Below are 288,358 nucleotides of genomic sequence, written 5' to 3'. Positions count from 1 at the left end.
AAGGTACTTGGTATGCTTTCTTTTATTGGTCAGAGTATTGAGTACAGGAGTTGGTAGGTCATGTTGCAGCTGTACAGGGCCTTGGTTAGGCAACGTTTGGAATATTGCATGCAATTCTGGTCTCTTTCTTATCGGAAGGATGTTGTTAAACTTGAAAGGGTTCAGAAAAGATTTACAAGGATGTTGCCAGGGTTGGAAGATTTGAGCTATGCGGAGAGGCTGAACTGGCTGGGGCTGTTTTCCCTGGAACGTCAGAGGCTGAGGGGTGACCTTACAGAGGTTTATAAAATTATGAGGGGCATGAATAGGATAAATAGACAATGTCTTTTCCCTGGGGTGGAGGAGTCCAGAACTAGGGGGCATAGGTTTAGGGTGAGAGGGGAAAGATATAAAAGAGACCTAAGGGGCAACTTTTTACGCAGAGGGTGGTATGGAATGAGCTGCCAGAGGAAGTGTTGGAGGCTGGTACAATTACAGCATTTAAAAGGCATCTGGATGGGTATGTGAATAGGGAGGGTTTGGAGGGATATTGGCCAAATGCTGGCAAATGGGACTAGATTGGGTTGGGATATCTGGGTGGCATGGACGAGTTGGACCGAAGGGTTCATTTCTGTGCTGAGCATCTCTATGATTCTATGACTCTATAACTCCTCAGTTCCTTTGGCTTCTCCATAACAAGAGGTGTCACTCCCACCTTGGATCCTGCTAAATCATTCCCAAGAATAAGCTGGAATTGACACTCTGACAATCACTCGCACTGTTACTTCCTCAGTTTTGATTTGGCTTTCTAACCTGACCTTACATCTATTCCACAAATTGCCACTCTCTCAGGTAAAATGTCAAATACATTCATCTCTTAGATTAGATCCCGTATCTCTCAAAATTATAATTTCTTTCCCTTTTCCTCCTCCCCATTCTTCCTAAGTAAACTTTACCCACAGAGGTGACGTGTTTTGTAGAGATCGGGTACTATTTCAATACCCAGCCCATGAATAGACTCTCTTGCAGCTCCTTGACTGTTCTTTTATTTTCCCTAATCCCATTGACTTCGCCTCTCTTATCACATCTTTTCCCATAGTGCCTTTTGTCAACGACCAGCACTGTGACTTTACATGCCCCACTTTACAACAGTGGAAAAACACCTGAGGCCTTTCACCTGCTTTTCACACTCTTAAACATCTTTTTTTTCACCTGTGATAAACTATTATCAGAGTGCTCTCTTCTTTATTTTGTAGTGAATGATCTCCTCTTTTCCCAATTTCTACCCCTCACAGGATGAAAATCCTGCCAGAAGCTAAATTTCACTGTACTCACCAACGCGTATTCATCTGCCATTTCTGTCACTTTTCTCACTTTTTGAACTTTCTGTTCATCCACCAGAATTTTTATCATCTCTGGAAGTGAGTTCTTTAAGCCAGTTGGTTCACTGCCCTCTCAAATGGGCCTAGTAAGCCACTCAAAGGCATTTGGAATGGGTGACAAGTGCTGACCTCAATAGCAACACCCACATCCTATGAAAGAATAAAAATTCTCATTAGTAATCATAGTTTATCTCAGCTACCTGTGCAGCTTTGCGTAACCGTGTCTCTGGCTCAGCCTGTGTCTGGCGCCCTGGAATAGGCCTCGGGTGAAACTATTAAGTTGGGGGAAGGCTAATGACCACCATGTTAGACAGCAGTAGCAGGGAATGTAGATTGGAGGCTGCTGTTCGAGGCTAAATCCACATTTGGCATGTGGGCATCTTGATGAGAGTTTAGGGCCAGTATGTTCCCCTAAAGTGAACGAAAAGGATGGCAAGATCCAGGAACGTTGGACGAGCTTAGTCAAAAAGATAAAGGAGGTGACATGAGACTGAAGATGCTGAAGACCGACAGACAGAGCCTTTGAAGGACATAAAGAAAGCATAAAAAACTCAAACAAGGAACTAGAAGAGCTCAAAGGGGCTGGGAAATAACTTCAACAAGATTAAAGAGGATGCCAAAGCTATCCTTAAATACATATATAAGAAACAAGAGGATAGCTAGGGGAAGGGTAGATCCACTCAGGGACAAAGGAAGTAATTTCTGCATGGAGCCAGAGGGTGTGGGTGAGGTCCTTAATCAATATTTTGCATTGGTATTCACATAGAAGTAGGACATGGTGGTTGGTGAGTTTTGGGAGACGTATATTGATATTCTAGGGCACACCAATATGAAAGAGGTGCTGTAGGTTCTGAAAAGCATTAAGGTAGGACCTGATGGGATCTGTCCCAGAATTCTGAGGGAGCGAGGTGAGGAAGTTTCTGAGGCCTTGTACGAAATCTTTGCATCCTCTTTAGTCACAGGACAGGTCCCAGAGGACTGGAGAATAGCCAACCTTTACAGTTTTATCTCAGCTACCTTCATGTAACTGTGTCTGGCTCTCTGGAGTAGTCATAGAGTTATAGAGATGTACAACACTCGCCCATGCTGACCAGAAATCCTAAATTAATATAGTCCCATTTTTAAGCACTTGGCCCATATCCCTCTAAACCCTTCCTATTCAGATACCTAAATGCCTTTTAAGTGCTGTAATTGTACCAGCATCCACCACTTCCTATGGTTTCTAATGAGCCCATACACATACTACCCTCTGCGTGAAAATGTTGCCTCTTAGGTCCCTTTTAAATCTTTCCCCTCTCACCCTAAACCTTGCGTGAAAGTACTAATTTGGGGAAGGCTAACTACCAGAATGTTAGGCAGCAGCGGGGAATATATATTGGGGGCCGCTGCTTGAGGGTAAATCCACATCTGTAATGTGGGAATCTTTTATAGGTCAATTGACTAGAGTTTAGGATCAGCGTGTTCTTTGAAAATAGAGGATAAGGATGGCAAGATTCAGGAACCTTGGATGAAAAGACAGCTTAATCAAAAACAAAATGAAGGCTACATAGGACTTCGGATGCTTAAGACAGACTGAGCCCTCAAAGAACAGAAAGAAATCAGGAAAATCTCAAACAAGGAATTGAAAGAGCTACTTGAGGATGGACAACGTTGTCCCTTTGTTTAAGAAAGGCACAGGGATAATCTGGAAAATTACAAGTCAGTGACCCTTATGTCAGTGGTAGTGAAATTATTGGTGAAGATTCTTTGGGTTTACTCACATTTGGACTTATTAGCGATAGGCAGCACAGCTTTATGCAAGGAAGGTCAGGTCTCACAAACATGATTGTATATTATTGAGGAATTTACAAAGATAAGGGCAATGTGGTGGATGTCATCTGTATGGATTTTATAAAGGCTTTTAACAAGGTCTTGATAAAGGCTTTATGCTCGAAATGTCGATTCTCCTCCTCCTCAGATGCTGCCTGACCTGCTGTCCTTTTCTGGCACCACATTCTCGACTCTGATCGCCAGCATCTGCAGTCATCATTTTCTCTTTTAACAAGGCCCTTTTTGGCAGGCTGATACAGAAGATAGGATGGTAGGATGGATGGAGCTTAGTCATGGCACAGAGGAGTGGTGTCGAAGAGTGTGGTACTGGAAACCACAGCTGATCAGGCAGCATCTGAAGAGCAGGAGAATCAATGTTTCGGGCATAAGCCCTTCATCAGGAATGAGGCCTATGGCCCAAGGGGGCTGAGAGATAAATGGGAGGGGGTTGGAATTGAGGGAAAGGTAGCTGGGAATGTGATAGGAAGATGAAAGTGGAGGGAAGAAGGTGATAGTCAGAGAGGAGAGTGGAGCAGAAACGTGGGAAGGAAGATAGACAGGTAAGACAGGTCAAGAGGGTGATGACAAGTTGGATGGTTGGATCTGGAATAAGGTGGTGGGAGGGGAAATGATGAAACTGGTGAAATCCACATTGATCCCTTGTTGTTGGAGAGTCCAAAGGCGGGAGATGAGGTGTTTTTCCTCCAAGCGTCGGGTGGTAAGGGTTTGGCGGTGGAGGAGACCCAGGACTTGCATGTCCTTGACGGAGTAGGAGGGGGAGTTAAAGTAAAAACAATGACTGCAGATGCTGAAAATCAAATACTGGATTAGTGGTGCTGGAAGAGCACAGCAGTTCAGGCAGCATCCAACGAGCAGCGAAATCAACGTTTCGGGCAACAGCCCTTCATCAGGAATAAAGGCAGTGAGCCTGCAGCATGGAGAGATAAGCTAGAGGAGGGTGGGGGTGGGGAGAGAGTAGCATAGAGTACAATGGGTGAGTGGGGGAGGAGATGAAGGTGATCGGTCAAAGAGAAGAGGGTGGAGTGGATAGGTGGAAAAGAAGATAGGCAGGTCGGACAAGTCAAGGAGACAGTAAGTGAGCTGGAAGTTTGAAACTAGGATGAGGTGGGGGAAGGGGAAATGAGGAAGCTGTTGAAGTCCACATTGATGCCATGGGGTTGAAGTGTTCCGAGGCGGAAGATGAGGCGTTCTTCCTCCAGGCGTCTGGTGGTGAGGGAGCGGCGGTGAAGGAGGCCCAGGACCTCCATGTCCTCGGCAGAGTGGGAGGGGGAGTTGAAATGTTGGGCCACGGGGCGGTTTGGTTGATTGGTGCGGGTGTCTCGGAGATGTTCCCTAAAGCGCTCTGCTAGGAGGCGCCCATCTCCCCAATGTAGAGGAGACCACATCGGGAGCAACGGATACAATAAATGATATTGGTGGATGTGCAGGTGAAACTTTGATGGATGTGGAAGGCTCCTTTAGGGCCTTGGATAGAGGTGAGGGAAGAGGTGTGGGTACAGGTTTTACAGTTCCTGCAGTGGCAGGGGAAAGTGCCAGAATGGGAGGGTGGGTCGTAGGGGGGTGTGGACCTGACCAGGTAGTCACGGAGGGAACGGTCTTTGCGGAAGGCGGAAAGGGGTGGGGAGGGAAATATATCCCTGGTGGTGAGGTCTTTTTGGAGGTGGCGGAAATGTCGGTGGATGATTTGGTTGATGCGAAGGTTTGTAGGGTGGAAGGTGAGCACCAGGGGCGTTCTGTCCTTGTTACGGTTGGAGGGGTGGGGTCTGAGGGCAGAGGTGCGGGATGTGGATGAGATGCGTTGGAGGGCATCTTTAACCACATGGGAAGGGAAATTGCGGTCTCTAAAGAAGGAGGCCATCTGGTGTGTCCTATGGTGGAACTGGTCCTCCTGGGAGCAGATACGGCGGAGGCGGAGAAATTGGGAATACGGGATGGCATTTTTGCAAGAGATAGGGTGGGAAGAGGTGTAATCCAGGTAGCTATGGGAGTCAGTGGGTTTGTAAAAAATGTCAGTGTCAAGTCGGTCGTCACTAATGGAGATGGAGAGGTCCAGGAAGGGGAGCGAGGTGTCAGAGAAAGTCCAGGTAAATTTAAGGTCAGGGTGGAATGTGTTGGTGAAGTTGATGAATTGCTTAACCTCCTCGCGGGAGCACGAGGTGGCGCCAATGCAGTCATCAATGTAGCGGAGTGGTGCCGGTGTAATTACGGAAGATCAACTGTTCTACATAGCCAACAAAGAGACAGGCATAGCTGGGGCCCATACGTGTGCCCATGGCTACGCCTTTGGTCTGGAGGAAGTGGGAGGATTCCCCCACCTCATCCTAGTTTCAAACTTCCAGCTCACTTACTGTCTCCTTGACTTGTCCGACCTGCCTATCTTCTTTTCCACCTATCCACTCCACCCTCTTCTCTTTGACCTATCACCTTCATCTCCTCCCCCACTCACCCATTGTACTCTATGCTACTCTCTCCCCACCCCCACCCTCCTCTAGCTTATCTCTCCAGGGGGAGTTAAAGTGTTTGGCCACGGGGCGGTGGGGTCGTTTGGTGTGTGTCCCAGAGATGTTGTCTGAAGCGTTCCACAAATTAGCATCCTGCCTCCCCAGTGTAGAAGAGACCATATCAAGAGCAACAGACACAGTAAATGACATGTGTGGAAGTGCAGGTAAACCTCTGATGGATGTGGAAGGATCCTTTGGGGCCTTGGAGGTGAGGGGGGAGGTGTGGGTGCAGGTTTTGCACTTCCTACGGTGGCAGGGTAAGGTACTAGGAGGAGATGGTAGGTTAGTGGGGGGGCCTTGGACCTAACAAGGGAATCATGGGGGGAATGGCCCTTATGGAATGCAGATAGAGGTGGAGAGGGAAATATATCCCCGGAGTTGGGGTCTGTTTATAGTGACGGAAATGGCGGAGGTGAATGCAATGTATGTATGAATGCGTTGTTGAGGTGGAAAATGAGACCGGGGGGGTTCTGTCCTTGTTGTGGTTGGAGGGGTGGGGTTCAAGAGCGGAGATGCGGGATGTGGAGGAGATGCACTGGAGGGCATTGTGCTCCACGTGGGAGTGGAAATTGCGGTCTTTGAAGAAGGAGGCCATCTGGGATGTTCTGTGGTGGAATTGGTCATCCTGGGAGCAGATGCGGTGAGGCGGAGGAATTGGGAACAAGGGATAGCACTTTTACAGGAGGCAAAGGTGGGAGGAAGTGTCGTCCAGGTAGCTGTGGGTCTCGTGTTTTTCTTGTAGAGTTGAGTCAGTCCCCGTAAATGGAGATGGAGAGGTCCTGGAAGGGGAGAGAAGTGTCCGAGATGGTCCAGGTGAACGTAAGGTTGGGGTGGAACATCTTAGTGAAGTTGATGAACTGATTCCTTCCAATTCACCTCTGTAAGGTGTTTTTCTGATCTGGAGATCTGCAAACCAGTGGTGTTCCACAAGGATCAGTTCATGACTCCTGTTATTTATACATTCATGGAACTGCAGATAGTGAGGAGGATTTGTGTGCGGCACGGTGACACAGTGGTTAGCACTGCTGCCTCACACCACCAGAGACCCAGGTTCAATTCCCGCCTCAGGCGACAGTGTGGAGTTTGCACATTCTCCCCGTGTCTGCGTGGGTTTCCTCCAGTTTCCTCCCACAGTCCAAAAATGTGCAGGTTAGGTGAACTGGCCATGCTTGCCCGTAGTGTTAGGTGTAGGGGAATGAGTCTGGGTGGGTTGTGCTTCGGTGGGTTGGTGTGGACTTGTTGGGCTGAAGGGCCTGTTTCCACACTGTAAGTAATCTAATCAGATTGACAGAGGATACAGCGGGATTAAGATATGTTCGAGAATTGAGTGAAGAAATGGGAGGTGGAATTTAGTCCAGACGACCATGAGGTGACGCATTTTGGAAATCTAATGCAGGAGAGAAGTTACAGTAAATGGCAGAATCTTTGGTAGCTTTAACATTTCGAGGGGTCTAGGCAGACAGATATACACCACCCTCAAAGTGGCAACAGTGGATAAACATTTGGCATGTTTGCCTTCATTAGCCAGGGCATAGAGTCTAAAAAATTGGCAAGTCAAGTTGCAGCATAAGTTTAAAACTTTAATGAGGTTACATTTAGAATATCATGTGTAGTTCTGGTCTCTACACAACCAGATGTGGAGATTTGGAGAGGGTATGTTTTACTAGAATATTGCTTGCTCTGGAGGCTGTTAGCTATAAGAAGGGATGAACAAACTTGACTTGTTTTCACTTGATTGTTGAGGGGTGACCCAATAGAAGGTTATAAAATTATGACAGAGATGGAAAGAGCGCATAAGTCATAGTTTTTTAACCCCTGGGGCACACATGCTAATTATTAAAGGACATAGGTTTAAGATAAAAAGGATATGTTTAATGGAGATATGAGCGGCACACAAAGGGTGGTAAATATTAACGGAGGTGGTGAAGGTGGATGCAATAGCAACCTTTAAGAAGGGGGAAGGAATAAATAGGGAAGGAATAGAGGGATACAAACCACATAGCGGCAAAAGGCTAATAGTTTAGAACGGCATTACGTACCAGTGCAGTCTCGGTGGGCTGAAGGGCCTGTTCCTGTGCTGAACTCTTTGTGATTTGTACTAATAGCTTTGGGTAACTGTATTTCTGACTCAGTCTGTAAGTTTGTATAACAGTGTCTCTGGCCCTGTCCATAGCTTTGTCTCACTGTATCTCTGGCCCTGTCTGTTGCATTGTGTAGCTGTATCTCTGACTCTGTCTCTATCCTTGTGTAACTGTGTCTCTGGCCCTGTCTATAACTTTGTGTAACTGAATTTCTGCTCAATCTGTAGCTTTGTGTAGCTGTATCTCTGACTCTGTCTGTAGCTTTGTGTAACTGTGTCTCTGGCTTTGTCTGCAGATTTGTGTACTTGTATCTCTGGCTCTGTCTGTAAATTTGTGTAACTGAATCTCTGACTTTGTCTGTGGGTTTGTATAACTGTATCTCTGGCCCTGTCTATAGCTTTGTGTAACAGCGTCTCTGGCTCAATCTGTAGCTTTGTGTAACAGTGTCTCTGGCCCTGTCTGTAGATTTGTGCAACTATCTCTGGCTCTGTCTATAGCTTTGTGGATAGATGTCTCTGGCTCTGTCTGTAGCTTTGTGTAGGTTTGTCTGTAGCTTTGGGGTGGTACAGTGGCTCAGTGATTAGCACTGCCACCTCACAGCACCAGTGTCCCAGGTTCAATTCCATCGACGGGCGACTGTCTGTGTGGAGTTTGCACATTCTCCTCATTGCTGCGTGGGTTTCCTCCGGGTGCTCCGGTTTCCTCCCACAGTCCAAAGATGTGCAGGTCAGGTAAATTGGCCATGCTAAATTGCCTGTAGTGTTCGGTGCATTTGTCAGAGGGTCTGTCTATTGCTTTGTGTAACAGTGTCTCTGGCTCAATCTGTAGCTTTGTGTAACTGTATCTCTGGCCCTGTCTGTAGCTTTGTATAACAGTGTTTCTGGCTCAATCTGTAGCTTTGTGTAACTGTGTCTCTGGCCCTGTCTGTAGCTTTGTGTAACGAGATCTCTGACCCTGTCTGTAGCTTTGTGTAACTGGATCTCTGGCTCTGTCTGTAACCTTGAATAACTGTATCTCTGGCTATGTCTGGATCTTTGTTTTAACGGTATCTCTGACTCTATCTGTAGCTTTGTGTAACTGTGTCTCGGGCCCTGTCTATAGCTTTGTGTAACTGTATCTCTGGCACTTTCTGTAGCTTTGTGTAGCTGTATCTCTGGCTCTGTCTATAGCTTTGTGTAACTGTGTCTCTGACCCTGTCTATAGCTTTGTGTAACTGAATCTCTGGCTCAATCTGTAGCTTTGTGTAACTGTATCTCTGGCACTTTCTGTAGCTTTGTGTAGCTGTATCTCTGGCTCTGTCTATAGCTTTGTGTAACTGTGTCTCTGACCCTGTCTATAGCTTTGTGTAACTGAATCTCTGGCTCAATCTGTAGCTTTGGGTAACTGGATGTCTGGCTCTGTCTGTAGATTTGTGTAACTGGATCTCTGGCTCTGTCTATACCTTTGTGTAAGAGTGTCTCTGGCCCTGTCTTTAGCTTTGTATAACAGTGTCTCTGGCTCCATCTGTAGTTTTGTGTAACTGAATCTCTGGCCCTATCTACAACTTTGTGTAACAGTGTCTCTGGCTCAATCTGTAGCTTTGTGTAACTGTACCCCTGGCCCAGACTATAGCTTTGTATAACAGTGTCTCTGGCTCAATCTGTAGCTTTGTGTAACTGTATCTCTGGCCCTGTCTGTAGCTTTGTGTCACTGTGTCTCTGACCCTGTCTATAGCTTTGTGTAACTGAATCTCTGGCTCTGTCTGGAACTTTGTGTAAGTCTTTCTCTGGCTCTGTCAGTATCTTTGTGTCACTGTATCTCTGACTCTGTCTGTAGCTTTGTGTAACTGTGTCTCTGACCCTGTCTGTAGCTTTGTGTAACTGAATCTCTGGCTCAATCTGTAGCTTTGTGTAACTGGATGTCTGGCTCTGTCTGTAACTTTGGGTAACTGTGTCTCTGGCTCTGTCTGTAACTTTGTGTAACTGTATCTATGGCTATGTCTATAGTTTTGTGTAACTGTATCTCTGGCCCTGTCTTTAGCTTTGTATAACAGTGTCTCTGGCTCCATCTGTAGTTTTGTGTAACTGAATCTCTGGCCCTATCTACAACTTTGTGTAACAGTGTCTCTGGCTCAATCTGTAGCTTTGTGTAACTCTACGTCTGGCCCGGACTATAGCTTTGTATAACAGTGTCTCTGGCTCAGTCTATAGCTTTGTGTAACTGTATCTCTGGCCCAGTCATTAGCTATTTGGAGCTGTGTCTCTGGCTCTGTCTGTATCTTTGTGTAACTGTATCTCTGACACTGTAGCATTGTGTAACTGTGCCTCTGGCTCTCTTCATATCTTTGTGTCACTGTGTCTCTGACCTTGTCAATAGCTTTGTGTAAGTGAATTTCTGGCTCAATTTGTAGCTTTGTGTAGCTGTATCTCTGACCCTGTCTGTAGCTTTGTGAAACTGGATCTCTGGCTCTGTCTGTAACCTTGAATAACTGTATTACTGCCTATGTCTGGATCTTTGTTTTAACGGTATCTCTGACTCTATCTGTAGCTTTGTGTAACTGTGTCTCGGGCCCTGTCTATAGCTTTGTGTAACTGTGTCTCTGACCCTGTCTATAGCTTTGTGTAACTGAATTTCTGGCTCAGTCTGTAGCTTTGTGTAACTGTGTCGCTGACTCTGTCTGTATCTTTGTGTAACAGGATCTCTGACCCTGTCTGTAGCTTTGTGTAACTGTGTCTCTGACTCTGTCTATAGCTTTGTGTAACTGTGTCTCTGGCCCTGTCTATAGCTTTGTGTAACTGTGTCTCTGGCCCTGTCTATAGCTTTCTGTAACTGTGTCTCTGGCCCTGTCTATAGCTTTGTGTAACTGAATGTCTGGCTCAATCTGTAGCTTTGTGTAACTGTGTGTCTGGCCTTGTCTGTAGATTTGTGTAACTGTGTCTGTGGCTCGGTCTGTAGCTTTGTGGATAGATGTCTCTGGCTCAGTCTGTAGCTTTGTGTAGGTTTGTCTGTAGCTTTAGGGCAGTACAGTGGCTCAGTGGTTAGCACTGCCGCCTCACAGCACCAGTGTCCCAGGTTCAATTCCATCCATGGGCGACTGTCTGTGTGGAGTTTGCACATTCTCCTCATGGCTGCGTGGGTTTTCTCCGGGTGCTCCGGTTTCCTCCCACAGTCCAAAGATGTGCAGGTCAAGTAAATTGGCCATGCTAAATTGCCTGTAGTGTTCGGTGCATTAGTCAGAGGGTCTGTCTATTGCTTTGTGTAACTATACCTCTGGTCCTGTCTGTAGCTTTGTGTAACTGGATGTCTGTCTCTGTCTGTAACTTTGTAACATTCTTCTATGTTCTATTATGGAGGATAGTGGGTTAGTGTAGGTTAGGTGGGCTTTGATCGGCGCAACATCGAGGGCCGAAGGGCCTGTACTGCGCTGTATTCTTCTATGTTCTATGTTCTATGTTCTATAACTGTATCTCTGGCTCTGTCTGGATCTTTGTTTTAAGGGTATCTCTGACTCTCTCTGTAGCTTTGTGTAACTTCATCTCTGGCCCTGTCTATACCTTTATGTAACTGAATCTCTGGCTCAATCTGTAGCTTTGTGTAACTGTGTCTCTGGCTCTGTCTGTGTCTTTGTGTCACCGTATCTCTGACTCTGTCTGTAGCTTTGTGTAACTGTTTCTCTGAACCTGTCTATAGCTTTGTGTAACTGTATCTCTAGCCCAGTCTGTAGCTTTGTGTAGCTGTATCTCTGGCTCTGTCTATAGCTTTGTGTAACTGTGTCTCTGACTTTGTCTGTATCTTTATGTAACTGAATTTCTGGCTCAATCTGTAGCTTTGTGTAACTGAATCTCTGGCTCCGTCTGTATCTTTGTGTGACAGTATCTCTGACTCTGTAGCTTTGTGTAACTGTGTCTCTGGCTCTGTCTGTAACATTGGGTAACAGTGTCTCTGGCCTTGTCTACAGCTTTGTGTAACTATATCAATGGCCCTGTCTGTAGATTTGTGGAACTGGATCTCTGTCTCTGTCTATAGCTTTGTGTAACAGTGTCTCTGGCTTTGTCTGCAGCTTAGTGTAACAGTGTCGCTTGCTCTGTGCATAGCTTTGTGGATAGGTGCCTCTAGCGCTGTCTGTAGCATTGTCTAACTGTATCTCCGGCTTTGTCTGTAGCTTTGTGTAACTGTGTCTCTGGCTCTGTATGTAGCATTGTGTATAGATGCCTCTGGCTCTGTCTATAACTCTGTGTAACAGTGGCTCTGGCTCTATCTATAGCTTTGTGTAACTGTCTCTCTGTCTCTGTCTCTAGCTTTGTATAACTGTATCTCTGGTTCTCTCTACAGCTTCACGTAACTGTATCTCTGGCTCTGTCTGTAGCTTTGTGTAACTGTGTCTCTGGCTCTGTCTATAAATTTGTGTAACTGAATCTCGACTTTGTCTGTAGCTTTGTGTAACTGTGTCTCTGGCCCTGTTTATAGCTTTGTGTAACAGTGTCTCTGGCTCTGAATGTAGCTTTGTGTAACTGTTTCTCTGGCCCTGTCTGTAGCTTTGTGTAACTGTATTTCTGGCCCTATCTATAGCTTTGTGTCACAGCGTCTCTGGCTCAATCTGTAGCTTTGTGTAACAGTGTCTCTGGCCCTGTCTGTAGATTTGTATAACTATCTCTGGCTCTGTCTGTAGCTTTGTGGATAGATGTCTCTGGCTCTGTCTGTAGCTTTGTGTCGGTTTATCTGTAGCTTTGGGGCGGTACAGTGGCTCAGTGTTTAGCACAGCTGCTTCACAGCACCAGTGTCCCAGGTTCAATTCCATCCATGGGCGACTGTCTGTGTGGAGTTTGCACATTCTCCTCATGGCTGAGTGGGTTTCCTCCGGGTGCTCCGGTTTCCTCCCACAGTCCAAAGATGTGCAGGTCAGGTAAATTGGCCATGCTAAATTGCCTGTAGTGTTCAGTGCATTAGTCAGAGGGTCTGTCTATAGCTTTGTGTAACAGTGTCTCTGGCCCTGTCTATAGCTTTGTGTAACTGTATCTCTGGCCCTGTCTGTAGCTTTGTATAACAGTGTCTTTGGCTCAATCTGTAGCTTTGTGAAGCTGTATCTCTGGCTCTGTCTATAGCTTTGTGTAACTGTGTCTCGGGCCCTGTCTATAGCTTTGTGTAACTGCATCTATGGCCCTGTCTGTAGATTTGTCCAACTGGATCTCTGGCTCTGTCTCGAACTTTGTTTAAGTCTGTCTCTGGCTCTGTCAGTATCTTTGCGTCACTGTATCTCTGACTCTCTCTGTAGCTTTGTGTAACTGTGTCTCTGACCCTGTCTATAGATTTGTGTAACTGAATCTCTGGCTCAATCTGTAGCTTTGTGTAACTGGATGTCTGGCTCTGTCTGTAACTTTGGGTAACTGTGTCTCTGGCTCTGTCTATAGCTTTGTGTAACTGTATCTATGGCTCTGTCTATAACTTTGTGTAACTGTATCTCTGGCCCTGTCTTTAGCTTTGTATAACAGTGTCTCTGGCTCAATCTGTAGCTTTGTGTAACTGTACCTCTGGCCCAGTCTTATAGCTATGTGTAACAGTGTCTCTGGCTCAATCTGTATCTTTGTGTAACAGTATCTCTGGCTCAATCTGTAGCTTTGTGTAGCTGTATCTCTGACCCTGTCTGTAGCTTTGTGTAACTGTGTCTCTGGCTTTCTCTGTAACATTGGGTAACAGTGTCTCTGGCCTTTTCTACAGCTTTGTGTAACTATATCAATGGCCCTGTCTGTAGATTTGTGTAACTGGATCTCTGGCCCTGTCTATAGCTTTGTGGATAGATGTCTCTGGCTCTGTCTGTAGCTTTGTGTAGGTTTGTCTGTAGCTTTGGGGTGGTACAATGGCTCAGTGGTTAGCACTGCTGCCTCACAACACCACTGTCCCAGGTTCAATTCCATCCATGGGCGACTGTCTGTGTGGGGTTTGCACATTCTCCTCATGGCTGAGTGGGTTTTCTCCGGGTGCTCCAGCTTCCTCCCACAGTCCAAAGATGTGCAGGTCAGCTAAATTGGCCTTGCTAAATTGCCTGTAGTGTTCAGTGCATTAGTCAGAGGGTCTGTCTATAGCTTTGTGTAACAGTGTCTCTGGCCCTGTCTATAGCTTTGTGTAACTGTATCTCTGGACCTGTCTGTAGCTTTGTGTAGCTGTACCTCTGGCTCTGTCTATAGCGTTGTGTAACTGTGTCTCTGACCCTCTCTATAGCTTTGTGTAACTGTGTCTCTGACTCTGTAGCTTTGTGTAACTGTGTCTTTGGCTCTGTCTGTAACTTTGGGTAACTGTGTCTCTGGCTCTGTCTATAGCTTTGTGTAACAGTATCTCTGGCCCAGTCATTAGCTATTTGGAGCTGTGTCTCTGGCTCTGTCTGTATCTTTGTGTAACTGTATCTCTGACACTGTAGCATTGTGTAACTGTGTCTCTGGCTCTCTTCATATCTTTGTGTCACTGTGTCTCTGACCTTGTCAATAGCTTTGTGTAAGTGAATTTCTGGCTCAATTTGTAGCTTTGTGTAGCTGTATCTCTGACCCTGTCTGTAGCTTTGTGAAACTGGATCTCTGGCTCTGTCTGTAACCTTGAATAACTGTATCACTGCCTATGTCTGGATCTTTGTTTTAACGGTATCTCTGACTCTATCTGTAGCTTTGTGTAACTGTGTCTCGGGCCCTGTCTATAGCTTTGTGTAACTGTGTCTCTGACCCTGTCTATAGCTTTGTGTAACTGAATTTCTGGCTCAGTCTGTAGCTTTGTGTAACTGTGTCGCTGACTCTGTCTGTATCTTTGTGTAACAGGATCTCTGACCCTGTCTGTAGCTTTGTGTAACTGTGTCTCTGACTCTGTCTATAGCTTTGTGTAACTGTGTCTCTGGCCCTGTCTATAGCTTTGTGTAACTGTGTCTCTGGCCCTGTCTATAGCTTTCTGTAACTGTGTCTCTGGCCCTGTCTATAGCTTTGTGTAACTGAATGTCTGGCTCAATCTGTAGCTTTGTGTAACTGTGTGTCTGGCCTTGTCTGTAGATTTGTGTAACTGTGTCTGTGGCTCGGTCTGTAGCTTTGTGGATAGATGTCTCTGGCTCAGTCTGTAGCTTTGTGTAGGTTTGTCTGTAGCTTTAGGGCAGTACAGTGGCTCAGTGGTTAGCACTGCCGCCTCACAGCACCAGTGTCCCAGGTTCAATTCCATCCATGGGCGACTGTCTGTGTGGAGTTTGCACATTCTCCTCATGGCTGCGTGGGTTTTCTCCGGGTGCTCCGGTTTCCTCCCACAGTCCAAAGATGTGCAGGTCAAGTAAATTGGCCATGCTAAATTGCCTGTAGTGTTCGGTGCATTAGTCAGAGGGTCTGTCTATTGCTTTGTGTAACTATACCTCTGGTCCTGTCTGTAGCTTTGTGTAACTGGATGTCTGTCTCTGTCTGTAACTTTGTAACATTCTTCTATGTTCTATTATGGAGGATAGTGGGTTAGTGTAGGTTAGGTGGGCTTTGATCGGCGCAACATCGAGGGCCGAAGGGCCTGTACTGCGCTGTATTCTTCTATGTTCTATGTTCTATGTTCTATAACTGTATCTCTGGCTCTGTCTGGATCTTTGTTTTAAGGGTATCTCTGACTCTCTCTGTAGCTTTGTGTAACTTCATCTCTGGCCCTGTCTATACCTTTATGTAACTGAATCTCTGGCTCAATCTGTAGCTTTGTGTAACTGTGTCTCTGGCTCTGTCTGTGTCTTTGTGTCACCGTATCTCTGACTCTGTCTGTAGCTTTGTGTAACTGTTTCTCTGAACCTGTCTATAGCTTTGTGTAACTGTATCTCTAGCCCAGTCTGTAGCTTTGTGTAGCTGTATCTCTGGCTCTGTCTATAGCTTTGTGTAACTGTGTCTCTGACTTTGTCTGTATCTTTATGTAACTGAATTTCTGGCTCAATCTGTAGCTTTGTGTAACTGAATCTCTGGCTCCGTCTGTATCTTTGTGTGACAGTATCTCTGACTCTGTAGCTTTGTGTAACTGTGTCTCTGGCTCTGTCTGTAACATTGGGTAACAGTGTCTCTGGCCTTGTCTACAGCTTTGTGTAACTATATCAATGGCCCTGTCTGTAGATTTGTGGAACTGGATCTCTGTCTCTGTCTATAGCTTTGTGTAACAGTGTCTCTGGCTTTGTCTGCAGCTTAGTGTAACAGTGTCGCTTGCTCTGTGCATAGCTTTGTGGATAGGTGCCTCTAGCGCTGTCTGTAGCATTGTCTAACTGTATCTCCGGCTTTGTCTGTAGCTTTGTGTAACTGTGTCTCTGGCTCTGTATGTAGCATTGTGTATAGATGCCTCTGGCTCTGTCTATAACTCTGTGTAACAGTGGCTCTGGCTCTATCTATAGCTTTGTGTAACTGTCTCTCTGTCTCTGTCTCTAGCTTTGTATAACTGTATCTCTGGTTCTCTCTACAGCTTCACGTAACTGTATCTCTGGCTCTGTCTGTAGCTTTGTGTAACTGTGTCTCTGGCTCTGTCTATAAATTTGTGTAACTGAATCTCGACTTTGTCTGTAGCTTTGTGTAACTGTGTCTCTGGCCCTGTTTATAGCTTTGTGTAACAGTGTCTCTGGCTCTGAATGTAGCTTTGTGTAACTGTTTCTCTGGCCCTGTCTGTAGCTTTGTGTAACTGTATTTCTGGCCCTATCTATAGCTTTGTGTCACAGCGTCTCTGGCTCAATCTGTAGCTTTGTGTAACAGTGTCTCTGGCCCTGTCTGTAGATTTGTATAACTATCTCTGGCTCTGTCTGTAGCTTTGTGGATAGATGTCTCTGGCTCTGTCTGTAGCTTTGTGTCGGTTTATCTGTAGCTTTGGGGCGGTACAGTGGCTCAGTGTTTAGCACAGCTGCTTCACAGCACCAGTGTCCCAGGTTCAATTCCATCCATGGGCGACTGTCTGTGTGGAGTTTGCACATTCTCCTCATGGCTGAGTGGGTTTCCTCCGGGTGCTCCGGTTTCCTCCCACAGTCCAAAGATGTGCAGGTCAGGTAAATTGGCCATGCTAAATTGCCTGTAGTGTTCAGTGCATTAGTCAGAGGGTCTGTCTATAGCTTTGTGTAACAGTGTCTCTGGCCCTGTCTATAGCTTTGTGTAACTGTATCTCTGGCCCTGTCTGTAGCTTTGTATAACAGTGTCTTTGGCTCAATCTGTAGCTTTGTGTAGCTGTATCTCTGGCTCTGTCTATAGCTTTGTGTAACTGTGTCTCGGGCCCTGTCTATAGCTTTGTGTAACTGCATCTATGGCCCTGTCTGTAGATTTGTCCAACTGGATCTCTGGCTCTGTCTCGAACTTTGTTTAAGTCTGTCTCTGGCTCTGTCAGTATCTTTGCGTCACTGTATCTCTGACTCTCTCTGTAGCTTTGTGTAACTGTGTCTCTGACCCTGTCTATAGATTTGTGTAACTGAATCTCTGGCTCAGTCTGTAGCTTTGTGTAACTGGATGTCTGGCTCTGTCTGTAACTTTGGGTAACTGTGTCTCTGGCTCTGTCTATAGCTTTGTGTAACTGTATCTATGGCTCTGTCTATAACTTTGTGTAACTGTATCTCTGGCCCTGTCTTTAGCTTTGTATAACAGTGTCTCTGGCTCAATCTGTAGCTTTGTGTAACTGTACCTCTGGCCCAGTCTTATAGCTATGTGTAACAGTGTCTCTGGCTCAATCTGTATCTTTGTGTAACAGTATCTCTGGCTCAATCTGTAGCTTTGTGTAGCTGTATCTCTGACCCTGTCTGTAGCTTTGTGTAACTGTGTCTCTGGCTTTCTCTGTAACATTGGGTAACAGTGTCTCTGGCCTTTTCTACAGCTTTGTGTAACTATATCAATGGCCCTGTCTGTAGATTTGTGTAACTGGATCTCTGGCCCTGTCTATAGCTTTGTGGATAGATGTCTCTGGCTCTGTCTGTAGCTTTGTGTAGGTTTGTCTGTAGCTTTGGGGTGGTACAATGGCTCAGTGGTTAGCACTGCTGCCTCACAACACCACTGTCCCAGGTTCAATTCCATCCATGGGCGACTGTCTGTGTGGGGTTTGCACATTCTCCTCATGGCTGAGTGGGTTTTCTCCGGGTGCTCCAGCTTCCTCCCACAGTCCAAAGATGTGCAGGTCAGCTAAATTGGCCTTGCTAAATTGCCTGTAGTGTTCAGTGCATTAGTCAGAGGGTCTGTCTATAGCTTTGTGTAACAGTGTCTCTGGCCCTGTCTATAGCTTTGTGTAACTGTATCTCTGGACCTGTCTGTAGCTTTGTGTAGCTGTACCTCTGGCTCTGTCTATAGCGTTGTGTAACTGTGTCTCTGACCCTCTCTATAGCTTTGTGTAACTGTGTCTCTGACTCTGTAGCTTTGTGTAACTGTGTCTTTGGCTCTGTCTGTAACTTTGGGTAACTGTGTCTCTGGCTCTGTCTATAGCTTTGTGTAACAGTATCTCTGGCCCAGTCATTAGCTATTTGGAGCTGTGTCTCTGGCTCTGTCTGTATCTTTGTGTAACTGTATCTCTGACACTGTAGCATTGTGTAACTGTGTCTCTGGCTCTCTTCATATCTTTGTGTCACTGTGTCTCTGACCTTGTCAATAGCTTTGTGTAAGTGAATTTCTGGCTCAATTTGTAGCTTTGTGTAGCTGTATCTCTGACCCTGTCTGTAGCTTTGTGAAACTGGATCTCTGGCTCTGTCTGTAACCTTGAATAACTGTATCACTGCCTATGTCTGGATCTTTGTTTTAACGGTATCTCTGACTCTATCTGTAGCTTTGTGTAACTGTGTCTCGGGCCCTGTCTATAGCTTTGTGTAACTGTGTCTCTGACCCTGTCTATAGCTTTGTGTAACTGAATTTCTGGCTCAGTCTGTAGCTTTGTGTAACTGTGTCGCTGACTCTGTCTGTATCTTTGTGTAACAGGATCTCTGACCCTGTCTGTAGCTTTGTGTAACTGTGTCTCTGACTCTGTCTATAGCTTTGTGTAACTGTGTCTCTGGCCCTGTCTATAGCTTTGTGTAACTGTGTCTCTGGCCCTGTCTATAGCTTTCTGTAACTGTGTCTCTGGCCCTGTCTATAGCTTTGTGTAACTGAATGTCTGGCTCAATCTGTAGCTTTGTGTAACTGTGTGTCTGGCCTTGTCTGTAGATTTGTGTAACTGTGTCTGTGGCTCGGTCTGTAGCTTTGTGGATAGATGTCTCTGGCTCAGTCTGTAGCTTTGTGTAGGTTTGTCTGTAGCTTTAGGGCAGTACAGTGGCTCAGTGGTTAGCACTGCCGCCTCACAGCACCAGTGTCCCAGGTTCAATTCCATCCATGGGCGACTGTCTGTGTGGAGTTTGCACATTCTCCTCATGGCTGCGTGGGTTTTCTCCGGGTGCTCCGGTTTCCTCCCACAGTCCAAAGATGTGCAGGTCAAGTAAATTGGCCATGCTAAATTGCCTGTAGTGTTCGGTGCATTAGTCAGAGGGTCTGTCTATTGCTTTGTGTAACTATACCTCTGGTCCTGTCTGTAGCTTTGTGTAACTGGATGTCTGTCTCTGTCTGTAACTTTGTAACATTCTTCTATGTTCTATTATGGAGGATAGTGGGTTAGTGTAGGTTAGGTGGGCTTTGATCGGCGCAACATCGAGGGCCGAAGGGCCTGTACTGCGCTGTATTCTTCTATGTTCTATGTTCTATGTTCTATAACTGTATCTCTGGCTCTGTCTGGATCTTTGTTTTAAGGGTATCTCTGACTCTCTCTGTAGCTTTGTGTAACTTCATCTCTGGCCCTGTCTATACCTTTATGTAACTGAATCTCTGGCTCAATCTGTAGCTTTGTGTAACTGTGTCTCTGGCTCTGTCTGTGTCTTTGTGTCACCGTATCTCTGACTCTGTCTGTAGCTTTGTGTAACTGTTTCTCTGAACCTGTCTATAGCTTTGTGTAACTGTATCTCTAGCCCAGTCTGTAGCTTTGTGTAGCTGTATCTCTGGCTCTGTCTATAGCTTTGTGTAACTGTGTCTCTGACTTTGTCTGTATCTTTATGTAACTGAATTTCTGGCTCAATCTGTAGCTTTGTGTAACTGAATCTCTGGCTCCGTCTGTATCTTTGTGTGACAGTATCTCTGACTCTGTAGCTTTGTGTAACTGTGTCTCTGGCTCTGTCTGTAACATTGGGTAACAGTGTCTCTGGCCTTGTCTACAGCTTTGTGTAACTATATCAATGGCCCTGTCTGTAGATTTGTGGAACTGGATCTCTGTCTCTGTCTATAGCTTTGTGTAACAGTGTCTCTGGCTTTGTCTGCAGCTTAGTGTAACAGTGTCGCTTGCTCTGTGCATAGCTTTGTGGATAGGTGCCTCTAGCGCTGTCTGTAGCATTGTCTAACTGTATCTCCGGCTTTGTCTGTAGCTTTGTGTAACTGTGTCTCTGGCTCTGTATGTAGCATTGTGTATAGATGCCTCTGGCTCTGTCTATAACTCTGTGTAACAGTGGCTCTGGCTCTATCTATAGCTTTGTGTAACTGTCTCTCTGTCTCTGTCTCTAGCTTTGTATAACTGTATCTCTGGTTCTCTCTACAGCTTCACGTAACTGTATCTCTGGCTCTGTCTGTAGCTTTGTGTAACTGTGTCTCTGGCTCTGTCTATAAATTTGTGTAACTGAATCTCGACTTTGTCTGTAGCTTTGTGTAACTGTGTCTCTGGCCCTGTTTATAGCTTTGTGTAACAGTGTCTCTGGCTCTGAATGTAGCTTTGTGTAACTGTTTCTCTGGCCCTGTCTGTAGCTTTGTGTAACTGTATTTCTGGCCCTATCTATAGCTTTGTGTCACAGCGTCTCTGGCTCAATCTGTAGCTTTGTGTAACAGTGTCTCTGGCCCTGTCTGTAGATTTGTATAACTATCTCTGGCTCTGTCTGTAGCTTTGTGGATAGATGTCTCTGGCTCTGTCTGTAGCTTTGTGTCGGTTTATCTGTAGCTTTGGGGCGGTACAGTGGCTCAGTGTTTAGCACAGCTGCTTCACAGCACCAGTGTCCCAGGTTCAATTCCATCCATGGGCGACTGTCTGTGTGGAGTTTGCACATTCTCCTCATGGCTGAGTGGGTTTCCTCCGGGTGCTCCGGTTTCCTCCCACAGTCCAAAGATGTGCAGGTCAGGTAAATTGGCCATGCTAAATTGCCTGTAGTGTTCAGTGCATTAGTCAGAGGGTCTGTCTATAGCTTTGTGTAACAGTGTCTCTGGCCCTGTCTATAGCTTTGTGTAACTGTATCTCTGGCCCTGTCTGTAGCTTTGTATAACAGTGTCTTTGGCTCAATCTGTAGCTTTGTGTAGCTGTATCTCTGGCTCTGTCTATAGCTTTGTGTAACTGTGTCTCGGGCCCTGTCTATAGCTTTGTGTAACTGCATCTATGGCCCTGTCTGTAGATTTGTCCAACTGGATCTCTGGCTCTGTCTCGAACTTTGTTTAAGTCTGTCTCTGGCTCTGTCAGTATCTTTGCGTCACTGTATCTCTGACTCTCTCTGTAGCTTTGTGTAACTGTGTCTCTGACCCTGTCTATAGATTTGTGTAACTGAATCTCTGGCTCAATCTGTAGCTTTGTGTAACTGGATGTCTGGCTCTGTCTGTAACTTTGGGTAACTGTGTCTCTGGCTCTGTCTATAGCTTTGTGTAACTGTATCTATGGCTCTGTCTATAACTTTGTGTAACTGTATCTCTGGCCCTGTCTTTAGCTTTGTATAACAGTGTCTCTGGCTCAATCTGTAGCTTTGTGTAACTGTACCTCTGGCCCAGTCTTATAGCTATGTGTAACAGTGTCTCTGGCTCAATCTGTATCTTTGTGTAACAGTATCTCTGGCTCAATCTGTAGCTTTGTGTAGCTGTATCTCTGACCCTGTCTGTAGCTTTGTGTAACTGTGTCTCTGGCTTTCTCTGTAACATTGGGTAACAGTGTCTCTGGCCTTTTCTACAGCTTTGTGTAACTATATCAATGGCCCTGTCTGTAGATTTGTGTAACTGGATCTCTGGCCCTGTCTATAGCTTTGTGGATAGATGTCTCTGGCTCTGTCTGTAGCTTTGTGTAGGTTTGTCTGTAGCTTTGGGGTGGTACAATGGCTCAGTGGTTAGCACTGCTGCCTCACAACACCACTGTCCCAGGTTCAATTCCATCCATGGGCGACTGTCTGTGTGGGGTTTGCACATTCTCCTCATGGCTGAGTGGGTTTTCTCCGGGTGCTCCAGCTTCCTCCCACAGTCCAAAGATGTGCAGGTCAGCTAAATTGGCCTTGCTAAATTGCCTGTAGTGTTCAGTGCATTAGTCAGAGGGTCTGTCTATAGCTTTGTGTAACAGTGTCTCTGGCCCTGTCTATAGCTTTGTGTAACTGTATCTCTGGACCTGTCTGTAGCTTTGTGTAGCTGTACCTCTGGCTCTGTCTATAGCGTTGTGTAACTGTGTCTCTGACCCTCTCTATAGCTTTGTGTAACTGTGTCTCTGACTCTGTAGCTTTGTGTAACTGTGTCTTTGGCTCTGTCTGTAACTTTGGGTAACTGTGTCTCTGGCTCTGTCTATAGCTTTGTGTAACAGTATCTCTGGCCCAGTCATTAGCTATTTGGAGCTGTGTCTCTGGCTCTGTCTGTATCTTTGTGTAACTGTATCTCTGACACTGTAGCATTGTGTAACTGTGTCTCTGGCTCTCTTCATATCTTTGTGTCACTGTGTCTCTGACCTTGTCAATAGCTTTGTGTAAGTGAATTTCTGGCTCAATTTGTAGCTTTGTGTAGCTGTATCTCTGACCCTGTCTGTAGCTTTGTGAAACTGGATCTCTGGCTCTGTCTGTAACCTTGAATAACTGTATCACTGCCTATGTCTGGATCTTTGTTTTAACGGTATCTCTGACTCTATCTGTAGCTTTGTGTAACTGTGTCTCGGGCCCTGTCTATAGCTTTGTGTAACTGTGTCTCTGACCCTGTCTATAGCTTTGTGTAACTGAATTTCTGGCTCAGTCTGTAGCTTTGTGTAACTGTGTCGCTGACTCTGTCTGTATCTTTGTGTAACAGGATCTCTGACCCTGTCTGTAGCTTTGTGTAACTGTGTCTCTGACTCTGTCTATAGCTTTGTGTAACTGTGTCTCTGGCCCTGTCTATAGCTTTGCGTAACTGTGTCTCTGGCCCTGTCTATAGCTTTCTGTAACTGTGTCTCTGGCCCTGTCTATAGCTTTGTGTAACTGAATGTCTGGCTCAATCTGTAGCTTTGTGTAACTGTGTGTCTGGCCTTGTCTGTAGATTTGTGTAACTGTGTCTGTGGCTCGGTCTGTAGCTTTGTGGATAGATGTCTCTGGCTCAGTCTGTAGCTTTGTGTAGGTTTGTCTGTAGCTTTAGGGCAGTACAGTGGCTCAGTGGTTAGCACTGCCGCCTCACAGCACCAGTGTCCCAGGTTCAATTCCATCCATGGGCGACTGTCTGTGTGGAGTTTGCACATTCTCCTCATGGCTGCGTGGGTTTTCTCCGGGTGCTCCGGTTTCCTCCCACAGTCCAAAGATGTGCAGGTCAAGTAAATTGGCCATGCTAAATTGCCTGTAGTGTTCGGTGCATTAGTCAGAGGGTCTGTCTATTGCTTTGTGTAACTATACCTCTGGTCCTGTCTGTAGCTTTGTGTAACTGGATGTCTGTCTCTGTCTGTAACTTTGTAACATTCTTCTATGTTCTATTATGGAGGATAGTGGGTTAGTGTAGGTTAGGTGGGCTTTGATCGGCGCAACATCGAGGGCCGAAGGGCCTGTACTGCGCTGTATTCTTCTATGTTCTATGTTCTATGTTCTATAACTGTATCTCTGGCTCTGTCTGGATCTTTGTTTTAAGGGTATCTCTGACTCTCTCTGTAGCTTTGTGTAACTTCATCTCTGGCCCTGTCTATACCTTTATGTAACTGAATCTCTGGCTCAATCTGTAGCTTTGTGTAACTGTGTCTCTGGCTCTGTCTGTGTCTTTGTGTCACCGTATCTCTGACTCTGTCTGTAGCTTTGTGTAACTGTTTCTCTGAACCTGTCTATAGCTTTGTGTAACTGTATCTCTAGCCCAGTCTGTAGCTTTGTGTAGCTGTATCTCTGGCTCTGTCTATAGCTTTGTGTAACTGTGTCTCTGACTTTGTCTGTATCTTTATGTAACTGAATTTCTGGCTCAATCTGTAGCTTTGTGTAACTGAATCTCTGGCTCCGTCTGTATCTTTGTGTGACAGTATCTCTGACTCTGTAGCTTTGTGTAACTGTGTCTCTGGCTCTGTCTGTAACATTGGGTAACAGTGTCTCTGGCCTTGTCTACAGCTTTGTGTAACTATATCAATGGCCCTGTCTGTAGATTTGTGGAACTGGATCTCTGTCTCTGTCTATAGCTTTGTGTAACAGTGTCTCTGGCTTTGTCTGCAGCTTAGTGTAACAGTGTCGCTTGCTCTGTGCATAGCTTTGTGGATAGGTGCCTCTAGCGCTGTCTGTAGCATTGTCTAACTGTATCTCCGGCTTTGTCTGTAGCTTTGTGTAACTGTGTCTCTGGCTCTGTATGTAGCATTGTGTATAGATGCCTCTGGCTCTGTCTATAACTCTGTGTAACAGTGGCTCTGGCTCTATCTATAGCTTTGTGTAACTGTCTCTCTGTCTCTGTCTCTAGCTTTGTATAACTGTATCTCTGGTTCTCTCTACAGCTTCACGTAACTGTATCTCTGGCTCTGTCTGTAGCTTTGTGAAACTGGATCTCTGGCTCTGTCTGTAACCTTGAATAACTGTATCACTGCCTATGTCTGGATCTTTGTTTTAACGGTATCTCTGACTCTATCTGTAGCTTTGTGTAACTGTGTCTCGGGCCCTGTCTATAGCTTTGTGTAACTGTGTCTCTGACCCTGTCTATAGCTTTGTGTAACTGAATTTCTGGCTCAGTCTGTAGCTTTGTGTAACTGTGTCGCTGACTCTGTCTGTATCTTTGTGTAACAGGATCTCTGACCCTGTCTGTAGCTTTGTGTAACTGTGTCTCTGACTCTGTCTATAGCTTTGTGTAACTGTGTCTCTGGCCCTGTCTATAGCTTTGTGTAACTGTGTCTCTGGCCCTGTCTATAGCTTTCTGTAACTGTGTCTCTGGCCCTGTCTATAGCTTTGTGTAACTGAATGTCTGGCTCAATCTGTAGCTTTGTGTAACTGTGTGTCTGGCCTTGTCTGTAGATTTGTGTAACTGTGTCTGTGGCTCGGTCTGTAGCTTTGTGGATAGATGTCTCTGGCTCAGTCTGTAGCTTTGTGTAGGTTTGTCTGTAGCTTTAGGGCAGTACAGTGGCTCAGTGGTTAGCACTGCCGCCTCACAGCACCAGTGTCCCAGGTTCAATTCCATCCATGGGCGACTGTCTGTGTGGAGTTTGCACATTCTCCTCATGGCTGCGTGGGTTTTCTCCGGGTGCTCCGGTTTCCTCCCACAGTCCAAAGATGTGCAGGTCAAGTAAATTGGCCATGCTAAATTGCCTGTAGTGTTCGGTGCATTAGTCAGAGGGTCTGTCTATTGCTTTGTGTAACTATACCTCTGGTCCTGTCTGTAGCTTTGTGTAACTGGATGTCTGTCTCTGTCTGTAACTTTGTAACATTCTTCTATGTTCTATTATGGAGGATAGTGGGTTAGTGTAGGTTAGGTGGGCTTTGATCGGCGCAACATCGAGGGCCGAAGGGCCTGTACTGCGCTGTATTCTTCTATGTTCTATGTTCTATGTTCTATAACTGTATCTCTGGCTCTGTCTGGATCTTTGTTTTAAGGGTATCTCTGACTCTCTCTGTAGCTTTGTGTAACTTCATCTCTGGCCCTGTCTATACCTTTATGTAACTGAATCTCTGGCTCAATCTGTAGCTTTGTGTAACTGTGTCTCTGGCTCTGTCTGTGTCTTTGTGTCACCGTATCTCTGACTCTGTCTGTAGCTTTGTGTAACTGTTTCTCTGAACCTGTCTATAGCTTTGTGTAACTGTATCTCTAGCCCAGTCTGTAGCTTTGTGTAGCTGTATCTCTGGCTCTGTCTATAGCTTTGTGTAAGTGTGTCTCTGACTTTGTCTGTATCTTTATGTAACTGAATTTCTGGCTCAATCTGTAGCTTTGTGTAACTGAATCTCTGGCTCCGTCTGTATCTTTGTGTGACAGTATCTCTGACTCTGTAGCTTTGTGTAACTGTGTCTCTGGCTCTGTCTGTAACATTGGGTAACAGTGTCTCTGGCCTTGTCTACAGCTTTGTGTAACTATATCAATGGCCCTGTCTGTAGATTTGTGGAACTGGATCTCTGTCTCTGTCTATAGCTTTGTGTAACAGTGTCTCTGGCTTTGTCTGCAGCTTAGTGTAACAGTGTCGCTTGCTCTGTGCATAGCTTTGTGGATAGGTGCCTCTAGCGCTGTCTGTAGCATTGTCTAACTGTATCTCCGGCTTTGTCTGTAGCTTTGTGTAACTGTGTCTCTGGCTCTGTATGTAGCATTGTGTATAGATGCCTCTGGCTCTGTCTATAACTCTGTGTAACAGTGGCTCTGGCTCTATCTATAGCTTTGTGTAACTGTCTCTCTGTCTCTGTCTCTAGCTTTGTATAACTGTATCTCTGGTTCTCTCTACAGCTTCACGTAACTGTATCTCTGGCTCTGTCTGTAGCTTTGTGTAACTGTGTCTCTGGCTCTGTCTATAAATTTGTGTAACTGAATCTCGACTTTGTCTGTAGCTTTGTGTAACTGTGTCTCTGGCCCTGTTTATAGCTTTGTGTAACAGTGTCTCTGGCTCTGAATGTAGCTTTGTGTAACTGTTTCTCTGGCCCTGTCTGTAGCTTTGTGTAACTGTATTTCTGGCCCTATCTATAGCTTTGTGTCACAGCGTCTCTGGCTCAATCTGTAGCTTTGTGTAACAGTGTCTCTGGCCCTGTCTGTAGATTTGTATAACTATCTCTGGCTCTGTCTGTAGCTTTGTGGATAGATGTCTCTGGCTCTGTCTGTAGCTTTGTGTCGGTTTATCTGTAGCTTTGGGGCGGTACAGTGGCTCAGTGTTTAGCACAGCTGCTTCACAGCACCAGTGTCCCAGGTTCAATTCCATCCATGGGCGACTGTCTGTGTGGAGTTTGCACATTCTCCTCATGGCTGAGTGGGTTTCCTCCGGGTGCTCCGGTTTCCTCCCACAGTCCAAAGATGTGCAGGTCAGGTAAATTGGCCATGCTAAATTGCCTGTAGTGTTCAGTGCATTAGTCAGAGGGTCTGTCTATAGCTTTGTGTAACAGTGTCTCTGGCCCTGTCTATAGCTTTGTGTAACTGTATCTCTGGCCCTGTCTGTAGCTTTGTATAACAGTGTCTTTGGCTCAATCTGTAGCTTTGTGAAGCTGTATCTCTGGCTCTGTCTATAGCTTTGTGTAACTGTGTCTCGGGCCCTGTCTATAGCTTTGTGTAACTGCATCTATGGCCCTGTCTGTAGATTTGTCCAACTGGATCTCTGGCTCTGTCTCGAACTTTGTTTAAGTCTGTCTCTGGCTCTGTCAGTATCTTTGCGTCACTGTATCTCTGACTCTCTCTGTAGCTTTGTGTAACTGTGTCTCTGACCCTGTCTATAGATTTGTGTAACTGAATCTCTGGCTCAATCTGTAGCTTTGTGTAACTGGATGTCTGGCTCTGTCTGTAACTTTGGGTAACTGTGTCTCTGGCTCTGTCTATAGCTTTGTGTAACTGAATCTCTGGCTCAGTCTGTAGCTTTGTGTAACTGGATGTCTGGCTCTGTCTGTAACTTTGGGTAACTGTGTCTCTGGCTCTGTCTATAGCTTTGTGTAACTGTATCTATGGCTCTGTCTATAACTTTGTGTAACTGTATCTCTGGCCCTGTCTTTAGCTTTGTATAACAGTGTCTCTGGCTCAATCTGTAGCTTTGTGTAACTGTACCTCTGGCCCAGTCTTATAGCTATGTGTAACAGTGTCTCTGGCTCAATCTGTATCTTTGTGTAACAGTATCTCTGGCTCAATCTGTAGCTTTGTGTAGCTGTATCTCTGACCCTGTCTGTAGCTTTGTGTAACTGTGTCTCTGGCTTTCTCTGTAACATTGGGTAACAGTGTCTCTGGCCTTTTCTACAGCTTTGTGTAACTATATCAATGGCCCTGTCTGTAGATTTGTGTAACTGGATCTCTGGCCCTGTCTATAGCTTTGTGGATAGATGTCTCTGGCTCTGTCTGTAGCTTTGTGTAGGTTTGTCTGTAGCTTTGGGGTGGTACAATGGCTCAGTGGTTAGCACTGCTGCCTCACAACACCACTGTCCCAGGTTCAATTCCATCCATGGGCGACTGTCTGTGTGGGGTTTGCACATTCTCCTCATGGCTGAGTGGGTTTTCTCCGGGTGCTCCAGCTTCCTCCCACAGTCCAAAGATGTGCAGGTCAGCTAAATTGGCCTTGCTAAATTGCCTGTAGTGTTCAGTGCATTAGTCAGAGGGTCTGTCTATAGCTTTGTGTAACAGTGTCTCTGGCCCTGTCTATAGCTTTGTGTAACTGTATCTCTGGACCTGTCTGTAGCTTTGTGTAGCTGTACCTCTGGCTCTGTCTATAGCGTTGTGTAACTGTGTCTCTGACCCTCTCTATAGCTTTGTGTAACTGTGTCTCTGACTCTGTAGCTTTGTGTAACTGTGTCTTTGGCTCTGTCTGTAACTTTGGGTAACTGTGTCTCTGGCTCTGTCAATAGCTTTGTGTAACTGTATCTATGGCCCTGTCTGTAGATTTGTGTAACTGGATCTCTGGCTCTGTCTGGAACTTTGTGTAATTCTGTCTCTGGCTCTGTCAGTATCTTTGTGTCACTGTATCTCTGACTCTGTCTGTAGCTTTGTGTAAGTGTGTCTCTGACCCTGTCTATAGATTTGTGTAGCTGAACCTCTGGCTCAATCTGTAGCTTTGTGTAACTGGATGTCTGGCTCTGTCTGTAACTTTGGGTAACTGTGTCTCTGGCTCTGTATATAGCTTTGTGTAACTGTATCTCTGGCCCTGTCCTTAGCTGTGTATAACAGTGTCTCTGGCTCAATCTGTAGCTTTGTGTAACTGTACCTCTGGCCCAGTCTTATAGCTATGTGTAACTGTGTCTCTATCTCTGTCTGTATCTTTGTGTAACAGTATCTCTGGCTCAATCTGTAGCTTTGTGTAGCTGTATCTCTGACCCTGTCTGTAGCTTTGTGTAACTGTGTCTCTGGCTCTGTCTGTAACATTGGGTAACAGTGTCTCTGGCCTTGTCTACAGCTTTGTGTAACTATATCAATGGCCCTGTCTGTAGATTTGTGTAACTGTATCTCTGGCCCTGTCTATAGCTTTGTGTAACAGCGTCTCTGGCTCAATCTATAGCTTTGTGTAACAGTGTCTCTGGCCCTGTCTGTAGATTTGTGTAACTATCTCTGGCTCTGTCTGTAGCTTTGTGGATAGATGTCTCTGGCTCTGTCTGTAGCTTTGTGTAGCTGTATCTCTGACTCTGTAGCATTGTGTAACTGTGTCTCTGGCTTTGTCTTTAGCTTTGTGTAGCTGTATCTCTGACTCTGTAGCATTGTGTAACTGTGTCTCTGGCTCTGTCTGTATCTTTGTGGAACTGAATCTCTGGCTCAATCTGTAGCTTTGTGTAGCTGTATCTCTGACCCTGTCTGTAGCTTTGTGTTACTGTGTCTCTGGCTCTGTCTGTAACATTGGGTAACAGTGTCTCTGGCCTTGTCTACAGCTTTGTGTAACTATATCAATGGCCCAGTCTGCAGATTTGTGTAACTGGATCTCTGTCTCTGTCTATAGCTTTGTGTAACAGTGTCTCTGGCTCTGTCTGTAACTTTGTGTAACAGTGTCGCTGGCTCTCTCTGTAGCTTTGTGTAACAGTGTCTCTGGACCTGTCTATAGCTTTCTGTAATTATGTCTCTGGCTTTGTCTGCAGCTTAGTGTAACAGTGTCGCTTGCTCTGTCCATAGTTTTGTGGATAGGTGCCTCTGGCGCTGACTGTCGCATTGTCTAACTGCATCTCTGGCTTTGTCTGTACCTTTGTGTAACTGTGTCTCTGGCTCTGTATGTAGCATTGTGTATAGATGCCTCTGGCTCTGTCTATAACTCTGTGTAACAGTGACTCTGGCTCTATCTGTAGCTTTGTGTAACTGTATCTCTGTCTCTGTCTCTAGCTTTGTATAACTGTATCTCTGGTTCTCTCTACAGCTTCACATAACTGTATATCTGGCTCTGTCTGTAGCTGTGTGTAACTGTGTCTCTGGCTTTGCCTGCAGCTTTGTGTACTTGTATGTCTGGCTCTGTCTGTAAATTTGTGTAACTGAATCTCTGACTTTGTCTGTGGGCTTGTATACCTGTATCTCTGGCCCTGTCTATAGCTTTGTGTAACAGCATCTCTGGCTCAATCTGTAGCTTTGTGTAACTGTATCTCTGGCCCTGTCTGTAGCTTTGTGTAACTGTATCTCTGGCCATGTCTATAGCTTTGTGTAACAGCGTCTCTGGCTCAATCTGTAGCATTTTGTAACAGTGTCTCTGGTCCTGTTTGTAGATTTGTGTAAGAAGCAGGCAGTGCAGGGTTCCCCTGTGGTCGTTCCCCTAAAAAATAAGTATACAGCTTTGGAAACTGTTGGGGGGGACAGCCTTGCAGGTGTAAGCTGCAGTGAAGGGGTCTGTGGCTCTGAGACTCAGAAGGGAAAGGGGGAGAGGAGGAGAGCGCTAGTCATAGGGGACTCTCTAGTTAGAGGGACGGACAGGCGGTTCTGTGGACATGGGTGAGACTCTCGGATGGTTTGTTGCCTCCCGGGTGCTAGGGTCCGAGACGTCTCAGACCGTGTCTTCAGAATCCTTAAGGGGAAGGGTGTGCAGCCAGAAGTCGTGGTACACATTGGCACCAACGACATAGGTAGGAAGAGGGGTGGGGAGGTCATTCAAGAGCTCAAGGAGTTAGGCTGGAAGCTAAAAGCTAGGACAGACAGAGTCGTCATCTCTGGGTTGTTGCCGGTGCCACGTGACAGTGAGGCAAAGAATAGGGAGAGAGTGCAGTTGAACACGTGGCTGCAAGGATGGTGTAGGAGGGAGGGCTTCAGATATTTGGACAATTGGACTGCATTCTGGGGAAGGTGGGACCTGTACAAACAGGACGGGTTGAACCTGAACCAGAAGGGCACCAATATCCTGGGGGTAGGTTTGCTAGCACTATTCGGGGGGGTTTAAACTAATTTGGCAGGGGGATGGGATCCGGACTTGTAGTCCAGCAAGTAAGCTAGCTGTGTGTCAGGATGCCCAAGACTGTAGGGAGGCTGTGGAGAAGGTCGCACTGACAGGGACTACTTGCGGACACAGAGATGGGCTCAAGTGCGTATACTTCAACGCAAGGAATATCAGAAATAAGGTGGGTGAACTTAAGGCGTGGATCGGTACCTGGGACTACGATGTTGTGGCCATCACGGAAACATGGATAGATGAGGGACAGGAATGGCTGTTGGAGGTTCCTGGTTACAGATGTTTCAGTAAGATTAGGGAGGGTGGTAAAAAGGAGGGGGGGTGGCATTGCTAATTAGAAATGGTATAACGGCTGCAGAAAGGAAGTTTGAGGGGGATCTGCCTTTGGAGGTAGTATGGGCTGAAGTCAGAAATAGGAAAGATGCAGTCACCTTGTTGGGTGTTTACTATAGGCCCCCCAATAGCAGCAGAGACGTGGAGAAACAGATTGGGAAACAGATTTTGGAAAGGTGCAGAAGCCACAGGGTCATAGTCATGGGCAACTTCAACTTCCCAAATATTGATTGGAAGCTCTTTAGATCAAGTAGATTGGATGGGGCGGTGTTTGTGCAGTGTGTCCAGGAAGTTTTTCAAACTCAGTATGTAGATTGTCCAACCAGAGGGGAGGCCATATTGGATTTGGTACTTGGTAACGAACCAGGACAAGTGATGGGCTTGTTAGTGGGTGACCATTTTGGTGATGGTGACCACAATTCTGTGACTTTCACCTTGGTTATGGAGAGAGATAGGTGCACACAACAAGGTAGATTTTATAATTGGGGGAAGGGAAATTACGATGCTGTAAGACAGGATTTGAGGAGCATACGTTGGGAGCATAGGCTGTCAGGGAAGGATGTGGTGGAAATGTGGAACTTTTTCAAAGAGCAGATACGACGTGTCCATGATATGTATGTACCTATCAGGCAGGAAAGAAATGGTCGTGTGAGGGAGCCTTGGTTGACGAGGGAGGTTGAATGTCTAGTAAAGAGGAAGAAGGAGGCTTACATAAGGTTGAGGAAACAGGGTTCAGACAGAGCAGTGGAGGGATACAGGATAGCCAGAAGGGACCTGAAGAAAGGGATTAGGAGAGCTAAGAGAGGGCATGAAAAATCCTTGGCAGATAGGATCAAGGATAACCCCAAGGCATTTTATGCGTATGTGAGAAACCTGAGAATGACGAGAACGAGGGTAGGTCCGATCAAGGACAGTAGTGGGAGACTGTGTATTGAGTCGGAAGAGATAGGAGAGGTCTTGAACAAGTACTTCTCTTCAGTATTTACGAACGAGAGGGACCGTATTGTTGAAGAGGAGAGTGTGAAACAGACTGTTAAGCTAGAAGAGATACCTGTTAGGAAGGAAGATGTGTTGGACATTTTGAAAAACTTGAGGATAGACAAGTCCCCCGGGCCTGACGGGATATATCCTAGGATTATGTGGGAAGCAAGAGAGGAAATTGCAGTACCGTTGGCAATGATCTTCTCGTCTTCACTGGCAACGGGGGTGGTACCAGGGGACTGGAGAGTAGCGAATGTTGTGCCCCTGTTCAAAAAAGGGAATAGGGATAACCCCGGGAATTACAGGCCAGTTAGTCTTACTTCTGTGGTAGGCAAAGTAATGGAAAAGGTACTGAGCGATAGGATTTACGAGTATCTGGAAAGACACTGCTTGATTAGTGACAGCCAGCACGGATTTGTGAAGGGTAGGTCTTGCCTTACAAGTCTTATTGAATTCTTCGAGGAGGTGACCAAGCATGTGGATGAGGGTAGAGCAGTGGATGTAGTGTACATGGATTTTAGTAAGGCATTTGATAAGGTTCCCCATGGTAGGCTTATGCGGAAAGTCAGGAGGCATGGAATAGAGGGAAATTTGGCCAATTGGATAGAAAACTGGCTAACCGGTCGAAGGCAGAGAGTGGTGGTAGATGGTAAATATTCAGCCTGGAGCCCAGTTACAAGTGGAGTTCCGCAGGGATCAGTTCTGGGTCCTCTGCTGTTTGTAATTTTTATTAATGACTTAGATGAGGGAGTCGAAGGGTGGGTCAGTAAATTTGCAGATGATACGAAGATAGGTGGAGTTGTGGACAGTGAGGAGGGCTGTTGTCGGCTGCAGAGGGACTTAGATATGATGCAGAGCTGGGCTGAGGAGTGGCAGATGGAGTTCAACCCTGCCAAGTGTGAGGTTGTCTATTTTGGAAGAACAAATAAGAATGCGGAATACAGGGTTAATGGTAGGGTTCTTAGTCAGGTGGAGGAACAGAGGGATCTTGGGGTCTATGTACATAGATCTTTGAAGGTTGCCACTCAGGTGGATAGAGTTTGTAAGAAGGCCTATGGAGTATTATTGTTCATTAGCAGAGGGATTGAATTCAAGAGTCGTGAAGTGATGTTGCAGCTGTACAGGACTTTGGTTAGGCCACAGTTGGAGTACTGTGTGCAGTTCTGGTCGCCTCACTTTAGGAAAGATGTGGAAGCATTGGAGAGGGTGCAGAGAAGATTTACCAGGATGTTGCCTGGAATGGAGAGTAGGTCGTACGAGGATAGGTTGAGAGTTCTCGGCCTTTTCTCGTTGGAACGGCGAAGGTTGAGGGGTGACTTGATAGAGGTTTATAAGATGATCAGAGGAATAGATAGAGTAGACAGTCAGAAAATTTTTCCCCGGGTACAACAGTGTTACAAGGGGACATAAATTTAAGGTGAAGGGTGGAAGGTATAGGGGAGATGTCAGGGGTGGGTTCTTTACCCAGAGAGTGGTGGGGGCATGGAATGCGCTGCCCGTGGGAGTGGTAGAGTCAGAATCATTGGCGACCTTTAAGCGGCATTTGGATAGGTACATGGATGGGTGCTTAATCTAGGTTAGAAGTTCGGCACAACATCGTGGGCCGAAGGGCCTGTTCTGTGCTGTATTGTTCTATGTTCTATGTTCTATGTTCTATGTTCTATGTTCTATCTCTGGCTCTGTCTGTAGCGTTGTGAATAGATATTTCTGGCTTTGTCTGTAGCTTTGTGTAGGTTTGTCTGTAGCTTTGGGGCAGTACAGTGGCTCAGTGGTTAGCACTGCCGCCTCACAACACCAGTGTCCCAGGTTCAATTCCATCCATGGGCGACTGTCTGTGTGGAGTTTGCACATTCTCCTCATGGCTGAGTGGGTTTCCTCCGGGTGCTCCGGTTTCCTCCCACAGTCCAAAGATGTGCAGGTCAGGTAAATTGGCCATGCTAAATTGCCTGTAGTGTTCAGTGCATTAGCCAGAGGGTCTGTCTATAGCTTTGTGTAACAGTGTCTCTGGACCTGTCTCTAGCTTTGTGTAACTGTATCTCTGGCCCTGTCTGTAGCTTTGTGTAGCTGTATCTCTGGCTCTGTCTATAGCTTTGTGTAACTGTGTCTCGGGCCCTGTCTATAGCTGTGTGTAACTGTATCTCTGGCCCTGTCTGTAGCTTTGTGTAGCTGTATCTCTGGCTCTGTCTTTAGTTTTGTGTAACTGTGTCTCTGACCCTCTCTATAGCTTTGTGTAACTGTGTCTCTGACTCTGTAGCTTTGTGTAACTGTGTCTTTGGCTCTGTCTGTAACTTTGGGTAACTGTGTCTCTGGCTCTGTCTATAGCTTTGTGTAACTGTATCTATGGCTCTGTCTATAACTTTGTATAACAGTGTCTCTGGCTCCATCTGTAGTTTTGTGTAACTGAATCTCTGGCCCTATCTACAACTTTGTGTAACAGTGTCTCTGGCTCAATCTGTAGCTTTGGGTAACTGAATCTCTGGCACTGTCTGGAACTTTGTGTAAGTGTGTCTCTGGCTGTGTCGGTATCTTTGTGTCACTGTGTCTCTGATTCAGTCTGTAGCTTTGTGTAACAGTGTCTCTGGCTCTGAATGTAGCTTTGTGTAACTGTATCTCTGGCCCTGTCTATAGCATTGTGTAACAGGTTCTCTGGCTCAATCTGTAGCTTTGTGTAACAGTGTCTCTGGCCCTGTCTGTATCTTTGTGTAACTGTGTCTCTGACTCTGTAGCTTTGTGTAACTGTGTCTCTGGCTCTGTCTGTAACATTGGGTAACAGTGTCTCTGGCCTTGTCTACAGCTTTGTGTAACTATATCAATGGCCCTGTCTGTAGATTTGTGTAACATTGTCTCTGGCTCGATCTGTAACTTTGTGTAACTGTGTCTCTTGCTCTGTCTATAGCTTTGAGTAACAGTGTCTCTGGACCTGTCTATAGCTTTCTGTAACTGTGTCTCTGGCTTTGTCTGCAGCTTAGTGTAACAGTGTCGCTTGCTCTGTCCATAGCTTTGTGGATAGGTACTTCTGGCATTGTCTAACTGTATCTCCGGCTCTGTCTATAGCTTTGTGTAGCTGTGTCTCTGGCTCTGTATGTAGCATTGTGTATAGATGCCTCTGGCTCTGTCTATAACTCTGTGTAACAGTGGCTCTGGTTCTATCTGTAGATTTGTGTAACTGTATCTCTGTCTCTGTCTCTAGCTTTGTATAACTGTATCGCTGGTTCTCTCTACAGCTTCATGTAACTGCATCTCTGGCTTTGTCTGCAGCTTTGTGTACCTGTATCTCTGGCTCTGTCTGTAAATTTTTGTAACTGAATCTCTGACTTTGTCTGTGGCTTTGTGTAACTGTATCTCTGGCCCTGTCTGTAGCTTTGTGTAACGGTGTCTCTGGCTCTGAATGTAGCTTTGTGTATCTGTGTCTCTGGCCCTGTCTATAGCTTTTTGTAACTGTGTCTCTGGCTTTGTCTGCAGCTTTGTGTACCTGTATCTCTGGCTCTGTCTGTAAATTTTTGTAACTGAATCTCTGACTTTGTCTGTGGCTTTGTGTAACTGTTTCTCTGGCCCTGTCTGTAGCTTTGTGTAACGGTGTCTCTGGCTCTGAATGTAGCTTTGTGTATCTGTGTCTCTGGCCCTGTCTATAGCTTTGTGTAACAGCATCTCTGGCTCAACCTGTAGCTTTGTGTAACAGTGTCTCTGGCCCTGTCTGTAGATTTGTGTAACTATCTCTGGCTCTGTCTGTAGCTTTGTGGATAGATGTCTCTGGCTCTGTCTGTAGCTTTGTGTCGGTTTGTCTGTAGCTTTGGGGTGGTACAATGGTTGAGTGGTTAGCACTGCTGCCTCACAGCACCCGTGTTCCAGGTTCAATTCCATCCATGGGCGACTGTCTGTGTGGAGTTTGCACATTCTCCTCATGGCTGCGTGGGTTTTTTTCCGGGTGCTCCGGTTTCCTCCCACAGTCCAAAGATGTGCCGGTCAAGTACATTGGCCATGCTAAATTGCCTGTAGTGTTCGGTGCATTAGTCAGAGGGTCTGTCTATAGCTTTGTGTAACTGTATCTCTGGCCCTGTCTGTAGCTTTGTATAACAATGTCTCTGGCTCAATCTGTAGCTTTGTGTAACTGTATCTCTGGCCCTGTCTATAGCTTTGTGCAGCTGTATCTCTGGCTCTGTCTATAGCTTTGTGTAACTGTGTCTCTGGCCCTGTCTATAGCTTTGTGTAACTGAATCTCTGGCCCTATCTGCAACTTTGTGTAACAGTGTGTCTGGCTCAATCTGTAGCTTTGTGTAACTATACCTCTGGCCCGGACTATAGCTTTGTATAACAGTGTCTCTGGCTCAATTTGTACTTTGTGTAACTGTATCTCTGGCCCTGTCTGTAGCTTTGTGTAGCTTTGTGTAGTTGTGTCTCTGACACTGTCCGTAGCTTTGTGTAACTAAATCTCTGGCTCTGTCTGGAACTTTGTGTAAGTGTGTCTCTGGCTGTGTCAGTATCTTTGTGTCACTGTGTCTCTGATTCAGTCTGTAGCTTTGTGTAACTGTGTCTCTACTCTGTCTATAGCTTTGTGTAACTTTGTCTCTGGCTCTGTCTGTATCTTTGTGTCACTGTATCTCTGACTCCGACTATTGCTTTGTGTAACTGAATCTCTGGCTCTGTCTGTATCTTTGTGTGACAGTATCTCTGACTCAGTCTGTAGCTTTGTGTAAAAGTATCTCTGACTCTGTCTGTAGTTTTATGTAATTTTGTCTCTGGCTCTGTCTGTATATTTGTGTCACTGTATCTCTGACTCTGACTATTGCTTTGTGTAACTGTGTCTCTGGCCCTGTCCGTAGCTTTGTGTAACGGTATCTCTGGCTCTGTCTGTAGCTTTGTGTAACAGTGTCTCTGGCTCTGAATGTAGCTTTGTGTAACTGTATCTCTGGCCCAGTCTATAGCATTGTGTAACAGGTTCTCTGACTCTGTCTGTAGCTTTGTGTAACTGAATCTCTGGCCCTGTCTGTAGCTCTGTGTAGTTGTATCTCTGACTCTGTCTGTAGCTTTGTGGATAGATGTCTCTGGCTCTGTCTGTAGCTTTGTGTAGGTTTGTCTGTAGCTTAGGGGCGGTACAGTGGCTCAGTGTTTAGCACTGCCGCCTCACAACACCAGTGTCCCAGGTTCAATTCCATCTATGGGCGACTGTCTGTGTGGAGTTTGCACATTCTCCTCATGGCTGCGTGGGTTTCCTCCGGTTGCTCCGGTTTCCTCCCACAGTCCAAAGATGTGCAGGTCAGGTGAATTGGCCATGCTAAATTGCCTGTAGTGTTCGGTGCATTAGTCAGAGGGTCTGACTATAGCTTTGTAGAACAGTGTCTCTGGCTCAATCTGTAGCTTTGTGTAACTGTATCTCTCGCCCTGTCTACAGCTTTCTGTAACTGTATCTCTGGCCCTGTCTATAGCTTTCTGTAACTGTATCTCTGGCCCTGTCTGTAGCTTTGTCTAACTAGATGTCTGTCTCTGTCTGTAACTTTGTATAACTGTATCTCTGACTCTGTCTGTAGCTTTGTGTAACTGCATCTCTGGCTCAATCTGTAGCTTTGTGTAACATTGCTTCTGACCCTGTCTGTATCTTTGTGTAACTGTGTCTCTGACTCTGTAGCTTTGTGTAACTGTGTCTCTGGCTCTGTCTGTAACATTGGGTAACAGTGTCTCTGGCCTTGTCTACAGCTTTGTGTAACTATATCAATGGCCCTGTCTGTAGATTTGTGTAACATTGTCTCTGGCTCGATCTGTAACTTTGTGTAACTGTGTCTCTGGCTCTGTCTATAGCTTTGAGTAACAGTGTCTCTGGACCTGTCTATAGCTTTCTGTAACTGTGTCTCTGGCTTTGTCTGCAGGTTAGTGTAACAGTGTCGCTTGCTCTGTCCATAGCTTTGTGGATAGGTGCTTCTGGCATTGTCTAACTGTATCTCCGGCTCTGTCTATAGCTTTGTGTAGCTGTGTCTCTGGCTCTGTATGTAGCATTGTGTATAGATGCCTCTGGATCTGTCTATAACTCTGTGTAACAGTGGCTCTGGCTCTATCTGTAGCTTTGTATAACTGTATCTCTGTCTGTCTCTAGCTTTGTATAACTGTATCGCTGGTTCTCTAGACAGCTTCGCATAACTGCCTCTCTGGCTCTGTCTGTAGCTTTGTGTAACTGTGTCTCTGGCTTTGTCTGCAGCTTTGTGTACTTGTATCTCTGGCTCTGTCTGTAAATTTGTGTAACTGTATCTCTGACTTTGTCTGTGGCTTTGTGTAACTGTATCTCTGGCCCTGTCTATAGCTTTGTGTAACAGCATCTCTGGCTCAACCTGTAGCTTTGTGTAACAGTGTCTCTGGCCCTGTCTGTAGATTTGTATAACTATCTCTGGCTCTGTCTGTAGCTTTGTGGATAGATGTCTCTGGCTCTGTCTGTAGCTTTGTGTCGGTTTGTCTGTAGCTTTGGGGCAGTACAGTGGCTCAGTGGTTAGCATTGCTGCCTCACAGCACCAGTGTCCCAGGTTCAATTCCATCCATGGGCGACTGTCTGTGTGGAGTTTGCACATTCTCCTCATGGCTGCGTGGGTTTTCTCCGGGTGCTCCGGTTTCCTCCCACAGTCCAAAGATGTGCAGGTCAAGTAAATTGGCCTTGCTAAATTGCCTGTAGTGTTCGGTGCATTAGTCAGAGGGTCTGTCTATAGCTTTGTGTAACTGTATCTCTGGCCCTGTCTGTAGCTTTGTGTAGCTGTATCTCGGGCTCTGTCTATAGCTTTGTGTAAGAGTGTCTCTGCTTCTGTCTATAGCTTTGTGTAACTGAATCTCTGGCCCTATCTACAACTTTGTGTAACAGTGTCTCTGGCTCAATCTGTAGCTTTGTGTAACTGAATTTCTGGCTCAATTTGTAGCTTTGTGTAACTGTATCTCTGGCCCTGTCTGTAGCTTTGTGTAGCTTTGTGTAGCTGTGTCTCTGACACTGTCTATAGCTTTGTGTAACTGAATCTCTGGCTCTGTCTGGAACTTTGTGTAAGTGTGTCTCTGGCTGTGTCAGTATCTTTGTGTCACTGTGTCTCTGATTCAGTCTGTAGCTTTGGGTAACTGTGTCTCTGACTATGTCTGTAGCTTTGTGTAACTTTGTCTCTGGCTCTGTCTGTATCTTTGTGTCACTGTATCTCTGACTCCGACTATTGCTTTGTGTAACTGTGTCTCTGGCCCTGTCTATAGCTTTGTGTAACTGAATGTCTGGCTCAATCTGTAACTTTGTGTTGCTGTATCTCTGACCCTATCTGTAGCTTTGTGTAACTGTGTCTCTGGCTCTGTCTGTATCATTATGTAACTGAATTTCTGGCTCAATCTGTAGCTTTGTGTAACTGAATCTCTGGCTCTGTCTGTATCTTTGTGTGACAGTGTCTCTGACTCAGTCTGTAGCTTTCTGTAACTGTGTCTCTGACTCTGTCTGTAGCTTTGTGTAACAGTATCTCGGACTCTGTCTGTAGCTTAGTGTAACTGTGTCTCTGACCTTGTCTGTAGCTTTGTGTAACTGAATTTCTGACTCAATCTGTAGCTTTGTGTAACTATGTCTCTGACTCTGTCTGTATCTTTGTGTACCAGTATCTCTGACTCTGTCTGTAGCTTAGTGTAACTGTGTCTCTGGCCTTGTCTGTAGCTCTGTGTAACTGGATGTCTGGCTTTGTCTGTAACTTTGTTTTAACGGTATCTCTGACTCTGTCTGTAGCTTTGTGAAACTGCATCTCTGACCCTGGTATAGCTTTGTGTAACTGTGTCTCTGGCTCAATCTGTAGCTTTGTGTAACTGAATCTCTGGCCCTGTCTGTAGCTTTGTGTAGCTGTATCTCTGACCCTGTCTGTAGCTTTGTGTAACTGTGTCTCTGGCTCTGTCTGTATCTTTGTGCCACTGTAACTCTGACTCTGACTAGTGCTTTGTGTAACTGTGTCTCTGACCCTGTCTATAGCCTTGTGTAACAGTATTTCTGACTCTGTCTGTAGCTTTGTGTAACTGTGTCTCAGGCCCTGTCTATAGCTTTGTGTAACTGTGTCTCTGGCCCTGTCTATACTTTCTGTAATTGAATCTCTGGCTCAATCTGTAGCTTTGTGTAACTGGATGTCTGGCTCTGTCTGTAACTTTTGGTAACTGTGTCTCTGGCTCTGTCTATAGCTTTGTGTAACTGTATCTATGGCTCTGTCTATAACATTGTGTAACTGTATCTCTGGCCCTGTCTTTAGCTTTGTATAACAGTGTCTTTGGCTCAATCTGTAGCTTTGTGTAACTGAATTTCTGGCTCAATCTGTAGCTTTGTGTAACTGAATTTCTGACTCAATCTGTAGCTTTGTGTAACTATGTCTCTGACTCTGTCTGTATCTTTGTGTCACTGTGTCTCTGACTCAGTCTGTAGCTTTGTGTAACTGTGTCTCTGACTCTGTCTGTAGCTTTGTGTAACTTTGTCTCTGGCTCTGTCTGTATCTTTGTGTCACTGTATCTCTGACTGCGACTATTGCTTTGTGTAACTGTGTCTCTGGCCCTGTCTTTAGCGTTGTATAACAGTGTCTCTGGCTCCATCTGTAGTTTTGTGTAACTGTACCTCTGGCCCGGACTATAGCTTTGTAGAACAGTGTCTCTGGCTCAATCTGTAGCTTTGTGTAACTGTATCTCTGGCCCTGTCTGTAGCTTTGTGTGGCTGTGTCTCTGGCTCTGTCTGTATCTTTGTATAACACTGTTTCTGGCTCAGTCTGTAGCTTTGTTTAACTGAATTTCTGGCTCAATCTGTAGCTTTGTGTAACTGTATCTCTGGCCCTGTCTGTAGCTTTGTGTGGCTGTGTCTCTGACCCTGTCTATAGCTTTGTGTAACTGAGTCTCTGGCTCTGTCTGGAACTTTGTGTAAGTGTGTCTCTGGCTCTGTCAGTATCTTTGTGTCACTGTATCTCTGATTCAGTCTGTAGCTTTGTGTAACTGTGTCTCTGACCCTGTGTCTAGCTTTGTGTAACATTACCTCTGGCCCAGTCTTATAGCTATGTGTAACTGTGTCTCTGGCTCTGTCTTTAGCTTTGTGTAGCTGTATCTCTGACTCTGTAGCATTGTGTAACTGTGTCTCTGGCTCTGTTTGTATCTTAGTGTAACAGTATCTCTGTCTCAGTCTGTAGCTTTGTGTAACTGTGTCTCTGACTCTGTCTGTAGCTTTGTGTAACTGTGTCTCTGGCCCTGTATATAGCTATGTGTAACTGAATTTCTGACTCAATCTGTAACTTTTTGTAACTGTGTCTCTGACACTATCTGTAGCTTTGTGTAACAGTGTCTCTGGCTCTGAATGTAGCTTTGTGTAACTGTATCTCTGGCTCTGTCTGTAACATTGGGTAACAGTGTCTCTGGCCTTGTCTACAGCTTTGTGTAACTATATCAATGGCCCTGTCTGTAGATTTGTGTAACATTGTCTCTGGCTCGATCTGTAACTTTGTGTAACTGTGTCTCTGGCTCTGTCTATAGCTTTGAGTGACAGTGTCTCTGGACCTGTCTATAGCTTTCTGTAACTGTGTCTCTGGCTTTGTCTGCAGCTTAGTGTAACAGTGTCGCTTGCTCTGTCCATAGCTTTGTGGATAGGTGCTTCTGGCATTGTCTAACTGTATCTCCGGCTCAGTCTATAGCTTTGTGTAGCTGTGTCTCTGGCTCTGTATGTAGCATTGTGTATAGATGCCTCTGGCTCTGTCTATAACTCTGTGTAACAATGGCTCTGGTTCTATCTGTAGCTTTGTGCAACTGTATCTCTGTCTCTGTCTCTAGCTTTGTATAACTGTATCACTGGTTCTCTCTACAGCTTCGCGTAACTGTATCTCTGGCTCTGTCTGTAGCTTTGTGTAACTGTGTCTCTTTGCTTTGTCTGCAGCTTTGTGTACTAGTATCTCTGGCTCTGTCTGTAAATTTGTGTAACTGAATCTCTGACTTTGTCTGTGCCTTTGTGTAACTGTATCTCTGGCCCTGTCTGTAGCTTTGTGTAACGGTGTCTCTGGCTCTGAATGTAGCTTTGTGTAACAGTGTCTCTGGCCCTGTCTGTAGATTTGTGTAACTATCTCTGGCTCTGTCTGTAGCTTTATGGATAGATGTCACTGGCTCTGTCTGTAGCTTTGTGTTGGTTTGTCTGTAGCTTTGGGGTGGTACAATGGCTCTGTGGTTAGCACTGCTGCCTCACAGCACCCGTGTCCCAGGTTCAATTCCATCCATGGGCGACTGTCTGTGTGGAGTTTGCACATTCTCCTCATGGCTGCGTGGGTTTTCTCCGGGTGCTCCGGTTTCCTCCCACAATCCAAAGATGTACAGGTCAAGTAAATTGGCCTTGCTAAATTGCCTGTAGTGTTCAGCGCATTAGTCAGAGGGTCTGTCTATAGCTTTGTGTAACTGTATCTCTGGCCCTGTCTGTAGCTTTGTATAACAGTGTCTCTGGCTCAATCTGTAGCTTTGTGTAACTGTATCTCTGGCCCTGTCTGTAGCTTTGTATAACAGTGTCTCTGGCTCAATCTGTCGCTTTGTGTAACTGTATCTCTGGCCCTGTCTATAGCTTTGTGTAGCTGTATCTCTGGCTCTGTCTATAGCTTTGTGTAACTGTGTCTCCGCCCCTGTCTATAGCTTTGTGTAACTGAATCTCTGGCCCTATCTACAACTTTGTGTAACTGTGTCTCTGGCTCAATCTGTAGCTTTGTGTAACTATACCTCTGGCCCGGACTATAGCTTTGTATAACAGTGTCTCTGGCTCAATTTGTAGCTTTGTGTAACTGTATCTCTGGCCCTGTCTGTAGCTTTGTGTAGCTTTGTGTAGCTGTGTCTCTGACACTGTCTATAGCTTTGTGTAACTAAATCTCTGGCTCTGTCTGGAACTTTGTGTAAGTGTGTCTCTGGCTGTGTCAGTATCTTTGTGTCACTGTGTCTCTGATTCAGTCTGTAGCTTTGTGTAACTGTGTCTCTGACTCTGTCTGTAGCTTTGTGTAACTTTGTCTCTGGCTCTGTCTGTATCTTTGTGCCACTGTATCTCTGACTCCGACTATTGCTTTGTGTAACTGAATCTCTGGCTCTGTCTGTATCTTTGTGTGACAGTATCTCTGACTCAGTCTGTAGCTTTGTGTAACTGAATCTCTGACTTTGTCTGTGGCTTTGTGTAACAGTATCTCTGACTCTGTCTGTAGCTTTGTGTAACTGTGTCTCTGGCCCTGTCTATAGCTTTGTGTAACTGAATTTATGACTCAATCTGTAGCTTTGTGTAACTTTGTCTCTGACTCTGTCTGTATCTTTGTGTGCCAGTATCTCTGACTCTGTCTGTAGCTTAGTGTAACTGTGTCTCTGGCCTTGTCTGTAGCTCTGTGTAACTGAATGTCTGGCTCTGTCTGTAACTTTGTTTTAACGGTATCTCTGACTCTGTCTGTAGCTTTGTGAAACTGCATCTCTGACCCTGGTATAGCTTTGTGTAACTGTGTCTCTGGCTCAATCTGTAGCTTTGTGTAACTGAATCTCTGGCCCTGTCTGTAGCTTTGTGTAGCTGTATCTCTGACCCTGTCTGTAGCTTTGTGTAACTGTGTCTCTGACACTGTCTATAGCTTTGTGTAACTGAATCTCTGGCTCTGTCTGTATCTTTGTGCCACTGTAACTCTGACTCTGACTAGTGCTTTGTGTAACTGTGTCTCTGGCCCTGTCTATAGCTTTGTGTAACTGTGTCTCTGGCTTTGTCTGCAGCTTTGTGTACTTTTATCTCTGGCTCTGTCTGTAAATTTGTGTAACTGAATCTCTGACTTTGTCTGTGGCTTTGTGTAACTGTATCTCTGGCCCTGTCTGTAGCTTTGTGTAACGGTGTCTCTGGCTCTGAATGTAGCTTTGTGTAACTGTGTCTCTGGCTCTGTCTGTAGCTTTGTGTAACGGTGTCTCTGGCTCTGAATGTAACTTTGTGAAACTGTGTCTCTGGCCCTGTCTATAGCTTTGTGTAACAGAGTCTCTGGCTCAACCTGTAGCTTTGTGTAATAGTGTCTCTGGCCCTGTCTGTAGATTTGTGTAACTATCTCTGGCTCTGTCTGTAGCTTTGTGGATAGATGTCTCCGGCTCTGTCTGTAGCTTTGTGTAGGTTTGTCTGTAGCTTTGGGGCGGTACAGTGGCTCCGTGTTTAGCACTGCCGCCTCACAAGACCAGTGTCCCAGGTTCAATTCATCTATGGGCGACTGTCTGTGGAGTTTGCACATTCTCCTCATGGCTGCGTGGGTTTTCTCGGGGTGCTCCAGTTTCCTCCTACAGTCCAAAGATGTGCAGGTCAGGTGAATTGGCCGTGCTAAATTGCCTGTAGTGTTCGGTGCATTAGTCAGAGGGTCTGACTATAGCTTTGTAGAACAGTGTCTCTGGCTCAATCTGTAGCTTTGTGTAACTGTATCTCTGGCCCTATCTATAGATTTCTGTAACTGTATCTCTGGCCCTGTCCATAGCTTTCTGTAACTATATCTCTGGCCCTGTCTGTAGCTTTGTCTAACTAGATGTCTGTCTCTGTCTGTAACTTTGTATAACTGTATCTCTGACACTGTCTATAGCTTTGTGTAACTGCATCTCTGGCTCAATCTGTAGCTTTGTGTAACATTGCCTCTGACCCTGTCTGTATCTTTGTGTTACTGTGTCTCTGATTCAGTCTGTAGCTTTGTGTAACTGTGTCTCTGACTTTGCCTGTAGCTTTGTGTAACTTTGTCTCTGGCTCTGTCTGTATCTTTGTGTCGCTGTATCTCTGACTCCGACTATTGCTTTGTGTAACTGAATCTCTGGCTCTGTCTGTATCTTTGTGTGACAGTATCTCTGACTCAGTCTGTAGCTTTGTGTAACTGAATCTCTGACTTTGTCTGTGGCTTTGTGTAACAGTATCTCTGACTCTGTCTGTAGCTTTATGTAACTGTGTCTCTGACTCTGTCTGTAGCTTAGTGTAACTGTGTCTCTGGCCTTGTCTGTAGCTCTGTGTAACTGGATGTCTGGCTCTGTCTGTAACTTTGTTTTAACGGTATCTCTGACTCTGTCTGTAGCTTTGTGAAACTGCATCTCTGACCCTGGTATAGCTTTGTGTAACTGTGTCTCTGGCTCAATCTGTAGCTTTGTGTAACTGAATCTCTGGCCCTGTCTGTAGCTTTGTGTAGCTGTATCTCTGACCCTGTCTGTAGCTTTGTGTAACTGTGTCTCTGGCCCTGTCTATAGCTTTGTGTAACTGTGTCTCTGGCCCTGTCTATAGCTTTCTGTAACTGAATCTCTGGCTCAATCTGTAGCTTTGTGTAACTGGATGTCTGGCTCTGTCTGTAACTTTGGGTAACTGTGTCTCTGGCTCTGTCTATAGCTTTGTGTAACTGTATCTATGGCTCTGTCTATAACTTTGTGCAACTGTATCTCTGGCCCTGTCTTTAGCTTTATATAACAGTGTCTCTGGCTCCAGCTGTAGTTTTGTGTAACTGAATCTCTGGCCCTATCTACAACTTTGTGTAACAGTGTCTCTGGCTCAATCTGTAGCTTTGTGTAATTGAATTTCTGGCCCTGTCTGTAGCTTTGTGTAACTGAATCTCTGGCACTGTCTGGAACTTTGTGTAAGTGTGTCTCTGGCTGTGTCAGTATCTTTGTGTCACTGTGTCTCTGATTCAGTCTGTAGCTTTGGGTAACTGTGTCTCTGACTCTGTCTGTAGCTTTGTGTAACTTTGTCTCTGGCTCTGTCTGTATCTTTGTGTCACTGTATCTCTGACTCCGACTATTGCTTTGTATATCTGAATCTCTGACTTTGTCTGTGGCTTTGTGTAACTGTATCTCTGGCCCTGTCTGTAGCTTTGTGTAACGGTGTCTCTGGCTCTGAATGTAGCTTTGTGTAACTGTGTCTCTGGCCCTGTCTATAGCTTTGTGTAACAGCGTCTCTGGCTCAACCTGTAGCTTTGTGTAACAGTGTCTCTGGCCCTGTCTGTAGATTTATATAACTATCTCTGGCTCTGTCTGTAGCTTTGTGTAGGTTTGTCTGTAGCTTTGGGGCAGTACAGTGGCTCAGTGGTTAGCACTGCTGCCTCACAACACAAGTGTCCCAGGTTCAATTCCATCCATGGGCGACTGTCTGTGTGGAGTTTGCAAATTCTCCTCATGGCTGCGTGGGTTTTCTCCGGGTGCTCCGGTTTCCTCCCACAGTCCAAAGATGTGCAGGTCAAGTAAATTGGCCTTGCTAAATTGCCTGTAGTGTTCAGCGCATTAGTCAGAGGGTCTGTCCATAGCTTTGTGTAACTGTATCTCTGGCCCTGTCTGTAGCTTTGTATGACAGTGTCTCTGGCTCAATCTGTAGCTTTGTGTAACTCTATCTCTGGCCCTGTCTGTAGCTTTGTATAACAGTGTCTCTGGCTCAATCTGTAGCTTTGTGTAACTGTGTCTCTGGCCCTGTCTATAGCTTTGTGTAGCTGTATCTCTGGCTCTGTCTATAGCTTTGTGTAACTGTGTCTCTGGCCCTATCTACAACTTTGTGTCACAGTGTCTCTGGCTCAATCTGTAGCTTTGTGTAACTGTGCCTCTGGCCCGGAGTATAGCTTTGTATAACAGTGTCTCTGGCTCAATTTGTAGCTTTGTGTAACTGTATCTCTGGCCCTGTCTGTAGCTTTGTGTCGCTTTGTGTAGCTGTGTCTCTGACACTGTCTATAGCTTTGTGTAACTGAATCTCTGGCTCTGTCTGGAACATTGTGTAAGTCTGTCTCTGGCTCTGTCAGTATCTTTGTGTCACTGTATCTCTGACTCTGTCTGTAACTTTGGGTAACTGTGTCTCTGGCTCTGTCTATAGCTTTGTGTAACTGTATCTATGGCTCTGTCTGTATCTTTGTGTCACTGTATCTCTGACTCCGACTATTGCTATGTGTAACTGTGTCTCTGGCCCTGTCTATAGCGTTGTGTAACTGAATTTCTGGCTCAATCTGTAGCTTTGTGTTGCTGTATCTCTGATTCAGTCTGTAGCTTTGTGTAACTGTGTCTCTGACTCTGTCTGTAGCTTTGTGTAACATTGTCTCTGGCTCTGTCTGTATCTTTGTGCCACTGTATCTCTGACTCCGACTATTGCTTTGTGTAACTGAATGTCTGGCTCTGTCTGTATCTTTGTGTGACAGTATCTCTGACTCAGTCTGTAGCTTTGTGTAACTGAATCTCTGACTTTGTCTGTGGCTTTGTGTAACAGTATCTCTGACTCTGTCTGTAGCTTTGTGTAACAGTGTCTCTGGCCCTGTCTATAGCTTTGTGTAACTGAATCTCTGGCTCTGTCTGTATCTTTGTGCCACTGTAACTCTGACTCTGACTAGTGCTTTGTGTAACTGTGTCTCTGGCCCTGTCTATAGCTTTGTGTAACTGTGTCTCTGGCCCTGTCTATAGCTTTGTGTAACTGTATCTATGGCTCTGTCTATAACTTTGTGCAACTGTATCTCTGGCCCTGTCTTTAGCTTTGTATAACAGTGTCTCTGGCTCCATCTGTTTGTAACTTTGTGTAACAGTGTCTCTAGCCCTGTCTGTAGCTTTGTGTAACTGTGTCTCTGGCTCTGTCTATAGCTTTGTGTAACAGTGTCTCTAGCCCTGTCTATAGCTTTCTGTAACTGTGTCTCTGGCTTTGTCTGCAGCTTAGTGTAACAGTGTCACTTGCTCCGTCCGTAGCTTTGTGGATAGATGCCTCTGGCGCTGTCCGTAGCATTGTCTAACTGTATCTCCGGCTTTGTCTGTAGCTTTGTGTAACTGTCTCTGGCTCTGTATGTAGCATTGTGTATAGATGCCTCTGGCTCTGTCTATAACTCTGTGTAGCAGTGGCTCTGGCTCAATCTGTAGCTTTGCATAACTGTACCTCTGGCCCGGACTACAACTTTGTATAACAGTGTCTCTGGCTGAATTTGTAGATTGTGTAACTGTATCTCTGGCCCTGTCTGTAGCTTTGTTTAACTGAATCTCTGGCTCTGTCTGGAACTTTGTGTAAATCTGTCTTGGCTCTGTCAGTATCTTTGATTAGATTAGATTAGATTAGATTACATTAAATTAGATTAGATGAGATTAGATTAGATTAGATTAGATTAGATAGATTAGGTTAGATTAGATTAGATTAGATTAGATTAGATCTTTGTGTCACTGTATCTTTGACTCTGTCTGTAGCTTTGTGTAACTGTGTTTCTGCCCTGTCTTTTGCGTTGTGTAACTGAATCTCTGGCTCAATCTGTAGCTTTGTGTAACTGGATGTCTGGCTCTGTCTGTAACTTTGTTAACTGTGTCTCTGGCTCTGTCTATAGCTTTGTGTAACTGTATCTATGGCTCTGTCTATAACTTTGTGTAACTATCTCTGGCCCTGTGTTTAGCTTTGTATAACAGTGTCTCTGTCTCCATCTGTAGTTTTGTGTAAATGAATCTCTAGCCCTATCTACAACTTTGTGTAACAGTGTCTCTGGCTCAATCTGTAGCCTTGTGTAACTGTACCTCTGGCCCGGACTATAGCTTTGTATAACAGTGTCTCTGGCTCAATCTGTAGCTTTGTGTAACTGAATTTGTGACTCAATCTGTAGCTTTGTGTAACTGTATCTCTGGCCCTGTCGGTAGCTTTGTGTAGCTGTGTCTCTGACCCTGTCTATAGCTTTGTGTAACTGAATCTCTGGCACTGTCTGGAACTTTGTGTAAGTGTGTCTCTGGCTCTGTCAGTATCTTTGTGTCTCTGTATCTCTGATTCAGTCTGTAGCTTTGTGTAACTGTGTCTCTGGCTCTGTCTGTATCTTTATGTAACTGAATTTCTGGCTCAATCTGTAGCTTTGTATAACTGAATGTCTGGCCCTGTCTATATCTTTGTGTAACAGTATCTCTGACTCAGTCTGTAGCTTTGTGTAACTGGGTCTCTGACTCAGTCTATAGCTTTGTGTAACTGAATCTCTGGCCCTGTCTGTAGCTTTGTGTAACTGTGTCTCTGGCTCTGTCTGTATCTTTATGTAACTTAAATTCTGGCTCAATCTGTAGCTTTGTGTAGCTGTATCTCTCACCCTGTCTGTAGCTTTGTGTAACTGTGTCTCTGACTCTGTCTGTATCTTTGTGTACCAGTATCTCTGACTCTGTTTGTAACTTTGTGTAAGCGTATCTCTGGCTCTGTCTGTATCTTTGTGTAACTGTAACTCTGACTCAGACTAGTGCTTTGAGTAACTGTGTCTCTGACCCTGTCTATAGCTTTGTGTAACAGTATCTCTGACTCTGTCTGTAGCTTTGTGTAACTGTGTCTCTGACTCTGTCTGTAGCTTTGTGTAACTGTGTCTCTGGCCCTGTCTATAGCTTTGTGTAACTGTGTCTCTGGCCCTGTCTATAGCTTTCTGTAACTGAATCTCTGGCTCAATCTGTAGCTTTGTGTAACTGGATGTCTGGCTCTGTCTGTAACTTTGTGTAACTGTGTCTCTGGCCCTGTCTATAGCTTTGTGTAGCTGTATCTCTGGCTCTGTCTATAGCTTTGTGTAACTGTGTCTCTGGCCCTATCTACAACTTTGTGTCACAGTGTCTCTGGCTCAATCTGTAGCTTTGTGTAACTGTGCCTCTGGCCCGGAGTATAGCTTTGTATAACAGTGTCTCTGGCTCAATTTGTAGCTTTGTGTAACTGTATCTCTGGCCCTGTCTGTAGCTTTGTGTCGCTTTGTGTAGCTGTGTCTCTGACACTGTCTATAGCTTTGTGTAACTGAATCTCTGGCTCTGTCTGGAACATTGTGTAAGTCTGTCTCTGGCTCTGTCAGTATCTTTGTGTCACTGTATCTCTGACTCTGTCTGTAACTTTGGGTAACTGTGTCTCTGGCTCTGTCTATAGCTTTGTGTAACTGTATCTATGGCTCTGTCTGTATCTTTGTGTCACTGTATCTCTGACTCCGACTATTGCTATGTGTAACTGTGTCTCTGGCCCTGTCTATAGCGTTGTGTAACTGAATTTCTGGCTCAATCTGTAGCTTTGTGTTGCTGTATCTCTGATTCAGTCTGTAGCTTTGTGTAACTGTGTCTCTGACTCTGTCTGTAGCTTTGTGTAACATTGTCTCTGGCTCTGTCTGTATCTTTGTGCCACTGTATCTCTGACTCCGACTATTGCTTTGTGTAACTGAATGTCTGGCTCTGTCTGTATCTTTGTGTGACAGTATCTCTGACTCAGTCTGTAGCTTTGTGTAACTGAATCTCTGACTTTGTCTGTGGCTTTGTGTAACAGTATCTCTGACTCTGTCTGTAGCTTTGTGTAACAGTGTCTCTGGCCCTGTCTATAGCTTTGTGTAACTGAATCTCTGGCTCTGTCTGTATCTTTGTGCCACTGTAACTCTGACTCTGACTAGTGCTTTGTGTAACTGTGTCTCTGGCCCTGTCTATAGCTTTGTGTAACTGTGTCTCTGGCCCTGTCTATAGCTTTGTGTAACTGTATCTATGGCTCTGTCTATAACTTTGTGCAACTGTATCTCTGGCCCTGTCTTTAGCTTTGTATAACAGTGTCTCTGGCTCCATCTGTTTGTAACTTTGTGTAACAGTGTCTCTAGCCCTGTCTGTAGCTTTGTGTAACTGTGTCTCTGGCTCTGTCTATAGCTTTGTGTAACAGTGTCTCTAGCCCTGTCTATAGCTTTCTGTAACTGTGTCTCTGGCTTTGTCTGCAGCTTAGTGTAACAGTGTCACTTGCTCCGTCCGTAGCTTTGTGGATAGATGCCTCTGGCGCTGTCCGTAGCATTGTCTAACTGTATCTCCGGCTTTGTCTGTAGCTTTGTGTAACTGTCTCTGGCTCTGTATGTAGCATTGTGTATAGATGCCTCTGGCTCTGTCTATAACTCTGTGTAGCAGTGGCTCTGGCTCAATCTGTAGCTTTGCATAACTGTACCTCTGGCCCGGACTACAACTTTGTATAACAGTGTCTCTGGCTGAATTTGTAGATTGTGTAACTGTATCTCTGGCCCTGTCTGTAGCTTTGTTTAACTGAATCTCTGGCTCTGTCTGGAACTTTGTGTAAATCTGTCTTGGCTCTGTCAGTATCTTTGATTAGATTAGATTAGATTAGATTACATTAAATTAGATTAGATGAGATTAGATTAGATTAGATTAGATTAGATAGATTAGGTTAGATTAGATTAGATTAGATTAGATTAGATCTTTGTGTCACTGTATCTTTGACTCTGTCTGTAGCTTTGTGTAACTGTGTTTCTGCCCTGTCTTTTGCGTTGTGTAACTGAATCTCTGGCTCAATCTGTAGCTTTGTGTAACTGGATGTCTGGCTCTGTCTGTAACTTTGTTAACTGTGTCTCTGGCTCTGTCTATAGCTTTGTGTAACTGTATCTATGGCTCTGTCTATAACTTTGTGTAACTATCTCTGGCCCTGTGTTTAGCTTTGTATAACAGTGTCTCTGTCTCCATCTGTAGTTTTGTGTAAATGAATCTCTAGCCCTATCTACAACTTTGTGTAACAGTGTCTCTGGCTCAATCTGTAGCCTTGTGTAACTGTACCTCTGGCCCGGACTATAGCTTTGTATAACAGTGTCTCTGGCTCAATCTGTAGCTTTGTGTAACTGAATTTGTGACTCAATCTGTAGCTTTGTGTAACTGTATCTCTGGCCCTGTCGGTAGCTTTGTGTAGCTGTGTCTCTGACCCTGTCTATAGCTTTGTGTAACTGAATCTCTGGCACTGTCTGGAACTTTGTGTAAGTGTGTCTCTGGCTCTGTCAGTATCTTTGTGTCTCTGTATCTCTGATTCAGTCTGTAGCTTTGTGTAACTGTGTCTCTGGCTCTGTCTGTATCTTTATGTAACTGAATTTCTGGCTCAATCTGTAGCTTTGTATAACTGAATGTCTGGCCCTGTCTATATCTTTGTGTAACAGTATCTCTGACTCAGTCTGTAGCTTTGTGTAACTGGGTCTCTGACTCAGTCTATAGCTTTGTGTAACTGAATCTCTGGCCCTGTCTGTAGCTTTGTGTAACTGTGTCTCTGGCTCTGTCTGTATCTTTATGTAACTTAAATTCTGGCTCAATCTGTAGCTTTGTGTAGCTGTATCTCTCACCCTGTCTGTAGCTTTGTGTAACTGTGTCTCTGACTCTGTCTATAGCGTTGTGTAACTGAATTTCTGGCTCAATCTGTAGCTTTGTGTTGCTGTATCTCTGATTCAGTCTGTAGCTTTGTGTAACTGTGTCTCTGACTCTGTCTGTAGCTTTGTGTAACATTGTCTCTGGCTCTGTCTGTATCTTTGTGCCACTGTATCTCTGACTCCGACTATTGCTTTGTGTAACTGAATGTCTGGCTCTGTCTGTATCTTTGTGTGACAGTATCTCTGACTCAGTCTGTAGCTTTGTGTAACTGAATCTCTGACTTTGTCTGTGGCTTTGTGTAACAGTATCTCTGACTCTGTCTGTAGCTTTGTGTAACTGTGTCTCTGGCCCTGTCTATAGCTTTGTGTAACTGTGTCTCTGGCCCTGTCTATAGCTTTGTGTAACTGTATCTATGGCTCTGTCTATAACTTTGTGCAACTGTATCTCTGGCCCTGTCTTTAGCTTTGTATAACAGTGTCTCTGGCTCCATCTGTTTGTAACTTTGTGTAACAGTGTCTCTAGCCCTGTCTGTAGCTTTGTGTAACTGTATCTCTGACTCTGTCTGTAACTTTGGGTAACTGTGTCTCTGGCTCTGTCTATAGCTTTGTGTAACTGTATCTATGGCTCTGTCTGTATCTTTGTGTCACTGTATCTCTGACTCCGACTATTGCTATGTGTAACTGTGTCTCTGGCCCTGTCTATAGCGTTGTGTAACTGAATTTCTGGCTCAATCTGTAGCTTTGTGTTGCTGTATCTCTGATTCAGTCTGTAGCTTTGTGTAACTGTGTCTCTGACTCTGTCTGTAGCTTTGTGTAACATTGTCTCTGGCTCTGTCTGTATCTTTGTGCCACTGTATCTCTGACTCCGACTATTGCTTTGTGTAACTGAATGTCTGGCTCTGTCTGTATCTTTGTGTGACAGTATCTCTGACTCAGTCTGTAGCTTTGTGTAACTGAATCTCTGACTTTGTCTGTGGCTTTGTGTAACAGTATCTCTGACTCTGTCTGTAGCTTTGTGTAACAGTGTCTCTGGCCCTGTCTATAGCTTTGTGTAACTGAATCTCTGGCTCTGTCTGTATCTTTGTGCCACTGTAACTCTGACTCTGACTAGTGCTTTGTGTAACTGTGTCTCTGGCCCTGTCTATAGCTTTGTGTAACTGTGTCTCTGGCCCTGTCTATAGCTTTGTGTAACTGTATCTATGGCTCTGTCTATAACTTTGTGCAACTGTATCTCTGGCCCTGTCTTTAGCTTTGTATAACAGTGTCTCTGGCTCCATCTGTTTGTAACTTTGTGTAACAGTGTCTCTAGCCCTGTCTGTAGCTTTGTGTAACTGTGTCTCTGGCTCTGTCTATAGCTTTGTGTAACAGTGTCTCTAGCCCTGTCTATAGCTTTCTGTAACTGTGTCTCTGGCTTTGTCTGCAGCTTAGTGTAACAGTGTCACTTGCTCCGTCCGTAGCTTTGTGGATAGATGCCTCTGGCGCTGTCCGTAGCATTGTCTAACTGTATCTCCGGCTTTGTCTGTAGCTTTGTGTAACTGTCTCTGGCTCTGTATGTAGCATTGTGTATAGATGCCTCTGGCTCTGTCTATAACTCTGTGTAGCAGTGGCTCTGGCTCAATCTGTAGCTTTGCATAACTGTACCTCTGGCCCGGACTACAACTTTGTATAACAGTGTCTCTGGCTGAATTTGTAGATTGTGTAACTGTATCTCTGGCCCTGTCTGTAGCTTTGTTTAACTGAATCTCTGGCTCTGTCTGGAACTTTGTGTAAATCTGTCTTGGCTCTGTCAGTATCTTTGATTAGATTAGATTAGATTAGATTACATTAAATTAGATTAGATGAGATTAGATTAGATTAGATTAGATTAGATAGATTAGGTTAGATTAGATTAGATTAGATTAGATTAGATCTTTGTGTCACTGTATCTTTGACTCTGTCTGTAGCTTTGTGTAACTGTGTTTCTGCCCTGTCTTTTGCGTTGTGTAACTGAATCTCTGGCTCAATCTGTAGCTTTGTGTAACTGGATGTCTGGCTCTGTCTGTAACTTTGTTAACTGTGTCTCTGGCTCTGTCTATAGCTTTGTGTAACTGTATCTATGGCTCTGTCTATAACTTTGTGTAACTATCTCTGGCCCTGTGTTTAGCTTTGTATAACAGTGTCTCTGTCTCCATCTGTAGTTTTGTGTAAATGAATCTCTAGCCCTATCTACAACTTTGTGTAACAGTGTCTCTGGCTCAATCTGTAGCCTTGTGTAACTGTACCTCTGGCCCGGACTATAGCTTTGTATAACAGTGTCTCTGGCTCAATCTGTAGCTTTGTGTAACTGAATTTGTGACTCAATCTGTAGCTTTGTGTAACTGTATCTCTGGCCCTGTCGGTAGCTTTGTGTAGCTGTGTCTCTGACCCTGTCTATAGCTTTGTGTAACTGAATCTCTGGCACTGTCTGGAACTTTGTGTAAGTGTGTCTCTGGCTCTGTCAGTATCTTTGTGTCTCTGTATCTCTGATTCAGTCTGTAGCTTTGTGTAACTGTGTCTCTGGCTCTGTCTGTATCTTTATGTAACTGAATTTCTGGCTCAATCTGTAGCTTTGTATAACTGAATGTCTGGCCCTGTCTATATCTTTGTGTAACAGTATCTCTGACTCAGTCTGTAGCTTTGTGTAACTGGGTCTCTGACTCAGTCTATAGCTTTGTGTAACTGAATCTCTGGCCCTGTCTGTAGCTTTGTGTAACTGTGTCTCTGGCTCTGTCTGTATCTTTATGTAACTTAAATTCTGGCTCAATCTGTAGCTTTGTGTAGCTGTATCTCTCACCCTGTCTGTAGCTTTGTGTAACTGTGTCTCTGACTCTGTCTATAGCGTTGTGTAACTGAATTTCTGGCTCAATCTGTAGCTTTGTGTTGCTGTATCTCTGATTCAGTCTGTAGCTTTGTGTAACTGTGTCTCTGACTCTGTCTGTAGCTTTGTGTAACATTGTCTCTGGCTCTGTCTGTATCTTTGTGCCACTGTATCTCTGACTCCGACTATTGCTTTGTGTAACTGAATGTCTGGCTCTGTCTGTATCTTTGTGTGACAGTATCTCTGACTCAGTCTGTAGCTTTGTGTAACTGAATCTCTGACTTTGTCTGTGGCTTTGTGTAACAGTATCTCTGACTCTGTCTGTAGCTTTGTGTAACTGTGTCTCTGGCCCTGTCTATAGCTTTGTATAACAGTGTCTCTGGCTCCATCTGTTTGTAACTTTGTGTAACAGTGTCTCTAGCCCTGTCTGTAGCTTTGTGTAACTGTATCTCTGACTCTGTCTGTAACTTTGGGTAACTGTGTCTCTGGCTCTGTCTATAGCTTTGTGTAACTGTATCTATGGCTCTGTCTGTATCTTTGTGTCACTGTATCTCTGACTCCGACTATTGCTATGTGTAACTGTGTCTCTGGCCCTGTCTATAGCGTTGTGTAACTGAATTTCTGGCTCAATCTGTAGCTTTGTGTTGCTGTATCTCTGATTCAGTCTGTAGCTTTGTGTAACTGTGTCTCTGACTCTGTCTGTAGCTTTGTGTAACATTGTCTCTGGCTCTGTCTGTATCTTTGTGCCACTGTATCTCTGACTCCGACTATTGCTTTGTGTAACTGAATGTCTGGCTCTGTCTGTATCTTTGTGTGACAGTATCTCTGACTCAGTCTGTAGCTTTGTGTAACTGAATCTCTGACTTTGTCTGTGGCTTTGTGTAACAGTATCTCTGACTCTGTCTGTAGCTTTGTGTAACAGTGTCTCTGGCCCTGTCTATAGCTTTGTGTAACTGAATCTCTGGCTCTGTCTGTATCTTTGTGCCACTGTAACTCTGACTCTGACTAGTGCTTTGTGTAACTGTGTCTCTGGCCCTGTCTATAGCTTTGTGTAACTGTGTCTCTGGCCCTGTCTATAGCTTTGTGTAACTGTATCTATGGCTCTGTCTATAACTTTGTGCAACTGTATCTCTGGCCCTGTCTTTAGCTTTGTATAACAGTGTCTCTGGCTCCATCTGTTTGTAACTTTGTGTAACAGTGTCTCTAGCCCTGTCTGTAGCTTTGTGTAACTGTGTCTCTGGCTCTGTCTATAGCTTTGTGTAACAGTGTCTCTAGCCCTGTCTATAGCTTTCTGTAACTGTGTCTCTGGCTTTGTCTGCAGCTTAGTGTAACAGTGTCACTTGCTCCGTCCGTAGCTTTGTGGATAGATGCCTCTGGCGCTGTCCGTAGCATTGTCTAACTGTATCTCCGGCTTTGTCTGTAGCTTTGTGTAACTGTCTCTGGCTCTGTATGTAGCATTGTGTATAGATGCCTCTGGCTCTGTCTATAACTCTGTGTAGCAGTGGCTCTGGCTCAATCTGTAGCTTTGCATAACTGTACCTCTGGCCCGGACTACAACTTTGTATAACAGTGTCTCTGGCTGAATTTGTAGATTGTGTAACTGTATCTCTGGCCCTGTCTGTAGCTTTGTTTAACTGAATCTCTGGCTCTGTCTGGAACTTTGTGTAAATCTGTCTTGGCTCTGTCAGTATCTTTGATTAGATTAGATTAGATTAGATTACATTAAATTAGATTAGATGAGATTAGATTAGATTAGATTAGATTAGATAGATTAGGTTAGATTAGATTAGATTAGATTAGATTAGATCTTTGTGTCACTGTATCTTTGACTCTGTCTGTAGCTTTGTGTAACTGTGTTTCTGCCCTGTCTTTTGCGTTGTGTAACTGAATCTCTGGCTCAATCTGTAGCTTTGTGTAACTGGATGTCTGGCTCTGTCTGTAACTTTGTTAACTGTGTCTCTGGCTCTGTCTATAGCTTTGTGTAACTGTATCTATGGCTCTGTCTATAACTTTGTGTAACTATCTCTGGCCCTGTGTTTAGCTTTGTATAACAGTGTCTCTGTCTCCATCTGTAGTTTTGTGTAAATGAATCTCTAGCCCTATCTACAACTTTGTGTAACAGTGTCTCTGGCTCAATCTGTAGCCTTGTGTAACTGTACCTCTGGCCCGGACTATAGCTTTGTATAACAGTGTCTCTGGCTCAATCTGTAGCTTTGTGTAACTGAATTTGTGACTCAATCTGTAGCTTTGTGTAACTGTATCTCTGGCCCTGTCGGTAGCTTTGTGTAGCTGTGTCTCTGACCCTGTCTATAGCTTTGTGTAACTGAATCTCTGGCACTGTCTGGAACTTTGTGTAAGTGTGTCTCTGGCTCTGTCAGTATCTTTGTGTCTCTGTATCTCTGATTCAGTCTGTAGCTTTGTGTAACTGTGTCTCTGGCTCTGTCTGTATCTTTATGTAACTGAATTTCTGGCTCAATCTGTAGCTTTGTATAACTGAATGTCTGGCCCTGTCTATATCTTTGTGTAACAGTATCTCTGACTCAGTCTGTAGCTTTGTGTAACTGGGTCTCTGACTCAGTCTATAGCTTTGTGTAACTGAATCTCTGGCCCTGTCTGTAGCTTTGTGTAACTGTGTCTCTGGCTCTGTCTGTATCTTTATGTAACTTAAATTCTGGCTCAATCTGTAGCTTTGTGTAGCTGTATCTCTCACCCTGTCTGTAGCTTTGTGTAACTGTGTCTCTGACTCTGTCTATAGCGTTGTGTAACTGAATTTCTGGCTCAATCTGTAGCTTTGTGTTGCTGTATCTCTGATTCAGTCTGTAGCTTTGTGTAACTGTGTCTCTGACTCTGTCTGTAGCTTTGTGTAACATTGTCTCTGGCTCTGTCTGTATCTTTGTGTACCAGTATCTCTGACTCTGTTTGTAACTTTGTGTAAGCGTATCTCTGGCTCTGTCTGTATCTTTGTGTAACTGTAACTCTGACTCAGACTAGTGCTTTGAGTAACTGTGTCTCTGACCCTGTCTATAGCTTTGTGTAACAGTATCTCTGACTCTGTCTGTAGCTTTGTGTAACTGTGTCTCTGACTCTGTCTGTAGCTTTGTGTAACTGTGTCTCTGGCCCTGTCTATAGCTTTGTGTAACTGTGTCTCTGGCCCTGTCTATAGCTTTCTGTAACTGAATCTCTGGCTCAATCTGTAGCTTTGTGTAACTGGATGTCTGGCTCTGTCTGTAACTTTGGGTAACTGTGTCTCTGGCTCTGTCTATAGCTTTGTGTAACTGTGTCTCTGGCCTTATCTGTAGCTTTGTGTAACTGGATGTCTGGCTCTGTCTGTAACTTTGTATAACTGGATCTTTGTTTTAACGGTATCTCTGACTCTGTCTGTAGCTTTGTGTAACTGCATCTCTGACTCTGTCTATAGCTTTGTGTAACTGAATCTCTGGGTCAATCTGTAGTTTTGTGTAACTGTATCTCTGGCCCTGTCTGTATCTTTGTGTAGCTGTATCTCTAGCTCTGTCTATAGCTTTGTGTAACTGTGTCTCTGGCTCTGTCTGTAACTTTGGCTAACTGTGTCTCTGGCTCTGAATGTAGCTTTGTGTAACTGTATCTATGGCCTTGTCTGTAGACTTGTTTAACTGGTTCTCTGGCTCTGTCTGGAACTTTGTGTAAATCTGTCTCTGGCTCTGTCAGTATCTTTGTGTCACTGTATCTCTGACTCTGTCTGTAGCTTTGTGTAACTGTGTCTCTGACCCTGTCTATAGCTTTGTGTAACTGAATCTCTGGCTCTGTCTGTTAGTTTGGGTAACTGTGTCTATGGCTCTGTCTATAACTTTTTGTAACTGTATCTCTGGCCCTGTCTTTAGCTTTGTATAACAGTGTCTCTGGCTCCATCTGTGGTTTTGTGTACCTGTACCTCTGGCCCGGACTATAGCTTTGTATAACAGTGTCTCTGACTCAATCTGTAGCTTTGTGTAACTGAATCTCTGGCCCTGTCTGTAGCTTTGTGTAGCTGTATCTCTGACCCTGTCTGTAACTTTGGGTAACTGTGTCTCTGGCCCTGTCTGTAGCTTTGTGTAACTGTATCTATGGCTCTGTCTGTAACTTTTTGTAACTGTATCTCTGGCCCTGTCTTTAGCTTTGTATAACAGTGTCTCTGGCTCCATCTGTGGTTTTGTGTACCTGTACCTCTGGCCCGGACTATAGCTTTGTATAACAGTGTCTCTGACTCAATCTGTAGCTTTGTGTAACTGTATCTCTGGCCCTGTCTGTAGCTTTGTGTAGCTGTATCTCTGACCCTGTCTGTAGCTTTGTGTAACTGTGTCTCTGGCTCTGTCTATTGCTTTGTGTAACAGTGTCTCTGGCCCTGTCTATAGTTTTGGGTAACTGTATCTCTGTCTCTGTAGCTTTTTTAACAGTGTCTCTGGCTCTGAATGTAGCTTTGTGTAACTGTCCCTCTGGTTCTGTCTATAGCTTGGTGTAACTGTATCTCTGGCCCTGTCTGTAGCTTTGTATAACAGCATCTCTGGCTCAATATGTAGCTTTGTGTAACAGTGTCTCTGGCCTTGTCTGTAGATTTGTGTAACATTGGCTATGGTTCTGTCTGTAGCTTTGTGGATAGATGTCTCTGGCTCTGTCTGTAGCTTTGTGTAGGTTTGTCTGTAGCTTTGGGGCGGTGCAGTGGCACAGTGGTTAGCTTTACCGCCTCACAGCACCAGTGTCCCAGGTTCAATTCCATCCATGGGCGACTGTCTGTGTGGAGTTTGCACATTCTCCTCATGGCTGCGTGGGTTTCCTCCGGGTGCTCCGTTTTCCTCCCACAGTCCAAAGATGTGCAGGTCAGGTAAATTGGCCATGCTAAATTGCCTGTAGTGTTCAGTGCATTAGTCAGAGGGAAATGGGTCTGGGTGGTTTACTCATCAGAAGGTCGGTGTTAACTTGTTAGGCTGAAGGGCCTGTTTCTACACTTTAAGGAATCTAATCTTATCTCTGGCTCTGTCTGCGGTTTGTGTAACTGTATCTCTGACCCTGACTATAGCTTTGTGTAACAGTGTCTCTGGCTCTTTCTGTAGCTTTGTGTAACTGTATCTCTTGCTCTGTCTGTAGCTTTACGTAATTGTATCTCTAGACCTGTCTATACCTTTATGTAACAGTGTCTCTGGCTCAATCTGGACCTTTGTATAACTGTATCTCTGGCTCTGTCGATAGCTTTGTGTAACAGTGTCTCTGACTCAATCTGTAGCTTTGTGTAACTGTATCTCTGGCCCTGTCTGTAGCTTTGTGTAGCTGTGTCTCTGACCCTGTCTATAGCTATGTGTAACTGAATTTCTGGCTCAATCTGTAGCTTTGTGTAACTGTATCTCTGGCCCTGTCTGTAGCTTTGTGTAGCTGTGTCTCTGACCCTGTCTATAGCTTTGTGTAACTGGATCTCTGGCTCTGTCTGTAACTTTGATTAACTGTATCTCTGGCCCTGTCTATAGCTTTGTGTAAAAGTGTCTCTGGCTCCATCTGTAGTTTTGTGTAACTGAATCTCTGGCCCTATCTACAGCTTTGTGTAACAGTGTCTCTGGCTCAATCTGTAGCTTTGGGTAACTGTGTCTCTGGCCTTGTCTACAGCTTTGTGTAACTGTATCTATGGCCCTGTCTGTAGATTTGTGTAACTGTGTCTCTAGCTTTATCTGCAGCTTTGTGTACTTGTATCTCTGGCTCTGTGTGTAGCTTTGTGGATAGATGTCTCTGGCTCTGTCTGTAGCTTTGTGTAGGTTTGTCTGTAACTTTGGGGCGGTACAATGGCTCAGTTATTAGCACTGCTGCCTCACAGCACCAGTGTCCCAGGTTCAATTCCATCCATGGGCGACTGTCTGTGTGGAGTTAGCACATTCTCCCAGTGTCTGCGTGGGTTTCCTCCGGGTGCTCCGGTTTCCTCCCACAGTCCAAAGATGTGCAGGTCAGGTAAATTGGCCATGCTAAATTGCCTATAGTGTTCAGTGCATTAGTCAGACGGAAATGGGTCTGGGTGGGTTACTCATCAGAGGGTCGGTGTGGACGTGTTGGGCCGAAGGGCCTGTTTCTGCACTGTAAGGAATCTAATCTAATCTCTGTATCTCTGGCTCTGTCTGCAGCTTTGTATAACTGTATCTCTGGCCCTGTCTATAGCTTTGTATAACAGTGTCTCTGGCTCAATCTGTAGCTTTGTGTAACTGTATCTCTGGCACTGTCTGTAGCTTTGGGTAACTGTATCTCTGGCTCAATCTGTAGCTTTGTGTAACTGTATCTCTGGCACTGTCTGTAGCTTTGGGTAACTGTATCTCTGGCTCTGTCTACAAACTTTAGATCTCTTACAGTGTGGAAACAGGCCCTTCAGCCCAACAAGTCCACACTAACCCGCAGAAGCACACCCACCCAGACCCATTCCCCTACATATACCCTTGCATCTAACCCTACGGGCAATTTAGCGTGGCCAATTCACCTAACCTGCACATCTTTGGACTGTGGGAAGAAACCAGAGCACCCGGAGGAAACCCACGCAGACACGGGGAGAATGTGTAAACTCCATACAGTTAGTCGTTTGAGGCGGGAATTGAACACAGGTCTCTGGCGCTGTGAGGCAGCAGTGCTAACCACTGTGCCACCGTGCCACTGTATCTCTGTAACTGTATCTCTGACTCAGTCTATAGCTTTGTGTAACTGTATCTCTGGATCTGTCTATTGCTTTGTGTAACTGTCTCTGGCTTTGTCTGTAGCTTTGTGTAACTGTGTCGCTGGCCCTGTCCATATTTTTTTGTAACTGCATCTCTGGCCCTGTCTGTAGCTTTGTGTAACTGTATCTCTGACACTGTTTGTAGCTTTGTGTAACAGTGTCACTGTCCCTGCCTGTAGCTTTGTGAAACTGTATCCCTGGCTCTGTCTGTAGTTTTGTGTAACTGTGTCTCTGGCCCTGCCTGTAGATTTGTGCAACTGTATCTCTGGCTCTGTCTATAGCTTTGTGTAACTGTGTCTCTGGCTCAATCTGTAGCTTTGTGTAACTGTATCTCTGGCTCTGTCTGTAGCTTTCGGTAACAATATCTCTGTCTCTGTCTACAGCTTTGTATAACAGTGTCCCTAGCTCAGTCTGTAGCTTTGTGTAACTGTGTCTCTGGCTCTGTCTGTATCTTTGTGCAACTGTATCTCTGACTCTGTCTATAGCTTTTTGTAACTGTGTCTCTGGCCCTGTCTATAACTTTGTGTAACTGTATCTCTGGCTCAATCTGCAGCTTTGCAGATAGTTGTCTCTGGCTCTGTCTGTAGCTTTGTGTAACTGTATCTCTGGCTCTGTCTATAGCTTCGTGTAACAGTGTCTCTGGCTCAATCTGTAGCTTTGTGTAACTGTATCTCTGGCACTGTCTGTAGCTTTGGGTAACTGTATTTCTGGCTCTGTCTACAACTTTAGGTCACTTACAGTGTGGAAACAGGCCCTTCAGCCCAACAAGTCCACACTAACCCACCGAAGCGCACCCACCCAGACCCATTCCCCTACATCTACCCCTTACCTAACACTATGGGCAATTTAGCGTGGCCAATTCACCTAACCTGCACATCTTTGGACTGTGGGAAGAAACCGGAGCACCCGGAGGAAACCCACGCAGACACGGGGAGAATGTGCAAACTCCACACAGTCAGTCGCTTGAGGCGGGAATTGAACACAGGTCTCTGGCGCTGTGAGGCAGCAGTGCTAACCACTGTGCCATCGTGCCACTGTATCTCTGTAACTGTATCTCTGGCTCTGTCTATAGCTTTGTATAACAGTGTCTGGCTTTGTCTGTAGCTTTGTGTAACTGTATCTCTGGATCTGTCTATTGCTTTGTGTAACTGTCTCTGGCTTTGTCTGTAGCTTTGTGTAACTGTATCTCTGACACTGTTTGTAGCTTTGTGTAACAGTGTCTCTGTCCCTGCCTGTAGCTTTGTGAAACTGTATCCCTGGCTCTGTCTGTAGCTTTGTGTAACTGTGTCTCTAGTTTTGTCTGTAGTTTTGTGTAACTGTGTCTCTGGCCCTGTCTGTAGCTTTGTGCAACTGTATCCCTGGCTCTCTCTGTAGCTTTGTGTAACTGTGTCTCTCGCTCAGTCTGTAGCTTTGTGTAACTGTATCTCTGGACATGTCTATAGCTTTGTGTAACTGTATCTCTGGCTCTGTCTGTAGCTTTGTGTAATTGTATCTCTGGCTCTGTCTGTAGCTTTGTGTTACTGTATCTCTGGACCTATCTGTAGCTTTGTGTAGCAGTGATTCTGACTCAATCTGTAGCTTTGTGTAACTGTACCTCTGGACCTGTCTATAGCTTTGTTTAACAGTGTCTCTGGCTCAATCTGTAGCTTTGTGTAACTGTATCTCAGGCTCTGTATGTAGCTTTGGGTAACTGTATCTCTGGCTCAGTCTGTTGCTTTGTGTAACTGTGTATGTATATTGCTGTTTCCCTACCTTTGTGTATGTATACACTTTTACTTCTAGCTGCAAATGAAGTAATGCATCTGGATGTTCATTTTTAATAATCTTTGTTGTGACACTTGGATAACGGAAGAATCATAAATTAAACAAATGGAAGAGAAGTGAGCAGATTTTGAATTAATTTTATTGTGCTGTGTGAGTGCATCTTCTCTATTTTTGGACACTCCAATCAAGCAGGAGATTAGATAAATTTCCGTTTCTTCAAAAGAAAAATACAAGTGGCAAGCAACAGGAGCCCGATGACTGCCAAAAGGGAGAACCACAATGGAGACACAGGCTCCTGAATCCTCACCACACGAAGATGTCCCGGGCCTTCTGACTCGAGTTTCACCACTGTTTCTTTGCGTCCAATCGATGACAGGACAATGTTAACACCTCGTACCCCAAAGTCATCTTCCCAATTGGTGACATTGGTCACATTAAACACCTCATACGGTGGAATGAGCACTTCCTCTTCCCTACGAAAGAAAGAGAAGTTTTGGATGGCAACACCCAGGGAAGTGGTGATGTTAAAGAGTGTGTTGCTGCTCGATTCCTTGTCTGTGAATGTTGAGACTGACTCAAGCATGCTCAGAGATGTTGAAGCGAATTGGCCAAAGCGGATATGCGCTCCTTTACTGACCAGAACCTCTCTATTTATTGTCCTGTAGACCTGTGTTCCTGGATCAGGACCCCAAGAACTGTTCTGTAACGTACTCAGAGCCACAGACAGAAGGTAGTGCAGACTTTTGTAGTGGAAACATTCAGAATACATTTTATCACTGGCGCCATAGTTTCGAAGAGCCCTGTTGAAATAGCTGTAGAGTGGCGGGCTGTCCAGGGTGTAGCACAGGATTGCGATGACATGCTCTTCCAGGAGGCCAGCAGGAACTTGGAGCTCCTTTTTTCTGAGCTGCCATTCATAATAGGCTGTATCCCAGGCCTCCCCGTATAACGTTGCATTGTTCTTATGTTCCACCTTAGCATAGTCTATTGCAATTTTATCCGATTCCAGGCTCTGTAAGAAGTAGTAATCGACGGAACGTAGTGCCATGTCCATTTTGATGTTGACTCCTTTTTCTGAAATTTGACACAGGGGCTCCGTTGAAGGATTGATAAAAGCATCAGTCCCTTCAAAAGAAAAAAGCAACAATTTAAGAATGAGATGCAAATAGATCGTACCACGTTCGAATTAATTTCAACACAAACGGCCTGGCCTATTGGACCTTATCTCCTGTAAACCTCAAAGCTACCCTTGCTCATGATAGCTGCTCTTTCTATAAGTTTGGTGACTCTCAGCAAACAGCCCAGTACTAAGAGACAGTGCTGGAGAAGTAATCTCACTGGGCTCCTAACTGCAAAAAGATAATGGTTAGTTACTGCAAAGGAGTAATCACACTTGGCTAATTACTGTAAAGGAGTAATATCACTTGGGTACTAACTGCAATGGGATAACATCACTGGGACTAGGAACTGCAAAGGAGTAATGTGACTAGGCTAATAAATGCAAAGGGGTATTGTCACTGGACTAGTAACTGCAAAGGGCAAATTTCACTGGGCTAATAATGCGAAGAGGTAATGTCACTGGACTGGTAATTGGAAATGGATAATAAATGTCATTGGGCTAGTAACTGGAAAGGGGTAATGAATGTCCCTGGGCTAGTAACTAGAAAGGGGTAATATTCCTGTGCCATGAGCTACAAAGGTGTAATGTCACTGTGCAGTAAGTGCAAAAGTGAAATGTCATTGGACTAGCAAATGCAAAGAGATAATGTCAGTTCACCAATAATTGCATATGGGTCTTGTCACTGGTCTCATAACTGCAAAGTGGTGCTATCACTAGACTAGTACGTGAGGTGAACTAGAAAGAGGTAATGTTAAATTGATAATAATTATACAGGAGTATAGCAAAGGACTAGTAACTGCAAAAGGGTAATGAATTGGTTATGCATTTCTAAGGGATAATATCAATGAACTACCAACTACAAAGGGGAAATTATACTGCTGTCATAACTGCAAGCACATAATGCCACTGGATTAGTAAATGCATAGAGTTAATGACAGTAATTAGAAAGAGTTATGGTCATTTGGCTAGTAACTGTACAACAGTAATGTCACTGTAAAGGCAAAGTGATAATTTGAGTAGTAATTGGAAAAGGGCCATGTCACTTTGCAAAGGAGTAATGTCACTGGGCTAGAAACTGCAAAGGAGTAATATGACGAGACTCGTTAATACAAAGGAGTAATGTCACTGGACTAATAACTGCAAGGAATTAAAGTAAGCTCATTCCCCTCCCCCCACCTTATCCCAGATCCAACCTTTCAACTCGGCACCGCCCTTTTGGACTGTCCTATCTGTCCATCTTCCTTCCCACCGATCTGCTCCACCCTCCACTCCGGCCTATCACCTTCACCCCCTACTTCATCTCCGGGCTATCTTCTCCCCAGCCCCAATCCCCTCCTATTTATCTCTCAGCCCCTTTGGGCCACAAGTCTCATTCCTGATTAAGAGTTTATGCTCAAAACGTCAATTCTCCTGCTCCTGGGAAGCTGCCTGACCAGCTGTGCTTTTCCAGCTCCACACTTTGATCTCCAGCATCTGCAGTTCTCACTCTCTTGCAGCTGTATAATACCCTTGTTAGGGAGCACTTGGAGTATCGTGTGCAGTTTTAGTCGCCACACTACAACTGGAAGACTTAGAGACAGTGCAGAGAAGGTTCACCACACATTGTCTGGTCTCGAGGGTATTGGCTATGAGGAAAGGTGAAGAAGACTAGGACTGTTTTCACTGGAAAAACAGCGACTGAGAGGAGACCTAAGAGAGGGCTACAAAATGATGAGAGGCATAGGTAAGGTGGAGAGTCAGAAGTTTTTCCCCAGGGTTGAAGTTTCAATTACAAGGAGGGCACATGTTCAAGGTGAGAAGGGGAAAATTTAAGGGAGGGAAGCCTTCCACACAGAAAGTGGTAGGAGCCTGAAACACATTACCAGAAGAGATGGTGAAAGCAGACACTGCTAATCATTACAGAGGGACCTGGATGGTTACATGAATAGGGAGGCAATAGAGGGATAGAGACTGAATAAGGACAGTAGGTTGGTTTTTTTTAGTTTAGGGGATGATGATCAGCACAGGTTTGGACGGCTGAAGGACCTGTTCCTGTGCTGGACTTAGCTTTGTTCTATGTTCTTGTTCTTTGACTGGAAACTGCAAAGGAGTAATGTCACTGGAGTAGTGAGTACAAAGGGGTAATGTCACTAAGCTTGTAATTACAAAGGAGTAATATCACTGGACTAGAATCTGCATAGCAGTACTGTGACTAGACTAGTGAATGCAAATGAGTCATATCACTATACTAATATCCGCAAAGGGTGAATATCACTTGGGCTGATAACCGCAAAGAGGTCATCCTATTGGGCTAGTGACTGCAAATGTCACTGAACTAGCAAATGCAAAGGTGTAATGTCACTGGGCTTGTAACTGCAAAGGTATATTGTCACTAGACTTGTAATTACAAAGGAGTAATATTATTGGACTGCAAGAAGTAATGTCTCTGAACTAGTGACAAGCGGTTAGGGGTAATACCACTAGGCTGGGCTCATAAAACAAACAAGAATGGGAGAGCACCAATATAAATTGATTTAGGGGTGGCACAGTGCCAGGGACCTGGGTTCTATCCCAGCTTTGGGTAATGATGTGGAGTTTGCACATTCTCCCCGTGTCTGCATGGGTTTCCAACGGGTGCTCCAGTTTCCTCTCACAGTCCGAGGATGTGCAGGTTAGATGGATTCACCAAGTTAAATTGCCCTTTCGTGTCCAGGGATGCGCACGCTCTATGGATGAGCCACGGTAACGGGGTGGTTACAGGGATTAAGTGGGATGCTCTTCGGAGGCTCGGTGTGTTACAATGAGCCACATGGCCTTTCTCTGCATTGTAGGGATTTTATGATTTGCATGATATATTGTATGCATTGCCTGCAAATGTGGTGGAGGCAGATTCAATTGAAGCCTTCAAGAGGAGATTGAATGGTTAATTGAAGAGAAACAACATGCAAAGGTTACAGGGAAAAAGGCGGAAGTATGATACTAAGTCATAATGCTTCTTTGCAGAGCCAGTTTAGGGCAGCTCAGTGGTTAGCACTGCTGCCTCACAACGCCAGGGACCTGGGTTTGATTCCATCTTCAAGCAACTGTCTGTGTGGATTTGCACACTCTCCCTGTGCCTGTGTGGGTTTCCTTTAGGTGCTCTGGTTTCCTCCCATAGTCCAAAGGTGTGCAGATTAGGTGAATTAGCCATGTTAAATTGCCCATGGTGTACAGGGATGTGTAGGTTAGGGTAAATATATTAGGTATATTTACCAATGGGTCTGGGTGGTTTACTCATCAGAAGATCGGTGTAGGCTTGTTGGGCCGAAAGGGCATGTTTCCACACTGACGGGATTCTAATTCTACAGACAGCGGCTGAATGGCCTCTTAGAGTGCTGCAACAAATCAAATAGAATACACCTTTACAGCCTGTGGAAGGATTGGTTAAAATTTAATCTTGATTCACTAAGTAGTGGAGAGCTCAGGTCTGTCCAAAATTCACTTTGATATGTTCGTGGTGGGGGGGACTATCCAATGTTAGCATGTTATCTTACTCCAGGTGTGTGTTGCAAAAGAGAAATACATCCCAAGGAATAAGGACATTCACAGCTGACAAGGGAAGTCAGAGAAGGCAGAAAAGCAAACGTAAAAGAAAAAGCGGTGAAGATTAGTGGGAAGCCTTTAACAATCAGCAGAGGATAACTAAAAAAGTAATAAGGATGGAGAAGATGAAATATGACAGTAAGCTAGCTAATAAAAATGACGTTTGTTTAGAGATGTAATAGGTAAGAGAGAGGCAAGAGTGAAAATTGAACTGCTGAAAAATGAGGCTGGAGAAGTAGTAATGCAGAGCAAATAAATGGCAGAGGAATTGAATGGGCACTTTGCATCAGTTTTCACAGTGGAAGACACCAACAGCCTACTAGAACTTCAAGAGAGTCAGGGAGCAGAGGGGAGTGTTGTGACCATCATTAAGGAGAAGATGCTGCAGAAGGTTCTGAAAATGGATAATTCACCCAAACCAGATGGTTGATTTGGAGATGTCAGTGTTGGACAAGGGTGTACAAAGTTAAAAATCACACAACACCAGGTTATAGTCCAACAGGTTTCATTGGAAGCACACTAGCTTTCGGAGTTCCTTCATCGAGGAGCGTTGCTCTGAAAGCTAGTGTGCTTCCAATTAAACCTGTTGGACTATAACCTGGTGTTGTGATTTTTAACTTTGTAAACCAGATAGACTACATCTTAGAATTACTACAATGAGGAAACAGGCCATTTGGCTCAACAAGTCCACACTAATCCACCAAAGAGCATCTCACCCAGTACCATTCCCTTACCCTATCCCTGTAAACCTACATTTCTCATGACTCATACACCTAACCAATACATTCCTGAACACTATGGATAATTTAGCATGGCAAATCGAGCTAAATTGCACGTCTTTGGACAGTGAGAGGAAACCAGAGCACCTGGCAGAAAGCCATGCAGACACGGGGAGAATGTGCAAACTCCACATAGTTGCTTGAGGGTGGAATCAAACCTGGGTGCCTGATGCTGTGAGGCAGTAGTGCTAACCACGGAGTCACCGTAATACCCTAAAGGAAATTGATTACTGAAATAAATCGCTGAGGAGATTGTGAAGGCATTGGTGGTGCTCATTCAGGAATCACTGGAATCAGGGATCCTCCCAGAGGACTGGAAGATGCCTAATTTAACACTCAGCTTTAGAAGGGAGGAAAGCAGAGGTTAGGAAACCATGGGACAGTTAGCCTGACCTTGGTCATTGGTCAGCTTTTAGACACCATTATTAAAGATGAGATTGCGGAGTACTTGGCAGTACATGGTAAACTAAGATGGAGTCAGCAAGGCTTTGTCAAGGAAAGGTTGTGCCTAAAAATTCTGTTAGAATCCTTTGAGGAAGTAACAGGCAAGTTAGACAAAAGACTGCTAATGAACATGATCGATTTGGATTTGCAGAAAACTTTCAATTTGGATTTCCATGAGCTTCCACACAGGAAGCTCATATATAAGAGTCCCTGGTGTTACACATACGTCAAAGGATTGGCTGACTGGCAAAAGGCAGAAAGTAGGGATAAAGGGATCTTTTTCAGAATGGCAGCTAGTAACGGGTGGAGTTCTGCAGGGTCTGTGTTGGGACCGCAACTTTACATGGTATACATAAATGATTCAGACCAAGGACCTGAAGGCATTGTCACTAAGTTTTCAGATGACACAAAGATAGGTGGAAGGACAGGGAGTGTTGAGGAAGTGGGGAGGCTGCAGAAGGGCTTACTCAGGCTCGGAGATTAGGGAAAAAATTGACAAATGGAATCCAGTGTGGGAAATTATAAAGTTAAGGTTATGCATTAAGAGTCATAGAGTCATCGAGATGTACAGCACGGAAACAGACCCTTCAGTCCAACTTGTCCATGCCGACCAGATATCCTAACCTAATCTAGTCCCATTTGCCAGCACTTGGCCCATATCCCTCTCAACCCTTCCTATTCATATGCCCTTTAAATGCTGTACTAGCCGCCATCCCATTCCATTCTTGTACCACCCTCTGCATGAAAAAGTTGCCCTTTAGGTCCCTTTTATATCTCTCCCCTCTCACCCTAAACCTATGGTCTCTCGTACTGGACTCCCCACCCCAGGTAAAATCATGCCCCTCATAATTTTGTAAACCTCTATAAGGTCACCCCTCAGCCTCCAAAACTCCAGGGAAAACAGCCCCAGCCTGTTCAGCCTCTCCCTATAACCCTTCCAACCCTGGCAACATCCTTCTAAATCTTTTTTGAACCCTTTCAAGTTTCACAACATCTTTCCAATAGGAAGGAGACCAGAATTGCACGCAATATTCCAAAAGGGTCCTGTACAGCTGCAACATGACCTTGTGACTCCTGAGGTGCTCTGGCCAAAAAAGGAAAGCATACCAAACGCCTTCTTCACTATCCTATCTACTCTACTTTCAAGGAGCTATGAACCTGCACTCCAAGGTCTCTTTGTTCAATAACGTTCCAGGACTTTACCATTAAGTGTGTAAGTCCTGCTAAGATTTGCGTATTCTCTTTCTGGAAGTGGGCATTTTCAAATGGAAATTGCCCCTTGACTCACCAAACCAGTAAATGTGGCATCAGTCTGTTAACTTCAAGGAGGGCAAAGTAACTGATCGTATCAGAACATTAACCAAGTCAGGAAGAGAAATTACAATTACTGAGGTGATCGAGCAGTTACCAGACAGGGAAAGCAGGGAAACCAATTATTTTCTGAAGTTGAATCTGGATAGTTTAATGAAATTGCTTTTTGTATACTTACTCAGGATAAAAATCAGAACAAAATCCAGAATCCTCATTGTCATTGATTCAATTATTTCATGAATTACATCAGCAGACGCATTCTGTGGATGTCTGTAATAGAATTAGGTGATTAACTGTGAGTATTAAACGTATTAAAAAACTAGGTTTTTCCTTAGATCCTGATCACATTCATCTGTGATGATTGGTGGGGTTCACCTATATCCCACTATTCCAAGGGCATGAGTGAAAGTAAGAAATCACCATTTTAGAGACTGCAACATCAACGTGAACATGGCCACCTCCTGCTGAGAAAGAAGAGGAGAATTTTCCCATTGCCTCTTACATTGTCAAAGAGACCAAAATCCTTCATCAGCTACCATTGAGTTAGTTGATTGAACCAGGAATGGGACTGGATCCTACAACTAACCCATGTTTGGTTTTCTAGTCCTAACTGCAGCTCATTGATGCCACTCTGTAACAGATCAATGAAAATGAAGACTGGTTTGCACTGCTGTAGCACACACACAACAAACAAGAGAAGGCACTCAACCTTTCTAGTGTGTTCTGCCTTTCAATAAGATCATAACGGAGCTGATTTTTAACCTCGGCTCCTCATTCCTGTATAATACCAATAGCCTTTCATCCCCTTGATTACCAAGAATCTAGCTATGTATACCTTAAAAATATTTATAGATCTGGCATCCAATGCCTGTTAAAAAAAGGACTTCCAAAGATACGTGATCTTTGAGAGAAAACATGTTTCCTCTTCTCTGTCTTAAAGGTGTGCCTTTAAGATTTTTAATTTTAAACTGTGACCCTTAGTTCTAGATTCTCCCATAAAAGGAAACATATAGAACATAGAACATAGAAAAATACAGCACAGTACAGGCCCTTTGGCCCTCGATGTTGCGCCGATCCAAGCCCACCTAACCTACACTAGCCCACTATCCTCCATATGCCTATCCAATGCCCATTTAAATGCCCATAAAGAGGGAGAGTCCACTGGCAGGGCATTCCATGAACTCACGACTCGCTGAGTAAAGAATCTACCCCTAACATCTGTCCTATACTTCCCACCCCTTAATTTAAAGCTATGTCCCCTCGTAAAAGCTGACTCCATACGTGGAAAAAGGTTCCCATGGTCAACCCTATCTAAACCCCTAATCATCTTGTACACCTCTATCAAGTCACCCCTAAACCTTCTTTTCTCCAATGAAAACAGCCCCAAGTGCCTCAGCCTTTCCTCATACGATCTTCCTACCATACCAAGCAACATCCTGGTAAATCTCCTCTGCACCCGTTCCAGTGCCTCCACATCCTTCCTATAGTATGGCGACCAAAACTACACACAATACTCCAGATGCGGCCGCACCAGAATCTTATACAACTGCAACATGACCTCAGAACTCCGGAACTCAATTCCTCTACCAATAAAAGTCAGTACGCCATATGCCTTCTTCACTGCACTATTTACCTGGGTGGCAACTTTCAGAGATCTGTGTATATGGACACCAAGATCCCTCTGCTCATCCACACTACCAAGTATTCGACCATTAGCCCAGTACCCCATCTTCTTGTTACTCATACCAAAGTGAATCACTTCACACTTACCTACATTGAACTCCATTTGCCACCTTTCTGCCCAGCTCTGCAGCTTATCTATATCCCACTATAACCTGCCACATCCTTCCTCACTGTCAACAACTCCACCGACTTTCGTATCATCCACAAACTTGCTCACCCAATCTTCTAGCCCCTCCTCTAGGTCATTTATAAAAATGACAAACAGCAATGGTCCCAAAACAGATCCTTGCGGAACACTGCTAGTAACTGCGCTCCAAGATGAACCTTTACCTTCAACTACTACCCTCTGCCTTCTTCCAGCCAGCCAATTCCTAATCCAAACCTCCAACTCACCCTCAATGCCATACCTCCGTATTTTTTGCAGTAGCCTACCATGGGGAACCTTATCAAATGCCTTACTAAAATCCATATACACCACATCTACCGCTTTACCCTCATCCACCTCCTTAGTCACTTTCTCAAAGAATTCAATAAGGTTTGTGAGGCACGATCTGCCCTTCACAAAACCATGCTGACTATCCTTGATCACATTATTCCTATCCAGATGTTCATAAATCCTATCCCTTACAAATCTCTCTAAGACTTTGCCCACAACAGAAGTGAGACTCACCGGCCTATAGTTACTAGGGTTATCCCTACTCCCCTTCTTGAACAAGGGAACCACATTTGCTATCCTCCAGTCTTCTGGCACTATTCCTGTAGACAACGAGGACATAAAAATCAAGACCAATGGCTCTGCAATCTCCTCCCTTGCTTCCCAGAGAATTCTAGGATAAATGCCATCAGGCCCATTTCACCCTTTCCAGAATTTCCAACACCTCTTCCCTACATACCTCAAAGCCGTCCATTCTAATTACTTGTGACTCAGTATTCACATCGGCAACAATGTCCTGTTCCTGAGTGAATACTGACGAAAAATATTCATTCAGTGTCTCCCCAATCTCTTCAGCCTCCACACGCAACTTCCCACTACTATCCTTGACTGGACCTATTCCTACCCTAGTCATTCTTTTATTCCTGACATACCTATAGAAAGCCTTTGGGTTTTCCCTAATCCTACCAACTAAGGACTTTTCATGTCCCCTCCTTGCTGCTCTTAGCTCTCTCTTCAGATCCTTCCTGGCTACCTTATAACTCTCAATCGCCCCAATTGAACCTTCACGCCTCATCTTTACATAGGCCGCCCTCTTCCCTTTAACAAGGGATTCCAATTCCTTATTAAACCACAGCTCCCTCACACGACCCTTTCCTCCCTGCCTGACAGGTACATACTTATCAAGGACACTCAATAGTTGCTCCTTGAACAAGCTCCACATATCAATTACGCCCTTGCCTTGAAGCCTACTTTTCCAAGCCACGCATCCTAAGTCGTGCCTCACCACATCATAATTTCCCTGCCCCCAGCTATAACTCTTGCCCTGCAATGCACACTTATCCCTCTCCATCACTAGAGTAAAAGTCACCGAATTGTGGTCACTGTCCCCGAAGTGCTCACCTACCTCCAATTCTAACACCTGGTCTGGTTCGTTACCCAGAACCAAATCCAGTATGGCCTCACCTCTTGTTGGCCTGTCTACATATTGTGTCAGGAAACCCTCCTGCACACATTGGACAAACACCGACCCATCTAACGAACTCGAGCTATAGCTTTCCCAGTCAATATCAGGAAAGTTAAAGTCCCCCATAACAACCACCCTATTACTTTCACTCTTCTCCTGAATCATCCTCGCAATCCTTTCTTCTCCGTCTCTCGGACTATTAGGAGGCCTGTAGAAAACTCCTAACAGGGTGATCTCACCTTTCCTATTCCTAACCTCAGCCCAAACTACCTCAGATGGCGAGTCTTCATCCATCGTCCTTTTCACATCCATTCGGTTAAGATCCCCCAGGATCTTTTACGTGTCATATAAGTCACCTCTGACACTTCTAAACTCCAGAGGATACAGCCCTGGCCTGTCTCGCCTTTCCTCATAATGCAATCCATTCCTTTCAGATATTAGTCTAGTAGATAATTGGGATGCCTTCTGGGGAAGGTGGGACCTGTTGCATCTGAACTGGAAGGGAACCAATGTCCTGGGTGGAAGGTTTGCTCGAGTAGTTCGAGAGAGTTTAAACTAGTATGGAAGGGGGGAGTGGGAACCTGAGCTGTATACCAGAGGTGAGAGTTGATGCAGATGAGGCAAAGCAAGAGGTAGACCAGCTAGTGGGAAGGATTTTCCTGGGAAGGAACCAAGGGATAAGTTAAAGTGTGTTTGCTTTAACGCAAGGAGTATCAGGAATTTAAGTGATGGATCAGTACCTGGTGCAATGATGTTGTGGCCATAACAGAGACATGGGTTTCTCAGGGGCAGGATTGGTTGCTGGATGTTCCAGGGTTAGAACATAGAACATAGCAAAATACAGCGCAGTACAGGCCCTTCGGCCCTCGATGTTGCGCCGACCGAAGCCTACCTAACCTACACTAGCCCAATAACCTCCATATGCTTGTCCAATGCCCGCTTAAATGACCATAAAGAGGGAGAGTCCACCACTGCTACTGGCAGGGCATTCCATGAACTCACAACCCGCTGAGTAAAAAATCTACCCCTAACATCTGTCCTATACCTGCCACCCCTTAATTTAAAGCTGTGTCCCCTAGTAACAGCTGACTTCATTAGCGGAAAAAGGTTCTCACTGTCAACCCTATCTAAACCCCTAATCATCTTGTACACCTCTATCAAATCTCCCCGAAACCTTCTTTTCTCCAATGAGAAAAGTCCCAAGTGCCTCAGCCTTTCCTCATACGATCTTCCTACCATACCAGGCAACATCCTGGTAAACCTCCTCTGCACTCGTTCCAATGCCTCCACATCCTTCCTATAGTATGGCGACCAAAACTGCACACAACACTCCAGATGAGGCCGCACCAGAGTCTTATACAACTGCAACATGACCTCAGGACTCCGGAACTCAATTCCTCTACCAATAAAGCCCAGTACACCATATGCCTTCTTCACAGAGCATTTAAAAAGAATGGGGGGGGGGGGGGGGAAAGAGGAGGGGATGTAGCACTACTAATCAGAGAGGGTTTCACAGCTACAGAAACTTCTATTGTCGAGGAAGGTCTGCCTACTGAGTCAGTATGGGTGGAAATTAGGAACAGCAAGGGAGCAGTCACCTCTTTAGGGGTTTACTACAGGCCCCCCAAAAGCAGCAGGGAGATGGAAGAAAGCATAGGTTGGCAGATTTTGGAAAATTGTGGACGTAGTAGGGTTGTTGTAATGGGTGACTTTAACTTTCCCAATATTGATTGGAACCTCCTTCGAGCAGAAGATTTGAATAGGAGCTGTTTTTGTAAGGTGTGTTCAGGAGGGTTTCCTAACTCAGTACATTGACAGGCCGACGAGGGGAGAGGCCATTCTAGACTTGGTGCTCGGAAACAAGCCAGCGCAGGTATCAGATCTTGTGGTGGGAGAGCATTTTGGTGATAGTGACCACAACTGCCTCACATTCTACATAACTATGGAGAAGGAGAGGATTAGGCAAAATGGGAGGATATTTAATTGGGGAAGAGGAAACTATGATGCAATTAGACATGAGTTAGGAAGCATGGATTGGGAGCAATTGTTCCATGGTAAAGGCACTATAGACATGTGGAGACTGTTTAAGGAACAGTTGTTGCAAGTGATGAATAAATATGTCCCTCTGAGACAGGCAAGAAGTGGTAAGATAAAGGAACCTTGGATGACGAGAGCGGTGGAGCTTCTTGTCAAAAGGAAGAAGGTAGCTTACATAAGGTTGAGAAAGCCAAGGTCAAGCTCAGCTTGATTACAGAGGATTACAGGCAGGTGAGGAAGGAGCTCAAAAATGGTCTGAGGAGAGCGAGGAGGGGGCACGAGAAAGGCTTGGCAGAATGGATTAGGGAGAACACAAAGGCATTTTACACTTATGTGAGGAATAAGAGAATGGTCAAAGAAAGAGTAGGGCCGATCAGGGATAGCATAGGGAATTTGTGTGTGGAGTCTGAGGAGGTAGGGGAAGCCCTAAATGAGTTTTTTGCTTCTGTCTTTACGAAAGAAATGAACTTTGTAGTGAATGAAACCTTTGAAGAGCAGGTGTGCATGCTGGAATGGATAGAGATAGAGGAAGCTGATGTGCTGAAAATTTTGTCAAACATTAAGATTGACAAGTTGCCAGGCCCAGGACCAGATTTGTCCTCGGCTGCTTTGGGAAACGAGAAATGCAATTGCTTCGCCACTTGCGAAGATCTTTTCATCCTCGCTCTCCACTGGAGTCATACCTGAGGACTGGAGAGAGGCAAATGTAATTGCTCTCTTCAAGAAAGGAAATAGGGAAATCCCCGGCAATTACGGACCTGTCCGTCTCACGTCTGTCGTCTGCAAGGTGTTAGAAAGGATTCTGAGGGATAGGATTTATGACCATCTGGAAGAGCATGGCTTGATTAAATGCAGTCAACACGGCTTTGTGAGGGGCAGGTCATGCCTCACAAACTTATCGAGTTCTTTGAGGATGTGACTAGAAAAGTTGATGAGGGTCGAGCTGTGGAAGTGGTGTATATGGACTTCAGCAAGGCATTTGATAAGGTTCCCCATGGTAGGCTTATTCAGAAAGTCAAGAGGAATGGGATTCAGGGGAACATAGCTGTCTGGATACAGAATTGGCTGGCCAACAGAAGACAGTGAGTGGTAGTAGAAGGAAACTATTCTGCCTGGAAGTCAGTGATGAGTGGTGTTCCACAGGGCTCTGTCCTTGGGCCTCTACTATTTGTAATTTTTATTAATGACTTGGATGAGGGGATTGAAGGATGGGTCAGCAAGTTTGCAGATGACACAAAGGTTGGAGGTGTCGTTGACAGTATAAAGGGCTGTTGCAGGCTGCAGCAGGACATTGACAGGATGCAGAGATGGGCTGAGAGGTAGCAGATGGAGTTCAACCTGGATAAATGCGGGGTGATGCATTTTGGAAGGTCGAATTTGAAAGCTGAGTACAGGATTAAGGATAGGATTCTTGGCAGTGTGGAGGAACAGAGGGATCTTGGTGTACAGGTACATAGATCCCTTAAAATTGCCACCCAAGTGGACAGGGTTGTTAAGAAAGCATATGGTGTTTTGGCTTTCACTAACAGGGGGATAGAGTTTAAGAGTCGTGAGATCTTGTTGCAGCTCTATAAAATTTTGGTAAGACCGCACTTGGAATATTGTATCCAGTTCTGGTCGCCCTATTATAGGAAAGATGTGGATGCTTTGGATGCTGCCTGGTCTGGAGGGCTTATCTTATGAAGCGAGGTTGACTGAGCTCGGACTTTTTTCATTGGAGAAAAGGAGGAGGAGAGGGGACCTAATTGAGGTATACAAGATAATGAGAGGCATTGATAGAGTCGATAGCCAGAGACTATTTCCCAGGGCAGAAATGGCTAACACAAGGGGTCATAGTTTTAAGCTGGCTGGAGGAAAGTATAGAGGGGATGTCAGAGGCGGGTTCTTTACACAGAGAGTAGTGAGAGCATGGAATGCGTTGCCAGCAGCAGTTGTGGAAGCAAGGTCATTGGGGACATTTAAGAGACTGCTGGACATGCACATGGTCACAGAAATTTGAGGGTGCATACATGAGGATCAGTGGTCGGCACAACATCGTGGGCTGAAGGGCCTGTTCTGTGCTGTACTATTCTATTTTCTAAACCTTCCCAGAACTGCTTCCAATGCATTAGCATCCTTCTGTAAATACAGAGACCAGCACAATACACTGTACTCCAGATGTGGGCTACCCATGCCCTGTAACCCAGCCCCCAACTGACACCATTCATGGTCAAATAGCTCATCTGCAAACTACGCCCAGTTTCATATTTCAACCAAGGCCGCCCAGGAAAACTCAGAGAGAGACAGAGAGAGAGTGAGAGAGAGAGAGAGTGAGAGAGAGAGAGAGAGAGAGAGAGACAGCACTGGCAACAACACTGACTCACAAAGGTGACATTGGAATGGAGTATTTTCAGTTATGTTATACACAGTGCAACATGAAGTAACTTCACTCTGTGAAATGTTCATATCAAAGGTACAACACCTTTCTTTTGCATTACAACAGCACCACCTGGGGCTGTAAACAATCTTAATATCTTGTTGTGGGGTATGACATCAAACAATAAAACAAACTCCTTTGTTTCCTGGACTTCAAATCCTTGGGCTGGATTTTATACTGTCCTCCATTCGTGGATTTGAGGATAGCGTGATGCACAATTTCCATGCCATGCATCAATGTCCAATCCATCCCCACCACCACGGCTCCTGGGATCTACACAGGATGAGTTGGCATTAAGTGATGACAGGGGAAGAATGGTGGGGGCGTGGGGCATAGCTTGGCGAGATTTGACAAAGGCACAGTGTGTGACTATGGGGATTAATGGAGCAAGTCATTGAGGATAAGTGGGTTGGTAGGATTGGCAAGGATAGGGCATGGAGAGTTGTGAGAGGAGTGAGTGCTGAGGTTAACAGGCCTGACAGTCAAAACCACAACTGGGATGAAAGGCTTCTTGACCAACCTACATGCGGCATCCCCTATTTGATCCACAATGGGCTTTCCTGCACTCCTTGTCCCACCAGTTCAAAAAGAGAATTACATGTTTGGGGCTCGAAGCACACCTAAGCTAGGAAATACCTCATCCCTAAGATGGAAATTGGGTATTTGGTGCTGGAATGAGCTGCAAATCCATATCGAAAGTGTTTAACCCTTGTTTTGTGCATGTTTAATATACAGGGTGGAACTTGGCCATCTCCTACTATCTGCTTCCAGCAAATAGTTGTGGAAAGAGAGTTGTGGAATAACAGTGCTTTTAGGAGCTGATGCAGAGAGTGTGCCAACTGCAACTATTAGCCATGCAGCTGAGAACAGGAGAAAAAGTACTGACAACGTTGATGAGCTGTAACAGCAGCCAATCTCCCAAAGTTAACTTGTGACGCTATTTGCCATGTGCTAAAACTTAAACACCCACTTGCTATTGTCAATCAGCTTTCTAAGTTTAGCTGACCTCTGTCAAGAGAGGACCCACTGCAGCTTACTTGACAGGCAGTGGTATTCCATTCCTTAGGCATTTGATTTTCTTACTGTTATTTAACTTAGGTTAATTTTGGCAAATTCCCTGATTTGGATTCATTCCCCCTTTCTTCCTCAAGCAATTGTCTCACACCCCCACAATTTCCTTATTTTCCAAGATAATATCCTATTATCAGTCTTTTGGGCATCACTGTAAACATTTGAGTGTTGGTTTTTCAAGTATCTGACACTTGCACTGTCAGAAGGTGGTCATGCCAAACAAATCTGGTAGAATGTTTTGAGGAGGTGGCCAAATATTTGGATGAGGGTAGTGCAGTTGATGTAGTTTATATGGATTTCAGCAAGGCTTTTTACAAGATCCCAAATGGGAGACTGATAAAGAAGATAAAAGCTCATAAGACCCAAGTAGCTTGACAACTTAGATCCAAAATTGGCCTGGTGGTAAGAGACAGAGAGTGGTGGTGAAGGCTGCTTATGTGACTGGAGGCCAGTGTGCAGTGGTGTCCACAGGGATAAGTTCTGGGTCTCTTACAGTTCATGATAGTCATAAATGATGTAGATGACATTGTGGGGCGGGGTCTGGGTGGATGCTAAGTTCACAGATGATACAAAGATTTGCCAGGTGTTTGACAGTGAAGAGAAGGTGTTACATTACAGGAGAATATTAATGGATTCCATCAGACAGGCAGATGGAATTTAGCCCTGATAAATGTGAGCTGATGTACTTTGGAAAAAGGGAGACAAGGGAGTACTCAATGAATGGCAGGACATCAGATAGCTCAGGGGACCAGAGATCTTGAGGTGCTGGTCCACAAATCCCTGAAGGTGGCAGAACAGGTAAATAGGGCAGAGGCAAAAGCTTTTTGGTTTAGAAAGCTCTTGTTATCTAAAGTTCCAAATCTTTCCATCCTTATCCTTCACTTTCACAAGAACATGCTGGTCCTGAACTCTAATCAACTGACCTTTAAAAGATTCCCACATGACAGAAGAGTATTTACCCCCAATCTGTAAGCCCCAGCCCCTACCTCAGATTGTCTTTGTTAGCTTTGCCCCAATATTGTACATTCACATGAGTACTCTTATTCTTATTCATAAGTATTACAACACTTTTTTTAATGTACAAGATTACATGTAGTAAACCGTACTGAACTTTTTTTTTGTCATCGGGTTTTTTTAAAAACGCTCTAAATATTTTCTTTAACCTCAGCATGTTTGCAGAGGGGTCTGTCCCTATTGGATACTGGGCCAGTTGACAGGGAGGAAGTAAGGACAAATGGTGTCCAGAGTGTGAAATGTCGAAGTAGGGAGCTTTAAAGGATGGAACATGGGTAGTGATGGGGTGTCTGGGGTGATTTTGTTTTCAATCTTTATTTTATGGCTTTGATGAATGCCTGAGCATCAATGTGAGCAATTCACCCAGCTGGCTTCCATGAGTGGCAAACACTACCAATGAGCTTCCACCACTGCAGCGAAAACTTAGGCTGAGCATTTGCTTCCAAAGTTTGGGTCATAGAGTCCTACAGCACAGAGAACTGGTCCATGGTGACCAAAATATCCATCCACGCTAATCCCATTTCCCTGCACTTAGGCCATATCCTTCTAATCCTTTCTTATCCATGTATCCAAATGTCTTTGAAATACTGTTAATGTACCTGCCTCAACCACTTCCACTGGCAGCTCATTCCATATGTGTACCACCCCCGTGTAAAAAAGCTGTCCATCAGGTTCCCTTTTATTCTTTCTCTTCTAACCTTAAACTGATGCCCTCTGATGCACAATTCCCCAACCCAGGTAAAAAGACTGAGTGCATTCACCTTATCCATGCCTCTCATGATCTCATAAAAACTCTATGACATCCCTCTTCAGTCTCCGTATGCTATAAGGAAAAAGTCCCAGCCTGTCAAACCTCTCCTTATTACTCAAACCACTGAGTCTTGACAACATCCTTGTAAATTTCTTCTGCACTCTTTCTAGTTTAATAACATCCTTCCTACAACAATGTGACCAAAATTGAACATAATACTTCAAGTGCAGTCTCATCAATGTCCTGTATAACTGCAACATAACTTCCCAACTCAATGCCCTGACTAATGAAGGCCAGTGTGCTAAAAGCCTTCTTCACTGTCCTGTCAGCCTGCGACTCCACTTTCAGAGAACTGTGAACCTGAACTCCAAGATCCCGATACTCCTTAAGGCCCTACCGTTCACCATGAAACTCCTACCTTGATTTGACTTTCAAAATGCAACACCTCACACTTTCATCTGTATTAAACTCCATTTGCCATTTCTTGGCCCACTTCCCCAGCTGATCAAGGTCCTGCTGCAATTTCTGATAACCTACCTCACTATCCATGATACCACCTATTTTAGTGTCATCAGCAAACTGACTAATCATGCCTTGTACGTTCTCATCCAAATCATTGATACAGATAACAAACAACAAGGGGCCCAGCACTTACCCATGAGGCAGTCCATTCATCCTAGGCCTCCAGTCCGACAAGCATCCTTCCACTATTACCCTCTGCTTCCTACCATCAAGCCAATTCTGTATCCAATTTGCCAGCTCCCCCTGGATTCCAAGCGATCTGAACTTCCAGAGCAGCCTACCATGTGGAACCTTGTTGCCTTTTCAACTGCTGTCATTTGATGAACATTATTATGTAAATGTTCATATGGTATGACTGCTTTGACTAACACTTGTTACAATATTTGATTCAGTCTGGTCCTTGTCACCGCTCCAATAAATAATCACAAACAGACTCAAATGCCCACTCCCAATCTGAGGTTTTAATCTCTCATTTACGTTATATGGAAGTAAAAATCAAATGGAAACCATTCTACCTTTGTTGGTTGACCTTTTGCATTAATAATCTGCCATCTCAAAAAATTCTTTGCTATTTCTTAATTCTACTAATATTTTTGAGGCTGTCTGCTCCCCTGTTTTTCTATTGAAGCAATTTCATTCTTAATTGCAAAAGGCTTGTCACCTCCCTGCTCCCATCATCCACACTCTCAGCCTATGTAAACATCATAATGTGAGATAGAGATCCCAGTCATAATCACCTTGCTGCCATGTCACACTCTCCAATTTGAATTTCCACCTGCAATCCATCCAATTTGTTTCTCGTTTCCCATGATGTTTATTAAAGAATGTTTGAGATTAGAGATTAGATTACTTACAGGCCCTTCGGCCCAACAAGTCCACACCGACCCGCCGAAGCGCAACCCACCCAGACCCATTCCCCTACATTTACCCCTTCACCTAACACTACGGGCAATTTAGCATGGCCAATGCATCTAACCTGCACATTGGACTGTGGGAGGAGTTGGAGCTACATACCCTAATCTGACCTTCATGCTTGAATGTTTCACTCGTACATTGTTTTCCTCTCTTTTTCCCAGTTTTATTACTTGACAAATGTCAGTGTGGCTTTACCTGCAGCAACTGAAGTGCGATTTCTGATTATTCTACATTTTCTTTTTGTTTACTTTCAATCCCTTATTTTCAAGCCCACCTCAGCCTCCACCTGGTTTCTAATTTAACATCCTTCATTTATCCTTTCCACAAAGACACATCTACGTACATCGCAATGTGGCAATCTTCAGAAGAAGGGTATACTGGTATCTTTGACTCTGCTTTGTCTCCGTAGAAGCTGCCAGACATGCTGAGTTTCTCCACCATTTTCTGTTTATGTTTCAGATGTCCAGCATCTACAGTTCTTTGTTTTATGTTAATGCTAATATCGGTGCTGGCATCCCCGGCGGATGCAGTCACACAAATATACACGTGCATAGACATACATATACACATACGCAATACAAACACACATGCAGAAATACAACACACACTCATAGACACAAATCATAAAATCCCTACAGTGTGAAAACAGGCCCTTCAGCCCAACAAGTCCACACTGACCCTCCAAAGAATAACCCACCCTGACCCATTCCCCTATATTTATCCCTGACTAATGCACCTAACTTACACAGCCCTGAACACTACGGGCAATTTAGCATGGCCAAATTAATTAACCTGCACATCTTTGGACTGTGGGAGGAAACTAGTGCACTGAGAGGACACCCACATATGCATGGGAAAAAGTGCAAACTTCACACAGACAGTCGCCTGAGGCTGGAATCAAACTCAGGTCCCTGGTGTTGTGAGGCAGCAGTGCTGACCACTGAGCCATGATGCCACCACACACAAGCATTAGCATACACAAATACACATAGACTCAGATAAAACTACACACGCATACATACAAAGACACACAGAAATTAACTCACATAAAAGAAAATCTCACACACAAACAGGAAAAATATAAATCTCACACAGAGACACAGGTCACAGTATAATTGAAACAGGGCTCACAAACCCACACAGGGATGAGCCATGAACCCTCGCACAGAAAAAAGGTATGGGCTCTAATACCTAGAGACATAGAGCACTGATGCACATGTGCACTCAATGGAGTACAAAGCGCACACCAATTGACAGCACAGAATATACACACACACATACAAACATAGCACAATGCATACAATATGTTTTAAAAACAGAAAGGTTTATGAGCCACACTGAGCGTTCATTTGTGGATGCATTTGTTAAACTTACTACTTCCTTTGCTCCTTAGAGAGCCACTGCTTGACCATCTTTTGTCTAATGCTTTCTTTGAATCCAGTAGCCTATCACTGGTTAAATTTCAATGCTTCTGTGGGTTCCCTTCAACAACAGCCCATCGTAACTTCAGTCCACTGAGATCAGATGTTGCAGCTTCGTTCTTTCTCCTGCTCTCAATTCGCTGGCCTCAGCTGTGGGATGCCAAAAGCTATGAGTAAAACATGTAAACAAATTTTACACCCATCTGCCGGGAGGAATCTGTCAGAGCTTACTAAGATCTGTCAAACTTAAATCAAGTTGAAGGGTAGGACAGATCAAGTGGGAGACACTGCTTGTGAGACAGAAACCTGGCTCCTGATTCAGGATTTTAGACTACATTACAGCCCTGACTATTTGTCACAAATATTTTCAAGTATTTAAGAACATCATGAGGTAATTAACTGAGGATAAATTTGATTTTTCTTTTTCTTTTGGTGTTGGAAAGGATTCCGAGTACCTATTGTGCAGACATTTATTTCCATTCTCCTCACATCACAACCTGTAAGGCCCCCTCCAAGTTACTGCACATCCTGACCTGAAAATATATTGCCATTCCTTCACTGTCACTGCATCAAAATCCTGGTATTCCCTCCCGAAGAGCCTTGTGGACTGCAACGGGTTCAGAAAGGCAGCTCACCACCATTTCATGGGCAACTAGGGACAGGCAATACAGTAATGCCCACGCCCCCTGAATGAAAAGGGGTTGTCTCAGTTTTGGTTACCTATGGATTAAATTTTCTCTCATTATGAAAGTAAATGAGGACCACAGATGCACAAAGGCAGGTTAAAAGTGAAGTTGTGACACAATGGTGGCAAACAAAGGAAAGTAGAGATAGTACTGAATTCAAGGAAGATATATATATATATATATATATAAGATATATATAAAATATATATATGGGACAACGGTTAGAGTCCATTATAAAATAACTAATGGAAGAGCTCTTAGAAAGAAGTGGTCAGATTGGACAGAATCAGCATGCATTTACAAAAGAGAAATCATGTTTGCCAAATCTACTGGAAATCTTTGAGAATGTAACTCACAGAGTTGATGGGGGAGTCAGTGGATATAGTTTATTTGAACTTTCAGAAGATTTTCAACAGAGTCCCACTTAAGAAATTAATGTGTAAAATTAAAGCATTGGGCGCGGTGTATTGAGACAGATAGAAAGTTGGTGCGCCGACAGAAAACAAAATGAAGGAACAAATGGGTCTTTTTTCCAAATGACAGGCAGTGACTAATGGGGTAATGCAGGGATCAATACAATATATATGAATGATTTAGATAAGGGAATTAAATGTACAGTAATATCCCCAGATTTGCAAATGACACAAATCTACATAAGACAGTGAACCAAGGCAAGGATGCTGAGTTGCTTGTGTGATTTCGACAGCCTTTAAGTGAATGGGCAAATGCATGGCAGATTCAGTATAATGTGGATAAATGTGCGTCGGCCACTTTGGTAGCAAAAAAAAATACAAAAGCCGATCATTATCTGAACGGCTATAAATGGAGAGAGGGAAAGTGCAATGAGACCTGGGTGTCCTCAAATATTCGTCAATGAAAGCAAGTATGCAAGTGCAGCAGGCACGTGAAGGAGGCAAATACTATGTTGGCCTTCATAGTGAGAGGGTTTGAGTCCAGAAGCAGGGATATTTTGTTATCATTGTACAGAGCCTTGGTGAGACCACACCTTGAGTGGCATGTGCAGTTCTGGACTCTATCTGAGGAAGGATGTTCTGGCTACTGATGGAGCACAGCAAAGATTTACCTAATTTCTCGTGTGAAAAGACATTGGATTAATTAAGATTATATTCACTGGAATTTAGAAGAATTAGGCGAATCTAATAGAAATCTATAAAATTCTAACTGGACTAGACAGGTCAAACATAGGACCAGGAAGCCCAAACTAGGAATCATTGTATAGAAAATTTTGGAATAAGAGAAGGATAAGTTTTTTTAACCCAACAAGTTTTGAGCCTGTGGAATTCTCTGCTACAGAAAGTGGTGGAGGTCAAAACATTGAATGTTTCCAAGAAGGAGTTAGATATCATTGTAAGTATAAAAGAATCACAGAGTATATGGAGAAAGCAGAAACAAGAGGATTGAATTGGATGATCAGCCATGATCGTAATGACGGGCCAAGAAGGGGCCAAATGGCCAATTCCAGCTTCTATTTTCCATGTTTCTGCATTGCACATTGTAAATTGTAATTGCAGTGTGCACTGAGTATTGGTGGGGGACAGAGTGGATGCTTGTAGATGTGGTGCCAGTCAAGCAGAATGGTGTCAAGCTTCTTCAGTGTTGTTGGAGCTGTCCCCCTCAGGAAAGTGGGGAATATTTCACCACACTCCTAACTCGTGCCTTGTAGATGGTGGACAGGCTTTGGGAGTCATTGTCCAAATGAAGCATCCACTTACCACTTCTGGCTGAAGATCAACTTGGCACTGAATGTTCTTTGCAATGATGTGCTGGGTACCCCAATCCTTGAGGATGCAGATGCTTATCGAGCTACCTCCTCCAGCAAGATATTTAACCATGCACCATTATTCACGATGGGGAATCGGCAGGACTGTAGAGCTTAGATTGATTCCATTCGTTGCGGGATCTCTCGGCTCTACCTCTGGTTACTTCTACTGTTTGGTATGCAGCGGATTGTAAACCAGAGGATTAGGAATATTTTAAAATAAACAACCAAAGATGACTAAAATAGGTGAGGGAGAAGATAAACTTTTATAGCAAACTTGCAAGAAATGTCAAGATGGACAACAAGAGTTCAGAGAGATTTACAAGGATGTTGCCAGGGTTGGAGGAATTGAGCTACAGGGAGAGGCTGAACAGGCTGGGGCTGTTTTCCCTGGAGCATCAGAGGCTGAGGAGTGACCTTATAGAGGTTTATAAAATCACGAGGGGCATTGATAGGGTAAATAGAGAAGGCCTTTTCTCTGGGATGGGGCGTGGTGGGAAAGTGTGGAGTCCAGAACTAGAAGGCACAGGTTTAGGGTGAGAGGAGAAAGATATAAAAGAAAGCTAAGAGGCAATGTTTTCATACAGAGGATGGTACATGTGTGGAATGAGCTACCAGAGGAAGTGGTGGAGGTTGGTACAAATACAACATTTAAGAGGCATCTGGATGGGTATATGAATAGGAAGAATTTGGAGATATGGGCCGGGTGCTGGCAGGTGGGACCAGATTAGGTTGGGAAATCTGGTCGGCATGGATGGGTTGGACCGAAGGGTCTGCTTCTGTGCTGTACATCTATGATTCTACAAGAGCCAGGTTAAATATATAAAAAGGGAGAGAGAAGCCAATGTCAACATTGGCCCTTCAGAGAATGAGGCTGGGGAAATAATAATGGAGTACCAAAAATAATAATTGAGGAGTTAAAAAATTGCTTGCAGTAGAAGACACCATAGCATTCCAAAATGAGTAAATATGAAGGGGCAAAAGGAGAGGAGATAAATATAATAACTATCATTAGAGAAATAAATGATATTAGGGAAACTTATGGTACTAAAGACCAATAAATCACCTGAACTTAGTGGGATACATCCTAAGATATTAAAAGGAAGATAATAGCTGCATTGGTAGTATTCTTCCAAGGATCCTTCTATGCTGGGAATGTCCCAGATGATTGGAAATCTGCCAGTGTAACATCTTTACTTAAAAAGAGACAAGTGAAAGGTAAACTTAGGCCAGGTAGCATAACATTTTCCCAATAATAGATGTTAAGAGTCCATTGTAAAGAATGCAAGTATTTAGAAATACATAAAATAAAGCAGAGTTGGCATGGCTTCATGAAGTGGTATCCTGCCTGACAGAATTACCAGAATGTTTTGAGGAAGTAGCATAAAAGATAGATAAAGAGGAAACAGTGGATGTATTATATGTAGATTTTCATACGTGATAAGAGGACATGCATTAGGCTACTGAATAACAGCCTCATATGTGGAAGGTAGTTGATGAGCATGGTTAGAGAATTGGCTAACTAATAGAAGACAGAAATTTGGGATAGAGGAGGCATTTGCAGGATGGCAATCTGTAATTGATGGGGTGCTGCAGCGATGTGTGTTGGGGCCACAATTTTTTACTCAAGACAAATGGAATGTGACCTTTATTTCAAAGGTAATGGAATGCAAACATAGGAAGGTTTTGCTACAATTACATAAGGCACTAATCAGACCACAGCTGGAATACTGTGAATGGTTTTGGGCCCGTTATCTAAGGAGATATACTGCCACTGGAGGTAGTCCAGAAAACATTTACAAGGCTGATACTGCATCAGGAGGGATTGTCTTATGAAGAGACGTGAGTAGATTGGGTCTGTATTAAATGAAATTTAGAAGGATGAGAGGTAACTTTATTGAAATATATACAAGTCTCAAGGATTTGACAGGGTTTATGTGGAAAAGTTATTTCTCTCTTTGTGGGATAGTCTAGGACCACAATCTTTGAATAAGGGATCACATAGTTAAGAAGAGAAACTTCTTCTCTGAATGTGTGGAATTCTTTTTTCCCTGTCGGCTGTTGATGCTGGGTCATTGAGTATATTCAAGGCTGCCGACTTGTAATCAGCAAGGGAATTGAGGGTTAGGGAGAAAAGGCAGGAAACAGGAGCTGCAGATTTGAGGACTCCAGGAGTATAATCAATCAATTTAGGGAAAATAATCTAAAGGACCGCAAACTTGGAAGACAGGAAAATTGAGTAAAAATTGAACTCTAGGATTCTTCAGCAGCAGAATTTAGAACACTGCTCAAGGATTGAACCTTGGGCTATCCAAACACAGACACTTTTAATCAGAATCTTAATTAAATTCCATTATTAATCAAGTTATAGCTAAGTTGAGTTGTGAGGCTTAATTTTCCTACTTGAGGGCTATTATTTGAGTTGCTCCATGCAATAATGTTTAAGTAACTGCTTCAGTGTTTGATTGTCTGGGGAACTTTTGTTTAAATAAGTAGCTGAATTAAAGGCACCTTGTAGTAATTTACCCACAATGCTTTTTAAAAGAATATTTTCTACCAGAATGCACAATTTCACACTTTCCCACGTTGTACTTCATTGCCAGATCTTTGTCCATGCACTTAACCTACCTTTGTAATATTCTTATGTCCTCGTTACTAGTCACTTCCTACTTATCTTTGTGTCATTCAGATTCTTTTGATGGGAAACAGTTACAGAGAATAGACTGGCAGAGAAAAGCACAATCGTGAAATGGGAAAATGAGTTAGTATGGAGGAATAAAGGGCCTTGAATTTGCTTCAGTAGCACCAGGTTGGTGCAGGACCTGGATCAATTGAAGCACAGCTCATGATCATTGCAGAGACTCTTCGAGGGCCGCAAGTGGAGCTGATGGAGGTCAGAGCAAGGAGGGGTAATCATGCCATCCTCCGCTAAAGAGGGTGCTGACACCTCCTGTCCAGTGGACACATTGGTGAGTGAAAATATGGTGCCAAGTGCCAGTGGGACCATACCTGGGTTGTGGGCATGTGAGGTGAAAAGGCTATGAAGGAATTGAAATGCATGAACAGACATGGTCACACCCTCCTCCTGACACAAACAGCATAGCTCAGTGTTTAATTAAACAATGATTTATTGTTGTTCTGATACAGTTATAAGGAATTATACAGCATCACAGCAGAGGAATGACATGAAAATGAAGCACTATGAAAAAAAACCACCAGCCCTGCTTGTGGCCACGCATGGCTACATCAAAGTGACAGCCCGACTATACGCTTGGATGTCCACTGAACCCAGAAATAGTGCACCTCCACAATGCACAAAGCCAAGAATTGTCTTCTCATTGGGGTCAGGGGTAATGGGAAGGTAGTACAGTGTGTCTGTTGCCACTGCAAGATCATGAGTATCCCCACCCACTTACACACGCACGCACACACACACTCATACACACACACCCTCACTGCAGATGGAGGGGAGCTGTAAATGGCCAAGCGGGAGAACCAGAAAACATGTTGGAAATCTGCAAATTCCAGTCAAGTCCATGCCAACGCAAGATCCTCAAGCGAAAAGTGAAGGGGCTGCAGATTATGGGAGGGTATGTGGAAGGGTCCCGGGTCAATTCAAGGCCAATGGCAGGCCAACCCATCAACGGTCATCAATGTAAGTGGGCCCACTTCTGACACGCGAATTGCGAGGACTGAAACAGCTCTCACTGGCTAGCTGATAACTTTGCTTTTGTCATCATGACTGTGGCAGGAATGAAGCTTGTGGTTGCAAGGCATTGACAAATCATTTCAGGGTCACAATAAGCAAACCCTCATGAGAGCACTGCGTAGGAAGAGGGATGTACACCACCAGCTCAAAGTCCTCGCAGCTTGCTCAGTTACAAGTTGGGGGGGGGGGGGGGGGGGGGGGGGGAAGGTGGAATCTTGCGGTACCCACTGTCTCCACAGTGTCCTCTCCATTGCCATGTACAATTGGAAGAAAAAGGGAAAGCATTTAGAACAGGGAGTCATTTCCATAGTGCTTAGACCTCCAAAAGCAAGAGCTGAATTAGGTGAATCGTGTGTTCACATTGAAATCTCTCTCTCTGTTTATTCAAAGCTGTTACAATAAGAATATGTTTTTGTCCGTGTCAGAGAACCGACTTTGTACACGTGGAGTGAGGGCCTGCACAAACCAGGCTGACGGGAACCTTTCACGGTAAACCTCTGATCACACTGTTCTCTCGATAGTGGTACAGGCTGGTGGAATCCAGTTTCCCACAGTGTTTAATCGCTTCGGCAAAAAGTTTTGCCACCTGAAAAGGTAAGAAGAAGAAATCAATAGCATTTACAAATAAAATGCTGAGACCCGGTCAACAAGTTCCCTCCGCTAACTGAAGACAACTTCCCAAAAAGGGCCAAATGGCCTGTTCCCACACTGTAGGGCTTCTATTATTCTTAAAAAAAAAGGAGAGAGTGGGAGAGCAGTGGATGCCCTTTTGGGATTCGTCATTGGACCAGGTGCAGTAGCCTTGGAATTAGTGCTGGGTTCTGTCAACAAGCCAACAACATTCATACATAAACAACCCTGTCCGCTACACTGCGATAGGCGAAACATAGCCAGGAGGGATGGGTAAGAAGCCGTATGGACAATAGCTTACAACAGCTCAAAAGTGGAGACTCTGGTCTAAGTAGTATTGATGAGCTCTCCCGAGGCTCTGCAGGACACAGGTTTAAATCCTGCACAGGAGCTGGTGGAATTAGAATTCAATTCATTAGCTTCAAATTGAAAGTTGGGATCAGTAATGGTAACCATGACAATGATCATCAATTTAAAAAACAAACAAAAGCCACATCTGCTCCTTGTTTTTGTGGTTTCTTTGGCTTACAAACGAGGAGGAGTGTACAAATCCAGAATGTTGCTTCCAGTTCTGGGAAGATCTTTGGAAGAAGATCAGAGGGTGCAGAATCAATTCAACAGATTCACAACAGGCAAGAGGAGGCTGGTTTTACAGAGAGACCAGCAAAGCTACAAACATTCATGTTACAGCACAGATTTAATTGGAGGGTTTCAGAACAAGGCCATTTCTCCCAATGTATCCTGTTTACACAATGAGCAGAATCACTCACTGATGGGGACAGATTTAAACCACTGGGTCCAGAAGCGAAATGAGGATTGTTTGACACTTCGAGTTCGTCGGATCTGAAATTCTCTGCTCGGTAAGTAAACCGGAAGATTGCTCCACAGAGGCTTCCAAACAAGAAACTGAAAATGGGGATAGAATGAACAGCAAAGTTCTTTCAAAGAGTTAGTACAGGTTAGAAAGGCTCCTTCTGTGGCCTCTTTCTGTGCTGTGTGGGAGTGAAAGAAACAGCCCAGCAACCTCCTGGCTGTAGATGTGATTCCAGAGTGGTCTGTGGCCTCCGGTGCCAGGATTAAGGATTATGCTGACAGAAGAGGGTGAACAGCGAGTGTGCCTTGTGGAAATTGGAACCAACAACACGGGACGAAGAGGAATGTGGTCCTGGAGTCAGAATTGAGAGAGCTAGGTATGAAATGGGTAAGAAAAAGCTCAGGAATGATAATCTCCAGATATCTCTGAGTATCATGCACAAATGAGTTTAGGAAGATAAGATGGTGCAAAAGTGGATGGAAAGATAATAGTGGAGGAAGGGAGTTAGATTCCTGGGACATTGTGACCACACAATTTTATTCTATGGTAATTTAGTTACTTAGCTCCTTGCGCAAACAGTGGAGATGATGGGTGGAGAGAGAGCTGTTCGCCTGGAAAAGGAGAGGATGGGACAAATTTTAGCCACATTAGAGCTGCCTCATTTATTAAAACCAATTTCAGATCTCAGTGTATGACCAAGGAATTCTGAAGGAGATTCTGAATCTCTGCCCTCCACTCACTGTCAATGTTCCAGCTTTAAGTCTTATTAAGCCACTGACATTTTGTGGCCAGTGAGCATCTCGTCAGGATTTCTGATGGGAGCAAAGTTAAGAGGTACAGTCATTATTATTACCTGAAAATTGGTGATAAGAGGTACAGCATGATCAATGGCCATTCTGCGGATCAGGTAGTTCTCCCTCATAAAGCGGGTGTTATTGTTGGGCAGGTTTATCACCAGGTCAATGGCTCCATCATGGATTAATCTGAAAAGACAGTCACACACGTTACGGTGCAAAAGGAGGCTGTTCAGCTCATCCTGTCTGCATTAGCTCTCTGAGCACTTGGTGCCATCCTACACTTTTTTCCTCCACAACCCCGCACATTGTTCCTATTTAAATAAAAATTCATTCCGCTCTCAAATGAACCCGTCTCCACTACACTTTGAGACACTGCATTCCTTCCTGGAACCATTCGGATTGTGAAAAAGATTTTCTTGCATTATACTTGCTTCTTTTGCAAATCATTTTGTATTTGTATCCTCTGATTCTTGATCCTCTTACAAGTGGTAGAAGCTTTGGCTGTGTTGTTGAGTAAAGCCAGAGTACAGGAAAGCATCAAAGAACTGGCGGCACGGTGGCATAATGGTTAGCACTGCTGCCTCACAGCACCACAGTCCCAGGTTCGATTCCCACCTTGAATGTCTGTGTGGAGTTCGCACGTTGTCAGCATATCTGTATAGGTTTGTTGCTCCGGTTTCCTCGGATTGTCTAAAGATGTGCAGGTTAGGGGGATTGGCCATGCCAAATTGCTCCGTCATGTCCTAGAATTATTGCTTAGCCGCAATAAATGCAGGATTATGTGGATAAGGGTGGAGGGGTAGGTCCGGATGGGATGCTCTTTGATGGTTGGTGCAGACTTGATGGGCTGAATAGCCTCCTTCTGCACTGTCAGGATGCTTTGAACAGGTCATGAGGAAAAATTGGGGAAATTGGAATTAACCTCAAGAATGTATCTGGCGAGAGTGAACAAGACACAATAAAGGGAAGTGTAGAGGTAGTGCAGGGAATTGGAGTACATGTAGCAGGACAACTAGATGAGTCGGTCAAGGAGGTGGACTTTATATTTCTCTCTCGGACCTGTTGTAGTGCTCCAGCAAACTCAGTACAAGCTAGAAGAACAGCATTGCATCGTTCTCTGGGGTCCCGGCAACATTCAAGATTCAACATGGAGTCCAATAATTTTACAGTGTGAACACCACCTACTATGTTCTTTATCCGCCTCTGTACCTCTATCACATGGACTGCTTTCATCACAATCAAACCATTTTCACCCACTAATGGTCTCTATTATCAGCTTTTCTTTTCCCTGGCTTAACATCCCTTGTCTGTCTTCTGTCTCTTTCTCTCCCCCCTCCACTCTGGGCTCCACCTCCACCCACTTATTTACTACTTTACCTGTGCAGCAATTTCTGTTTTAACATCCCTTTATTTATCGAGATTTGAAATATCAGGCAAGGAGGCTATGCTAGAATTGATTAAGATTTGGAGATGCCGGTGTTGGACCGGGGTGTACAAAGTTAAAAAGCACACAACACCAGGTTATAGCCCAACAGGTTTAATTGGAAGCACTAGCTTTCGGAGCGCCGCTCCTTCAACCACCTGAAGGAGCGACGCTCTGAAAGCTAGTGCTTCCAATTAAACCTGTTGGACTATAACCTGGTGTTGTGTGATTTTTAGAATTGACTAAAGCAGCCATAATACTGCAGATAGTTCTATTCATACTGGAAGGATATGCTTGCACTAGAATTCCAGGGGAATTGATGTGGGAAGACAATGTCTATACCCTCGTGAGGGAACATGAGCAGGTTTTACAAAACACAAGGTGTGGTAAGAGAGGGGAGCCTCTGGAACCCCACAGACTATGATCCCAGCTCCAGCTTCTTCAGAACATGGGCACCAGCCATTCTTAGAGTAAAGTTATAATTCAGTTTTATTCCACAGTTTATAAAAGGACATTACCAGAACTGAAGGATTTGAGGAAATATGGGGATGCTTGCTTTAACCAGGAAAGTATGTCAAAATAAAAATCACAAATATATGTTAAGGTTTGAATGGAGTACAAATCCAATGGGTGACCCTCGACAAAAGCTGAGTGTACAGAGAATCCCCAACAACCATGGCAGGCACTCACTTGGTAAAAGAGGGAGCTGATGAACTGTGATCCTCTGCATCAGGCCATGAGACGGGGGCAGTGGGTACATCATTGGCATTTAACCAGGCAGCCGTCCCTTCTGTGGCATAGAGCTTCAATGAAACAAACAACAGGTTTCACATCAAACATAAGCCATGTCATCCTTCACCACACTGACGGCCAGCGATTTTACAGGTTTTCAGGGACCTCCAGATTAAAGGTTTTCTGAAAACCCACAAGAGAACACTGAACGACTCGTGAATCCCCGGTGACAGTGGTACAGACATAGGGAATCACTCGATCATGGAGAAACACAATGGTGCATCAGGGCCAGCTTCAGAAGGGCAGAGGGAGGTGAAAGCTTAAATCAGTAAATAATAGACTTCTCGTGCAATTATTGCATATGGTATGAGGTCATGGTACGGGGCAGGGAAACACAATATGGGGCACAGTACAGCGCAAAGACACAGTATGGGGCGGGGTCACAATACGGGGCAGGACACAGCTCTGAAGAGGCTCTCTTGTAATGTGTAGCTGTTCTGGCACACAGCTGTAATCTGCTTCACCCCCCCACCCCAACACACGGCCTCAACACACCCAAGATCAAACTGTCAGCGCAACATTTACTCAGAGTCATACAGCACAGAAACACGCCTTTCATATCTATGCCAAGCAACAAACACCAAACTACATTAATCCCATTCTCCTGCACTTGATCCATAACTTAGTTTCCCCTGGCATTTTACATGTCCGCCCAGATGCTTCTTAAATGTTGCAGTAGTTCCTGCCTCTCGGGCAGCAACATTCCATATATCTACCACTCTGGGTGAAAAAACTCATTTCAGATTTCCTCTAAATGTGCAAAACAGCTAGTGGATAGCATTCATAAACCCTATCTCCCTGATTTTGGGAATGTGTGGAGGTGAAAAGGAAGTCCTTCCAGAGAGAGGTTTGGAGGAGGACACTGAAAGCCTACTAGCTCAGACTACGAGTCTTTGAAATCCCAGTTAGATAGGAAATGTTGCCTTTAAAATCTCCAATTGAGGCTGCCAATATCTCTCAAGCTGCAGAGGACAGCAGAGGAATGGACAGTTGTACTGGGAGCCTGATGTTTCTCTGTGATGGTGCTACAGAGCAATGCCAGGGTCTTGGTGCAGGCTTCAGTGAACAGAGTGGTCACAGACATTGTGTCACTGAAAATGCTAAAGTCACTGTCAGAGATATCATTCCTTTCCCCGCTGTAATAGGGAACACTACACTGGTGTTCATGCGTTTTAACCAAGATGTGGAGACCTACCTTGTATCCCTGTTCATGAAGCTGTTGTGCAGTGTCAAGAAACTTTGATCGAAAAGAGCTCTGTGAAAACAATTAACAGAAAGAAAGGACCTCAGTATAGACCAAAAAAAGTAACACCACATGTTTCTAACAGTCATCTCTGCAAGTCAGGATCAGATATAAACGTCTCTGCAGGCTCAATACCTGACAGTGTTTATTTTGTGTAGTTTACTATCAAAGGGACTGAGTACCCCGGATCAGAACAAACCAAAGCTCCTCTGAAATTGTTCAGATTCATTTGAAGTAAATTCCAACCACAACAGCTGCACAGCAACATCAACTGGAAAAGGAGAGAGTCAGAATACAACACAAAAAACAGACCCTTCAGCTCAACTCACCCACGTCAATCAGGTTTTCTAAACTGATCTAGTTCCATTTTCCTGTGTTTAGCTGATATGCTAAACCTGTCCTTTCCATGTACCTGTCCAAATGTCTTTTAAATGTTGTAATTGTACCCACCTCTACCACTTCCTCTGGTAGCTAGTTAATATAAACACCACCCTCTGTGTGAAAAAAGTTGCCCCTCAGGTCCCTTTTAAATCTTCATCCTCTCAGCTTAAACCCATGCCTTCTAGTTCTGCCCTCCCCATCCTGGGGAAAAGACCTTGGCTATTCACCTTATCTATGCCCCTCGCGATTTTATAAACATCTGTAAGGTCACCCCTCTGCCTCCTATATTCCAGGGAGAGAAGTCCCAGCCTATCTAGCCTCTTGTTACAACTCAAACTCTCTATTCTCAGCAGCAACCTGGCAAATCTTTCTTTGCACCATTTCCAGTTAACTAACATCCTTCTTTTCGCAGGGCGACCAGAATCGCACATAGTTCTCAAAGTGCAACCTCACCAATGCCTTGTACGGCTGTAACATGATGCCCCAACCGCTGTATAACAAAAGGTCACAGTATCATACCACTGATGATATTGAACAAACCTAGATTGGTATAAAGTCTTTCAACTTTTAAAATGGGTTGCAGGTTTAGATTCATTAATATGTAAATCCCAGAACTTCTTTCAAGTCACATTCCCAAGATAACTGAAGGTTTTATTAAAAAGCAAAAGGTGACATCTCAATTCAGACACCATATTAAAGGTGTTGTGTTGCTGCGTCAACATAGTCTTACCAGACCCTAGGGGATGCTCTCTTATTAGAGAGAAGCGACTAATGGTGATTTGACCCGAGGGCCACCAGATCTCAGGCGATGGAACGTCCTTCATGGTAATGTCAAACCAGTGATGGGAATTGAACCCACGCTGTTGGTATCTCACTGCTCTGCTAACTAAATGATCCAGCCAACGGAGCTAAACCGATTCACATTAAAGACAGGAGGTTAAAGTCTGTATGTATTCCAATCTTGAGTCAGACAAGTTAAGTTTCCAAGTAGGAATTTATAAAGTGTCACATGGATTACAAAAAATATTGACTGCCTACAGATTATGTGTTTTTTTGAACAAAATGGAACGTATCTGCAAATACAATTCTGCAAATGCAAATTCACCCCAAAGACTTATATGTGTGTGCATGGGAGGGTGACAGAGAGAGTACGTGTAGGAGAGAGGTGTAGAATGTCATTGTGTGTCTACGTGTACATGCGTGTGTGCATGCTTGATACAGTGAGTGTGATGGAGTATGTGCCTGCCAGACGGTGCGCGCGTGGGGGGTATCTGTGTGCCTGAGAGTGAGCACGTGAATAAGAGAGGATTTGTGTAAGTGTGAGAGTATGTAAGAGTGCGCGAGTGAGTGCGCATGTGAGTGAGTGAGTGCACGTGTGAGAGAGTGAGAGAGAGTGAGTGAGTATGAGTATAGTGTACTGGGGTCACCTATAGTGTGACATGAACCAAGGTCCTGGTTGAGACCATTTTGAGGCGAACTTGGCTATCAGCCTCTGCTCAGCCAATCTGCATTAGAACATAGAACATAGAACAATACAGCACAGAACAGGCCCTTCGGCCCACGATGTTGTGCCGAACTTCTAACCTAGATTAAGCACCCATCCATGTACCTATCCAAATGCCGCTTAAAGGTCGCCAATGATTCTGACTCTACCACTCCCACGGGCAGCGCATTCCATGCCCCCACCACTCTCTGGGTAAAGAACCCACCCCTGACATCTCCCCTATACCTTCCACCCTTCACCTTAAATTTATGTCCCCTTGTAACACTCTGTTGTACCCGGGGAAAAAGTTTCTGACTGTCTACTCTATCTATTCCTCGGATCATCTTATAAACCTCTATCAAGTCACCCCTCATCCTTCGCCGTTCCAACGAGAAAAGGCCGAAAACTCTCAACCTATCCTCGTACGACCTACTCTCAATTCCAGGCAACATCCTGGTAAATCTTCTCTGCACCCTCTCCAAAGCTTCCACATCTTTCCTAAATTGAGGCGACCAGAACTGCACACAGTACTCCAACTGTGGCCTAACCAAAGTCCTGTACAGCTGCAACATCACTCACGACTCTTGAATTCAATCCCTCTGCTAATGAACGATAATACTCCATAGGCCTTCTTACAAACTCTATCCACCTGAGTGGCAACCTTCAAAGATCTATGTACATAGACCCCAAGTTCCCTCTGTTCCTCCACCTGACTAAGAACCCTACCATTAACCCTGTATTCCGCATTCTTATTTGTTCTTCCAAAATGGACAACCTCACACTTGGCAGGGTTGAACTCCATCTGCCACTCCTCAGCCCAGCTCTGCATCATATCTAAGTCCCTCTGCAGCCGACAACAGTCCTCCTCACTGTCCACAACTCCACCTATCTTCGTATCATCTGCAAATTTACTGACCCACCCTTCGACTCCCTCATCTAAGTCATTAATAAAAATTACAAACAGCAGAGGACCCAGAACTGAACCCTGCGGAACTCCACTTGTAACTGGGCTCCAGGCTGAATATTTACCATCTACCACCACTCTCTGCCTTCGACCGGTTAGCCAGTTTTCTATCCAATTGGCCAAATTTCCCTCTATCCCATGCCTCCTGACTTTCCGCATAAGCCTACCATGGGGAACCTTATCAAATGCCTTACTAAAATCCATGTACACTACATCCACTGCTCTACCCTCATCCACATGCTTGGTCACCTCCTCGAAGAATTCAATAAGACTTGTAAGGCAAGACCTACCCTTCACAAATCCGTGCTGGCTGTCCCTAATCAAGCAGTGTCTTTCCAGATACTCATAAATCCTATCCCTCAGTACCCTTTCCATTACTTTGCCTACCACAGAAGTAAGACTAACTGGCCTGTAATTCCCGGGGTTATCCCTATTCCCTTTTTTGAACAGGGGCACAACATTCGCTACTCTCCAGTCCCCTGGTACCACCCCAGTTGCCAGTGAAGACGAGAAGATCATTGCCAACGGTACTGCAATTTCCTCTCTTGCTTCCCACATAATCCTAGGATATATCCCGTCAGGCCCGGGGGACTTGTCTATCCTCAAGTTGTTCAAAATGTCCAACACATCTTCCTTCCTAACAGGTATCTCTTCTAGCTTATCAGTCCGTTTCACACTCTCCTCTTCAACAATACGGTCCCTCTCGTTCATAAATACTGAAGAGAAGTACTTGTTCAAGACCTCTCCTATCTCTTCCGACTCAATACACAGTCTCCCACTACTGTCCTTGATCGGACCTACCCTCGTTCTCGTCATTCTCAGGTTTCTCACATACGCATAGAATGCCTTGGGGTTATCCTTGATCCTATCCGCCAAGGATTTTTCATGCCCTCTCTTAGCTCTCCTAATCCCTTTCTTCAGGTCCCTTCTGGCTATCCTGTATCCCTCCACTGCTCTGTCTGAACCCTGTTTCCTCAACCTTATGTAAGCCATTTTTGCGAATCCTGAAGTCTGCCTTGGAGGATGGTCACCTGAAAATCCGAGGCCGAATGGTCCCGACCACTGAAGTGTTCCCAGACTGGGAGGGAACATGCCTGTCTGACAATTGTTGTGCAAACTTGTATTTGCAGATACATTCCATTTTGTTCAAAGAGCACACAATCTGCAGGCAGTAACCCATGTGACATTTCATAAATTCCTACTTTGGAAATAGAACCATTCTGACTCAAGACTGGAATACATCCAGATTCTCACCTCACACCTTTAATGCATCATCTGAGCTGAGATAGTGTCATAGAGATGTACAGCACGGAAACAGACCCTTCGATCCAACCCGTCCATGCCGACCAGATATCCCAACCTAATCTAGTCCCTCCTGCAAGTACCCGGCCCATATCCCTCCAAACCCTTCCTATTCATATACCCATCCAAATTGATCTTAAATGCTGCAACTGTACCAGCCTCCACCACTTCCTCTGGCAGTTCATTCCATACACGGACCACCCTCTGCGTGAAAAGGTTTCCCCTTAGGTCTCTTTTATATCTTTCCCCACTCACCCTAAACCTATGCCCTCTAGTTCTAGACTCCCCAGTCCCTGGGAAAATACCTTGTCTATTTACCCTATTCATGCCCTTCATGATTTTGTAAACGTCTATAAGGTCACCCCTCAGACTCCGACACTCCAGGGAAAACAGCCCCAGCCTGTTCAGTCTTCCTGTAGCTCAAATACTCCAACCCTGGCAATATCTTTGTAAATCTTGTCTGAACCCTTTCAAGTTTCACAACATCCTTCCAATAGGAAGGAGACCAGAATGGCATGCAATATTCCCAAAAGTGGCCTAACCAATGTCCTGTACAGCTGCAACATGACATTCTAACTCCTGAACTCAATACTCTGACCAATAAAGGAAAGCATACCAAACACCTTCTTCACTATCCTATCTACCTGCGACTCAACTTTCAAGGAGCTATGAACCTGCACTGCAAGGTCTCTTTGTTCAGCAACATTCCCTAGACCCTTACCACTAAGTGTAGAAGTCCTGCTAAGATTTGCTTTCCCAAAATGCAGCACCTTGCATTTATCTGAATTAAACTCCATCTACCACTCCTCAGCCCATTGGCCCATCTGATTAAGATGACAGTGGGATCTTAATCAGATGGTCCATTACACCTCCAATTTTGGTTTCATTTGCAAACTTACTAACTATATCTCTTATGCTAACATCCAAATCATTTATATAAGTGACAAAAAGTAGTGAACCCAGCACCGATCCTTGTGGCACTCCACTGGTCATAGGCCTCCAGTCTGAAAAACAACCCTCCACCATCACCCTCTGCCTTCTACCTCCAAATGGCTAGTTCTCCCTGTATTTCATGAGATCTAACCTTGCTAACCAGTTTCCCTTGGGGAACCTTGTTTAACGCCTTACTGAAGTCCATATACATCACGTCCACCGTTCTGCCCTCATCAATCCTCTTTGTTACTTCTTAAAAAAAAAACTCAAACCACTTCTGAGACATGATTGACTATCCCTAATCAGTCCTTGCCTTTCCAAGTACATGTACATCCTGTCCCTCAGGATTCCCTCCAACAACATGCCCACCACCCGTGTCAAACTCATAGGTCTATAGTTCCTTGGCTTGTCCTGACCACCTTTCTTAAATAATGGCATCAGTTTCCTGGTACCTCACCTGTGACTATCGGTGATACAAATATCTCAGTTAGAGGCCCCAGCTATCACTTCCCCAGCTTCCCACAGAGTTCCAGGGTACACCTGATCAGGTCCTGGGGGTTTATGCACCTTTATGAGTTTCAAGACATCCAGCACCACCTCCTCTGTAATAAGGACATTTTTCAAGATGTCACCATCTATTTCCCTACATTCTATATCTTCCATATCCTTCTCCACAGTAAACACTGATGCAAAATACTCATTTAGTATGTTCCCTATCTCCTGCAACTCCACACAAAGGCCGCCTTGCTGATCTTTGAGGGGTCTTATTCTCTCCCTCGTTACCCTTTTGCCCTTAATGTATTTGTAAAAACCCTTTGGATTCTCCTTAACCCTATGTGCCAAAGCTATCTCATGTCCCCTTTTTGCCCTCCTGATTTCCTTAAGTATACTCCTACTGCCTTTGTACTCGAAGGATTCACTCAATCTCTGCTGTCTATACCTGACATGTACTTCCTTCTTTTTCTTAACCAAAACCTCAATTTTTCTAGTCATCCAGCATTCCCTTCACCTACCAGCCTTTCCTTTCACCCTAACAGGAATATCCTGTCTCCAGACTCTCGCTATCTCATAATGATGTCACTTTTAAAAATAAAACCTCAAGTTACCTCAGGAATGTGACATATTAATGAATTGAAACCTGCAACCCATTTTAAACGATGAAAGGCTTATCTAGGTTTGTTCAATATATTGCATTAGTTGTAAGGCACTAGCTACCTGATGAAGGAGCAGTACTCCGAAAGCTTGTACTTCCAAATAAACCTGTTGTATTATAACCTGGCGTTCTGTGATTTCTCTTAAAACTTTGTCCACCTGCACCTCAAGTTCTCACTGTTCGCCAAGTCTCCAGGGCCCTGTCACTGATTGTGTTAAGTCCTGCCCTGGTTTGTCTTACCAAAATGCAATGGCTATTTATCCAAATTAAAATCCATCTGGCATTCCTTGGCCCAGTGGCCCAGTTGATCAAGATCCCGTTGTACTCTTAGATAACTTCTTTCACTGCCCATCATACCAATTTTAGTGTCATCAGCAAACCTACCAACCAAGCTTCCTGTATTCTCAGCCAAATCATTTATATAAATGATGAACAACAGTGGACCCAGCATCAATCCTGGTGACACACTGCTGGTCACAGGCCTCCAGACTGAACCCTCTACCACCACCACCCTCTGTCTCTTACCATCAAGCCAATATTTATCCAATTGGCTAGCTCTCCCTGGATTCCATATAATCCAACTCATTTAACAAAATCTTATTTTTTGTATTAATAGATTTAGATAAAGAATAAGACCCATAAACAGACTGATCGGTCCTGCAGGCTGTAATGGACAGTCCACCATGGAGCAAGCTGTAATGGTCAGTCCACCATGGGGCACCCTGTAATGGTCAGTCCACCATGGGGCACCCTGTAATGGTCAGTTCACTACGGATTGTCATCTTTAATGTGGCACATTATTTCATCAGAAGCAGTGGCCACACAAAGGAAGAGGGCATTTTCTAGGAAGTACAGCTAGTGGTTAGAACCTGCAGGTGTGATCTCGAAGGTGGAGAGGCTGTGGCACTGTAACTACCTCATAGTTCTGACTGGCCTGGAGACTCTCCTGATCTCCTCACTTGCCATAGGTGAACTGTCCAGATGTATCAGTTGCCAATTAATTCATTTGTCCCTGCTATAACCAGATCTTCTAAGTTTACTGTGTTTATCAGCTCTACCCATACAGATTTCACTTCACCAGAGTTAACACCCTTCCTCACTATTGTGCTAATTTACTCTTTAACCAGAAACACTACCCCACCTCGTTTCCTTATTTCCTTCCTAAAAAAAAACTCCCTAGATATTCAGTCCCCATCCCTGATCACGCTGCAGCAATGTCCCTGTAATTTCAATTAATCATACCCATATGAAATTATTAGCCTGATTAATTCATCCATCTTAATGCTTAATGTTCTTAGTCCCATTCCAATTATTTTGCCCTGGTTTCATTCTTGCCCTTGAAGTCTCTGCCCATCATTTTCCTGTTTTCTATTGTAATCTGTTTTTGCTCTAATTTCTCTCTTTTCTGCCTCCCCGTACATGTTGCCATTTTAGCTTAAATCCTCCCCAACTCTATTAGCTGGGTCCCTGGCGCTGTGAGGCAGCAGTGCTAACCAATGGGCCACCGTACTGTCCCTACAATTGAATCCCCTGCAACTATTCCACATTCAGACTTCCTCCTTCTCTCCTGTGGAGCAAAGCCACTGTGGTCCAATGAACTTGGCTGCTGCTACTTTCCTCCGAGAGGCCATTCCCCTCACCCATATCCAAAGCGGAGTCTGTTTTGCAGGGGAATGGTCACAGGAGGTTCCTGCTCTGCCAGCCTAGTCTTCTTGTTCTGTCATCCATTCTCTCCCTGCCTGGGGAGTGACCACCTCCCTGTATGTGCTATCCATGGCACAGTGCTCTCAGGCATTTGAGAGTCAGTCACACCACACCCACACCACCCCCTTCACATACATAGATTGGTGGCAGTCAGGGCCTGCTCAGGAGAGAGGAGGCCTGCTCTCGGAGTTCTGATTAGAAGCACACACCGTGTGAACATCGCTCTCGGGGAGGTTGCCTCTTGTTGCCAAACGGTACCTGAATTCCAATGAGAATCCCTTTCTGAGGTAATTTGAAGCCTGTGGACAGGATCGCCTTCAGGAATGCAGAGTAAATATTGGGTCCAAAGCAAGCAACCTGTTAAACAGAAACAGGAAAGATTCAACATGCTCACATTTCCCAGAGACTTCGGGGAAATTTGGTTAAGTGAAAAAAAAGTCTTATCTTGGGGGTCAAAGTTGCGGGTTCAATTGTTACAATGCAGAAGGAGGCCATTCAGCCCATCGCGCATGCATCAGCTCTCTGAATGAGCATTCAGAGACTTTGTCCCTGAAGCATTCTTCCTTTCAAAATACCCACCAAATTTGTTTTTGGATGCCATGCTTATCAGCAGCACATTCCAGAACCTTGGCATTCACTAGTGAAAAGGTTTCACCTGAAAGAAGCCTTGGCTGACATTCTAGTGCAGCACGTGAATGATGGCTATAGCGGCCTGGCAGTCTGCTCTTTTAGACACTGGGCTAGATCAAGGCACTGTCCTCTGCTCAGCCTAACGTGGGAGATACAATGGAACTAATGCACAGACAAGCTAGGGAGCTATCGCCTGTGTCCCAACTAATATTGATCCCTCAATCACAATCACTGAGACCAGACAACCAGTTGCAGGGGTTTTTTGGATCTTGCCTGCTCAGCTTCACACACAGCAGGAGTTGCATTTTCTTTCCAACTTCAATCAGTGAGAAATTGCTTTGAATTATGGGAGAAACCTCTGCAGCTCTTTCCCCCTACCAGCAATACACAATTAACAGTCAGGATGTCCCTCTGTGTAATGACTCCCTGGTCAGCAAGCTAAAGGAGATAAACAAAATGTTACAGGTACCTCTCCAGTCGATGCCATCTCACAGCGTAGAATTGGGTCTGCGTCCCTGAGTCGTGGCCAAGAAAACATGGGCGCCTGCAAGTGACCAAATGAAGCTGAAAATAGCTGCATTTACCGAGTTTGAAAACAGTACACTAGTGGATTTTAATGCAGCACAGACACTGATGGTTTCACTGTTACTGAACAGCGCCCACTGCAGGTGAAACCTGAACTCACCATGTTCATTTTCCCAACCTCTGCCCACAATCTTAGTGGAATGGCCTCAGATACATCGACTTCATGAGCAAATGACAACAGTATCACCGGATCGTTAATCCAGATACTCGAGTAATGTTCTGGGGAGCCGGGTTCAAGAACTACCAAGGCAGACAGTGGAATTTGACTTCAATGAAAGTCTGGAATTAAGAGTCCATTGATGCCCATGAATCTGTTGTCAACTGCTGGAAAACTCACCTGCTTTTCTGACATCCTTAAGGCAAGGAAGTTGCCATTCCTCCCTACATATGACTCCAGAACCACAGAAATGTGTTCACTCTTATGGGTAATTAGGGATGGACAATAAATGTGGGCCGAGCCAACAATGGTCTCATCCCATGAATGAATAAAAATAACTTTAAATTTCAAACGTTACTCATTTTAATTTTGCTCTGAATAAAGTTTGAGATTGTATACAATTGCTCTCTGCCCCTCCAGCATTATTCTGCATTTAAAACATTTAAACAACTTTCTTGACTGCTGCATCACTCTTTGGAAGGGTGACGAAAGATCTAATTGAAACTTCCTATGTTCATCTCACACCCACGTGCAGACTGTCCCCACGCTTAACACTGCAAAGAGCAGAAAGCTCCTAACTAAATAGTTCAGCAACGTAGTCAAAACGCTTGGTAATATGAGAGTAAACTAGCTACTCATAAAAAAAAATCTCTTGCAATCTTCTTTTCTAAAAAACAAACCATAACCTAAAAGGCAAGAGTGGACATTCAAACATTGGGAAATTAGGCTGGCAATGGGAACAAAGAAATGGTGAAGCAACTGAACATGTACTTTGCATCAGTTTCCACAGCGGAAGACACCGGCAACATACCAGAACTTCAAAACAGTCAGGGGGCAGTGTAGTGAGGAGATTCTGAAGAAGCTGTAAAATCTGCAAGTAGATACATCACCCAGGCCAGATGGGCCACATCCCCAGCTTCCGAAGGAACTAGTGGTGCTGGAAGAGCTCTTCCAGCACCACTAATCCAGAATTTGGTTTCCAGCATCTGCAGTTATTGTTTTTACCTCCCAAAGGAACTAGTTGAGGAGATCGTAGAGATATAATCTTTTAGGAATCACTGGAGTCAGGGAGGGTCCCAGAGGACTGGAAAATGGCTAACGTAGCAACCTTGTTTAAGAATGGAGGGAGGCAGAAGACAGGACAACTACAGGCTGGTTAGCCTGTCCTCCGTCACTGGTAAGATTATAGAGTCCATTACTAAGAATGAAATTGTGGAACACTTGGAAGTGCACTGAAAACTAGGTTGGAGTCAGCAAGACTTTGTCAAGAGGAGGACATACCTAACAAAGCTGTTAGAATTCTTGGAGGAGGGAATGAGCAAGTTAGACAAAGGACAGCAAGTGGACCTGATCAAGTTGAATTTCCGGAAGACCTTTGACAAGGCGCTACACAGAAGGTTGCTAAATAAGAGCCCTTGGTGTTAGGGGCAATGACATGGATAGAAGATTGGCTGACTGGCAAAAGGCAGAGAGTAAGGACAAAGGGGTCTTTTTCAGGATGGCAGCTAGTGACTAGTGGAGTTTTGCAAGACAGAGGTACTGAAGGCAGGATAATGGGGCTGAGAAACATATCAGCCATGATCAAATGGGAGAGCAAACATGATGGGCTGAAAGGCTTAATTCTGCTCCTATATCTAACACACTTATGGCATTGCAACTGAACGGAATGGATCTCGACTTTGTAGTCTGGGTCTATCACTTGACCAAAAACCCTTGCCCATTGCAGATGTTGAGAGTTGATACTAGGAATCAATTCAGACAAATGGGGATTAGTGTTTCCTTCTCTGGCATTCAAGTTGAATGGGAAATGCAAACTGGAAAAATTAAGCTGCACAGACAGCAACAAGGAACACTGCTTCTGGTAAAGCTCAGAAAAGGTCTTGCACCAATTCAAGCCTGCCACATTTATTAAGAAAACATTCCATGCTCAACTGTGCATCTTAGGGAGAGATTCTCTACTAGAGGCTGAGAGAATGTGTGAGAATCATTATGCTAAATGCCACCCCCCCCCCCCCCCCCAAGCCTGGATTGCTTGCCATACCTTGATGCCCACATACTCGGTTGGTATGATGGGATTTTCCAATGATGGCAGGGACGTCTCATCCATACTCTCGCCAATCATCACCCGCGTTGCCACGTTGATGAGGTCAACTCCAATGGTCTTTGAGACAAAGGGGCAGGACCTGGATGCCCTGAGGTTACACTCAATCACCTGGTCACCAATAGAGATACAGCTAGGATGAAAGCATTCAGGGCTCGTTCATGCATTCATTCATGCAGTTAGCAATCTTGCAAGGATAGCTGCAGGTGAACACCACTTCCAGTTGATCTCCAGTGAGAACAGTGAAGACAAAAAGCAAGAGCTCATTAAGGATAGCGACTAACAGCGTGACACAGGCAGCTCTGTGTTTCTCAGAAGGACTAAAGATAAGCCGAATACTTTTCTCCACCCGTGGGGAACCCTGCAGTGAGTAATTCACCTCCTGACTCTCCAAAGATCATCTCCAAGGCACAGGTCAGGCGTATGATGGTATATACCCACCTTGGCTGGATAGGTGCAGCTTCTAAACACTCAAAGACCTTGAAACCATCCAAGACACAGCAGGCTGCGTGATAGGCACTAAATTCACTCCCTCCCCTCCATCACCAAAAATCAATAAGATGCACTGTAGAAATTCACCAAAGATCCTTCGACAACACCTTTTAAACCCACGACCCCCTCTATCCAGAAGGGTTAGGGTAGCAGATACATGGGAACAGCACCACCTGCACAGTTATCAGCTCTGAGTTCATCATGCTATCCCATAAATCTCATCTCAAATCTCCTTCCGGTTTCCTGGATAAATATCACGCATCTGTAAGAATTTATCAAATCTAAATCCATTGAACTTGTCCCTGACTTTGCTTCTCTTTAAGTCCAGGTTCTAAGAAGGCCACGTTCTATCCAAAACTCTCCACAAACATGAGCTCATCCATAATCCTGCTGCTGTTACAATCCCTATAGAACCATAAACCAAAAGAATCAGCTTTATTGAATTAATACTCAAATTAAAAAGCCAGCACCAAGACTCTGTATTCTGCAAATGGTTTCTTTCACAAACTGGAATCAGTGTATATTTGATGTGAATGAATATTCACTCACACCCTCCCACCTCCATTCATCCATACCCACACAGTGATCACTGCCACCCACATTCAATTGGAATGCCTAAACCAGTGCAAGTGGGGACATAGCCTCTCCTTACCTCGCTTCACCTGCACCTCCTCTGAAGTGGCTGCCCTATCTGTTGGTGGTTCAGCTCCCAGCTTTGGGCTGGTGCCAATGTGTCACTTACTGCAAGATCTAAGACATGATGTACCCAAATGACGACAAGATAACAGGCTGGAGAGCCCGTTCAAACAAACACCCAGCAAACGAACGCAGGAGGAACAGAGGAAAGTAACAGACCCCAAAAACCTGATTCGTCAGGTGGCTTACCATCACATCATTCCCCTTCACAAGAAACTGTACATTAAATGGTCCAGAAATCTCAAACGCCCTGGAGATCTTTCTGGTTGCAATCTTGACCTAAAAAGCAGAAAGAATTAAAAGGTCACAGTTAAATAGTATGCTGATTCATACTGGTTCTAGTAGTTTCACCTCCTGTGTTCTTTGTGATTCCAGCGTTAATCCAGTCTCTTGCCTTCACCTCCACCCCACACCACCTCCCCCCCCCCCGCCTCCACCCCACATGGTCCTTCATACTAACTCAGCATGGAAAAGAAGGAATTGATCAGAGACAGTCAGCAAGTGGGAGATCCTGTCTGACTAATTTAATTGAGTCTTTTGAAAAGTTGACCGACTATATTGATGAGTGTAGTGCAGTTGATGTGGTTTACATGGACTTCATTAAGGCGTTTGATGGAAGGCTAGTCTGAAACATAACAGCCCATGTGATCCAAAGACAGTTGGCAAACTGGATCCAAAATTGGCTTATAAATAGAAGGCAAAGAATGATAGTGTTGGAGGGCTGGGGGTGGGGGGGGGAATGTTTCTGTGATTGGAAGCCTGTAACCAGCAGCATCCCACAGGAATCAGTGCTGGGATCCTTGTTGCTTGTATGTACATAACCACTTGGATTTGAAAGTAGAAGGTATAATTAGTAAGTTTGCAGATGACGTGAAAACGAGTGGTGATGGTCACCTATAAATTGGGCAAAGCACTGGCAAATGGCATTTAATCCAAAATTAAATTAAAAATTAAAGTATAAGAAAATGCATTTTGGGGGGGGGGGCGGCACAGTGGCTCAGTGGCTAGCACAGCTGCCTCACAGCGCCAGGGACCCAGGTTCAATTCCAGCCTTGGGTGACTGTCCTCTCTGTGGAGTTTGCATGTTCTCTCCGTGTCTATGCGGGTTTCCTCCAGATGCTCCGGTTTCCCCCATAATCCAAAGACGTGCAGAGTAGGTGAATTGGCCATGCTAAATTGCCTATAGTGTTAGGTACATTAGTCAGGGTGAATATAGGGTAGGGGAATGGGTCTGGTGGGGTTACCTCTTCGGAGGGTCGGTGTGGACTTACTGAACTGAAGGGCCTGTAGGGAATCTAATTTAATCTAATCAAATCATTTTGAGAAGTCTAATAAGGGATAGATATACACAATAAGTAGTAGGATACTAGGGAGTACGGAGTAATAAAGGGATCTGGTGTATAGATTTCTGAAGGTGTCAGCACAAGCAGACAGATGGTAACAAAGGAAGTCTTGTTACAACTTTATAAAACATTAATAAGGCCGTGCAATTCCGGTCACCATATGATCAGAAGATGTGGTTGCACTAGAGGGGATACAGACGAGATTCACCAGGATGTGGCCTGGGTTGAGAAGTCTCAGTTCCGAGGAGAGATAAGTCTATGTTTTAGATGAGGAGCAAGTGATCTACTGAAGAACGGAGAAAGAATTTTTTCACCCAGAGGGTAGTGGAGGTTGGTACTCTCAGAGCATTTAAGAAGCATCTGGACATGTATTTAAAATGCAGTGGCACAGTAAGCTGTGGACCAAGTGCAGGTAAATGGAATGTATACAGTTTAGTGTTTGTTGCTGGCATAGACCTGATGGGCAAAAGGGCCTGTCACTGTGCTGTGTGACTCTATGTCTAATTGGCAAAGAAGCGAGATTGAAGAAATCTGATGGCTGCATTGTGAAGATGCAAAAAATGAGGGGATTATCCAATACTATCCCTCAAAATGGGTGCAGATAAATACTTAAAATAATAGAGGAATTTGTAGGGCTGTGGGGAAGTGAACTGGGCAGTGGGACTGGTTCTATCACTCTAGACCGCAGATGCTTGTCCTTGAAAGTGGCATCGCAGATCGACAGGGTGAAGGCAGCATTTGGCACACTTGCCTTCATCAGTCAGTGCACTGAGTACAGTAGTTGGAACTTCCTGTAATGGGTGTACATGGCGAACCCACATTTGCAGTACAGTATACAATCTGCTCAACCTGCTAGAGGAAGGAATAGTATTAAACTGAAAAAGGAGCAAAAATGATTTACAAGCATATTACCAAGACTGGAGAGGTTGGGTTATGAGGAGATGCAGGACTGGCTGTACTTTTTTCCCCTGTGCATGGGAGACTAAGGGGTGGCCTTAAAGAGGTTTATAAAATCACGACAGGCATGGAGAAGGTGAATAGCCAAGGTCTTTTCCCCAGAAAAGGGGAGTCTAAAACTAAAGGTCATGGGTTGAAGATGAGAGAGGAAAGATTTAAAAGAGACCTTACTACCACACTTTCACACAAAGAGTGGGGCATGTATGGAACAAGCTGCCAGAGGCAGTGATAAAGGGGAGTACAATTACAAGATATTTGGACAACTGCATGGATAGGAAAGATTTGAAGGGTATGGGACAAATGCAGGCAAACAGGTCTAATTCAGTTTAGGAAACCTGGTCAGCATGGATGAATTGGGCTGAAGGGCCTGTTTCCATGCTGTATGACTCTTATCACAGAGTTAGCACAGGTACTATGGGTACTTTTGTCTGTGCTGTGCAAGTCAGTGACACATAGGCTGCACCTTACCTTCTCCAAGGCTCCTTGGCTGATGGTCTGCGTTGGCAGGATTAGGGTGGCATCTCCTGAATGGACACCTGCATCTTCTACGTGCTCAGTGATGGCGTGAGCTAGGACCTGGCAAGGAAGGCACAAATATTAGCCAGCAATGGTCAGCCACCAATAACTGCAGCTGCTCTGGAACCGACAGCTTGTGCAAAACTTTCCATCAATTTGACAAGATCACTTCCGGTGACAGCAAAACCCTCACCCAAAACGTAGAAGACCCAGGCTGGGAAAAGGTGTGCAAGGAATGCAGGTCTTTGGACAAGGAATGGAACCGATGGAACGACACATTCCAAAACATGTGGTCTCACACAACAATGCACATAAGGAATAAGCATAATGACTCACATTTATATAGCACCTTTCACAACCCCAAATGTTTTACACACAATGGAGTATTTTCAAATTATTTCTTTATCAAGTGCCATCTTTGCCATGATGCAGGAAATTCAATCTGTGCACAGCAAGTGCCCACAAATAACAATGTGGTAACGAGCAGCTATCATATTGGTCTTGCTAATGTTGGATTAATGGTTAAAAAGAGTGGCCGGGACATCTATTTGTCAACAAAATAGTGTTCAGTGGGAGTTGGACCACATGCTTAGGGGGCAGGCACAACCTCCATTTAACTCTTTGGGGATCTCCAAATCTCTGGCAGAATCGCAGAAGAACTCATGACAAATCACTGTGCAGCAATCTGGTCAAACTTACAACTGCACGAGAACTCCCTCAAGACCCCCTCAATACCCCTCAAACATCCTCAATCTCCCTCAAATGCCTCTCAACTGTCCTCAAGCTCCCTCACTTGCTTATTTGCCTCAAGCAACAACCACGTTCCCTTTGGAATCACCAATACTCTATTTCCAACCAAACACCACCACCATCTCCACTTTTCCCCCCTCCCTTTGACTTCACCTATCTACCCACATATACCCCCACACTCCCACCACACTATGAACAATGAGTTCCAGTTTCACTGTGTACAACAAACACTCTTCCCCACATCCCCCTCTGTCCAAAGCCCTGAATCTGCAGCCTCTATTCCTTGTACTATCAGTTAATGGGAACAGCTTTCCTTCATCGACCAAACCAAAAAAATCAGTCATAACCTTACATACCTATTAATTTGACTTCAACCCCATTTGTTCTAAACAGAACAACACCAGTTCATCCACCAAACATTGTAGCTAAGTTCCCTCATCCAGAGAGCCAATCTAGTAAATCTCCTCTGCACTCTATGACCCTCACATTCTCCCTGAAGTGTGGTGACCAGAAATAGAAGCAAAATTTTAGTTGTGATCTATCAAGAGATCTATAAAGGGTAGACTATACTTTCCAGTTTTTGTACACAATACTCCTACTAATAAAGTCCAAGATCCCATATCCTTTACTAATCACTCTCTCAATATGTCCTTCACCTTTAAAGATTGATGCACATGTACTCCAGTCCCCCCGCACACTTTCTGAAACTGTGCCATTCAGTCTCAATCATCTTCCTCCTTCTGCCATAATGCACCACTTCACATATCTCTGGTTCAACCTGTACCCAGCAGCCTATTTTGCTAGCCTATCAATGTCCTGTTGCAGTCGATTGGCCTGGTCAGTAAATAAACCTGCAAACGGAATCTCCTTCACCCCAATGCTCTTACTGAGGTCTTCAGTGTAGGCCGGTGATGACACCTCCCCATTGTGAGACACCATTTTTTTTCCTTGAGCTGCCTCAGCAAACTCTGTCTTCCAGCAGGCCTGCTGAGGCTGTGGAATGTCTGTTCTCTGTTGTGCCCAAAGTCCTGGCATTTGATTACTCACCCTGGGTAGTGTGGTCATCACAGTGGGAACCTCCAGAGGATTACACCACCATGTCTGTGGATCCTTGGTAGGACCGGTTTTAGAACAATAGGCCACAATGTATTGATGGTAGCTGCTCACTTTAGTGTCTGGTTTTGCAGCGAGTGCAGACATGAACAGGTGCCTGTACCAGTTAGGACATGACAGAGGCAGCTCAGACAGCTACATGTGATTAACACATTGACTCTGGAACACAAGCTGAAGCTTGGCTCATTAAGCTTTCATCTTACCTTGCCCTCCTTGGAGACTGCATCAACCTCAACCTCGCGTGCTCCTTCAACAAACTTGGTGAGGACAACTGGATGTTCCTGCAGCCAATGAAAGATATGGTTCAGTGTCAGGACAGTCACGTCTACTTCAGGGATTCCAAACATGTGTGCTTGTCATCAGAACTGGCTCTTTACTGCATTGATTAGGATGGTTGCTGGATGACTACACAATGTTCAGCACTCTTCATAACACCTCAGTAAATCATGTGCAAATATAGCAATATCTAGACAATACCCAGGCTTGGGTTGACACGTGGCAAGTAATATTTGTGCCACACAAACACCGGATAATGACCATCTCAAACAAGAAACAATCGAACCAACTCCCATTGATATTCAATGGCATTGTCAGCACTGAATTCCCCCATTAGAAATATTTTGGAGGTTACCATTGACCAGAAAAATCAAATGGACTCGCACTTAAACTACTACAGTGGTTCAGAGGCTAGAAATCTTGCAGCAAGTAATCCACCACCTGACTTCTCAAAGCCCGTCCATGATGTACAAAGCACAGGTCAGGACAGAGATGGGATACTCCCCACTTGCCTGGATGGGTGTAGCTCCAGCAGCACTCACAAAGGGACAAAGCAGTCCTCTGGGATGAGTCTCCGGCCAGGGAAAGCAACTATCGCTAGCTACCTGCTCGAGACCCAAAGCATTTCCTACATTTCAATGAGATCACCTCTCATTTTTCTGAACTCTAGACAGCTAGACTCAAAGCTCTTGTTGTTGGACAACACATGCACTCCCAGACAATGGGTTTCACTGCAGCCTTGCTCTCATCAGAGACAGAAACAGCACAAGTATTCCAGACACAGTCCTGCTACAGGACTACACAATTACAAGACTCTGACTCTTGTACTACAACCTCATGCTCTTTGATTCCTAGTTCCTGACTGCACCTGCAAGTTGATTTCTTGTTAATCTTGTAGAAGGGCCTCCACATGCCTCTGTAGATTTGTCACTATTTAAACGAAAGTTTAAAGCATCTTTGATGTCTGTACCAGCAGCCACTCTCTACCTGCATAGATCACTTGCAACAGTAGATCAGTTTTCCTAAGTAAGTAAAGTTGATAAAAAATATTTTGCATTTCAAAAGCTGCTTACCACTGCAGTTCATCCAAATTGAACAAGATGAGAAATTACTCATGAATCAATGGGCCCTCAACAAAGAGTGCACCAGCAGCAGAACAAGCCAAGTCAGGCAGCAGGGAATGAACGTACCTGAGAGACACGAGCTGCCTCAGCAAGGAATTTCTTCATCTCTGTCGCATCATGAGCCACGTTCATCGCTGAACCACTGAGGGAGACCAGACAAAAGGTCATGACTTTTCAGCAGTGCCTAGCTACCAAACAGTATTCACCTGATCACCCAGAAATCCCCACCCTCACCCACGTGCAAGTTCAGCACCACACACATGCACATGAACACAGATACATACACATACCCATTCAGCCAGCTTAGTTCCAATAACTCAGGAAGGTTTACACTACACAGGACAAAGCAGCCTGCTCGCTCAGCCTCACATCCAGAAGCATCCATTCCCTCCACCATTGATGCTCAGTAGCAATATCTCCAAGATACACTGCAGAAATTCACTAAAATCCTTAGACAGCACCAACATACCCATGGCCTTCAGCATCTAAACAGCCAAGGGCAGCAGATACACGGGGATACCATCAGCTGCAAGTGGCCCTCTAAACCACTCACCATCCAGATTAGGAAACATGTGACCATGCCACTGTTGCTGGGTCAAAATCCTGGAATTCAGTCCCTAAGTGCATTGTAGGTCTACCTACAGCACAGACTGCAGCAGCTCAAAAAGACAGATCACCATCACTTTGGAATCAAAAACATACAGTGCAGAAGAAGCCCTGCAGCCCTATCATGTCTGCATAGTCCCACAGCAGACCGATAGTCTCGAATGTTGACATTTCAAGTGCTCATCCAAGTGGTTTTTCAAGGTTATGAGGCTTTCAGCCTCAATTATTTATTCAGGCAGTGTGCTCCAGTCCTTCCCACTCGGTCTGAAGGAGGGTCACTGGGCACGAAACGTTAACACAGTCTGCACAGATGCTGCCAGACTTGCCAAGTTTCTCCTGCAGCAATTTCTGATTCTATTCTTCCTCAACCTTCTCTGCTCCAACGAAAGCAACCCAAGCTTATCCAGGCTCTTTTCATAGCTAACTCCCTCCATTCCCTGCAACATTCTGGTAAATCCTCTTCTACAACCCCTCTGGTGCAATCATATAATTTCTCTTGTGTGGAGACCAGAACAAAGAACATTACAGCACTGGTGCAGGCCTTTCAGCCCACCAAGCTTGTGCCAATCCAGATCATCTATCTAAACCTGATGCTTGTTTTCTAAGGATCTATATCCCTCTGCTCCCTGCCCATTCATGTATCTGTCTAGATACATTGTAAATGACGTTATTGTGCCCACCTCTACCATCTCCGCTGGCCACGCATTCCAGGCACTCACTACCATCTGTGTAAAGAACTTTCCATGCATATCTCCCTCAAACTTTTCCGCTTTCACCTTAAACTCATGACCCCTAGTAATCAAGTCCCCCACTCTTGCTATCCACCCTGTCCTTAATTTTTATTAAATGGCTACGGGCGGGTGAGGTGTCCCACATGAAACTCTGCTCTTCCTCAACCAGAATGGCTTATAGGTGAGATGGAGCTGGAAAACCTGAGCAACTTTCCAGATTGTTGGGTAGATGCCAGTGTTGTAGGTAGCTGTGAGGCCTTCAGATCAGGAGACCCACTCAAATATAAGGAATCCAAGTAAGACCTTCATAGAGCCATTCAGACAGCCAAGGACCAATACTGATCCAAACTAGAGACCCAGACAGACACCCCCGACTGTGGCAAAGACTGAATGACATCACAGGTTCCAAAATAAGAGTGTGCAAGGTAGCAGACGATGACATATCCCTCCCAGATTGTCTCAATGCCTTCTATGCTCGCTTTGAGCAGAATTTCAGCAGAGAGGTCGACAATCCTGACAAACCTATCCCAACAGTCACTGCATCAGAGGTCAGATCAGTTTTCTTTCGTGTGAATCCAAGGAAAGTGATGCAACCAGATGGAGTACCAGGCCGTGCACTTAGAGCACGAGCAGATCAACCGACAGAAGTCTTCTTGGGACATCTTCAACCTCTCCCTGCAGCAGGCCACTGTCCCTGCCTGTTTCAAGAGGGCCAACATCAACCCCATGTGTAAGAAGGCTCATACAGCTTGTCTCAATGACTACTGCCCAGTGGCCCTAACTTCAATGGTCATGAAACGCTTTGAAAGGCTGGTCATAGCATTAATCAAGTCCAACCTCCCCACTACTCTTGGCCCACTCCAATTTGCATATCGGACCAACAGATCCATGTCAGATGCCCTTCACTCCTCCCTAGAACATCTTGACACCAAGAACAGCTATGTAAGAATTCTACTCATTGACTACAGTTCAGCCTTCAACACTGTTATCCCCCCCCCCGAGGCTGCTTACTAAACTTAGTGATCTGGGACTAAGCCTCTGCAGCTGGATCTTCAGTTTCCTGACCTACAGGCCTCAACCAGTGAAGAGAGAGAACAATATTGCATCCTCACTAACAATTAACACTGGAGACCCCCCAGGGGACCGTACTAAGCCCCCTACTGTACTCACTGTATTCCTATGACTGCGTCGCCAAATACCAGACTAATGCCATTTACAAGTTCGCTGATGAAACCACCATAGTCAGTCGAATCTCAGATGGTGACGAAACAGACTACAGATGGTAGGTGGAAGACCTGGAAGAATGGTGCAATGAGAACAACGTAGCTCTCAGTGCCAGCAAAACCAAAGAACTCATTATTGATTTTCGGCGGGATGTTACTCATTCCTCCCCTACACATTAATAGCATAGAGATGGAACGAATGGAGAGTGTCAGGCTCTTGGGAGTGGTCATCCAAGCTTTCTTGGACTCACTGGTTACAAAGGCCCAACGATGTCACTTCTTCCTCAGGCAACAGAGGAAATTTGGCATGACAGCAAATACCTTTGCCAACTTCTATAGGTGCACCATCGAGTGCATTCTGTCTGGATGTAACACTACCTGGTATGACAACTGTACCATTCAAGATCGGACACGGTTACAGAGAATGGAGAACTCTGCCTGGACAATCACAAAGGCTAACCTCCCATCTATAAAATCCATCTACCAGGCCCACTGTCAAGGAAAGGCCGCCAGCATTCTCAAACATCCATCCCACCCTGGCAATGTTTTTCTACAATCTCTACCATCAGGGAGAAGGTACAGAAGCGTGAACACACGCACCAGCCGGTTTCATAATGGTTTCTGCCCTACTGTTATTGGAATACTGAACGGACTCACAAACTCTTAACATTCACCTGTACTTGTCATGATTTGGAGATGGTGTTGGACTGGGGTGTACAAAGTTAAAAATCACACAACACCAGCTTATAGTCCAACAGGTTTAATTAACTTATGTGATCTGCCTGTATTGCTCGCAAGACAAAGCTTTTCACTGTGCCTCATACACATGACAATAAATTCAATTCAATTCATATACTAGAACAGCTTGTCTAGGAGACTGGATAGTTTGAAAGCAGAGGTGTGCAGTACTATTACTGGAATGTTGTTGGGGCCCATAACATTTGCAGTACCCAGTGCCTCCAGCCATTTCTCAAGCTAATATGAAAGGCAGCATTGAATATACTAGTCTATGGGGTGAGTTTGCATTTACAGAATGTATCTGTAATTACAGTTCTATTTTGTTCAAAAAGCACACCATCTGCATGCAGACAATCCATTTATAAATTCCTAGTTGGAAATAGAACCAGTCTGACTCAAGATTGGGATACAGGCAGACTCTAATCTCACACTTTTAATGCATTGTCTGAGCTGAGCTGAGCTGAGATGTCACCTATTTTAAAAAACCTTATCTCATGAATGTTCTGGGATTTACATATTAATGAATCAAAACCTACAACCCATTCTAAAAGATGGAAGACTTAACACCAATTAGGTTTGTTCAATATATCGTATCAGATCACATGACACTATGATCCTTTGTTACAAATTCTGTGTCTTATGATCCTGCTCCACAGTTACTTGATGAAGGAACAGCACTCTGAAAGCTAGTAATTCTAAATACGCCTGGTCCTCGGGAGTGTAATTGAACAAAGAGACCTTAAGAGCGCAGGTTTGCAATTTCTTGAAAGTGGAGTCACATGTAGATAGGATAGTGAAGGCAGCATTTGGTACGCTTACCTCGATTGGTCAGTGCATTGAGTATATGATTTGGGAGGTCATGTTACAGTTGTACAGGACATTGGTTAAGCCATTATTGGAATACTGTGTGCAATTCTAGCGTCCCTGCTATTGGAAGGATGTTATGAAACTTGAAAGGATTGAGAAAAAAAACTAACAAGAATGTTGCCAGGGTTGGACACTTTGAGCTATCAGGATAGGCTGGGGGCTGTTTTCCCTGCAGCATCAGAGGCTGAGGGGTGACCTTATAGTGGTTTATAAAATCATGAGGGGCATGGGCAGGATAAATAGACCACGTATTTTCCCTCGGGTGGGGACGTCCAAACTATGGGGCATAAAGTTAAGGTGAGAGGGGAAAAATTTAAAAGGGACCTGAGGGGCACCTTTTCCATGCAGAGGGTGGTGAGTGTATGTTTCCAGAGGAAGCAGTAGAGGTTGGTACAATGACAACATTTAAAAGGCATGTGGATGGGTATATGAATAGCAAGTGTTTAGCGTGATACGGGCCAAATGCTGACCAATGAGACTAGATTCATTTAGTATATCTGGTCGGCATGGACGAGTTGGACCAAAGAGTCCGCTTCTGTGCTGTATATCTCTATGATTCTTTAGTCCTCTTCACTCTCCACTGCATTTTTGGTGTCATCTAAAAACTTACTAACCATACTTCCTGTATTCACACCCAATCATTTATATAAGTGACAATGTTATGGATTAGGCCAGACCCCTCAAAACATTTTTAAGCAGGTAGCCCAGACCATAACTTTGCTATTTGTTTAGCTAGTGGGCATTCCTGGTGTAAATTAGCTGGGTCGTCTGCCAAGTTTTAAACAAGATTTATTTACAAAATTACAGAATGAAACACAAAAGATCAGAAAACAGAATACCGCCAAGCGTATCCTATCCAAACCCGACTTAATGATATTGTTCCAAAACCACTTGCAACAGTCCCAATACACATACCCCTTAGCACAAAAGGTAAAAATCAAACAAAGACTGACAGTTTGCAAGGAAAGGAAATGCAACAGTCTGTTTTGAACATCCTCTGCTGCAACTGAACTAACCAAGTGAACTGAACTGCACAGCTAGAGAGCTGGGCCCCCTTCACTATACCAGTTTTCCAAAAGATCTTTCAAGTTTTTGTTCAGACGCACTGTTAGGGTAAACAACAAGGGCCCCAATAAACCATTCATCTCTGCACCAACCCAGCCGTTTCGGAGCCTGGGCTGTTTTACGACCTCTCTGAAAAAAAATCAAGGACACAGTAACTTTGAGAAAAAAGACCAGCTTTGTGACAACAAAGAGCAGTGGATCTAGCACCAATCCTTGGACCACGCTGCTGGTGACCACCTTCAAGTCTGAAAAGCAACCTTCAACCACCACCATCTGTTTTGTTCCTTCAAGCCAATTTTATCTCCGATTGGCTAGCTCTCCATGATCCCATGTGATCTAGTCTTACTAACCAGTCGATCCTGCAAAACCTTGTCAAACACTTTGCTGAAGTCCATACAGTTATCTACAACTCCACGTTCATCAATTTTCTTTGTCACCTCTTCAATGCACTCAATCAAGTTAGTGAGACACAATTTCCCACAGACAAAGCTATGCTGACTATCCTTCAGCAGTCCTTGCCTCTCCCTGGATGACAAGAGATATTGAGACTTTGACCAGAAAAAAAGGAGGCGCGGCTGAGGTACAGGCAGCTGGGATCAAGGGAATCCCTGGAGGTATATAGGGAATACATGAGTTTACTGAAGAAGGAAATCAGGAGGGTGAGACAGGAGACACAAGATAGCCTTGGCTGAGAAGATTAGGATGAATCCAAAGAGATACCTCAAGTATATTAAAGGGAAAAGAATAACGAGAGAGAGAATAGGCCCCCGCAAGGACCAAAGTGGACATGTATGTGTAGAATTGCAGGAGTTGGGCGAGGTTCACAAATGAATATTTCTCCTCTGTGTTTCCCATGGAGAAAGACATGAAGACTTGGGAACTTGGGGGCAATTCATACCACAGCTGAGGTGGGGTTGTTTGTATTATAATGTATGAAAGTGGATAAATCTTCTGGTCCTGACGAGATAGAAGAGAAAGTGAGGACTGCAGATGCTGGAGATCAGATCTGAAAATGTGTTGCTAGAAAAGCGCAACAGGTCAGGCAGCATCCAAGGTGCAGGAGAATCGACGTTTCGGGCATGAGCCCTTCTTCAGGAATCCTCATGCCCGAAACGTCGATTCTCCTGCTCCTTGGATGCTACCTGGCCTGCTGCGCTTTTCTAGCAACACATTTTCAGCTCTGACTAGATATACCCAAGAACACTGCAAGAGGCGAGTGAAGAAATTGCGGGGGCCCTGGCCAATATTTTTGCACTATTATTAGCCACGGGTAAGATCCTGGAAGACTGGAAGGGTAAGGAATTCAAGGATGCAAAGAAAAGCCTGAGAACAATAGAGCAGTAAGCTTAACATCTGTGGTGGGCACGTTACTTGCGAAGATTTTGAGGGATAAGATATACATGCACTTGGAAGACAAGGTTTGATTATGAGTTGTCTGCATGGCGTTGTGAGTGGGAGATCTTGCCTCACAAATTTGTTACAGTTCTTTGATGATGTTACCAGGAAGGTTGAGGAAGGCAGGGCTGGAAATGTAGTCTACAGAGGAACCTCGATTATCCGGCAAAATTGCAAGGTCCCAATGCTTGGTTAAACTACGTTATCCGGCATTGGATTATCCGGAATTCAATCAATCAAACTGGATAATTGAGGTTCCTCTGTATATGGATTTCAGTAAGGCCTTCGATAAGGTTCCACATGATAGGCTGCTCTGGAAGGTTTGATTGCTTGAATCCAGAGCAAATTAGATACAAAATTGGCTTGATGATAGGAAGCAGAGAATAATAGTGGAAGGATGCTGATTGGTGGTGCTGCGCCCATTACTGTTGGTTGTCTATATCAATGAACAAGCCATGATTAGTAAGTTTATAGATGACATTAAGTAGTATCGTGGACAGTGAGAAAGGTTGTAAGAAATTGCAGCAGGATCTTGATCAGCTGGGGAAGTGGGCCAAGAAATGGCAAATGAAATTTTATATAGATAAGTATGAGGGCTTGCATTTTGGAAAGTCAAATGTTTCATGGTGAATGATAGTGCCTCAGGCAGTGTAGTCGAGCAGAAGGATCCTGGAGTTCAGGTTCACAGTTCTCTGAAAGTGGAGTCACAGGTAGACAGGACAGTGAAGGTGTACACTGGCCTTCATCAGTCATGGAACGGAGTATTGAAGTTAGGAAGTTATGCTGCAGTTGTACAGGACGTCGGTGAGGCCACACTTGGAGTATTGTGTTCAGTTTTGGTCATCTTGTCATAGGAAGGCTCTGAGGAGCTGCCAGAACTGCTGTGCTTTTCCAGCACCACTAATCCAGAATCTGGTTTCCAGCATCTGCAGTCATTGTTTGTACCATAGGAAGGCTGTTATTAAACTAGAAAGAGTGCAGAAGAAATTTACAATGATGTTGCCTGGACTCAATTGTCTAAGTTATAGGGAGAGGTTGGACAAACTAGGTTTTTTTTTCTTTTGAGCGTAAGAGACTGAGGGGGTACCTTATAGAGGTGTAGAAGATCATGACAGGCATGGGTAGGATGAGTGCACTCAATCTTTTTCCCAGGGTTCGGGAATCGAGGACTAAAGGGCATCAGTTTAAGGTTAGAGAGGAAAGAATAAAAGGGAACCTGAAGGGCAATTGGTTCACATAGTGGGTGGTACACATATGGAATGAGCTGCCAGCAGAAGCAGTTGAGGTGGGTACATGAACAACATTTGGACAAATACATGGACAGGAGAAGACTAGAAGGATATGCGCCAGGAGCAAGGAAATGAGGTTAGCGTGGATGGAAATTTTGGTTGGCATGTCTCAATGCTATAGAACTCTGACTCTGTAAATGCACATGAATCCTGTCCCTTAGAATCCCCTGCAACAACGTATCCACCAGTGACATCTGGCTGACCAGTCTATAGTTCCCTGGCTTCTCCTTAAAGCTTTTGGTAAATAGTGCCACACATTAGCCAACCTCCAGTCTTACCTGTGGCTGTTGATGATACAAATACTTCAGCAAGGGGCCCAGCAATGTCTTCTCTAGCTGCCCACAAAGTTCTGGGAAACACCCCATTAGATGCCAGGGGATTTATCTACTTTTATGCATATTAAGTCATCCAGCAACTCTTCTGCAATGTCCTTTCAAGGAGCAAAAGTTAGTCGACACCAGGTTATAGTCCAACAGTTTTATCTGAAATCAGAGGCTTTTGGGGTGCTGCTACTTTGTCAGGTAAAGTGAATAAGCCTGTTGGACTATAACCTGGTGTCCTCTGACTTCTGACCTTATCCACCCAGTCCAACAACGACACCTCCACATCATGGCTACCAACTCTTTTCAAAACATCACTATTTATTCCCCAAATTTCCCTCGCTTAAATGTCCTTCTCCACAGTAAATACTAACACAAAATATTTCTTTAGTATCTCACCCATTTCCTGTAGTTCCACACAGACAGCCCTACTCTCCCCCTAATTACTCTTGTGCCCTTAATGTACTTGTAGAATCTCTTTGGATTCTCCTTAACTCAACTGCCAAAGCTATCTCACGTCCCATTTCCTCCTCCCTGATTTCCCTCTTATGTACACTCCAATCGCCCTTATACTGCTCTAGGGATTCACTCAATCCCAGCTGTCTAAACTTCATATATGCCTCCTTCTTTTTCTCAATTCTCTAGTCATCCAGCCCTGCCCTTCACACTAATATGAACATACTGCCTCTGAACTTCCTTTTTACATTTTTAAAGGACTGCCCAACCGCCCTGCAAATAGTGTCCCCAATCAACCTTTGACATTCCAGCCTAATACCATCAAAATTGGCCTTACTCCAATTTAGAACCTTAGCTTTTAGATCAGGTCTATCCTTTTCCATCACTATTTTAAAACTAACAGAATTCTGATCACTTGCACCCAAAGTGCTCCCCCACTGATACTTCAGTCACTTGCCCTGCCTTATTTTCCAACAAGTCAACTGTTGCTCCTTTCTCTAGTATATATATCCACATATTGAAACAGAAAATTTTCTTGTATACACTTAAATTCCTCCCTATCCAAACCCTTAGTACAATGACAGGCCCAAAATCCCCAACCATTATTACCTTGGTTTTCTGAGGTAACTGAGCTCTCCTTACGTATTTGTTTCTCAACTTCCCACTAACTGTTGGGTGATCCCTTTCTTACTTCTCTGTTCCACCCATATAATTTCACTGAACTGTCTCCCAGAAATATCCTCCCTCCATAATGTTATCACTGAGCAAAAACACTACTCCCACTCCTCTCTTGCCTCCATTTCTGTCCTTCCTATATCATCTATATCCTGGAACATTAAGCTGCCAGTCCTGTCTATCCCCGACCTATGTTTCTGTAATGATATCCTAGTTCCATATTCCCAATTTTGCCCTTTGACTTGCTCCCCTTAGCTATTGTACTAGCCTCAGCGTAACCTGATGCCTAGTTTCCTACATTTTTATCCCCTTCCCAACCTGTGCCATTGGTACAATGACCCCTTGCTACTCACTCTCTATTTACAAAATATTCTGCATCCTCCCCAAAACATCCTTGAACCTGATAAAGGAGGCAACACGCCACATCCTGATGTCTCGCTGATGGCCACAGAAACGTCTGTTTGTGCCCCAAACTAGAGTCTTTAAATAGCATATTTTTTTAATCCTTCTGCCAAAATGCCAATTTTACATTTCCCATATCATAATCCATTCGCTATATTTTTGCTCATTTACTTAACCTGTGTAGCTTCCTTGGGCCCTCTTCACAATCCTGCCTACTTTTGTCTAATCAACAAATTAAGTAATCATATCTTTGGTTCCTTCATCCAAGTTATTTATTTAAATAATGCTGGAGGGCATCAAGAGAAATCCCAAAGTCAACTGTACTTTTCGCATAACATGTTCATATTTAAACTGCATACTGTTTAAAAGTGGGCAACATTGCCCAACTCGTAAAATGGCCACTGATCACATAATCACATTTTCCAGAATCATCTGAATCCCTTACTTTGTAGAGACAGTCCAGCTAACTCCTGACAAAGGGACACCTCAAAATTAGCCAATGTTAAAATGGCTGTGTATACTTTAACCTCTGTACGTCACAATGGAATTTCCGATGTTGGGGGGAGGCAAGACAACACTGTTAGTTGAAAGACATTCCGATTATAGACATCAGTACCAGAAATGCATGTCTTTGTCACATGACTGAATTGTTTAAACATACTGGGATTTTACATCAGTTGCTGTTTAACCTCCAGAGGGAAGGAGGACTCCCAGCTGAGGTCACTTTCTGTCTCAGAGGCTCCATCTCTGTCTCCAAGTTGGAGACAGTTCGCCTGCAAGAAAGAAAACATCTAGGCCCATCTCTATGAGAAAATGATTATTGGACACTGACCTCTGGGAGTTTGTGACTCACCTGGAGTAAGTTTTTATTTTATCAATACTGCTGGACTTGCCAAAACTAGTCATTTGTAACAGTTCCCCTGTCCTGCCTGCCTTAATTTCCTGTGTGCGTTTAGAGTATGTGGATGGCGTAGTGAAGCAGTTTGCTCACCTTTTAAATGTCTCAGTAACAAATCCTGACTTTGATTTCACCTTACATGGTTTTGCTGTGTGTTTCTTTCAAAAGTTGGAATCCAGAAACCAGGGCTTGGGAAACACACCCTTGGGCCTAGCTCAGCAAGGGACAGAGTGAAAAGGGAAAGGCGTAAACCAAACAATAGGTCACTGTGTTGGACTGAGGAAGGGACAAGCCATCTTAACTGTAATCCTCCCTATTCCTGCTTTGTATATGACAATTGGAAAACTTTTGAGGCCCCATGACTTACGAACCAAAAAAATGACTAATTTAGAGCATAGAGACGTACAGCACAGAAACAGACCCTTCGGTCCAACCCGTCCATGCCAGATATCCCAACCCAATCTTGTCCCACCTGTCAGCACCCAGCCCATATCCGTCCAACCCCTTCCTATTCATATACCCATCCAGATGCATTTTAAATGTTGCAATTGTACCAGCCTCCAACACTTCCTCTGGCAGCTCATTCCATACCACCCTCTGCGTAAAAAGTTGCCCCTTAGGTCTCTTTTATATCTTTCCCCTCTCACCCTAAACCTATGCCCTCTAGTTCTGGACTCCCCGACCCCATGGATATTTATCCTATCCATGCCCTTCATGATTTTGTAAACCTCTATAAGGTCAACCCCCAGCCTCAGACGTTCCAGGGAAAACAGCCCCAGCCTGTTCAGCCTCTCCCTGTAGCTCAAATCCTCCAACCCTGGCAACATCCTTGTAAATCTTTTCTGAACCCTTTCAAGTTTCACAACATTTTTCCGTTCTGTCTACTTTGTTTTGTTAGAGACAAGAAACATCAGAAGCTGGAATGCAAAGTAGACAGGCAGGAGGCTGGAAGAACTCAGCAAGCCAGGCTGCATCAGGAGGTGGAGAAGTCAACGTTTCAGGTGTAGCCCTTCTTCAGGACACTGTGTGTGTGTGTGTGTGTGTGTGTGTGTGTGTGTGTGTGTGTGTGTGTGTGTGTGTGTGTGTGTGTGTGTGTGTGTGTGTGTAGGGGGAGCTGCAGATAAAGTGGGAGGCAGGGGCAGGGTGGTGAAGTGGGGATAGGTGAAGACAGGTAGAGGGTACGACCTGGTTGGTCAATGGGAGAAATGAATCCAGTTGGTGGCAGGGAGCAGTGGGAGGGGGAGGGGGAGGGGCTAGGAAGGGAATCAGGGGATGGGGAGGGAGTTTATTGGAAATTGGAGAACTCAAATGTTGAGACCTCTGGCCTTCAGGGTGCCCAGGCGGAAGATGTGGTGTTGTTCCTCCAATGGATGCCATGCTTTGTTTCAGCAATGGAGGAGGCCAAGGATGGTCATGACGGAAAGGGAGTGGTTGGGGGGAATTGAACTGGGAGATCCAGTGGACCACTGCAGGCCCAGCTGCAATGCTTGGTGAACTGTTCCCTAAGCTTACGTTTGGTCTCCCCACTGTAAGAAGATCACTTCCCCTTCCTCTGCAACCAAAAAAAATGTAAAACCTGCCAATACACCACACCCCACCTCTATCCAGGGCCCCAAACAGTCCTTCCAGGTGAGACAGAGGTTCTTTCAACCTAGTTTACCGCATCGGGTGCTCCCGATGTGGTCTCCTCTGCACAGGGGCCGAGCAGACCTCCCAGTCACCGCCCATTTTAATTCCTGCAATCACTTCCTTTCCAACATGACCATCCTTGGCCTCCTCCATTGCTGAAACAAACCACAGTGCCTATTGGAGGAACAGCACCTCATCTTCCGCCTGGGCACCCTACAGCCTGAAGGACTCAACACTGAGTTCTCCAATTTTAAAACCTTCCTTCCCCATCCCCCGACTCCCTTCCCGAACCTTCCTCCTCGCTGTCTCTGCTCCCTGCCACCAACCGGATTAATTCCTCCCACTGACCAACCAGAATGTACGCTCTACCTGTCTTCACCTATCCCCACCTCACCACCCTGCCCAATCTCCCCCTTCATCTGCAGCTCCTCCCGCACCCACCTACCCCAGTCCTAAAGAAGGGTTACACCCAGAATGTCGACTTCTCCACCTCCTAATGCTGCCTGACTTGCTGTGTTCTTCCAGCCTCCTGCCTGTCTATTTTATTAACCAGCTACCCTTCTATCTGTGCCAATATGTTGGTCCCTGTACTACGTGCTCTTATTTTCTGCAATAATCTTTGATGTGGCATCTTATTAAATGCCTTCTGGAAGTCCAAATACAGTCCATTTTCTGGCTCCCCATTGTTCACAGCACGCTTGACTTATTCAAAGAACTCCCAGGAATTGATCAAACATGATTTCCCTTTCAAAAAGCCGTGCTGACTCTGTCCAATTACTTTTCACTTTTCTAAATGCCCTAATATAACAACTTTAAGAACACCGTCTAACATTTTCCCAATGGCAAATGTTAAGCTAACTAGCCAATACTATCCTACCCTTCATGAATAAAGAAGTTAGGAATATCTGAACAAAGGAACAACGGCAGGACATTCAGTCCATTGAACTTACTCTGCCATTTAATTATCTGCCCTTCCCAAACGTCACGGGGCGGCACGGTGGCTCAGTGGTTAGCACTGCTGCCTCACAGCACCAGGTTCAATTCCAACCTTGGGCATCTGTCTGTGGGGAGTTTGCAAGTTCTCCCCATGTCTGCGTGGGTTTCCTCCAGGTGCTCCGGTTTCCTCCCAGTCAGGTGAATTGGCCATGCTGAATTGCCCATAGTGTTAAGTGCATTAGTCAAAGGAAAACGGGTCTGGGTGGGTTACTCTTCAGAGGGTTGGTGTGGACTTGTTGGGCCGAAGGGCCTGTTTCCACACTGTAGGGTATCTATCTGTCTATAATCAGTTCTTCGCCCTGAGAACAATGCAGCCATGCCTCTGTATCAGCAATTATAATTTTGTTTATCCCCATTTGTGCTTTTAAATCGTCGATCATGTTGCGAATGCTGGGGTTTGCATTCAGGTAGAGTGCCCTTAACTTTGACTTTTTAATATCATTCTACTTTTGAAGCTCAGCAAGGTTTTGCTTCTTTCTGGTCTCCCAAGCATCTTTTCAACTTTCTGTTACAAACTTTACTCCCTTCTAATTTGGATCACCTAGCATGTTTTCATCGCCCGACAAAGTTAGGTTAAACTAGCCCAACAGCTCTCGTAATTCTCTGCAAGGTTATCAGACCCAGTCCCGTTGAGGTGTAATCTATCCTGGTGCCTGGAACATATTGCCAGCAGAGGTAGTAGAGGCAGGCACGGTAGATTCATTTAAGGTGCGTCTGGACAGATGCACGAGTAGGTGGGGAGCAGAGAGATAGAGATGTTTAGGAATTGGGCGATAGGCTTAGACAGTGGATTTGGATCGGCACAGGTTGGAGAGCTGTTCCTGGGCTGTAAATTTTCTTTGTTATCCAGCTTGTACAGGTCCGACAGAGTTACATTTGCTACTTTTCTGACGCTAGAGAATTTAAAATATAAAACCAACACATGAATTACCTGAACTAGTCACTTCTACTAGGACCGGAAGATGAAATTCATCAAAATCCAGCAAACTTGTCAGCTATAGGTCCAGCAATTAGCTCAATACCACTTCCATGCTGATTATAATCTTGAGTCCCTCCTGGTCTTCCAGTTCCTGATGTACAGCTATTTCTGGGATGTTACTTATATCCTCTCTAGTGAAGACTGGTGCAAAGTTTCTGTTCATTTGCCATCACTAATTCCCTAGACTCACTCACTATAGCACTCATGTTGACTTCCTTTCTCTTGACACTGGACTCTTTAAATATCTAAAGAAACTCTTCCTCTGTCTCTATATTTCTACCTAGCTTTCTCTTGTACTCCAATTTTCCCTCTATTTCAAAAGTCAGAGATTGGATACAAACTAAACCTGGTTTTCTCACAGATGTCAGCAGATCCCCAACTAATTCCCGATACATTCATTCAGACTGTGAATAAAAGGTGGGAAAAGCCTTTGCATGGCTCAAATAATGACCAGTCCTATTAACTATTACTTTTCACAATTAATATTTCTAGATTTTCAAACCTAAAGCCAGTCAAATATCACCAAATACAGCCATACACAGATTCTATCAAAAGCTATATGAAAAGCTGAATGTACAGACATTTCCACATTCAACAATAGCGTAAGCTCAGCGAATTACAAACAAGATAATCACTTGTCACTAACCAGTCACCTCTTCAAAGCCACTTGATCCCACTCTTTGCTCCAAAAGATCACAAGATAACAGAGCAGATTTAGGCCAGTCAGCCCATCAAGACTGATCTTCCATCTGATCATGGCTGATATATTTCTCAACCCCATTCGCCCCATAACACCTGACACTGTTACTGACCGAGAACCTATCTCCATTTTAAACACACTCAATGACTTGGCCTCCGCAGCAATGAGTTCCACAAAGTCTCCACTCTCTAGCTGAAGTATTTGCTCCTCATCTCCTCATCTTATCATCTTATGGGTGGCACAGTGGCTCAGTGGTTAGCACTGTTGCCTCACAGCACCAGCATCCCAGGTTCCATTCCAGCCTTGGGTGACAGTCTGTGTGGAGTTTGCACATTCTCCCTGTGTCTGCGTGGGTTTCTTGCGGGGGGCTCCGGTTTCCTCCCACAGTCCAAAGATGTTCAGGTCAAGTGAATTAGTCATGCTAACTTGCCCATAGTATTAGCCAGAGTGAAATGGATCTGGATGGATTACCTTCGGACGGTCAGTGTTGACTTGTTGGGCCGAAGGGCCTGTTTCCACACTGTAGGGAATTTAATCTCAGTTCTACAGTGTTGCCCCTTCACCCTGAATTCTAGTCTCTCCTAAGAGTGGAAAATTTCTACATCCATGCTATCCAGGCATCTCAGTATCCTATAAGTTTCAGACCCAGAGTTCTCAACTGCTCCTTGTATGACAAGCCTTCTTCTCCAGGATCATTCTTGTAAACCACTTCTGGACGCACCCCCATCCAAAGCCAACATATCTTTCCTTCAGTACAGAATCCAAAACCTCAAAATATTCTAAATGCAGTCTGATCAGAGCCTTATAGCGCCTCAGCAATGCATCGCTGCTTGAGACTTATAATCCTCTTGAAATGAATGTTAACATTACATTACTTCCTGTGGGATATCAGTAGGATTAGTGTTACTTCTGCAATTCCATTTTACAAAGGAGGTGAACTCACACCAGTGGGTAATTGTTTTAGTCAAGAGCTGAGTCAACAAGAATGGAAACGATGTAGAGGAAATGTAGAATTGTTTTTGTATTAGCTAAAATTGTATGTCAGAATGAAATGTGCCAATGAACAATAGTAGGTACGGTGGGCAAATAGATAAGATGTTGTGAGAGGATGAAGTTAAGCTAGATACGCCTGTACAAACAGTAGGTATAAACATCTGCTTCCCACTTTTATGAAAACACAGGAACAAACCCCAATTAAAGGGGTCATAGGGATCAGAACGGCCTCGGGAAAGGCACAGATGAAGGGGGTAGATAATGATGAAGAAGGGATATGCCTAACAATGACCTATAACAGGGTAAGGTCAAACAGCCTTGTGAGACCAGAAATAAGCATTTTATCACAGACAAGGCCGGATAAGGCAAGAGGCAAACAGGGGTAGTGGAGGCCGGTCTTAGGGAAGTGGATGATGTAAGTAGGGGAGGGAGCAATGTAAAACAATGGACATTAAATCATATAAATATTATGTATGAATTGAACCTAGTGTGTGTATGTCTTTTGCCTCTTAGACACGGGACATCACACCCACTTGCAAGTGTAAAATAAATGACACTATTGATTCAGATCTTGTCTCGGACTGAAATTATTGAAGTGTGTGAGCTTTGTTTCTCACAATTGGGGGCTCGTCCGGGATTTTCTTCCATCACCGGGGGGAGTGGCTGGCCTTGGACACTGGGAAGACGCGTCCCGTTCCCCATTGAGGAGCGGTCTCGTGTCCTGGTTTGGTCTGCTCCCTTGGGCGACTGGTACGAATCCCACAAGAGAGACATCTGAATCAGACAGTGATAGGAGCTCGATAGACAATACGGCACAAAGGGGCCAGGCAACTCTGTGCACAGACCAAGGTAAGAAACCTGACTTTTAAGTATTGCCTTGGTGGCCGGGATTGAGTTTTAGTAGTTAATAAGGGACTAACGAAGGAACTCAATATGGGTTGTGCCGTGGGTAAGGAAAAAGCCTCCGGGAAAAACAAAAGAAGGAAAAAGCAATGGAATTGGAGGCGGGGTCCATTACAACATACCTCCAGAAAGTTCTTTGGGGAGGATGTTGTGGAATTGGCAAAATAATACTTGTACAGGGGAAAAAGATGATTAAATATTGTTGCTTCATATGGACTAAGGAATCCATTCTTCGTCCCGCCTCTTTTGGCCAAAATTCAGGTCGGACAAAGACTGGGTTTGTAAATATCTGAATTTATTTGTCAATGAGTGAGAGAGAGAGAGAGAATGAAGAGAGCTGTACAGCTGGTCGAAAGTTTAACCCTTTGTGATTTGGTTTGAATGCACATTTGTTTGTTGGTGATTGAATGTTTGCGTTTTATTCCCTGGAGCTTGAGTTCCGGGACTGTTTTGAATCTGATTCTTATTATGGAAACTTAACATGATTTCTTTAAAGGTTAAGGATTCTATAGAGATTATGAAAAAAAAAGAATGATAACTCCTGTTCTTCTTACAGGTCACGACTGCCTTACTATCAGTTTCTAACTAATCTCTTTTATCTTTGCATGAAAGCGATTTATGGAGGACAGTTGAAGTTTCAGTTCAACATTAGATTGTAGTAAAAACAAGATCCTATGGTTAATATCTGTGACCTTGGATTCGGCCATTGTTCATGCATTAGAAGTTTTTGTTTTAACTTGAATAGACAAATAATTTTAAGGCAGCTCTGATTATTTCAAGACCTATAGTATTGTAATTGAGCAATGATTGGTCAGTACTACTTAAGAAAACTAATTTTGGATTTAAATTAAGGGACTAAAACTGGGTGATTACAGTGGATTTCAAAATTGAGAACTGTATGCATTTTACATTTTGAATATTAAATACTGAATAAATAAACGTAAATATATAAATATATTTACAAATTTGGAACAGGCTTTAAAGTTAGTCAAGCATGAATTGATGAATTGGTGTTTGAAGTTATGGGGAGCTAGAAATATTGCAATATTTCATTAAAAAAAAAAGAAAGAGGGGAAGAACGTAATGACTTATCCCCTTCGGGAGGTACCAATAGGGGATAAAGAGATTGGGTTTGTAAGTGCCCCCCTCAGCAGTGGGGAGGTCAGGACATTTAAAAAAAAAGAAATGAAGGTCCTGGTTGAGGATCTGGTAGGGTTGTCTGAACAAACTGATCAATTTTTGGGGCCCAGTCTGTATACGTGGGCTGAGTTAATGTCTATTTTGAATATATTATTTACTGGGGAAGAAAGGGGACTTATATGGGGAGCAGCCATTAAAATATGGGACAGGGAACATCCGATTGGAGATGGGGATGCTGGACAGGGAGAGGTGAAGTTTCCCCTCAGAGACCCCCAGTGGGAAAATCAAAATCCGGAGCATAGAGAAGAAATGAGGGAATTGAAAGACCTGATTCTAAAAGGAATAAAAGAGGCAGTTCCGAAGTCACAGAATTTGACTAAAGTCTTTGAAGTTAGACAGGAGAAAGATGAGACTCCTTCAGCTTTTTTTTTGCAGAGATTAAGAGACTCAATGTGGAAATATTCTGGAATGAACCCTGAGAACCCAGTGGCACAGGGTCTTTTGAAAGTACATTTTTGTGACAAAGGAATGGCCAGACATACAGAGAAAGATACAGCAAATAGAAGGGTGGAGTGAAAAGCCATTAGATGAATTGTTAAGAGAGGCACAGAAAGTGTTTGTAAAGAGAGAGGATGAGAGACAGAAACAGAAGGTGAAAATGATGGTAGCTGCGGTTGATGAGGTAGTTAAAGAAAAGAGTGGAACCAATATTGAGCAACTGGAGCGGTGGGTGGCAGCATGTAGGACAGAGAGGAAGGGGGAAAGGGAGAGAGAGAGAGAGAGGACAAGGGGGAGTATTTGATAGAGGGTTCGAGCGACAGGGGCAGAGCTGGAGGTCTCCACAGGCAGGATGCTATTATTGCGGAAAGATAGGGCACTTTAAGCGGGAATGTCCGGCTCTGAAAAGGGAAGAGAGGGCAATTCCGCTTATGAATTTTGATGAAGAATAGGGGTATCAGGGGTTCCTGCCCTCGGGGGCCCACCAGGAACCCTTGATAAACCTGAAGGTGGGACCCTATAAGGAAGAGGTAGTCTTCCTAGTAGATACGGGGGCAGCACGGTCATCACTGAATTTTAAACCAAAGAAAGTAGAAATGTCGACACGGTCAATTACTGTTTCAGGGGTTAAAGGGGAGGGATTTACTGTTCCAGTATTTGAACCTATGATGATAGAAGGTCCTAAGGATAGGGTCAAAGGGGAATTGTTGTATATCCCTGATATAGGAAGTAACTTACTAGGGAGAGATTTAATTATCCTCTTAGGACTGGAGATTGGAATTCAGGAAAAAGAATTAGTTGTCCAAATGGCAATGTTGACAGAGGATCTGGAGAGAGAGATAGACCCTATTGTATGGGCTAGAGAAGGGAATCGTGGAAAATTACAGATCCCCCCCCTTGAAATAAATTTAAAAAGGAAAGGGGACGTTGTCTGTGAGCGACAATATCCCATTTCCATAGAAGGTAAACGAGGACTGCAGCCAGTAATTGAAGGATTGATTAGAGACGGATTGTTGGAGCCATGTATGTCTCCTTATAATACCTCAATACTACCAGTGCGGAAATCCGATGGAACTTACCGATTGGTGCAGGATTTGAGAACATTAAATCAAATAGTACTGATCAGGCACCCAGTGGTGCCAAACCCCTATACCTTATTAAGTAAGATCCCTCATGACCACAAATGGTTTAGTGTGATAGATTTAAAGGATGCCTTTTGGGCCTGTCCCTTGGCAGAGGAAAGTAGGAATTTGTTTGCCTTTGAGTGGGAAGACCCTAAGACAGGACGAAAACAGCAATACCGATGGACTGTGCTTCCCCAGGGGTTTACGGAATCCCCGAATTTATTTGGACAGATGTTAGAACAAGTATTGGAGAAATTTAGCAGCCCCAAGGGGACTACCCTGTTGCAGTATGTAGACGACCTCTTAGTAACAGGAAAAAGAAGAGAAAGAGTAGTAGAAGCCACTAACAAATTATTGAATTTCCTGGGTCAGCAGGGACTGCGGGTATCTAAAAACAAACTACAATATGTGGAGCAAGAAGTGAAATACTTGGGACATTTAGTTAGTGAGGGAAAGCGAAAGATAAGCCCGGAACAGATAGAGGGAATAGTGGGAATGCCACTGCCCAGCACTAAAAGGGAGTTACGCAAATTTTTAGGTCTAACGGGTTATTGCAGATTGTGGATTGATTCCTATGCACTGAAGACTAAGAAATTATATCTCAAACTATTAGAGGGGGAACCCAAATGTCTAAGTTGGGATGATGAGGAAAAAGAACTAGTTGAGAAACTCAAAAGAGATTTGATCCATGCCCCCGTGTTAGCCTTACCTTCTCTAGATAAACCTTTCCACCTCTTTGTTACCGTGGATAAGGGAGCGGCTTTGGGAGTATTGACCCAGAGGTGGGGAGGAATGAGACAACCAGTAGCATATCTTTCGAAGCTACTGGATCCAGTATCCCGGGGGTGGCCTGAGTGTGTGCAGGCTGTGGCTGCCACTGCACTGTTGGTGGAGGAAAGCAGAAAGCTTACATTTGGGGGAGCCCTAATAGTAAGCACTCCACACCAAGTGAGAACAATCCTAAACCAAAAAGCTGGGCGATGGTTGACAGACTCGCGGATTCTGAAATATGAGGCAATATTAATAGAAAAGGATGATCTAGTGTTGGTCACTGACAATTGTTTAAATCCAGCTGCCTTTCTTTGGAAAGGGGAAGGAGACTCTCCTCAGAATCCAGGGCACGATTGCCTTGACATTATAGAATACCAAACTAAGGTCCGCATGGACCTCAGAGATGTTCCATTTCATGCAGGGGTTAGACTTTTTATAGACGGATCATCCCGGGTGATTGAAGGGAAAAGATATAATGGGTATGCAGTCGTAGACGGGACAAACAGTAGTGTGGTGGAGGCAGGACGGTTGCCAAATGGGTGGTCAGCTCAGACTTGTGAACTCTATGCATTGGAAAGAGCCCTTAGAGCATTAGAGAATAAAGAGGGAACAGTATACACTGACTCTAAATATGCATTTGGTGTTGTGCACACTTTCGGCAAGATATGGCAGGAACGAGGGCTGATCAACAGCCGAGGGAAAGAATTAGTACATGAAGAATTGATTAAACGGGTCTTGGAGTGCCTATTACTTCCCCGAGAAATAGCAGTAGTGCATGTAAATGGTCATCAGAAAGGAAATGAACTAGAAGTTAGGGGGAATAGATTAGCCGATGAGGTGGCTAAGGAAGCAGCCCTGAACCCACAAGAAGTGGTGATTCATTCCCTAATACCTACTGTTCCAGGTCCTCGGGAAGCTCCTATATTTACTGAAAGCGAAGAAAATGAATTGAGAGATTTAGGAGCTGTAAAAACAGCAGACGGGCATTGGAGGTTACCTGATGGAAGGGAAATGTTAAACAAAATGATGATGCGAGAGATTATGGCCGTCCTACACCAAGGCAGCCATTGGGGAGTACAAGCAATGTGTGATTTAGTTCTTAGGGAATATGGATGTAAAGGAATATATACAATTGCTAAACAAATATGTGAGGGATGTATCATATGCAAAAAGGTAAATAAGAAAGTCTTGAGAAAACAGACCCCGGGAGGAAGAGACCCAGGACTGAGACCTTTCCAGAGTATACAAGTAGATTATACTGAACTCCCCAGGGTAGGCAGACTAAAATATATGTTGGTCATAGTAGATCATTTATCTGGTTGGGTTGAGGCATACCCCCTAGCTACCGCCACTGCAAGTGGAGTGTCTAAAACAATATTGGAGCACATAATTCCCCGATATGGGCTCGTGAACCATATTGATTCCGATCAAGGAACACACTTTACTTCTAAAGTGTTACAGGGGGTAATGAAAGGGTTGGGAATTTCCTGGGAGTTCCATACTCCGTGGCACCCGCCATCATCGGGAAGGGTTGAGAGAATGAACCAAACACTCAAACGACAGCTCTCTAAATTGATAATAGAAACCAGACTCCCTTGGACCAAATGTTTACCTATAGCTCTCTTGCGAGTACGAACAGCCCCAAGGAAAGATTTGGGACTATCCCCCTATGAAATCTTATTTGGATTACCTTACTTGGGAACGAATGGAGAATTGCCAATTCCCGAAACTAAAGATTTGTTTTTAAAGAAGTACATACTGGGTTTGTCCTCCTCTTTGTCTTTCCTAAGGAAACAGGGTTTATTGGCACAGACTCCACCCCTTGAATTCACCGTTCATCCCATCCAGCCGGGCGATTGGATCTTAGTAAAATCATGGACAGAGACTAAATTACAGCCGGACTGGGAAGGGCCGTACCAGGCTCTTTTGACTACCGAAACGGCAATAAGGACAGCGGAGAAAGGCTGGACTCACTACACTCGGATCAAAGGGCCAGTGGACCCTCCCGTGGAGAAAGAAGTCTGGACAGCCGAATCAACGCAAGATCCGCTGAAACTCAGACTAAAGAGACTTTGAGTAACTAATTATACAGTGGCGACGCGAGCGCGGGATTATTTCTGTAAGATTGTATATTAAGTCTTTTTGTGCTTCAGCATGATGTTTAGAATACTGGGAATGCTTAGAGTTATGATGCTAGCTCTCTTAGTATTGGCATTTCATCAAATATCATTTTCATATGTATTATTAACGGTTCCTGAATCTGATAACCCACAAGTAATAGACGCTGATGTATGTAGCTTAGTAAATTGTGGGGACATAGATAATCAGAGACAGTATCGCAGCTCTGAGATACATCTTAAGTCCTATGGGGATGGCCTTGGGGACGGTACTTGGTATAACAGTCTTGTCACAGTACACCGGGCCCCCTTCCGACCAGCTCGCGATTGCCCTGATAAAAAGTGTAACCCAATATACCTAACAATAAGGAAAACCACATGGCACGAAACAATCCTGGGTGGGGCACCTATGAGATACAATGAAATGAAATGTTTGGGATAGAAATGAAAGCAAATGGGAAGGATTTCTTGGGCTATTGTTTTTGAATTAGTGTAGGACAGGGAAAACGGGTAGATCTACTGGGTAATAAGATACAATCTTTCACCCCTCCCGATGATCCTAAAGTAGTAAAATTTATAGAGGTAAAGGACTTGAAACAGACCATTGAAATAGAAACTGGGTACGGGGATGCAAATGCCTGGGTTGAATGGGTAAAGTATCCTGTAAAAAGTCTGAACAAGACCAATTGTTATGCATGTGCCTCCGGTCGGCCAGTGGCCCAGGTGGTTTCCTTTCCGCTCGTGTGGAAGTGAGACAGGAAGGGCATGAAATGTATGATAGCCCTGTATCAGGATGAGACTGCGTGGAATGATAGGAATTGTACCTCCCTATCTCTGATGTTCCCTCCCTTGGAGAAGAAAGATGTAAAAGTTCCCCCCCTGTTTTCTGCCGCAGTTGGAAATCACACATCGTGTGTGTAGACGAGGTACAAGTCAGTCGAAAGATTTGGGGGAGCTGAAACTATGTACAGAGATTAAGAATGTCACCGAAACGGAGAAGGGAGGGAACTACTCAGCATTAAAGGTTCCCCGAGCGGATCTGTGGTGGTACTGTGGAGGCAAAATATTGAGACCCACCCTACCTCCGGATTGGAGAGGGATATGTGCAATTGTACAATTGGCAATTCCATTTACCCTGGCATTTGAGAAGGAAAACAAAGGAGGGAAAAAGGGAAGGGGTAAGAGATTACTGTTAGACACTTCTTTCGATGACAGGATTTATCTTGATTCGGTAGGAGTCCCTAGGGGAGTACCGGATGAATTTAAGGCTCGTAACCAGATTGCAGCAGGCTTTGAGTCAGCTCTCTTTTGGTGGGTAACAATTAATAAAAATGTAGATTGGATAAATTACATTTTCTATAAATCAACAGCGATTTATAAATTATACAAGAGATGCGATTAAAGGAATATCAGAACAGCTTGATGCGACAAGTAGGATGGCATGGGAAAATAGAATAGCCCTTGATATGATTTTAGCAGAAAAAGGGGGTGTGTGTGTGATGTTAGGAGGAAGCTGTTGTACCTTTATTCCTAATAACACTGCACCTGATGGTTCAATTACTCGGGCCTTAAGGGGATTGACTACCTTAACAGAGGAACTGGCTGAGAATTCAGGAGTAGATACATCTCTCACAGGATGGCTGGAATCATGGTTTGGGAAATGGAAGGGGGTGGTGGTTTCTATCCTTACTTCCCTGATAGTAGTAGTCGGGGTATTAGTAGCCATTGGCTGCTGTATCATACCCTGTATACGAGGACTCACCCAAAGGTTGATTGAAACAGCCTTAATGAAACAGATGCCCCTAAAAGGGAATCAGGCTGAAGGACTTTATCGACTAAATAATGAGCAGATGAGTGAGACCAAGATGGATGAAATCTCCGGGATGATGCTTGCAAATTTCGGGAGCGATGCTTAAAAATAAAATATTTGCAGAAGATAACAAATGGTAATTAAAAGAAAGAGGGGGAATTGTGGGATATCAGTAGGATTAGTGTTACTTCTGCAATTCCATTTTACAAAGGAGGTGAACTCACACCAGTGGGTAATTGTTTTAGTCAAGAGCTGAGTCAACAAGAATGGAAACGATGTAGAGGAAATGTAGAATTGTTTTTGTATTAGCTAAAATTGTATGTCAGAATGAAATGTGCCAATGAACAATAGTAGGTACGGTGGGCAAATAGATAAGATGTTGTGAGAGGATGAAGTTAAGCTAGATACGCCTGTACAAACAGTAGGTATAAACATCTGCTTCCCACTTTTATGAAAACACAGGAACAAACCCCAATTAAAGGGGTCATAGGGATCAGAACGGCCTCGGGAAAGGCACAGATGAAGGGGGTAGATAATGATGAAGAAGGGATATGCCTAACAATGACCTATAACAGGGTAAGGTCAAACAGCCTTGTGAGACCAGAAATAAGCATTTTATCACAGACAAGGCCGGATAAGGCAAGAGGCAAACAGGGGTAGTGGAGGCCGGTCTTAGGGAAGTGGATGATGTAAGCAATGTAAAACAATGGACATTAAATCATATAAATATTATGTATGAATTGAACCTAGTGTGTGTATGTCTTTTGCCTCTTAGACACGGGACATCACACCCACTTGCAAGTGTAAAATAAATGACACTATTGATTCAGATCTTGTCTCGGACTGAAATTATTGAAGTGTGTGAGCTTTGTTTCTCACATTCCTAATCACCAACTAAACACGCACGTTAACCTTAAGAGAATCCAGGCCTTTGACTCCCACGTCCCTTTGCACTTCAGATACAAGAAGCCTTACCCCATTTTGAAAATACTCTACACTTGTGTTCTTCTTACCAAAATGTATATCCTCTGATTTTGCCACATTGTGCTCAATCTGCCACTTCGCTGCCCACCTGTAGCATGTCCAAATCGTTCTACAGCCTCCCACATCTTCAACACTACCTGCCCCTCCATCGATTTTGGTCTCATCTCCAAATGTAGCAACAATGCCCTCAGTTCCAGATCGTTAATGTGTATAGTTGCGATGTCAACACTAAAACTGCAGAACTTCACTAGTTATTGACTGTCATTCTGAAAAAGACCCCTTGCCCTCTCCCTTCTGCTAGTCAGCCAATCCTTTACCCATCTGTCCCAAACACAGTGGGCTTTAATCTTACTTAGCAGCCTCCTGTGTGGCACCTTGTCAAAGGCTTTCTGGAAATCCAAATAGATCATGTCCACTGGCTCTCCTCAAAGAATTTTAACAGATTGGTCAGGCATGACCTTCCCTGGTTGAGCCTGTGCTGACTCTGCCCTATTTTACTGTGCACTTCCAAACACTCTGCAATCTCATCCTTAATAATGGACTCTAAAATCTTACCAACTGAAATCAGGCTAACCCATCTATAACTTTGTGTCTTCTGCCTCCTTTCCTTCTTAAACAGGAGGATTACATTGGCCATTTTCCAGTCGTCTAGGATACTTCATGACTCCAGTGATTCCTGAAAGATCACTCTCCTCAGATTAGGTGGACTGGCCATGGGGAATGCAACATCTCAGGGATAGGGTCAGGGAGGGATGCTCTTCAGAGGGTTGGTGTGGACCCAATGATCTGCTTCCAACACTATAGGAATTCTATGATCGCCTTCAGAACGGTGGAGTGTAGTCCATCTGGTCCGGGAGATTTACCCACCTTCACACTTGAGCTTTGCAAGGATACCCAGAGGCGACTTCTTGACTTTTTTGATGAAGAGAATTGCTAAGTTCTTGTTGCAATGTAGTGAAGAGGGTGGTCAAGTGATTCAAATACACCATAACTCAGTTAAGCACTACCATGAAATCAATGTCACCTTCAACCAACCACAGGCCATTCTTGTGATTCTGGCAGGCATACACAGAAAAAAAGAACATTTGACCAGCCTCTGGCCTCGAGAACCTTAGCACACTTGAAGATAATTTAGCTGTAACATTTCTGGGATGGCTTTGGAAAACGCAAGTAAAAAGGTTCACTCAATCTGCTGCTTTATACTTGCTCCAATCCATCTACAGTCAAATCCACATGAACTCACCCTGAACTAGCTGGTCAGATCCTATCAGAGACTGCTGGAACATTACCTGACAATAAATGGCTTCAGGCAGTTTCTCCAGTCCCTGGGAGCTATATTCTCTGCTCCTGTCAAAGAGTTCCATAGTTCAAAAGGATTTTAACACTCGCTATCTAAGATCAGACAACAAGAATGGTTGTCTGAGTGAGGGAAGTAAGTACCTACAGAGGAGATTGAAATAGGCAGCAAAGTACTTGATAACAAGTTGCACAAAACTCAGTTCTGTACGTGAAAGTATGCACAGGTTGGATGCTCGCCTTTTTTAAAATAAAATCAGCTTGTTATTTCTCACCGATATCCTGGGTTTGCCCAGACCCCGAAGTAACGGCTTTACCTCAGGACGTAAGATGGTCTCAGCAAACAGGGGTAGCCGACAGTCTCCGCAAATGAGAGGGCATCATCCTGGCACAAAAAGAGAGAAGTCAGTCAGTGAAAGAGCGACTCTACTCACAGCAACGATTCACCTCATGAAGAACGGTCTGGGAAGCAACAGCAAGGCCTTTACAGCACAAGACCGAGATGTTGCGAGTAGTGCTGCAGCTCTGTCTTCGCATCTACCCCAGGGCGTGGAACTGTCTTTTCCCAATGGTAACATAGCATCGAGTACATGCTCAATATTATGGACAAAGGGGAGATAATCAGTGGTGGAGCCTGCAGAATGGAGAGGTCAGATTTGGAAACAATTGATCTCTCTACTCAAGAGAGAGGCTGCTCAACTTCTTACAAGTATCTCAAGCACTTACTAGTCCAACAAAACCAAGAGTCACTCTGCGGTGGCTGATGAGCAACAGCAAATCCTGGACATGGGCCAGAGACCACGCCAATAAAATAACAAATTGAGCAGTGCCCCAAGGCTCTCCTCAATGTGCTGAGCAATGCTGGGCACAGTCATCTGCTGGTACTCATATCCTCACACCCACAGAGTGTCTTCCTCAATTAACCGGGTCTTCAGTCAGAAAGTTTCAAGAGGCTATTCCTCTACAAGGGTAATCACAGGCGTGAATGACCCCGTCTTTTCTCTCAGTTGCTCTTCATCCAGTAGATTGAGAAGTGGGAATTTCAGCGGAGTTAGGACTTTGGTTGTTCAGTTTCTGAACAAAGCCTGGCCTGGGAGGTCAGGCTAACCGACCTTGCTTCCCCCTCTACCACTGCTGCCCTGTGAGTAACACTGTGTCAATGCCTTTCAGCTCCTAGTGACTATGCCTCTCCAGTGTGGCTAATATGGAGTACTGTTGTGGGAAACATTACCAGTCAGAGTCCGGGTTCCGCGACAGAGTTTATAGGACAAGGAAATACCGGATCTCCGGGGAGGGAGAGACACGAGTAGCACGTGGTCAGCTGCAATTCTTCTCTCCATCCACAGCACATGTCAAGATACTTTTATACATTTTGTAATATAATAGGTCAGTGATGAGGTTACTGTCTTTGTAACATAGTTAGTTTATTCTAAACATTGCAGTCATTGTCAGTTCCAGCACAGCCTTTTTCATTTCAGTGCAGTCATCGTTAGTTTCAGCACAGACATTGTCAATTTCAGTATCTGCACCGAAGTCCATTGCTGTAGTAATGGGCACTAATTGTTCTTCCTGAGAAGGACAATTACTGCAGCCCTGGCTACTAGCACCCTATACTGAGTCTGTATCAAACAGTTAGCAATCCTATCGAAGGGTTGGCTGGACCCAGATACTTCGGCGGGCAGTATATGCTAATCATGTGTTGTCTCTCCCCCACCTACCTTAAACTAATCAACTGAGTTATGAGTGCGTTGTGCTGGCATTCTGGTGGCCCCAGGAAATGTCTGTATTTGCTCTGCTGTCTCTCTCCATATTGTGGCCTGGCAGCCATCTTGTGTCAAGTGGCCAACTTATGGCTCAGTGGCCATTTTGTGTGTCTGTATGCCTAGTATCACCCTGCCCAGTACCATCTCCCAATTCAGTACCGATTATAGAGCAGACCATTACTATTTAATACACCAACCAAATTATGACAGAAATGACAAAATCAGGTTATCAAATAGAGTAGAAGCACTGGCTCTTCAAATGTCATTGGAAGTGCAAATTACCTCGAGCAATTTGGATCATCCTTTCACAGGTACAACGCTTCATGTAAACTCCTTGCTGATCCTCACTAATCCTGTGGCTACAAATTGACTTCAAGGAAACACACACTGAGGATACTCACCAAAGAATTAACTGCCGTCCATGGAGCCTGGGATATCTGGAGCTCATCGAGCACACCTGAGAAGACTGCTCGGTCCTCAGCTCGGTCAATCTGCATTGGATTTGTGCCCAGAATGTTCACACCATACTTGTACAATGGAACAGCCAGGTTATTTGGAATCTGTCCACCAACAGAAATAATGGACCCTTTGCAGCTCTGAGAAAAAATGTCATAGACCAATTACTCAAATGTCTCAGAGAACACAGTCAACTCATTGATACAATTCACAGGGAACAGAGTCAACTCATTGAGTTCACATTGAGATAAATCAATCACCACATTGATATATCTCACTGAAAACAGAGTCAACTTTTGGATATGTCACGCTGTTAAACCAGTCACTCTTTGTAACATCACACTGTGAACACACCCAACTCATTGACACGACCACACATTCCTGATGAAGGGCTTTTGCCCGAAACGTCGATTACACTGCTCGTTGGATGCTGCCTGAACTGCTGTGCTCTTCCAGCACCACTAATCCAGTATTTGGTTTTCAGCATCTGCAGTCATTGTTTTTACCACATGAACCCAGTCAAGCCACTGATACATCTCACTGCAAAGCTAGGCAACTCATTGATACATCTCACTGTGAACTCAGTCAACACATTGATAAATCTCTGTGAAAACACGTCAACTCATGGATACACCTATCCACTCCACCCTCTCCTCCCTGACCTATCACCCTCATCCCCTCCCCCACTCACCCATCGTACTCTATGCTACTTTCTCCCCACTCCCACCCTCCTCTAGCTTATCTCTCCACGCTTCAGGCTCACTGCCTTTATTACTGATGAAGGGCTTTTGCCCGAAACGTCAATTTTGAAGCTCCTTGGATGCTGCCTGAACTGCTGTGCTCTTCCAGCACCACTAATCCAGAATCTGGTTTCCAGCATCTGCAGTCATTGTTTTTACCTCATGGATACACCCAGTCAACTTAAATGTAGCATCACACTGTGAACACAGTCAACTCATTGATACCTCTCCCTGAGAACCCATTCAACCCATGAATACATTTCACTGAAAACACAGTCAACTCATGGATATGTCATGCTGTTAACCCAGTCAACCCATTGTAACAGGATTTAGTGATGATAACATCATTGAATGTCAAGGGGCAATAGTTAGATTGTCTCTCATTGGTGATGGTCATTGCCTGGCATTTGTGTGGCACAAATGTTACTTGCCACTTATCAGCCCAAGCCTGAACATTATCCAGATCTTGTTGTATTTGAACATGGACTGCTTCAGTATCTAAGGAATCACAAATGGTGCTGAACATTGCACAATCATTGGTGAACATCCCCACTTTTGACTTTATGATGGAGGGAAGGTCATTGATGAAACAACTGAAGATGGCTGTGCCAAGGTCACCAGCCTGAGGAACTCCTGCAGAGATGTCCTGGAGCTGACATGATCGACCCCCAACAATCATGACCATCTTCCTCTGTGCCAGATATGACTCCAACCACTGGAAAGTTTGCCCCCGATACCCATTAATTCCACTTTTGTTGGGCTCCATGATGCCACACTAAGTCACATGAAGCTCTGATGTTAAGGGCTGTCACTCTCACCTCACCTCTGGAGTTTAGCTCTTTTGTCTATGTTAGAACTAAGTATGTAACAAGGTCAGGAGCTGGGTGGCCCTGGTGGAACCCAAACTGGGCATTGCTAAGCTGGTGCTGCTTGATAGTACTAGCATCACAGAATCCCTATAGTGTGGAAACAGGCCATTTGGCCCATTGAGTCCACAACTACTCTCTGAAGAGGGTCCCATCCAGACCCAACCCCTTACCCTATCTTTGTAACCCCGGCTTTCCCAAGGCTAATCCACCTAGCCTGTATATCCTTGGAGACTATGCGGCAATTTAGCATGGCCAATCCACCTTGTCTGCACACTGTGGGAGGAAACCTGAGTACCTGGAGGAAACCCACGCAGAGAATGTGCAATCACCCAACAGACAGTTGCCCAAGGCTGGAATTGAACCCAGGTGCTGTGAGGCAGCAGTGTTAACCACTAGGCCACCATGCCACCCACTACTGATTATCTCACTGTGAACACAGTCAACTCATTGACAGATCTCACTGAAATCACAATCAATGAACGACATGCTATAACTCAGTCAATTTATTGCAACATCACACTGAACACAGTTAACCCATTGAAACATTTAATGCGAACCCAATCATCTCACGGAGCAATGTAAGAATGGGTTGACTGGATTCACAGTGAATCTAGTCAACACGATATTAAAACCATGTCAGAAGTATTAAGTTAGCCTGGAGCAGTGTTTTGTAGAGCAATACAACTGTTATTTTCTGGGTCTGTACATTGAAAGGAGCAAAATGGCCTTTAGTAGAGTGATAGGCTCTTTATGTCTGATGTAAGAATTGAGAGTTGAGAGATTTTACGGGTTACTCAGGATTATATCTGCAATAAATGTTGTTGGTTGCGAATCCTATCACATCGATTGGAGCAACACTTAGAGACAATGAGGAATTTACAAGAGCAATGGGGTGTGGTGGAAGGCAGTTATAGGAAGGGAGGAAAGTCGCAGATACAGTCACAGAAATGGGTTAACTCCAGGAAAGGAGAGAGGGGTAGGCAGGTAGTGCAGGAGTCTCCTGTGGTGATCCCCATAGCAAACAAGTGTGCTGCTTTGGAAAACATAGGGGGTGATGGATTCTCAGGGGAACGTAGCACAAACAGCCAAATTTCTGGTATCTAAACTGGCTCGAACGCAATAAGGGGTACATCGGTTTCAAAGAGATCAATTGTGTTAGGAGACTCTCTAGTCCGAAGCACAGACAAACGTTGGTGGCCAGCAGCAAAAAAAAAATCAGAATGGGGTGTTGCCTTCCTGGTGCCAGGATCAAGGATGTCTCAGAGAGGGTGCAGAATGTTCTCATGGGGGAGAGGGGGCTAGCAGGAGGTCATTGTACACATTGAAACCAACAACATAGAAAGGAAAAAGTTCGAGATTCTGAAGGGAGATTACAGAGAGTTAGGCAGGAATATTTTTAAACAAAAAGGTTATCGAGTCATAGAGATGTACAGAATGGAAATTGTGAAACTTGAAAGGGTTCAGAAAAGATTTACAAGGATGTTGGAGGATTTGACATATAGGGAAAGGTTAAATAAGGCTGGGGCTGTTTTCCCTGGAGCGACAGAGTCTGTAAAGCAACCTCAGAGGTTTATAAAATCATGAGAGGCATGGATAGGATAAACAGACAAGGTCTTTTCCCTGAGGTGAGAGAGTCCAGAACTAGAGGACATAGGTTTACGGTGAGAGGGGAAAGATCAAAAAGGGACCTAAAGGGCACCTTTTTCACGTACGTGTGTGGAATGAGCTGCCAGAGGAAGTGGTGGAGGCTGGTACAATTGCAACATCTGAAAAGGCATCTGGATGGGGATATTAATAGGAAGGGTCGAGAGGTAGATGGGAAGTGCTGGCAAATGGGACTAGATTAGGTTCAGCTGTCTGATTGGCATGGACAAGTTGGACCAAAGGGTTATGTTTCCATGCTGTACATCTCGACGACTCTATGGCAATATGTCTTGCTAAAAACACACACAACCCATGGATATGTCCTGCTGTTAGCACAGTTAACTCATTATAACGTCACACTGTGAACACATTCAAATCATTGACACTTCTACTGTGAAAACCAATAAAATGTGGTGCTGGGAGAAGCACAGTAAGTCACTTTGTCAACTCTGACTTCTCCAACATCTGCAATCTCCTACATCACCTGTGAACCCAGTCAACTCATTGATATAATCTCAGTGAAAACATATTAACTCATGGACATGTCACACTATAAACCCAGTCAACTCAATATGGTATCACACTGTGAACACATTCAACAAATTAGATACATCACACTGAACACAGACACACAATGCTGCATCTCCCAGAGCCCAGTCAACACATTGCTGCATCTCACTGTGAACCCAGTAAACCAATCGATATATTTCGCTGAAAGCACTGTCAACCCATGGATACATCATGCTGTTACCCCAGTCAACGCATCAAAATGTCACTAGACAAACAGGAAGTTGGAAGAACACAGCAAGCCAGGCAGCATCAGGAGGTGGAAAGGTCAATGTTTCAGGTGTTAACCCATCTTCAGGGCAAGATGTGGGATGGGGGAGCTACAGATAAACAGGGAGGAGTGGGGTGGGGTGGGGAGAGTAGTGGAATGGTGAGGTAGTGATAGGTGGGCACAGGTAGTGGGATGATCCGGTTGGTCGTTGGGAAAGATGAGTTCGGTTGGTAGCTGGAAGGAAGGGTCAGAGTGAAATGAGAGAGGGGAGGTGGGGCTGGAAAGGAGCCAGGGGATAGGTGGGAAGGTCATTTGAAATCTGGGAACTCAATCTTAAGCCCTCCAGGCAGTAGGCTGCCCGGGCCGAAGATAAGATGTTGTTCCTCCAATACACAGTCTGATTCACATGGCTGAGAATTGCCATGTCAGAGGGGGAGTAGAGGGAGGAATTACAGTGACCAGGTGGTCAGGCTGGCAGTTTCAGGCTAGGCAAAGATGCTCAGCCAAACGGTAACCTAGTCTAGATTTGGTCTCACCGATGTAGAGAAGACCACATCGGGAACACCAGATACAGTACACTAGGTTGGAGATGTTGGTGAATCTCTGTCTCACCTAGAAGGTCTGTTTGAGGCCCTGGATGAAGGTGAGGGAGGTGGTGCATCTTCTTTAGGTACAGCTTAAGGTACGTTGGGGCGGGTGGGGTGAAGCGGGGATTGGTGGGAAGTGTGGCGCAAACCAAGTGGTGGCAAAGGGAATGGTCCTTCCGGAAGGTAGAGCATGATGGGAAGGGGGAGGATGTCCTGGATGTAGGATCTATTTGGAGTTGGCTGAAGTGTTTGAGTATGATACGTTGGTTGGGTGGAAAGTGAGGAAAAGGAGGGGGCTCTATCTTTATTATATTCGGGGAAAGGGAGGTTTTAGAACAGTGGAGTGAGGAATGGAGGAGATGCAGTGGAGCGCTGTCTGGATGACAGAGGAGGGAAACAAAACATTGTTTGAAATAGGATGCTTGAAGTCTCCTTGTCAGAGCAGGTGCAACAGAAACGGAGGAATTGGGAAAACAGGATGGAGTTTTTGCAGGACACAGGGTGGAAGGAGGAACAGTCCAGGTAGCTATACGTTTATAGTAAATGTCAGTCCATAAACTGTCACTGGAAATCGAAGTGCACAGGTCAAGAAAGAGGAGGGAGGTGTCCGAGGTAGACCAAGTGACTTTGAGTGTAGGGTGGCAATTGTTAGCAAAGTTGCTGTAACGTCACACTATGAACACATTCAAATCATTGACTGGGAACCCAGGCATCTCATTGATACAACTCACTGTGAACCCAGACAACTCATTCAACTCAATTCTATATCTCACTGTGAACAGAGGTAACTCACTGATAATATCTCACTCTGAACCAAGTCGACTCATTGATAGATCTTATTAAAAATACATGGTTACGTCATGCTGTTAACCCAGTCAACTCATTGATATACCTCACTGTCAACCCAGTCAACCCACTGTAATTAAGAAAGAACATTAATCATTCTAATTTCTTCAAGAATAAGTCATGTTTTAAGATTTTAATGGCACCCAAGCAGACTACTGGACAAATCCAGTGGGCAGATACCCTGACATCACAGAGCAAGAGGAATCAGAGTCTTACCTCCTGTTCATAAATATCCAGAATTCTTTCTAGCGAGAGCTCCTCAAAGTAAAGCCTGTCACATTCATCAAAATCTGTGCTCACAGTCTCTGGGTTGTGGTTTACCACCACAGTCTTCTTTCCAAGCTGTCGGAGGGTCCGGATACTGGAGACAGCACACCAATCAAATTCCACACTGCTACCTGCAGACACAAAATCCTGCTCTGAAACACGAGTGACTGTACGTGGAATATGGAGAACTGCATTAAGCACTTGGGCCATTTACCACTAACAAATACCATATACCTGGAGAGAACATCTGGAAATAAAACAAGGTAATCCATTGTTTCAATAGACTGGCCTCGAAGTGTTTCTTACGGAATCGCACGATCCTTTCAAAACTTTCACGCAGCCCTTTCTGTTCTGACAGAATTCTCTTGTAATTGCTGAAAATGCACAATATGCAGGTACCTGTGCTACACAACACTCCTGATGCAAGTATCAAACTCTCCTGCAGCCAAGCACAGAAAGCAATTGACTATTCGCATTTAAAGAACAAGCATCCAATTGAAAAGGACTTCACGCACAATGAATTATTTTCAAGTGAAGTCATATTGAATGGAACATAAATCACAGACAAATTACGAGGAGCAGCTTGTTTCACTATTTATTAAAACCCTGGCTATTCTGGTTAAGGCATGATTCCTCCACCTTCTTGCCTGCCTGCCCACCCAAATCCATTAAGGAAAATCCATGCAACTCAGCCCTGAATTTATTCAATGACGCAATCTCTACTGCTGACTGAGAAGTAGAATTCCCAATACTAATAAACCTTAGAGAAGACATTCTTCCTTACCATCATCTTAAGAAAAAATGTGCCCACTTGTTCTCGATTGGACCATGACAGAATATCTTCTTAGCGTCTGCCCTGTCAAATTCCTTCAGAATCGGAGATGTTTCAAAAAGATCAGCTCCCATTCTTCTAACTTCCAACAATCATAGCCTCAACCTGCTCGATCTTTATGTGAGCCCTCCATCCCAGGGATTAACAAACCTTCTCTTAACTGGCTGCAATGCAAATTTATCATTCGAAGAGTCACAAATTATGCTGAACATTACGCAATCATCAACAGCTATCCCCACTTCTGACCTTATGATGGAGAGAAGGTCAATGATGAAATGGTTGAAGATGGTTGGACCGAGGACACGATCCTTAGGAATGATTGCAGAGATATCCTAGAGCTGAGATGACTGACCCCCAGCAATGACAATAATTTATGTGCCAGGTATAACTCCATCTGCATAGAGTTAGCCCCCTGATTCCTACTGGATTTCAGTTTTGCTAAGGCTCCTTGATGCCACATTTAGTCAAATGTGGCCCTAATATCATGTGCAGTCAATTTCACTTCAGCTCAGAAAGTCGGCTCTTTTGTTCATGTTTGAACCAATGGTGTAATGAAGGCTGGAGCTGAGTGGCCCTGGCAGATCCTTCAATGAGCAGATCATTGCTGAGCAGATGCTGCTTGATACCACTGTCGATGGCACCTCCATCACTTTACCTTTGAATAGACTCAAGGGGGGGGAATTAATTGGCCAGACTGGATTTTCTTGCTTTTCATGTACAGGACATACCCTGGTCAATTTTCTACATTGTGGGGTTGACAGCAGTGACATAGCTGTAGCGGAACAGCTTAGTTAGGGGCACTGCGAGTTGTGGAGCACACGTTTTCAGTCCTATTGAGGGAATGTTGTTCGGGCCCATAACCTCTGCAGCATCCAATGCCTCCAACCATTTCTTGATATCATGTGGAGCGAATTGAATTAGCTGAAGACAGGTATCTGTGATAATGGAGACTGCTGAAGGAGGCCAAGGTGGATCGTCTACTTGACACCTCTGGCTGAAGACTGTGCCAAATGCTTCAGTTTTGTTCATTGCACTGATGTGCTGGGCTCTCCCATTATTGGAGATAGGGAAAATTATGAAGCCTCCTCCTCCATTCATAACTGGATGCAGCAGGAACTGCAGAGCTTAGATCTGACTAGTAGATTGTGGGATCACATTGCCTCTTCAGTACTTACTGCTTATGCTGTTTGGTATGTAAGTAGTCCTCATTGGTAGTTTCACCTGGTTGACACCTTATTTTGAATGTATGCCCAATGTTGTGCCTGACACACACTCTTACACTTATCAGTGAAGCAGGTTGATCACCTGATAGGATGGTAATGGTTGAGTGGAGGATATGCCGAGCCATGAGGTTGCTGGTTGCGCTGGAGTACAGTTCTGCTGCTGCTGATGGCCCACAGTGTCTCATGGATGTCCACTCCTGAGTTGCTAGATCTGTTCAAAGTCTGACTCATTTAACAATTGACTACAGTCTTAATGTGAAGATGAGACATCGCCGCACAATCCTTTTGGAGACAGTCACTCTTACCACTACTGTCATGGACAGATGCATGTGCAACCAGCAGATTGTTGAGGAGGAGGTCAATTGGGTTTTTCCATTTTGTTGGCTCCCTCACCACCTGCCACAGACCCAGTCTCACAGCTATATTCTACAGGACCAACCAGCACGATGAGTAGTGCTTTTGCTGAGCTACTGTTGGCGGTGGACATTGAACCCCCACACCCAGAGTAATTCTATGCCCTTGCCATCCTCAATGCTTCCTTCACGTGTTGTTCAACAGAGGAGTACTAAGTCATCAGTTGAGGGAAAGCATTACACAGTAATCAAGAGATTTCCTTCCCCCATATCGGACCAGATGCCATGAAACTTCATGGGATTCAGAGTGAACATTGGGGACTCCTACAGCAACTCCCTCCTGACTGCATACCACTGCATTGCCACCTCTGCTGAGTCTGTCCTTCTGGTGGGACAGGACATATACTGGGACAGTGATGGTGGTGTGTGGGACACTGTCTGTAATGTATGATGCCATGAGAATGACTACGTTATGCTGTTGGCTGACGAGTTATAGAGTCTATAAAACAGAAAAAGACCTTTTGGCCCATTGTATATACATCAGTTAAAAAACAACTACCCAACTATTCTAATCCCATTTTCTATAACGTGGCCCAAAACCTGGAGTGAACACCTAAATACTTCTTCAATGTAATGAGGGCTTCTGCCTCTGCCACTCTTACATACAGTGGGTTCTAGATTCCCACTACCCTCTAGGTGGTAAAGCTTTTCTTCACATCTACTAAACTTCCTGCCCTTCACCTTAAATCTATGGCCCCTGGACAGTGACCCTCCAACTAAAGGGAAAGGTTTCTATGTCCCGCATAACTTTATATTAATCTCGGTCTTGTCCCTTCTCAATCTACTCTGCTCGAACGAAAATAACCCCAATATGTTCAATCTCTCTTCATAATTGAAACTCCCCAGCCCAGGCAATATGCTGACAAATCTCTTCTGAACTCTCTGAAGCCATTACATCCCTTCTATAGTATGGATTACAAAACTGTACACAATTCTTTATAAGTGGTTTAGCCAATATTTTACACAGCTCCAGCATAACCTCCCTTCTCTTCGACTCTACGCCTCAGCTATTAAAGGCAGTGACCACTTTATCCATTTGTCCTAATATTTTAAGGGACCAATGTATATGTAGACTAAGATCCCTTTGATCCTCAGTGCTTCCCAGGGTCCTACCATGCATTCTACTCTTGCCTTATTTGTCCTTGCAAGTGCATCACCTCAAATTTATCTGGATTGAATTCCACTTCCCACTGATCAGAGCATCCGACCAGCCCGTCTATATTCTGCTGTAATCTAAGGCTACCTTTCTCACTATTTATCACCCTACCAATTTTTATAACATCTGCGAACTTAGTGATCGACCCTCCTCCATTTAAGTCTAAACCAATTATACAAACTACGAGCAGAAAAGGTCCCAACACTGACCTCTGTGGGATCCCACTGGACACAGATTTTCAGTCAGAAAAACACTCTGGGCGGCACGGTGGCACAGTGGTTAGCACTGCTGCCTCACAGCGCCAGAGACCCGGGTTCAATTCCCGCCTCAGGCGACTGACTGTGTGGAGTTTGCACGTTCTCCCCGTGTCTGCGTGGGTTTCCTCCGGGTGCTCCGGTTTCCTCCCACACTCCAAAGATGTGCAGGTCAGGTGAATTGGCCATGCTAAATTGCCCGTAGTGTTAGGTAAGGGATAGATATAGATGTAGGGTTAGGGGTATGGGTGGGTTACGCTTCGGCGGGGCGGTGTGGACTTGTTGGGCCGAAGGGCCTGTTTCCACACTGTAAGTAATCTAATCTAATCTAATCTAATAACTCTGCTTCCTGCCACTCAGCCAACTGTAGATCCTACAGACTCTTAGATTTGCAATCAGTCTGTCATGAAGGATCTTAACAAAAGCCTTGCCGGAGTCCAGGCAGAATACATCAAAAGCATTGATCGCATCTGCACATGTCTTTGAAAACTCAACCAAGTTGGTCAGATATGGCCTCCCCTTAACAAAACCATGCTGACTCTTCTTGATTAGTCCCCACATCTCCAAACTCCAGATTCATTCTGTTCCTCAAAGTTGCTTTCAATAATTTCCCCACCACCAAGATTAGACTGACTGGCCTGTAGTTTCCTGGTTTATCCCTTGCTCGCTTCAATGGTGCCCACACTGGATGTCCTGTAGCCAGAGACGAACTGAAAATAATAGCAAACACCCCTGCTATTTCCTTCCTTGCCCCATGCAACCACCTTGAAGATTTATCTATTTTTAAGCCTGCAAGACTAGTCAGAACCTCCCTTCAGTCTATGCTAATTTTTTCAATTGTATTGAAGATCTTCCTCCTGATTTCTCTACCCACACTGTCCCTCTCACTAGTAAACACTAACACAAAGTATTCATTTAGAACACTACCTACATCCTCTAGCACCATGTACAAATTACCATTGTGGCTCTTAATAGGCTCTACTCTTCTTTTACCCTTAATGTATTGATAAAACAAATTTTGTTTATTTTACTTAATAGTATCCTTTCATAACCCCATTTAGCTTTCCTAATTGCATTTTTAAGATCCCTCTTATACATTCTATGCTCTTCTAGGGCTTCTGCTGCTTTGAGCCCTCATTGTTTTTTTCGCCAAAAGCCTCCACTTTCTCTTAATCCATTGCTGTATATCTGTCAACAGGATTTGATGGCCCCATGCTTTTTCTTCATGGCATCAAGCTGGCCCTCTCCTCTCCATATTTCCTCCTTGAATGCACCCAACTGTTCGGAGACAGATCTACCCGAAAGTATCTGCTCCCAATCCACTTTGGCCAAATAATACTTGAACTTATTAAAATCAGTCTTCAATTACACCACCACCACCCCAAATTAGTTAAAAGAACTTAACTAATTTGTACAGGTTCCACCGCTCTCAAAAACAGTCACAATATCCAAGGAATCTAAAGTCCTTTCTCCACTAGCATCTCTCCAGCCCTGCATTCATACAGACTAACCACCTATTTCTGTACACACTCACATGCAGCACTGGAAATAATCTGGAGATTATGGGTCCTGTTCTATAACATACATTTTAATTTGCTAAATTTTGCTTTCGGGACCTCACTCCTTTTACTATCTATGTTGTTGGCACCAATATGTATCTTGCTCTCTGTCTGTCCTCCCCCTTCAAAATGGCCTGCAGCTGTTCACCAACGTCCTTGAGGAGACAGTTCTCCCAGTTTTGGCACATGTCGGAGATGTTGGTAAATGAGGACTTTAAAACCCAGCGCTGATGTGTGTTCCGAGACTGTAGTAGATGACGGAGAGGGAGGGAAAGCGCAGGCTGTCACAGGCCTTTGTGACTTTGCGAAGAGCTGTTTCAGTGCTCTGGCTAGGACAGAAACATGATTGCTACATTTTGCAATGCAGATGGGGGAGGAAAGATGGACACAGACTACACTGTGCCAATCTATGGGGTGAATCTTATATTTCCCTTGATAAATCCTGGTCAGAGATTTTTGGTGGGATTTCCACTGCAAAGCCTTTGTAAGTTTTCTCATTATACATTACCAAACTACATTCCCATTCCCACAGAGACCCTCGCATTAGATTCTAGCCCAATCTTACAATACACCATTCAACCTGCCACTCAGCGGCTATCAGCCAAAGGACCACAATCCCTGCTGCTGCCGCCATCTTGAAAAGCCCTTTGTGCACCTGGCCAAGTACTGTCAGCCTGGAGCTGTCCTGCAAAATTCCTAACATTTGCCCCAGATGTGGTGCACGGGGTAAGATCAGTGTCCGTTTTGTGGGTAGGATGTTGAAAGTCCTACTTTTTGGGATGCTGCAGAAGCAGCACTTGCCGCCACCACCCCCCACCCCCCCCCGCCACCCCTCAGGAGCAGCATTAGAGACCATGATACAGACAATGCCAGCCTGGTCCAAGGATGCCACTCAGGTCAGTGTAGTGTCAGCCATCTGTAGAAAGAAGGTTAATGACCTTCTGAACTCTGCCAGGTTCAGAGTCACTATCTTAGACATTAGACAATAGGTGCAGGAGTAGGCCATTCTGCCCTTCGAGCCTTCACCACCATTCAATATGATCATGGCTGATCATCCTTAATCAGTATCCTGTTCCTGCCTTATCTCCATAACCCTTGATTCCACTATCCTTGAGAGCTCTATCCAACTCTTTCTTAAATGAATCCAGAGACTGGGCCTCCACTGCCCTCTGGGGCAGAGCATTCCACACACCCACCACTCTCTGGGTGAAGAGATTTCTCCTCATCTCTGTCCTAAATGGTCTACCCTGTATTTTTAAGCTGTGTCCTCTGGTTCGGCACTCACCCTTCAGCGGAAACATGTTTCCTGCCTCCAGTGTCCAATCCTTTAATAATCTTATGTATCTCAATCAGATCCCCTCTCAGTCTTCTAAACTCAAGGGTATACAAGCCCAGTCACTCCAGTCTTTCAGTGTAAGGTAATCCTGCCATTCCAGGAATTGACCTCGCGAACCTACGCTGCACTCCCTCAATAGGCAGAATGGCCTTCCTCAAATATGGAGACCAGAACTGCACACAGTACTCCAGGTGTGGTCTCACCAGGGCCCTGTACAGCTGCAGAAGAACCTCTTTGCTTCTATACTCAATCCCTCTTTTTATGAAGGCCAGCATGCTATTAGCCTTCTTCACTACCTGCTGTATCTGCATGCTTGCCTTCATTGACTGGTGTACAAGAACACCCAGATCTCTCTGTACTGCCCCTTTACCTAAATTGATTCCATTTAGGTAGTAATCTGCCTTCCTGTTGTTGCCACCAAAGTGGATAACCATACACTTATCCACATTAAACTGCATCTGACCACTCACCTAACTTGTCCAGGTCACCCTGTAATCTCCTAACATCCTCATCACCTTTCACCCTGCCACCCAGCTTAGTATCATCAGCAAATTTGCTAATGTTATTGCTAATACCATCTTCTATATCATTAACATATATTGTAAAAAGCTGCGGTCCCACACTGGTCACTGCCTGCCATTCCAAAATGGAGCCGTTTATCACTACTCTGTTTCCTATCAGCCAACCAACTTTCAATCCAAGTTAGTACTTTGCCCCCAATACCATGCGCCCTAAGTTTGCTCACTAACCTCTTTTGTGGGATTTTATCAAAAGCTTTCTGAAAGTCCAGGGACACTACATCTACTGGATCTCCCTCATCCATCTTCAGAGTTACATCCTCAAAAAATTCCAGAAGATTAGTCAAGCATGATTTCCCCTTCATAAATCCATGCTGACTCTGACCTATCCTGTCACTACTATCCAGATGTGTCGTAATTTCATTCTTTATAATAGACTCCAGCATCTTTCCCACCACTGAGGTCAGACTAACTGGTCTATAATTTCCTGCTATCTCTCTCCCACCTTTCTTAAAAAGTGGTACAACATTCGCCACCCTCCAATCCGCAGGAACTGACCCGAATCTATCGAACTCTGGAAAATAATCACCAACGCATCCACGATTTCTTGAGCCATCTCCTTCAGTACCCTGGGATGTAGACCATCAGGCCCCGGGGACTTATCAACCTTCAGACCTACCAGTCTCTCCAACACCAATTCCTGGCAAATATAAATTCCCTTAAGTTCAGGTCATCCAGCCACCGTTACCTCAGAGAGATTGCTCGTGTCTTCCCCAGTGAACACAGATCTGAAGTACCAATTCAATTCTTCTGCCATTTCTTTGTTCCCTGTTTCTGTCTTCAAGGGCCCAATTTTAGTCTTAACCATTTTTTTGCCTTTCACACACCTAAAAAAGCTTTTACTATCCTCCTTTATATTATTGGCCAGTTTACCTTTGTACCTCAGTTTTTCTCTGCATATTTCCTTCTTAGTAATCCTCTGTTGTTCTTTAAAAGCTTCCCAGTCCTCCGTTTTCCCACTTATCATTGTTATGTTATACTTTTTCTCTTTTAACTTTATATGTTTCTTAACTTCCTTTGTCAGCCAGGGCCACCCATGCCTTCTCCTAGGATCTTTCTTCCTTTTTGGAATGAACTGATTCTGCAACTTCTGCATTATACACAGAAATTTCTGCCATTGTTCCTCCACTGTCATCCCTGCTAAGGTATTGCACCATTGAACTTTGGCCAGCTCCTCCCTCATAGCTCCATAGTTCCCTTTATTCAACAGAAATATTATCACTTCCGACTGTACCCTTTTCTCTTTAATATCTCACACTTAGACCATCTTGCTACTCTACCCTCAAGTCTTGAGCTCTCCCACTCTCACTATTGCCTGCAATATCTTCCCTGCTCGCTCTCACCCACCTAACCTCTGGCACCACCAACTTTGCATGCCTTCTGTGCTGCCTACAGTCTCATTCGGAATACCACCCCATCTCCATATACCGTAATAGCTGCACCATCCACTTTTTAGCTCTTGTAATACCTGACTCCCACTCATTCTTGGAGGAAACCAGTTTAAAGTGGCGCTGAGAAGGTCACGATGGATGGCAGGCTGCCTGACATTCAGCTCCTCACCCTTTATGTGGAGGGGATCCGGACTCTGACCGCCCTGAGCAGGGTCTGGGAAGGCTGCCTTACCCTTGCTAAGCTGGGAACCCTGAGTGAACGCTAATCTCTTGCCAAGCTTCCTGGTTTTGTGCTAAACAACAATACAAGGGAGCTGTACCCCCTGAGTCTGGCTTAGGAGGAAAAGCACAGAGGAGCAAGAGAGGGATTGGTAAGAGGCTGAATAGTAACGAGGTGAGTTGGGAGTGTAACAAGCAGCAAACAACACCTTGCCACAGCCAGTGAGAATCTCACCTTGCCGCGCATTGTAAATCTAAAAGATAGAGCGAGATGATCTTGATGATAAAATTCACCTTGCTGGACTTCCTGTCTGATTCTGCCACACATCCCACCACAATCCACATCAGACAGACCCTAATAAGATTCAACCCACATTATCTTAAAGTATTTACCAATATGATAAGGTCCACATCCCAGCACCATGATTCCGTGGTCATTAAAATCCAGGTCATGCTCCTGAAACAGAAACACCCTTCATCTATTTTTGATCCAACAGACAACAGAAACCATTAAAGAAAAGATTTGCACTAATGAGACTCACCTCTCCATGGTACGTGGAGTAGAGGTAATTGGTGATTGCTGGGTACTCTGCAGCTAGGGTATCAATCTAGAAAGACAAGGAGCAGACTCACGTGAATGGCACAGCAGGTAACTCACTTGAGTTTAGGTCAAACCTTTAGTCCCCAGTACTCGAAGATAATGTTCCCCATTCCATACTAGCCACTCTATCTTCAGACATTTCCTCATTTATCCCTCCTCAGCTCTTTCACCGCTTTTGTAATCTCTGCTGTCTGTGAAAAAATGCCATCTATTATCTTACATACCTGTGAAAACTCTCTTCCCCACCTTTCTCTCTCCAAGTTTATGAGTCAATCCTCGATGACTATTAGAATTTAGCTGATTTGCTTGGGCTGAGGGTTCCATCTCCAGGTGAAATTGGGTCTAGTATATCCCCGAGCCTGGATCAGCCCAGCACTGAATTGTCCTCATGTTTCTGCAGGATTCAAGGAGGTGATATCACCGTCCAGTGTCCCTATGCCAAAGGTAACCTCAGAGTTTTACAGCAAAGGGGGCCATTCAGTTCATCCTGCCTGTGCTAACTCTCTGGCCAATCTTCTCTCACTTTCCAGTAATAACTTGACAAACAGCTCTTTTCATATTAAAACGCTCCTCGAAACTTCATACAGTGTCATCGTTAAGGCAGCACAAGTTCAGTGGCAATTTCAATCCAGCACACGTACACTCACAGACAATGGAAGCAGAGTTGCCGAGCTCTGAATACACACTGACAGGTGACTGAAACACACAGTGACTGGTCTCGCAATGCATTCACAGGTGACTGAAGCACAGGAAATGACTTGGGAATACACCCTTACAGGCATCTGAAGCACAGTGACTAACCTGTTTAATCTGTGGTTTAATGTTCTTCTGTGTCCTCAGCTTCCTTGCATCGAGTTCAGTCAGGCCGATACAGTTTCCAATCTGCCGGTCGGAGAAGCCATCTTGCTTGGCTTTCAACAGCAACTCGTCATGGATGGTTTCGCTGGAGGAAATCACAGCTGTTAAAGCTGATTTAGAGGGAAGAGTTCAAGCACAGACTCACAACCCACAGGAACATCGCCCAGGTGGACTGCCAAGCAGTTTGGTATCAGTCCAACAGGAAATGGTCATTCCTGGTTTCACAGGTTTAATGGCAACAAGAAGGTCTTATTGGAAGCTTTCTTCCTGTGTCTGGTCATGCACTGGTAATAAAGCATTAGATGGGCGCATCGGTAAGCAAAGCAAGACTGCTTGTGGATTAAACCCTGGACCAGATAACCACGAACCTTGAGCCTTTGACTCATCAAGCAGCATTGATTCAGAATCTGGCACCATCTCATCAGCCTGAAAGCTCAAAAACAATAGGATCTGGGTATCCTTTAAATCCAGTCACTGAGAGCAAGTGCACACGTGCAGCAAGCAGTTTGGAAGACAAATGGTATGGTGGTCCTCATTTTGAGAGGATTTCAGTTCAAGAGCAGGGAGATCTCACTGTGCACTCACCATCCTCCCCTGCACCATCTCGAAATAAAAATAAATGGTGTTTGACTCGATTGAGCTGTGCTCATTATGAGCTCTGTGGCTGGCATGTGCCTGTGTGGGGGGGTCAGGTCAAGGCGCAATCAGGACTGGCCCATCTGGAGCTTCCTGTGGCTGCAATGGTGCGATCGGACTGTGTTCATTACCCTTCCTATCAGCATGGCGGCTCAGTGGTTAGCACTGCTGCCTCAGAATGCTGGCAACCTGGGTTCAATTCCACCCTCAGGTGACTAGTTTGTATGGAGTTCGCACATTCTCCCCATGTCTACGTGAGTTTGCTCCGGTTTCCTCCCACAGTCTGAAAATGTGCAGGTTAGGTGAATTGGTCAAGCTAACTTGCCCATATTGTCCAGGAACGTGCAGGCTAGATTGATTAGCCATGGGAAATGCAGGATTACACGGATAAAGTAGGGTTCAGAGGGTTGGCGTGGACTCAATGGGCCAAATGGCCTGCTTCCACATTATAAGGATTCTATTCTATTTGGCTCCCTCTGGAATTCAGCTGTCTGCTTTTGGACCAAGGTTCTAAGGAGGCTAGAGCCAGGGCATCCTTATAAAGACCAAACACAGTATCATTTGGTGAGTTATTGTTCACTCAGCAGGGTTGCTACTGGAACCTCCCATTACTTGGGACAAATGAGACAAAAATAGAAATTCCAGAAAAACGCAGCAGGAGGCAACAGCTTGGTGGTATTATCACTTGCCTGTTAACCCAGAGACCCATGTTAAGGGACCCAGGATTAATAAAATTAACCCAGGAATTAGCAGCCTCATGATCACTATTAATCCAATGTCAATTGTTTGGTTGGGGAAGGAATCTGCCATCCTTACCTGGTCTGGCCTATAGGTAACTCCAGACCCACAGCAATCTGGTCAATTTTTAACTGCCGCCTGGACAATAAATGCTGGCCTAGACAGCGACACCCTCATCCCGTGAATGAATTAAAGAAAACAGTTCGGAAGCTTTTTTGGGGGGAAGAAAGCAGAGTCCACGTTTTGAGTCCATTGGCTTTTCATTGAACTGGAAGCAAGTTGTTTGGCTGTAACTGATTCCATCCGATTTGCCTGTTTTTCGTTAGTCAGTGCATATGGAGAAATATTTTGTTTTTCCAACATTTCTCTGCTTGCTTTCCTATTTTCAGTCTCCCATGTTTTGTCATTTATCTGAATGGAGGGGTTGTTTTCATTTGAGCGAGGAGGGTATCACTGGCTCAGCCAAGCATTTATTGCCCACCCTTAATTGCCCAAAGGACAGTTAAGAGTCAGTCACATGTTGTGGGTTTGGAATCACACGTATGCCAGACCAGGTAAGGTTTCCTTCTGTAATGGACATCAGCACGGTGGCACAGTGGTTAGCACTGCTGCCTCACAGCGCCAGAGACCTGGGTTCAATTCCCGCCTCAGGCGGGAGTTGCACATTCTCCCTGTGTCTGCGTGGGTTTCCTCCAGGTGCTCCGGTTTCCTCCCACAGTCCAAAGATGTGCAGGTCAGGTGAATTGGCCATGCTAAATTGCCCGTAGTGTTAGGTAAGTGATAGATGTAGGGGTATGGGTGGGTTGCGCTTTGGCGGGGCGGTGTGGACTTGTTGGGCCGAAGGGCCTGTTTCCACACTGTAAGTAATCTAATCTAAATCTGAACCAAACAGGCTTTTCTGACAATCTGACTGGTAATTTCAGATTTTTATTTAATTCAGATTCCACCATCTGCTACGGCAGGATTCAAAGCTGCGTCCCCACAACTGGTTCTCTGGATTAATAGTCCAGTGATAGTACCATCACCGCCCCTGTCCGACCAGGAGGAAACAGATGGGATAGAATCTGCTACCGCTGACAGCGGACTTGAGTGACTATATTAAATTATCTGATTTAGTAAGGCTCCAAAACAAGGCATGGTGTCCTCAGTTTGAAAACTGGTCCCCAGGAGGGCTGGTGAGCGGTCACTCCTGCCTTTAACCACAGGACACAGGTGTATCTTGGGACTGATAAGATCGAAAAGTTTCCTCCTTCTCACCAGTTCTCTCACCACCTGCCACAAGGTCTTCTATCATGTGATTTGATGCCACACAATGAGTTTGGGTTTGAGACAGACTGGTCAGGAAAAAGGCAAAGTCCAAGAACCATGTTCAGGCTTGGGTCACAGCAACAGTAGTTACTATTCATTAATATTAAATGCTGCTAATATGCGATAATCAGAGATCTATCAGGCTTGAATTGATAACCACATTAGATAAGGACTAATCTATCCCCTTTGGGTGTTGATGTACACGTTCTCATGTCAGTCTATCACAGAATCTTTAACAACCTGGTTTAGCATGGTATAGCGTAATGTGTTTGATCTAGCGTAACGTAGTCTAGGCTCTTCTAACTCTGCCCACACTGTGCTATTAATGCTGTTACATCATTGTGAGGGTCATATATCAGGGTCTTGACACCCTTGCGCAACATTTATGTCCTTAAGGATTCATGTAGATTACTCAGGCGTCATGGTAATGATTAGCATTTTGAAAGGACCTGGCGTATAAATATTGTGGCTACAAAAGCAGGTCAGAGGCGACGAATATTGTGGTGAATAAATAGCTGAGGCCCCAGTTCTGACCTCTGTGGCATTCATGTATTCATAGATCATAGAATCCCTACAGTTAGTGGAAATAGGCTATTTGGCCCAAACAAGTCCACACCAACCCTCCAAACAGTATCCCATCTAGTGCCATTCCCCGAACCTATTACTCTACATTTCCCCTGAATAATGCACTGAGTCTACACATCCCTGAACACTAAGCAATTTAGCATGGCAAATTCACCTTCCCTGCACATCTTTGGACTGTGGGAGGAAACCAGAGCTCCCAGAGGAAACGCACGCAGACACAGGGAGAATGTGCAAACTCCACACAGGCAGTCGCCCAAAGCTGGAAACGAACCGAGGCCCCCAGCACTGTGAGGCAGCGGTGGTAACTACTAAGCCACTGTGCCATCCAATTACAATCGATCCAGCTGAAAATGACTCATTTATGCCAAGTCTTTCTCCTGTGAATTCACAAGTCCTCTATTTACGTTAATAAGTCATATCAAAGAACAAAGATCATTACAGCACAGGAACAGGCCCTTCGTCCCTCCAAGCCTGTGCGATCCAGATCCTCTATCTAAACCTGTCACCTATTTTCTAAGGATCTGTATCCCTCTGCTCCCTGCCCATTCATGTATCTATCTAGATAGATCTTCAACGATGCTATCGTGCCCACCTCTTACCACCTCCGCTGGTAATGCATTCCAGGTACCCACCACCCTCTGCGTAATGAACTTTCCACACATATCTCCCTTAAACTTTTCCCCTCTCACCTTGAGCTCATGACGCCTAGTAATTGAGTCCCTCGCTCTAGGAAAAAGCTTCTTGCTATCCACCCTGTCTCTACCTCTTTTGATTTTGTAGACCTCAATCAGGTTCCCCCTCAACCTCAAGTCTTCCTAATGAAAATAATCCTAATCTACTCAACCTCTCTTCATATCTAGCGCTCTCCAGACCAGCCAACATCCTGGTGAACCCTCTGCACCCTTCCCAAAGCATCCACACCCTTTTGGTAATGTGACAACCAGAACTGTATGTAGTATTCCAAATGTGGCCAAAGTCCTATACAACTTTAACATGACCTGTTCCTGATGAGGGGCTTATGCCCAAAACATTGATTCCCCTGCTCCTCGGATGCTGCCTGACCTGCTGTATTTTTAAAGCACCATACTCTACACTGATCTCCAGCATCTGCAGTCCTCATTTTCTCTTTGTAACATGACCTGCCAACTCTTGTACTCACTATCCTGTCTGATGAAGGAAAGCATGCCGTATGCCTTCTTGATCACTCTATTGACCTGCATTGTCACCTTCAGGGAACAATGGACCTGAACACCCAGATCTCTCTGTACATCAATTTTTCCCAGGGCTTTTCCATTTACTGTATAATTCATTCTTGAATTGGATCTTCCAAAATGCATCACCTCATGTTTTCCCCGATTGATCTCCATCTGCCATTTCTCTGCCCATCTCTCCAATCTATCCATATTCTGCTGCATTCTCTGACAGTCCCCTTCAGCATCTTCTACTCCACCAATCTTAGTGTCATCTGTAAAGTTGCTAATCAGACCACCCATACCTTCTTCCAGATCATAGGTATATCACAAACAGTGGTCTGAACACGGATCCCTGTGGAACACCACTGGTCACAGTTCTCCATTTTGAGAAACTCCCGTCCATTACTACTCTGTCCTGCTGCCCAGCCAGTTCTCTGTCCATCCAGAGATTACACCCTAGACCCCATACGACTTCACCTTCTCCACCAGCCCACCATGGGGAACCTTATCAAATGCCTTACTTAAGTCCGTGTATATTACATCTACAGGATCTACATCCCTCAATCAAGTTAGTAAGACATGACCTTCCCTGTACAAAACCATGTTGCCGATCACTGATAAGCTCACACCAACCCTCCGAAGAACAATCTACCCAGACCCATTCCCCTAACACTACGGGCAATTAAGCATGGCCAATTCACCTGACCTGCACATCTTTGGACTGTGGGAGGAAACCAGAGCACCCGGAGGAAACCCACATCGCCACAGGGAGAATGTGCAAACTCCACACAGACAGTTACCTGAGGTGGGAATTGAACTCAGGTCCCTGGCACTGTGAGGCAGCAGTGCTAACCACTGAGCCACTTATGGAAACCCAGATAAACTACACTTGCTAGCTCTGCTTTATCCACTCCACCTTGCTACACCCTCAAAGAGTTCTGATAAACGTGTCTAAGATGACCTCCTTTTCACAAAGCCATGCTGACTCTGCCTGATTGTTGTAAGCTACAACTTCCTTAAAAATGGATTCTGACATTTTCCCAAGACCAGGGTCGGACAAACTCAATTTGCTTTCTTTATCTCACCTTTGTGATTTCTAGTCCTCAGGACCATTCCTGGATGAAGGGAAATTCAGACCAACCCATCATAAAACCATAAGATGTAGGGGAAGGAGGAGGCCATTTGGCCAATGAGTTTTGCTGTGCCATTGGCTGATATAATCATTTCCAACTCCATGTTCCTGCTTTCCCTATCAGCTTTTGAGCCGCTTAATAATTAGAACTCGGTCTGTCTCAATCTTGAATGTACTTAATGACCCAGCCTCAGCAGTCCTGTGGTACAGAAATCCACAGATTCACTACCCTGAGAGAAACAAAAAGTCTGCAGCTAATTTTTTTAAGACCAAAAGGGTGCACAGCATATTTTCTGACTAATTTGTCTATTTATACTGTTGTGTTAAGTTCTTCTCTCCTTTCTGCTTCTTGATTTCATTTTCTTCCTACGATGCTTCAGGTCTCCCCTGGCGATGGTTACTATGATTACTACTATCACAATAAGCAAAACGGCCTTGGCATGGGCCATAACTTTTCTATGGTTCGACGGTGTAGACAGATACAAATGATTTGTGTAAATTCTCTGCCATTCCCTTGTTTCTCATCATTAATTCCCTTGTCTAATCCTCAAAAGGGATCAAAGATCAAAGATCCCTTTATGTACTTACTTCTTTATCATAAAGAGTCGTACAGCACGGAAACAGATCCTTCAGTCCAACCAATCCAAACTGACCATAATCCCAAACTAAACTAGCCCCACCTGCCTATGCCTGGCCCATATCCCTCCAAACCTCTCTTATTCATGTACTTATTCAAATGTCTTTTAAATATTGTAACTGTACCTGCATCCACCACTTCCTCTGGAAGTTCATTCCCCACAAGAACCACTCTGCCAAAAAAGGTGCCCCTCATGTCCTTTTTAAATCTTTATTCTCACACCTTAAAAGTATGCCCCCTTGGCTTGAAATCCCCCACCCTAGGGAAAAGACATCTGCCATTCACCTTATCTGTACCCTTCATGATTTAAAAAGAACTCTTTCACGTCACCCCTCAACCTCCTATGCTCCAGTGAAAAGAAGACCCAGACTATTTAACCTCTCCCGATACTCAAATCTTCCATTCCTGGCTACACTCTGATAAATCCTTTCTGAACCCTCTCCAACTGGATAATATCCTTCTTATAGCAGCAGGGCAACCAGAACTGGACGGTGCACTCCAGAAGAGGCCTCACCAACGTCATGAACAACCTCAGCTTCTGTTGTCCTGCATTCTCTTTACTAATTTTCTCCGCCATTCAAATTCCTACCACATTTAACACAAGTTAGATAAAGGAGGCCCAGTAGATTTGGATTTCCAGGTGGCCTTTGACAAAGTGCTGCACAGGAAGCTGCTAAATAAAATAAGAGCCGTGGTGTTAGGGCCAAGGTTCTGGCATGGTTAGATCATCGGCTGACTGGCAGAAAGCAGAGGACAAAGGGGGTCTTTTTCAGGATGGCAACTAGCGACTAATGGAATTTTGCAATGTCCATGTTGGGACCACGACTATTCACATTATCCATTAACGACCTGGGTGAAGGAACGGAGGGCATTGTTGCGACATTTGTTGATAACACAAAGAGAGGTGGAGGGAGAAGGCAGCACGGTGGCTCAGTGGTTGGCACTGCTGCCTCACAGCGCCAGGGTCCCGGGTTCGATTCCTGCCTTAGGTGACTGTGTGTATGGAATTTGCACATGGGTGGGTTTTCTCAGGGTGAGGAAACACCTCTGCGTGCTCCGGTTTCCTCCCACAATCCAAAGATATGCAGGTTAGGTGAATTGGCTGTGCTAAAATGTCCATAGTAGGGTAATGGATCTGGGTGGGTTACTGGTCACAGGGTCGGTGTGGACTTGTTGGGCCGAAGGGCCTGTTTCCATAATGTAGGGAATCTAATCTAATCTAAGTGTTGAGGAAGCGGGCAGAGCAACTTAGCCAAATGAGTGGGCAAAGAAGTGGCATTTGGAATACCAATATGGCAAAGTGTGAGGTTATGGTGGGAAGAGTCAAGGCATAGACTCTAAAAAGGGGAAAGGCTTCAGTAATCTGAAGCACAGAGGGACTTGGGAGTCCTAGTTCCGGATACTCTGGAGGTTAACGTGCAGGTTCAGTTGGTAGTTAGGAAGGAAATGTAATGTTTGCATTCATTTCAAGAGGGTTGGAACAGAAAAGCAGAAATGTATTATCAAAGCTGTATAATGCTCTGGACAGGCTGCATTTGGAATACTGTGATCAGTTTTGGGCCCCGTTTCTAAGGAAGGATTTTCTGAGGTTGGAGGGTATCCAACGAAGTTTCCAAGAATGATCCTATGGATGAAGTGCTTGTCATATGAGGAGTAGTTGAACACGCAGAGTCTGAACTGAATGGAATTTAGAAGGATGAAGAGGAGGATCTGACAAAAACTTACAAAATACTGAGAGGCCTGATTAGAGTGGACATGGAGATGATGTTTCCAGTAAGAGGAGAGACTAGGACCTGAAGAGACAGCCTCAGGTGAAAGAACGACTCTTTTGAACTCAAAACAGGATAAATCTCATTAGCAAGTGGTGATTCACTGCTGCATAAGGCTATGGGAGCTAAGTCACAAGTGCATTTAAGACAGACTTAGATAAGTTCTTGATTGTTAAGGGAATGAAGGCTATGGGGCAAAAGCAGAAAAATGGAACTGAGAAACATTTCAGCCATGATTGAATGTTGGAACCAGACTCAATGGGCCAAATGGCCTAATTCTGCCTTTACATCTTATGGTCTTTTTGACCTGTTCCAACCTTAACTTCCTCAGTGAAACACAGGATTGTACACTTTCCTCATACAGTCTTTCATTCTCAATGGAATTACTTACCAGGATTGCTTCATAACAAGCCAGATCAGCAGGATGCAAAGGCAGAGCCGCTAATGTGTGGGACAGAATGAATAAAACTGGTGATGGCTGAACACAGCAACTGGGGTGCACAACAATGTGCGCACAGAGGAAGATCTCCAGAGCACCCATGGTTTGCCGGCGATTCACAGGTGAGCAAGCAGGATTCCAATGTCTTTGGAGGTTTCCCAAACAACTTTCAGAATAGCTGTGAGACGTTCACACCAGTTTTCACATCACCACTCTCTTGGCCCTTCTGACTGGGTGTGTTCCACAGCTCAATGCACATAGCTGCATGTTTCAATCATTCTGGGCATTTACCTGTTGTGTTTGGTTAACTCTTTCTCCAGCATCACTATTTGCTTCAGTCTGTACAAGAACCATTTGTCAATAGCTGTCAGGTCATAAATTTCATCCACTGAGATCCCGCTGTGTAAGGCCTGCAGGGAAAGGAGTATCAGCAACAGCTAGTGAGAATCTCCTGGGAGGTCCACACACAAAATACCACACAAACCAACTCTATCCCCAAGGAACCGAATGAGGCTTCTTGCAGGTAAATCTACATTCGGAAAGTGGGACTTTTTTAAAAGTAGTATAGTGAGAATTCAGGACCAGCATGCTCATTTAAAAGTACAGGACGTCAATGGTTATTGTGAGTTTGATACAGAAAGAGAAAAAGGAAATATGTGTCAGGTACAGAACACTAAAAACAGGAGAGGGTCTTCAAAATTACAGAGTGTAGGCGGTTGCTTTTAAAGGAAAGTAGGAGGGCCAAGGAATATCTTTGGCAAAAGGAATCAAGGAAATCCCCAAGGCTTTTTATGAACACATTAAGAGAACTCTGCAAGAAGCTAGAGAAGTGACTGCTGGTCTGTTTGCTGAGATATTTATATCATTAATCGCCACAGGTGAGGTTCCAGAAGACTAGAGGTTGGCTAATGTGGTGCCATTTTTAAAGAAAGGGCGTAAGCAAAATCCAGAGAACTATACACCAGTGACCCTGACATCGGTGGTGGGCATCAGTGTTGGAAAGTGGGACTCAGAGGGACAGGAGTTACATGTACTTAGAAAGGCAAAGACTGATTAGGGATAGTCAACATGGCTTTGTGTCTGGGAAATAGTGTCTCAATAACTTGGGCGGCACGGTGGCACAGTGGTTAGCACTGCTGCCTCACAGCGCCAGAGACCCGGGTTCAATTCCCGCCTCAGGCGACTGTGTGGAGTTTGCACGTTCTCCCCGTGTCTGCGTGGGTTTCCTCCGGGTGCTCCGGTTTCCTCCCACAGTCCAAAAATGTGCAGGTCAGGTGAACTGGCCATCCTAAATTGTCCGTAGTGTAGGTAAGTGGTAGATGTAGGGGTATGGGTGGGTTGCGCTTCAGCGGGGCGGTGTGGACTTGTTGGGCCGAAGGGCCTGTTTCCACACTGTAAATAATCTAATCTAACTTAAATGAGTTTTTTGAAGTAACAAAAGACTAATGATGAAGGCAGAGCAGTGGACATGATCCGTATGAAGTTGTGCGTGGAGTCAGAGGAGATAGGAGAAGCACTAAATAAATATGTCATTAGTACTCACACTGGAAAAAGATGATATTGTCAAAGAGAATACTGAGATACGGGCTATTAGACTAGACAGGATTGAGGTTCACAAAGAGGTGGTGTTAGCAATTCTGGAAAGTGTGAAAATAGACAAGTCCCCTGGGCCAGATGGGATTTATTCTAGGATTCTCTGGGAAGCCTGGGAGGATATTGCACAGCCTTTGGCTTTGATCTTTATGTCTTCATTGTCTACAGGAATAGTACAAGAAGACTGGAGGATAGCAAATGTTGCCCCCTTGTTCAAGAAGGGGATTAGAGACAACCCGGGTATTTATAGACCAGTGAGCCTTACTTCAGTTGTGCGTAAAGGTTTGGAAAAGGTTATAAAAGATAGGATTTATCATCATCCAGAGAGGAATAAGTTGATTAGGGATAGTCAACATGGTTTTGTGAATGGTAGGTCATGCCTCACAAATCTTATTGAGTTCTTTGAGCATAGGAGAAAGTGACAACTACAGATGCTGGAGATCAGGGTCGAGAGGGAAAAATCGATGTTTCGGCAATGAAGGGCTTATGGCTGAAATGTCGATTCTCCTGCTCCTCAGATGCTGCCTAACCTGCTGTGCTTTTCCAGCACCACACACTCAACCCTATTGCACACAATACAGAGGCATGGGATTGAGTTACTAGTGGCATACTGCAAGGATCTGTTTTGGAGCCACTGCTGTTTGTCATTATTTATAAATGCCCTAGCGGAGGGCATAGAAGGATAAGTTAGTAAATTTGCAGATGACACGAAGGTCGGTGGAGTTGTGGATATTGCTGAAGGATGTTTCAGGTTACAGAGGGACATAGATAAGCTGCAGAGCTGGGCTGAGGGGTGACAAATGGAACTTAATGCAGAAAAGTGTGAGGTGATTCACTTTGGAAGAAACAACACAAATTGTACTGGGCTAATGGTAAGATTCTTGGCAATATAGATGAGCAGAAAGATCTCAGTGTCCATGTACATAGTTCCCTGAAAGTTGCCACCCAGGTTGATAGGGTTGTTAAGGCATACGGTGTGTTAGCTTTTATTGGTAGAGGGTTTGAGTTTCTGAGCCATGAGGTCATATTGCAGCTGTACAAAACTACGGTGCGGCCACGCTTGGAGTATTGCATATAGTTCCCGTCACCGCATTATAGGAAGGATGTGGAAACTTTGGAAAGGAGTCAGAGGAGATTTTCTAGGATGTTGCCTGGTATGGAGGGAAGGTCTTGTGAGGAAAGGCTGAAGGACTTGAGAGCTGTTTTCGTTCGAGAAGACGGTTAAGAGGTAATTTAATTGAGACGTATAAGATAATTAAAGGATTAGAAAGGTTGGACAGTGAGAGCATTTTTTCTCAGATGGCGATGGCTAGCATGAGGGGATATAGCTTTAAACTGAGGGGTGACAGATATAAGAAAGATGTCAGAGGTAGTTTCTTTACTCAGAGTAGTAAGGGCATGGAACAGCCCTCCCTGCAACCGTAGTAGACTCACCGATGTTAAAGGGCAATTAAATGATCATTGGATAAATATATGGATGAAAATGGTATAGCGTAGGATAGATAGGCTTCAGATCGATTCCACAGGTTGGCGCAACATCGAGGGATGATGGGCCTATATAGCACTGTAATGTTCTTTGTTCACCCTAAACCTATGCCCTCTAGTTCTGGGCTCCCCCAGCTCAGGGAAAAAAAAACTTTGTTTATTTTCTCTATCTATTCCCCTCATGATTTTATACAACATTGCTAAAATCACCCACACCAGACGACGTCTTGATAACATCTAAGGAGCAGGAGAATCGATGTTTCAGGCATAGGTCCTTCCTGACGAAGGGCTTATATCTGAAACATCAATTCTCCTGCTCCTCGGATGCTGCCTGACCTGCTGTGCTTTTCCAGCACCATACTCTCGCCTCTGATCTCCAGCATCTGCAGTCCTCACTTTCTCCTAACATTTTGATAAACCTTTTCTGTATCCTCTCCAAACGATCCACGTCCTTCTGGTAGTATGGTAAACAGAACTGCATGCAATAATCCAAAAGTGGCTTAACTAAAGTCCTATAAAGATGCAGTGTGCCTCAATGTCCCTTCCAATGAAGGCAACCAGACCATAGGCCTTTTTCACTAATCTATTTGCACTGCTGCCTTCAATGGTCTGTGAACCTGCACACCAAGATCCCTCTGCATTATCAATACTCTTTAGGGCTTTGCCATTCGCTGTCTAACTTCAACCTATACTTGACCTTTCAAAATGCATATTATTGGGCACAAATGTGTACAAATCCCCAGGGGCCGGATATATCCCAGACTGCGAACGAAAGGTCAGGACACAGACTGATGGGACCCTGGCTAATATACAGGAGGAAGCTCAATTAACTGCACATCAATTATCCAAATTTCGGATTATCCAAACAAGATCTCAAGATCCCATGAAAACATTACATCAAAAGGGGTAAGTGAATTCAGACTACCTGTACTGAAGAACATGTGAAAACACAGGCAAAAACAAAGAAACACAATCAATTCAAGCAACAGCGTCTGGATTTTCTTTTCTACGTAAGGGTTAGTTACACAGCTCTTTGCAAAACTAAATGTTTTATTCCCGTCACTTTACGTGTGGACTTGAAATGCCCATCAGCCATGATTGAATGGCGGAGTGGACTAGATGGGCCGAATGGCCTTACTTCCACTCCTATGTCTTATGGTTACCGGGCCGTTCGTGGAAAAAAAAAGGCAGAGAAAGGAAACACATGCGCGAGGTGGTGCTTCTGTCTTTTTATCGCAAGACTGAGTTCACGGAAACTGACAAATGCGCTTATGATTGCAGAAGCTGTTCGGGACCTTGCCTAATGCTGGGATTTCATATATCAATGTGATGGTAAGGATTTAGTCCTTCTCAGTTTAACCTGCACTTTGCAGAATTCAAAGATTAGTTTGTTTAAATAGCAGACTAATCAGAATTATAGATTTAAACAAACAGCGTTAGATCAGTATCGCTTCCCTTGTTTAAGGTCAAATCGATTATCCGAACAAAATACTGCTCACCCGACTCATTTGTATGTTCGAGGTTCCTTTGTATTTAAGACTTTGCTAGCCATCGGTGAAGGGCCAGATGACTGGATTATATCTATTATGGTTTCTTTGTTCAAGAAACGCAGCAGAAATAGGCCAGGTAATTACAAGGAGAAAGTGAGGACTGCAGATGCTGGAGATCAGAGCTGAAAATGTGTTGCTAGAAAAGCGCAGCAGGTCAGGCAGCATCCAAGGAACAGGAGAATCGACGTTTCGGGCATAAGCCCTTCTTCAGAAATGAGGAGAGTGTGCCAACCAGGCTAAGATAAAAGGGAGGGAGGAGGGACTTGGGGGAGAGGCGTTGGAAATGCGATAGGTGGAAGGAGGTCAAGGTGAGGGTGATAGGCCGGAGTGGGGTGGGAGCGGAGAGGTCAGGAAGAAGATTGCAGGTTAGGAAGGCGGTGCTAAGTTCAAGGGATTTGACTGAGGCAAGGTGGGGGGAGGGGAAATGAGGAAACTGGAGAAATCGGAGTTCATCCCTTGTGGTTGGAGGGTTCCTAGGCGGAAGATGAGGCACTCTTCCTCCAACCATCGTGCTGCAATGGAGGAGTCCAAGGACCTGCATGTCCTTGGTGGAGTGGGAGGGGGAGTTGAAGTGTTGAGCCACGGGGTGGTTGGGTTGGTTGGTCCGGGTGTCCCAGAGGTGTTCTCTGAAACGTTCCGCAAGTAGGCGGCCTGTCTCCCAATATAGAGGAGGCCACATCGGGTGAAGTGGATGCAATAGATGATGTGTGTGGAGGTGCAGGTGAATTTGTGGCGGATATGGAAGTGTCCCTTGGGGCCCTGGAGGGAAGTAAGGGGGGAGGTGTGGGCGCAAGTTTTGCATTTCTTGCGATTGCAGGGGAAGGTGCCGGGAGTGGAAGTTGGGTTGGTGGGGGGTGTGGACCTGACGAGGGAGTCACGGAGGGAGTGGTCTTTTCGGAACACTGATCGGGGAGGGAAGGGAAGTATATCTCTGGTGGTGGGGTCCGTTTGGAGGTGGCGGAAATGACGGTGGATGATACACTGTACATGGAGGTTGGTGGGGTGGTAGGTGAGGAGCAGTGGCTTGGTGGCGATTGGAGGGGCAGGGCTCAAGGGCAGAGGAGCGGGAAGTGGAAGAGATGCGGTGGATGGCATCGTCGACCACGTCTGGGGGGACATTGCGGTCCTTGAAGAAGGAGGCCATCTGGGTTGTACGGTTTTGGAACTGGTCCTCCTGGGAGTAGATGCAGCGGAGACAAAGGAATTGGGAATATGGTATGGTGTTTTTACAGGGGGCAGGGTGGGAGGAGGTGTAGTCTAGGTAGCTGTGGGAATCGGTTGGTTTATAATAAATGTCCGTGTTGATTTGGTCGCCAGAGATAGAAATGGAAAGGTCTAGGAAGGGGAGGGAGGAGTCTGAGACCGTCCAGATGAATTTGAGGTCGGGGTGGAAGGTGTTGGTAAAGTGGATGAACTGTTCAACCTCCTCGTGGGAGCACGAGGCAGTGCCGATACAGTCATCGATGTAGTGGAGGAAAAGGTGGGGGGTGGTGCCAGTGTAGCTGCGGAAGATGGACTGTTCCACATATCGTATGAAGAGGCAGGCATAGCTGGGGCCCATGCGGGTGCCCATGGCTACTCCTTTGATTTGGAGGAAGTGGGAGGATTGGAAAGAGAAGTTGTTCAGGACCAGTTCAGTCAGTCGAAGGAGGGTGTCAGTGGAAGGGTACTGGTTGGTATGGCAGGAAAGGAAGAAGCGAAGGGCTTGGAGTCCTTCGTGATGGGGGATGGAGGTGTACAGGGACTGGATGTCCATGGTGAAAATAAGGTGTTGGGGACCGGGGAAGCGAAAATCATGGAGGAGGTGGAGGGTGTGGGTGGTGTCCCGAACGTAGGTGGGGAGTTCTTGGACCAAGGGGGACAGGACCGTGTCGAGGTATGCAGAGATGAGTTCGGTGGGGCAGGAGCAGGCTGAGACAATGGGTCGGCCGGGGCAGTCAGGTTTGTGGATTTTGGATGCTGCCCGACCTGCTGCGCTTTTCCAGCAACACATTTTCAGGTAATTACAAGGCCAGTTACATCTGAAGTCAGCGGTAGGGAAATTATTGGAAAAAATTTTGAAAGAAAGGATTAATCAACACTTGGAAAGAACTGATCAGGGATAGTCAGCACATATTTGTTAAAGGGTGATTCTGTCTGATAAATTAAGGTTGAGTTTTTTTTTTAAAAAGGTGAATATTTATATTGACGATGGTTATGCAGTTGATGCAGCTTATGTGGACTTCAGTGAGGCCTTTGACAGGGTCCCACATAATAGACTCTAATCATTTGGACAAGCCTATGGGATCCAAAAACATTTGGCAAAATGGACCCAAAAACTAGCTCGCTAAGATCAGGCAAAGGGTCTTGGCGGAGAGTTGTTTTTGTGATTGGAAGACTGTAATTAGCAGTGTACCACAGGATTGGTGCTGGGATCCTTACTGCTCATCATATACACTATTGACCTGGATGTGAATGTAAAAGGTATACTTACTAAGTTTGTATCTGATCTGAAAATTAGTGGTGTTGTTGAAAGTGAGGAGGATAGTCTCAGGCTACAGCCTGATATAGATCAGCGCGTAAATTGGGCAGAGCAATGGCAGATGGAATTCAATCCTGCTAAATGTGAGGTGATGAACTTTGGAAAATCTAATCAAGGGAATAATGCATACATTGAATGGTAAGTCCCTAAGGAGTACTGAAGAACAAAGGAACCTGAGAGTGTACAAGTCCATCGATCCCTATCAACACAGATAGACAGGGTGGTGAAGGAGGTAAATGGGATGTTTGCCTTCATTAGACGTGGAATAGAATATAGGATCAAAGAAGTCTTATTTCAATTTTATAAAACATTGGAGTTAGGCCACAGATGGAATACTGTGCGCAGTTCTGGTCACCATGCTATTGGAAGGATGTGATAGCACTGGAGAGGATGCAGTGGAAGTTCACAGAACGCAGAACTATACAGCACAGGAACAGGCCCTTGGGTCCACGATGTTATGCCAAATTAAACTAATCCCTTCTGCCTGCCATTGGTCCATATAACTCCATATTTATGTACTTATCTAAAAGTTCCTTTAACGCCCCTATCGTATCAGCCTCCACCACCACTCTGGCAGCACATTCCACGTTCCACACAGAGTTTTGAAAAAAAACTTGCCCCTCAGATCTCCTTTGAACTTTCCCCTTTCCCTTGAAATCCATGCTCCTAGTTTTAGGCATCTCAACTCTTGGGAAAAAAAAGATGCTGGCCATCAACCCTCTCTACGCATCTCATAATTTCATAGACTGCTATCTCCCCTCAGCTTCCACCGCTAACCTCTCCTTACAGTTCATACCACCTAATCCAGGCAGCATCCTGGTAAATCTCTTCTGCACCCCCTCCAAAGCCTCCACATCCTTCCTGCGTAGCAATATTATGACGATGCGATCTGGGATGAAAAGCTTCAGCTATGGGGAGACACTTGGAGCAGAAGAGATTGAAGGGAGATCCGATTGCATATACAAAATTATGAGACTAATTTACAGAGTAGATTGTGAGAATATTTTCCCCATAGCAGATATGTCTAACATCAGAGGGCAAACATTTAAACTGAGAATTATGCAGCAGGTTAGAGGAGTTCTAAGGAAAAAGAAAAAGGTCACCCAGAGAGTGGTAGAAATATGGAACGGTGGGAGGGTGGTGGAGGCAGTTATTCTCGCAACATTTAAGTATTTTGACAAGCACTTAAAATACCTGGGCACTGTAGGATATGGACAAAGTGCAGTAAATGGGATTAGTGCAATTTGATATTTGTTGGTTGGCACAGACAGAATGGGCTGAAAGGCCCGTTTCTGTGCTGTATGACTCTAAGAAAAAGAATGGGGAGCGAGTGGGGGAGTAGGGAGGGGAGCTGGTGCAGGAACAGGAACAGGCAGACTACAGAGAATGTGAGGGAGTGGGAGTGTGCATTCTGGAACAGAAACATGAGCAAAAAGAGTGAAAGAGAAAGCAGGAACATAATTGGAGAATGGGAGAACACATAATAACAGAAACAGAGGAGAATAGGGAGTGGGAAAGAGTGCAGGAACAGAACCAGGAGGAGTAAACAGAGTGGGAGTGTACGTTCAGGAACAGAATCAGGGGGAGTACAGAGAATGGCAGTGAATGGGAAAGGGTACTGGAACAGAAACATGGAGGGTATAGAAAGTGGCACAGCATGCAAGAACAGAAGGTCAGTGGATGGGCAGTGGAAGTTATTTAAACAGATTTTGCATAATTCTCAGCAAAAATTCATTCTGGTCAAAAAGATAGACTCTATGAGAAGGATGAAGCACCCCTGGTTAACAAAAGAGGTCAAGAAGAGTATCTAATTAAAAACTAAGGCATATAAAATGACAACTAGCAGTAGTCTAGAAGTTTGGGAATACTGGAGGAATCTGCAGTCAATGACTGAAAAGCAAATGAAGAGGGAGAAAATTGATTATGAAAGCAAGTTATCACAAAATTTTAAATAAGCAGTAACAGCTTCTACTGTGGCAGCCTTGGAAAATACACAAAGGAATTAAATGACAAGAAACAAAGAAATGGCAAATAACTTAAAGTTATATTTGGCATCAGTCTTCACGGTGGAAGACACCATAAACATCTCAAAAGATAACAGATAAGGAATGTACTAAAGGGAGGAAGTATTTTGGAACAATCTCTATCACAAGGGACAAAGTATTTGCCAAATTAGCAGGACTGAAGGCAGATAAGTCACCAAGATCTGACAGTCTGCACCCAAGAAATTTAAAGAAAATGGCGGTGAGGTGGAAGCGCAGGCATTGGTTGAAGTATTCCAGAAATCACTGGTTTCTGGGAGCATTCCAGCAGGTTGTAAAACTGCTAATGTGATACGTCTGTTCAAGAAGGGAAGGAGACAGAAAGCAAGAAATTGTAGGCAATTAGTCTAAAATCAATTGTTGAGAAAATGTTAGGGTCCAGTATTAAGGAAGGGAAAAACAGGACATTTAGGAAAGCTTCACACAATCACACAGAGTCAACATGGTTTTGTGAAAGGGAAATCACGCTTGACAAATTTACAAGAGTTCTTTGAGAAGAGAACATGCAGAGTCTGTAAAGAAGAACAGGTGGATGTAGTATGTTTGGATTTCCAGCAGGAATTCGAAAAGGTACTGCATAAAAGATCATTGCTCAAGTTACGAGTTCATGGTTTTTGAATGGACAGAGGATCGGTTAAGATACAAAAGAATGGAGGGTCAGGATTAATGGGTATTCTTCAGATTGGAAAGACGTAATTAGTGGATTGCCACAAGGATCAGTCTGAGGGTTTCAATTATTTACTATCTATATCAATGACTTGGAGGAGGGAACAGCATCTAACGTATTCAAATTAGCTGACAATACAAAAATAGTTCGGAAGGCATGTTCTGATGAGGACATAAGGAATCTGCAAGAGGATTTGGATAGGTTGAGGGAGTAGATAAATAGAGTTCAATGTAGGGAGGAGGCACTAAATACATCTGCAGTTAAAAAAACTTTTTTTTTTAAAATAGAGCCCTGCTTCAGAATCTGTACCACTCAATCGTGAAGTTTAATGGGAGCCAAGGTGGATGAATGGGGTGGGGAGAGACCTCCCCAAGGGAAGCAGCATTTGAGCACTTTACCATGTAATGTCCCTGACTCAGAGACAACACGATGCTCGTGGGGCAATTAGGGGAGGAAAGTGAGTGCCGGCGTTAACAGTGAAAATCACACACCGAGGACCGAGCACAGAACATTGAGAGAGAAATATCTGTCCGGGAAAGAATTCTGGGAGAGCTCCTGGAACCTACCAGTGGCTGTGTTCAGTGAGTGGTCATTACCTTTGCCAATGAGTAGATGCGGTGGATTGAGGGAACAGCCAGATCTTTCTGCAGGTCAAAGTCCTCAGACCAAAGTTTCTTCATTGGGAGCCGTGGCACAAAGCCTTCCACAGATGGGTGGCACATTCTCAAAGCCTTCTGGAAACTCTCTTCAAACGTGCGACCGATAGCCATTACCTGGGAAACACAAACACAGCTTCAGAAAAGTTTGTTGTCACAGACAAGAGTCATTCACTTCAACACCATCTTGGAACTGAAATCAAATTTGCTCTTAGAAACCAGACAACTACTTCAGAATTTCACTGGATGGGGAGTAGGAAATCAAAATTCAGTGTAACCTCCCCAGCGTGGAATTGCCTGAACTATAGAATCCTTAACCATAAATATGTGAGCCAAGAAACACTGCACCGGGAAGCATTTGAAACAAAAAATGGTGATAAAGCATCATAAAACAGTGGCCGGTACCACAGCCTAATGCCTGCATCCCACCAACATTTGATCCAGATATTCCATTATCGAGCTCCAAATACGAAAGTAACAAGGCACTGTTTTTGGGAGTTGCTTGGGTCTGCTTAAAACATTGTTGTACAACTGTTTCTGAACCATAAATTTCTACATTGGACAGGTGACAGTGAGCTGACAAAGAGGCCATCAATTGATCTTTTGCCAATACCTAGGACATGGGTCTCCAATCCCATCAGTCACAAATTCTGAAGAATTCCTTTCTTAAAACCCGTCAGAATGTTTAGTTTGCAGGATTTGTATTGTCTATATCTTCCATATCCTTTACCACAGTAAATAGTGGTGCAAAATACTCATTTAGTATCTCGCCCATTTACTGTGGCGCCACACAAAGGCCACCTTGCTGATGTTATGAGGGGCCCTATACTCTCCCTAATTACCCTTTTGTCCTTAATGTATTTTTAAAAACTCTTTGGATTCTCCCTAATTCTATTTGCCAATGCTATCTCACGTTCCCTTTTTGCCCTCCTGATTTCCCTCAAGTATACTCCTACTTCCTTTATACTGTTCTAAGGATTCACTCGATCTATCCTGTCTGTACCTGACATATGCTTCTTTCTTTTTCTTAACCAAACCCTCAATTTCTTTAGTCATCCAACACTCCCTATACCTTCCAGCCTTTCTTTTCACCCTGACAGGAATATACTTTCTCTGGATTCTCGTTACCTCATTTCTGAAGGCTTCCCATTTTCCAGCCGTCCCTTTACCTGCAAACATCTGCCCCCAATCAGCTTTCGAAAGTTCTTGCCTAATACCGTCAAAATTGGCCTTTCTCCCATTTAGAACTTCAACTTTTAGATCTGGTCTATCCTTTTCCATCACTATTTTAAAACTAATAGAATTATGGTCGCTGGCCTCAAAGTGCTCCCCCACTGACACCTCAGTCACCTGCCCTGCCTTATTTCCCAAGAGTAGGTCAAGTTTTGCACCTTCTCCAATAGGTACATCCACATACTGAATCAGAAAATTGTCTTGTACACACTTAACAAATTCCTCTCCATCTAAACCTTTAACACTATGGCAGTCCCAGTCTATGTTTGGAAAGTTAAAATCCCCTACCATAACCACCCTATTATTCTTACAGATAGCTGAGATCTCCTTACAAGTTTGTTTCTCAATTTCCCTCTGACTATTAGGGGATCTATAATACAATCCCAGTAAGGTGATCATCCCTTTCTTATTTCTCAGTTCCACCCAAATAACTTCCCTGGATATATTTCCAGGAATATCCTCCCTCAGTATAGCTGTAATGCTATCCCTTATCAAAAATGCCACTCCCCCTCCTCTCTTGCCTCCCTTTCTATCCGTCCTGCAGCATTTGTATCCTGGAACATTAAGCTGCCAGTCCTGTCCATCCCTGAGCCATGTTTCTGTAATTGCTATGATATCCCAATCCCATGTTCCTAACCATACCCTGAGCTCATCTGCCTTCCCTGTTTGGCCCCTTGCATTGAAATAAATGCAGTTTAATTTATTAGTCCTACCTTGTCCCTGCCTGCCCTGACTGTTTGACTCACTTCTGTTCTCAACTTGTACCAGTCTCAGATTGATCTCATTCCTCACCATCTCCCTGGATCCCCCCCCGCCCCCCCCCCCAATCTTACTAAGTTTAAATCCTCCCGAGCAGCTCTAGCAAATTTCCCTGCCAGTATATTAGTCCCCTTCCAATTTAGGTGCAATCCGTTCTTCTTGTACAGGTTACTTCTACCCCAAAAGAGATTCCAATGATCCAAAAATGTGAACCCTTCTCCCATACACCAGCTCCTCAGCCATGCATTCATCTGTTCTATCCTCCTATTCCTGCCCTCACTAGCTCGTAGCACCAGGAGTAATCCAGATATTACTACCCTCGAGGACCTCCTTTTTAAATTCCTGCCTAACTCTCCATAATCTCCCTTCAGAATCTCAACCTTTTCCCTTCCTATGTTGTTGGTTCCAATGTGGACAATGACCTCTTGCTGGCCCCTCTTCCCGTCGAGAACATTCTGCACCCTCTGAGACATCCTAGATCCTGGCACCAGGGAAGCAACACACCATTCTGATTTTTCACTGCTGGCCACAGAAACGTCTGTCTGTTCCTCGGACTAGAGAATCCCTGGACACAATTGATCTCTTGGAACCCGACGTACCCCTGGTTGCATTAGAGCCAGTCTCAATACCAGAAACTTGGCTGTTCCCCTGAGAATCCATTACCCCCTGTATTTTCCAAAACAGCATACCTGTTTGAAATAGACATCTTGCAAAATGTCCATATTAAGGAAGACCAAGTGATGGATGTCTTGAAACGCATAAAGGTGGATAAATCCCCAGGACCTGATCAGGTGCACCCTAGAGCTCTGTGAGAAGCTAGGGAAGTGATTGCTGGGCCTCTTGCTGAGACATTTGTACCATCAATAGTCACAGGTGAGGTGCCAGACAAAAGTGAGGACTGCAGATGTTGGAAACTAGAGTTTAAATCAGAATGGTGCTGAGAAAGCACAACAGGTCAGGCAGCATCCGAGGAGCAGGAAAATTGACATTTTGAGCAAAAGCCCTTCATCAGGTCTTGACTCTATTCCCGATGAAGGGCTTTTGCTCGAAACGTTGATTTTCCTGCTCCTCGGATGCTGCCTGACCTGCTGTGCTTTTTGAGCACCATTCTGATCTAAACACAAGTGAGGTGCCAGAAGACTGGAGGTTGGCTAACGTGGTGCCACTGTTTAAGAAGGGTGGTAAGGACAAGCCAGGGAACTATAGACCAGTGAGCCTGACGGCAGTGGTGGGCAAGTTGTTGGAGGGAATCCTGAGGGACAGGATGTACACTTATTTGGAAAGTCAAGGACTGATTAGGGATAGTCAACATGGCTTTGTGTGTGGGAAATCATGTCTCTCAAACTTGATTGAGTTTTTTGAAGAAGTAACAAAGAGGATTGATGAGGGTGGAACAGTAGATGTGATCTATATGGACTTCAATAAGGCGTTCAACAAGGCTCCCCATGGGAGACTGGTTAGCAAGGTTAGCTCTCACGGAATACAGGGAGAACTAGCCATTTGGATACAGAACTGGCTCAAAAGGAGAAGACTGTGACCAGTGGAATGTCACAAGGTGCTGGGTCCTCTATGCCTTGTTATTTACATAAATGATTTGGATGCAAGCATAAGAGATACAGTTAGTAAGTTTGCAGATGACACCAAAATTGGAGGTGTAGTGAATAGCAAAGACAGTTACCTCAGATTACAACAGGATCTTGATCAGATGGGCCAATAGGCTGACAAGTGGCAGTTTAATTCAGATAAATGAGAGGTCCTGCATTTTGGGAAAGCAAATCTTAGCAGGACTTGTACACTTAATGGTAAGGTCCTAGGGAGTGTTGCTGAACAAAGAGACCTTGGAGTGCAGGTTCATAGCTCCTTGAAAGTGGAGTCGTAGGTAGATAGGATAGTGAAGGTGGCATTTGGTATGCTTTCCTTTATTGGTCAGAGTATTGAGTACAGGAGTTGGGAGGTCATGTTGCAGCTGTACAGGACAATGGTTAGACCACTGTTGGAATATTGCGTGCAATTCTGGTCTCCTTCCTATCACAAAGATGTTGTGAAACTTGAAAGGGTTCAGAAAAGATTTACAAGGATGTGGATGTTTTGGATGTAGGTTTGCTCACTGAGCTGCAAGGTTCATTTCCAGACATTTTGTTACCCTACTAGGTAACATCTTCAGTGGGCCTCAGGTGAAGCAACGCTGAAAATTCCTGCTTTCTATTTATACGTTTGGGTTGGTGATGTTACTTCCTGTGGTGAAGTCACTTCCTATCCCTTTTCTCAGGGGGTGGTAGATGGGGTCTTATTCGATGTGTTTGTTGATAGAGTTCCGGTTGGAATGCCATGCTTCTAGGAATTCTCGTGCGTGTCTTTGTTTGGCTTGTCCTAGGATGGATGTGTTGTCCCAGTCGAAGTGGTGTCCTTCCTCATCCGTATGTGAGGATACTAGTGAGAGGGGGTCATGTCTTTTTGTGGCTAGTTGGTGTTCATGTATCCTGGTGGCTAGTTTTCTGCCTGTTTGTCCCAATGTAATGTTTGTTACAGTCCTTGCACAATATTTTGTAAATGACATTAGTTTTGCTCGTTGCCTGTATAGGGTCTTTCAAGTTCATTAGCTGCTGTTTTATTGTGTTGGTGGGTTTGTGGGCTACCATCATGCCAAGGGGTCTGAGTAGTCTGGCAGTCATTTCCGAGATGTCTTTGTTGTAGGGGAGAGTGGCTAGGGTTTCTGGATGTGTTTTGTCTGCTTGTTTGGGTTTGTTGTTGAGAAATCACCAGACTGTGTCCATTGGATACCCATTCTTTTTGAATACATTGTATGGGTGATTTTTCTCTGCTCTGCGTAGTTTCTCAAAACTCATAACAAGGATGTTGCCAAGATTGGAGGATTTGAGCTATAGGGAGAGCCTGAACAGGCTGGGGCTGTTTTCCCTGGAGTATCGGAGGCTGAGGGGTGACCTTATAGAGGTTTACAAAATTATGAGGGGCATAGATAGGATAAATAGGCAAAGTCTTTTCCCTGGGGTCGGGGAGTCCAGAATTAGAGGGCAAAGGTTTAGGGTGAGAGGGGTAAGATATGAGAGAGATCTAAGGGGCATCTTTTTCACACAGAGGGTGGTACGTGTATGGAATGAGCTGCCAGAGGAAGTGGTGGAGGCTGGTACAATTGCAACATTTAAGAGGCATTTGGATGGGTATTTGAATAGGAAGGGTTTGGAGAGATATAGGCCGGGTGCTGGCAAGTGGGACTAGACTGGGTTGGGATACCTGGTCGGCATGGATGGGTTGGACCAAAGGGTCTGTTTCCATGCTGTACATCTCGATGACTCTATAAACATACAGCAATGTTTGTGGCTTGCTCATATGACCCAGTCTCAGTGATGAAACGAACAATAACCCCTTAATTATGGGAAGGTGGGAGATCCTTACACACAGTTCAAAGGACCAATGAATGAAATCAAGTTCCAGTGGGTCAGAACTGGCTGAGATTTGGTACAGGGCACAACTCACTCACCTCTCCGACACTCTTCATTGAACTGCCGATCTCTCGCGAAGCTCCATGGAAACGGTCCAGATCCCAACGCGGAATCTTGGTGACAATATAATCCAGACTTGGTTCAAAGCAGGCGGTGGTCTTCCCAGACACTGCATTCTTGATGTCAGGCAGCGGGATACCCAGTGCCAGTTTGGCAGCCACAAAGGCCAGGGGGTAGCTGCAGAGAGAAAAAAAAGGAACCAAAAGCAATGAATGATTAGTGCGCACAAGGGCAGAAGAATTCTCGTTCCCAGGTAAGAGATTGCTCCAGATGCAGAGACAGGAAGAGATGCACCCAGGCAAAAACATTATGCAGGTTCCAATCACATCTCCTGCTCCCTGCAGGCACTACACAGATAGCACACCTGTACTTCTATCACTTGTTTTTTTTTAAAAGAAAACACGAATGCTGCCAAATGGCCCACACAAATGTGAGGGGCAACACTCCAGGCCTGGCAGAGCGATAAACCCAAACTATCCCAGTTGCTCCCTAGGGGGTTGCCAACCCTACAGGAGATGGTACCCAAGGTTTGCTTAAAACACTCTGGAATGGTTAATTCACTAATATCCTATAGGGAAGGAAACTGCCATCTCTACCTGGCCAAGCCTACAAGTTACTCCAGACCCAAAGCAATGTGGTTCCCTCTTAGCTGCCCTCTGGGCAATAAGTAAATTAAAAAGTCTCAAGAACACCGAAAACTCCCAACTCCATGCCGTTCAACTGCAATATGGTGAGACACCTTCACAGCTCTGCCCCGTCAACTCAGTTTATGGTGGGAGGGGGAATGACGGAACCCGCTGTAATCACCCACACTGCTCAGGGCATCAAGACCCAGCCTCTATCAGAGGCTAATGAGAAGCCACTAGCACCAAAAATGCAAAACAAGGACATTACAACCACAGCAAATGAGGCCCCGATGGGGGTGCAGGGATTTTAAAGGGGGCAGTGGGGTTTGGAGGGGCCAGCAGTACAGAGGGGAAAGTGGGGTGACAAGGCGATAGCTTTCCCCTTGCAGGGGAGGTCTTGAAACAGGGGACAGTTTGGAAAGTTAGGTTCTCCATATAAGACAAATGAGCAGAGTTCTTACCTCAGAGATTTGTTATGGTTAGAATGAAGATCCCAAACTTGACAGGCCTTGACCTTCTATGACATCAAACATGTGTCTTTTTCTGTTTTAGTTCCATATTGGGATGTGGAACATTGCTGGATAGCCCAGTATTTATAGACTCTAAATTACCCTTGAGAAGGTGGTGATGAGTTGCCTTCCTGAACTGCTGCAGTCCATGTCCAATAGGCAAACACACAATGTCATTAGGGAGGGATTCAAGGATTCTGACTCAGTGCCAGTGAAGGAACGGCAATATAAGTCATAATGTGGAGTGACTTAGGGGGGAACTTGCAAGTGGTGGTGTTACACGTATCTGCTGCCCTTGTCCTTCTAGATAGAAATAGTCATGGGTATGGAGTGTGCTAACTGAGAAGCTTTGGTGAATTTATGCAGTACATCTTGTAAGTAGTAAACACTGCTGCTGCTGAGTAGCGGTGGTGGAGGGACTGAACATATGGATATGATGCCAATCAAGTGGGCTACTTTGTCTGTATGGTGTCAGTGCTCTTAGTGTAGTTGGAGCTATTGCCATCTCGGCAAATGGAGCATTCCATCACACTCCTGACTTGTGCTGTGCAGATGGTTGACAGGCTTTTGGAAACCTAACTTGTTGCAGAATTCCTCTGACCTGTTCTTGACATCACAGTATTTATAGTCCAGTTTCTGGTCAATAGAAATCCCCAAGATGTTGATTGTGAGAGATTCAGTGTGGTTACACGTCAGGGAGCAGTGGTTAGACTCTGGTTCATGATGGCCATTGTCTGGCATTTATATGACACAAACATTACTTGCCACTTTTCAGCCCAAGCCTGGATTCCTCCAGGTCTTGCTGCATTTGGACATGGAGTGCTTCAACATCTAAGCATCCTCTACTTCTGACCTTACAGAGGATGTCCTGGAACTGAGATGACTGTCCTCCAACAATCACAACCATCTGCCTATGCACCAGGCATGACTCCAACCAGCAGACAAGTTTCCCCTGATTCAAAGTTCTGGCAGGGCTTCTTGATGTCTCACTCAGTCAAATGCAGCTTTGATGTCAAGGGCTGTTACTCACACCTGACCTAAAGGCACCTGTCTGCATTTCAATCACTATGTATTGACGGAGTCAATGCAGTGTGTATGTGTCTGATACACAGGAACATTAGTCTCTATGTCTGTGATATTACAGTTTTCTAAACAGCTAGTGTTGTAAATAAACTTCAGATATTGGAATCAAGAACCACCTGACCATCTGATTTCTATGGATTAAACCTAAAATATGTGTGTTAATCTGTGGCATTGCTCCCCTCAGAGAGCAGAGGAGGCTGAGTCATTGAACAAATTTCAAATTTGAGCAAGACAGATTTTTGATTAACAACTGAGTCAAGGATTACAGACAGCACAGACACAAAAGTGAAATGGTTGCCATAATGCCATGTGTTATGGCAGTGTAGGCTTGAGGGACTGAACGACCAACTGCTGCTCTGAACCCTTCAGTTCTTGGCAAAGGGTCAAAGAAACGATGGTGAGAGTGTAAGACAGGCAGAGGTCTTGAGTGAGAAGACAGGGAAGTGAGGGTTGGAGTCGGGTTAGAGAGTGTGTGTGTGTGTGTGTGTGTGTATACACACAGGATAATTACTTGGGAAGTTGAATGTGCTGTGGTTATGGAATGCAGCACAGGTGCTTCAGCTCGAGTTACTGGGCTGTCACTCAGACAGCAGGTCAAGTGGCATGAAGCTGTGCACTTTCTAAACACAGTTCCACGCTTAGACTGTTTATTTCAAGCCTCTCCCTTCCCCCAGCCTTTCCCAAACCTAACTAGCTTTCAGCAAATCTCATTACATAATGAAATCGGTTTGTGAAAATGGGATTTGCATGAGATTATTTTAGCTCCAGGTGGCAGATCACAAAGCTGGGACCAGCAGTGTCTTGCCTGGTAACTGGAAAACCTATGAATGACTGACAGTGAACACAAATTCAAGCCAGCACACATTCAGCATTCAAGTACCCTCTGGCTGACCAGAAACTTCTCAAGTGTCACTGACAACAGGGTCTGCTTTCTCTGACTGGCAACCAAAGACTACATCAGAACTGCAGCAATTACAAAGCAATGGTCACCCCAAAACAATAGCTGACAAAGGTGATCAAGGATACAGCAGCGGATGTTGCCTACATGGATTTTAGTAAGGTCAAGGTCCTCATGATAGGCTCATTCAGAAGATTAAGACGCATGATGATTTGGCCTCATGGATTCAGCACTATTTGCCCATGGAGATTAGAGGTTAGTGGTGGAAGTGTTTTTTCCAGGCTGGAGGTCCATGACCAGTGATGGTACATAGTGATCTGTACTGGTGTTTGTGATATACAGGTCATTCGGGTACACCGTTTGTTTCGTCAACGCAAACTGGCTATAACACGATTGACAAATTCTGGACGCTCTTTGGATAATGCAAACTTTCTACTGAACGGGTATAGTGATTTTCTATAGCGCAAGTTTGTAGAGGAACGCAATTGTCACGTTATACCAGAATGCACTGTATATAAATGACTTGGATGGGTTTTGTAAGTTTGCAGATGATACAAAGCTGGTTAGCACTGCTGCCTCACAGCGCCAGAGACCCGGGTTCAATTTCCGCCTCAGGCGACTGACTGTGTGGAGTTTGCACGTTCTCCCTGTGTCTGCGTGGGTTTCCTCTGGGTGCTCCTGTTTCCTCCCACAGTCCAAAGATGTGCAGGTCAGGTGAATTGGCCATGCTAAATTGCCCGTAGTGTTAGGTAAGGGGTAAATGTAGGGGTATGGGTGGGTTGCGCTTCGGCGGGGCGGTGTGGACCTGTTGGGCCGAAGGGCCTGTTTCCACACTGTAAGTAACCTAATCTAATCGAATAAAGCTCAGTGGAGTTGTGAATAGTGTAGAAGGTTGTCAAAGGATACAGTGGGATATAGTGCCACACTGAGCCACTGTGCAGCCTTCATGATAGGAATGCAGTACTGGCCACCCAATAATTGAGAAGATGCAGAGGAAGCAGGAATTTCGGGCATGATATTGACAATGAGTAAAGAACCTCAAATAATAAAAGTTGGAATATTTTAACTAGTTCAATAACAACTCCAACAAGCAAAAGGTGCATGAATGGAGTGTAAAATCAATTCGGCAGGATTCATTTCTCAACCGTTAGGAAAAAGTCCAACGTGATTGGTTCATATTGCCAATACCTGATTCAGTCATAACCTAAGAGAGGTTCAGTGCAAGGGAGCATCAAAGCAATTTCATTCACAATATGAGACCAAGATCAAAATCATTCATTGAAGAGAAGTAACTTTCTTTCAGAAAGGGTGAGAATGAAGCGAGTGAAAATATATTGCAAAAGATTACCAATAAAATAAATTCCAACAAACTAAACTAGGTCAGAATGTAGGAAATATGTCAAACTGTGATCAGTATCGAAACAAACTTCAAACAAAGGCAGAAAATTAGCCAGTGATATCACACAATAGATTAATACAGAAATAACTCAAATATTTATAGAAAAGACAAAACAAAATACCCAGACAGCAAAGCAGAGGATGACAAAAGAGAAAAAATAAACAAACAATCAATAAATAAATAATTAAAAGCAACACAAACAGCACAAAAATATTCCAGAAATACATCGACGCATTGGTGTGTAGCATCACTGGCAGGGCCAGCGTTTATTCGCCATCCCCAGTTGCCCTTGAGAGGGTGGTGGTGAGCTACCTTCATGAACCCCTGTGGTCTATGTCCTTAGGTCAACCCACAAGGGAATTTCTGGATTTTGATACAATGACACTGAAGGAATGGTGACAGATTTCCAAGTCAGGATGCTGGGTGGCTTGGAGAGGAACTTGCAGGTGGCAGTGTTCCCATGTATCATCTTGCCCTTCTAGATGGAGGTTTGGAAGGAGTTGTCTAAGGGGCCTTTGTGAATTATGCAGTGCAGCTTGTGGATGGTACACACCGCTGTTACTGAGCATAACTGGTGGAGGGAGTTAATGTTTGTGGATGTGGGGTTAATCAAATGGGCTGCTTTGTTTTGGACTGTGTCAAGCTTTTTGGAGTTGCAGCTACTCCCATCATACTCTTTTGTCTTATAGGCTTAGGGAGTCAGGAGATGAATTGTTTGCTTCACGATTCCTAGCCTCTGGGCCACTCTTGTTGCCACTGCATTTATATGACAGGTCTAGTTCAGTTTCTAGTCAATGGTAACCCCCAGGATGTTGATGGTGGGCGTTTCAGTGATGGTAATATCTTGAATCTCAAGGTGTGACAGTTAGATTGTCTGTTATTAAGATGTTCATTGTCTGGCACTTGAGTGATACAAATGTTACTGGTCAACCCAAGCCTGGATATTAGATTAGATTAGATTACTTACAGTGTCGAAACAGGCCCTTCGGCCCAACAAGCCCACACCGACCCGCTGATGCACAACCCAACCAGACCTATCCTCCTACATTTACCTCTTCACCTAACACTACGGGCAATTTAGCATGGCCAATTCACCTAACCTGCATATATTTGGATTGTGGGAGGAAACCGGAGCACCCGGAGGAAACCCACGCAGACACGGGGAGAACGTGCAAACTTCCACACGGAGAGTCGCCCGAGATGGAAATTGAACCCGGGTCTCTGGCGCTGTGAGGCAGCAGTGCTAACCACTGTGACACCGTGCCGCCCACCTATTGCTCTGGAGAAAGTGAGAACTGCTGATGCTGGAGCTCAGAGTCGAGAGCGTAGTGCTGGAAAAGGACAGCAGGTCAGATAGCATCCAAGGAGCAGGAGAATCGACATTTCGGGCATAAGCCCTTTATCAATCTATTCCTGATGAAGGGCTTATGCCCAAAACGTTGATTCTCCTGCTCCTCAGATGCTGCCTGACCTGCTGTGCTTTTCCAGCACTACGCTCTCGACCTTGAATACTGCTCAGGTTTTGTTGCATTTGGATATTGATTCAGTATCTAAGGGGTTGTGAATGGTACTGATCACCATGCAATCATTGGTGAGCATCCCCACTTTTGACCTTATGATAAAGAGAAGGTCATTGATGACGCAACTGAAGATGGTTGGGCCGAGGACACTACCCGGAGGAACTCTTGCAGAGATGCCCTAGAGCTGGGACGTCTGACCTTCAACAGCTGCAGCCATCATTCTATGTGCCAGGTATAACTCCAACCAGTGGAACATTTTCCCCCAATTTCCATTGATTCCAGCTTTGCTATGGCTACTTGATACCACAATCGGTCAAACGTGACACTGATGTCAAGGGATGTCACTTTCACCTCATCTCTGGAATTCAGCTCTTTCATCCATGTTTGAACCAAGGATTTAATGAGATCAGGAGCTGAGTGGCCCTGGCAGAACCCAGATTGGGTGTCACTGGGCAGGTTATTGCTGAGCAGGTGCTGCTTGATAGCTGTCAATCACTTGTTGCTTATGTTGTTTGGCATACAAGATGTTCTTCTTGGTAGTTTCATCGAGCTCATTTTTTTTAAAGATATGCATGGTGCTGCTCCTGGCGTAGCCTCCTGCACTCTTCACTGAATCAAGGTTGATCCCTTGATTAATGGTAATGGTTGAGTGGGGGATATGCTAGGCCATGAGGTCACAGAATGTGCCGAGTATGATTCTGTTTCTGCTAATGGCTGACAGCACCCAATGGAAGCCTGGTCTTGAGTTGCTAGATCTGTTCCAAGTCTTTTCCATAGTGATAGTGCCACCCAATATGATGGAGGTTACTCTCAGTGTGAAGGCAAGTAGTTATCTCCACAAGAACTGTGCAGTCACTCTTACCAATATGATCATGCACAGTTGCATCTGCTGCAGGCAGATTAGTAAGGATCAGATAAAGTATGCTTCTCCCTTTTGTTGTTTCTCTCACACCCACCACCAGCACAATTTAGCAACTACGTCCTTCAGAACCTGACTAGCTCAGTCAGTGGTGCCACTGCTGACCCACTCTTGATGGTGGACATTGAAATCCCCATTCTCCCACCCAGAGTACATATTGAGCCCTTGCTACCCTTCGTGCTCTGTCCAAATAGCAGGACAAGGCTGATGGTTAAGAGCTGCGTTTTTTTTTACTGTAAGGGACCCATGTTGTTACATGCATGGATGTAATATAAAACATGTAATTAGTACATTCACAGATGACATGAAAATTGGTGGTGTTGTTTGACAGTGAGGAGGATGGTCTCAGGCTACAGTCGGATATTAATCAGCTGTTAAAATTGAGCAGAGCAATGGCAGTTGGAATTTGATTCCAACAAATGAGAGATAATATATTGTGAGGGAGTTAATATACGCAATGATCGCTAAGTCCCTAGGGAGTACGGAGGAACAAAGGGACCTTGGTGTACAAGTCCATAGACTCTCAAAGGTAGACAAGGTCAGAAGTCAGACAACACCATGACAACAACATCACAAGCTTTCATCAGGTGAAGTGACCAAAGCTTGTGTTTTCAAATAAACCTGTTGGACTCTAACCTGGTATCACCTGACTTCTGACCTTGTCCACCTTAGTCCAACACCGGCACCTCAACGTCATGGACAGAAGGTAAAGAAAGCAGGTGGGATACTTGCCTTCATTGAATATAAGAGCAAGGAAATCTTACTCCAAATTTACCAAACATTAGCCACATCACAGATGGAATACTGTATACAGTTATGGCCTCCACACTGTTGAAATGATGTGATTGCACTGAATAGGGTGCAGGAGATTCACCAGGATGCTGGCTAGGATGGAAGGATAGGCTAGATAGGCTGGCGTTTGTTTCCCCTGAGCAGAGAAGGCTAAGGAGGGATCTGATTGAGATATACAAAATTATTAAAGACATAGATAAAGTAGATTGTATGAATCTTTTCCCCAGAGAAAGCATATCTAAGACCAGAGGGCCCAGATTTAAGGTGTAATCTAAATGATTTGAGGAAAGGTTTTTTCATTCAGAGGATGGTAGAAATACAGAACATGCAGCCCAACAGGGTGGAGGAGTCAAGTACTCCCTTAACACTTAAGCAGCATCTAGGCAATGCTCAGGGGAAACACAGTGGCTCAATTGTTAGCACTGCTGCCTCACAGCACAAGGGGCACAGGTTCAACTCCAGCCTTGGGTGAATGCGCAAACTCCATGCAAACATTCTCTGAGTTTCTGCAAGGGATTCCTCCTGTGCTCCAGTTTCACGTGCCCCCCCAACCCCCCACCTCACCCCTCACAACAGTCCCAAGATGTACAAGTTAGGTAGAACTGGTCTTGGCCATGGGAAATGCAGACTCACAGGGATAAGATAAAGATGGGAAGGGGGGCGGGGTGGATCTGGTGGGATGCTCTTCGGAAGGTCGGTGTGGACCTGATGGGTCGAATGGTCAGCTTCTACGCTGTAGGAATTCTAGGATTCTATGAGCACCTAAAATGTCACAGCACAGCAAGCTATGGACCAAGCACAGGTAAATGGGATTAGTGTAGTTGGTGTTTATTGGTCGGCATAGACATAGTGGGCCGAAGTGACTCTTTCAATGATGTAGGAATCTGTAACTTGAAGTGCTGTTTACCATGGAGGATCATAGAACCATCGGCCACGGGAGAACAACATGTGGTAACCAGCAAGATGTTTCCTTGGTGACAGTAGTGTCAGGACATTGCCTGTAAGATATCATTCTATGGGAATGACTGTGGTTAGCTGCTGATTTAACTCATCTGACATTGTCCCCGAATATTATTAAGAAGGACTTCACAGAGTTGACAGAGCTGTGCCATTGCCAATGTCATTTCTGATGCCTAGGTCAATGTCTGGTGCTCCAGGTTCATTAACGTTTGAAGACGAGAGCAGCTCAGTGGTTAGCACGGTTGCCTCAGTGTCAGGGACCCAGGTTCAATTCCAGCCTTGAGCCAAGTACAGTAAATGGGATTAGTGTGGTTGGTGTTTGTTGGTCAGCATAGACATGGTGGGCCAAAGGGACTGTTTCAATGATGTACAAGTCTGTGACTCTAAGTGCTGTTTACCATGGGAGGATCACAGAACTACAGCTGTGTGGAGATAGAGTGTTCTCTCCATGTCTTTGTGGGTTTCCTGAGAACTCCGGTTTCCTCCCACAGTCCAAACATGTGCAGGCTCGTTGGGTTAGCCAGGGATTACAGGGATTTGGTGGGTCTGGATGGAGATACACTTCGGAGGGTTGATGGATCAAATGGCCTACTTCCACATGGTGAGGATTCTATGACCTAAAGGTTGATACAACTGCTGTGCTGGGCCACTTTAGAAAGGCAGTGCAGAATCAACTACATTATCGTGAAATTGGCGACACACGTTGGCCAGACGAACTAAGGACAGCAGATTTCTTTCCTGAAAAAACATTTGTGAAACTAGACAGGCTTTCGCAACGCTGTCTAAGAAACTTCTGAAAACAGTCAATGAATTCCTCATCTAGACTACTTTTTCTTATCTGATTGTTTCCAGCTGATATAGTGGTTAAAATTTCCCACAAGAATTGATGTATCCTTTTGGCAAGATTCTAATATCTCTTCCTTGAAACCCTGCCCTATCATGTCATTATTGTTACAGGGCCTGAAAACAAGTGACCTCTTGCTTTTATCATTCCTCATCTCTACCCATACTGCTTCTTTATCCTGTTTTCTGATCCATCGTTAATTAACGGAGCCATTCCTTCATTATTTCCAAGCTTCATGTCCTTTCTGAATATCAGATACCTTTCAAATATTCAGATCCCAACCAGAGTCATCCTGCAGCAACAGCTCAGTAACAGCCACTAAATTGTTCGTATTCATCTCAACTTTTACAACTCTTCATCGGTTTTGATTACTACATGCATTCAAATAATGTTCTACATGGTGTCCTTTTACTATTTTTTGTCATTTCCACTCTTTTCTGTTGCTTTGCTCTTACATCTGTATTTTCTGTCCCTTCCTGTCACTGTCCTTTTATCGTTTCCCCCATTCATTCCTTTGTCTGTTGCTCTTTTCCCCCACTCTTTCACTCACCACAACATCCCAAATTCGGGCCCTTGCCAACGATGTTTTAATTTAAAAACTCACTGGAGGGTGATCGGCATATTAATGATTAGAAAGAAATTCGATTGAAAAATGAGAGAAAAACCAGAAAGAAACTTAAAAACATGACACAGAGTAATCAGGGCAGGCCAAACAAGAGACAAGAAAGATGAGGAGGTGGTGCCCGACTCATGATCTTTAACAATATGGAATGGCAGACCCTCAAAGTAGCAGTGAAAACAGAGACCAGTCCCAAATAAACACACAGGGGATTCAGGAAAACCGTCTTTACCCAGAGAGACTCTCTGATTGGGCACATTGATGGAAAGAGAGAAACTGGAGGGAGAAGGCTGTAAAGGACCTAGTCATAGGATTGGACATGTTGGGTGAGAGGAAGTTCCTGAAGAAAGTAAACACCTACATTAACCAACTGGAAAACACACTGGCTTGTGCAGTGTAAATATTATAGAAATTATTGTTGTATGGCCCCTCTCGACTCCCATTCCTTTTCATTTTCTTTCAAATTGCAAGAACCGATGAGAGGTGTCTTTACATGGAGTGCTCACTGAATGGCAAATGCACTGCTCTTGACCCCACCTTCCCCTTAACCTCTCCTTACCCAGTGGCTTTGGAGGCCAGAGCTGAGCTGCGCGATAGTCGGGCATTGACCTCGATGATGCAGTACTCCAGTGAGGCGGGATGCAATGCGTACTGAATGTTGCACTCGCCGATGATGTCCAAATGGCGCACCACCTTGATCGCGGTTTCACGCAGCATGTGATACTCCTCATTGGACAGCGTCTGACTGGGGGCTACAACAACTGAGTCTCCTAAAAGACAAGGAACAAAGGACCAGGTTCACAAACAAAGAAGCACCGGCTCCAGGGACCGAGCAGAGCATATCTGAAACTGAGTCACTTCACCTTGATTACACTGACAGATTAACTCCTATTCCTCTTGACTTTTAGGAATCCCCATCACCCCAGTCCTCCTCACTGTTAAACTGAGCTCGTGTCAATCCCATCCCATCCACCCTTCTCAAGACCTGCCACCTGCAATCCAGGTCAGTTAGAGTTAAGACCATTCAAAGCCTACTCTATCTCTCAATATGCATAGAACAGCGTTGACCAGACTTCACACTGGTGCAATAGAAGGGCAGTCGGAAAATCTGTCTCTCCTGCAGGTAGCTTCCATCTTTATGTTAACCTCCCACATTGTCAGTGCTCCTGCTCAATCCTGGGTTATAAATTCACTGGTCACATCAAAAACACTTCCTGCATAAAGGCGAAATCTCACTGATTACCAAGGAAATAAATGGTGTGTGTGAGAGCCAACTACTGTGCAGCCACCCAGGATCTCACTGTGTAGTTTGACAGCTTCTCACTGCTGCATTCGCTCACTAGTTTCGGAATAACATGCTAGGGACCCTGTACTTTGGACTTAGTCTGCCATGGGTCAGCGAAAGGACAAGAGATAAACTCTACAAGAAGTAAAGCTTTCCCACCAGACCTGGCATTTCTCAGAGAATCATGACTTGTCAATCAACCAAGCAGCTCAACAAGGAGGACTGTACTGAGGATGAAAGGCACAGATCTACCTCCTGCTGCTGGGGCAAACATAATCCCCTGGAGATTGTACCAATGGGAAACAGAGTGCCACACTGCCAGCTAGGTGAGGCTCACTGACAACCAAAGAGAACGAGTGAACATGAAGGTCAGTGAGCAAGTGGTAGTGCGTGGACATTAAAGCAGCGCGGACCTCCCCAAGTGAAATTAGATTAGATTAGTGTGGAAACAGGCCCTTCGGCCCAACAAGTCCACACCGCCCCGCCGAAGTGTAACCCACCCATACCCCTACATCTACATCTACCCCTTACCTAACACTTTTCTCACACAGTTACGTTCCCAAACACTACACAGTGTTAGAGAACAGATTATGAATTCCTCTGCTGACAGCTTTACCTGTATGAATTCCCAAGGGGTCAAAGTTCTCCATGTTGCAGACAGTCACGCAGTTATCAGCCACGTCGCGTACTACTTCATATTCCACCTCCTTCCAGCCCAGCAGCGACTGCTCCACAAGGATTTGATTGGTCATGGCCAAGGCCTGGAAAGACAACAGACCAATCATCAGAAATCCGGCGTAGTGCTCCAACAAGGAGACAGTGAGGACAATTGCAGATCTGTATAGGTATACAAGGGCCACTGTTGTTAAGCCATTTTAGCAGGTCCACTCAGTGTGCACATGCACAATTTATATTTTGAATGAAAGGCTGTGGTTAAGTAAGTGGGGCATTAGAGGCAGAAAGGGGTAGCGATGAGATGGCAGGAAGGCCTAAACACCAGGAGTCAGTATTGGTAAACAAGGCAGATAACTGCAGCCAGAAAATAAATAAGATCCAGGGATGGTCAGGCGGTGTGATTAAGCAAATATGCACTAGTTCGGAAGGAGGATCACTCGACTCCAACCATTTACTCTGCCTCTCTGTCCACAACACTGCCAGATCCACGGAGATTCTCCAGCACTTTCTGTTAGCTTTGTAAAGGCAGTACCTCAATTTGATATGACTGAAAGAACTCTGCTAATGAGAGATAGGATGACAAGATCATTGTTGGATGTGAAAAAACAACTTTAGTAAGAGCACGGGGAATCTGCACATTCTCCCAGTGTCTGCGGGGGTTTCCTCCGGGTGCTCCGGTTTCCTCCCACAGTCCAAATATGTGCAGGTTAGGTGAATTGGCCGTGCTAAATTGCCCGTAGTGTTAGGTGAAGGGGTAAATGTAAGGGAATGAGTCTGGGTGGATTGCTCTTCAGCGGCTCGGTGTGGACTTGTTGGGCTGAAGGGCCTGTTTCCACACTATAAGTAATCCAACCTAATCCATCTAATCCACCCGGGTTGGGGAGAAACACAAGAGGAACCCCAATTACCAAACGCCTCTCACTATGTGGCATTTGCCGGGCTCTATACCAGATCGAGAATTTGGTGCTGGAAAAACACAGCAGGTCAGGCAGCATCCTGATGATTCTTGATGAAAGGTTTTTGCCCGAAACGTCAATTCTCATGCTCCTCGGATACTGCCTGACCTACTGTGCTTTCCAAAGCCATCCACTCTACTCTGATCTCCAGCATCTGTAGTCCTCACTTTCGCCCTCTGTATTCGAGCTCATACAGTTATAGAGTCCTACAGCACAGAGTCCATTCTGACCAAAATGTCCATCTACACTAACCCCATTTTCCCTGCACTTGGCTCATATCCTTCTAAACCTTTCCTATCCATGTATTTATCCAAATGCCTTTTAAATGTTGTTAATGCACCCACCTCAACCACTTCCACTGGCAGCTCATTCCATATGTGTACTACCCTCGGTCTATAAAAGTTGCCCCTCAGGTTCTTTCCCCTCTGACCTTAACCTGATGCTTTCTAGTCCTCGATTTCCCAACCCTGGGAAAAAGACTGACAACATTCACCCTATCTATGCCTCTCATGATCTTATACACCTCTATAAAGTCCACCCTCTAGAGAAAAAATTCATCACTTGTCCATCCTCTCCCAAGAACTCAGAGCCTTGAGACTTCGCAACATCCTTGTAAATTTCTTCTGCACTATTTCCAGTTAAATAAAATCCTTCCTATAGCAAGGTGACTAAAACGGAACACAATATGCTAAGTGTGGCCTCAACAGTCCTGTACAACTGCAACATAAATTCCCATCTTCTATACTCAATCCTCTGATTGAAGGCCAGTGTGCCAAAAGCTTACTTCATTGCCCTGTCTCCCTGTGACTCCACTTTCAAAGAACTGTGCACCTAGACTCCAAAGTCTCTCTGTTCCAACCACACTCCTTAAGGCTCTACCATTCACCAGGAACTGAACTAAATAAATTCAGAAGACATAGTACCACAGTGCTTCTGAGGATGCTCCAAAGATGTCAGCTCGACTGGGGACTAAACGTCTGCAAATCTTCCCAACTAATTAACAAACCCACAACCACGCCAAACTACTTCAGTCAACCCCAGCAATTTCCCAACTCCATCAAAGTTCCCCTTGCACCAGTTTAGAACTTGAACCTGTGGACCAGTTTTGTCCCTCTCCACAACTATTTTAAAATTAACAGAACTATGATCATTGGTCCCAAAGTGCTCCCCCACTGTCACCTCAGTCACCTGTCCTGCCCTATTTCCCAAGAGTAAGTCAAGTTTTGCCCCTTTCCGAGTAGGACCCGCTATATGTTGCTTGAGGAAAATTTCCCGAATGCAGTTAACAAATTCCACTCCATCTAAGTCCTTAATGTTATGGCAGTCCCAGTCTATATTAGGAAGTTCAAAACCCCTAATATGACAAACATATTGCTCCTGCAAGTCTCACAAACTAACCTGCTTATTTGTTGCTTTTGCAATTATTTATATGTTAACAACCTGGACGTTTAAAATCTAATTTTAGAATATGCAGACAGCACAAAAGGTCAGTAAGGAACCCACTCACAGAGAGAAAGGCAATCACCAGAGAGGACCGTGTACAGACCAGAGGAGATGTGCCTCATAGCTGGGGATGAGGGAGCTGAGGGTTAGCGTTCATAGTTCAAGTGAACCTTGGGAAAAAAATACACATAGATATTATACAGTGGTGAGGGTTTGGAGAGGTGTCAATTGATTGCAATTCCCTCTGTGTGGCAGTACACAACACACACACACACACACACACACACGCTCAAGGATAGAGCACAGCAAAGGCTGTCATTCACCAGGCTGCCAGAATTCCTGATGAGACTGAGCTGTGAAACAAGATCATCACTCCAAATTTGCAGACAACACAAAAATAGGTGAAAAGGCAAGTTGTGAGAGGGATGCAGTTCACAGAGAGATAACAATTTTGAGATGCCGGTGTTGGACTGGGGTGTACAAAGTTAAAAATCACACGACAGGTTATAGTCCAACAGGTTGAATTGGAAGCACACTAGCTTTCGGAGAGCTGCTCCTTCAGTAGGTGATTGTGGAGGACACAATTGTAAGGCACAGAATTTATAGTAAAAGTTTACAGTGTGATGTAGCTGAAATTATACATTGAAAAATACCTTCATTGTCTGTTGAGTCTTTCATCTTAAGACACTACACACACACGCACACAACCCCGCAACCCAGACACACACACAAAGTTACATTGTACTTTGCTTAAAAATTGCATGAATTCATGGAAAACTCTTATTTCAATTTTTAAGATTAGAATCAATCTAAACATCATGGCACAGACAGAGAATACAGGGGCTAACACCTTGAACATATTGTCTAGCTAACACCAATTGTTACAGTTAACCCGAGAATGCAACTTTTAAAAAAAATGTTTTGTGATTTAAAGAAAAAAGTGAAACTATCATGGTATTCGCACAGATGAAAGACTCAACAGACAATCAATGTATAATTTCAGTTACATCACAATGTAAACTTTTGCTGTAAATTCTGTGCCTAACAATTGTGTCCTTCACAACCACCTGATGAAGGAGCGCCATTCCGAAAGCTAGCGTGCTTCCAATTAAACCTGTTGGACCATAACCTGGTGTTGTGTGATTTTTAACTTTGTACACAGAGAGATAGGTTAACCTAAGTGAGCAACCAGTTGGTGAATAGAGGAAAGCATGGGAAAATGAAAATTGGTCATGTCAAAAGGAAGTTTTAAAGAACAGAATTATTATTTAAATGGAGAAAAACTACAGAAAACTGCAACACAAGGAACCTTGATAAATGCTGAAAGGATGTTTCCCCTCATGAGAGAACGGAGGGTCAGAGGGAATAGTCCCAAATTCAGGGGTGCCAATTGAAAACGGAGACAAGGATCAATTTCTTCCCTCAGAGGGTTGAGTGCCTTTGGAACACCTTGCCACACAGAGTTGTGGGGGTAGAGTACTTGTGTATGGTTAAGTCTGAGATAAATAGATTCTTGATCAGTCAGAAAATCAAGGGTTATGGAGAAAGGCAGGAAAGTGGGCATGACGAAATGTGCCTCATAGCTGGAGAAGAGGGGAGGTGAGGGTTAACATTCATAGTCCAAATGAACCTTGGAAAAAAATACATGTGGACAGAAAGGATTTATTGCAATCCCCTCGGTGTGGCAGTACACACACACACACACGTACACACAGCGCGTGTGTATTTGGGGGGGGGGGGAGCAGAGTGGGGTGGGGGGGAAAATCAGCCACAATTCTACTGAATGATGGATAAGGCTCAAAGGGCTGAATAGCCCAATACTGTTATCCAATTTCCTATGATTTTATGGTTTTACCACAGTAATTAACAGCAGTCTATGGTGTGTCTGCTCTGCCATTAAATGAGATCATGGCTGATCCGATTATCTTCAGCTCCACTTTTCTGCCCTTTCCCCATAACTCAGCTTGCGTCCTGATTAAAAATCTGTCTCTTTCACCTACTGAGCCAGCCTGATCAGCCCTCTGAGCAATGAATTCCACAGATTCACAACAGTTAGAGAAGAAATTGTTCCTCATTTCTATCTTAAGTAAATGACCCTTTATTCTGAGATAATACCCTCACCCTTAAATCTTCCACAAGGGGAAGCAACCTTTCTGCATCTATTCTGTCAAGTCCCCAAAAGATCTTGTGTGTTTCAATAAAGTCTCCTTCCATTTTTCCAAATACCAATGAGTACAGGATACTCGACCTCTCACCATAAGGCAGTCCCTCCAGACCCAGTACCAGCCTCATAATCCTTCTGTGGACAGCTTGCAATGCCAGTATATCTCTCATTAGACAAGGGGTCCACAATTGTTTGCAGTATTCCTGCTGTTGCCTTGTATGCCTTTTGCAAAACCTCTCTACTTTTATACTCCAGTCCCTTTGAAATAAAGGCCAACGTTCCATTTGCTGCCCTACAATCCACTGAATTTAGATAGTAGTATCTTGTGATTTATGGATGAGGATTCACAAATCCCTCTGATCTGTAGCTTTCTGCAGTCTCTCTCTCTCTCTCTCTTAAATAATATTCAGCTCCTCTGTTCTTCTTGCCAAAGTACAAAACCTCACATTTTTCCATACTATATTCCATCCACCAAGCTGTTTGCCCACTTACTTAAAATGGCTATATTCCTCTGCAATTTTTTCCCATCACCATCATCACTTGCCTTTCCACCGATATGTCATCTATACATTAAGGGAAACAGTGTACTTGTTGCTATGGGTAGATGTGAGCAGCTGGTGGCAGTGGGGAGCTCTATGATCAAGCCTCAAACAGCACAGGAAATTGAGGACTTGGGTATACCCCGAGCACTACTACTACTCCTTCTCCTCCTCCTCCTTCAAAATGAGGCTTCACGTTCCCGTGCACTTCCTCCATCCATCCGATGCATTAAGTTCAATCTATAACATGTCCACCCACTTCCCTGGCTAGTCTCCATGCAGTTGAATTTGATGTAATTGTCAAATGAAATTAGGCTGTTGACTCCAGATCATTAATAAACAGTTCCAAAGGAATGGAAGGGATGTGAGACATTTTCTGTGGTTATATGGTCTACCTACATAAACTTGCGAAGTATATTAATCTTACTCCAAGACAGCTTGTCACCACTCCTCCCCCACGTTTGAGCAAAGTGTTATACATAATTGAGCTCATGTTTCATGCCTCAGTGTATATTTTGAGATTCCGAATGGTGCTGAGTAGCGATTCCAATGAAACACAGCACCTGTCACACAGCAACTCCACCACTCAAACTTCCCACCGTCTTTCCTCACAGAGGCACCCAAATATCTTCACCCTGAGGAGCAAAACGTCCAGCAAAAAGAAAATTCTGACATACACAAATCATTTGTCACATCATGTAAACTTTCCCAGGGTTCCCAACTGTTTAGAAATATTCTCAGACTTGGAGTCTGACTCAGGAGGTACAGGTTTTAAGTTCGATTAGAACACTTACCGTTGGAGATACACTGCCTATTTGACCAGGCTACAGAAAAGCTGGGCAATTCATGTTCACATGTTTATGGTTGTACTGTACACTTGCGTTTTTGTATTCAAGGACTTAAAACACAAGCAGGAGGGCGCAGATTCAATGTACACACTACTTTGGAGACAGCATCTTGTATCAGTACAAATCATACAGTTTAAGAGCAGGGAGACTATGCTGGAACTGTACAAAACATTGGTTCGGCCACAGATTCGAGTATTACGTGCAGTTCTGGAATCCCTTTGTAAGATGGATGCAATAGCACAGAAGACAATACAAAGGAGATTTACCAGGCTGTTGCCTGGGCTGGAGAGTTTCTAGGTTACGGAGAGAGATTGGACTGACTGAGATTGTTAGACCATGGCCATGGAAGGATCAATGGCCACAGTCATAGACTTAAGACAAAGGATAGGAGATTTAGAGGAGATATGAGGAAAAACGTTTTCTTCCAGAGGGTGGTGAGAAGCGACAACTCTCTGCCTATAAAGGGAGTAGAGGCAGAAACGCTGATGATATTTAAGAAATATTTAGATGGACTGTTGCAATGCTAAAGCGTAGAAGGCTATGAGACCAGTGCTGGAAAACGAGAAGAGATTAATTACGTAGTTTTTGACCTGGGCAAATGAAATGGGTCACTGAGTTAAACACTGAGACAAGCAGAGGTAGCACGACATCTGTACAACGCACCATTAAAACACCCAATAACATCATTATCAGCTTAGAAAGTGTAAGAAATTACACGTGATATACTTTGCAGACTCTTATCATTCTTGTCAGAGAGTAGAAAGCACTGGTAGGCGCAGTCAATCTTCACTGAGTAAGTAATACATTTGGGAGATTGCATTACTCAAAACACTACTTAGGTAGTGTCTCCCACCCATCCTCCACCTCTAACCAAAACAAATGATCTGCATGCCGGATCAGTAAGGTAATTAGTTTTTTTTGAAATCTTTATTTCTCGACAGTCTCTTTGGGAATTCAGAATATTGGGAATGGAGGTTAGGGCCTCAGATCGTGTTTTTGGGATCCTTGAGGGGGAGGGGGAGCAGCCCCAAGTCGTGGTCCACATAGATACTAACAACGTAGGTAGGAAAAGGGATGGAGATTTAAAGCAGAAATTCAGGGAGCTAGGGTGAAAGCTTAGAGCTAGAACAAAGAGTTGTTATCTCTGGTTTGTTGACGGTGCCACATGCTAGTGAGGCAAGGAATAGGGAGAGACAGGAGTTGAACATGTGGCTACAGGGATGGTGCAGGAGGGAGGGTTTCGGATACCTGGATAATGGGGACTCATTCTGGGGTAGGTGGGACCTCTACCAACAGGATGGTCTACACCGGAACCAGAGGGGTATCAATATCCTGGGGGTGGGGGAAATTTGCTAATGCTCTTCAGGAGGGTTTAAACTAATTCAGCAGGGGGGTGGGAACCGAAATTGTAGTTCCAGTCTCCAGGACATTGAGAATAGCAAGGTCAGAAATAAGGTTTCAAGGTCACAAGAGTTCACTGGCAAGCAAGTTGGTTTGAAGTGTGTCTACTTCAACACCAGGAGCACCCGGAATAAGGTGGGTGAACTCGCAGCATAGGTTGGTACCTGGGATTTCGAAATGGCTACAACATCGGAGACATAGATACAGCAGGGACAAGAATGGTTGTTCCAGGTTCCGGGATTTAGATGTTTCAGAAAGAACAGAGAGATAGGAAAAAGAGAAAGAGGTATGGCATTGTTAGTCAAGGATAGTATTACGGTGACAGAAAGGACGTTTGAGGACTCGTCTACTGAGGTAGCATGGGCTGAGGTAAGAAACAGGAAAGGAGACGTCACCATGTTGGGAGTTTTGTTTAAATCGGCCTCCGAATTGTTCCAGAGTTGCAGAGGAAAAGATAGCAAAGATAATTCTGGACAGGAGTGAGAGGAACAGGGTTGTTGTCATGGAGGACTGAACCCAATATGGGACAGTTCCCAGATTCCCCCTTCCCCAGCTCCAAACGAGACAGTCCACACTCCCGACACAGGACGGTCCGCAGTCCCTGCCCCTAACACGGGGCCGTCACTTGCATCACTGAAACAGGGCAGTCTCCACACTATACATTCACAGAACAGCTCGTCAGTAGTCCACATGTATTTTACTTGCCTTTCCAGCGATTTCAGTGAGTTTTTCCTTGTCATTGCAGAGCCCTGAGCCAAGGCCCCCGAGAGCGTATGCCGACCTCACCATGACTGGATAGCCTATCTTCTCCGCTGCTTTGTAAGCATCTTTCAGCTACAGATGTAAAAAGGAATCATCAGCAAGAGTGCAGAACGGACAGCTTCAGTCCTCGGTTAATTTTCCAAGTACAGCCGACTAGATTTTGGGTGGTGGTGGTGGTGGTGGTGGTGGTGGGGTGGGGGGGAGAATCTGGCCGGGGAAATCCAGCCATTCTTGACAACTGCACCTGTGGACTGAGTTGCATGAAGTCAAAACGAGAGATAGTGGTGCCCACACCCCACGCAGAGACCCCGTTACGCAGTTCCCTCCTCACAAATGTGGAGTAATGCTTTTCCTTCTAAATTTGCTCATTATTACCCATTGCAAATTACCCCAAAAGGACAGTTAAGGGTCAACTCCATTACTGGGGTTTTGTAGTCAAATGTACACCAGGCCAGGTAAGGGCAGCAGATTCCTTCCTTCAAAAGGGACACTCATGATCCAAGAGGGTTTTTAGAAGACTATTAGACTTACTTTTAATTCCAGATTCTCCCGACTGGACCTGTGGGGTTGTCTTAAGGTGGGGAGACAGGGCCAGGGGCAGTAGAATTGTCCTGGCAGAGGGGGACTGTGTCAGGGGTTAAAAAAAGTGCTGGGAGCTAACGGGACCGACTTGAAGATGGGGAGCTGTCCCTGAAAACTCAGGGATGGGGCTAGGGCCAGGGGAGTCCCAGGGGGAGGCAGGGTCTTGATGTGGGCAGGAGGGCAGGAGTGGAGCCCACAGGAGAGGAACCAAGATGGAGGGTGGAGCACATGAACAGTTGGAGGCTTTTCAGCCCATCGAGCCAACTACACCATTATAGCCTCAAATCCCCATTCTATGACCCCAAATAACCTCTCGTACACCCCTTGATTACGAAGAATCCGTCAACCTCTGCCTTATAAACATTCAAGGATTCTGCTTCATCCAGTTTTTCAGAAAGCGAGTTCCAAAATACTCTCAGCCCCTCTGGGAGAAAACGTTTGACCTCACGTGTTATAAAAGGTTAAATAGTTGTGTTCCTGTAACTCACCGACTCCACAGCAAAGCTCGGCGCTATTTTCTCGTTGATCTCCAGTAATTTGTCTGCAAAAAGCTGTCTGTCTTCTGTGGCCATGATTGAGCTGACTGGAGTTCCCAGTACTTGGACCCCATACTTCTCAAGCACTCCTTGTTTGTACAGCTCCACACCTGCCACGGGCAATTTTCAATGGGTTATCCTTGCTTTCCAAGAACTACTTATGATCTGTTCATAAGACGACCATGGCTGGGGAGCAAGGCGCTGGGCTCACAGAGAGTGAGGCCACAGGGAGGCTTAGCTTCAGAGAGCGAGAGCGTGAGACCAGGACCTGGGAGCGAGGGGCTGGAGAGAGTCCTGGCTTGGGGAGAGGGGAAAGAGACACGGGAGCAAGGACAAGATTACCTGAAAGCACAGAGTGCTTGTAATTAGATATTGAGTTGCTAGCACAGAAATAAATGACCTTCTAGCTATTACACAGATCTGATCGCAGGGTGACCATAAACATAACAGACACAGCATTCAATGTATAGGAAGAATAGGGAAAAAGAAAAAGATGCTGGGATAGCTTTATTTGTAACGATTGGTGGTGACATGTGAGAAAGGTGTAATAGACAATGACGTGGAATCAGTTTGGGTTAAAAATAAGTGTCAGCAATGAAAAGAAGTCACGTGCTGGAGTCGTTTATAGGTCCCAAAAGAACTGCTTCAGTGTGGGACAGAGTGTAAATTGGGATATAATGGAGATCTGTGCAAAAAGGACACGAGAATTATCAAAGGTGATTACTGACTGGGTAAATCAGATGGACATGGGCAACATTGAAAACAGTAGATAGAAGAGCAGAATTAGGCCATTTAGCCCATCAAGCCTGCTCCACTACTCAATGGCTGATTTGTTTCTCAACCCCATTCTCCTGCCTTCTCCCCATAGTATTAGATACTTAATTGGTAAAGGGATCAATCTCAATCTTAAATACACTCAATGGCTTGGCTTCCACAGCCTTCTGCAGCAATGAGTTCCACACATTAAGAAATTCCTCTTCACCTCAGTTTTAAAGGGTGGTACCATCTCTCTCAGGCTGTGGCCTCAGCTCCAAGTCTCTCCCCCGTAGTGGAAAACATTTTCTCCACATTCATTCTATCCAGGCCTCTCAGTATTCTGAAAGTTTCAATCTGATCCTCATGCATCCTTCTAAACTCCATCAAGCATGGTGGCTCAGTGGTTAGCACTGCAGCCTCACAGCGCCAGGGATCCGGGTTCGATTCCTGCCTCGAGTGACTGTCTGTGTGGAGTTTGCACATTCTCCCCATGTCTACGTGGGTTTCCTCCGGGTGCTCCGGTTTCTTCCCACAGTCCAAAGAAGCGCAGGTCAGGTGAATTGACCACACTAAATTGTCTCAGTGTTAGGTACATCATTCAGGAGAATGGGTCTGGATGGGTTACTCTTCGAAAGTTCTGTATGGACTTGTTAGGCCGAAGGGCCTGTTTCCATACTGTAGGGAATCTAATCTTAAAAACAAAAAAGGACAGACCCAGAATCCTCAAATTATTCTTTATATGACAAGCCCTTCATCCCTAGGATCATTCTTGTAAACCTCCTCTGGACTCCCTCCCAATGCCAGCTCACCATTCCTTCGACACAGACCACAAAATTGCTCAAAATATTCCAAATACAGTCTGGCCAGAGCCTCAGACAGCCTCAGCAGTACATCTCTGTTCTTATATTCGAGGCTGTTTTAAAATGAATTGTATTTGCCTTCCCAACTGCCAAGTTCCTTTGTGCTTCAGATTTACGATCTTTTCCCCATTTAGAATTAGCTGAAAATGTGTTGCTGGAAAAGCACAGCAGGTCAGGCAGCATCCAAGGAGCAGAAGAATCGACGTTTCGGGCATGAGCCCTTCTTCAGGAATGAGGAAAGTGTGTCCAGCAGGCTAAGATAAAAGGAGGGACTTGGGGGAGGGGCGTTGAAAATGCGATAGGTGGAAGGAGGTCAAGGTGAGGGTGATAGGCCGGAGAGGGGGTGGGGGCGGAGAGGTTGGGAAGATGATTGCAGGTCAAGAAGGCGGGGCTGAGTCCGAGGGTTGAGACTGAGACAAGGTGGGGGGAGGGGAAATGAGGAAACTGGAGAAATCTGAGTTCATCCCTTGTGGTTGGAGGGTTCCTCGGCGGAAGATGAGGCCCTCTTCCTCCAGCCGCCGTGTTGCTATGGTCTGGCGATAGAGGAGTCGAAGGACCTGCATGTCCTTGGTGGAGTGGGAGGGGGAGTTGAAGTGTTGAGCCACGGGGTGGTTGGGTTGGTTGGTCCGGGTGTCCCAGAGGCGCTTTTCCAGCAACACATTTTCAGCTCTGATCTCCAGCATCTGCAGTCCTCACTTTCTCCCATTTAGAATTAGGCTGCACCTCTATTCTGCCTACTAACATGCATAATCTTAAAATCAGCAACAGTGGCTTCAGTTCCTTTGCAGAGATCTTTGCTGTATAAAGTGAATATTTGCATTCTTAACATGGCACCCCATGGAACTTCATTCGTCACTAGCTGCCATCCTAGAAAAGACCCTTTTTATCCCCATTCTCTGCTTTCTGCCAGTCAGCTAGTCTTCTATCAACGCCTGTACATTACTCCAAATATCATGGGCTCTTAACTTATTTAACAGCCACATGTGCAGCATTTTGTCAAATGCCTTCTAGAAATCCAAATAGATCAGGCCCAATGGTTGTCTTGTGTCTTACTTGCCTCAAAGAAACCTAACAGATTTTTCACACATGACCGTCCCTCGCCATGTCGACTCAGTCCTATTTCACAATGCACTTCAAAGCACTTCGCAATCTCATCCTTAATAATGGACTCCAAAATCTTACTAACAACAGAGGTCAGGCTAACCAGCCTATAGTTTCCGGTCTTCTGTGTCCCTCCCTTCTTAAATAGGGCTGTTACATTCACCATTTCTGGGACCCTCTCTGACTCCAGTGATTCCTGAAAGAACTGCCAATTGCCTTTATAATCTTCTCAACTATTTCATTTAGGACCATGGGGTGTAGCGCATCAGGCCCAGGTGATTTATCCACCTTCAGACTTTTCAGCTTCCACAGCACCTTCTCCTTAGTAGTAGCCATTAGATTCCTTGAATGTGAAGATATCTGAAGTACTCATCCAAATAATTTTTGAAAGGTTGTAGAGTTTCCAGCCTCTACTGCATTCTCTATCAGCGCGCTTCAGATTCTCACCAGCCATTGAGCGAAAACATTCCTTTTTCCCCAAATCTCCTCAGTCTCCTGCTTCTTACCCTAACGGACCATTTGTAAGGACCATTCAGGAGGGCCTCTTGACACAGTATGTAAGCAGTCGAGAGTGTGGCGCTGGAAAAGCACAGCGGGTCAGGCAGCATCCAAGGAGCAGGAAAATCAACGTTTCAGGCATAAGCCCTTCATCAGGGATTTTTGCCCGAAACGTCGATTTTCCTGCTCCTCGGATGCTACGTGACCTGCTGTGCTTTTCCAGCACCACACTCTCAACTCTGATCTCAAACATCTGTAGTTCTCACTTTTGCCACACTATGTAAACAGTCCAAACAAGGAAGGAGTTACACTTGGACCTGATTTTGAAACGTGAATCCGGCCAGGTGAGTGAAATTTTAGTGGGGGGAGCATAGATAGGGATAACAGCAGTCCTTGGGTGAAGCTGTTAAATTGGGGGAAGGCAAACTACAATATTAGGCAGGAACTAGAGAATTTTGATTGGAGGTGGCTGTTTGAGGGGAAATCCACATCGGGCATATAGGACTATTTCAAATGATAAGAGCTCAGGGATCGCACATTCCTGCGAAGATGAAAGACAGGTACAGCAAGTTACGTGAACCTTGTAACTGAAGCTTCACCTGACTACTCTTTGTGACAAACAATAACATCTACAGCAGGCAAGGGGTCCAGCCTCGCATAACTAGCTGAACCTTTTGCACAGGTGACTGAAGCTAGAGAGAGAGAGAGAACAATGACAGAAACATTAAGGACACAAAGGAAATCATTCAGCTCTTCAACTCTACTACAAACAGACTCCAGCTTCATCCTGCTTTTCAGCCCCTGCTCAGTCATTCTGTTGGAGTGCTTTTCAAACTAAACAGTATTCAGATTTCCAAGCCTCTCATCCTTTTAAGTAGCAAGCTCCAGGTCCTTCTGAATGAAAACAATGCCCCTGACCTCCCTGTCAATCGCTGTCAATCTGATTCTCTATCATCTTTTTGCTTATGGAGGTAGAGTAGTTCAAAAAGATGACCAGACCCATCTCCATTTGACACACCCGAATCTCTCTTCAGCCTCCAGTTTCCAAGTCAATTCTGCAGAATAGCGCAAGTTCACTTGGTTTGTCTCTCCACAGATGCTGCCTGACTTGCTGAATCATTCCGGCATTTTCTGTTTTTAGTCCAGCCAATACAATTTTTCCTCATTGTTAGAAATCGGAGGTTAAATACTCGACAAAGTCGAGGCAAATACATTTCCACTCAGAGATTGATTTCTTAGTCACACACCGCCAACCCCAGCCCCACTGATGACTTGAATCTCCTTTTTTATAGTTAGGCACCCAGTCAAGCGTTTAAATGATCATCCCTGAATTAACATATAACCATCACATATTCCAAGTGGTCTCAGGTACCTGTGTCTCGACCCTGCTCAATGATATCACAACTTCTCAATTCTGCGTGTGAAGCAGTGATTCCACTGACAGAGTTTTAGAGATTGAATTTTAGACACATTTGCCGTTGCACTCATTGTGGAATTGGCTTCTGCAGTACAAAATTACCGGAAAATGTAAGTGCTACCATATTTGCACTGGAGGCTGTTGGGATTGAGGTCAATAGCCAATCTGTATTAAAATGGTGGAGGGGACACAGGCACTAGTTCCACACTAAGCACCCCGGGGGAAAGGAAGGACAATTGACCAAGACCATTCCCCTTGTCATTACACTGAGTTCAATTTGGATTCCTGTGAGTGATGGAACACTGGGTAACAGAATGCGGCTCCTACAGAATTAAATACCAGGATCTCACCCTCATACATTTGGAGCAGCCATGTATACCTGATACCAGAGCTGAAAATGAGCCAGGAATCAAACACACCACAGTAGCAGAGTAGATAAAACAATTCACACAACAGGAGCAACATAACGAAGGAATTAAAGCTAATTAACTCACCGCAGTTCAGAGCAGTCTGACCCCCCATCGACAGCAGTATCCCATCAGGCTGTTCCGTTTTAATAATGTCAGTCACAAACTCTGGGGTGACGGGTAAGAAGTAAACTGTGTCCGCTTGCTTGGTGCCCACCTCGTTGGTCTGCACTGAGGCGATGTTTGGGTTCATCAAGACAGTTTTTATATTTTCTTCCTAAAGGTAACAGCAGTGCAGACGATAAGAATCCACGCTCCACTAAACAAACCCCACTCTCCACAGATACACTCTCTGTTCCACAATCCACAGAGTCAGCTGCCCTTTCATAGCATGACCATATACTTCAGCTGTTGCTTTAGCCCAGAACTGCTTTTCCCAGAGAGTAGTGAATCTATAGAATTCTCTACCCAAGGAAGCAGCAGAGGCAGCATCACTAAATATATTCAAGTCGCAGTTGAATGGGTTTCTACTTGGTAGGAGAGTGAAGGGTTATGTAGACTGCGAAGACGATAGATGGATCAGCCATGATCTTAATGAATGTAGACCAGGCGCGACGGGCCAAATGATCTACCCCTGCTACAAAACTATGAATACCATGTGGACAACAACACAGAGCGATGATGACAATGTAGAAGTAGCTTTACACTGTAACGAAATTGGTGCTGAACCTGTCCTGGGTGTTTTTGATGGGGACAATATCTGAAGGGGGACCTGTTTGATGGGTTCCACAATGTTTGTTTTCCTCACTTGTGGGAGGCTGGCCAGCATTTATTACCTGCCCTTTGTTGCCTTTGAGAAGGTAGTGGCGAGCTGCCTCCTTAACTGCTGCAGTTCACGGGCTGTAGGTTAACTCACAATGCCCTTAAGGAAGGGAATTCCAGGATTCTGACCCAGTGACACTGAAGGAATGGTGATATATTTCCAAGTGAGGATGGTGAGCAGCTGCCCAGGTGATGAACAGAAACATCCATTACTGCCCTGCATTAGGGCCTCCCTTGTGAAGAAGTGACCACTTCTCAGGCGACTGACTGTGTGGAGTTTGCACATTCTCCCTGTGTCTGCGTGGGTTTTCTCCGGGTGCTCCGGTTTCCTCCCACAGTCCAAAAAGAAAATGTGCAGGTCAGGTGCATTGGCCATGCTAAATTGCCCGTAGTGTTAGGTAAGGAGTAAATGTAGGGGTATGGGTGGGTTGCGCTTCGACGGGGCGGTGAGGACTTGTTGGGCCGAAGGGCCTGTATCCACACTGTAATGTAATGTAATCTAATCTAATCACTGTCTGGCGTGAGCTGACTGGGCCAATGCTGAGCACAGGTATCAGACAGAGACTCTGCCCAGTATCCAGACACTTCAATAATTTGCCACAATATAGCACCTCCGACATATGAACACTTCATAAGCCATGCAAAAATGAGTCATGTAAGATTCTGAGACTGCGTGTTGAAGCTTGGTCAAACTGGCAGGTTTTAAGGAATACTATAATGTAAGGACAGAGAGGCAGAGAGGTTTCAGGAGGGAGTCCCACTCTCCAAGATGTATAGAAGAGGGAGTGCACACGGAATGATATTAGTCAATGCCAGGCCCAGATAGTCAATGGCCAGTGATTAGGCTGGGAGCTGTGAATGAGAACCCTGAAGAACTCCTGACACAGTAGATTAAGAAATTTCCTGGGAATTGTATTTAACGAGAGGCAATTTCCCTGCATCTGGAACCCCTGGAAGAGTCCATTAAAGTTTGAGAATTTAGAGGGGCCGACTCATTTCACCACAACAGTTACCCAAGAAAGGTTAGAGGATTAAAAAATAAAAGCCTGCTCTAACTCCTGGATAACTGAAGCACCAACTCACCAATCTACTGTGTCCCTGCAATCCGCAACATGCAACATCCTGTCACCGTCCCAACCCGACAGTGCCCCGACTTCGACCCCTGACTCCCAAACTTGACACGGTCCTGACCTCATCATGACCTTGAACCCAACACCGCCCTGGTCTCCAACATTGCCCCAACCCTTGACCACTGATACTGCCCTGATACGCCTCAGACTAATTGATCTAACATTGTCTTTGTCCAATCATAGCTCCCTGGATCAGACACCTCTCTCTATGCCAGCAACCTGGCTACCCGCACCGCACCGCACCGCGCCGCACCCCCCACCCCCCTCCACCACTACTCTACCTGAAACCCCATCCCACCACCCACCCGATCCCTTCACCCATCTGGTGCCCGACCCCCTCTAAAGAAACATCCTACACCCATTATCGAAGCAGCTCCCTGCCACCATTCCTCTGCGCCCCCCCCCACCCCCACCCAATCATCCCAACACTCTATTCCCCCATATCTACCTTGCTCCTTCCCAACCTTACCTCCACTCTCTTTATACACCTTTCCTCAGTCACTGTCAATGCATCTTTGGGACTTTTAACCAACATGAATCCTGGAATCCAGCAGCAAGTGCTATAAAGGTAAAGGATGAGTCCTGGGTGCCAAGTGGACTCTTTCCTGATTCCCTCCAGTTCAGGACAATCTGGACTTGGAAATCTGGTTGGAAAAAATCACCAACTCGAAAAGGAGCGATTTTAAAGAGGGTAACACTGTTGGAATCTGCCCGAAGAGCAATCGGGCTCTTTGGGCCTTAGTGAGGACCCAATGAAGGATATCCTCATGGCTGGGGAGGGGTCACTAGAAACAGTCTCCTGGACCAGATATCAGAGGAGTGGAAAGACAGGCAGATAGTACCGCGTTCAAGAAAGCAAGTACAAACCTCCATAACTCACCTTTAAAGCTTTAACCGCCTGCGATCCAGAGTAATCGAATTCGCCAGCCTGGCCAATCGAGAGGCCTCCCGAACCCAAGACCAAAACCTTTGACACCTGAAACCAGCAGAACAACAGTGACAAAGTAGCCCATCAGCCCCTCCACGCTGCTTCATTATGTAGTTAACTACAACACTTAACCACTAAAATCACACAATTATCAGGCAGACTCCACTGGAAAATTCTCAAAGGATGTTTGAGCGCAGTGGTTTTTGGGAGGAAGAGAATGCCAGGATCCTTGTTCATGGAGATGTGATTCCTGACACCAGCCAGAGCAGCTGAGCTTGAATGGTGAGGATTCACCCTGTCGTTCAGAATGCCCAGAGTAAGTTTGTTTTCTCTCTCTCAAATCAAACCTTTAAACAACATGAAACACCTCAAACAGATCACTTCCATACAAAAGAGGGTGCAGCAATGATTTATACAATTTGTCCCCATAATTTCTGGGATTTTAACCATGGGATCATTGCAATGAACTTTGCTCACCCTAATCCTCCCAGACCAGGGTCTCTCTGTAGCGGACAGACTAGGGTCTCTCTGAAGGATGCACACGGAGGTCTCTGCTGAGCTGCAGACAATGACCCCACACTGTGTTGCAACCAACACGGTGTACAGTTGTGAGACCCCTCCCACTCTGACTAAAAATTAGGTTTCAACATCCTCTGCAGTACTGAGCTGTAAAAATAAGATTGAGCAGAAGGCAATAAAATGTTTGCAGTGTTGTAAGAGTAGTTAAGGCTCAGCAAGCCATGACATCACTCGTAGGAAGCACTGAGAGTGGCAAAGGTGCAGAATATAACCTGTGTGGGGATTACAGTGTCCACCATTAAGAGTGGCAGCAGCACCTCTGTCTGAGTTGGTCAAGTCCTAAAAGACATAGCTCCGAGATAGATTGGAGGCAGGTGATGAGAGAAAAACATGCATGACATCATCCTCACAAATCTGTCAACTGTCAATCTGTGACAGTATCAGTAAGAGTGACCACTGCACAGTCCTTGTGGAATCCCACCTTCACACTGAGAACTTATCACTGTGCTAAGTGACAGACTTCGAACAGAACTAAGAAATACGTGATAAATGGATGTCCCTGGGAAGCACCAGAGGAAGGATCAGAGGGACGTAAGTGTGCATGTACACCAGTCCCTTAAGGTATCAGGCCAGGTGGATAAAGGTGGTTAAGATGGCATGTGGGATTCTTGCTTTCATTAGCTAAGACCGAGTTTAAGTGCAGGAAAGTTCTGCTGGAGCTGTATAAAATGTTGGTTAGGCCACAGCCATTGTGCGCTGTTCTGGAACCTACATTATAGGAGGGATGTGTAAGTACTGAAGGAGATTTATCAGGATGTTGCACGGCCTGGAGACTTTCAGATATGAAGGGAGATTGGACAGACTGGAATTGTTTTGCTTAAAGCTGAGGACAGAGGGTTTGATTGAGATATATAAAATTATGAAGCGCATTGATAGGGTAGACAGGAAAAGACTTTCCCCTTGATAGAGGGATCAATGACCAGGATCATAGATTTAAGGAAAGCAGCAGAAGGTTTACAGGAAATATGAGGAATAGTCTTTTCGAAACTCAGAGGGTGGTAGGAATCTGGAACTCACTGCCTGTCAGGGTGTTAGAGGCAGAAAGCCTCATAACGTTTAAGAAGTATTTAGATGGCTGCTATTGACCAGAGTAGACTCAATGGGCCGAAAGGCCTTTCTCTGTGCTGTAGATCTCTATGCCTGTATGACGCTGAAGATAAAAAGTCAAACCTTAAGCCTCTTTGGTGGTGGAGGGACTGCAGGCATAACCGAGGCAATGCTGGTTCCTTTCCCTTTCTTTATCAGTGAAATAAAAGCATCAAACAGGAACTGGAAAAAAAAAAGAGATGGCGATTATTAACGGAGTTTCCTTCCTCAACTCTGTGCAGAGTGCTTCCTTAGATACACTGGGGTAAGGATTCAAACAGGCTGCGACTAAAGAGACAGTTTTCTGGTGCGCCCCTCAAAAGAAGGCCGTTCAGTCCATCCTGCCTCCCCTGGAATCGGTGAACCCAAGAGTTGCATTGCCCTGTTCTTACTCCATAATACTACAGATGTCCCTCTTTCAGAAGTCCCAATATCAACCAAACAGGCCTCAACAATTCTCCCCATTACAGAACACAATCATTATCATCAAGCAGCACTGACCTTATCAATTTGTAACATCTCGTTTATCCATCAACTTATTTTTAATCAAATGCCAACTTATTTTGTCTTGAATAGTGAATAAAATATGTTAGATTCCGTATAGGAAGGGCTAGAGGCAGAGTGACATCAAACAGATACTGTGAGCTCAACATTAGCTTGCCTTCTCTCCATGGACGCTGTCTGACCTGCTGTGATTTCCAGCATCTTTTGTTTTCAGTTCAGATTCCAGCATCTGCAGTAATTCACTCTTAGATGCTGTGAGCCTTTCAGCTTTCCACAGGCTTAGAAACATGGAAACTAGGAGCAGGAAGAGGCCATTCACCCTGCTCAAATTATTCAATGCAATCATGCCTAACCCTCTCTCTCGATGTCATATTTCCACCTTCTCCCCTTGATGCCTTTAAAATCTAAGACTTATTGGTCTCCTTCTTGAATATATTAAGCTTTCTGTGGTAGAGAATTCCACACACTCATTACTCTTTGAGTGAAGACCTTGTTGCTCATCTCAATTCTAAATGGTTTACCCTTTATTCTGGAATTGTTTCCCCAGTTCTCGACTACCAAACCCAGAAAGGCAAAATACAGTATGAGAGTAAAATTACAGGGAACCTAGAAACGGACCATAAAAACCTCTGTAAATATGTGGAGAGAAAAAGATTAGTAAAAGGTGAATATCGTAGAGTTGGAAGCCAGAAAAGCAATAATGGGGGATTGGAGAAATTACCAAAGAATTGAACTTCCTGCATCTCGTCTGTCCAGCCCTGTTAGAATTTTACACGTTCCAACCAGATCCCATCTCATCCTTCTAAACTCTAGTGAATACAGGCCCAGTAGAACCAATATCTCCTTATATTACAGTCCGGCCGTCACCAGTATTAACCTAGAGAATCTCTGCTGCACTTCTTCTACAGCAAGTATATCCTCCCCTAAGTTGAAAGCTACATGCAGTTTTCAACGAATTCTAAATCCATGACAATATTTTACCCCCTTATCCCATGTGCTTTAACTTTACCACTAAATTCTTTCATGAGTCCTTATTATTATCTTCTGAAAATCCAAAATACACATCTATTCTCCTTTATCTATTCAACTCATTACATCCTTCAAAGATTTGATAAGCACGATTCATTCTTCATAATGCCATGCTGGCTTTGTGCAATCCAGATAACGCTTTCCAAATGGCCCAATATCATGTCTTTGAAAACAGATTCTAGCATTTTGCCTCCCTACTGACATTAGGTTAACTGGACTATACTTCTGTATTTGCATTTGACATTTACACCCTCAAATTGAATAGAAACTGATCTTATGTCTTATAAATTTTAGAAGATGAGCCCCAAAGCATCCAATTTTTCTGGGCCTCTTCCTCAGACATACTCTGAGATGCAGTTTACCAAGTCCTGGTGATATGACAGCCTTTAACCCAATTAAGTTCCCAAGCACTCTTTTCTGACCTCCTTCCTCTCACTGGACTCTTGACTGCCTAACATTTCTGGGAGGTGATTGGTACCCACTTTCTGAAAAAGGAACCAAAGTTCAATTCTTTGGTAATTTCTCCAATAAATTTATGCTGTTCTCGTTTGCCGACTTTTAAAATGCTCCAGATCATCAGGCTTGCTGCTTTATCTGGCAATTTTGTATCTCTACACTTTGGATCTAATATTATTCATAATTTCTTTTATCAGCCATGGTTGAGCCAACGTTCCTCTTTTCTTTTGCATCAGACCGGAACAAATAATTGTTGCAGCTCTTGTCCAGGTTCTTGAAATATGAACCATTGCCTATCTACCATCAGTCCCTGCAGTAAGGCTCCCCAGTCCATCCTTACCAATTTGTGTCTCATACCTTGTAATTCCCTCTATTTAGATTCTGCACCCTGGTTTTGGATTCAAAAACTTCACTCTCTACCTCAGTGAAGAAGTTTATCACATTATGCTCGCTCTTCACCAAGAGGCCTGCACAACAAGATTGCTCATTAATCCATTCTCATTGCACAGTACAGAATAGCCTGTTCGCTGGCTGGTTCCTCAATGTATTGGTTGAAAAAATTATGACAAATTTCAGGAAATGTTCTTGTAAAATACCACTGCTAATGCGGATTGTCAAATCAATATGTAAAATAAAGTCACTCATGATTACAGTCACACCCTTATTGCACACATCCCTGATTTCTTGTTTAAGGTCTTGCCTCACTACTGTTTGTAAGGTGCTTCAATAACTCCCAAGATTTTCGACCCCTCGAGATTTCTTATCTATACCCATATAGATTTCAAATCAAGACTTTCTGAGCCAATCTTATTGGACAGACTCTCCTTTATTAACCATGCTGCATTACTTCCTAACCCATGTTTTCTCTTCTTCCATAAATGGAAAGTCTTGATTTGAAATCTATATGGGTATAGATAAGAAATCTCAAGGGGTCGAAAATTTTGGGAGTTATTGAAGCACCTTACAAACCCTTGGATGTTCAATATATATCCTGAATCACCCAGGAATCATGATTCTATATTGGCACCTATATCATAACCATTTATACATATTTGAGTTTCTAATTCATCTACCTTAGTGCAAATGCTCTGTGCATTATGTGCACTCAGGCACAAAGCCTTTACATCAAACCTTATTTATGTTCTAGTTTATTTTGCAGTATGCTCCCATATGTTCTTTTTGCTAGTTTTGTTTTCCTGCTTTCCACATTTACTTCCTACATTTCAGTTCTTTTGTTTGCATCCTTGTTCCCTTCCCCAGGTTCTAATGCCACTGGGTCACAGGTATGTCCCCATCAGCAAGTGATGGGTAGGGCAAATTCCCCACCCAACCACGGAGTGTCAGTGAGAGACTGAGACACGGAGCATTAGAGAGAGACAAACACGGAACATCAGACAAACAAACATGGAGTGCCAGAGAGAAAGATAAATTGAGTGTCAGAGAGACAGAGACACAAGTTGGTACTGCATCCCAGTGTTAAGCTGTGACAGACTGCATCTCCCCTTAGGCAGCTCCATTTCTCCTCAGTGTCAGAAGGATGTCACACCCAGTGTATATCTGTTGACGTCGACAATGAAGTGAGAGTGGAAGTCCCTAAGTGGTATGGATTCTCGCCTAATTTAAATCTGCTCAGAGAACGCACAGATTTCAGCTCAATATCTGACTCTTGCTCTGTACAGGATCAAACAAATTCAACACCTAATTAGATGAGATTACTTACAGCGTGGAAACAGGCCCTTCGGCCCACACTGACCCGCCGAAGAGCAACCCACCCGGGCTCATTCCCCTACATTTACCCCTTCACCTAACACTACGGGCAATTTTAGCACGGCCAATTCAGCTCATCTGCATATTTTTGCAATGTGGGAAGAAACTGGAGCACCCGGAGGAAACCCACGCAGACACAGGGAGAATGTGCAAACTCCACACAGACAGTTGCTTGAGGCGGGAATTGAACCCGGGTCTCTAGCGCTGTGAGGCAGCAGTGCTATCCACTGTGCCACCTGCGCTCTTGCAGAATATTTTTGAGAGAAGCTCTGCAATTTTAGAGTTACCCCTTCTCTGGGTTTTGAGTGGAATTTGGTTGCACTTACTTCAGTATCTGTCGGTCCTCCCTTCGCTTCAGGGTGGAACTGTGCCGTAAAAATCGGTTTGCTCTCATGGACGATTCCCTGAAATGGAAGAATTCATTTTTTACTTTTTTCATGGAAAAGCTGCACGTTCCCAGTTCATGATGGGCCATGAATATACACAGAAAATCGGTGCGATGCAGGAGTAGGCCGTCGAGCCTGCACCACCATTTAACATGACACAGCTGACCCATGAAATCTCAATATCCCAACCTTAACCTCCTCCCCATACCCCTTGATCCCTTTAGCCGCAAGGGCCACGTTCAGTTCCCTCTTGAATATATCGACAGAATATATCCCAACAGCTTCCTGTGGGAGAGAATTCCACAGGTTCACAACTCTCCCGAGTGAAGAAATTCTTCCTCATCTCAGTCCTGAATGGCTTACCCCTTATTCTTTAGGCTGTGACCCCTTGTTCTGGACTTCCCCAACATCAGGAACATTCTTCCCGTACCTAGCCTGTCCAGTCCCATCAGGATTTTATAGGTTTCTAGGAGATTACCCCTCATTCTTCTAAATTTCAACGAATACAAGCCGAGTCGACCCAGACTTTCCTCAAACGTTCAGTCCTGCCTTCCCAGGAATCAGTTTCGCAAAGCTTTGCTGGATTCCCTCAATATCAAGACGTCTTCAAACTAGCAGAAGAAAACCACACACAATACCCAAGGTGTAGTCTCACCAAGGCCCAGGATAACTGTAGCAAAACGCCTTTACTCCAATACTCAAATCTTCTTGCTCGGAAGGCCAGCATGCCATTAGGTTTCCTCACTGTCTGCTCACCTGCATGCCAACATAGAACATAGAACAATACAGCGCAGTACAGGCCCTTTGGCCCTCGATGTTGCACCGATCCAAGCCCACCTAACCTACACTAACCCACTATCCTCCATATGCCTATCCAATGCCCGTTTAAATGCCCATAAAGAGGGAGAGTCCACCACTGCTACTGGCAGGGCATTCCATGAACTCACGACTCGCTGAGTAAAGAACCTACCCCTAACATCTGTCCTAAACCTACCACCCCTTAATTTAAAGCTATGCCCCCTCGTAACCTTCAGCAATACTCCACCATGACACTCACACTGCACCTCCCCTTTTCCTAAACTGCCACCATTCAGTTAATAATCCACCTTCCTGCTTTTGTGACCAAACTGGATCATTTCGCATGTCCACATTATATTGCATTTGCCAAAGTCTGTGCCCACTCAGTCAGTCTGTCCAAGTCACCCTGCAGCTGCTTAGCATTCTCCTCACAGCCAATCAGCTTAGCATCAACTGCAAATTTGGAGAAATTGCATTCAATTCCTTCATCCAATATGCATGGTGAACAGCTGGGGTCCTCGCACTGAACCCTGCGGCACCCCACTCATCACTGCCTGCCACTCAAAGGGCCCGCTTATTTCAGCTTCCAGTCTGCCAAAGAATTCTCTATCCACGTCTATACATTACCTCTAACACAATGAGCTTTAATTTTGCTTACTAATCTCTTGTGTGGAATCTTGTCAAAAGCCTTTTAGAAGTCCAAATATATAACAGTTACTGATACCTCACTCTGGTCACATCATCAAAAAATTCCAGATTTGTCAAGCACGATTTCCCTTTAGTGAATCCATGCTGACTTAGACCAACTCTGTCACTGTACTCCAAATGTTTGGTTATTACATCCTTAATGATCACCCCAGCACTTTCCCCACCACCGATGTCAGGCTAACTGGCCTGTAATTCCACATTTTCTCTCCCTCACCTCTTTGAGAGAGTGGAGTTCCATTAGCTACCTCCAATCCATTGGAACTCTTCTAGGTTCTACAGAACACTGCAAAATGATCACCAATGCATCCACTATTTCCACAGCCATATCGTTCGATAGGATAGTGAAGGCAGCATTTGGTATGCTTTCGTTTATTGGTCAGAATATTGAGTAGAGGAATTGGGAGGTCATGATGTGGCTGTACAGGACGTGGGTTAGGTCATTGTTGGAATATTGCGTGCAATTCTGGTCTCATTCCTATCAGGAAGATGTTGTGAAATTTGAAAGCATTCAGAAAAGCTTTATAAGGATGTTGCCAGGGTTGGAGGATTGGAGCTATAGGGAAAGGTTGAACAAGCCAGGGCTTTTTTCCCTGGAGCATCGGAGGCGGAGGGGTGACCTTATAGAAGTTTATACAATCATGAGGGGCATGGATAGGATAAATAGACAAAGTCCTTTCCCTGGGTTTTGGAGGGGGGGGTGGGAGGGGAAGGTGTTGGTGGTGGAGTCCAGAACTAGAGGGCATAGGTTTAGGGTGAGAGGGGTAAGATATAAAAAGAGATCTAAGGAGCAACATTTTCACACAGAGGGTGGTATGTGTATGGAATGAGCTGCCAGAGAAAGTGGTGGAGGCTGGGTCAATTGCAACATTTAAAGGCCATTTGGATGGGTATATGAATAGGAAGGGTTTGGAGGGATATGGGCCAGGTGCTGGCAGATGGGACTAGATTGGGTTGGGATATCTGGTTGGCATGGACGGGTTGGACTGAAGGGTCTGTTTCCATGCTGTACATCTCTATGATTCTATGTGGGATATTTGCTTTCAGTCCACAGCTTAGAGTATAACAGCAAGAAGGTAATATTGGAGTTATATAGAGTGATACGGTCACAGAGTTGTACAGCACAGAAGCGGACCCACGGTACAACTCTTCTGAGTTGACCAGATGCCTTAGACAATCTAGTTGCAGTTGCCAGCACTTGGCCCATATCCCTCAAAACCTTTTCTCTCCAAATGCCTTTGAAAATGTTAGTTCCATACATACATCACTCTCTGCATGAAAAAGTTACCTCTCAGGTCCTTTTTCAATCTTTCCCTTCTCAGCTTAAACCTACACCCTCTAGCTTTGGACTCCCCTACCATGGGAAAAAGTCCTTGGCTATTCACCTTATCCATGCCCCTTATGATTTTATAAACCTCTATAAAGTCACCCTTCAACATGCAATGGTACAGGGGTAAAAATCCCCAGCCTTTTCAGCCTCTTCCTCCAGGTCAAATCTTCAAATCCTGGCAACATCTTTGTAAGTCTTTTCTGAACTCTTTCAAGTTTCACAAGATCTTTCCTATATCAGGTAAACCAGAACTGAACGCAGTATTCCAGAAGTGGCCTAACCAATATCCTGTACAAACATACCACGACCTCCCAACTCTGATATTCAATGCACTGACTAATAATGGCAAGCACACCAAATGCCTTCTTCACCACACTGCCTTCAAGGAATTACGAACCTACACCCCAACATCTCCCTGTTCGGCAATACTTCCCAGTGTGTAATTCCTGCCCTACCAAAATGCAGCACTTTGCATTGGTCTAAGTCAAACTCCACCTGCCGTTTCCTGGTCCATTTGCCCAATTAATCAAGGTCCCATTGTACTCGGAGGTAACCTTATTCACCATCCACTACACCACCAACTTAGGTGTCATTGTCAAATCATAGAATCCCTCGGCGTTTTGGCCCAACAGGTCCACAGTGAGCCTCTGAGTAACCCACCCATTCCCTTACCCTATGTTTACCCCTGACTAATGCACCTAACCTATACATCCCTGCACAGTATGAGCAATTTAGCGTGATATTCACCTTACCTACACATCTTAGATTATGGGAGGAAAATGGAGCACCTGGAAGAAACCCACACAGACACAGGAGAATGTGCAAACTCCACACAGACAGTTGCCTGAGGTTGGAATTGAACCCAGGTCCCTGATGCTGTGAGGCAGCAGTGCTAACCACTGATCCACCATCTGCAAACTTATTGATCGTACCTCCTATGCTCATATCCAAATAATTTTTTATTAATGGCAAGAAGCAATGGATCCAGCACACCACTGATCACAGGCCTCCACTCTGACAAGCAAACTGACACCACAACCCTCTGTCTCCTACCTTCAAGCCAAGTTGGTATCTAAATGGCTAGCTATCCCTGCATTCCAATGTAATTTAACCTTGCAAATCAGTCTACCATGTGGAATCTTGTCAAACACTCTACTGAAGCAGACAACGTCCAACATTCACAAATCTTCTTTGTCACTTTTTCAAAAATCAAGTTAGTGAGACACGATTTGCCATGCACAAATCCATGCTAACTACCCCCACTCAGTCTTTATCTTTCCAAATCTATGTAAATTCTGTTATTGTGCTAAGTTTTCCAAAAGAGTTAAGTTACTCCAATTTCCTCTTACTTCTGTTGTATTTTGACTACAATGCATGAATAAAGAATATTTTGCTTCAGATCTGGTAGTTTGACCAACTGAATTGCAGTGGCACTTGCCTTTAAAGTAAGGAAATGGGTCTTGGTTATCGTAATATATTTTGAGGGGGTCTGCTCTAGTCTATAACGATTTGGGGTCTCTTGCTGGGTTCAAATTCTCTAACTCCAGGTTGGGTTAAGGATTGTTAGACTCAAAGGCAGCAAGTGGTGATTAGAGATTGGATTCCCTACAATATGGAAACAGGCTCTTCGGGCCAACAAGTCCACACCGACCCTCCAAAGAGTAACCCACCCAGACCCATTTCCCTCTGACTAACAGACCTAACACTACGGGCAATTTAGCATGGCCAATTCACCTGACCTACACATCTTTGGACTGTGGGAGGAAACCGGAGCACCCGGAGGAAACCCACACAGACACAGAGAGAATGTGCAAACTCCACACAGACAGTCGTCCGAGGCGGGAACTGCTGAGCCACCGTGCTGTACTTATGTTGGGTTTTATTTTGGGTGTTGAATTTGGTTGGTTTAAACAGGATATGCCTTGTGCGATAATGGCTCCTTGAGTCACTAAGATTTTCTTGTGGGTTGGAAGAAGTTGTGGACGGGGTTAAAATAAAACAAATACAATTTTAAAAAGACAAACAGGTTCAAAACAGTTTGGAGCAGTTTAGAACAAGTTGTGGTAAGCTACATGTCTAATTGCTCAACACCTAGCTTTTACATGGAACAATGTGTGGTCAGTGCTGCTTCACACATACCTTGCTTTGAACTGGTCTGTCTTGTTTAACTTGTCTTGGTTTTATTTTAACCTCTTCCACAGTCACTTCAGGAATCTTACAATAAGTGAGAAAGGCAAAGCTTTTGGAATTGGCAAACAAGTTGACAAACCTCTGGTTTTCCGGTGTCTGTTTCGAAAGGGAAGATAATTGGGGCAATCATGCTGCATTTACAATTGCCAGGAATGCCATTGGAATCTTTGGAAATGGCTAAAATTCAATTGCAAATGAAGCAGCTGGAGTCAGAGACAAAAGAAAAGGAAAGAATGGACCTAGCAATAGAGAAAGAAACAAAAGAAAATGACACAAGATGATTAGGGGGTTAGATAGGGTTGACAGTGAGAACCTTTTTCCACGTATGGAGTCAGCTATTACAAGGGGGCATAGCTTTAAATTAAGGGGGGGTAGATATAGGACTGATGTTAGGGGTAGGTTCTTCACTCAGCGAGTCGTAAGTTCATGGAATGCCCTGCCAGTAGCAGTGGTGGACTCTCCCTCTTTATGGGTATTTAAGCAGGCATTGGATAGGTATATGGAGGATAGTGGGTTAGTGTAGGTTAGGTGGGCTTTGATCGGCGCAACATCGAGGGCCGAAGGGCCTGTACTGCGCTGTATTCTTCTATGTTCTATGACACAATTTGAATTACGATTGAAAGCAGAGGAAGAAGAAAAAGGAGAGGAAGGTCCTGGCAGAAGAAAGGGAGATAAAAAGAGATAGAAGAAAGGTAGGAAGAGAGAGAGGAAAAGGGGGAAAAGACTTTTTGAACATGAGGTTAGAACCGAAATGTCACAGTCTTCTTAAAATGGTACGGTAGAGGTAAAAAATAGGATCGAGTGACGAGGAGAGTGATTGAGTGCAACCCCATTGTAGCCAAAAGGCTTGGTGGATCTGTTTAAATATATCCAAGCATTGTATAATCTGACAAGAAGGATGTAGAAGCCAGTTTCATTTCAGTTGACAAAGTGGTTAAACAAAATGAAACAGCCGGTGACCAGGTGGGTATTAAATGATCCAAACACAGTTGTTTTTTGTTAAGATTACTTACAGTGTGTAAACAGGCCCTTCGGCCCAACAGGTCCACACCGACCCGCTGAAGCGCAACTCACACACACCCATTCCCCTACATTTACCCCTAACACTACGGGCAATTTAGCATGGCCAATTCACCTGACTTGCACATTTTTGGACTGTGGGAGGAAACCGGAGCACCCGGAGGAAACTCACACAGACACGGGAGAATGTGCAAACTCCACACAGTCAGTCGCCTGAGGCGGGAATTGAACCCGAGTTTCAAGCGCTGTGAGGCAGCAGTGCTAACCACTGTGCCACCACACCACCCATACCACTGTGCCACTGGTAGGCATAGCTTATGGAGGTATTTGCATCACTATCAGAGGAGGTATCTGAGGAGTATAATGAGGTGAAAAATCCCATCTTAGCTAGTACCATAGCCTACAGATAATGTTTCAGGAATCTAACAGTAATTGAGCAGAGAACCTGGTCAAACATAGATTGAGTTTGAAAGGATCAAACCAAGTAATTTTGATAGATGAATAAAGGCATTGAAAATAGATTAAAACACAGGATGCTCTATGAGAAACAATTATTTTGGAGAAGTCCAAAAGTTCACTTCCTGAAGTAGTGAGGACTCAAGAAGAGCAGAGTTACCACTGGAAGAGCAACCGCTGAAATGGCGGAGGATTAGGATTTGGTTCATAAGTCAAAGTCTATCTTCTGACATCAATTTCAATCTGCGAGAGATGGAAATTGGGGGAATAAAAAGAGAAACCCTCGGGTGGTAAGGGAAAAGGAGATCTCATTGAAGATAAAAAGGTAGCTTATCACAGGGGAAAGAGAAAAGGCTGAGGTGTTTTCACTATAACAAAGTAGGCCAAATGAAGTCACACTGTTGGTAGTTCAGAAAAAGCACTGGGAAGGCAAGTGTGCTAAAACAAGGTAAGCCAGTGAGTTTTGTAGTCGTGGTCAAGGAAAACACAGTGAAAGCTAAGCAGCTGCAAAAATAAAAAAAAGTGTACAACCTGATCAGTGGTTGGTCTCTTCAAAAGAATTTACTTGTGAGGATAAGGTTTACTCACAGATGCTAGGAGGAGCAGGTAAAGAAATTAAAATTTTAAGAGATACAGGGGCAAGATAATCTTTGATGGCATAATTCAGAAGGAGTATAGCCAGAAAAGGCGGCAATATGTGGAATTCATGGTGAGAAGAGCAGTGTTCCATTATACAAAGTGAGGGTTGGAGAGTCCAGTGGTGAAGTGGTGGTAGGAGTAATAAATTCCCAGTTCCAAAAGGTAGAGTTTATCCATGATAATGATATAGCTGAATCACAGATGGCAGTGATGCCTAGTGTGGTTGAAAAGCCAGTGGAAACATCAGGCAACAGAGGTGTTACAGGACGCAGATTCTGGGATTTTTCCTAACTGTGTTACAGGATGCAGATTCTGGGATTTTTCCTAACTGTGGTGACAAGTCATAAAGCCACAGGTTGAAACAAGAGGAGAAATCAAAAGATAAGGAATTTGAAGCTCAATTATCAGAAACTATGGTCAAGTGGTCAAAGAGTAAACAAGAACATGTGGAGAAAAAAAATGGATATTTTTAGTTCAGACAAATTAACTGAAATATAATGGAAAGATGAAAAATAAAGCAGGTATATCAAAATACATACCTGAAGAATCTGAGCATATCCCAGAATGTCACTTTGATAAAAATAACATCTTGATGAGAAAATGGAGACCATGACATATTCAGGCAGATAAGAAATGAGCAGTTCTATTACCGCGGGGTTACAGAAAGGAGGTGTTGTGGGTAGCACTTGAATTACTATTAGGTCATTTGGGAGTAAGAAAAACTCAAGCCAATATACAAAAACATTTTTATTGACCCTGACTGCAAAAAGATGTGTTGAACTTTGCAGACATGTCATTCATGTTAGGTAATCGGAAAACTTCAGGCAGTGCTAAAACCAGCACCTGCATTTCAGTAACCTTTTACAAGGGTCCTAATAGATTGCATAGGTTCCTTAACCTAAAACAAAGTGGAAAACTAGTACTTGTTCATCACAATGGACGTGTTCACTAGATTTCCTAAGGCCAGTCCATTATGCAATATCATAGTTAAATGGATTGTTGAAGTGTTACTCAAATTTTAACTAGATAGACTACACACAGTCACAATCAGATCAAGGATCAAATTTTACAACGTTATTCAAAGAGGTTATGGACAGCTTAGGAATAAAACAATTCAAATCCACTGTGTACCATCCAGAATTGCAGGGAGCATTATAACAGTGGTATCAAAGTTGAAAGACCATGTTGACAACTTATAGCCAGAATTATCCAGAGGATTGAAATAAAGGAATTCCATTTCCATATTTTGCAGTTATAGATGCTCCTAATAAATGAACTAAATTCAGTCCATTTCAATAAGTTTTTGGACATGAGGTGAGAGAACCCCTGAAATTTATTAAGGAGAAATTGGTGAGTCAGTGTTCAGAGGACATACATTTGGACTAAAATGTCACATTTTAGGGAAAATTTAAATAGAGCAGGTGAGGTGGCTGGCCAGCATTGAGAAGTAGGACAGCATGTGATGAAACAGGAAGCAGACAAGAAATCAAAAATTTGCAATTTTGCTATTGGAGATAAAGTAGGTGAACCTTTAATAGCATGGTGTAGTGGACCAAATTGAAAGGAAATTGAGTGAGATGAATTAATTGATAAGTATCGAAGAGCGTGGTGCTGGAAAAGCACAGCGGTCAGACAGCATCCGACGAGCAGGAGAATCGACGTTTTGGGCATGAGCCCTTCATCATTCAGGTGTACGCCCGAAACGTCAATTCTCCTGCTCCTCAGACGCCGCCTGACCAGTTGTGCTTACCCACCATTACACTCTTCAATTCTGATCTCCAGCATCTGCAGCCATCACTTTTTCCTAATTGGTAAGAATACCAAATAGAGAGAAATGTCACAACGTATGAACTGAATGTGAATATGCTCAAAAAGAATTTTGATAGGGAAGGAATGTAAAAGGAGAATATGTTAGTGTTACATCAGAGTGAACAATTCAGTCCAGAGGTTTCGGACTTCTCAAGTTAAATGGAACAATGAGGAAGTTCTCAAAAACTGGGATAAATTACAGAGTTACCTCCCAGGAGAAAACCAAAAAGACCTGAAAAAGTTATTACAATCACATGAGATGTGTGAGAATAAACTGGGAAGTACTAATCTAATCAAGCATGATGTGGATGTAGGAAATGCCATTCTAATTAAGCAACATCCTTATAGATTTAACCCTCAAGTCGGCACAGTTTCAAAGAGAGATTGAATGCACAGTCAAGGACAATATAAGCGAAGTGAGTTGCAGTGAAAGGAGCTCACCCACAGAAATGGTACCAAAACCAGTTGGTTCCGAACAATTAGGCATGGACGACTGCAAAGTCAATGCAGTTACACATTCTGATTCTTATCCTATTCTACGTTTGGGAGACTAAATTGAGACGGTCAGACAACAAGTTGGACTTACTCAGAGGATACTGGCGCGTATCTTTATCCAAAAGAGAGAAGGAAACTTTGGCTTTTTTGACACCAAATAGGCTTAACCAGTTTAAAGACATGAAAAATGCTACGAAAAATGTGCCAACCACTTTTCAAAGATTAACCAACAAAATCATTTCTGGATTACCCAACTGTGTAGTGTGCGGTTGATGACCTGGTGATTTTTAGTCACACATAGAAGGAACATTTGGAGCATCTATCAGAATTATTCAATCAACTTTGGGAAGCAGGCTTGCTGAAAAAAACTGGCTAAGAGTGAGTTCACAAAAGCCCAAGCTGTTCCTGGGCCATGCGATTAGACATGGGAAGATGGCCCACGGAACATGAAAACAAAGGTTAACTTGGCAGCTTCCATTGCGTACCACTGACGGAGAGGGAAGCACTACGATTCTTGGGAATGGGTGATTTTCATTAGAGACTCGCACTGAATTTTAGCAGTGTGGTTGCTTCACTGACTGACAATGACAATGACAATTTCAGAAGACTTCAGTGGATGGGTGAATGTCAGAAGGCATTTGACAGCCTGAAAACTGTATTAACCACTGCCCAACTATGAGCCACACCTAGTTACGCAAAGCCATTCAAGCTGGCTCTCTATGTCAGTGATGTGGGTGTCAGTGCCATTATCTTGCATGATAATGAGAGGGATTCTTCCAGGAAATTAAATAATCAACAAATATATTCCACGATTGAGAAGGAGACCTTGAGCTTTGTGTTCACATTGCAACATTTCAACATTTATATGGAGTCTGAGACAATTGTAATATACTGATTATAACCCATTAAAAGATTTTGGGGGAACTGAAGGACAACAATTCCAAACTGTTTAGATGAAGCTCATTATTACAGCCATTCAATTTGAAAATTATGCACACGGCAGAACGAGAGAATGTAATTGCTGCAATTTTAATGAAGTCTGAGGCGTTTGGTGGAGGGGTAAAAACAGACTGAAATGGACTACAGTTTGCATTCTTAGGGCCAAATGTATTGTAGCATAGTAATAGCACAAGACTAAAGCTTTTTTAGAAATTAAGCCATTTTTGTATGTCGATGGGTCTTTCTTTCAAAATGGGGCTGGGTAATGGGTATCTCACATCCTCCCCCGCCACCCCTGTCTGGACAGGGGGAATAGAGAGCAAACAAAAAAATGGTCATTTTCACTGGGAATCTGGAATACACTGCCTGAAAAGGCAGTGCAGGCCAGAAACTATAAAAAGGTATTTGAGTGAGCACTTCAAATATCGTAGCATTCAAGGGGATGGCACCAGTGTAGGAAATTGGGATTAGCACGCCTTTATAGTGTAATGTCAGTGCTGACTCCATGGGCCAAAGGGCCTTTTCTGCACTGTATGACTATGACTCTATATAAACAATTTTGATATTTACCAGAGCAAGGGATTTCTTGTGGAAATGTAACTGCAAAGTTAGAACTGAAATTAGGCCCATTTATTAATCTAGGTCATCAATCTCCATTTCTAGTATTTTTCTCCTTTGTGGGAAGGTAGTGCATTGGTAATGTCAATGGAGCCATAAACCTGACCCTCAGACCAATATTCTGGAGACATGCTTTCAAATCTCATTAAGGCAGATGGTGGGACTTGAATTCAGCAAAACCTTGAATACAAGATTAGTCTAATGGGAGTACAGAACCAGTTGTGAAGAGGAGTCACCGGACTTAAAATGTTAGCTGTTGCTCTCTCCACAGATGTTGCCAGTTCTGCTGAGTTTTCACAGAACTCTGTGTTCAGATTTCCAACGTTGTTTCTATTTATGTAATATCTGTCAGTTGTTGTAAAACTCCATCAGGTTCACTACTGTCCTTTTAGGGAAAGGAATCTGCTATCTCTACCCGATTTCACCTATATGTAGACTCCAGGTCCACAGCAAATTTGTTGATTCTTAACTACCCTTTTGAGCAATTATGGGTGGTCCAGTGAACAACACCCCATCACACCAAAGAATAAAAAGGTAAAACAAAACTAAAATTCCAAATCATCCAACCTTTTTTTACCATCACTTATTCAAAAATATAATTTGCCAAAAAAATATCCATGCAAATACAAGAAAAACCACAAAGTGTAAAGGGACTGTTTTCTGCTACACCCAAGTATTTGACAGACACCTGTGTGGTTTAGTTCTAGCCTGGGGATATCAGAGACACTCATTAACTGTGGGGCCCACAGCTCACTGAGATTTACGGCTGTTTTTCTCCAACTCTTGTGCTGGATCAGAGATTGACCTCGTGAAGAGGCAAGCCAACACCCAAAAGGTTGAGTGTGAACACAGGTAGGCAGAATCTCGTGCTTGTTTGTAACAATGTGACCAAGTGTGCACTATATGACAATGGTGGAAGTTGTAATGAATTTACTCAATGTTCTGTAATGGTACTTGTGACTGGCAACTAATACAAAGGTCTTTCTACTCTAATGAGTGGGTTAAATACTCCTTCCGCATTTTATGCTTTTGCATTCTGTTCTGGAAATGATAGAACAATTTCATTGCAGAGTAAGACCGTAATTCAGAAGATCAGATGAAGGTCATTCAGGCTATCAAGTCTGGTTCACCATTCAATAAGATCATAGCTAACTGAATGAAGGGTGCAAAAGGAAGACTTTTAACATCCAGGTTGAAATGCAAAACAACTCCTTTTAACTTTTCAAAATACTTTTCTAGGATGTGGGAGTCATTGACAAGGCCAGCTTTTGTTGCCGGTCTCCAATTGCCCCTGGAATTGCCGCTTTTTCAGTGGGTAGTTAAGAGTCAGCGTCATTGCTGTGGATTTGGAGTCAGAGACAGCAGACCTCTTCCCTAAAGGACACAAGTGAAGCTCCTGGGTTTTTTGAACAGTTTGGTCATTTTATGGTCACAGTTAATGAGATTACCATTTTCCACCAGATTTGTTTTTTTTTAAATTGGAATCCCTTCCGGTGCCAGGGATATGAACTCCAGACCCAGTAACATTCCTGCAATGTACTGCTACCCCTTGTTAAAACACTGTCCCAAATAGATCAAACACACTATCGCATCAGTTCAGCTATTTGGATGTGATCTTTGCACGCCCAGCGGACCTACCCATTGTTTTTGGGTGTACCTCCAGCCTCCTTACTACCTACTGTTATTTTGGCTATTGAATGTCTAGAACATGAACATATGTGCTGTGACATGGATTGCCTGCAGGAGGGGTGTAAGTAGTGACAGATTCTTCCATCCAGCTGGACATTAAATGATGAGCTTTAACATCCTTCTTGGACATACAGGGCATCACAGTAAGGCTTCCACTGAAGTCCACACTTGTTGCAGGAGAGATAAAGATGCTAAGCAGGACCAGAACACAATGGACCAAACAAGAAGGCTTCCATCTGCGTCTCACACAGCAGACAGACCGCCACTCACCACAGAGACAGTCCAACCAATGATCGCTCACTACAGAGACAAAATGACCAATTCACCACTCCCCACAGGAACAGCCTGACCAATTCCCAATCTTCACAGAAAGAGACTAACCAATCAGCGCTTGGATCAGCACTGATTGGTTCAGCTCCTCATTAGTCAAAGCATTGTGAGGCCATCCTCAGCCTCAGAGGCCTTGTGCCTTCCTGAAAGGATGGGCAATTCCCACCGACAGCACACATTGCTCGGGCATGATTATCCCATCCTTATCTCTGCTTACCTCATTGGTACCATCATTAGCATTGACAAACATGGCTTTCCAGCCCTCAGGGAGAGTGGAACTGTCGATGGCGTATCCATGGTTCTGGGCAGTGATGAATGCCTGGCCATTCATTACATTCATCACTGGCTGGTTCTGTCCCCTAAGTGAGAGAAATTGTAGTTGGGAAACAGGCATTTTCACAAATGAGCAAACCTTCTCAGCAAGAATATTTACTACAAGCTGCCTTGCTACTAAGCCCATGAGGTGGTCAAGTGGGAAGGGCAACACTGACCTCTGTATTGTGCTCCAATTCCTTGCACAACGGGAGATGGGAGCGTAGCTTTGACCTCATCTAGAACAGAAAAGTTAAGACCAAGACAAATAATACTGCACCCCTTCTTGTCAACGTGCCAAGATAATTAAGTGAAAAGTGTTGAAATTTGATTGGATGCTTTGTGAGAAACAGGTTTAGGCAATTTCAGCCCGCTTCCTCATTGGCTACGATCCAACAACATTAAACAGAAAGAATTACAGCACCCAAGCAGTTCAAAGTCAGTCCTTGATAAATCACAGCCTTTGACAAACTGGTCAACTATTTGCAATTCAAATGTGCTGTCTATATCTGAACTGGCCTATATAAGACTCCAGGTGAAAATGTGTTGCTGAAGAAGGGCTCATGCCCGAAACGTCAATTCTCCTGCTCCTTGGATGCTGCCTGACCTGCTGCGCTTTTCCAGCAACACATTTTCAGCTCTGATCGCCAGCATCTGCAGTCCTCACTTTCTCCTATGAGACTCCAGACCTGCAGCAATATGTTTGATTCTTAACTGTCCTCTGGGTAAATAGGGATGGTCAATTAGTACTGGCCTAGCCAATGGTTTAGCATCCGGTGAATGAATAATAATTTCCCTGCCAAGGAATTTACAACAGTTTATTTTTGCTATACCCTTCCAAACAACCTTCCTTCAGGGCAATGATTGGGCTGTGTGTTCCACGATCCACCCAGAACCCTTACCCAATATCCAGGTGATACAGGTCTAGTGACATTGCCACCATTCAGGGGTAAGTCACGTGTTGTAGAATTGTGCTCAAGGAGGTAAGGCAGGGGTAGGTAGAAGCCTCATTCGCTCACAAACAGGAATGAAGCAGTTTGTCAGGTTGCGGGGGAGTTGTGAGACAGGGAGCTAAACTTCCAGTAGCTGGAATAGTCCCATTCTGGATGGTCGTGCTGAATTCACAAGTTGCCACAGTGGGAAAGCTGCTCATTCAGCAACATGGGAAATACACATTACTATTAGCGAGTGTCAACGTGTCTTTGTCCATAGAAAATCGTGTCTCACTAACTTGACTAACATTTTTGAAGAAGTGACAAAGAAGATTGATGAAGGCAGAGTGCTAGACATTGTCTATATGGATTTCAGCAAAGCGTTTGATTAGGTTTCGCATGGTAGCCTACTTAGCAAGGCAAGATTCACATGGAATCCAGGGATAGTTAGCCAAGTGGATACAAAATTGGCTTAAAGGCAGCTGACAGAATGGTGATGGAGGATTGGTTTTCAGACTGGAGGCCTGTGACCAGTGGTTGCCACAAGGATCAGTGTTTGGTTGACTGCTTTCCATCATTTATATAAATGATTTTGATGTGAATATAGGAGGCATGGCTTATAAGTTTGCAGATGAGCATGTTTACATCACCAAAATTGTGGTGTAGTAGACTGTGAAAAAGGTTACAGGAGAATACAACAGGACCTTGATCAAATGGGTAAATTGGCCAAGGAGTGACAGTGGGAGTTTAATTTAGATAAATATTAGGTGCTGCACTTTGGTAAGGCAAATTAGAGCAGGACTTATACACTTCATGGTAGGGCCCTGGGGAATGTTGCCAAACAAAGGCACATGGAAGGATGGGGTAGGGTGGGGTGAGAAGGGTGCAGATGCATAGTTCCTTGAAAGTGGAGTCACAGGTACACAGGATGATGAAGGTGGCGTTTGGCACGCTTGTCTTCATTGGTCAGTGTTTTGAATATAGGAGTTAAGATGTCATGTTGGGGCTGTACAGGTCACTGATGAGTCGAGAGTGGAGTGCTGGAAAAGCATTGCAGGTGAGGCAGTATCCGAGGAACAAGAGAATTGACATTTCAGGCAAGAGCCTTCATCAGGACATTGATAAGGCCACTATATTCAATTCTGGTCTCCCTGCTCTAGGAAAGATAAATGTTGTACCCTTGTTTAAGAAAAGATTTTAAAGAGAAACTTGGAAACTATAAGCCTGAGTGTCTGACTTTGGTTGTGGGTAAATTGTTGTATAAAAGATAGGATTTATAGACAGTAAGAGAGGCAAAAATCTATTAGCGACAGTCAGCATCATTTTGGGCAAGGAAAACAGTGTCTCACAAACTTGAAAAAAAAAAAGAGTTTTTTGAGGAAGTTACCAAAAAAGGTTGAGGGCAAAGTGTAGACATTGTTTACTTGGACTTTAGTAAAGCCTTCAAGGTTCCACATGGTAGACTCATTAGCAAAGTTAGATCACATGGGATTCAGGGCAAGATTGCCAATTGGATACATAATTGGCTTAAAGGCAGGAGTCAGAGTGATGGTGGAGGGTTGCTTTTCAGACTGGAGTCCTCTTACCAGCGGTGTTCCGCAGGGATCAGTTCTGGGTCCTCTTTTGTTTATCGTTTATATAAATGATTTGGATGAAAATATATAAAGTATGGTTAGTAAGTTTGCAAATTACATCAAAGCTGGTGGCATAGTAGACAGTAAAAAGGATTTTCTGAGATTACAAATGGCTCAACGGGATAAAAAATGGCTGATGGAGTTCAATCTGGAATAATGCAAGGGATTGCATTTTGGTACATCAAGTAAGAGTAGGGCTTGTACAATAATTGGTAGCACCTTGGGTAGTTTTGTAGAACAGTGGGATCTCGGGGTTCAGGTACATAATTCTTTGAAGCTGGAGTCACATATAGATAGGGTGGTTAAAAAAAGGCATTCAGCATGCTTGCCTTTATTGCTCAGTCCTTTGAGTGCAGAAGTTGGGACGTCATGTTGAGGTTGTACAGCACATTAGTGAGGCCTCTTCTGGAATATAAGAGTCCAGTTCTGGTCACCCAGTTACAGGAAGGATATTATTAAGCTGGAGAGGGCTCAGAAGAGATTTACCAGGATGTTGCAGAGTATGGAAGGTTTGAGTTATAAAGGAAGGTTGGATAGGCTGGAACCTTTTCCACTGGAGCATAGGAGATTGACAGGCAATCTGATAGAAGTTTTAAAATCATGGAGGGTATAAATAAAGTTAATTGTAGTTATCTTTCCCTAGAATGGGAGAGTTCAAGTCTTGGTGGCACATTTTCAAGGTGAGAGGAGAGAGATGTAAAAACGACACAAAGGGCAAATCTTTTACATACTGGGTGGCTCATGTGAGGAATGAACTTCCTGAGGAAGTGGGGGATGTGGATATAATTGCAACATTTAAAAGACATTTGGATAAGTAGATGAATAGGAAAGGTTTGGAGGGACATGGGCCAGGAGTAGGCAGGTGAGACTAGTTTAGTTTCAGATTATGGATTAGTGGTGCTGGAACAGCACAGCAGTTCAGGCAGCATCCAAGAAGCTCCTTGGATGCTGCCTGAACTGCTGTGTTCTTCCAGCACCACTAATCCAGAATCTGGTTTCCAGCATCTGCAGTCATTGTTTTTACCTAGTTTCAGATCATGTTCAGCATGGACTGGCTGGATCGAAGGGTCTGTTTCCTCGTTGTATGACTCTATATTGACAAACTTGAAAGGGTTCAGAAAAAAACTTTGCAAGGATGTTGCCACTGCTGGAGGGTTTGAACCACATGGAGAAGCTGAATAGGTTAGGGCTTTTCTCCCTGGACCGTCGAAGGCTGAGGGGTGACCTTTCAGATGTTTACAATATCATCAAGAGCATGGATAGGGTGAATTGCTAAGATCCTCTTCCCAGGTAAGGGGAGTCCAAAACTATAGGGCGTAGATTTAAGATGAGGGAATAGATTTGAAAGGGACCCAAGGGGCAACTGTTTCATGCAGGGCGTGATGGAATGAGCTGCTAGAGGAAGTGGTAGAGACAGTTACAATTGCAATATTTAAAAAAGGCATCTGGATGGATACATGAATAAGAAAGATTTAGAGTGGTATGGGCCAAATGCTGGTAAATGGGACTAGAACAATTGAGGATATCTGGCCAGCATGGACAAGTTGGACCGAAGGATCTGTTTCTGTGCTGTATAGCTCCAACTCTACTCTCAGAACCAGGCACCCCCATCCTCCCTCAAGTTGCTCCCCAGGATGCCCTCCTCCTCATTCTCAGTGTCACCCCCACCACTCACTCCTGGGAATCCCACCTCTCTTCCCCCCCACCCCCACCGTCTCAAATCACTCCCAGGACCTAACATCCAAACTCACTCAGAGGCCTCCACCCTCACTCTCACACAAGCCAACTCCCTGGGCACTCTTGCCAGGCCCTTGACCTCACTCCCAGGGAGCCTCCCATAATCCTGGGGCTTACCACCCTCATTCCCAAAGCCCTCCCTTCCCTCACTCTCGGGCAGCCCTTTGATTCCCAAAGCCCAACCCCTTTCTCTCAGGGCACCCCACTCACTCTCCTCCATTTGCACCTCACTCTAGCCTCTCCCTCACCCATTCTCACCGATACCAACTCAGACCTAACCAGAGACAGAGAGCTGTGAAGAGGAGAATAATACACTGCTGCAAGTACAGGTCTCAGCTCCAAAGTTTCTCATACCTGTTTCCCATTGGCAGTTTGTAGCAGTTGGCACCCGCAGCTAAGGCAGTCAACTGGTTGCCCATACAAATCCCAAACACTGGCTCTGGACGATTGCTTTTAATCACCTAAAACATGATATAAAAAGAACACCCATCAGTAACAGGGCAAGGACAGTGTGCTTCACTCAAACACACATCCAGTAGCATGCTCAATCAACACTGCAGCTGCTAATACAAGACAATCATTTTTTTTAGATTAGATTAGATTATTTACAGTGTGGAAACAGGCCCTTCGGCCCAACAAGTCCACACCGCCCCACCGAAGCGCAACCCACCCAGACCCATTCTCCTATATTTACCCCTTCACCTAACACTACGGGCAATTTAGCATGGCCAATTCACCTGACCTGCACATCTTTGGATTGTGGGAGGAAACCGGAGCACCCGGAGGAAACCCACGTAGACACGGGGAGAATGTGCAAACTCCACACAGTCAGTCGCCTGAGGCAGGAATTGAACCCGGGTCTCTGGCGCTGTGAGGCAGCAGTGCTAACCACTGTGCCACCGTGCCGCCCATGATTTTGTTGGCAATTACTCAGAGCAAGAGAGCAGCTTTCACTGGATGGTATTCAGCTCACACCTTGTGGACATTGGCGATCAGTTGCTTTGCCAGAGTGGGATCTCCCGGGCCATTGGATAGAAAGAGTCCATCATACTCCATGTTGCTGAAGTCATAATTCCATGGGACTAAATGCAGTTCAACACCTCTCTGGAAAACCAATCAGAGCATTCATTACTACACTGCTATTCAGTACTACATTATCATTCATTCTGGAATTACCATCCATTCCGAAATTATCATTCAGTAAAACCCTCTGTCACACTCAAACATCAGAAACTCAAAAGACACAGAACAGTGCCAGTCACCACCACAATTTCTTCTAAACCACAAACCACTGCCAGTCAAAAGAGAGATTGTTGCATCGACATAGTTGTGGTCTGAAAAGCGACATTTTACAGAAATACGAGAATTCCGACATGGAAGTAAGATACTGTTATCATCACAGAAACATGGTTGAGGGAAGGGCTAGACTGGCAACTCAACATTCCGGGGTATAGGATCTTTAGGCAAGACGAGGAAAGTGGAAAAATGGTGATGGTGCAATACTATTAATTAAGGAGCCAATTACTGCCATAAAGAGAGAGATGATATCTTGGAAGGGTCCTCAAACGAGGCTTTGTGGGTAGAATTTAGGAGTGTTAAGGGGGCAGCCACTCTATCAGGAGTGTATTACAGGCCCGCAAAGAGTCAGTGGGAAATAGAGGAGCAAATGTGTAAACTGTTCACAGAGGTGCCCAAGAGTAATAATTGGGTAACTGTACTAGGGGATTTTAACTTTCCCAACCTAAGTTGGGCTAGTCATCCTGTTAACAGTTTAGAGGGGCATATTTCTTGAAACATATCTAGAGGAGTTTTTCTGTATCAATATGGAGAAAGTCCAATATGGGACGGCGCAGTGCTGGATCTGGTTCTGAGGAAAGAAGTCAGACAAGTGGGGGTAATGTTTTAGCTATAGCGATTACAGCATTGTATGGCTCAAATTTGTTCTGCATGAGGAAAAAGGTAAAATTACACAGGGTCTGTCTGCAGTGGGGTGGGGGGGGGGGGGAGCGGGGGGGAAGAGAAGAGAGAGAGGGGGCCATTCAAAAAGGAGTTGGGATTGTCTTGGTCCAACATGTGCCCTTTAGACAGAAATACAGCAGCAGTAAGTTCAGAGAACCCTGGATGTCTAAGATAATTCAGAACTGGAAAAGGAAGAGAAGGGCTTTTAGCAAGCTCAAAGAGAGCAAGTGAACTGCGACTGAATAGTGGAAGTGCAGGGAATTTAAGAAAGCAATTAGAAGAGCAAAAAGGGGGCATGGTAAAGGACTTATGAACAGGATTAGAGAGAATCCCAAGGTATTTTATAAAAACATTAAAGGGAAAAGGAAGAGTAGAGCCTATTAGAGGGACAAGGGGGACAACCTGTGAGTGAAGCCACATGAAATTGGAAGGGCGTTAAATGATTACTTCTCTCTGCCTTCACTCTGGAAAAGGAGTACATAGGTATGGAATTCAGGAAAAAAAGAACTGTGAAGAACTTTCACAGTTTGACATAGAAAATGGGCTCTGTTGGGCTTAAAAACAGGCAAATTCCTTCGCCCAGATGAACTGCAACCCAGTCTGCTCTGGAGGCGAACAGGAAATTGTAGGACACAAATGTTTCATTCCTCTCAGGCCATGGGTGAAGTGCTAGAAGACTGGAGGAGGCTAATGTGGTTCCACTCTTCAAGAAGGGTGGTAGAGATAACCAAGAAATTACAGACCACAGGGAGTCTGCCTCCAACTGGCATAAACCTATTGGAGAAAATTCTCAAGGACCGAATTAATACGCACTTGGAAAGGAATGGGTTAATTGGGAATGGTCAGCAAATTTGTTAGAAATTTTTGAAAAATGTGATCACTTGTGTGGTCGAGGGAAGTTCAGTTGATGCAGTTTACGTGGACTTTAGCCAAGCTTTTGACAAGATGCCACGTGGGAGACTGATTAAAAAAGTGAAAGCATGTGGAATTCAGGGAAACTTGACAAGATGGATCAGAAACTGGCTTAGTGGTAGAATATAAAGGATAGTGACAGAAGACTGTTAGAGTAACTGGAGACCAGTGTCCAGTGTTGTACCACAAGCATCAGTACTTTGTTATGTACGTAAATGATAGAGATGAAAATGTGGGGGAAAATGTTAAGCAAATTTGCAGATAACACCAAAATTGGTAGAGTGGTTAATAGCGAAGGTGATGGCTGTAGGTTACAGGAAGATATAAATGGGTTAGTCAGATGGACAGGCCAATGGCAGATGGTATTTAATCCTGAAAAGTGTGAGGTGATGCAGTTTGAACAAGAAACGAGATGAGGGAGCATTTAAATGAATGGCAGAATACTTCGTAGCTTAGAGGAGGACAGGGATCTTGGAGTAATTGTTCACAGATCCCGGAAGATGGCAGAGATATAAATAGGATAGTTAGGAAGGCATATGGGATACTCGCTTTCACCAGTCATGGTATAGAGTACAACAGCAAAGAGGTAATGTTGGAGTTGTACAGAGTTTTCGCTCGGCCACAGCGAGAGTGCTGTGTGCAGTTCTGGTCACCTCTCTGCAAGAAGGATGTGACAACACTAGACAGCAGGTTCACCAGGATTTTGCCTGGAATAGAGAAATTGAGCTATAAAAGGAGAGATTAGATAGGCTTGGATTGTTTTTATTTAGAGTAGAGAAGACTAAAGGGAGACATGATTGAGGTGTATGAGATTATGACGGGCATGGACAGGGTGAACAACAGAGCAGGTGTTCCCCTTGGTTGAGGTGTCAATCACAAGAGAGTATACTTTCAGGATAAGCAGCAGAAAATTCAGAGGGAATTTAGGAAGAAAAGTTTTTCATTCAGCAGGGAATGCACTGCCTGGGAAGGTAGTGGAGACCAGAAACCTTACAAGCTTTTAAAAAAGGTATTTGGATGAGCCCCTCAAATATCATAACATTCAAAGATGTGGGACAAGTGCAGGAAATTGGGAATCGTGTGCCTTTACTGTCAGTTATGTTAGTAGACTCAATGAGCCAGAAGGAACTTTTCTGCACTGTATGAATCTAGGAAATGTTTCCTAGCATTGGTCGACTTATACATGCTCTGGATAAATCTTAAACCTCACCTTCATCCACACAACAGGAATCAAAAATATTTTTAAAATCCTGCTATAAATGATACTTAAGGGTCCTCAAATACTATCACACCGGACCTCGATTGCAAGTACAAAGTGCTGTTGTTACTCGAGAGGCTGGCTGACAGATAGAAATTGATACCTTCACAAGAAGTCGGATTATGTTGTGCTTTATACCACAGTCCACTGCCACAATCTTGATTGGATTCCCTTTGCCGTAGACTTTAATTTCCTGTCAAAATACAGTAAGCTTGTCACAGTCATCACCCTTAATTCAGAACTGGAAAAACATTAATGGCATCACATCAGATTTAAAAATCACTTTACACACGGTTTACTCCAACAGACCAACTAACAATAGTGTTCGATATATTCACTGCCCTTGCTAAAGAATTTCACACAAGAACATCATAACCATCAGGTTAACTTCTGTTATTACGTTGTGGCTGAGAACTGAAGTGGACTTTAAAGGGCCTATCCTGAGCCCCAAAAATGGCAGCATCCCATGCCCACTGTAGGCTGTTGCCCCCATTCCCCAGGCAAAACCCAAACCTTCTCAAGACTCTGCCATACTTCTGTCCCCATTGCCTAGGCTCCCTACAGCACACTGCACTCTACACCTCATGTTTCCACCCCCTCCCCAGACCCCAAACAACAGAACCATCCTGCAATCAACCATTGACAAACACAGGAGTAGGCCATTCAGCCGCTCTCAAGCCTCAACTCCTTTATTATGTCAGGAGAAAGTGATGCTGGAGATCAGAGTCAAGAAGTGTGGTGCTGGAAAAGCACAGCAGGTTAGGCAGCATCTGAGGAGCAAGAGAACCAACGTTTTGGGAATCAGGCCTTCATTAGGAATGTGTGGGGAGAGGCCCAAGGGGGCTGAGAAATAAATAGGAGGGGGGGGGGGGTAGGAAGATCACTTGGAAGGCAATAGGTGGATACAAGTGAGAGGGGGGACAGTGATAGGTCAGAACGGAGGATGAAGCAGATAGGTGGGAAGGAGGATGGGCGGGGGGAGAAGTTCAAGAGGGCGGTGCTGAGTTGGAGGGTTGGATCTGGGATAAGGTGGAGGGAGGGGAGATGAGGAAACTGGTGAAAATCGACATTGATGCCGTGTGGTTGGAGGGTCCCTAGGCAGAAGATGAGGCATTCTTCCTCCAGGATTCCTGCAGGTCCTGGGCCTCCTCCACCACCACATCCCAGCCACTCGTCTTCCGCTGAAGGACCCTCCAACCACACGGCATCAATGTCAATTTCAGCAGTTTCCTCATCTCCCCTTCACCACCTTATCCTAGATCCAATCCTCCAATTAGGCACCACCCTCTTGAATTTTTCCCACCTGTCCACTTTCCTTCCCACCTATCCGCTCTGACCGATCACCATCACCCTCCACCTGCATCCTTCCAAGCTATCTTCACCCCAGCACAACCCCTCTCTGATCGATTTCTCAGTCCCCTTGGGCTATCCCCACCTCCCCCTACACTCAGTATGAAGGCCTTATGCCCAACATGTCGATTCTCCTGCTTCTCAGATGCTGCCTAACCTGTTGTGTTTTTCCAACACCACACATTTTGACTCCTTTATTGTGCCAGCTGAGCATAGCCACCAATTCCTTGATGTTTCAAAAACGTAGTGGCTCAGTGGTTAGCACTGCTGCCTCACAACACCAAGGACCAGAGTTCGATTCCTGCCTCGGGGGACTGTCTGTGTGGAGTTTGCACACTCTCCCCATGTCTGCATGGGCTTCCTCCCACAATCCAAAGATGTGCAGTTTAGGTGACTTGGCCGTGCTGAATTGTCCATAGGGTAAGGTGGGATGCTGCCTGAACTGCTGTGCTCTTCCAGCACCACTAATCCAGTACTTGATTTTCAGCATCTGCAGTCATTGTTTTTACCTTGTTTTTACCTAAGGTGCATTAGTCAGGGGTTAATGTAGGGTAAGGGAATGGGTCTGGGTGGGTCACTCTTCAGAGGGTCAGTCTGGACTTGTTGGGCTGAAGGGCCTGTTCCATACTGTAGGAGGTCTAATCTAAAAAAAAATTCCTCTTCTTTCATTTTTTTTTGAAAAACACTTTCAGTGATCTAGCCTTCTGGGTCAGAGTGTTCCTTTGGGAAAAAGAAATTACTTCACATCTTAGTTTTAAAGAGTGCCTCTTTATTCTGTAATTGTGCTTTTAGTTCAAGATTCAAGAAGGTAAGGATTTACAAACTCTCTCAAAGTGTCATAGTTAAATAAGAAGCTGGGCTCCGACAAGTTCCTTAAAAACAAACGCACCTTCGTTGATATTTCTGCCATCAGGTTTCGCAGGTTGGGATCCACAAATTCTACAGGATCATCTTCAAACTCAATTTTTCCGAGGATTGTTCCCTGTGAAGAATTTTAATGAAATGCATGAAGGGGCCAGAAGGTGAACAAGTGTGTTGCGAATAAATACAAAACAGCCTGGTTACCTTATCACGGACAATCTTAGTGAGCATTCTGGTGTCAATTCCGTAAAGAGCCGGGATCTGTACAAAACAAAAAAAAATTCAAATGCCCAGTTTCATCAGCAAAGCAAAATGCCCAAGCTTCATTTCTTTCCCAAATTCAGCTATTCCCCAGCAGTCATGTTGATATCCAATTTTGGAGTTACCCTGTGGTCTAAATAATCCAGATCTCTCAGCTGCTGAGAGTTTGGCAATTTCTCAAGGAGTCAAGATTAGTGTGATGCTGGAAAAGCACAGCAGGTCAGGCAGCATTCGAAGAGCGGGAGAATCAACGTTTCCTGATGAAGGGCTTTTGCCCGAAATGTCGATTTTCCTGCTCCTCGGATACTGCCTGACCTGCTGTGTTTTTCCAGCACTACACTAATCTTGACTCTAATCTCCAGCATCTGTAGTACCCACTTCTGCCTAATCTCTCAAGGAGTACAGCCGCGTTGTTTCAACTATACACAGGCCTGACCTTCAGGCCCCTGATACAGACATACTGGAGAGGGCCCTCTCCGGTTGTGAAATCGCTGGCTTTTTGTTTTGGCAGTACTTTAGACATTGCTTAAACAGAGAAAGACTGTAAAATTCCTAGGTGCAGAGTGGTCTAGGTGTTCTAGCGCATAAGTCACACACAAAAAATGCATAATGGTACAGCACACAATCAAAAAAGTCAATGGGACACTATCCATTAATAGTGTAGGAATTGAATATAAAAGCAAGGATGCTACACCTCAGTAACACAGAGCATTAGTGAGAGCAGATCTCAAATACTGAGTGTAGTTTTGGTCTCCTGACTTAAGTTTAGAGGTTGTTTGCTCGATTGATACACAGAATGAACAGGTTGTCTTATGGGAAAAAATTGAGGTTAAAAATCACACAACACCAGATTATAGTCCAACAGGTTTAATTGGAAGCACTAGCTTTCAGAGCACTGCTCCTTCTGAAAGCTTCCCATTAAACCTGTTGGACTATAACCTGATTTTGTGTGAGTTTTAACTTTGCACACCCCAGTCCAACACTGGCATCTCCAAATTGAGAAAAGATTGGAAAGACTTGAGCTGGATTCCCCTGGAGTTCAGAAAATGAGGGGTGATTTGACTGTGTTTAAGGATTCGGAATGATCTTGACAAGGTGAACATGGAAAGGATGTCTCCTCTTTTGAATCACTCCTGAATTTGTCAGCACTGTTTCAAAATGAGGGTCACCCTTTCAGTTCAGAGATGTTTTAAATCCATCCTGGAGTATGGAGATGCCTTGAAGCTCTGTCTCTGATGGCAGTGGAGGTATAAGTCATTGAATAATTCTAAGAGCAGTATAGATTTTGTCAGGCAGGCAAATCAAAGATAATTTGGGATAGATGGGAAATGTGGAATTCAAAGCACAAACTAGTCGCCCATGATCTTAATGAATGGTAGAGGGGTCAAATATTCTACTTCTGCTTGCAGTTTGTACGACACGGTGTCAAAAGTCTTCAACTAACCTCCAGTTCACTGTCCAATTGATTTGAGATCAATTGGATATGGGGAAAAGGCAGGAAATTAGCAATAGGTCGGAGAACCAGTGCAGACACGATGGACCGAATGGCTTCTTTCTGAGGTGTACCAATTCTGTGATTTAATTTACAGAGTCTCACAATTTCAAAAGGACAATACTTCAGCTGCAAAACATGGCTCCATTGCCTGGGAGCCAAGGGACACGGGAAGAAATTTGTCAATCATATTCCTGATCACGAAACTGTAGAGAGTGAAGGGAGAAGAACAGCATTTCTGCTCCTCATACCACTGAAAGGCTTGGTTTGTTTCCACAGAGCAAGGGGACATTTTGTAATGACGGTCAAGGCCCTGCACAACTTGGCAGTCAGACAATTTCCCGTAGGACAACCAGAACTTCAGTAGCTGAGCATAGAGTGACTGCCTGCCCCACTCAGCTGGTAGTGACATGCTGACCACTGCTAACTTTATCAACAACCTTTTGATAAATAAACATACACAACAGGCAGCATGGTGGCTCAGTGGTTAGCACTGCTGCCTCATAGCACCAGGGACCTGGGTTTGATTCCAGCCTTGGGTGACTATCCGTGCAGAGTTTGCACATTCTCTACATGGGTTCCCTCCGAGTGCTCTGGTTTTTTTCCCCCACAGTCCAAAGATGTGCAGTTTAGGTGGATTGGTTATTGTAAATTGCCCATAGTATCTAGGGATGTGCAGGGTTACTGGGATTGAGTCTGGGTGGGATGCTCTTCGGAGGGTCAGTGGGCCAAATGGCTTACTTCCACATTGTAGAGATTCTATGGTAACAGTAAAACAAAAAAAAAATCTCTTCCACAGGGAACCTCTTGTATTGCAGCGAGTCTCCTGGCCAGCCATAAACAAGTGGAAACTGCATCCTCACAACCACCTCAATATTAAAAGACTCCAGGCTTTTGCCATCAGCAAGCGTCATCCACAGAGATATACAGATTGGCACTGAACTAAGAGAGATCAGGGTTATGTCTGGACAAAACACTAGAAGTGGCAGGACAAGTAGTTTAAAAGGGAACCTTTACAAGTAAGGCAGAGGGAAGCAAAGCAAGGACATTCCAATGAAACTGTGTAACAAACAGGTGGCCCACACTCAGCTGGAGTGTTATGTCTGGTTCTGGGCACCATACTTTAGGATGGACATGAAGGGTTTAGAGAGATGCTAGAAAAGATACACAGGGATGGCTTTCAGGAAGGGGGAATCTCAGTTCATTAAATTGACTAGAGACATCTCTACTGTTCTAGGAGGAACAATTGGGGGTGGGGGTTGTTTGTTACAATTTTTCAAAATCAGGAAGGGCCAGAACCCAGCAGGGAGAAACTATTACCTGAGGCAGAAGGGACAGGAACTGGAGGGAACAGTTCCAAGATGATTGGCAAAACAAAAGTCTGAAGAAACCCTGTTTTTGCTGCAGGGGATGGTTATGATTAGGAACACCAGTGCCTGAGTGTCGGGGGGGGTTCAATCAAGGCTTCCACTGGAACTGGATAAACAGCTAAAAGGTCAAATCTCTGCAGAGTTCTGGAAAGGGCAGGAGAGATAGTGGATCTGATGAGTTGCTTTGGCAGACGAAAAGCCATTCTATAATTCAGGATTAGGCTACAAACTCTAGGAATACAAGAATGGGTTTTTCACTGATTAATAACCTAATGTACTTGCCCTCACACCTAGCTCCCACTACACAGTAGAGACGGGAACAAACTCTCCACACGCCAACAAACACATTATCTTTTTTAAAAAAAAACTTCTCCCCTCACTTCTCTCTTTTGCTGGGGATCTTACATCCTTGAAACTAGCCACAAACAGCAGAAGACAGACCACATGGATCTTGAGTCGTACCTCAAAGAGAGTGCATGGGAGGGATGAGAACAAGAGAGGAATCAAACCATACCTTTTCTTCACATAACCACTCGCCCAGGGACTTAACAGAGTTCCAGTGACTATAGTCATGGCTGTAATCCTGCACCAGTAATCCGGAAACCTGGAAAAGAACATCATAAACAATTATTCCAAACATCTGGCCCGAGCCCTATCTCAGCCAGGAGAGGAATCTCGCCTCTGCTCTCGGTGCTATCCTGAGCCACAATCTTGGACCCCAAGATCAGACTGTCCTGTGGCATATCTCCATTACCTAAGTGCACTCTGAAGGCAAGAAACATGACACAGCATAACTTTTGGGAAACCAACTGCCACAAACATGAACCATCACCAGCATCATAGCACAGGAGTTCCTCGCTGTTGGTTACTGGTGAGATGAATTCCAAGTTCCATGGCGTGACATGGTCTGTATAAAGACAGAACCATGAATACTCTCTCATATCCTCAAACCTTTCCAGTCTGCTCTGAATGCGGTCAGTGTTTCCTTAATTCCTCCATAATATACCATCCATTCAATACCTCGAGCACTATTTTAACATGAAAGAATTTCCTTTTAATCGCAAAGAAATGAATTTGATCAAATGCTTCAACACCTCAGTGTTAATGTGGTTGGCAGATCAATGGACTTACTCGGTCCCCACTCCCATCCTGACAGATATTTACCTGGATAAATTCAGACTCCACATATTTCGTCAGACCCAATTCATCCAATTCTTTCGTATCCGGCACTCCATAGTTGCCTGCCATGGGGGATGTGAGAGCCAGGATCTGTCCTCTGTAGCTTGGATCTGTCAGGGTCTCGGGGTAGCTAAGACATAAACAAAAAAATTCTAAACTTCAAACGTAACAGAGCGAACCGCTGAAGATCATGAACATTTTAAGTTTTCAAAGACTGTTTCAAAATGAGTGCTACTTGTTTTGACACAAAACAAATCCCATGCAACAATGAACTAAAACATTCACCTGTCTGTTGGAGATGTAAGAATGTTAATCTAGATACTGAAAACTGCTACATATTAAAGATTCATTCCTGATGAAGGGCTTATGTCCGAAGCATCTATTCTCCTGCTTCTCGGACTCTGCCTGAACGGTTGTGCTTTTCCAGCACCACACTTTCAACTCCACACTTTATAATGATAATGGTCATACCAGAGTGCAGAATACCTTATAGAGTCATAGAGATGTACAGCACGGAAACAGACCCTTCGGTCCAACCCGTCCATGCCGACCAGATATCCCAACCCAATCTAGTCCCACCTGCCAGCACCCGCCCTGTATCCCTCCAAACCCTTCCTATTCATATACCCATCCAAATGCCTCTTAAATGTTGCAATTGTACCAGCCTCCACCACATCCTCTTCCACTCATTCCATACACGTACCACCCTCTGCGTGAAAAAGTTGCCCCTTAGGTCTCTTATATCTTTCCCCTCTCACCCTAAACCTATGCCCTCTAGTTCTGGACTCCCCGAACCCAGGGAAAAGACTTTGTCTATTTATCCTATCCATGCCCCTCATAATTTTGTAAACCTCTGTAAGGTCACCCCTCAGCCTCCGACGCTTCAGGGAAAACAGCTGCAGCCTGTTCAGCCTCTCCCTATAGCTCAAGTCCTCCAACCCTGGCAACATCCTTGTAAATCTTTTCTGAACCCTTTCAACTTTCACAACATCTTTCCGATAGGAAGGAGACCAGAATTGCACGCAATATTCCAACAGTGGCCTTACCAATGCTCTGTACAGCAGCAACATGACCTCCCAACCCCTGTACTCAATACTCTGACCAATAAAGGAAAGCAAACCAAATGCCTTCTTCACTCTCCTATCTACCTGCGACTCCACTTTCAAGGAGCTATGAACCTGCACTCCAAGGTCTGTGTGTTCAGCAACACTCCCTAGGACCTTACCATTAAGTGTATAAGTCCTGCTAAGATTTGCTTTCCTAAAATGCAGGACCTCGCATTTATCTGAATTAAACTCCATCTGCCACTCCTCAGCCCATTGGCCCATCTGGTCCAGATCCTGTTGTAATCTGAGGTAACCCTCTTCGCTGTCCACTAATCCTCCAATTTTGGTGTCATCTGTAAACTTACTAACTGTACCTCTTATGCTCGCATCCAAATCATTTATGTAAATGACAAAAAGTAGGGAGGACCCAGCACCGATCCTTGTGGCACTCCACTGGTCACAGGCCTCCAGTCTGAAAAGCAACCTTCCACCACCACTCTGCCTTCTACCTTTGAGCCAGTTCTGTATCCAAATGGCTAGTTCTCCCTGTATTCCATGAGATCTAACCTTGCTAATCAGTCTCCCATGGGGAACCTTGTCGAACACTTTGCTGAAGTCCATATAGATCACATCTACTGCTCTGCCCTCAAACTTCTTTGTTACTTCTTCAAAAAACTCAACCAATTTTGTGAGACATGTTTCCCACGCACAAAGCCATGTTGACTATCCCTAATCAGTCAATGGGAACAAGGGGGCATAGCTTTAAATTAAGGGGGGGGTAGATATAGGACTGATGTTAGGGGTAGGTTCTTCACTCAGCGAGTCGTAAGTTCATGGAATGCCCTGCCAGTAGCAATGGTGGACTCTCCCTCTTTATGGGTATTTAAGCAGGCATTGGATAGGTATATGGAGGATAGTGGGTTAGTGTAGGTTAGGTGGGCTTTGATCGGCGCAACATCGAGGGCCGAAGGGCTGTACTGCACTGTATTCTTCTATGTTCTAGGTGGCAACTCCACTGGTTGGAGTCATACCTGGCACACAGGAAGACTGTTGTGGTTGGTGGAGATCAGTCATCTCAGTTCCAGGACATCATCTCTGCAGGAGATCCTCAGGGTAGTGTCTGAAGCCCAACTGCTTCACCAATAAACATCCCTTGATCAGAAGGTCAAAAGTAGGAATGTTCACCAACAGTAGCACAAAGTTCTGCACCATTCACAAACCCTCATACACTGCCGCAATCCAGGACCAATTATAAACAAGAGCTGGACAATGTCCAGGCTTGGGCTGACAAGTATCAAATAACATACATTTGTACCATGTTCGATGGAATGAACTGGTGGAAATTGACAAATAGTTCCCATCACTGAAAGTCTTCGAGACCAGTCTCTAGATTACTTCCATCTGTAAGTTCTCCTCACATAGACAAAGATCTCAGCCAGTCGGACTTGGTTTTACAAGGCCTACCCAGATAAATCTTGGAACAATGTTGGTGTTAATCTGTAATGCTAACACAATGAAAGTATAAAGGCAGTCAGCATCTCAACCAACAGAGAACCTAACTACCATCTGTGAGATATTGTGTTACAGGCTATCCTTATTAACTCATTCACCAGCTCACTGTATTCATTAATACCAGGTTCCCATTCATTCGTAACCTTGACTAACCCATTATTTACCATAACATGGTTTCATTCATTCATTCATAAAATCGCAATTCTACAGTATCCAAATTTAAAAACAACCCTTTCAAATCCATCACTACATTCCCACACCTTATCGACCTCTGCTACAAGCAGTGTTTACCTCAGCATATAGGACACTACCATCCCCATCAAATCTCCACGAAACATTATAATATTAAACAGCCCTTACCAACCATCTCCTGGACCTGAATAGATTAAATCCCTGTTAAATACCTTTTTACAGGGCTATTACCCCTTTAAGAAACTAACTGACAAAACAGCACGTGTATGAATGAAATTGCACGAATGAACGAAACTCATACCAACAAATTGTAAATAAATCTCACCACACAGCTGCAGTAACCAGTTTAATATCCTTTGTCCTTTTATTACGATTTCTAACTTATTTAGAGCATACAGACCTAGCATTTTTACTAAAATTTACTAACTTAAAAGACAAAAGGGCTAACACCTAATTACACAAGCCAAACGGACAGATGTCCTATCAGAAGGAGCAGCCAGCATTCAGCACGTTTTAACCCATCTCCTGTCTCCCTGGACATAAGCCCCTCAAACCTGTGTGTGTATAAAATATGTAACACTACAGTAATGAGGTTTTACTATATATCTTGTCAGAACTGTATTTCGGGATTCTATTGGTACCTCGAACTTGTGCTGTAATTGCTGAATAAAGAGGATATTTTCACCACTCACTGATTTCTGTCATTATTTGACCATGATCCCACACATCCCTTAACATTTGACAGCATTACTATCACTGAATCCCCACTATTAACATTCTGGGAGTTACCACTGGTCAGAAATGGAATTGGACTTGCCATATAAGCAGTGGCTACAAGACCAGACTAGGATACTGTGGCAACTAAGTCTCCTCCTTACTCTCCAAAACCTGCCCACCATCTACACAGCACAAGTCAAGAGTATGACGGGATACTCCCATATGCCTGGATGGGTGCAGCTCCAACAACATTCAAGAAGCTTGAGACCATCCAGGACAAAGCAGCCCTCTTGCTTGGTACCGCATCCACAAACATTCACTCCCTCTATCACATACACACAGTCAGTAGCAGCAGTGTTTACCACCTACAAGATGCACTGTAGAAATTAGAGGATCCTTAGACAGCACCTTCTAAACCTACAATCGCCATCATCGAGCAGGATGAGATCAGCAGATACATGAGAACATCAGCACCTGCAAAGTTCCCCTTCAAACCACTCATCATCCTAACTTGGAAAATCACCATTCCTTCATTGTCGCAGGGACAAAACCCTGGAACCCCCTCCCCTAATGAGATTGAAAGTCAACTTGCTGCAACAGTTCAAGCTAGCAGCTCACCACCGCCTTCTCAATGGCAACGAGGGATGGGCAATAAATGTTGGCCCAGATGGTGATGCCCATATCCCACCAATACAAATAAAGTATACACAGAACATTACAGCACAGTACAGGCCCTTTGGCCCTTGATGTTGAACCAACCCATGAAACCAAACGTACTTTTTCCAGAGTGAGATTAGCGTGAGTTCAACGCAGAACTATACTTTGAATATAACTGAAACAATTTGCATAGAGTGCCTTCAGACTCAAGTACAAAATAAACCAGGCACTGCACAGACTCATCACATACACATGAACCACAACTCATGCGAGCTGCCAGATTGCTGACATGAGAAATTTTTGTGAAGTTTCCTATGACATCCTTTGTGGTCTCCGGAAAAAATGGCTGACTGAGTCTTCCTAAAATCGGGCAGAATCAAGCTCAAGACAGTGGGAAATGATGGCCACTGTCCTAGATTTCCACCCTGAACTGTGGCACAATAGAAGAAAAGCAGCCTTCCACGTCATCTGGACCAAATGGCAGCAGCCACTCTGTCACTATCCTCGTGCTAGAACGCTCACGGAGAACAGTAATCTCATTGTGTCAAGATCTTGCTGCGAAGGTAGGTTCGGGTTCATGGTAAGGTCGGATTATCCAGTTATCCTGTACCGCACGTGAGTGTGCAAACTATTGTCTAGTCTGGTTTCAGTAAAGATGGGTTAACGTGACATGATCTAAAACAGGGTTTTAGATCCCTCAAGCCAAGAGCGCACGGTGACTCTGTACTCACCCAACCAGCCCAGTGTTGAACACGACCTCGCCTGCTGTTGAATGGGGATAACCAAAGGACACGCCTTTCATTTTCGTTCCATCGTCAAGGATCACATGTGCTGTCTGCGCCTAGAACGAGTAAAGCATTTCCGTTAGACTGTCTTACATACATTCTACATCCTAAGTGCAGACATCGTCCAGTTTTGTGTTGAGTCACCCAGGTTTGTTTCTGAGCCTGTCTCACTGTAGGCCTAAGCCCTGCACACTCAGACTGTGGGGCAAAGAACACCAAGACAGGAAAACCGCTAACACCAGCTGGTCTAAAATCATATACTTCAACCTAGGGAAGCATTTTCAAGGATTACTGAGTTTTTTTTTTAAAACTGGTGCAGTGTTATTACTTGATTTCCACAGAAACTCCTCAAAATGAAAAGGTACAGACATTGGATGCAGAAGCAGAAGTAGGCCATTCAGTCCATAGAGCCTGCTCTGCCATTCAATGAGATCATAGCTGATGTCCTCATCCTCAACTCCACTTTCCTGCCTTTTCCCTATAATCCTCAATTCCCTTCCGGATTAAAAATGTCTATCTCAGCCCCGAATATACAAGTGTCAACAGTTTTCTGTGGTAAAGAATTCCACAGATTCACTGTCCTCAGAAGAAATTTCTCCTCACCTCCCTCCTAACTGGGCAACACACTTAAGTAGGCAGCACGGTGGCTCAGTAGTTAGCACTGCTGCCTCACAGCGCCAGGGACTCAGGTTTGATTCCCACCTCGAGCGACCATCTGTGTGGAGTTTGCAAGTCCTCCCTGTGTCTGCGTTGATTTCCTCCGGGTGTTCCGGTTTCCTCCCACAGTCCAAAGATATGCAGGTCAGGTGAAATGGCCATGCTAAGTTGCCCAAAGTGTCAGGGGTAAATATGGGGTGCAGGAAATGAGTCTGGGTGGGTTGCTCTTTGGGGAGTTGGTGTGGACTTGTTGGGCCGAAGGGCCTGTTTGCATTCTGTAGGGAATCTAATGTAAGATTCTATCCTTTGGTCCAAGACTCCTTTAAACGGGGAAACATCTACTCTGTCCACATCTACTCTGTCAAGTTCCATAAGAATATTATATGTTTCATTAATTTGTCTCTTCTATATTCCAACAAGTATCACCTAACCAACCTTTCTTCATAAGACGGTCCTTCCAAACCAACTGTCAGCCTATAGTGAACCATTTCTGGTCAGCCTCCATTGCTGGCATATCATTTCTTACATAAAAGAGGCCACAAACTGTTCACAGTGGGCAGCACGGTGGCACAGTGGTTAGCACTGCTGCCTCACAGCACCAGAGACCCGGGTTCAATTCCCACCTCAGGCAATCATCTGTGTGGAGTTTGCACATTCTCCCCGTGTCTGCGTGGGTTTCCTCCGGGTGCTCCGGTTTCCTCCCACAGTTCAAAAAATGTGCAGGTCAGGTGAACTGGCCATGCTAAATTGCCCATAGTGTTAGGTGAAGGGGTAAATGTAGGGGAATGGGTCTGTGTGGGTTGCTTTTTGGAGGATCAGTGTGGACTTGTTGGGCCGAAGGGCCTGTTTCCACACTGTAAGTAATCTAATCTAAGTATTCCAACTTTAGTCCACCAGTGCTTTTTACAGGTTTCAGAAAGACCTCCCTACTGACTGCCGTACTCCATTCCTTGTGAAATAAACGCCAAATCATTGCATCTGCCCCCTTCACCATCCAAACTTTCCTTTTTCCTGATTACTCTGCTAGATTGATTAAATAAGTCAACATTCCCTTTAAAACTACCCTTTTCTATTGTCAATTATTTATTTCTTTTCGTGTGCTTGCCCACCACTCCTCCATTGTCGGAAACAGGAGGCGGTGACCCAGCCCATCAGTTAAGCAATCTGGTCAGTTTTGCTTCTCTGCTTGATCGGCTTCCTGGCTCAACAGCCAGTCAACATTTCCTTTCAGAATCACTGGTCATCTATTCTAAAATGAGCAGGATGTCCCAATACCACCATTGTTGGTGGGTAAAAAGGTTCTCCCTCATATCTTCAGTATTAGCAAGCTAACTAGACCCTTCGAAACCTGCACTAGAGGCTCTAAAGCCCTGTGATAGGGCAAAACATGCTTCCCGTAGGCCTCTGTGCCCCTCCTGGAGAGAAATCCTTGGGATTAGAATAGTTAGAATGTTATTTTTGACGGGCAGAGTAGCAATGGGATAAAGGGCCTTTTTCTGTGCTGTGGATCTCTTAATGTTTCACCATAGGGCACTGCCAACTGATCAGACCAGTCCCAGTAAAGACAGACCCAGGGAGTGGACACAGCCAGTACTTTAGGTGGGCCCCACTAGATATACCATGTGGAAGAATAGAACCAGAGCCCCTGGTGCTGTGAGGCAGCAGTGCTTACCACTGAGCCACTGTGCCATCCTAGATTCAACAAGCCTCTACACAACTGAAGCAAGACTTCACTACTCCTGCACTCAAATTTCCTGGTCATAAAAACTAGCATTCCATTAGCCTTTTTAACAACTTGCTGCACCTGCATGATAGTTTTCAGTGACTTATTGACAAGGCCACCTACGCACCTTGGTATATCAACACTTTCCAACCTGTTAGTAAGAAATACTCTGCACATCTGTTCCTCCTACCAAAGTGGAAACCTCATTTTTCCACATTATATTCCATCTGACAATACTCCCCTTTCATATCAATTGCTATGACAGAAACAAAAGCAGTTTTATTTTTCTCTTCGCTTACCCTCAGCTTAATTCTTTCGACCTGGTTGACACTTGAAGAATTTACCTGACATGCATCATAGCGCATCTTTCATTGTATTATTATATTCTCCATATCTCATCTTTGTTCAAACGTACCCAGACTGTACCTGTGGCACCTCCTTCTGAAAGACCACCCATGGTTGTGTTAGAAATCTTCCTAATGTCTCCGGTTTCATTTTACCCGAGCTAGACTCCCTCTCATCCTATTGACATTATCTCCCAATTTGAAGACAGCCTTGGTTTTCTCCATTACAAAACTAAACTTTATTATGCAATGATTACTCCTTTCCAAGTGTTCCTCAACAGACACTTGGTTCATTCACTCCAGCTCATTTCCCAAAACCAGATCCAGCAAAGCTTCCTCCCTAGTTGTACCAAAAACATATTGGCCAAGACCCTTCTCCTAAACACAGTTCTGAAATTCCTCCCCCATTTTACTTTTTACATTATCCCAGTTAAGATTTGGGTAATTAAAGCTCCCAATATCAACACTATGTAGTTCTTGGTTGTCTCTCCGATTTCAGACAGATTTGTTCCTTGATCTCTCATTACTTGGAGGCATACAGATGACCCCAGTAGCATAATCATCTTCATTTTGCTTCTCATCTCTGAATAAAAGGATTCTGCCCCTGCTCTCTCAAATACAACCCCTCTTTCCAAATTTCAAATGGCTTCCAGTGTCAGTACTACCACAACATCCCTCTCTTCTCTCCCTTTGTCTCATCTGAAGATTTGGCACCGGCGATAATTTCCAAGCCAGGATGGGGAGTGCTTGGAGGGAAACTTGCACATGTGACATTCCCATGTACCTTAGATTAGATTAGATTAGTACCTGTTGCAGAAATTTAAAAAAAGGGTATTATGCATTGGAGGGAAGACTGGAATGTAGTTCAGTGGCACCTGCACACAGGGTTTGCTGAGACGATCCTTTTGCTCAACAGAACACAACTCCTCAAATCATTGTACTCCAGATACTTTCACTTGCTTGCAGAAGGCACAGGGTGACTCATTCAAGCTTACAAAAAGGTCTCTGACATTTTCATTAAAAGTCACAGCAACTGAAGATGGGAAATAAACTGGCCTCCTTCAGGTCTGTGACGCTTTTGATTGCAGTGTAAAAATACAGCTCCTTTTCTGACTCAAACATTCACACCTCCAAAGTGTTCAACATCCTGGGAGTCAGAGTCACAGATATACAGCATGGAACAGACCCTTTGGTCCAACTCATCCATGCCAACCAGATATCTCAACCCAATCTAGTCCCACCTGCCATCACCCAGCCCATACCCCTCCAAATCCTTCCTATTCATATACCCATCCAAATGCCTCTTAAATGTTGCAATTGGACCAGCCTCCATCACTTCCTCTGGCAGCTCATTCCATATACACACCACCCTCTGCGTGAGGTCCCTTTTATATCTTCCCCCTCTTATTCTAAACCCATGCCTCTAGTTCTGGACTCCTCCACCCCAGGGAAAAGACTTTGTCTATTTGTCCTATCCATGCTCCTCATGCTTCCATAAACCTCTATAAGGTCACCCCTCAGCCTCCACCACTCCAAGGAAAACAGCACCAGCCTATTCAACCTCTTTCAAATCCTCCAACCCTGACAACATCGGTAAATCTTTTCTGAACCCGTTCATGTTTCACAACATCTTCCCGATGGGAAGGAGACCAGAATTACACACAATATTCCAACAGTGGCCTAACCGATGCCCTGTACAGCTGAAACATGACCTCCCAACTCCTCCACTCAATACTTTGACCAATAAAGGAAAGCATACCAAATGCATTCTTCACTATCCGATCTACCTGTGACTCCACTTTCAAGGAGCAATGAACCTGCACTCCAAGGTCTCCTTATTCAGCAACACTCCCTAGGACCTTCCCATTAAGTGTATAAGTTCTGCTAAGATTTGCTTTCCCAAAATGCAGCACCTTGCATTTATCTAAACTAAATTCCATCTGCCACTCCTCAGCCTATTGGCCCATCTGATCAAGATCTCATTGTAATCTGAGGGAACCCTCTTCGCTGTCCACTTCACCTCCCATTTTGGTGACATCTGCAAATTTATTAACTGTACCTCGTATGCTCACATCTAAATTGTTTATATAAAATGACGAAAAGTAGAGGACTTAGCACCGATCCTTGTGGCACACCACTGGTCACAGGCCTCCAGTCTGAAAAACAACCCTCTGTCTTCTACCTTTGAGCTAGTTCTGTATCCAAACGGCTAGTTCTCCCTGTATTCCATGAGATCTAACCTTGCTAAGCAGTCGCACATGGGGAACCATGTCGAACCTCTTACTGAAGTCCATATAGATCATGTCCACTGCTCTGCCCTCATCAATCCTCTTCGTTAATTCTTCAAAAAACTCAATCATGTTTGTGAGACATGATTTCCTGCACACAAAGCCATGTTGACAATCCCTAATCAGTCCTTGCCTTTCCAAATACATGTACATCCTTTCCCTCAGGATTCCCTACAATAACTTGCCCATCACTAATGCCAGTTTCACTGGTCAATAGTTCTCTAGCTAAAAATGTGTTGCTGGAAAAGCGCAGCAGGTCAGGCAGCATCCAAGGAGCAGGAGAATCAACGTTTCGGGCATAAGCCCTTCTTCAGGAATGAGGAATTCTTCAGGATTCCTGAAGAAGGGCTCATGCCTGAAACATCGATTCTCCTGCCCCTTGGATGCTGTCTGACCTGCTGCGCTTTTCCAGCGACATTTTCAGCTCTGATCTCCAGCATCTGCAGTCCTCACTTTCTCCTCAATAGCTCTCTAGCTTGTCCTTACCACCCTTAAATAGTGGCACCATATTAGCCAACCTCCAGTCTTCCGGCACCTCACCTGTGACTATCGATAATACAAATATCTCAGCAAGGGGCCCAGTAATCACTTCCCTAGCTTCCCACAGAGTTCTAGGGTATACTTGATCAGGTCCTGGGGATGTTTCCACTTTTGTGTGTTTCAAGACATTAAGCACTTCCTCTTCTGTAATATGGACATTTTTCAAGCTGTCACCATCTATTTCCCGAAATTCTATATCTTCCATGTCGTTTTCCACAGTAAACACTGATACAAAATGCCCGTTAAGCATCTCTCCCATCTCCTGTGGCTTCACACAAAGGCCACCTTGCTGATCTTTGAGGGGCCCTATTCTCTCCCAAGTTAACCTTTTGTCCTTAACGTATTTAAAAAACCCCTTTGGATTCTCCTTACTTCTATTTGCCAATGCTATCTCACGTCCACTTTTTGCCCTCCTGATTTCCATCTCTTAAGTAATCTCCTACTTCCTTTAGACTCTTCTAATGATTCATTTGATCTATCCTGTCTATACCTGATATATGCTTCCTTCTTTTTCTTAACCAAACCCTCAATTTCTCTAATCATGCAGCATTCCCCATACGAACCAAACTTTCCCTTCACCCTAACAGGAATATACTGTCTCGAGACTGTCATTATCTCATCTTTGAAGGCTTCCCATTTTCCATCCACCCCTTTACCCGCGAACATCTGCCCCCAATCAGCTATTGTAAGTTCTAGTCTAATACCATCAAAATTGGCCTTCCTCTAATTTCGAACTTTAACTTTTAGGTCTGGTCTATCCTTTTCAAAAACTGTTTTAAAACTAATGGAATTATGGTCACAGGCCTCAAAGTGCTCCCCACCGACACCTCAGTCACCTGCCCTGCCTTATTTCCCAAGAGTAGGTCAAGTTTTGCACCTTCTCTAGTAGGTACCTCCACACATTGAATCAGAAAACTTTCCTGTACACACTTAAATTCCTCTCCATCTAAACCTTTAACACTATGGCAATAGTCCCAGTCTATGTTTGGAAAGTTAAAATCTCCTGCCTTAACCACCCAATTATTCTTACAGATAATGGAGTTCTCCTAACAAATCTATTTCTCAATGTCCCTCTGACTATTATAACATAATACAATCTATAATACAATCCCAATAAGGTGTTCATCCCTTTCTTATTTCTTAGTCCAACCTAAATAACGTCCCTGGATGTATTTCCGGGAATATCCTCTCTCAGTATAGCTGTAATGCTATCCCTTATCAAAAATACCTTTCCTATTCATGTATCCATTCAAAATGTCTTTTAAATGTTGTAACTGAACCTGCATCGACCACGTCCTCTGGCAGTTCGTTCCACGTACAAACTACACTCTGTGAAAGTTGCCCCTCAGGTCCCTTTCAAATATTTCTCCTCACACCTTAAAAATATGCAGCTTAGTTTTGAACTCGCCCACCCTCAGAGAGATCACCTTATCTATGCCTCTCATGATTTTATGAGCCTCCATAATTATATATAAATAGCAGCAAGACATCCCTGCACTTCTTCTCAAATCCTCTTTCGATGAAGGTCAACATTCCATCTGCTTTCTTTTCTGCCTGCTGCAGCTGGCCACTTGCTTACAGCAACTGGTCTACATGGTCACCCAGGCCCTCATTGCACCTCTCTCTTTCCCAATGTATCACCAATTTGTTAATAAGCTGCCTTCCTGTTGATTGTTCCATAAGTGGACAAATTCACATTTATCCATGTTGTGCTTCACCTGCCATGTACTCACCCATTCAGACAACATTGAAGCATCTCTGCATCCTCCTCCATTCCCCCTCCAACCCAACTTTGTGTCATCTCAGTTTTTAAAAAATTACTTTTTGCTTCCTATCTGCCAGCCAGTCTCTATCCAGGTCAGTATGATGATGGTTACTTTAAAATGGTTATTTTGTCTTGGGTTTTTATTAAGAGAGGAACATAAAGACAGAAGTGCTGAAGTCGCTAGGGAGCTAGCCTGAATCAAGAGTCTTTAGGACTTTCTTTAAAAAAACAATTTAACAATGGAAGGCGAGCAGCCAGTTCTCCCAGTTCAGGTTTTCTAGTTGTTTTTTTAAGCAATAGCAGTCACCAGATGTTTGAGTCCAGAAGTGTTGCAATCTTCAATAAATGATTACTAACTGAATTGCTCTGGATGTTGTTCACTCCTGCCTGTTAGAATCGGTGTTTGAATTTACCTTTTTTACCAAGGGGTGAATTTATGGGATATTACTATAATGGAACAGTTAATTAGTTAAGTCACTGTATCAAGTACTCTTTAGTTTTCCAATAGCTAAGTAATTCTAAATTTCGCTTTCCTGTGTTTACGCTTGAACTATTGAGTTTAAATAAATTGCGCTTTGCTTGATGCAGAGTGGTTTTGACTAGTTACATCACACTTGGAACACTGACTTCACATTTACCTTTAAAATAAAGAAAGAGGTGGTTCTAGGCTATGTTGACACTTCAGTCTCTTCTGTGGTTTTCTGAAAGTCCAAGTAAACTACATCCACTGATTCCCCATCATGAACTCTACTGCTTCCATCCCCAATATATTTATCAAGCATGATTTCCTTTTTGTAAATTCATGCTAACACGATCTGATCCTGTCATTGTTTTCCAAGCGCTTTGCTATTAAATCTTTTATAATTGACTGGAGCATTTGCCCCACGACCAATATAATTTTCTGTTTCGCTCTACATATTTTTAAAAAGTGGATAACATCATTCCATTTACTGAGCAAGTGTCCTGAATGCCTGCCTGTGTCTGTGATCTGCTGGATTTTTTCTTGTTAACCAAAGACCCCTTGTAAGTATGTTAACCTGAATTAGACAATTAGGTGAAATTTGACATTTTGGTGGTTTAACCAAATTTTTACATTTGTTTTGACTATTGGAATTGTGGCAATTAATTTTTTACACACAGAACAATAAGAAAAGGGCACTATAAAGTAAATAGTACAATTTTAAATGCAGGACAGGTGCAGAGAAACCTGCAGACATATACAATTTTTCAAGGTAACAACAAAAGTGAAGAAGCCTGCTGGAAGAGTCACATGGGATCCTGAAATTTATAAAGTCACGTGAAATAAAAGTAGACAAAAAAAAAAGGCATAACAGGGAAGGGAGATGAACTCAGGACATGGTTAGGAACGTGGGACTGGGATATCATAGGAATTACAGAAACATGGCTCAAAGATGGACGGGACTGACAGCTTAATGTTCCAGGATACAGATGCTATGAGAAGGGGGCAAGAGAGGAGGGGGAAATACAGGACAGCATTATACCTATACAGAGGGAGCATATTCCTGGGAAATACATCCAGGGAGGTTATTTGGTTCAAACTGAGAAATAAGAAACTGATGATCACGTGACTGGGATTGTATTATAGACACCCAATACTAAGTGGGAAATTGAGAAACAAATCTTTAAGGAGATCTCAATCTGCAAGATTATTAGGGTGATTATGGTAGGGGATTTTAACTTTCCAAACAGAGTGGCACTGCCATAGCATTGAGGGTGTATTTGGTGATGAATTTGTTAAGTGTGTACTAGAAAATTTTCTGATTCAGTATGTAGATGTACCTACTACAGAAGGTGCAAGACTTGACCTACTTTGCAGCAGGTGACTGAAGTAACAGTGGGGGAGCACTTTGGGGCCAGCAAGCATAATTCTATTAGTTTTAAAATAATGGAAAAGGATAGACGGATCTAAAAGTTGAAGTTCTAAACTGGAGGAAGGCCAAATTTGACAGTATTCGGCAAGAAAATTTACAAGCTGATTGGGGGCAGATGTTCACAGGTAAAGGGACAACTGGAAAATGGGAAGCCTTCAGAAATGAGATAACTAGAGTCCAGAGATAGTATATTCCTATCTGGGTGAAAGGCAAGTCTGGTAGGTGAAGGGAAGGTTGGATGACTAGAGAAATTGAGGTTTTGGCTAAGAAAAAGATGGAAGCACGTGTCAGGTACAGACAACAGAGATTAAGTCACTCTTTAGAAGAGTATAAAAGGCAGTGGGAATATACTTAAGATGGAAATCAGGAGGGCAAAAGGGGGACATGAGATAGCTTTGGCAAAAAGAATCCGAAGTGATTCTACAAATACATTAAGGACAAAAGGGTTACCAGAGAGAGAACAGGGCCCATCAAAGATCAGCAAGGCAGCCTGCGTATTGAACTAGATTAATTTAGGAAATCTGTCAACATGGACGAGTTGGACCGAAGGGTTTCTTTCCACGCTGTCCATCTCTACGACTCCAAGTTAGCTCTCAAAACTGAAATGAATACATATTTGAAGGTAGGTTGGAGTACTGAGGTAGAGCAGGGGGAGTGGGAGTCATTGGATAAATCCAGCAAAAAGCTGGCACTGACACTGACACTGGCACGATAGGCCACATGGCTTCTATCTCGTCTATATGATTCTATGATTACGTAAAGTGCCACTGGGAAGACTCAGTTGAAAATTATGTACTCTAACGCCACTCCAGTAAAGCACAAATTAAACTGGGAACATGTTTGATCTGTGGGCTCACAGGTTATATGTTAAACAGTTTCTTAAAAAGTTCATTTCCATGGTGTGTCACTGCAGGACAGCATTTATTTCCCACACCATCTGCATTCAAGAAAGTAGTGGCTTTTAGAATACAACATTGCATCTTTGAAGACGGTAGTTTATCAAACACATTGTTACGACACAGTGGCTCAGTGGTAATCACTGCTGCTTCACAGCGCCAGGGACCCAGGTTCGATTCCAGCCTCGAGTGACTGTCTCTGTGGTTTGCACATTCTCCCGGTGTCTGCGTGGGTTTCCTCCAGGTGTTCCAGTTTCCTTCCATAATCCAAAGGTGTGCAGGTCAGGTGAATTGGCAATGCTAAATTGCCTATAGTATTCATGGATGTGTAGGTTAGGTGCATTAGGTCGGGGAAGTTTAGGGGAATGGGTCTGGGTGGGTAACTTTTCGGAGGGTCAGTGTGAGCTTGTTGGGCTGAAGGGCCTATTTACACACTGTAGGGACTCGAATTCAAATCGTCTCGGCTGACCAGATTCCAATCTGACCTAGTCACATTTGGCCCACATCCCTCTAAATGCTTTCTATTCATATACCATTACAAATGCCTTTTTAATCTTGTAATTGTACCAGTGTCCACCACTTCTTCTGGAAGCTCCCTCCAAACACTCATCACACTCTGCATGAAGAAATTATCCCTCAGACGCTTTTTTAAATCTTTCCTTTCTCACCTTAAACCTATGTCCTTTAGTTTAACACTTCCCACCCTAGGGAAAAGAAATTAGCTTTTCACCTTATCCATGCCCCTCATGGTTTTATAAACCTCTATGGAAAGGTCATTTGCTCAACCTCTGGAGTTCCAAGGAAAAAAGCCCCAGCCTGTTCAGCCTATAAATCAAACCCTCAAATCCCAACACCTTTCTTACAGAAGGGCCGACCAGAATTGTATGCAATATTCTAAAAGTGGCCTCACTAATGTCGTGTACAGCCACAACATGACATCCCAACTTCGATACTCAATGTTCTAACCAATGACGGCAAGCATGCCAACATTACTTTGACAATCCTGTCTACCTATGATTCTACATGCCAAGGTACCTGCATACCAACGTCCCTTAATTTGCGTCACTCCCCACCCAACCATCAAGTCCTGCCTTGGTTTGCCTTACCAAAATACAATACCTCATATTTATCTAAATTAAACTCCATCTGCCACTCCTTGGCCCACTGGCCCATCTGATCAAGGTCCTATTGTAATGAGGTAACCGTCTTCACTGTCCACAACACCACCCAATTTGGTGTCATCTGCAAACTTACTAAGCATATATTCTACATTCATATCCAAATCATTTATATAAATAATTAAAAGCAGTAGACCTAGTGCCAATCCTTGTGGCAAACTGCTGGACAAAGGCTTCTGGTCTGAAAAGCAATCCCCTACCACCACTCTGTCTCAGACCAACAAGCCAATTTTGTTTCCAATTGGCTAGCTCCCCTGGATGCCATGTGATCTAACCTTACTAACCAGTCTACCATGCGGAATCTTGTCAAATGCTTTGCTGAAGTCTATATGGACAATGTCTACCACTCTACCTTCATCAAGCTACTTTGTCACCTCTTCAAAAAACTCAAATCAAGTTAGTGAGACACTTTGTGCCATGTACAAAGCCAAGTTGACTATCCATAATCAGTCCCTCAGAATCCCCTCCAACAACCTATCCACTATTGACATCAGACTCTACAGTCTATAGCTCCCGGACTTTTCCTTACAGCCTTTCTTAACTAATAGCAGCACATTAGCCACACTTCAGTCTTCTGGCACCTCACCATTGGTATGAATATCTCAGCAAGGACCCAGTAATTTCTTCCCTAGTTTCCCTCAGAGGTCTAGGAAATATCTGGTCAGGACCTAGGAATTTATCTACCTTAATGTGTTTTATGACCTCCAACACATCAAGCATACTGCCATTTAGCCCCTGGCACCGGTTTCATCATTCAGTAAAATCAAGGCTGATCTATATTTTAATTCCCTCCTACCACCACGGACGTAAATGACTATAGATAAGAAAATTTGTGAATTACCAATTTAAGGCTGTTTATTGACAAATTTGTTTGGAAGCTGTTCTACATTTATTGCACGGAGAAACACTTCTTAATGCCCCCGTTCTCTCTAGCTGTGACTGAGTGAGTTACGTTCTTGCCTGGATTGGAAGTTTGTGGGCTCAAGTCCAACGCTCCAATAGAGGCCTGCTCTCTCATGTGGCATAAAACATCCCGAGCAGATTTGAACAAAATGCAGTTACCCAGGATTTTCTGGCCAATAATTATCATTCAATCTTCTTTTGCACGCTCTGCCCAAAAGCAGATCTCACGCTCACCTCGCCACTATGGACAAGATAGGGAAGTAGTTGTCCAATCCAGCCCAGCCCAAAAGACGGATCAAACCCTGTTCTGTTTAGCATCAACCCAATCCACTTTGGCCATCCAGCCAACCAATCCCTCTTCCCAAGAAGTCTGGTGTGCTGTCATAACAGACACCTTTTCCATATATGTTGCAGCCTAGGACTCTGAACAGGGCTGATAGAGGCACCAATTTCTTTACAATACTGGCCGGCCAGGAATATGTGCTACTTGGTGGATGTCCAGGTTGATACTCAAACCTGTTTAACTGCATTGCTCCTGGAGCTCTGGAGTTCATGCCCCGAGGCAGTGACATAACTTACACGTTGTTGCCTGCCCTGAAGTCAGCCTTGGAGGACAGTCACCCAAAGATCTGAGGCAAAATGTCCCTGACTGCTGAGGTGTTCCCTGACTGGGACGGAACATCCCTGTCTGGCAATTGTCACACAGCATTGTTCATCTGTTGGGCATCAATCGCCAGATAGTGTTGTTCCCTCCCAGCCAGGGAACACTTCAGCAGTCAGGGACATTCGGCCTCGGATCTTCAAGTTACCATCCTCCAAGGCTGACGTCAGGATATGTAAAAATACGGAGAGGCCGAGCAGAGGTTGATAGCCAAGTTTGGTACCCATGACATTGGCCTTAACTGGGACCCTGGGTTCATGTCACACTACAAGTGACCCCACTACACTACACACGTACTTACATATTCACACATACTCACAGACCCTCTCTCATACATTCACTGTCTCTCAGACATATATACACCCCACACTCTCTCACCTGTACTCACACTCTCTCACTGGCTTATATTCTGTCACAATCAGACCCTCACTCTCTCGACATGCACGGACACATAAGTCAACGGGGTAATCTGCATTTGCAGAATTGTATTTGCAGATACATTCTACTTTGTTCAAAAAGCACACAATCTGCAGGCAGTCAATCCATAGGACATTTTATAAATTCCTACTTTGGAAACAGAACCGATCTGACTAAAGATTGGAATACAGACAGACTCTCACCTCACACCTCCAATGCATTGTCTGAGGTGAGCTGAGATGTAATTTTTTTTTGTTATGAAACCTTAAATTATTTTGGGAATGTGACTTGAAAGAGGTTCTGGCCTGCATTTTACAGCCATAGTGAGAGCGAGGACCAGGGGACTGCCGGGCAGGTAAATTTCCCTCTAGAAAAGGACTTACCTCAAGAGAGAGGAGCTGAGTGGGAGTGGTCAAATTGCACTCTGGGAAGATGGGTGAACTGATATATTTGGGCAGCAGCTGGACCCGAGACACTCTCCTCCTCTCACCAAAACAAAAGACGACTCTACGGTGTGTTGACAGGGTAAGGATTTTCTATTTATTTTTTATCGTGTGATTGGTTAATTTTTTTTCCTTGTTACATTTATCTGTTATTTGATATTACAGTTGGACAAACTTAAGCTTAAGAGTAAGAAGGCAGGAGATCTCAGACCCGTGTTATGCTCCTCTTGTTCAACGCGGGAGCTCAGGGTAACAGCTGATGTCCCTGGTTCCTTCACGGGCAGTGTGTCAGTGTGTCCACCTACAGCTCGTTAGACCGCATGACGGCTCTGGAGCTGCAGATGGACTCACTGTGGAGCATCTGCGATGCTGAGGAGGTCGTGGATAGCAGGTTTAGCAAACTGGTCACACCGCAGATTAGGATTGCTGAGGGAAAAAGGGAATGGGTGACCAAGAGGCAGAGAAAGAGCAGGAAGGCAGTGCATGTGTCCCCTGCGGTCATCTCCCTCCAAAACAGGTATACAGTTTTGGATGCAGTTCTGGGAGATGGCTCACCAGGGGAAGGCAGCAGTAGCCAGGTTCATGGCACCATGGCTGGCTTTGCTGTTCAGAAGGGCAGGAAAAGGAGTGGAAAGACTATAGTCATAGAGGATTCAATTGTAAGGGGATTAGACAGGCAGCTCTGTGGACGAAAACGAGACCCCCAAATGGTATGCTGCCTCCCAGGTGCACGGGTCAAGGATGTCTCAAATCGGCTGTAGAACATTCTGAAGGGGGAGGGTGAACAGCCAGCTGTCATGGTGTATATTGGCACCAAATGATATAGGTAAGAAAATAGGATGAGGTCCTACAAGCTGAATTTAGGGATTTAGGAGCCAAGTTAAAAAGTAGGACCTCGGAGGTAGTAATCTCAGGATTGCTACCAGTGCCATGTGCTAGTCAGAGTAGAAATGAAAGAATAGGATGAACGCGTGGCTTGAGAGATGGTGCAGGAAGGAGGGAGTTCAGATTTTTGGGACGTTGGGATCGGTTCTAGGGGAGGTGGGACTATTACAAATTGGACGGTCTGCACCTGGGCTGGACTGGAACCAATGTCCTAGGGGGTGCTTTCGCTAATACTGTTGGGGATGGTTTAAACTAATGTGGCAGGGGGATGGGAACCAAATGAGGAGGTTAGTGGACAGTAAGGAGGCAGTCAAGATTAGAGTGGTGCTGGAAAAGCACAGCAGGTCAGGCAGCATCTGAGGAGAAGGGAAAAAAAAATTGATGTTTCGGGCTAAAGTCCTTCATCATAAGGAGGTAGTAACTAAAGGCTGTAAGGAACAGATAATGAAGTCAGAGAGACTGAGGGGAAAAGTAGGCAGGGAGCAGATGATGAACACAAAAGGGACTGGTGATCTGAGGTGCATTTGTTTTAAAGCGAGAAGTGTAGTAGGTAAGACAGATGAATTTGGGGCTTGGATTGGTACCTGGGAGTATGATGTTATTGCTATTACTGAGACCTGAGTAAGGGAAGGCCATGATTGGCAACTAAACATCCCAGGATAGTGATGCTTCAGAGGGGATAGACAGGGAGGTAAAAGAGGTGGAGGAGTTGCATTACTGGTCAAAGAGGATATCACAGCTGTGCTGAAGGAGGGCACAATGGAGGACTCGAGCAGTGAGGCAATTTGGGCAGACCTTAGAAATAGGAAGGGGGCGGTAACAATGTTGGGGCTATCGTACAGGTCTCCCAACAGCGAGCATGAGATACAGGTACAAATACGCAAACAGATTATGGGAAGATGTAGGAGCAACAGGGTGGTGGTGACGGAAGACTTTAATCTTCTCAACATTGACTCAGATTGACTTAGTGTTAGAGCCCTAGATGGAGCAGAATTTGTACGGACCATCCAGGAGGGTTTTCTAGAGCAGTATGTAAATAGTCCGACTCAGGAAGAGGCCATACTGGACCTGGTGTTGGGGAATGAGCTCGGCTAGGTGGATGAAATTCCAGTACGGGATTGCTTTGGGAATAGTGACCACAATTCCATAAGACGAGAGTGGTCCCAAAGGAAGAATGCTGGGGGGGGCGGGGGGGAAAGAGGAGGTAACTATAAATTCAGCAGGAGCAGGGGAACATAGATTGGGGCAACTGTTTGAAGGTAAATCCGTATTTGATATGTGGGAGACTTTTAAAGAGAGGTTGATTAGAGTGCAGAACAGACATATCCCTGTGAAAATGAGAGATAGAAATGGCAAGATTAGGGAACCATGGATGACAGGTGAAATTGTGAGACTAGCTAAGAGGAAAAAGGAAGCGTACGTAAGGTCTTGGCAATTGAAGACAGAATAAGCTTTGGAAGAATATCCGGGAAGTAGGACCAATCTGAAACAAGAAATTAAGAGGGCTTAAGAGGGGTCATGAGATATCTTTAGCAAACAGGGTTAAAAGGAAAATCCTGAAATCTTTTAGTTGTATGTAAGGAGCAAGAGGATAACTACAGAAAAGGTTGGCCCACTCAAGGACAAAAGGAGGAAAGTTATGCATGGAGCAGATGTTGTGGTTAGGGATAGATGTTTGATTACTCTAGGTCAAATCAGTTTGAGGGAGGAAGGAAGTGTTGGGTATCCGAAAAGGCATTAAGGTGGACAGGTCCCCAGGTCTAAATAAGATCTATCCCAGGTTACCGAGGGAAGCAAGAGAGGAAATAGCTGGGGCCTTACCAGATATCTTTGCAGCATCCTTGAACATCGTAGGACTGGAGAATTGCTAATGTCTCCTTGGTTAAGAAGGGTAGCAGGGATAATCCAGGGAATTATAGACTAGAGAGCCTAACGTCACTGATAGGGAAGCTGTTGGAGAAGATACTAAGGGATATGATCTATTTACATTTGGAAGAACATAGGCTTATCAGTGATTGGCAACATGGTTCTGCAGGGAAGATCATGTCTTAACAACTTAATAGAATTGTTTGAGTAAGTGACCAAGTTGATTGATAAGGGAAAAGGCTGTAGATGTCATATACATGGACTTCAGTAAGGCATTTGATAAGGTTCCCCATGGTAGACTGATGAAGAAAGTGAAGTCACACAGGGTCCAGGGTGTACTAGCTAGATGGATAGAGAACTGGCTGGGCAACAGGAGACAAAGAGTAGAAAGGAGTTTCTCAAAATGGAGAACTGTGACCAGTGGTGTTCCCACAGGGATCTGTGCTGGGACCACTGTTGCTTGTGATATACATAAATGATTTGGAGGAAGGTATCGGTGGTCTGATTAACAAGTTTGCAGATGACACCAAGATTGGTGGAGGAGCAGACAGTGAAGGGGACTGTCAGAGAATACAGTAGAATATAGATAGATTGGAGAGTTGGGCAAAGAAATGGTGGGCAAATGTGAGTGAGGCATTTTGGAAGATCAAATTCAAGAACCAACTAAACAGTATTTGGAAAAGCCCTGGGGAAAACTGATGTACTGAGAGATCTGGATGTTCAGGTTCACTTTCCCTGAAGGTGGCAACGCAAGTCAGTCAAGTGGTCAAGAAGGTATACAGCATACTTCATCAGATGGGGTATTGAATACAAGTGTTGGTAGATCATGTTACAGTTGAATAGGACTTTGGTTTGGCCACATTTGGAATACTACATACCGTTCTGGTAGCCATATTACCAAAGGATGTGGATGTTTTGGAAAGGGTGCAGAGGAGGTTCACTAGGATGTTGCCTGGTATGGAGGATGCTAGCTATGAAGACAGGTTGAGTAGTTTAGGATTATTTTCATCAGAAAGACAGAGGTTGAGGAGGAACTCCATTGAGATCTACAAAAACATGAGATGTACAGACAGGGTGGATAGCAAGCAGCTTTTTCCCCCCAGAGTGGGGTCTCAGTTACTAGGGGTCACAAATTCAAGGTGAGAGGGGAAAAGTTAAGGGAAATATGTGTGAAAATTTCTTTATGCAGTGGGTGGTGCGCACCTAAAACACATTGGCAGCGGAGGTGGTAGAGACAGGCACGATAGTATCATTTAAGGTGTGTCTACACAGATACATGAACGGGCAGGGAGCAGAGGGATACAAATCCTTAGAAAATAGGTGACAGGTTTAGATTGAGAATCTGGATTGGCGCAGACTTGGAGGGGCAAAGGGCCTGTTCCTGTGCTGCACTTTTCTTTGTTCTGGGATTTACAAACTAATGAACCGAAACCTGCAAACCATTCTACAAGATGAAAGACTTAACAGAAATCTAGGTGTATTCAATATATCACACCAGCTGCATGACACTACGATCTTTTGCTATAAGATTTGTGACTTATGATCCTGTCCTACTAGTTACTTGATGAAGGAGCAGTGCTCAGAAAGCTAGTACTTCCAAATAAACCTGTTGGACTACAGCCTGGTGTTGTGCAGTTTTTAAAAACGTTGTTCACCCCAGTCCAACACCAGCACCTCTACATCAGGGCTGCGACACATTCAAGCCTGTCCACTAGTATCAAAGGAACCAGTCAATGTGGTGCCTCAGAGGTCCATAAAACTCGCAGATTCACTGCTCTTAGAGAGGAGATTCCTCCAAATCTGTCTTAAATGTGCAGCCCCTTATTCTGAGATTATGCCCTCTAGTTCTATACTCTCCCAAAAGGGGAAACAGCATCTCTGCATTTACTCTGGCAAGTTCTCATCAGAAACTGTCAAGATTCTTAGTGATTGGAACCAGGTTGACCTTGTTAAGAACAAGATTCCTGATAGGAGTTGTTAACCTCAGCCAATCAGGAAAGCCTTGGCTGACCAAGGCAACCAGGAGCTTACAATCTCCTCAGTTGAGGACTGACTCCAAGCTGGCTGGGCACACAGCCAGTGTGGTGTGGGGAACAGTCCTCCCTACCAGAAACATTGCGTTTTTTTTGTGCTGTGGAGGCGCCTGTATTGGACTGGGGTGGACCAAGTTAAAAATCACACAACACCAGGTTATCGTCCAACAGCTTTATTTGGAAGCACAAGCCTATGGAGCATTACCCCTTTATCCTGATGAAGGAGCAGCGCTCCAAAAGCTTGTACTTCCAAATAAATCTGCTGGATTAAAACTTGGTGTTGCATGATATTAAACTTGCTTTTTGTCAGTGTGTTTTTCTTTGGGCTGTGTTCAGCTGCACCAGCAACCACCACCATCACTACTGCTGAGGCCTGGGCCTGCCCCGACTGACAAAAAGATACAACCAGGAGGTTTACATGGTTGGTTTTTCTGGTGGTGGAGTAGTAATTAAGTTATTTACACTTGGTGTTTTCACTGCGGCTTGCACCGACATATAGACAAGATGGGTGCTGGAATATAAGCACGACTGCTGTAAAAGAGAAAGAAAAAATGTAACCAGGAGAGTATAGGTATATCTATAGCTATAATAGAGTAAGATTAGGGCCAATCAAGGATAATATTAGGAAGTTGTACATGGAGTCCGAGGAGATAGGGCAAGTGCTAAATAAATATTTTTCATCAGTATTCACACTGGAAAGAGACAACATTGTCGAGGAGAATACTAAAATACAGGCTATTAGACTAGACGGGATTGAGGTTCACAAGGAGGTATTAGCATTTTCGGAAAGTGTGATAAAAGTAAGCCACCTGGGCTGGAGGGGATTTATCCTGGGATTCTCTGGGGAACCAGGGAGGAGATTGCTGAGCCTTTGGCTTTGATCTTTATGTCGCCATTGTCTACAGGAATAGTGCCTGAAGACTGGAGGATAGTAAATGTTGTTCCCTTGTTCAAAGGGAGTAGAGACAACCCTGGTAATTAGACTGGCGAGCCTTACTTCAGTTGTGGATAGAGTATTAGAAAAGATTAAAATGAGATAAGATTTATAATCATCGAGGAGAGGAATAAGTTGATTGGGGTAGTCAACACAGTTTTGTGATGGGTAGGTCGTGCCTCACAATCCTGATAGAATTCTATGAGATGGTGACCAAACAGGTGGATAAGTGGTTGATGTCAGGGGATGGGATTGAGGGTGATTTAGTGGTTTGGATCAGAAATTGGCGAGCTTAAAGAAGACAGAGGGTGGTGGTTTTTGGGAAATGTTAATCGTAGAGTTCAGTTACCAGTGGTGTATCGCAAGGATCTGTTTTGGGGCCACTGCTGTTGTCATTTTTATAAATGACCTGCATGAGGGCGTAGAAGGATGGGTTAGTAAATTTGCAAATGACACTAAGGTCAGTGGAGTTGTGGATAGTGCCAAAGGATGTTGCAGGTTACAGAAGGAAAAAGATAAGCTGCAGAGCTGGGCTGAGAGGTAGCAAATGGAGTTTAAGGTGGAAAAGTGTGAGGTGATTCACTTTGGAAGGAGCAACAGGAATAAAGAGTACTGGGCTAATGGTAAGATTCTTGGCAGTGTTGTTGAGTAGACAGATCTCAATGCCCATGTACATAGATCCTTGAAAGTTGCCACCCAGGTTGACAGGGTCATTAAGAAGGCATACAGCTTTTATTGGTACAGGGAATGAGTTTCGGAGCCATGAGGTCATGCTGCAGCTGTACAAAACTCTGGCACAGCCGCACTTGGAGTACTGCATACAGTTCTGGTCACTGCATTATAGGAAAGATATGGGAGCTTTGGAAAGGGGTTAGGAGGAGAGTTACTCAGATGTTGCCTTGTATAGAGGGAAGGTCTAATCAGAGGGTTTGATAGGGTGGACCGTGAGAGCCTTTTTCCTCAGATGATGATGGCTAGCATGAGGGGACATAGCTTTAAACTTAGGGGTGATAGATATCGGGCAAGTGTCAGAGTTAGTTTCTTTACTCAGGAGGAGAAGGGTCATGGAACACACTGCCTGCAACACTAGCAGACTCACCAACTTTAAGGGCATTTAAATGGTCACTGGATAAACAGTGATGATGGAATAGCATAGGTTTGATGGGCTTCAGATTGGTTCCACAGGTCAGTACAACATCGAGGGCCAAAGGGCCTATACTGTGCAGTAATGTTCTAGATTAGAATCTGTTCAGTTGAGGACCGATTGTGCACAAGTAAATAAAGGGTGACTTGGTGACTGGATACCAGCCTCTGTGCAGTTATTTCAGTTTCAACAAGGTCACCTCTTATTGTTCTAAACTCCAATGAGTACAGTCCCAACCTACTCAACCTCTCCTCATCAGACAGTCCATCCATATCCAATATAAGCCCAGTGAATCTTCTCTGGACTACTTCCAATGACAGTACATATCCTTCCTTAAATAAGGGGTCCCCAAACTGTTTACTGGACGTCAGTTGTGGTCTGAATAAGATCTTGCACAGTTTTAACACAATCTATTTATTTTGTATATTCTATTCCCTTTGAAATATAGGCCAACATTCCATTGAATTTCCTGATCACCTGTTAAACCTGGATGCTAGATATTCGTAAATCATGAACAAGTACTTCCAAATCCCTCTATTCTTCAGCTTTAGATTAGATTCCACGATTAGATTCCCTACAGTGTGGAAACAGGCCCCTCGGCCCAACAAGTCTATACCGACCCTCCGAAGAGCACCCACCCATTCTGCCACATTTACCCATGATTAATCCACCTAACACTGTGGGTAATTTAGCGTGCCCAATTCATCCGACCTGCACATCTTTGAACTGTGGGAGAAACTGGAGCACCCAGAGGAAACCCACACAGACACAGGGATGTGCAAACTCCACACAGACTGTTGCCCGAGCCGGGAATTGAACCCAGATCCCTGGCGCTGTGAGGCAGCAGTGCCACCACTGACCCACCATGCCACCTCTTTATTCAGCCTTTCTATATTTAAATAATATTCAGATAGTCACCCTATCCTTACCTCTACCATTCTTGTGAATGTGAAAGATGCCTTCTTCAAAATGAAACATCCCCCTTTTGGTGTAGTGCCCAGAACTGGAATGCAACATTTTAAATTGAGGTACCTTGATATCACTCCTTTAACAAATAATGAATATCTTCAAGATATTTCACACGATGAATATTAAGGAAACCTCAGCACTCAGCTGCAAAAAGACAAACCAGACTGAATGGTCAAAAGCTTCACCAAAGAGGTGAGCTTTAAGGATCGTCTTATAACAGGAAAGACAAGTCAAAGCTGAGATGTTTCTGGAGGTATTCCAGGGCACACACTGGGCAAGGGAAAGCACAGTAACCAAGGGTGGAGCCATTAAAATCTGCAAATGTTCAAAAGGCCACAGCCAGAGGAACATAGCACAGAGCTGCATGGCTGGAGGAGAATTACAAAGATTACAAAGGGACCAAGCAATGAAAACAGAAGAAATAATTCTAAAACTCAACCGGGACATTTATTTTTAATTATTATATATTGCAGTGTCCTATTTTTCTTTTAATTATTTCTGCATTGGTATTTCTAAAACTCTCTGTTCCTCCAGCCCCCCCCGCCACCCATTATTTAGAAGTGATTCTGAACTTATGTCCAAAGACCAAGAGATGTGGTGACAAATTCTCCACGAGGTCAATTCCTGGAATGGTGGGACTATCTTATGTTGAAAGATTGGAGCGACTGGGCTTGTATACCCTTGAGTTTAGAAGACTGAGAGGGGATCTGATTGAGACGTATAAGATTATTAAAGGATTGGACACTCTGGAGGCAGGAAACATGTTTCTGCTGATGGGCGAGTCCCGAACCAGAGGACACAGCTTAAAAATAAGGGGTAGGCCATTTAGGACAGAGATGAGGAGAAACTTCTTCACCCAGAGAGTGGTGGCTGTGTGGAATGCTCTGCCTCAGATTTGTTTAAGGAAGAGTTGGGTAGAGCTCTCAAGGATAGTGGAATCAAGGGTTATGGAGATAAGGCAGGAACAGGATACTGATTGGGGATGATCAGCCATGATCATAATGAATGGTGGTGCAGGCTCGAAGGGCAGAATAGCCTACTCCTGCACCTATTGTCTATAATTCCAATAGATACGGTCTGTTCCAGCTCTCAGAATCGTAACTGAGTTTACAGACAGTGTAATGCATTCCAAACTTCCCTTGCTGTGACAAAAAGAAGATCAGGTTAAATGTAGGTAAGATGTTTTCCTGCTTGAGAAGTCTAAAACCGGATGCACAATTTGGCAGTACAGACTTTTTGGGCCAAAGGGCCTCTCCTGCATTCTATTTTAAAAATAAGGACAATGTCACTAAATCTGAGATGTGAACCTTGGTAATTGTCTACAACAGAGGGCTGCGGTGGTGGAGACTTTAAACTAGTTTAAAGGTAGAGATTGATAGACTGATTGCCAGTGGTATAAAGAGTTATGGGGATGTGGTGGGTATGTTTGATCAACCATGATCATATTGACTTGTGGGCAGGCTTCTTGGGCTGAATGGCCCACACCTTTCCAACGTTCTTATGTTCATTATCTCAAGAAGGGAATGTAAGAGCTGTCAAAAAAAGCAAAAGGGTGACAGTTTTTCTACAATACTGCTCATCACATTCCACAATAACTGAAACCTTTCTGAAGAGTTATCATCCTGAAATACAAACATTGTTTTTTCTCTCTCTACAGATGCTGCTAGCCTGCTGAGTTTCGCCAGCAATTTATCTACAGATTTTTATATCTGGCATCCAACTTTTCCAACAGAATAGCTGACTAACCACAGCAATCCATCTCCCTCAATTAGTAGACAGAAGATCCAGAAAAATGGGGAGGAAAACACCTAGACTGGAGAAATTTCAGATAGGAGTCTCCTAAATCCATGATAAGAAGGATAAGGGCAGCAGATACATAGGAACACCACCATGTGCAATTTCCCCTCCAAGCCACTTACCATCTTTATTTGGAAATTTACTGCCATTCCTTCAGTGTCAATGAGCTCAAATCCTGGAATTCTCTCCCCAAAGGCATCATGGGTCTACGTACAGCACTGACTGCAGTGGTTTAAGGAGGTAGCTCATCACCATCTTCTCAAGGACAACAAGAGGTGGGCAACAAATGCTTCCTCATCCTGTGACACCCACATCCTATGGATGCACAAATTGTAAACCCAATCCCTGAAGATTTCACCCCCATTCGCAGCAAAGCCCATATTGCCTGAATGCAGAGAGGTACAGAAGGAGATGGAATGGGAGTGGAATGGAGGTCCAGGTGGAGTAAAAGTGCAAGGGAGATGGAGGCTGAGCGCGAGGGTGAGCTGCAAAAGGTGGTTAAGCTGGAATGGAAGTGGAGTGTAATTAGTGTGGAGTTGTGTTGAAGTTGGGATGGATTTGAGCTGGAGCTGGGGTGGTGCATGGGTGGTGGAGGTGGAGTAGAGATGAAGATAGAATGGAGCTTCAGGTGGAGTGTGATGCAGGAGAGATAGAGCAGGAGCAGAGGTGAAGGTGCATGTGGAGGTAGAGCGGGAGTGGAGATAGAGTCAAAGTGGACGTAGGGGTGCAAGAGTGGATTGCATGGGGAGAGCAAGGGCAGGTGGAAGTAGAGTGGTGTGGAAGTGGACTGGAGGAATGGAGTGGAAGTGGAGCTGGGAGGTGGAGAGGAATGAAAATGGAGTGATGGTAAAAAAAATTCAGAGTTGAATGCATGTTCAACACTACACTTCCCTTGACATTTTGGATAAATGTTCTGCCATTTGGAGCCTTATTACTTTGTCACTTTAGCTCCTGGATTATGACAGAAAAGCAGACACTGGACAATAGAAACTTCCCAAAGGGTTGTCCACTGCATGAAGGCCTGCTTGTAATTACAGGTGCTGCAAAAAAAAAACCAAGTCCTGCAGTCAAAACACACGAGGGATAAGAGTGGGAAAGAGTAGCCAACTTGGTCAGCAACAGTGATGATCCAACGGGAGGAGCCTGATCGGTGCACACATCTATATAATGCCAAGTGGGGGAAGACCGAAGATAAAGATCACACAACTACTACGTGGCCAAGATTTCTGGCTGCCATGTTTCCTTTGTTGGATGAGGGTCTATCTCAACATTATGGAGAATAAATAAAGGCGTTCTCTTCATTCACGTGAAACCTAAGGGATTAAACATTTTTGAAAGCAATTGTCCATGATACTAAACAATTGTAATGGGTCAATCAGAAGCATGTAGCTGAACAAAAACAATACATCAAGTCTGTAAATATATATCTTTCTAATTGAAATCAAGGCCATAATTGTAAAGCTAGGAAACAGAACACAGATTGAGGGCCCAGTGCCAATACTGTATACTGCACTTTCAGTTCGACACATGCAGACTTCCTTCTAACTGCCTAAAGTCAGGAGCACATTTTGCTACAACAGTGTTACAATTATATCTCCATTCCCAAGCTCCTACACTACCCTTCACCTTCCCAACCACACCCTGCACTATATCTCTCTCCCCACCATGGAGGTATTGTGATGGTGGCTTCTCTTACTGGAGGTTAATGAGCAGAGGTTTTCCCAAAACATTGGAAATGAACAGCCCAGGCCACTCCACTCCTAAAGTGTAAGACCCGCACAATATTTTACTCCAACTTGTCGGCACAAATTTTAAAACAAAACAAATTTCAAGCTGCTGTTTTAACTAGTCTGTGAGACAGCACTCAATTTTGGTAGCTGCCCTTGATTTTAGTAAGGAAGATTTTGCAGGGTCGACTGGGCTGTGTTTACTCGTCATTTCCAGTGCCGAGGTCGTTGCCAGGTGCTTATCCATTTTTGTTTCGTTCTAACTTTTTTTTTCACAGTGGAGAGCACAATTTAAAGGCAAGTATTTTGTTGGCTTTAATGTGTTTTAGGACACCCTGCAGTTGTGAAAGGCATGAGGTAACTCTAAGTCTTTCTTTATATTCTGTCTTCCCTCACACCATAACATTATGCAGTAGTGATCCACTTGGTAGTGAAGACACTGGATGAGCTGAAAATGTGTTGCTGGAAAAGCACAGCAGGTCAGGCAGCATCCAAGGAGCAGGAGAATCGGCGTTTCGGGCATGAGCCCTTCTTCAGGAAGTCTCATGCCCGAAACGTCGATTCTCCTGCTCCTTGGATGCTACCTGACCTGCTGCGCTTTTCCAGCAACACATTTTCAGCTCTGATCTCCAGCATCTGCAGTCCTCACTTTCTCCTAGAAGACACTGGATGAGTTAATTTAGTCATTTTCTCACACCACCCACTCTGCTTCATAACCCATGCCTTGCACAAGCTGAGTCCAACTTTCCCTTTATTATTGTCAGTGTCACCTACAAGTTGTGGGTGAATATTCCAGATGACTTAACCATACTACGGTACAAGTCACTGTTAAAAGGTGCCCCCAAATTTGGACATTGTCATTCATTAACAAGAGGTCGACGTCTCTTAAGCATAGGTCAATTTGAGTAATACAGTTTACGTACTCAGCACTGTCCCCTAGAGTGGTACCAATGTCCAAGGTGAAAGAAAGGCCAGTGACCCTGCTGAGTAAATTCTGTTTCTGAAATCAGTCCCCACTGCTGAGCTTAAACGTGACCTTTCCTACAATGAACAGCAATCTCTGGTGAAGTGTTCAATGAGGAGACGGACATGGCAGTGGTGAGAGATTGCTACTGTGCTATAATCTCCTTCAAGCAATCTTGGGAAAACTCAATAGATGTATGAAGATGTAATGAGAGAAAAGACAAGTTGGTATCTCAATTGTTTCCCTGTTCTGATGGAGGTTCCACATTTCATAGATTAATCCCCCCACAGTCTAGATTAGATTAGATTAGTGTGGAAACAGGCCCTTCGGCCCAACAAGTCCACACCGACCAACGAAGCGCAACCCACCCAGACCCATTCCCCTACATTTAACCCTTCACCTAACACTATGGGCAATTTAGCATGGCCAATTCACCTAACCTGCATATTTTTGGACTGTGGGAGGAAACTGGAGCACCCGAAGGAAACCCACGCAGACAAGGGGAGAATGTGCAAACTCCACACAGTTCCCTGAAGCGGGAATTGAACCCAGGTCTCTGGCGCTGTGAGGCAGCAGTGCCACCGTGCCGCCCTAGCATCTTGAGTTTTCTTGTTTCAGATTTATTACAGAATATATTTCTCAGTTTCCACACTCTAAGTGAGTGTGGCCCTACGCTGATGGACTTGTATTGCAAGAATTTTCTTGTGCCTGACTAGTTCATATCATGGGATTGGAAGGGGTGAGTAAGATATACCGGAGATTGAATTGTACACAGCCAACGGAGTTCACCTAGATTCCTACAGTTTCCAACTCAATACACATTCATCTCCCACCTCAACATTTAACTTTCTCATTGTGATGTTCTTTCCTAACCCAGGGTGGTGGGGGTAGCAGCAGCAGATGCAGTGCTCATCAAAAGGTCTGGGCTCAAACCCTGGGTTGGGTAGCACAAGGAGTGATCGGGAGGGGCAGATCTGCATGAAGTGGAGTAGAGAACATAAGGGTTTGGAAAGGAAGGAGGGAGAGTTGAGGCCATCCTGAAAGCTAATAATACAGAGGACAGTAACCAATCGACCCAAATGCAAAGCTTGAAAGTGGTTTTGAGGGCGGTATCAGCGTTTTGTCTGACCAAACCAAGGCTGCAAATTGCAGGCTCACTCAGTCAGAAGCAAAAGGAACACAGCTCACAATAAACAGAGGGTTTCTCCACCAGTATTGCTTACAACTCAGCGTATGCCTGGCCCACTTTCTCTTCCAAGGCAGCATTTCACCTTAAGGGAGAGTCTACAACACTTAGTTGAGGTCAACTCCTCGAACTCGAAGACTGACAAGTTTCAGGCAAATCAAACGAGCATCATTCACGGAGTTGATGGTCCTCCAGGTGCAGTCAGAGATACGTACAGCATGGAAATAGACGCTTCAGTTTCTGTTCTCATTGGAAAGAAGAAGGCTAAGAGGGACGTTTTGATAGAGACATACAAGATGATCAGAGGATTAGATAGGGTAGACAGTGAAAGTCTTTTTCCTAGGATAATGACGTCAGCTTGTATGAGGCAGCATAACTACAAATTGAGGGGTGATAGATTTAAGACGGATGTCAGAGGCAGGCTCTTTACACAGAGAGTGGTAATGGGGTGGAATGTCCTCCCTGCCAATGTAGTCAACTCAGCCACATTAGGCAGATTTAAACAATCTTTGGATAAGCACATGGATGACGATGGGATAGTGTAGGAGGACGAGCTGAGAATAGTTCACAGGTCAGCGCAACATTGAGGGCTGAAGGGCCTGTTCTGCGCTGTATTGTTCTATGTTCAGTCCAACTCGCCCATGTCGAACAGATATCCCAAATTAATCTAGTCCCGTTTGCCAGCATTTAGCCATATCCGTCTCAAACCTTTCCTATTCATGTACCATCCTGATACTTTTTAAACTGTTGTAATTGTATCAGCTTCAATCACCTCCTCTGACAGCTCCTTTTAACTCTTTCCCCCTGTCACCTTAAACCTATGATCTCCTTGGTCTTGTTCAGTATCCCAGGGAATAGCCTGGAGAGCACAGAACTGCTCCAGACAAGCCCCCTCAAAAGACTACACACTGAGGGATGCTCTAAAGATTGCAGCAGCTGCCAGTGAGGCAAGACCACTGCCTAAGGTCTTTCTGCTGAAGTTAAATGGGGGAGGGCATGTTCAGTTACCAGACTCCCCCGCTGTATCAGATACATGTAAATAGTACCTTGCACAAGTTAGATATGCCTTGGGGTTTGTTTTTCTCCCTCAGCAAAGATGGTACAGAACCAAATTGCTTGGGTCACTATTTATGTATATGATTTTTCTATGAACAAAGCACATTTTTGAAATACATTTTTAAGTGACCTTATGGACAACTTTTTCTCAGCATTGTTACGTGGTGGTAGGAAAAAGGCAGCAGAATCCAACTCTCCCAAAAGGCAAAGAACTGCCCCAAGTGCTGTCCTCCCTGTGGCTTCCACAAGGGAAACACCACATGACACACACACACACCGCGTATTAATTAAACCTGTTCCAATGGCATCTCCATTTAATCGGAAATGCGTTTATTCGCTTAACAGCCCCTGCGACTTGTTTGCAACCAGAACTGCATGCATTATAAACTGCTTTCCTTTTGAGTGAATTGCTCCGAAATTCGCATTTCTCCCCAAAAAGCCCTCTTGGAAGAGGGAGCAGAAATGCGTTTACCTTACTGCTGAACACTCTGACTCCTGACCGTCCCAAACTCCACCGTGGCCCCTGAGTCCGGCTACAAACTGCAACACCCTGTCTGAGGGATTTCAACAGGTTGCACGCTCGGAGAATCTTCACCATCTTCGGATTTGAGAAACGAGAACCGATCCAACTTTAGCTGCACCTCCGCGTTGCCTCTGTCTTGCTCGACGCCTTCTGTAACTCCTCCAGGGAACTATTCTTGTGCTGGATACTTGTATGTGTGAGTATCCCTGATCTGAGTGAGCATGTGCAGTCGAAAAACCCTGGCGTGACTTTCCACTCCTTCCCGGCCACTGAAACCCCGAGGACTACTGCTGCTGAACTGATGAACCTTTTTACCAGCTGCTGGAAGCACATCAGGAGAGCCCTTCGCCGGGGGGGAGTGTTCAAATGTTGACACCGTAATTCTCCTAATCGAACAGCAGCGGTAATCAAAGTCAGAGATGCTTGCTGTCCACAGCTTGCATTACAAACACAAGCCTACCTCCAAACTTCTCCACGCTGAACCCAAATGATTTCCTTTTCAGCACCATTGACCAGATTTCTCTTTACGTTTTTAATGTGTTAACACAAAATTCCTTTACTTATTAAAGTGATGAGTAAATCGTGAAATTTGGGCGAGTCTTTCTAAATTTGAATTGAGAAATTCATTTGAGGCGGGATTAAGGTGAAATATTTCATTCTGGATAAAAATTCTATATCTACGTTGCTCTGCTCATCCCAGATCAGGGATAGACTCTCAAGAGAGGCATATTAAGACACTAATCTTCATTTCAGTGTCTTCCCAAAAGAATCACAGAAATTGATACAGCGCAGGAGGCCATTCAGTCATAGAGTCATAGAGATGTACAGCACGGAAACAGACCCTTCGGTCCAACTTGTCCATGCGGACCAGATATCCCAACCAAATTTAGTCTCACCTGCCAGTACCCAGCCCATATCCCTCCAAACCTTTCCTATTCTTATACCCATCTAGATACCTTTTAAATGTTGCAATTGTACCAGCCTCCACCATTTCCTCTGGCAGCTCCTTCCATACATGTACCACCCTCTGTGCGAAAAAGTTGCCCCTTAGGTCTCTCAACCACTTGTGCCTGCACCAGTTCTTTAATCTGGTGCCAATCTCCTTCGTTTTCCCCATACCCTTGCACACCATTTCTATCCAAATAATAATCCAGTGCATTCTTGAATGCTTCAGGGGAACCTGACTCCAGCACATTTCCAGGCAGTGCATTCCAGACCATAACTACTAGTTAAAAGGTTTTTTTCCTCACATCGGCCTTTGTTTCATTTGCCCATCAGTTTAAACCTGTGTCTTTCTCATTCTTGTTCCTGCAGGATAGACTGGTTATATCTTATTGATTGGGAAATATTATATAGATGAGGTTATCATGTATAGACTGGGTTATTCTATATAGGCTGGGATATACCATATAAGATTGCATCATTAACACAGAGATAAACAGAATCGTGCAAACTGTCTCAAGTTTTCAGCCTGAACGCAAGTCCGACCCACAATATACACAACTTCCAGAACAGGGAGCCAAACATCTCAGGCAATCGGCACCCACCCACACCCTCCTCTAGCTTATCTCTCCATGCTTCAGGCTCACTGCCTTTATTCCTGATTAAGGGCTTTTGCCCGAAACGTCGATTTTGAAGCTCCTTGGATGCTGCCTGAACTGCTGTGCTCTTCCAGCACAACTAATCCAGGTCCAGGCAAGTGAGCCAACCAGCCTTCTCAAGGAATCCATGGCAATGTACATTTTACATACATGTTGCAGCCCAGAGCCATGGTGAGTGACAGCAGGCCCCCATGTTCTTTCTATCACATGGCTGACCAGGAATTTCTCCCACATTTACTGTCTGCCATTGGCATGAGTTGGAAGAATTTACAAGTTGCTCCTCAAACCTGTGAATGTGACATTCCCAACCAACAAGTCCCAGAGTGGGACTTGAATCTGGATCAGAGGCAGCAACATTACCCACTGGCCCAGACCACCTCCACGCTGGTACAAATAAAAGCCAGTACATTTCTCACTCACTTTTTGCAGCATTTGTGAGTCTTCAGTACTGAGACAGGTGGCCTTTCAGAGTTTATAAGTGAGGACCTAAGGGATTACAATGGTTTTGGAGGGATCATTTGGTATCAGGTGAAATTGTTAGTGTTCTCTCTGGAACCCACATCTGCTGAATTTCCATAGTTCCCAGTCTTCCTCTGAGATGATATCAAAACAGTTCAAACTGTCTGATAGTCCTTGACAGCATTAAGGAGAAGGACAGGATCGGAGCACAGCCAGTGGCCTAGGGAACTGTTATCCTCAGGCAGCAGTGTGCATCAATTGAAGACTTTAGAATTTTCCTTTTAAATGAGTAAAGTGGACCCGTTCAATGAAAGGATAAGATAGAAGACTAAGTCTCTGGTCCTTTAGTTTAATTACAACACCCAATTGGGCATGTCATTCTGAGGGTAGAGTGTACTTTTCCATCAGTTAAAGATTATCATCACACATTGTTAGGGTGTTTTATCTGTGAACTGACTGGCTGTGAGGATTGTGTGCCTGTGTTCTTTGTAATGCTTGGTTATGTAGGAATGTTAAAACAATTTGCCTAATCATCCTTTTTGAAACATAATTGAAAGAGTTGAAGGTTACACAAGGTCAGAAGACACAGGTTAATACTGTGTTGATGCAGCATAGCTCAAAACATTCAATCTTTTCCTCTTTCACAGTTGATCATTTTAGCTGTCTGTGTTACCTTCTTCCCCACCCAGTGTTTTCTCCCTGACCACCAAGTGAAAGCCAATCCTAGGTTCCTCTTTCCTTGATCCCATTATATGTAACACATCGCTGGCTTTTCTTGAGACCCTTGTCTATGAGACCCACCTCCTGCTCTCTTGATCTTCAATCCCAATCCCAATCAGCCCTGTTGAATTCCACATTGCAAATGGTTTGCCTCCTCAGATGCTCTTGCCTCCTTTGCAAAAACACAATTGGTGACTCCTTAAAACATTACAGCTCATCCAAAAACCCAGCAGCTCACATCCTACCCTGCACCGGCCCAGAGAGCCATGATTCTTGAGCTTGCATTGCCTCCAATTGCACACCTCTACCCTCACAAACTCTGTAACCTCCTCAGCTCCTATAATCCAGCAAGATCTACGAATTTCTCCAATCCTGGCCTCTGTCATTACCCCCATTTTATTCACATACACAACCTCTTAACTCCACCATTCACTGTCTTGTCCTCAGTTGCTTGAGCCAACTGCTCTGGAATTCCCTTGCTAAATTTCTCGTCCTCTCTTCTTGTCAATCCTCCTTAAATCCTTGATGCATGTGTTAAAATCATCATCTGTTATCTCTTGGTGTTTTCTTCAATGGCTCTACATCAATTTCTTTGTAATTTCAAATGTGCGCAGCTCTTCAGAATAAACTACAAAAGAAAAAACATAGAACAATACAGCGCAGTACAGGCCCTTTGGCCCTCAATGTTGCACCAATCTGTGAAACCAATCTGAAGCCTATCTATCTTACACCATTCCATTTTCAACTATATGTTTTTCCAATGACCATTTAAATGCCCTTAAAGTTGGTGTGTCTACTACAGTTGCAGGCAGTGTGTTCCATGCCCCCAGTACTCTAAGTAAAGAAACTACCTCTGACATCTGTCCTATATCTATCACCCCTCAATTTAAAGCTATGTTCCCCACATGCTAGCCATCAGCAACCGAGGAAAAAGGCTCTCACCGTCCACCCTATCTAACCCTCTGATTACCTCATACGTCTCAATTAAGTCACTTCTCAACTTCTCTCTCACGAGAAAAGCCTCAAGCCCCTCAGCCTTTCCTCGTAAGAGCTTCCCTCCATACCAGGCAACATCCTATGATATCTCCTCTGCACCATTTCCAACACTTCCACATCCTTCCTATAATGTGGTGACCAGAACTGTATGTAATACTTCAGATGCAGCTGCACCAAAGTTTTGTACAGCTGCAGCATGACCTTGTGGCTCCAGAACTCAGTCCCTCTAACAATGAAAGCTAACACACTAAATGCCTTCTTAACAACCCCATCAACCTGGGTGACAACTTTCACGGACCTATGTACATGGATACCGAGATCTCTCTGCTCATCTACACTGCCAAGAATCTTACCATTAGCCCAGTACTCTGCATTCCTGTTGCCATTTCCAAAGTGAATCACCTCACATTTTTCTACATTAAACTCCATTCGCCACCTCTGCAACTTATCTATGTCCCTCTGTAACCTGCAACATCCTTCAGCACTATCCACAAATTCACCGACCTTAATGCCATCTGCAAATTTACTAACTCACCCTTCTACGCCCTCATCTAGGTGATTTGTAAAAATGACAAACAGCAGTGGCTTTTCATCCATCTTTGTGTCATCAGCAAATTTATCTAGCATACAGTCGTTCCCCCTCATACGAGTCATTGACATAGACTGTAAGTCCATAAGACATAAGAGCAGAAATTAGGCTATTCAGCCCATCAAGTCTGCTCCACTATTCAATCATGGCTGATAAGTTTCTCAGCCCCATTCTCCACTTTCTCTCTGTAACCCTTGACACTCAATAACCTATTTTGTCAGTCTTAAATATCCTCAATGACCTGGCCTCCACAGCTTCTGTGGCAATGAATTCCATAGATTCAATACTATGAAGATGTTTCTCCTTATCTCCACTCTGAAAGGTCTTCCCTTTACTCTAAGTCTATGGTCTCCGGTCCTACTCTCTCCTAACAATGGAAACATCTTCCCAACATCCACTCTGTCATGCCATTCAGTATTCTGTGTGTTTCAATTAGTTTCCCCCCTCATTCCCTCAACTCCATTGAGTATAGACCCAGAGTCCTCAAACGTTCCTCATATGTTGAGCAATTTATCCCTGGGACCATTCTTGTGAACCTTCTCTGAACATACTCCAGGGTCAGGACATCCTTCCTGAGATGTGGGGCCCACAACTGTGCACAATACTCCAAATGTGATCTGACCAGAGCCTTGTAGAGCCTCAGAAGTACACCCCTGCTTTTAGAGTTATAGAGATGTACAGCACAGAAACAAACCCAACTCATCCATGCCGACCAGATATCCCAACCCAATCCAGTCCCTTCTGCCAGCACCCGGCCCATATCCCTCCAAACCCTTCCTATTCATAGACCCATCCAAATGCCTCTTAAATGTTGTAATTGTGCCAGCTTCCACCACTTCCTCTGGCAGCTCATTCCATACACATATCATTCTCTGCATGAAAAAGTTGCCCCTTAGGTCTCTTTTATATCTTTCCCCTCTCACCCTAAACCTATGCCCACTAGTTCGAGACACACCGACCCCAGGGAAAAGACTTTGCCTATTTACCCTATCCATGCCCCTCATGATTTTGTAAACCTCTATAAAGTCACCCCTCAGCCTCCGACGCTCCAGGGAAAACAGCCCCACCCTGTAGCTCAAATCCTCCAACCCTGGCAACATCCTTGTAAATCTTTTCTGAATCCTTTCAAGTTTCACGGCACAGTCCTCTCAAAATAAATGTCATCGTTGTATTTGCTTTCCGAACTACTGACTCAACCTGCAAATTCCAGAACTCCCAAGTCTCTTTGCACTTCAGACTTCTGAATTTTCTCCCCACTTAGAAAATAGTTCATACCTCTATTCTTCCCATCAAAGTGCATGACCTCACAATTTCCCAAATTGTGCTCCAAAAGTAAGTAGCCAAGGAACAAGCATTGTACCCTGTGATACTCCACTAGGTACAGATTGCCGGTCTGAAAATGATCAATTTATGTTAACCCTCTGCTTCTGATGATTACCCAGTTTCTATCCCTTTTAATACCAGCTCTTATCTTGTGTTACTTTTGATGTGGCACCTTACCGAATAGCTTTTGGAAATCCAAGTATACCATATCTACAGGTTTCCTTTATTCTATGTTGGGATTATTTCCTCAGTGGAATTCAATAAATTAGTCAAATGTGTTTTCCCTTTCACAAAACATTTTTGGTTCTGTCCGGTTTTTCTTTAATTTCCGATATGGCTACGAAGAACTGTTTGAACCAACCAACCCAACCACCCCGTAGCCCAACACTTCAACTCCCCCTCCCACTTCACCAAGGACATGCAGGTCCTTGGACTCCTCCATCGCCAGACCATGGCAACACGACGGTTGGAGGAAGAGCACCACATCTTCCGCCTGGGAACCCTCCAACCACAAGGGATGAACTCAGATTTCTTCAGTTTCCTCATTTCCCCTCCCCCCACCTTGTCTCAGTCAAATACCTCGAACTCAGCACCGCCTTCCTAACCTGCAATCTTCTTCCTGACCTCTCCGCCCCCACCCCACTCCAGCCTATCACCCTCACCTTGACCTCCCTCCACCTATCACATTCCCAACGCCCCTCCCCCAAGTTCCTCCTCCCTACCTTTTATCTTAGCTGCTGGACACACTTTCCTCATTCCTGAAAAAGGGCTGATGCCCGAAACGTCGATTCTCCTGCTCCTTGGATGCTGCCTGACCTGCTGCGCTTTTCCAGCAACACATTTTCAATTTGACACTATCACAAAAGGAAGGAACAGAGAAGCAAGTAACTATAGGACGAGGGGCCTACATTGATTGTTAGAAAAGTATTGGAATTCATTACTAAGCAAGAGCATTTGGAAAATAGTAATCTAATAAAGTAGGGTCAGCATGACTTAATGAAAGGGAAATCATGCCTGAATAATTTATTAGACCTTTTTGAGGAAGTCTCAACCAAAGTGAATAGAGGAGAACCAGTAGATGGAGGGAAAAAAGGTTTTGATCAGGTTCACAACTTGTAACCAGTGGGGTTCAACAGGGATTGGTGCTAGGACCACAAGTGTTTAAAAAAAATTAATAGCTTGGAGGAAGGAAGCGTACTATAGCCAATACAGACAACACAAAAATAGGTGGAAAGGCAGGTTATGAAAGGGATACAACAGTTTACAGGGATTAAGTAAGCAGGCAGAAAGTTGGAAAATGAATTATAATGTGGGAAAATGAAAAATTGTTCATTTGGAAGGGAAAACAAAAGAACATAGTATTATTTAAATGGAGAAAAAAACTGCTGAAAGCTGCAACACAAAAGGGACCTGGGGATACTTCTG

General features: G+C 44.4%; 2 protein-coding genes across 2 annotated transcripts; both read right to left on the bottom strand.

Moving 5' to 3' along the window:
* Positions 1-63,696: 63,696 nt before the first annotated feature.
* LOC140481775 (NAD(P)(+)--arginine ADP-ribosyltransferase 1-like) lies at positions 63,697-84,361 on the bottom strand. Its single transcript, XM_072578308.1, has 3 exons — positions 84,165-84,361; positions 70,941-71,032; positions 63,697-64,672 (listed from the first exon to the last, which is right to left on the bottom strand). Exons 2-3 carry the CDS (start codon positions 70,981-70,983, stop codon positions 63,744-63,746), a joined length of 972 nt encoding a protein of 323 aa, XP_072434409.1. The 5' UTR covers positions 70,984-71,032; positions 84,165-84,361; the 3' UTR covers positions 63,697-63,743.
* A 5,426-nt stretch (positions 84,362-89,787) lies between these two features.
* On the bottom strand, positions 89,788-281,578 carry cps1 (carbamoyl-phosphate synthase 1, mitochondrial). Its single transcript, XM_072578736.1, has 38 exons — positions 281,195-281,578; positions 252,401-252,510; positions 247,531-247,675; positions 246,881-246,970; positions 243,448-243,504; positions 243,272-243,364; positions 241,136-241,225; positions 237,879-238,007; positions 237,258-237,364; positions 232,506-232,647; positions 219,211-219,288; positions 215,213-215,311; positions 213,416-213,511; positions 210,671-210,860; positions 205,497-205,654; positions 204,370-204,498; positions 196,255-196,399; positions 194,913-195,123; positions 184,163-184,361; positions 178,612-178,788; positions 168,449-168,567; positions 159,664-159,805; positions 158,804-158,869; positions 158,655-158,718; positions 149,250-149,431; positions 143,515-143,709; positions 141,668-141,735; positions 114,812-114,887; positions 113,549-113,626; positions 111,435-111,542; positions 108,856-108,945; positions 107,419-107,589; positions 105,105-105,179; positions 104,264-104,362; positions 96,038-96,097; positions 94,741-94,853; positions 92,684-92,813; positions 89,788-90,972 (listed from the first exon to the last, which is right to left on the bottom strand). Exons 1-38 carry the CDS (start codon positions 281,318-281,320, stop codon positions 90,871-90,873), a joined length of 4,509 nt encoding a protein of 1,502 aa, XP_072434837.1. The 5' UTR covers positions 281,321-281,578; the 3' UTR covers positions 89,788-90,870.
* Between the last annotated feature and the right edge of the window lie 6,780 nt (positions 281,579-288,358).

This window comes from Chiloscyllium punctatum, chromosome 10 (genome assembly GCF_047496795.1).
Source record: "Chiloscyllium punctatum isolate Juve2018m chromosome 10, sChiPun1.3, whole genome shotgun sequence".
Lineage (NCBI taxonomy): Eukaryota > Metazoa > Chordata > Chondrichthyes > Orectolobiformes > Hemiscylliidae > Chiloscyllium > Chiloscyllium punctatum.
The sequence above is the reverse complement of the archived record's forward strand: the minus strand, read 5'-3'. Positions and strand labels throughout refer to the sequence as shown.

Coding starts and splice junctions, on each gene's coding strand:
- cps1 (XM_072578736.1), bottom strand. CDS start 281,320: ATGGTGAAGATTCTCCGAGCGTGCAACCTGTTGAAATCCCTCAGACAG. Junction 232,648..237,257: donor AAACTGCCAATGGGAAACAG/GTATGAGAAACT, acceptor TCTCTCACTTAG/GGGACAGAACCAGCCAGTGA. Junction 213,512..215,212: donor CACCACCAAAGAGGCTTAAG/GTTTGACTTTTT, acceptor TGCTGGTTTCAG/GTGTCAAAGGTTTTGGTCTT.
- LOC140481775 (XM_072578308.1), bottom strand. CDS start 70,983: ATGACAATGAGGATTCTGGATTTTGTTCTGATTTTTATCCTGA. Junction 64,673..70,940: donor TGTTCTGATTTTTATCCTGA/GTAAGTATACAA, acceptor TTTCTTTTGAAG/GGACTGATGCTTTTATCAAT.